Consider the following 286,479-nt stretch of genomic DNA (forward strand, 5'->3'; position numbering starts at 1 on the left):
TAATCCCCCAGCCTCAGTCTCTGATGTTGGGGTTACAGGCATGTTTTGTTCATAAATGGTTGGCAGTGCCTAGGGCCCAGTAAACATTCAGGTTTGCAAAGGTACAATGGTCTGTGGTATTGAGGAGTCTGGTAAGAGTTACCTGCTGTTTCTGTTAGGGTCTCTATTGCTGTGAAGAGACACCATGACCATGGCAACTCTTCTAAAGGAAAACAGTTAACTGGGACTGGCTTACAGTTCAGAAGTTTGGTCAGTTATCCTCCTGGCAGGAAGCACAGCATCATGCAGGCAGACATGGTACTGGAGAGGAAGCTGGGAGTTTGACATCCGAATCAGCAGGCAGCAAGAGGAGAATGGGAACCACGAGGCCTGGCTTGTGCTTCTGAGACTGCAAAGTCCTCCCTCTAGTGATGGACTTCCTCCAACAAGGCCACACCTCCTAATAGTGCCACTCCCTATGGATATAAGGAAGCAGTTTTTATTCAACCACCACACTTGGGTAGTGTTCCTACCAAAAATAAGGCAGTCCCTCCAGCTGCCACCACGTTGGTCTCACCCAGTTCCTCGTTCCTACAGGAGAGTTCACCTGCTATTTTCTCCTTTCCTTTGGGTCTAGATGAGCCCGCTGAGCATACAGCTTTAGCCTGTACCTTCCTGCTGTGGCAGAGGTCTTCCAGTACATCACCAATCCTAGGAGAAGCATCTGGCAAGAGGGTCATGAAATTGAACAGCACTCACACCTGGCCCCATGGGAGCTGTGTAAGTCTAGGGTCAGAGCCACCAGCTTAGTGATGATGCCAGGGACAGTTGAGGCAGGATCTGTTTCTTACTAAGGCTCTTCGCTCTCAGTCTTGGGAGAAGTTTGTTTTAATTTAATTTGCCTTCAAAGGCAAATCTCAAATCCTGTAGAGATTTTAATGTGCAGGAGACGTCTGTATTCTGGAACTAAAGGTGGTTTAGACAGGTCTGGACAGACACCAGTTTAGTCCGCTCTGTGTCTTACTGCTGCTGTTTGAAATCATGTTCCTTACCCCAGCACACAGCTGACTTGGTTTTAACTGCCAGTCCCCGAGCTTCCGGGAATGTGTGGAACTGGCCATGGTGCTGAAGATGCAAAGACGAACTAAGAAGCCCTGGGCCTCTCTTTCTGGAGTTTAAAAATCCAGTCGGGAGGTATGCGTCAACCCACCTGACCACACTAATGTAAAAGAATCCCATGCCAGGTGCAGCAAGAGCGCACCTGCGGTGTGTTACAGTGGAAAGCCGTCTCTCTGGGGACTTCGGAGCTCTGCTGAGCCGAGGGGAGGGAAGAAGGGGGAATAGGGACAGAGCAGTCTGGACTAGGGCAGCAGGGATGTAGGTCCTGTGGTAAAAAGCATCCGCACCTTTAGGTGACACATGAGCACCCAAAAGTTCTAGAGTGAGAAACTGGGGGACAGGATGGGGCTGGTCATTCAGGTCCTTGTAGGTAGTAGATCAGATTTTGATTTTCATTTTGGAACAAAAAGGATGTTTGGAGGGAACTAACAATAATGTTATCTGTTTGAAAATATCCTGACTACAGAGAAGAGACTTGTTAGTGGGTGGTGAGAGGGATACAAAAGACATGGGGCCTGCGGCTCCAGAGGGTACTGTTCCAGGCAAGCCGGTTACAGCCAAGGGAAGCTCTCCAGTGCAGCGACCAAAGAGGGACCCGTGGTGGCAAGGGACTGTGTCTCATTTGAATCTGACAAGAATAGACTGGATTCTTAAGACTCAGCAGAAAAATGTAAAATCTCATCAATAATATATCAACTTCATGGGTTGAAATGATGGTTCGGGGGTATATAGGCTTAAAAATACATTTTAAATCAGCTTTCCAGTTTCTTTACATTGAAGATAATGTAGGACAATTGAAGTTGCCTATGTGATTGGTGTTTGCGGAAAGAGACAGCAGTTAGAGCCGTGAAAACCCTAGGCTCGGCCAGCAACTTGCTTCCTGTCAAGTGCCCAGAGGGGAAGACAGAAATGGAAGTCACTGAGCGAGATGTGTTTGTGGGATAAGGGGCAGCACGGTACCCATCGCTACTCCTTCTCCCTGCTCTCCAGGGCTACTTTAAACCTCTACACAGACTGGGGTGGGGGTTGGGGCAGGAGGAAGCAGGCTGTTTCATAATAACTTCTCCAAGTCTCAAACACTGGTGTTCAAAACTCTGTCCTCAACATCCCGTGGGACAGGGAAAAAGTAGGTTGGGAGCCGCAATGTTCATAGATCTGGGCCTCAGTTTCCCCGTCTGTCACATGACTGAGTAGTGAAATGAGTGTAAGCCACTTCCCCCTCCCACAGACTGCGCTGGTATCTGCGTGACCCCAACTGGTAAGACTATAGCTGAACACGGGTCTCAACCACAGTGCCTTCGGAGGGTGGGGAGAGACCTGCTAAAGCAAGGTGGGCGGTCCCTGGTGAGGAGACCCAGTTTCACTCCAGTCTAAACAGAGCGAAAAGAAAAAGAATCACTTAGCGCCAGACACATTTTCTACCTATAGTTGGTAAATATGCGAACGAAAGGCCCTCTTGGTTTGACACAGGCAAATCAGGTTCTCATGCAGGATCCGCGGCCCTTTCCGGAGGGCGCCCCTGGCCCGGCTCGGTGCTAGCGGAGTCCGTGCCGCAGCGGCGCCCAGGTCCCACGCTCCGCAGCCTGGCCCGGTGATGCTGGCGTTTCCGCCCGCGTCAGGCACGCGGGTCCGCAGGGTCGCCGGGTTCGGGCTTGGGTTGAGCGCTCCCGCTTTGTTCCAGTCGCCCAAAGGCGAGCCCCCTTCCATCTCCTTTCCCGTGCCCCGGGGCCTCGCTACAGTGGGGACCCGGCGCTCGCAGCGCCCTGCGCCCAGTCTGGTGGGGTGGCCGTGCCGATCTGCCCCCGCGCCTCCCGCGAGCCCGCGAGTCCGCCCTCCGCGGCCCGCGCCGCAGTACGAGCCTCCTCCCCTCCCGCCCCCCGCGCCGCCGCCGCCGCAGGAGAGGGGGGGCCCGGGCGCGGCGAGGGCGCGCGGCGAGCCCAGAGCCGGTGCGGGGCGCGGGTGAGCAGGCTCCGGCCGCGGCGGGAGGCGCCACCCCGGGGCTCGGGTAGCCGCGCACCGGCCTCTCCTCGCCCTCCGTGCCCCGCACCCGGTCCCCGGGCGCCGCAGCCTTGGCCGCCGCGGGTGAGCGGCTAGCGCTCTGCGCAGCCGAAAGAGCCGGCTCTTCCCCGAGGGTGTCGCCGCCGGCGGATCGCAGAGTGAGCGGGCCCGGGAGGCGGGGACCGAGCGCCGCGACCCGCCATGGCTCAGGCGGCCAAACAGCTGAAGAAAATCAAAGACATCGAGGCGCAGGCCCTCCAGGAGCAGAAGGAGAAGGAGGAATCCAACAGGAAGCGGCGGAACCGCTCCCGTGACCGCAAGAAGAAGGTAAGGGGGCGGCGGCGGCGGCCCCGCACCGAGGCGCCTGGAGTAGCTGCGGGAAGGCGCTCGATCGGCCGCTCTGGGGCTGACCCTCCCGGAGCGCCGTGGGGGTGGCGGGCAGGGCACGCGGCTGGTGGCCCGGCGGCTGGGGCGTGCTGGCCCGGAGAGTCCAGGCCCGCGCGCTTGGGAGGAACTTTTGCCGCCTCTGGGGTGGCGGAGCCGGCAAGGGGCTGCACCGCGGCGTTTTCGTGCTGGCTGCCTGGCTTTCTTGGGGAGCTGCTTTGGGTGATCGCGACAGGCGCTCCAGAGGTGGCACTGCCCGCTCCTGCTCAGGTGACCAGTTAGTTCTCCTGCGCCGCACGGAAAGAGCATCCTGCCCAGATTTCTTAGGACGACCGGGGCGACTGCCCTTCCTGACCCTGTGGGTCCGCGGGAGAATCTAGAAGACGCCACTCAGTCTTGGGCATTTGGCAACATTTTATGTTAAGGTCATTCCAGAGGAGTAGCTGGTGACAGGGAGGAGGAAATTCCCTTAGAAGCCTCTCTGGGGTTGTTCAATCCGACCCAAGGCCTGGTCGGAGAAGGGCACTTCCATGGGTCAGAATCGGGGAATCTTTCATGGGACAGGGGTCTATGCTGAAACCCCAGGGATCCAGACCCCTGAAAGCAACTGTTGCTATCTGCGGTCCTTGCTTTCCGACCAGTGCATGCTAAGGGCCACCTTCGACTAGACCCACTGTCTAACTACCAACATCTGGAGGTCCACAGCAACCCAGCAGCTGCCTCTACCACCGGCTAGAGCTGCAGAAATGCCCAGGTTAGGAGAGCACGGAGGGAATTCTGGGAGTCCGAGGTAGGGCTAGACCCTCGCTTCAGAGAGCCATTTTAACCTGGAGAAGTTGGTGTGGGACTGCAGGAATGTCCCCTGGCCCGAGAATGGGGTTCCTGGGGCTTCCCCACAGAGGCATTGCCCTTGCATGAGAAAGACTTCCTCCCTGAAATCGGCTCATTCTGAGAAGGAAAGTGGAAGCTGCAGTTGGCAGCGGTGTAGGGAACAGTCTACCTTGCAGTAGGTGGCAGGACAGATATTGGCTCTTTTCCTGAAGACACTGGGTGAGCTGAGATGTTCACTGATTTTAACCCAAAGAATCACCATACCCCTGAAAAATACAAGTGTCTCCCCCACTCCTACCCCTCTTTCCCCATACCGATATTGGCACCTTGTATGTAAATAGTAATTTCACCACAACACACTCCTTAAGCAAGAGTGGAAGAGGTCTTTCCAAAACAATAGTGAATCTGCTTGGTCTGATGACATTTAGAAGCAGAATCCTATCAGGTCCCTGTTAGGGTCTCAGATGCCAGTCCTGTAAGTTAGCAGGGAAGGGTACTTCAGAGTGCCTGGGGTTCACCCACTTTCTTGGCGATGGTGTCAGCCTTCTGTATTTCCATTCTTGTTCTCGATCTTGGGGCAAAGCAATCATCTCCAAAACTCACTCCATGTTTTTAACCCCCGTTCTTGCCTTGAGCTTCCTCTTTCATGCTACAGATACTAGGGTTAACACTGACTAGCAAACAAAACGAAATCCCCCCCCGCCCCCGATTTCATTTTTTTTTTATCATCTACGAAATCTCTTTGACTGCATGCCTTGCACCCATGTAAACACAGCAATTCCGATATTCACTTTACTTCTTGGATCTTAATCTTTGAATTCTTGGAAAATTTCATTCCACATGTTAGTGCTAGATGACAATAGGTCGCCTTCTTCCTGAATTGCGTTGTTTTGACTTACTAACTGGTCGCAGCATACTGCGTCAGTAGGTGTTCTGAAATCTTCCATAAGGATTTTCATGGTTTTCTGCAGTATCCCAAGAGCTGTGATCGGCACAACATCTAGGAAGTTTTCATTCGAACTGATAGAGATGATGTGAACTCCCAGGACACATTCTTTATTGGGGAATGCGTTGTGAGGGCAGGCAGGGCTACTTTCTTTGTATTTCTAGTGATTGTGAGTTCTATAAAACATTGAGATGGTCTGGACAGTCAGAGAAGGCAATGCAGCTAAAACCTACAGTAAACCATGAAACTACAGGGAGGAGGGAGACCCCAGAAGAAAAAGCAAGGAACAAAAGGCAATCTGGGAAGGGTTATTTATTTATTTGTTTGTCTTCATTTATTTTGCAAAGGATGCTGGGTATCAAATCCGGGGCCTTTTCATGCTAAGCAGGTGCTCTACCCTAGCCCCCCAAAAAGGATAATTTGGAGAATGTTCCTCCTGAGTCTATGTGAAGCAGGTTTATATAAGGTGAGGTCTAAATCCAATGTTTACTGGAGAAGCAATGTTTTAAGATATAGCATATTAAAGTCAAACAACGGAGGACTATCGATGATTTTACAGATGACCCAAGGCTCTGGAGCCATCTCCCTTGAGTGTAAAAAAAGAACTTCCTACATACAAATGGATACATTACTACGGAGACAGGGCAATTTATGGCAGTGGGAACCTGAGCCAAGGACACGCTGCATTTACTAGAAGGAAAGGTGTCTATCTCACAGGTAACTGCTTAACTGGGGCTGACTGAGCAGAGCCACAGCCCTCTCATTTGTAGGAATAATCGCGGTTGTAACCTGAATGGTGGCTGCTGCCTTTGCAGTTATGATACTGTGTGGGAAGGTGCTTACTAAGGGGGCTGTGCGTCAGGAATGGGAGTTGATGTGCCACAGTGACTGACACACATAGAGAACTCAGCTCCGGGACTGGAATTCAACCTGGGAGCTCTGAAGGTGCTCCATTCAGTTTTCTAGTGAAGGAGCAACATCCTCATCAAGCCCTTGCTGTGCCTCGCTGCGGCTTGTTTTATTTTAACTGTTTAAAGAGCCAAACAGCCATCCTGACATTTCCTGCTAGGTTCCCTTGCTTCTGAAGGCTAGAGTGGAAAGGAATAGATGGTGCGGCCTCTGTAAAGGCATTTGCATTTAAAAGGAGAGTTTTCTAGGGCTGAGGCAGCTGTGAGAATGAGAATCTGTGCCTTTGGTGTTCATCCAGAGATGGCAGCGAGGAGGAAAAAGAGATTGTGGAGGCTGGAGAGAAAGCTAGGCAGAGGACTGAGGAGGGGCAGAATTCAAGGAAGCAGCAGTGGGTGGCTGATGGCAGACAGAGCCTCTTTCAGGAGTTCCAAGCCTGCGAGTACTCTGGGGTAGCGTTAATGGGGCTCTCTCCGCGGCCTTCATTCTGTACACCGTCTTCATGTCGGATGCTGATGCACAGCAAGCTTTGACCATGTTCTGTGTGTGACTGGGTGCTCACTGCCTAGCTCAGTCCTTCACACGCAAGGGGCGTGCAATGGATGTTTGTAGAATTAATGGTTTGATGAGTGAATTACGTTTGTTTCGGCTGGCCCAGGCATTGTCTTGGCTGTGGCATGTATTCAGGTGCAAACTACACTCTTTGGCTATCTTTGGGGGAGATTGGAAGAGAGCCTGATGCATCTTTTCCAAGTCATTTGCATTGCAATAGCAATCTCAGCCAGGCAGGGGGACTACCTGGTCTTTGGGTGTAGCATTCTGCTGGTGAGCATGTCGCTAGTCCTTGCAGGGTGTCTGCTGTGCTACATGTCAAGTGGTTTGAGCTGTTTGGAACAACAGTTTCTTAACAGGGCCTCAAGGAGCCAAAGCCTTGTGAATACACAGTGGAAAGGTGTAGGCAGGAAAAAAAGAAAACTCCTGCCCTGGCTGCAGGCACAGAAGAGCTCTTGGCTCTCCTCCTTTGCACAGCTTCTGGGCAGTGGAGATGGTGGAGAGGGCACCTGCTTAACTGTGGGGGAGTTGGTGGAATAGAGTGGGGCAAGGTTGGGGACTGCAAGTTAGGCAGGGGACTCGTACTGGCAAAGAGCTACAAGTTAAAACTTCGGTTATCTCCCAATGGGTTTATAAACTCAACCTAAGAGCTAAGTTGTAGGCTTCAGATAATGGTGTTCCTTCTGTCTTCAAACCTTGGCCCTGTGGCTAGACCAGTTTGCTAGCACATGCTGTAGGGTGAGGTGATATTTGTGTGTGCACTCCTCGCTTGGTTTTTGAATCGCCTAACTTTTGTACTGCATGTGGATTGTTAGAAGTACCCATTTATTAATAATTGCAAGACTTTAAAACATATTACCACTTTGATAACCCTGTTTTGACACTTGATTGTAGTACATGAAGAACCTCAAAAATAGGAAGCAGTCCCTTTAGCTCTGGCTGTGGCTGAAGGCAGGGTTTTTCCAGCTTGTTTCTTGTCCAGGGCCAGCCTAGCTCTTCCTTTCCCGGCGCGTGGTGTCTTCCACTTCCTAGTCATAAGCTAGAGCACCCTGGATACAGAAGCGCAATGCCTGGTGTACCCAGCACTCTGCAGTCTGCTCTTCACAGCTGCCCCACAGAGCAGATGAGGCGGAAGCTGATACTCGGCCTAGACCGTGGACCTCCTTAGGAAGTGGCACAGGTTGTGCCTTGCCCCCAAGCCTCTGTTTTCCTCACCCCGGCAAAGGCTGCTCATTTACCAGTTTTGCTTTGGTCTTCTCAATATGACAAGACGTCGAATTTAAATTCTTCTGTTTTAGCTGACAGGTGAGGGCTGTGCTCGTAAGAGGCTGTGGTAACATGGGTTGTACAAGATGGCTCCTGCGCTTTGTATGGGAAATGTTCCCAAGGTTCACATTCAGGCCAGGTGCTTCACTTAGGTAATGGGACATTTTGGAGGTGGACCCTATTGGGAAGTCATCGGGTCACTGAAAAAATGTGGCTTAGAAGTGCATTGTGGAAAGTTGGCTTCTGCTCTCTCTTGTGCCCCAGTGGTAGAGTGAGTGGTTTGGCTTTACCAAGCTTTCCCCACTACTGTGTGCTGTTCTCATCACAGGCTTCAGGGTAACAGGGCCAAGCATCCACAGACTGACACCTCCAAAACTGTGAGCCAATGGGCATTTCTTCCTAATAAGCTGATTATTTCAGCTATTTGTTATAGTGGTGGAAATCTGATAGTACAGGGCTAATAAATTGTTTTTGGTTAAACCCTACGGCCAAACCTCAGCGTGAAACGTTGGTGTCCATCCGAGAAGGACAACACATTATTATCTCAGTGCCACTCAATGAGCAAAAGGCTACTTTAAACTACACCTTCATTTCATTTCCAGAAAAGAAATGAAGTTGCTATCTGGAATAGATTTATTGTCCCATACCCACTCAATCGTCTGTGCAGTCCGTATTGTGGCATGAGCTTGACTATTTCAGGCTTTGTTAAAGCCCAGCATGGGGGTGCAGCTGCATGTCAGTAGGTCACATGAAATAGGTCACATGAAAGTGGTTCCTGGTTTCTCTGAGACCAGTCATGATCAAGACCATGGCCAATGACTCCAGGGTGTAGGACATACAGAGGATGAGGCATGTTGGATTATGGATTTACTGGACTTATGGTTGGGGGAAAGATCTGGATTTTAGGAGCACCAAGCACAGCATATTCCCCAGAAAAGGAAAACTTGCATTATATATCATCAGACTGAAGCCAGATAATTACTTGGGACTTCTTGTCTCATTGACTTCCAATGTGATCAGATCCTTTGCCTCTGAAAAGATTGCTCTGCTGTTTGCTTGTTTTTCAAGGAAGACTGAGGCATGCCAAAGTGGAGCATAGGTGCCCTCCCTCCTTGGAAAGGAAGGGATTACAAATTAGAGGCTTAGCACAGAGCAGCAGGGCTCTGGTTGCAGCTGCCTCGACTGTGTCCAAAGGCTCCTGTGAATGTTTTGGAGTAGCCTGCTTGGTGGCTGGGAACTCCTAGCTGAGCGTCCAGAGGAAGGCAGAGGTAAAGACTGGGTGCTAGGAACCCTCTCCTTTCCTTCCGGTTCGTCTGTCTTGACAAATGTTTCCCTAACTTTCTGATTCAGCTCTTCCTCCGCCTGCACATAATCAGCATCCTGGCCGTGCAATCACTCAGTAGCGTGCTGATGTGAGTAACTGCGCAGCAGCCGCATTCCACCATGGCCTCCTCCTTTTTCCTGTTATCGAGGGCGTTTGCATTTTACAGGGAATGCACAGAGCGAGTGCAGACTTCTAAGGTTCATCAGAACTGCCAGAAATGGGTAAGAACTGGCCTTAGAGTTGTTTAGGGATGATCCGCAAACCAGCCTGGTTGCACAAAACTGGTCTTAGATAAAAGATGTGTGCTGGAGGGCCCCTGCGGTGGTGGGAGTAACTGCTGGATGAGGTCTCTCTGGGCTTATAGGGGTCATCCAGATGTGTAGGACAGAGCATCCAATCGTGCAAGTAGCATGTGTGGCGGCGAGGAAGTGGACTCTGGGTGTGGAGGTGGTCAGGAATTGTGGGCCTAGCAAGGGGAGCTAGCAGCACAGGCTGGAGAAGAATCTCAGGTGGGCCAATCAGGAGGGCAGAGGAGACTCTGAGGCAGAGAACTTCAGCCTGAGGTAAGCAAGCAATAGAAACAACACCTATGCCCAGGCTGTCCTGAGCTGGGATGGCAGGTAGGGACCTAAAACCAATGAAAAACTAGAGAATTGTTTGGGTAGTGGAGTCCCCTGTGTGAGCACTGGAGAGGCGTGCTCTAGGGCAGTTCCAAGTCCCCTTTGTCGCATGTTAGCATATTTGCATATACGTTGACCTACAAAAGTTGTTGATCGTAGATGTGTATGCTTGTGGGATTCAGCATTTACAGGGACTTATTTTTGCCTTGGTGTTTGGGTCGTTAGTTGGTGGCATCTTTTGTTGAGCTAAGGAAGAAAGAAGCGGTGGAAAACAACGAGTGCTTTCTCGGAACTATGCCCTTAAGTAGCTCCCTGGCAGAGAGAGAGAGAGAGAGAGAGAGAGAGAGAGAGAGAGAGAGAGAGAGAGAGAGAGAGAGAGAGAGAGAAATATATATGGGAACATCTTAAATATGGGTGGGGATCTGTTCAACTCGGTGCCTTCTAGCAAGGCCTGGAATGTAGGCATTCTGGGTTCTTTAAATACGGCACATGTGGCTGAGCTGAGAGAACACAAGAGCTGAAAGATGTTACTGGAGAACCCCACACCAGAGGTGGGCTAGAGGGGGCAAGGCCACCATTCTCCCGCTTGCTGGTGTGTGGTGTGTGTTATCAGGAGCTGAATTCAGGGCCTTGTGTATGCTATACAAACTTCCTACCACTGATCTAGGTCCCCAGCCAGTTTTCAAACTTTTTGTGTCGAGATAGTGTTTTGGGTTAAGGGGACAACTCAGTGAGTTAAGTGCTTGCTGCACAGGTTTGAAGACCTCGATTTGGATCCCCAGCACCTACATGAAAAGTTGGGTGCCTGTAACCTAGGGCTGGAAGCAAGAGCTAAATTGCCCAGACTGGCCTCAAACACCTGTTCTGCTTCAGCTTCTGCCACCGCACCCTGCCCAGCTTACTTTAAAGAAGGGGCCGATGCACAATTACCTATTTGCTAGCATGCTATACATTCCAAGCACAGTGCTTCTGTTTGCTCCGTTGTTCTTTAAGGAGACAGAGTCTTTCTGTGTCACTCAGCCTGGTCTTGGAAACCTGGACTCAAGTGATCTCATGCCTCAGTCTCCCAAGCGCTGGCCTTGCAAACATATACCACCAAACTTGGCGACACTGATCATCTTTGATGTGTGTTTATAGACAATTAAGTTTTCCTTTTAATTCTTCTCTGTATTCACACAATTAAAAAAAAAACCCGACACAGATAATTTATGCATAGACAGAAGAAAAAGACGAAGGATGCCCTGCTTGTCAAAGAGGACATCTGAGCCCAGCCTTCTGGGGAGCAGAGCTGGAGTTGATAGATGATGTCACACTCCAATTAAGAATCCCAAGGTGATGTGGACTAGAGCCAAGTAGGCGACAGTGTCCTTGCTCAAAGTGAAGCTGGACCACGGTCCTTAAGACATCTGGGCATGGAATGAGTCCATTGTAAACTACCTTGAAAATAGGTGTTGGGCTTCATACTGTACTCAGCCTCTGGGGTGATCCTCCAAAAATGCAAATCAGTTTTGCTTCCTACTCAAAACCTTTTTTGGCCTCCTGATTTCCCTGAAATGAACTCCAGCCTTATTATCCCTGGGTCGCCTGGTCGATCATAAATTTACCATCCTGTCATTTCTGAGATGAACTGCAAACATCTTCAGGACCTTAAGGATGAAAGCTTTCACTTGCTGCTAGAGTTTCCTGCATCTAAATCCTTAGCTTCATTCACTTACGGCAACTCCTCCATCAGAGCTCAACGTTGCCTTCCTAGTTCTAAATAGCCACCAGGTAAGGCTCCCTCCCGGTAATACTCCTGGATATCTCTGAGTAAGGACCCTGGAACCTCAGAATGGCTTTAGTATTCTGGAAGGAGAATTACTATGCATAAACTATCGGGAATCTAGTAAGCACTCAGTGATTTCAGTTCAAACACTCAGGTTTCCACTCCTGCCCACCTCCAACATCCACCCCCGGGCAATCTAAAACCCCAACACAGGCACAAGAGGCTGTGGGGATGTGAGTGGCAAAGAGAACCTTATGTCTGAGAGGATAAATAAGATTTCAGAAAATGTAGCCATCGGAATTTTCCTCTTTAACTCTAATAAGACTTAAAGCATGAAAATTTAGTCCCACTTGTATATAACTTAAATATTATGAGTTCTTTTCCAGAGATGGCTATGAAGGTCGATTCTAATGTTTGTTTAGTAATACCAGAGTTTTCGGAAATGACTTAGGAAAGACTGGAGAAATGTGAATCCGACCATAGCTCAGTGAAGACTCAGAAACAAACCAAGCCAGAACAGCTTTGGGGTCTGCACCGTGTGCAGGAGTGGCGGTAGCTATAGAGACGCAACTCCCCCCTCACCGTGGATGGTTAGCAGATCCATGTGAGAGCTGTCCACAGGGCTGCATTGATTTCTCTCTACCCTTAGCCCTGGAAATGAGCTTCTGCTCTGAGGTCACGTGGAACTGGAGACTGATGGGATATGGGGTGATTCCCACCATCACTGTCCTCTCGCTGCTGGTTGCCTGGCACCTAGTGTTTCCCTGGTCAGTCTGGGGAACCATGATACCACTGCTGAACTCGGAAGGGAGGGCTATTTTTTTTCTGCTTTAAGTTGAATAAACCATTAGACTATAGACAAAGTTTCGTGTGTGTGTGTGTGTGTGTGTGTGTATGTGTCTTCTTACTTGTTTTACACATAATGAACTTAGGAATTTATGCTGGCCACAGCTCTATTTGAAGGACATTGAAACGACGTTCGAATTTATCAGTCTATTATCTCTGCCTGTTTGTCATGTGATCTGTTATGGATAGAATCCAGGGTTTCCCCCACGCCAACCAAGTGCTCCACCGCTGAACGCAACCTAGCCTCCTCCAGTTTTAATGCTTTCCACCCAAATGTCAATATTGCTGCCACAAAGCAGATGGGGAAAAGTGCTGTGTGCAGCACAGGGGATCCGCCATGCCGCCAACTCTCCGTGAAGGGGTTGATAGGTGTCGGGTTGGAGGGACGCTGACTCAGCGGGAAAGGCGCCAGCTGTGCAAGAACCTGAATCGGATCCCTAGAGACCAAACCAAAGTAGAAGGAGAGAACAAAGTTGTCCTCTGACCTTCCCATGCACACAGTAGCACACATGCCTGTGTGGACCATGCACACACAGTACTAATAAAGGGTTCTGAAGGACTGGCAGGCACACGGTGGGGCAGACGCTCCTCTGCCCTCTGATCTCAATTGTGCTGTTTCCAAGAAGCTTTGCTGCTCTTGCCCATCCAACCCAGTGTTTCTTCTTGTTGCCAGAGTTACTTTAGCAATATTTTATTTTATGTGCATGGGTATTTTGCCTGCATCTATGTCTGCGTACCACTTGTGGGCCTGGCATCGAAGGGGGACAGAAGAGGTTATCAGATACTCTGGAACTGGAGTTACAGACAGTTACAGTTTGTGGGTGCTGAGAATCAGACCTCGATCCTCTGGAATAGCAGCCAGTGCTCTTAACCACCGAGCCACCTCTTCAGTCCATAAAATTGGTGGTTGTCACTCCCTTTCGTGGACCCCTTCAAGTTACTTTTCCAAGGCCTCTAGGACAGGGCCAAATTCTTTCCAAGGGCAGCAGGCCACCTACTAGCTGACTGCTGCCAGCCCTGTCCATGGTCCTGGGCTAGCGCCCCACACGGGCTGCTCCTTTGCATTGTTTCCTTCCCATTGCCCCATGTCATAGTCCACTCTATGAGACGACAAACTCAGCAGTAAATGGATATTAACGAATGCATGGAAGGTACCCGACACAGAGTTGTGGTTTTGCTCGTTCTGTGTCCAGTCTGTGCAGTGCTGGTTCTCCAACGCTGATGCTGCTGTGAGCAGATGCGGAGGGGACAGTGGACAGACTGAGCCCACGGCTGCTGGAAGGTTATCTGTGCTCAGTCGGCATGTGAGGTGACTGGAGTATAGGTTTCTGCTGCTGCAGAGCCTGTGTGTTTCAGTATCCTGTGACTCCGTCTGCCTTATTTAGGGGGGATGAGGCTCCTCCTCTTCCTCCTCCTCTTTCTCCTCTTATTTTTATTACAGTGGCATCTGAGGGGGTAAGGGCCACAGGTGTACATGAAGGAGTCAGGATCCTGATGACCTACTCTTCACAGTGCAAGGTGACTGACCTTGTGGCCTGCTGTCTCTGACGTGCTCTCAAGGTCACAACTGGAGGGAGTATCATCTCCTGTACCTGAGAGCAGTGTAGGGCACTCTGATTCTGGGGGAGAGGACTGACTAGCTGTGGCTACCCCTTTTTCCTTGAAAGCAGATTCAGTATTCTGTGGCATACAAGATGCAGTTTGCTGGTCAGACCTGTTGTCTTAGGAGACCTAGGTGTCTTGGAGACTGTTAGAGGTTTCATTGGGTTTGTGTTGTAGCAACAAGTGGTATAATTAACTTATAAAGAAAAACGGGTTGGTTTGGCTCACAGTTTTGGGCACATTGCTTTTAGGCCTCTGGTTGGGATGCCATATAGCGATAACTAAGAGCACATGGTGGCGCCCTATTCAAATCATAGAAGGCTAGAGTCTCAGATTCCCATCAAAGACACAACTGAAGACCTTTGTACTCCCCGCTAAAGTTTCCATACCTTCCAATAGTGCTACCTGGGGGACCAAGCTTTAAAGACACACGTTTTTGGAGACCACTCAACATCTAACTCAGAGAGAAAATGAATTTATCTATTGGGGGCACTTCCTAGAATTTTCAATTACTAAATTTCTCTGAAAATTCTGTTTCGTTTTGGTTCTGCAAACCAAATATTGGGGCTGGAACCCAGGGCCTTGCACATGCTGGGTCAGCATTCTGTCGCTGGTCTGCATCTCCAGTTCTTAGACATTTGAGACGGGGCCTTGCCATGGCCCCCAGGTGGACCTTGAACTCAATGCTCTTCCCTCAGCCTTCCCAGTGTTAGGTTCACAGGTATGTCCCCGCAATTACTCCGCCACGACCTTTTTGAACCAGTCTTTGCACCAGGGGCCATCTCTCCCATTCTCAAGTGCCTTGCTTCCTTGTTCTCATGGAAGCCTGGGTGCTAAACACTTCCCCTGTTTTGTTCAGTAGCTGTTCTGCAGGGGTTGGGAAAGAGAAAGTGTCCCAGGAAGGCAATGGCTTGGTGGAGGCTGCCATCGACCTAGAAACTCTCTGTAGCTGTGTTTCTGGAAGATGAGCCATCGGATGCCCTGGGGTGCAGGATGCACAGGGCCCTAGATCAGAGCCCACATGCCATCCAAGGCTTCATGTCGTCCATCTTCTTTGCAGCCCTGCAGGGAGTGGGGAGGCACGCTTCTATTCTACAGAGACAGTGCTCTTCACAGTGGTCCAAAGTGGCAGAGCCGAGGGGAAAGTCTCCGCCTCTCTCTCTGAAGCCCCAGTTTGTAACAGACACTTGGTGGCATGTGTAGGATCAGTGGGTCAGGGTTCCCATCATGTTTTGGTTTTCTCATCAATCACCTGCCCACCCTGCTTCCAGCAGGAGAGTAGCGAGGATTATCCAGCTGCATCTGATGTTTCCTCCACAGGGAGGAATGCAGAGGGCAAGCCGTGTCTCTCATGCTCTCCAGACTCTCCGCTCTTGGCTGGTGCACAGGACGTCCATTTTACAGCCGAGATTCAAAGGCTCAGGGAGATCAAGGCATAGTTCCTAGAGCTGGAGCAGGGCTCCATCGAGCTGCCTGGCTGCAAACTGACGGGAAAGACAGGATGGATATAGGAGGGACTAAAGACATTTAAAAAATGTATGTTTGTGTAGGGTGTGGGTTCCAGTGTGCATGCATCTGGAGGCCAGAGGATGACTTTGGGGTCACTCTCAGTCACTCAAACCCAAAGCTCGAGGTTTCTGCTAGATTGCATAACTAGCAAGCTCTAGGGATCAGCCTGTGTCCACTTCCCCAGCATTTGGGGTTGTAAAAAAAATGCTACAAGTTGTGTGTGTGTGTTGGGGGGTGAGCACTGGAAAGCAGAATTCAAGTCCTCATGATTATAAGGCAAACACGTTATTGTCTGAGTCCCAGCCCCTGGACACTGTTGTTGAACTTAGCACAGAGCCCAGAGCTGAAGTGAGCTCCGTGTAGCAGCTCCCTTGACTGATGAAGAAAAGGCCAACCCACAACCACATCAAATATGGGTGCCAAGCTAGACACAGCTGTGGGCATAGGTGTGTGTGTGTGTGCGCGCGCACGCGTGTGCGGGCATGTGCATGCATGTGTGTAGAGGGAGAGGGAGAAACTTGAATATGACCAGAAACATGTCCAAGTACCTGTGGTATATGAATGGTGGCTTGGAATAGAAGTGTTAGGAATTACATGCTGGTCCCTTAAGACTGCCTCTTAAGCAATGGCTGCATGACCTTGCGAGTAATTATTTCATTCATTTGGGCCTCTTCTTTTTTCTCACCTGCAGAATAAAGAACCTGGACTAGACTAGGTAACAAGCTTGCTTTATAAAAAAAAATACAGCTTTTATTTATATGTATAGCAATTATATATTTTATTTACATGTATTCACCATTTTATTTGTTTTGCTGTGTTGTGCAGGCTGGCTTTGAATTCCTGGGTTTACGCATCTTCCTGCCTCGGTCCCTTCTGTAGTCGGGATCCCAGGTATGCCCTTGTACTAGCTAGACAGCATCTTGGAGGGAGTCTGGGAGAGCCCAGATGCCTCCTCTTCAAGGGAAAATTTAGTGAGGAAAAGGAAATGGCTTGTCCACAGCACATAGCTATTTTTAGAGGCCAAACAAGTTCTAGAATACGTGTCCAGGCCCTACTCCTCTGCGGGCTGGCGAGAAAGCTCAGCTATTAGAAGCAGAGTGTCTGAGTCTAAAACAGAGGGGGGAACTTGGGGAGGAGAGGCCCTTGCTCTGTGGTCCGGCGTGGAAGCAGGTCCATTGCCAGCGGCCGCCGGCGCAGCTGCTGCAGGAGCTGCCTCAGCGCTGCTGCTGCAGCTGCTAAATTATTCAGGATCTGCTGGTGCCTGCAAAAGAGGAGACAGCTACCAGGGCTCAGGTTCAGCTGTCGTCCTCTCGTGGGTCCAGGGGGAGAAATGTGCCCTCAATACAGGATCCCAAACTGCCCCTTGCTCTGTGTCCTCGTTAGTCTTTGGGGATGCCATATTCAGTTTGGAATGTTGGGGAGCGCTGAAAGCCATGGCTTGCTGAGAACTCTTGGTTTGTTCCCTACCTCTAGTCTCATATGAACTTGGATCTTTCTTCCATCAAGGAACAGTCTGGGATGACTTCCTCAAGGGTCAGAGTCGAGTATCAGCCTTGAAAGAGTGACCGCGTTCTAGGAAGGCTTTTCTGACTGTATAGGGCAGAGAGGCTGTCCCTTCCTGCTCCATGAGCACTGATAGTCTATCACAGCCCTCATTGCTTGGTGTGTTTAAATAAGAGTTTAACTGTACTGGCATTTCACTTGTATTTTAATAAATAACACTTGCCTGAGGATCAGAAAAGTAAAACAGCCACACTGGCCAGCCTTACAGACCAGGCGACAATAACTAGGTACACTAGCTTGCCTTTGAAAACAGGCGGTAGTGGTACACCGCCACTCTTTAATCCCAGAGTTAGGGAGATTATAAAAAGAGAGGAGACAGCTCTCAGACACAGAATCCTGGAGGCAGGATCGCCATTTCCACTGAGGTCGAGGTAAGAGCCCGTGGCTGGCTGCTTTGCTTTTCAGCTCTTCAGGTTGAACCCCAATTGTGGTCTCTGAGTTTTTATTGACAGACTTGTGTTGTGACGCAGCAGAGAGTAATATTTCGGCCTGTTTTGCAAATGCTCTGCTGTGAGTGAGGAAGCAGCCACAGGCAGAGCACACAAGAGTATGGCAATAAACTTTATTAATCAACACTCAGGGTTCTGGCTAGGTTTATGTCAACGTGACACAAGGTGGAATCATCTGAGAGGAGGGAACCTCAATTGGGAAAATGTCTCTTTAAGACCAGGCTGTAGGCAAGCCTGAGGACATTTTCTTAATTAGTGATTGATGGGGGAGGGCCCAGCCCATTGTGGGTGGTGCCATTCCTGGGCTGGTAGTCCTGGGTTCTATAAGAAAACAGGCTGAACAAGCCAAGGGGAGCAAGCCAGCAAGCAGCACCCCTCCATGGCCTCTGCATCAGCTCCTGGCCCCAGGCTCCTGCCCTGTTTGTGTCCTGTCCTGGCTTCCTTCATTATGACTAGTGATATAGAAATATAAGCCAAATAAACCCCTTCCTCCCTGGGTTACTTTGGTGATGGAGTTTCACCACAGCAATAGTTACCCTAACTAAGACACTCAAATTCAGACTTTATTGTTTAGAAATAATACCCATGTCACTCCAGCCATGTATGTGAAGATCATTCTTAGCCTGGGAGTCACACAGAAACTGGCAGTAGGCTGGCCTAGGCCTTTGAGTCTCGCTTACCAACCACTGGGTTAAATGTTTCCTTCCCTTGCTGGACTTGCACAGGGGCCCACTTAGGTCAACTTCATGGGTCCCAAATCTGTCAGTTGAATGAATAGACCCAGTGACTTGCCTATAGCTTAGACACAGAGGGTAACAGATACGAATGCTTTTGAGCCTCAAGGAGAGCAGGCAGCACAGGCATCATTACTGTGTGTCTTTATGTAATACTGAGCATGGAAACCCAGACTTTTGCATGTATGAGGTAAGTGTTCTACCACTGGGCTGTATCCACAGTCATTGCTGTTTTGAGACAGGGTCTATGTAGTTCAAGATTGCCTGGAAGTAGCTATGTAGGCTAGCGCCAAACATGCAATCCTCCTGCCTTTCCTCTTGAATGCTAGGATTACAGGCATTCATTTCCTACCTGGTTAGAACAGGCATTATTTTTCCTCTTTTACAGAGAGGCAGCAGACTCATTCATTGCAAGAGCTTCGGGGCCTTGGGTTTCACACCAGCAAGGCAGTTGCTGTTGGTCTTCCCTGCACAGGAAGGTGTGAGGGACAGCAGATTGGTCCACTACTGGGGATTAGAAGCCACTGGAAGCCTGTGTTTTGGGGGGAAATGGAAGCAATCTGGTGCTGGCTTGTGTCAGAAGGCTTTGCCTTCCAGCTTGCCTCTCCCTGGCATGGCAGGCACTCCTGGAATGAGGCAGGAATGTCTGTTCTGTTGAGGCAGAATTGTTACACATAGCTAAAATTAGATGTTTTGTTTGAATTATGTTAATTTGACTTAATTGCTGGGGAATGTCAATGTTCTTCAGAAATCCCAGAGCTCTGCCAGTCTAGAATAGCAGGACTCCCTCTCCTGTGAGCTGCCTCCCCAACCCCAACATGCTTCGATTCTCTCTTTTGGGGTCCCACGATAGACCCAGAAGGGCTGTAGCCAGGGGTGTGAAGCCCAGGACGGCCCACGGTGATGAGTTTATGTTCCTTAGGTCCAACCCTTATTTGATTTCTCTGTGACTTCCGTTCTACCGGTGATGTATTTTAAACGCGCTGGGTTTGGGGGCGTTTTGTTTTGGTTCTTTTCAGTTGTAAGTAACGCTGGCTTCATGGTGGGCGTCCTGGGCAGTTGTACGGGGTGTCACCCTCTGAAGGGTCAGTGCTTCTTTCAACGCTCCATGGTGACTGTGTTGATATCACTCCTCGTCTGTGCACAGGGGGCTCTGCATTTCATTTTGCACTAGACACGCAGGTCGCTGAGCCAGTCCTGGCTGTGTGATTGTCTTCCTAGGCCAACACTCATATTTTTTTCTGAGCAGATGACCTTGAGTGTGACTTGCTTTTGGCCCCGGCAGCTGGACTGTCTAGAGGAAATTCTTGCATGTAAACAGCTTTTCCAGACCTTGTCAAAGGTGAGTCCCTGAATGGCTGCTTGTGAGGGGACCGGGACCCATCTCTGACCCCTCTTCTCTCCTCCAGCTTGGCCTGTGCCATCAGGGCATGACTGTCACGTCAAAGGACCTTCATGTACCATCTTCCCAGCCAGGAACAATGAGAGTCTCCCACATCCCAAATCCCCACAGACTCAGCTCTCTAAAGGGGACTGTCATTGCTGTAAATTGCAATTTAGGTTTCTTTTTTTTTTTTTATCTTATAATAGTTTGTGAGGGGTGGGAGTCTGGTTCTTCTCTCAGGCTCTGCTGCCTTTAAGAGTGTTCATGGATGTGCTTTTGGTTGATTTTTATACCAGGAGTAATGGCAGCTACAGTCAGTGACCATTTTTGGGGGGGCAAGTTGGGGGCTGATTTTCCCTGCTAGGTTCCTCATCTCCCCCTCCCACTGCCACAGCCCTGTGGGCCTTTGTTCTGGCCTCTCACACACTTATGACTTGCTATCCCCTGATCTCATGCCCTTCCTCTTGCTATGACAAGCGCCATCACCAAAAGCAAATTGGGAAGAAGAAAGTTCATTTGTCTTACCCTTCCATGTCATAGTCCATCTCTGAGGGAAGCAAAATAGGAGCTCAAGCAGCAGCTTGAAGCACAAACATGGAGGAAAACTGCCATTTGGCTCGTTTGCAGGCTCACCCTTAGCTAGCTTTTTCATAAAGCCTAGGGAATGGTGCTGCCCGCAGTGGGCTGGGACCTCCTTTGTGACCCAACAATCAAGACCACCTCCCTAAACAAAATACATGTCCACAGGCAAATTGAGAAACCCCTCAACTGAAACTTCTTTCTCAAATGACTCTTGACTGTTTCAAGTTGACAGTCAGAGCTAACTGGGACACTCCATTTCACGTTAGCTTAACATCCAGACACATCACCTTCTCTGTCCTCTTACTATCACAATATCAAACATAGTCCAATTTTAAAAAGCTTTTTGTGAATTTCAGTGCTTAAAAAGTTGAATATAGTTTAAAAGCAAGTTACACACTTCTTATTCCAAGTGAAAAAGGCCAAGACATGGGAAAAATCAGGTCCAATAAAACCTACTCATGTAATCCATATCCCCTAGTTCAGTGTTTAACATGTGGGATTTACTCACTGTGTAGTCTTCTGGCTCCAGATATGCCACCAGCAGTACACATAGCTTGTATCAGCCTCTCCTGGCCTCTCCACATGGACTCTGACCTTTCTCACAGTGCCAAACCTTGCTTCTCTCCATGATGCTCATAGGTCAGCCAAGTTTTTAATGAATGCTTGGGTTTGATTTTCTATATCTTGGGCTTCATGGCTGTTGAAAAGCAATTTTTTTCCAGGACACACTTGGGAAACTTTAGACTGTCTATTTTATTTGTTTGTTTGTTTGTTTTTCGAGACAGGGTTTCACTGTAGCTTTGAAACTTGTCCTGGAACTAGCTCTTGTAGGTCAGGCTGGCCTCGAACTCACAGAGATCCACCTGCCTCTGCCTCCCAAGTGCTGGGATTAAAGGAGTTTGCCCCACTGCCTGGCTAATTAAGGTTTTTCAATGAGCTCACCCTTTTATTTGTCAGTTCATCCAGAGCCCCTGAAAGCAACAATAGCAATATGTACTCAAGTTGGCATCCAAGATTAGTCCTCACAGGCATAAAATTTGTGCTTGTGGCCAGATTTTCCTAAATGAGACATGATCATTCAAGGAAGAGGTAGCTGTAGAGTCTAGAAACCCAGGGTCAAGTGTAGTGAATAAGACCCAATGTTTGCTCTAGGGCTATCCAGTGTGATCAAACCCAGTCCCGATCCCAGAAATATCAGTGAACTTCAATTGGACATTGACCAATTTACTAAGTCCCTAACCTGTGCTCCTTTGTTTAATTGAATTCTCCTGTTAGCATGTGATTCTAGTTGGAGGGTTTTGTTTTTGTTTATTTTGTTTTGTTTTGAGACAGGATTTCTCTGTGTAGCCCTGGCTGTCCTGGAACTCACTCTGTAGAACAGGCTGGTCTTGAACTCAGTGCTCTGCCTGCCTCAAACTCCTCAGTGCTGGATTGAAGGTGTGCATCACCACATCCTGTGTAGCTAGAGTTTTAAAGTAGGGCCAGTTTAGATCCTAATCTAGACTCTGCTACTTATAACCATAAACCATATATTAACTTGTTTTCCAATAGCAGAATACTAATAATAATTGATAGCAAGAGATAAGGGACCTTGTATGTCTCCTTTGACTGTTCCCTTTTCCTAAAAACCTATATGGTTTTAATTACAGTCTTCTAATCCGGTGATCATCTCTAGCTCTAATCAAATCCTACCAGAACCTTTTTCAAAGCCCATAGGTTAAGTTTATGCACTGTCTTAGTTTTCTTTCTGCTGTTATGATGGTAAATCCAGACAAAAAGCAACTTTATGAGAGAAAGGGGTTATTTTAGATATTAGTTATAGGCACAGTTCATCATTGTGGGACAATGCAAGGCAAGAGTTTAAAGCATCACATCCACAGTCAAGAGCCGAGACAGATGGATGCATGGCTACTTGATTGCTCTTAGCTGGCTTTATCCTCTCATGCTCTTCAAGACGCCCTGACTAGGGAATGGTGTCACCCACGATGGGCTGGGTTTCCTACGTTAACTAACAATCAAAATGGTCTCCTACAAACATGCCAACAGGTCAACCTGATCTAGGTAACTCCTCATTAAGACTCTATTCCCAAAGGAGTGTAAAGATTGTAAGAACCAGAGTTGGTAGATGATGCTAAGGAAACAGTGCAGTGGTAAATATAAACTCAATGGGTTGTTAAAACCTGTATAAGACAAACTCAAGCCAGATAAAATCCCAGCAGGGAGGCAGGGAGGTAGCTCCTTCTGGCCGAGGAGCCATTGGTATTTACAGCTGTTGGGAGAAGAAGAGCCAGATTTCTTAAGAGTATGACTTATGGTAGGTTGGACCATGATCCAGGATGGGCCTCACACCTGAGAGTATTTGGGCAAACAAATTGAACTCATGGTGGGGGTGGTCATGAAGTTGGGTAGATAGCGAGGTGGGGTGAATCTGGGAGGATTTGGGGTGGTTGAATATAATCAAAATATATTGTAAGAAATTTTCAAAGAGTTAATAAAATATTATTCTTTAAAAAGAAACTCTTTTCAAGCGATTCCAGGTCATGTCAAGTTGACAGTTAAAACTAACCACAATGTGCCCTCAGAGACCTCATAATGGGAGTGAGATCCCAGTGCATGAACCTGGGAGGACACACTTAAGTCATCAAATATTGGTGGGCTGATGACCTCCAGCAGCTTTAGCTTGCTAATCTACAAAATGGAGATAGACTGGTAATGCCTGTCTCGTAGGGTTGTCATGGGTTCTGTGACATCCTAAATATAGCCAGCCTGATTAATGGAAGACGTTCACAGTGGAGCTCACTGGCCAGCTCTTAATGAGGAAAACAGGACCTGAAGAAAGGATCTGTCCCAAAGAGAGAGAGGCTCTGTGGGGATGCAGGAGGTGTGCACTCCATCCTTAGAGAAAGTGGGCAATAGGAAAGCAAGGGCAGTTGGGCAACAGGAGGAATTCCCCTGCAGTGTGCTTGTGTCTCCTAATCCAGGCTGCAAGCTGTCGTGCCACAAATGTTTGCCTTTGTCAGTAGACCATGGACCTTCTGGACTGCATAAGGGAGGCAGCCCGGAGATGGGATGGGGCTCTAGGGGACAGATGGCACAGTGTTCGTGGAGCCTTGATCAAGTGCATGACAGAGACTAGGCAGATGCACAGAAGGCAGTGTGGTGGGACCCCTGAACTTTCTGGGGCTTTGGCCTTCCAGCTACGGTGAGGCCACACTTGGTCTCTAGATCTGTCTATGGAGCCAAGCCTCCAGCTGGTCATGTGGGGAGTGGATGAAGCCCTGGGATACAGATATGTCAAGGACCCCAGTGTCTCAGGCTCAGAGGGGTAGCGTGCAGATGTTGACAGTATGTGCAGAAATATCCACCATAGCTTTCTCCTCTCAGATGTCTATGGCCTGAAGGCTGCTCCCCTACAAAAACTACTCCTACTGGGATTTACTAAGCCCTGTCCCCTTGATCCAGCAGTAAATAATGAATCCCACTCCCTTGTTCAGCTGTATGATATGTGTGTTCAGATATTTTTTTTTCTACCCTACCTCAGGGTCTTAAGTGACCTTCCCTCGGGCCTCACAGATCTTCAGGTTAGCTTTCTAGGGCTGCTATACAAAGTGACGCTGCCCCTGGGTGGGGGTGAGGATAGCTCAGCCAGCAGAAACATGCCAAAGCCCCTGGGTGGGAGGTAGCAAGGTTCAAGGACTGGGAAGGGACTCTGGCTTCTGGCAGTGGTTATCTCTGATGTCTCTTGGCTTGTTAGACACCTCACCTCTGCCTTCATCTTTAATGGTGCTATAGTTTGAATACCAAATGTTCCCCTAATGGCAAAAGGCTTGGTCTCTAGCCTAAGGAGCTATCAGGAGTTGGTGGAACCTTTAAGATGGGGCCTAGTGAGACAAGGTGAGTTCACTGGGGGAAAAATGGTCCCCCAGAAGACTATGGGGCCTCAGTCCTTTCCTCTTTCTTCTTTTGTTTCCTAGTCATTGCAAAGTGAGTGGTTTCCTTCACCGCTTACTCCCCTGCCATCATGTCTGGCCTTGCCACAGACCTAAAAGCAAGAGCCAAGAACCACAGACCAATAAACCCTTTTTCCTTGTGTGTATTTCCTCCTGGAGATGGCAGGCCAGCCAACATATGGTGTTCTGGTGTTGGCCTGTGCCTCTTTTCCCTGCCTATAAGGACACCAGGAATTTGGGGTTCTGGCCAGCACCAATGACCTCCTTGCTCCTTGGTGACCACTATAAAAATCCTATTTTCAATCAGGTTACATTCTGAGGAGCTGGGTTAGGACTTCAGCATATACATTTGAGAGGACATAATTAGATCTATGATATACGGACAGGTAGATCTTTATATACGGATGGGTGTGGTGGTTTTCTTCATCCGTAATATGACTAGAATTGGTAACATCTAGAAGGCGTGCTCTGGGTCTTTCTTTGAGGGAGTTTTAAAAGAGGTTTAATTGAGGAGGGAGGACTTACCCTGAACATACCAGACTGAACAAAAGTATGAAAAGAAGGGGGGCCCTCAACTAGTATCCATCTCTCTACTTCTCTACTGGATGCAGTGGAGCTGGTCTGGGTGAATGAAGGCAACTGAAGGAGATTTGCATGTAAGCAGTATGACTATCAAAGATCCCTTTTTAAAAAAATAAATACCTGGCCAGTCTCCTTTCTTATCGCCTTTCCCCCCACTCCACGAACACACACCCACATGCAGCCACATGCACACACACATGCACAAATACACACACACACACAATTCAAGGATCACTTGGTAAAGACTGCAGGTTTGAAAGGGGTAGAGTGGCTCTGCTCTCTCTATCAGGGCCACATCCCTCCCTCCCCCTCACACGCAATCAGCCAAGAGGAGCTCAGTTTGCAATGCTTGCTTCTTTCCCTGCAGAGTGGCCTAGGGTCCATTCTGCTCCTCTAGGGCAGGGCTTCTTCACTGCTTTCTGGTTGAAATCCCTTTGCACGTGAGCCTCAGGCATAGAAAATAGGAATACAAAACAAATATTTATGAACACTAAATCACAAACTAACCTTAAAACAATCCTCTGGTATACATACAACTTTATCACTTATAAACATGGAAAACGACTTTGCGTCATGAGGTAGATGCATTTATTTTTATGTAAGTAATTAAATCTTGGCTAAATATTTGATGTCAGAGGCCCGAGAGTGTCCTCAGTGCTTTTCAGAGCTGATCGATATTTTGATTTTACAATTGTCAGTGCTGAGAACGCTGGAGCACATAAATACATAGTGCTGGCAGGAACGCGCCTGGGCCATTTCTGAAATGGCTGGAAATTCTGTCCTAATCTCAAGAAAACATTCATTGAATGATTATCTGTGAAACTCAAGTCAGTAGTATTTCAAACACCAACTTTCAACATCGAACTTTTTAAGGCAATACAAAGATACGCCAATTTGGGGCTTACCTGGTGAGGAATGACAGCGGGACATATTAAAGATCTTTGTCTTCCATAATTAAACCATGATGCTTCCATAAGACCGGAAACCTTGTATGCCCAGAAAAGAACCACTGTCGTTCATAACTTTCATGAGTCTCAGATCAGAGCAGAAGCATCTGGGGCAGATTTGTTTGTTTGTTTTCTATTGACAGCAAAATACACGTTTGTTCAGAGCTAAGGCTACTGGAAATAATTCAGATTCATTACATATTTGATTTTTAATTTAGTTTTGGCCATTGTGCATTAAGAAGCCTTTCATTATTGTCAGATTGTGTCCTCCAGATTCAGTCACTCAAACGCAGGAAGGAAGGGCCTGGGTTCCACGGTTCCTTTCAAGGTCATACCCTTGGTAGTCTAAAGTCTTCTCGAATGGTTCATCTTCTGGAGGTTCTACACATCCCAGTAGGCACAGAGTCTTTAACACGGGGTCTTTAGAGGGACATTCAAGATAGAAAGTAGAACAACAAAGTAGTTATAGGGTCCTTGCTCCCTGCTCCAAGATCTCAACCCAGTTTAACAAATCATGCCTGTTCACATATATGTTTGTACACGTATATAATGCCAGTGTAAGTGTGGGATTTATTCAGAGGACAACATATGGTGATGTTGTCACTCATCCTCCACCCTACTTCTTAAGATGAGATCAATCCTTGAACCTGGAGCTCGCCGATTTGGCTAGACCAGCTGGCCAGCCAGCCCCTAGATCCTACTGTCTCTGTCTCCCCAGCATTGCTGGCTTTTTATGTGGCTTCTGGGGTTTCTAATGGAAGTCCTCAAGCTCATAGAACAAGAGCTTTATTCCCTGAACCCTACATTTGGAGTTGACCCATCCCCTACTTTCTTGGCAGACAGAGTCACAAAGGGATGAGACACGAACCCGTAGAGGCATCATGTCTGCGTTCATCACTGTGGCTGTCCTCAGGGATGTCCACCTTGCCATGAGTCAGGGGATGTTTTTAGGCAGATCTTTTCCTCCTTTCTTGTTTAGGGACCACTTCAGCTGGGCTATGAGACTCTGAGAAACTCCTGTTATTTCTCCCTCTCTGAATTAATCCCCGATTCTGCCTTGCTCTTTTGTTAATTCCTTGTTTGGAATTTCTTCCATCTAAGGGTTCAAAGGGTATGATGAATGTTTTCATTCATCCCAATAGGCACAAAGTCTTTAACATGGGACCTTTAGAGGAACATTCAAGATAGAAACTAGAACAACAAAGTAGTTTAGGGTCTTTGCTCCCTGCCCCAAGATTTCATGGTGTCTGACAGCATAGACTTTTATTCTACAGGTTTTTCTCTCTGTTCCCCCAAATTTCTAAGAGCTTTAGAGAGTCTATAGAGCAGCTTGGCATAGCCCTTTCTCCAGACTTAAGTGGGCTTTGCATTGAATTAGACCAGGGCCAATATTTCATGGCAGATCACTTCATATTCTCCCAGAAGTTCTGCTGGAAGAGGTTCCCAGTCAGATTTCTTAATTATTCACAAGATATATCAAGTTATAAATTATGCAGAGGTGATAATCAGGATTGTGGATATTTCTGAAGAAATCTTGTGCACCGACTCTGATCTGCATTCACCCTGGGCAGATAAAACCTGCCCAAGTTGTCATCCATCACCTTGACGCAATGGTTCTGCGCTAGAGCGACTTCCCTCGTGCCGCTGGAGAAGGACACTGGACAGTATCTATAAAACACATGGACTGTCGTAACAGAAATAAGGGTTCTATTGCTATCCAGCTTGTTGAGGTCAGCCCCACATAAGACATGCTCCAACCCCAATGTCAGGAGCGAGCGGTGAAGGGAGCAACCAACCTCGTGGCAGCACCGCCTCTGCCACTGGTACACCTCATTCCTGTTGTGACTCTGTCTGCCAGGGAAGTGGTGGGTCAGTCACAGCTCCAAACGTAGGGCTCGGTGAGTAAAGCACTCATCATAGAAGCTTAGGACCCACATCAGCGGTGCTTTAGGTGTGCATGTATCTGTTAAAAACTATTTCCAGAGCTCCTGCGCTGAAGGTGGGGGATGCATAAGATACTCATTTCAGTGTAACAGAACATGGATGGGGCAGGAGATGAGAGAGCATTCAGAGCCCTTCAGGACAGGGGAGGTGAACTGCAGCCAAGCCCAGGGCGCTCATGGAAGGCAATGCTCCACTGGACTTCATGGGCAGAGATGAGGGACCTCAGTACAGGGAGGTGCTCCAGGTTGTGGAACACATGTGTGGGGAGGTTCTCCAGGCTGTGGGAAACTGTGCTCACCTTGTTCTTGGTCCTGAGGTTCTCTTTCTAGGCTCTCTCAGAGCAGATTTGGACTGGGGGGAGAAGAATGGAATTACCATATGGTCTAACAATCCTAAATAGATTCTGGATATATAACCCGAAAACTCGTAGCACCATGATTCACAGCAACTAAGAGGTAGAAGCAATTCAAGTGCCCATCAGTGGATGAGTGGGTAAAGAAAAAGTGATGTATGTATGGTATGGACCATTACTCTGCCTTGAAAAAAATGTAAATCCTGTCATGTGCTACCATACAGTAGGACCTGGGGGACCATTATGCCCAGCAAAATAAACTAGTTACAAAGGACAAGTACTGGGGTTCCTAAAGCGGTCATTGAGAGACAGGAGTTGGTTGTAGTTTTCGGGAGGCCTGTGGGGGGCAGGGAGTTGTTTCTAATGAGTAGTTTTACTTTGGAAGATGATCAACTTTCTTTAAATGACTGGAGGTGACCTACATATGAAATGAATGTACACTGAGAAAATGGTTATGCTGGGAAATTTTAAGTTATACGTATGTTACCATTATTTTAAGGAAATGTCATTACTTGTAGGGAAAAAAATGAAAGCATGATACCCCCAAACAAAAGAGCCCACAGGTCATCGCTAAGAGAAAAGAAATAGGGGACAGACTGCAGAGCCTCCAGAAGGTGGTGGAAAGCAGTGTCCTGGTGGGGGAGCGGGGAGGATGAGACTTGGGACTCTTCACAAGCTGGGATGGCAGAGACAGTGAGTGACAGCTGAGTGGAAAGGCATTGGCTCATTTGCTGCTGAGGGCGGAGTTTGCCAGAGGAAAGAGACGGTGATAGCTGGGAGATAGGCAGTTAAGAGGTGATGCTGAGATCCTTCCAGGAAGGATGAGTGATAGGGGGTGGGATGAAGGAGTCAGGGTAGAGGAGAGGCAGGGACTCTGGGCAGCAGCCTCGTGCTGTGTTGAGTGGGGCAGGAGAACATGAGCAGGTTCTGTTTCCCAGATGTCCCGCTGGGTGCCAAGGGCCGTCTTCTCTGCCTGTGGGCTGGATGTAGACATTTGGCCTGAAGGAAGCAGGACCAGAGACGAGGATCTGGGAGCCTGTGAGTGTGGAGATGACCTGGAGCCGTGAGCTGGAGAAAGTACACTGTGGATATTCATGAGACACCAAGTAGAGCTCAGTGCTTGGCCCTGCGGGGTGCTCAGGATTCATTAAGCCCAGGTCAGGTGGGCATCTGACAGTCTTATGTGGACCTGGCTGGGAATGGAGCTGAGAGAACAGCCCTGCTAGGCTCCATGCATACACAGCCAACAGTCACTTCACAGAGAAAGTCAGCTTAGAGACAGCCACGGCCCATGAAGAGCCAACAGAACTTTTGAGGTGTGGGGTTTACAGCATTTATGGATCCTTCATAATATGCTGTGTACCCCTGAGAGTAAAACATTGCAGGGCCCATGGCCAAAGTCTTCTCGTGGTGTGCATGGAGCCAAATCTGCAGCCCTCGCAGCACAGATTTTAGCCTTTAGACTGTTGCCAAAACTCTTAACAGAATGTTTGGCCCAGTTAACTGTAACTTGGGCATTTTTATTCTCATGAATCTAGAATCGCTAGATGAATTAGGCAAAGAAAACCCACTGATTCATAGTTCAGACTCCTTGAGAGGCCAGAAATTCTAGGGAGGGGGTCCCAGCCAAGATGCTGTGCTGGTCAAGGCTCCCAGACTTGGCTGATGGACCAGCAGAAATGGACACAGGTGATCGTCTGGGCCCCAAGGGTATTCAGGCTCTAGGAAATGTCACAGAAGGTTGCTGTTGACTACCATTGCTTGCTCTTCCTTCCCCTTGCTAGCAGGCTGGCCATCCCACCAGGGGAAGAAGAGATTTGCTTGAATTGCAGGAGGCTTAGCAGGAAACCCTTTGAGATGCCCACAGATTTGGTCAGGAGGCCCTGCAAGGAGGCACACATGCAGGGTGATCTCCTCTCTTGCGTTCCTTCCACAGATGCTACCATGCAAGGCTCCAGGAGCCATGTCTGTGGCTTCAGTGATGTGGTCTTCTTTCTCCTTTTCCCCTCTGTGCTAATCCTTCTGAGAGTTTAATTGCTCTCAGGTTTTTCCACCTGTTTTACTCACGATGCCGTTGCTGTGGCAGAAGGTGCGGCAGTTTGCTTTGTTTACGGTGAGGCTGGAACACGGTCGCCAGATGGTAAATGCTGCGCTGTCTTTACCTGCAGTGAGTAGCGAAGGGCGAAGGAACAGCAGTGGTGATCAGACTTGCATGGCTGACAGACTCAGTGCCACTGATGTCCAGAGACCACGCCAGTGGGCAGTGCCATCTCTCTGAATGCTGGCTGCCAACTCACTGGCTTCTGTAGAAGATGCCCTTGGCCTTGTGGGGCTAGGAAAAAAGTGTCTTGAGCATTGTAAGTAAGCCTTATTGCAGATTTCCTTTGTATATACTCCAGTGGGAGAAATAGTATTCCATTTGGCAAGATGTAGGCTCTGGGAGGAAATGGCGCTCACGGATGTGTGGAAAGCTCTGCATGGTGGCACTCGAACTCCGTGAGCCTCTGGTCCAGCTTGCTCTGTACACCAAGTTTCATCCAGGATAATCTGGGCTACATGAAACCCTGTTTCAAAAAGAAGAAACCCCCAAATAACAAAGCACATGTAAACAGATTTTAAAAGGGGTTGCCGTTGTTTCTCTAGATAAAGGTAATCTCAGAACTGTGTCCAAGGTTGTGAAATGGCTCAGGAGATGAGCCCGAAGATCTGATCTGAGTTCCATCCCTGAGACCCAATAAGACTGGGGGAGAACATTCTCACCTTGGCATGTGCACTGTGGCCTGTGCACACCTACACAACACACACACACACACACACACACACACACACACACACACACACTATGATAATAAATTTTTAAAAATTAATGACAAAAAAACTATGGCTAACTTGGTAACTGTCCTCTTAGGCATTCTGTGTATGTAAATACTGTTTATGACCCAAATGAACGACGACAAAATGTATTGCTAAGTAACATAGATTTTTTTTCCATATTAAAAGTTAACTCACGACATTGTTGGCCTTAGACATGATTCTAGAATCTTGGCTCTGCGCTGCTTAAGGCTTTGGCTGGACGGGTGAATGACTGGTAATAACTCAGGCAGCTCTGCTGAGCCGTGGGATTGAGTAGGCACAAGGTTGGTTGATATTTTCTCTTGTTCTTCAGTAGCAATGTTGGGAGCATCTGCTCTATTCTTCTTCTTTCTCTTTCTTCCTTTCTTTCTTTCCTTTTTTCCTTTTTCCTTTTTTTTTTTTTGAGACAGGGTCTCTCTGTGGAGCCCTGTCTGTCCTGGAACTTGATATGTTGACCAAGGTAGCCTTGAATTCACAGAGAATTCACCCTGCCTCTGCCTCCAGAGTGCTGGAATTAAAGAAGTGTGCACTGTGCCTGACAATCTTGCATTTCTTTTATAATGTAAACAGATTCTAATAATGCAAATTTAAACCTAATGACATTTATAGTTTGACTAGAACGGTAATTTTCTGTACGGTGTATTTTTCCCTTTTATTCCATCTCCAGAAAGAAGTTCTGCCTGCCTCTGCCTCCCGAGTGCTGGAATTAAAGTCATGCGCCACCACCGCCCGCCCCTTCGGAGTCTTAAAATATGTTTTCACTTGAAAAATAAGCAAACATATTTGCAACTTTTCGGCTTCCAGAAGTTGGATATAAAGCATGTGCCTCTTCTCGTGCAAGGCTGGCCGCAGCCACCAGTCACAACCTCTTCTCACGCAAGGCTGGCTGCAGCCACCTGTCGCAACCTCTTCTGTGTCTGTGCTTTTGAGCGTAGAGCTTGCTATTTCTTTCTTCTCTGTCTCCGCCAGGCTGCTAGAGAAGATGACCCACAGATAGTATGATAAGTGCAGAGCAAAGGACACAGCAGTCCCCTCTAGTCACTGTCAGCACAGGGAAGGGAGTTGTCATTACCTGTAGTGTCCCATTGGCCTGTGTCTGCCCCCAGCTCTTCCTGTGGCATGGCTATCAGTGCAGCTGAGCTTCACCCCAATGCCCTGACACAGTTTGGGACACAGCAGTTTGAATAACCCCACCTAGGCTTGTCCAGCAGATAAGACAGAGCTGAGACCCACGCTAGGTACTGCACACTTCATATTTGTGTACTTAGCTGTTATTTTCTGGGTGGAAGTGGACTCAGACTAAAAAGGACATAAAAAGAGGGATACAGTTATGGAATGCTGCTAGTTTCTTCAGTTTTGTTCCTGTTTCACGTCACCTGGACTGGGCACATTTAAGCAGAGACTTAGTGTTACTGGGTGATTAGCGTAGGTTTATATTACACCCCGTTGCAGAAGAGGCTTCTGGGTACAGAAGCATAGAGGCTTTAGGTCTAGAGACGCCCTCTAAGAAGGGCTAGAGCACGCACACTAAGAAGGGCTAGAGGTGCCCTCTAAGAAGGGCTAGAGGTGCCCTCTAAGAAGGGCTAGGGGTGGGTTCTTGTTGGTCCAAATTTGTATCTTTATTCTTTTTTTCCTTCTCCTCCTTCTTTTTAGAATATCTTTAATTTTTTGAAAATGTCATACATGTATATTAACCATATCCACTCCTCACTTCCCCTTCTCACCATATCCACATGGTCCCCCAACCTCCCTTCATGTCCTCTCTGTCTGTCTGTCTGTCTCCCCTCCCACCCCCGTGTGTGTGCCTGTGTTTCAATGCTGATATTAGAATCTCGAGCCTCACACATGCTAGGCAGACTATACTCCAGACTTGAGTGTTTCATAATAAGAAGCAAGCAAGAAAGTCAGTGAGCCAGGCCTTGGCTGAGAGATGACACCCATCTTCAGTGTCTGGGCACCAGCCCCGGGAGCTCCCCATTGCTACCCTTTTGGTAAAGGCCTTAGAATTGCTCCAGAGTTCATCTCTGGTGCAGTGCATGGTGCAGATTTGGCCATCTCGGATGAACTTGGTGAGTCTGATGGCCATAGAGTCAAGGACATGGAAGGCCAATAGCCCCAAGTAAGAGCTATTGGCTACATTAGCAGCAGGGTGGGGAATCCCCACACCAAAGATGCATCTGTCACAAACTCTAATGACATGTAACACATGGGGGACTAGAGGAAGGTGAACTCAAGGTCCCTGCACAGCTAAGTTCAGCGTTGTTTACAGCATGGCCCTGGGTTATCGACTCATTCTCTGAGTGTGTAGTGGGGCTGCACTCCGCAGTGTTTACAAACACCCGGGGACCTGGTTCCTATGAAGCACAGTTTGGAAAATGCTATCCAGGATCGTAAATCAGGCTGAAAGCATGCCCACCTACCACTGTCCAACCCGGAGGAGGCCTTCATGCAGCCATGTTTGTCTATCGCTGTCCAGTTGGAGGAGGACTTCATATAGGGCTTGGTGCACCATGGGTGCGCCCACCAGGGAGTGGGTCCTCTCCCTGGTCAGTTACCTTCATTTCTAGAATAGAGAGCCTCACTGAATTTCTAGGACTGGAGAGCTTGTCCTCTAGCTACTTGAGGGCTTGGCTCCTGTGAATTTTCTGCTGAGCACTGGGTGCAGGGGACCTTGGCACTGTTTCTGTCTCCTACAGCAGTGTTTTCTGGTTGAGGTGGTTGATCTTGATAATTCGGTTAGACTAAGAACCCTCTGAGAAGTTAATAAATTACACCTTCGAATATGCTGAGTTCATTTCCAAAGATGATTAGCTCATTAGAGTCTGACCTAATAAACGGATTAATCCATTCATAGATTCAATATTTGATAGACAGTGGAAGGTAGGGCGTGATTGCGGAAAATAGGTCATCAGCGTCATTTGGAAATGTGTACTTGAGGACTGTATTTCACTCCGGTCCTTCCCTGTGTATTTCACTCCCGTCCTTCCCTGTTGCGGCTCCATTGTCTGCCATGATGTGAATTTTACTGCCATTATGGGCAGAAACCTCTGAAATAATGATTAAGCCAAGTTTTTCCTTTCACACGTTGTTTCTGTCAGGCATTGATCATGGCCTCACTGAAACACTTCACACCCCGAGAGAAGGGATTTCTGTGGCAGAAATAGCAGTTCTTGAGAAGCGGGGGCTGCACCGTGCACTGGCTGAGCGAGAGCGTCCTGTCTGGGTTGCAGCGTTCTGTCAACAGCTTTCCACCATAGCATGGGAAGTCTGTTAATTTGCTCTCCAGGGGTGGTCCGGGTGATCAGGCAAGCTCCTGGAAGGCCTATCTGGTTTCACATCATTCCCTCGGGCACCCTAAGAAGGTTGTATCCTGGGGAATGTCTCATGTGCTTGTGACCTCTTCACCACTTGGCTTCCACCACACTTAGAGAAGATAACCTTAAAGACATTTCCCATCATGGCACCTTCATTTCCAGGTAGCTCTTTGTAGCAAATCCCACAGCAGCCGAATGAATACCTTCTGACCTCTGAGATTTCAGAATAGAAGCCTGCACTTCAGAGAGCTTGAGAACATGCTTAGGGATTATTGTTCCACACACACAGCAGCTTGGAGCCCGGCCCTTAGCACCTAGGCACCTACAAACACATTAGTGCTGAGTGCTTCCCTGCACTCCCGCTGACTCCATCAGCCTTAGCTGTACCTTGGCTCTGCCACCTCTTGGGAAGGGCTGACCTGGCACTTCTTTGTAAATGGGAGTGCCAGTGAACCCCAGGCACGGAGCTGGTCAAAGCCAGGGCAGGATTGCACTGATTTGCTCCGAGGCAGCATCCAGGCCGAGGTCTGTCCAACATGGAGCATAAATCTTGAGCTATTCTTGGCTTGCAAAGACAAGATTATAATGGTCTGGCTCCTTTGGGCTTTGGAAATCTAGCAGAGTTTTAAAATGTCCATCAAGGACACAGACTCACGCTCCCACACCACGGCCCTTCCTCTCCTTTATATCAGAAATGTTTGAGCATAGTCATCTTGTAGCCTTCTTCTCTGCTGAAGGGAGGGATTTAGATGGGTGCCCTCGTTCCCCTTTCCCCTTTCTGACGAGGGTTCCCTCCTTACAAGAGCCAGTCCATGACAGCAGAGGTCAATGGAGGAGTGACGATTTCCTAAACAATTCATCAGTGTTTTTGGTTGGTTGGGGCCAGTGCCACCTGCCAAACTACTTCTGTTGTAGTCATCAAGAGCCACTGATTGGCCTTCCAAAGCTCTAGTCTCTTGGAGATGGGAAGGCAGACAGCCTATAGCCCTATACTGTAGCCACTGTGTTTACTTCCTGGCAACACTAGCCAAGGAAGAAATCAATGAATCAATAAGTATTTATTGAGCGTATAGTCGGCAACTGTCAAAAACAGAAGCCATTAAGGCAATATGGATCTAAGAAACTGGACTCTTGTCATGGAGCCAAGCCCTGGGAAAATTCTTGAAGGTGCCGCTGGGTCTACTGTTCTCTGACCAGCCATACCAAGAGGTCTTCCCTTCCAACTATGCTTCCTTTTTCTGCCCCTTTCCCCCTTTTGAGCAGGGCCTCCTTCTAGCCTGGTCTAGTGGTCTGCCTTTATGTCCCTGCCTCTGCCTTTACAAAGCTGCCTTCTCTAATTTCTCCATCTGGTTTCCCCCCTCATTAAAAATGACTCATATTCTTCGGTTGGTGTTAGTGTGCTGAAGTCGAGTTGTGTTTGGAGAAAAAGGTCCATAGCCTCATTTCTATCAATGATGATTAACCTAGAATTTCTGCCCTCTAGGGATTCTCCAAATAACTCTCAAGAAGATCCCTTGAAATTGAAAGTAAAAAATGTCCTTATGTACGTTTTCCCTGGGAGAGAGAAGAGATCCGTGGCTTTATTCCTTTCCCAAGGGTGTCTACTACACAAAACTGGAGGGCTTCCCATTTAGAGAAGTAAAAAACAAAAACAAAACAAAAAGCTATTTCAAAGGAAATACTACTTGTGGGTGTCTGAGAAATGTCTTCATCCTGGCTCCTTGACATTAGGTTTCTCATGCTAAGGGGTATGGGGCAGAGGTTCCCTCTGTGCACTTTGGCTCTGGGTGTGTGGGGACTGCGGTTTCCAAGCCCATCCTTCACTAGGTGATGTACCAAATGTGACAGAAGTAGATGGTCCAGGAGCCACTTGGCAAGGGTGGATTCTGCATGTGGTCCTGTCCTCCCAAGCTAACGCATTCTGGTACTATTGCTGATGCCAGGGGAGAGGAGGGCAGGAAGCAACCAGGCTGTGGAGCACATGCTGAGCCTTGCCCTCACCATCAGAGAAGCCAAAGGACTGTCATGGTCCCTATGACGGAAGCAGTCACTTCTCCTGAGTTGGCAGAGACCTTCTTCCTGACAGCTAGCCCTCGGAGCGGTTGTCAGTGCGGCTGCACAACAAATAGATCTCAGGTGACACCGTGGTTCCCCCACGCATAATGCGCCCTCTCTTTTGAGCTGACCAGGCCTTGTGCAACAGACTGACAAGTCATCTTGAGATCTTAGTCACGTGAAGATGATTGCTGCTGGGGCGTGTGGCACACTGGACACATTCTAAGTTCATTTATTTTTTTTTTAAAAAAGGAAAGGGAATGAGTCTGGAAATAGCCTGAATTCTAGGTGTTTCATATCTGTTTGGCATTGGTAGTATAACATTTTTTGCATCCTGTGTCAATGAATCTTCTTCGCCTATTCAATTAGTCATGCATTCGTTCATCCATCCTCATAAACATTCCGCCAAACATCTATCATTTTTTTTCTGCTAGCTGCCCATCTAATATATCTTAAATATTAGCAGAGGGCGTGGTGCCGTACGTGGCTTTAGGTCCAGAGCAGCGCTCCTCAATCTGTGTGCTCATGGGTCACTGAGGGATGCTGTTACAAACTCCAAGTGGTATGTCTGCGAGACAGCCAAGTGTTTTGCATTTATTACTCACAGCTTTGTTTCATGTGTGTGCATGTGTGCCACACAGTGTGTGTGGTGCTCAAGTGATGACTTGTGAGAGCTGGTTCTCTCCTACTCTGTGGCTCCTCGGGATCAAACCCACGTCATCTGGCTTGGCGGCATGTGCCTTTGCCCACGGAGCCACCTCATCTGTACTTGCTTTGTATTTTTAAAGAACACAGAAATAGTGACAGAAATTTCTAGTTCAAATACCACACTCTGAGGAGCCAGTGGCTCAGAGAAGCCCATCATGTCCTGTCCCCGTGGCATCATTGAGTGAACCCAGTTTGCTGTTTGATAGCATCCATGAAAAGGGATTTTCGAAATGCAGACGGCGTTTCTCAAAAAGAACCTTCGTTCTTGAAAACTGTCCTCTCTTGGGCACCTGCAGTTAGGTGATGGGGTGGTTCACTTGAAATGTGTTTGCTCAGTAGTTGGCTTAGTGGAATTGGGGCTGAAGTGGAGCTTGATAGATGCCAGAAGTTTCTAGATGCCTAGTGAGGGCAGGTGGTCACACAGTGACTCTCCTTCCAACCTGCCTGTCTCATGCCAGCTTTTATATGAAAGATGTCTTTCTGCAGAAAGGACCTGGGACCTGACACCACCCTCCACAAGGAGGTTCAACTTTGCTATTTAACTGATTGGCAAGATGGGAAGCCGTAAGTAAAGACTTAAGTACGTAATCCAAGAATAAATACTCTATTAGCCTGATGAGGAAAAGCATTTCTGCCTTTTGTGTGGAGATGGCTGTGCTTTCTGCTGAGCTCTTTCGATCAGAGTAGCCCTTCATTAGCTAATAAAATATTAACCTGAAACAGTGCCCCGAAGTGCACATACCTGTCTCCCGCGAAGTTGTTACTTGGTGATAAGGGTGGAATGGGAGGGGATGGAGTTTTGAGAAAAAAGGCTATAAAAATTCAAATAGAGTTGAGTTTTTTAAAAAGCAGCTCATCAATAAAGCTCAGAGACAATCGATACTAGTGTTTTCAGTTGAAAGATTACCCGGAGGAAGCGAAGCATTAGGTGTTCTGAACCCAGAATACTTCCAGCGCCTTCCACTGACACCGTCGAAGCCCATCTGAGTTTGCAGTCTTCCCTGGCTGTTTTGCCTTTGCAATGCAGAAATTTCCAGACTTTATTTGGAGTGTTGAGAAAAGACACTGTAAGCAAAGTTGCCAGAACATTTTTGTAGAGTAAATGATTTTATTTTATTTTTTGAGCAAACCCCGACTCTCTCTGGCATGTCGGTATCAGGAGCAAAGCCAAAAAAAAAAAAAAAAGCACTGTTTTGTTCTCGTAAATTGACAATAGTCATGTTCCTGAAAAGTTGAGCGCCAAAGGAATTTTTGGAAATTGAGTCTCATTCTTAAATGTACTAGGGGAATCCCCTGGTTGTAAAAAGCTGGCTCCCTCTTGCCTGAATAAAGTCTTTCTTTCTCTTACTCGTTTTGCATGGGAAGCTCCTCTGGATTTTCTTATGTGGAAGGTGCTAAAAGTAGGGATCACCTATGGACAAAGGACTGAGGACAACACATCTGTGTGTCCGCATCATCACTGCCTGTGAGGGTGAGAGGACAGTTCTGAGAATCAAGCCAGATGTAGAGGAGTCCATCTTGAATGCCAATTTTCAGGGAAACCCTTCAGAAACTGGAAAAAAACTATTTATGTCCTTAGATGAAATAGTTTGGGGCTGTGCTGATCAGGGGACCGCCCCCCCCCCACAGGCATGTTATCCTAGGTAAGTCATCAGTTTAATGAGTTGAGGCTCTCCACATTCCCCTTAGCAGAGGCTGGACCTAAAGCAAGATTGTGCCAGGCAACAAAAGCCACTGGGTAAGTAGGGGTCACACTAGGCCCCATTTTGGCACAGAGCCCCTCACCAGACCAGCCTGTGATTCCTCTGTTATCCCCCTCTTTTCAGTGCTATCAGTACACTCTAAGCATGCATCTTTCCTTTTCCATGAGCTCATGATGGCCTGAACATAGCCCCTCACCATGTAGGACAAGCAGGTGGAGAGGCCAGGACAGCAGAGATGCTATCTAGTTTTATTACATTTTAATGTACTTATTTGGGGGTATACATGCACCCCAGCCCATATGTGGAGGTCAGAGAACAACCATTAAAAGTCAGTTCTTTCCTTCTACCTTGGGGGCTCCATGTTGTCATTCTTGGGTAGTAGGCAACTTTATCCACCAGGCCATCTTGCAGACTTGAAGTCTAGTTTTACATCAGTCTCCAGCACTCTGTGTTTCCCTGGGCAACTGGATCGGCAGTAACTTGGGGCACCAAATTCTCTTGTGACCCAGTGTCTGTTTCATGGCCCCTGACTTGTAGGAACCTTGTCCTCTATGTACTTTGCTCTCTCTGTCTGCCTGACTTTATCCTCCCAGACAGGCATCTGAGCTTGTGTGAGTCAGCTTTCCATTATTATGACAAAATACTGAGGAACTCGGCTCATAAGGAGGAAAGGGTATCTATATCTATATGGAGGTAGAGACAAATGTGTGTGTATATATATATATATATGAGTGCATGTGTGTATATGTACACACACACACACACACACACACATATATATACATACACACACAGACATGCATACAAACATACTGGTTCAGGGTTTCTGCCCCATGGTTGCTTACCTCTGTTTCCTTTGGGCCTGAGGGGACCCAGTACATCATGGTGGAGTAGGTAGCTGTGGAAATTGCTCACCTCCCCGTGGTCAAGAAGCAAAGAGAGAAAAGAGAGGGACTAGGATCTCAACATCCCCTCCAATGGCATGCCCCGACTCACCCCACTTACCCAAGCTTCTCTCACTAGGTTTCACCTCTCAAAGGTACTATTACCTCTCAGTAGTGCCACAGGCTGGCCACTGACCTTTCAACCTGGTCTTTGGGAGGCTCAATGAAGGTCACAGTAGGTCTTAAAATACCAGCCAGTTGTTTGACCTTAAATGTTCCCATTCATTGATCTTCTCAGTGATGAAGGAAGAACGGTGATGACCCAGCTGCTTCTGTTCTAGAAAGGAAGAGTTACAGAGAGCACCCTGATGTGGAGCTGAGAAGGCTGTGTGAGGCCATGGAGCTACTGAGCCATGGGAGCATGTGTAATTTGAGGGGTTTTCAGTGTCTAGGTGTGGGGAACAGTCCGTAGTGGCAGAGAGAAAGGGGAAAGCATGCAGGCCATGACCTCCAGCACCTTTTGAGCCTGGAACTGTGCAACCTTTTGTGCTGATTTTACCTCAAGAGAACCCTGCATCTAGATCAGAAGGTGTTGAACCGTTGGTTGCAGGACGCAGTTTGGCCAGCTCTGCCTGCTCTACCAACTCCGCTTCTCTTCAAGGCAGAATGAGAAAGTAGCCGAGCTCCTCGTGTCCATAGCATGCTGTTACCATCAGTGAAGATCTCGTCCTCTTCCTTCTGTGAGCTTTGGAACCATGGCACTGGTCTCTGAGTGCTAATGCAGAAATGGAAGACGGACATATAACTCTCAAAGGCCAGGCAAGCGGGGCATCTCCAATGTCGGCACGGGTCTGAGTGAGAAGACACAGCTAAGGTTGCTGTGTAGGGGCCACTTTCCAACAGATCAGCCAAGTCCCAGCCAAGGACTTTCTCCTGGCAGTGAGAAGTGAAAAGGCAGCAGGGCGGGGCATGGGTTTTTATTAGGCCTTCATAGATTGACAGGAGACACATATCACTATTAAACCATAAACTTCCCTTTCTTGTTTGTCCCAAGGACGTCATGTTAGTATCACAATATACAACATAGTAGAACTTTAAAAGCCCCACAGTTAACTTTTTAACACTTTCAAAGTCCAAATTCTATTTAAAAATCCAATGTCTCTTTAAAGGTGGCCAGTTGTGGTGGCCTTTAATCCCAGCATTCAAGAGGCAGAGGCAGGTGAATCTATTTGAGTTTTGGGCCAGCCTGGTCTGCATAATAAATTTGAGGACAGCCAGAGCTAAATAATAGAGAGACCCCGTCTTGAAAAAGCAAAAGAAACAAACAAAAATTTCAAAGCATCTCAACTGCGGGGTCCTTAAAAAAAAAAAAAAAAACAAGGCAGGGAGGAAGAACCAGAGCACAGTGACAATAAGATCAATGAAAAGCTAAACTCCAATACTGTAACTAAATTAACACATGCCATCTAGGACTTGGGGTCTCTTGGGCTCCACAGGGCTTGGGCGGCTCTGCCTCTCCAGCTCTGCCGTCCGTAGCACACACAGGTCACACCTTAGGCTCAGACTGTCTCCCTTCCACAGCTGTGACTCTTATGATGTTTCCAATAGGCTTGGGTCTCTACTGCAGCTGAGGCTGCACCTTCAAAACCCTCTGCCAGTCTCTCTTCAGGTCCAGCTCCGCTACACAGTGGCAAGCCTCAGCTGCTCTCAATAAGCCCTTCACACCTTCAAAGACCAGCACCACCTCAGTGATTCTTACACATTACCAAGTTCAGCTGCCAGCCTCCTCCCATCACAGCTTCTGTGTGCTGACCCCGAGGAAACGCTTCCCAGAAGATCTTGCCTCTGTGATGCTGGTCTCTTAACCACAGCTGATTTCTCAGACCCAGCTGACTAGAATATACAAAACAGCACACGAGAGGTCCTGGTTGTCTTTGCTGCCCTCTGAAACGTCACAAGCCAGGCCTTCACTTCCTCCGTACTTTCCAAAACAGTCCACTAGGCTCTGAACACTCAAAGGCTTTTGCAGCTTCAAGTGCCAACGCTCTCCCATAGTCCTCCGCAGAACAACACTGTCAGGTCTACCACAGCAACACCTCACTCCTGATACCAACTTGTCTTAGTTCGGGTTTCCATGGGCAAAGCAAGTAGGGGAGGAAAGGGTTTGTTTCAGCTTACAGCTGTAGTCCATCATGAAAGGAAGGCCAGGCAGGAACTTAAGGCAGAAGCCTGGAGGCAGGAACTGAAGCAGAGCCTATGAGGAAGTGCTTCTGGCCGACTTGCTCTTCCTGGCTTAGTTTGCTCTCTTATACAACCTAAGAATGCCTGCCCAGGGGTGGTACTGCCCACCGTGAGCTGTGCCCTCCCACATCAATCATTAATCAAGAAAATGCCTTGCAGATTTGCATGCAGGCCATCTGATGGAGGCATTTTCTCAGCTGCAGTTCTTTCCATGCAACTCTAGCTTGTGTCAAGTTGATCAAGCAAACAACAACAACAAAAACAACCTGACCAACACACCTGGTATGTGGTGTAGACCTATAATGCCAGCACTCAGGAGGCTGAGGCAGGAGGATGGCAGGTTCAAGATCATCCTGGATGACATAGTAATAAGCCACCTCAAAAATAAAATGAAATACATCCATGGTGATTAGGGTAACTTGGAAAATCTGCGCTAGGCAGAAGGGTGGATTAAGAAGGCTTTCTGCGCAATATTTCTGTTTTGCACAGGAAGATGCATTCCTATGGTCGAGCAGGGGCTGGATTACCCTGAGTCTCCTCACCTTACCCTCAGGGACCTGTCATGGGTCACTTGGTGTGTGGGATGCTAAGTGGGTTCTTAGTCCAGTCTTGGCTCATGCAGCTCCATCAGGAACCATCAGTGTCATCTCTGGAGAGACACTGAGGAGGACAGAATTCCTGGCCTCCTTTACATCCATCTTGTAACTAACCCTGTCCAGTGAACTGTGTGGAGTAGTATGTTGGGGCAGGTACCATTCCCCACATGCTCATTCCTCAGGCAAACAGTGGCGATGATGGTGTCCAAAGGGAAAGAGATACTGGGGAAGCCTGCTGGCTCCCATGGAGCTGTGACAGTACAGGAGACAGCTCATTGTTGTTGTTGAGGGTGGGATCACAGGCTGTTAATCTAAATTCATTTCATTACCTGCCATATTTTCTCTTTTGTTTCTGAGTCTGTGGTTTATCTGAATCCCAGTCTCTTCCACCACGATGGGAAAGTTGCATGATTTAGCTTTTTGGTAACGTCAGGTGGTTGTATGTGAAAACCAGAGGGAGATGGATATGAAGCCACAGAGTGACCACTGAGGATCATGGCAGACGAGAGTGCTTAGGTGGTGTGGCCTAGGATGAGGAACAGTCAGAAGGGCGTGGCTTTGGCCATTTATAGAGTGGTGAGGTCCTTGTCTAGAGTGGCTGCCACTACTTCTCCAATTGCAATAGGACCCATGGTCAGGCAAGGATGGATTCCTGGGATCAATTCACTGGAGGCTGGTAAGAACCTGCTGTGTTTTGCAAATTAGCCCCTCTCCACACCAAACAAAAAAAAAACTTGCATGGTAAGCAGTAATCAAATGCTTTGCCCTTGGCCTCTGTTCCTGGGATGAATGCCAAGAGTTGCCTGCCTGCAAGAGTAGCTGAGGTAGGGACAGGTGACATGTGCCTGCACATGTTTGCACTCAGTCCTCGTCCTGTCATCTGGTGCACCTTTCTGAGGTTAGCATTGCTGGAAAGGGCCTCTTAGGGCACAGTGAGAGTCTGCCCACTGAATCGGTGTGCCAACAGGATGGGCCAACAAATGGCCCTTGGAAGATCACTGGGCTCAGAGACAAGATGCCCAGACAAGATGCCAAGCCTGGCCATGTCTTCTCTGTGAAAAGGCCTGTAAGTGGGGTCTTGCTTGTCCAACCACAGACACGAGGGTTACTCAGGGAGCTTCCAGTTATCATGAACCCTCTCACCCTCAAGCCTTCCAGTTTCCAGAGAAACATCCAGAAATAAAAATTTGGAGAGAAGCAGAAAGAAGGGTGAGGCGGGGAGTGTGAAGAAAACCAGACTTTGGGTGACCCTGCTACACAAATACTTTGCACATCTCTGGGTAATCTATGTGCCAACATGGACTTGTGCATATGGAAGCTTAAATGGTTCTGGTGTTTAAGAAAGCAGTGGGGGAAGAACTCCAGATGGGAAGCTGCAGAAGACACATTTCCTTTTCCTTTACTCGTGGTCAGATAATTTTGTTGGAAGGCAGAATTTATGCAGTCTATTCCAATGAGCTGGTTTCCTGGAGTTAATCATTTCTCCTGTCCCCACTAACAGAGCAAGTGGGCTACATCCACAGCAGGAAGGAGTGGTTCACTGCCGCACCACCCAGAGTTCCCTCGCCCCAGATCTCTTCCCTGAGAATCAGGCTCCAGGAGACCACCAAAAACAAAAGGAAGAGAGATCCAAAGCAGAAGCCCCGGGCCTCTGATTTGGAAATGCAAATCTTTAGTTATCCTGTCCCATTGCAAAGCAAGCAGCTTTTCCAAATAAAGATGCATACCGCCAGAAAGCTGGGTAAGGTGCCCACTTCCCTCCTGAGACGCTGGGCAAACACTGGTGCCAGCTCTGACCTCAGACACGCAGCAAATGCAGGAGCCTCACTCAGAGAGTGGGCTCCCAACTCCTTCAGATTCTCATGCCTGCATCTTTGGACAGAGAAATTTCATCCTCTACAGTCTAAAGCAGAACTGGTCTTTGAATAAAGAACCTCACATTTATACACAGCTCGCACTTCGTGATCTTGCTTAAACAGTCTTTTCTCTGTGTGTTGGCTCATCTACCTCTTTGGAGGAAGCTCTGCATGTAGAGCTTGAAAATCTAGGCTCAGGAGACTCAGTAGTGTGTCTGAGGTCATGTTAGTAACAGGATGAGGCTCAAACTCACATGCCAAGGCCATCACTCCTTTCTCACCTCTAACTTCGAATAATATACCTCATAAGCCACCTTACAGTTTCCTTTAGAAAATAATATTTTAGAGCTGGTGGGCTAGCCTAGCAGAGGGAGGTGCTTTGATGCAGACCTAGCAGTCAGAGCTCAGACCCCCTATTTTAAGAGGTGCGAGAGAGACCAGCTCCTCTCAGTTAAACTCTGATTTCCACATGTGTGCATGTTCCTCTGTGTGTGTGTGTGTGTGCGCATGCGCGTGCGTGCACACACACACACACACACACACACACACACACACACGGAGGGGGAGAGAGAATTTTATCTTTCAAAACTATTGTGAAGATGCTTCAATGCCTTCTTACCTTAACATTCAGCTTAAATCTGAGCGTGTGTTGTCCTTTTCTCAATAAAACTCAACTTTGCTTCAATCTGATTTGTTCTGAGATTCATGTCTGCAGCATGTTGGGATCTGGAACTAAGCAGGGTCCCTGAGTGTGTGCATGAGTTTTTCCAGTCTACAGCCAGTAGTGCTGGGCTCTGTTTCCCACTGTTCCCATCCCTTACTGCATATCTGACCAGAATGTCAGCAACTGACTGGTTTTATGTCAACTTGACAGAAGCTAAAGTCATTTGAAAGGAGGGAGCCTCAACTGAGAAGATGCCTCTGTAAGGTCAGGCTATAGGACACACCCATAGGGCATTTTCTTAATTAGTGATTGATGTGGGAAAGTCCAGCCCATTGTGGATCATACAATCCTTGGCCTGGTAGTCCTAGGTTTTATAAGAAAGCAGGCTGATCAAGCAATGAGGAGCAAGCCAGTAAACAGCACCCCTCCATGGCCTCTGCATCAATCAGTTCCTGCCTCCAGGTTTCTGCCCTGACTTCCTTCAGTGCTACACCATGCTATAGAAGTATAAGCCAAACAAACCCCTTCCTCCCAGACCTGCTTTGGTCATGGTGTTTCATCACAGCAGTAGTAATCCCTACCTAGGATGCAGAACAAACCCATGATTTATCTGTGGACATCCACGATGGTGTACAGAGATTGAAGAAGGGCATGTGTCCCGTAAATATATAGACTTATGCATTCCAGAGAAAATCCAGGACACATTCCCCAACCTCCCAAGCTTTTTCTTGGTGATAAATGTGGAGTTTTCTGGCAGGACATTCATAGAAAGCTCTCCTGAACTATGTATGATTTCTAGCCCACACGGTCTCTCGGGCTAGCACGCCTCATATATTTATAAATTGCTATAAATTTGCTCAAAATTCCCATCTTTCAGAAACTCCCAAAAGATCCACTCACCCATGTTCTGGAGTTTGCTAAACAAGGCAGTGTGTGCTTGTGCTTCTCACGACAGTTTTCTGGCTCGCCCCCCTCCCTGGCGCCTGGCTTTCTCACGATGTACTCAGGGCTCCAGCGTGTGAAGGAACCCACTGATGGCCCAGCGGCGCCATTTGCCCCATCTGCCATGTCCTTGCTCCCATGCTGGATGCAGACCTGGGAGCTTCACACAGACCTGGGCTTAAGTTACACAGGGCACCAACGTTCTGTGCAAACGGTGGTTCCTGTGGCTCAGCTGAGACAACTGTCTCTCTGCTACTCCAAGCCTTCCTTTCACAGCCAAGATCCCTCATGATACTACTGTCCGTTCATTAAGTTCCTCAAGTGGTGACCATGATTGGATGTCCACATACACTCTCTGGTACCCACCAGTGGGAACTTTGTCACCGTGTTACTGGTGAAACCGGCTAGGGAAGGGGAGAGATGGCTTGCCCACAGTTGCTTGAATGGGAAATGGAAGGGCATATCTCAAAAGCCACGGGTTGTGCAAATGGTGACTGTCCTCTCTTTCCTGCCTGCTGTCCCCTGGGTGCCCATGTTCCTGTCTCCACTGGCTATCCTCTGGTCTCCAGGTGGTTTAGTTAGAAGTCAGCACAATGCTTTCTGGTTTCCAGCCTTCATGTTTATAACAATGCCCATTAGACAATGGCTTCCCTCCTGTTAAAAGAGGCTGCCCTGGCTCTTCTGTCCCATCCAGGGCTGGTCACTCCAACCTTAATAACCCCAGGAAGAGCCAGTGGTGGTGCACATCTTTAATCCCAGCACTCGGGAGGCAGAGGCAGGCAGATCTCTGTGAGTTTGAGGCCAGCCTGGTCTACAAGAGCTAGTTCCAGGACAGGCTCAAAAGCTTCAGAAAAACCTTGTCTTGGAAAAAGAAAAGAACCCCAGTAAGATGCATCTGGACAGGTTGGAGGTATTCTCCAGTGGCCTGGCTGCTTTTCAGCACAAGCCTCAGAGCATGCAGATATTTCCTGTCCTTCCACATGCAACCGTATGCAGCAGCAGGAAGGACTCCCCCAACCTTTTTTTTTTTCAGCTTGACGGAAGGGTAGGGCACAGATCTGAAGTACACTGTCTGATGAATCTGAACACCTGCCTACCTCCCTAGAGTAGTTACGGCAAACACGGTGATTAATTGCCCATTATCTACCAAGTTTCCTTGTTCCTGCTGCCTTGTGACATGGGTGGCAAAGGACAGTGGCCTGCACTCTCCCCTCTTAACTCTCCAGGGACACAGCATAGTGTTGATCGAGGCCCTGTGGAGCTTTTCTGAACACTTTCATGTTACATAACTAAGACTTAGCCACTGGGCAACAAGGTCTCACTCTTCTCTCGCCCCTACCCCTGCCATAAATGATTACAAAAATACATCATTGCTATAGTGTAGATGTGTTACTTATATTGGAATACATTGGAGTGCTGGAGGCTTGGACTTAATATGGTAAAGGAGAGAGGTGGGACCTTTAAGAGGCGGAGCCTGGCTTGTGCAAGACAGTGAGGTCACTGAGGGCATTGCCCTCTCCAGGGCTCAGTGCCAGTCTCTAGAAGACAGTGAGTCCTAAACCAAGCAGGCTGTTATAAAAGGAGTAAGTTCCGAACTCTCTGGCTTCCTGCTTCCCCAGGTGGTCTCCTCCACACATGCTGTCCCTCTCGTGATGCCGTCTGCCACAAGGTCCACTCTGTGTTTTGCAGCCTCGCTAGCTTGAGCTTTAAAATCACCCCACCCCAGGTGTCTTTTCACAGCCAGAGCAGACCAATAACACATCCCGATAAGGGGAACCAGCCAGCCTTTGCCCTCCTGTGGCCCCGTTCTCTGAGAGAGATGTCGTAAGGCTCATCTGCTTGGTCACTAAAATGGGATTTCAGTCTCTTGTATTTTTTAAAACTGTTTATATGCTGTAGAAAGGGCCTCTCATTCCCATAGGCTGACCCAGATGGGCCTTGAATTCAAAGCAACTATCCTGCCTCAGTCCTTTCCACCCCTTGGTGCTGGGATCATAGACATGGGTCACCATTCCAGGCAGGGTTGTGCTCTTTTTTATTTTAATGGAATAATAATGTCACACATGTGGCCACAGTACTTGGATGTTGGCTCCCCGGGTTACACAGTAAGATTTTACGGGTTCTCCACACTGTTTTCTGCAGTCACTACCCAACTTCTCTTTTCTATAAATAGCCCACAGGGCTCACAGTTTCCCCCACTACCGCTCCAACATGTTTATCTTTGGGGTACTTTTGATGGTGGCCATCTCCTCAGAAGTGGGGCGCTTGTGAGGCAGTCCTTACTGCAGATTTCCCGCCGTGGGGGCATCAGTGCTGTTACTGTCCACTGTGCTGATTATGTCTCAATGCCCCTATTATGTGAAGTTCTGCTCCCGTTGTGTTCCTGCAATGGGGTCTTTGGAAGTTCTTCTACTTGGCTTCATTTTCAACTTGATATAGCCCAGAGTTACCTGAGAGAGTCCTACCTGCGGAATTGCCTCCATCAGAGTGGTGTGAGTGTCTTGATTGTTGGCTGGTATGGGGGGGGGGCCCAGTCCTTTATGGCCAGTATCATTTCTAGGCAAGTGGTCCTGGGCTGTGTAGGGAAACTAGCTAAGCGTGAGCCTGTATGCAAGCCAGTAGGCAGCGTTCCTCCATGGTGTCTGCTGTGAGTTCCTGCTCGAGCCCTCACCCTGACTTCTCTCAGGGATGGACCATGACTGTGACGTGTGAGTGAAATGAATCCTTTCCTCCCATGACGCTTTTGGTCATGGTGTTTCTCACAGCAACAGAAAAACAAACCAACCAACCCACGGGGATGAAGGCCAGTGATGGGATTAGTGCCATTATTGGAAAAAGAAAAAAGCCTAGAACTCTCTCTCTCTGCCAAGTGAGGGTATGGGAGGGAGGCAACTATGAGCAGGTAAGGGAGAGAGCCTTTACCAAGACTGGTTTTCCGGTACCTCCATTTTTGACTGCTTCAGAACAGTGAGGATAGAATGCCTGTTGTTTTCCATCCAGTGTGGTATTTTATGAAGGCAGACTGAGTTAGGACAGACAAATGTGAAAAGTCGGCTGTAGGTTCAATCTTCAGAACAAAAAAGAAAGGAGAAAGAAAAACCCTGTGTTTTGCCAAGATTTTTCCATTAATAGAACCTTTAAAACAGTGTGACAACCTACACAACACTGTGCCACCCCACACAACACTGTACCACCCTACACAACACCGTACCACCCTACACAACACCGTACCACCCTACACAACACCGTACCACCCCACACAACACTGTACCACCCCATACAACACTGTACCACCCCACACAACACTGTACCACCCCATACAACACCGTACCACCCCACACAACACTGTACCACCCCACACAACACTGTACCACCCCATACAACACTGTACCACCCCACACAACACTGTACCACCCCACACAACACCGTACCACCCTACACAACACTGTACCACCCCACACAACACTGTACCACCCCATACAACACTGTGCCATCCCATACAACACTGTACCACCTTACACAACACCGTACCACCTTACACAACACCGTTCCACCCTACACAACACCGTTCCACCCTACACAACACCGTTCCACCCTACACAACACCGTTCCACCCTACACAACACTGTTCTACCCTACACAACATTGTACCACCCTACACAACATTGTACCACCCCACACAACATCGTACTACCCTACATAACACTGTACCACCCCATGCAATACTGTTTCACCCCACACAATACCGTTCTACTTTCCTTACCAAGTCAGCTCACGCCGCATCAGGGCAAGGGCTGGGCTGTCTTGCTCACCTTCACCCCAGAACCAGTTCTGCCCCTGTGAATGGGCACCGGCTGAGTGAGTGAATGTGTGGTGGTGATGATTGATTGTTGTGTAGCTCCTTGCAGCCTTGGTCCCATCCGAGACCTGTGATTGCCCTATGAGGAAGGGGTAAGAGAGTACTGCTGCCCTGAGGTCTCAGGGAGCTAACTGTGAGGGGGTTAGCACTGACTAAGCCGTCCACAGCGGGCATTTTGCACTACTACCTCATCTAGTCAGTGTATGGTGTCTCATCACGCCCTGTTCCTGCTGCCTCTCCCCTCCAAGTCTCCCTGCCCTCAGCCCGGCTGACTGCCACCAACTGAAAAGGAGAGCCCTGAGCAATCAATCAGTCCTTGTCCTGGAACCTGTGATCCACTTTTCCCACCCCAGCGTCATCATGGGTAAAGTGGGATCGCAGTTGCCCCACCCTGGAGCTGGTGATGGTGAAGGCCGGCGGGTCTGGCCCTGCGCTGCTCACACTGGGGACTGCGACACTTGGTTCCTGCCATCATGTGACACCTGCTCGCACAGAGTGTGGAAGACAGGAGTGGAGAACAAGAGCCTTACTTCCTTCGTTTACGGTTCACGTGACTTCTCTGCTCAGAAACACCAAGGAGTAAGGGTATTTTTTTTTCTTTTAAAGGTATTTTGTTAACCAAAATCCTGAATTTTCAGCAGAACTTTTGGCTGGAAAAGGGATTTTTAATGGGGACAGAGGCCATTTTGACAAATCCTGTGTATCGTCTTGGAAGCAGGCACATTTTCTGGCCAATCCAGAGCTACGAGGACTGCTGAAGTATTATTCTGCGGCCTTCGTGGTTATGTAACCCCTGACAGAGCTGAGGAGATGCGCAGCCCTTGCTTGAGCAGCTGGGCTGGCCCACAGTGGAGAGCCTGAAGATTAGTAGATTTGACCTGGGATGCTTTCTCCTCCTCTGCCCTCTTTGTTCCCAGAGTGGCCTGCAGGGGATCCCAGCAGCATCTAGAAGCTCTGATCCAGACACAGGGAATTAAATCTCAGAGGGAGGCCCTCCATTCTTCTCTCTTCAGAGAGCCAGCCACCGATGGCCCTCACGCCAATATTCCAGACTTTGCCACCACATAGACTCTGTTACGTTTGTGGTCTTCCTTTGGATTTTAGTTTTCAACCATTTTTTTAGAAATGTAAAAGCCATATGCTATACTTTGGGTCCTAAATGTCCCCCAAAGACCTGTGTTTTAAAGGCTTGGTGCCGGGGTGGGGTCTCTTGGGAGGTGGCAGGATCTCTGTGAGGTGGGACCTAGTTGGAGGATATTAGGTTATGGGGGCAGGCTCTCATGGGGGACACCAGGAATAAAGCCCCTTCCTCCTCTGCTCTTTCAGTTTCCGGCCACCGCATGTCCCTGTGGAATGTACTGGGCTGTCACGAGTTCTGAAGTCGCTGGGCCACCAGACCATGAACTTAGCCTCCAAAACTGAGCCAGAACAAACATTTCCTTTTGGGGGTTGATTATTTCAGGCATTGTTATTGTAATAACAGAAAACTAACACGCTGTCCTGTGTGTGGCTTGTCCAAGAAGGTGGCTGGTTTGGGGCCTACCGGTTGTAGGCTGTGGGTGTCTGCTACCCCTGAACATGGTTGACTCTCCAGCCCTGGCCCGAGTATCATCCCAGTAAAATCACCCAGAACTTCAGTGAATTCTGTGCGGGCCTCAGATCTCTGGGATCCCCATGGCCTTCTAAGCACACGCCTTGAGGCTGCTCTGACTGGTTCAACCACTTTTAAAAAGCCAGAAACTCACAGGTCAAGCCATAGAGGACATTTAACCAGTGGGGTTTCAGAGAGCCTCTCCGTTGAAGGTTCCCTAGAGCTGGACGAGCAGCCTGAGCTGGAACCTTGCACTGGGAGGAAGATGTGGCTGGGGAAGGGAAGTGGTGCTGCTTGGTGTAGTGCGTGCTGTGAACAGTAGACGGCAGCACTGACTGCATTTAAGTCTTTGATCCCCAGCAGGATTCTAAACTCAGACTCCATAGGACAGTGACCCTACCTCACAATCCTTGAGCAAACCAGCAGTCCTGAGCTCCAGAGAAGGGACAGATGTTCTTTATTCCTATCCATGTTACTTCGAAAATAAGATTGGAGAGATTTTTAACCTTCCTTTGAGCTCTCTAATGCCCTCAGGACGTTGCCCCCATGCCCACTAAAGTCAGCCTTCCAGCCCTGACTTGCTGCAGCTGCAATCTATCGACAGTCATGCAACTAAGGTTGAAATGTCGGAGGCTGAACCTCTCTCCTTGGGACACACCTGGAGTCTGTAAAAAGCCACAGCACTGCCTTGATGCTGGCATCATGTGCCAGCTGGATCCTATCAGCCAGTGGATCTTGAGGAGCCCATCAATCGGAAGACTTGCTTCACCCACTTCCAGTAGACCCCCAAGGGGGCTGGCATTACCCCTTGAATGCTTTTGAGATCTTCTCTGCCCCTGCTCTCCTGCTGTGGCCCCTGAGGATACGTGTTTGGGGACCTTGGGGATAGATGGGACTAGATGAAGCAGCCCCTGGCCAACCTCCTGCAGTGGTTCAGCCATCCTTTTAAACCCAGTCTTGGGCAGTGGCCATTTTCTGTCTTTCTCTTCACCACCCCTTTCTCTGTAACACATCTAATCTACAGAGACTTCAGTTTAACCTTGTTCCTCCGACCTCATTGGTAGAGAACAGCTGCTTGGCATTTATTAGAGCTTTTGGTGCAAATTCTGGCTAGATTTACCTTCTATTAGCAGCCACAGAAAAATCAGAGCAGCTTCCTCTTCCCCAGAGTGGCTCCCCCATCAGACAGCTGCTGTAACCACAGGGTACTGGAATATATGGAAACCATTGTGAGCCGCCTAGAGGTGACTGGGAATGACCTGGGAGAGTGGCTGCTTGCACAGCCTGCTGGGAGGACCACGTATGCAGACTCTTCGTGACCTACAGAGGAAGGGTTGGCTGGCCGGCTGGCCTCCAGCCTGCCCAGAATGCACTCTCAGGTGGACTTGCCTTTCTAACACACGTCACCACCATCTGACCATCAGGACAGGAGTGGCACAGGTTTAGGTTTTTTTCTGACCTTATTGGACCCCTCGGCTTGCTTTGTGGCCAGGTTTTGAGAGAGGTTTGCAAACATATCCAGGAATGAGTTAAAGAGCATACTCGGGAGTGTGGTCTCAGTTTATGGAGTTCTGACAAACTATATTTCTTTTTATTGTTTTTTACGTTTTTGTCCACTCCCCTCCCTTCCTCTCCTCTCCCCTTCTACCCTCTCCTGTGACCCACACACTCCCAATTTACTCAGGAGTTCTTATCTTTTTCTCCTTCCTATGTAGCTCCTTGTTTATCTCTCTTAAGGTCCTCTTTGTTGTCTAGGTCCTCTGGGGTTGTGAATTGTAGGTTGGTTTGTCTTTGCTTAATGTCAAAGGCCACTTATAAGTGAGCACATATTATATTTATCTTTCTGGGTCTGAGTTACCTTACTCAATATAGTTTTTTTCTAGATCTATCCATTTGCTTTCAAATTTCAAGATATCATTATTTTTAATGTTGAGTAGTACTCCATTGTGTAAATGTACCACATTTTATTTATCCATTCTTCAGTTGACAGGCATCTAGGTTGTTTCAAGGTTCTGGTTATTATGAATAATGCTGCTATGAACATAGTTGAACACATATCCTTGTGGTATAATTGAGCACTCTTTGGGTATATACCCAAAAGTAGTATTGCTGTGTCTTGAAGTACACTGTTTTCTAATTTTCCGAGAAATCTTCATACTGATTTCCAAAACAGCTGCACAAGTTTGCATTCCCACCAGCAATGCAGAAGTGTTCCCTTTTCCCCACAACCTCTCCAGCATAAGTTGTCATCAGTGTTTTTGATCTTGGCCATTCTGACAGATGTAAGATGGAATCTCAGAGTTGTTTTGATTTGCATTTCTCTGATGATTAAGGATGTTGAGCATTTCCTTAAGTGTCTTTCAGCCATTTGAGATTCCTCTATTGAGAGCTCTCCATTTAGATCTGTATCCCATTTTTTTGTTGGATTATTCTTTTGATTTCAAGTTTCTTGAGTTCTTTGTGTATTTTGGAGATCAGCTCTCTGTCTGATGTGGAGTTCATAAAGATCTTTTCCTATTCTATAGGCTGCTGTTCTGTCTTGTTGACTGTGTTCTTTGTTTTACAGAAGTTTCTCAGTTTCAGGAGGTCCCATTTATTAATTGTTTCTCTCAGTGTCTGTGCTACTGGGGTTATACTTAGGAAGTGGTCTCCTGTGCCAATGTGTACTTCCCACTTTCTCTTTTATGAGGTTCAGTGTGGTTGATTTTATGTTGAAGTCTTTGATCTGTTTGGACTCGAGTTTTGTGCATGGCCATAGATATGGATCTATTTTCATTCTTCTACTTGTTGATATCCAGTTATGCCGGCACCACTTGTTGAACATGCTTTCTTTTTTTTTTCATTTTATATTTTTTGCTTCTTTGTCAAAAATCAGGTGTTCGTAGGTATGTGGATTGATATCTGGGTCTTTGATTTGATTCAATTGGTCCTCCTGTCTGTTTTTATGCCAATACCAAGCTGTTTTCATTACTGTAGATCTATAATAGAACTTGATGTCAAGGATAGTGATTTGTTGTACAGGATTGTTTTGGCTATCCTGGGTTTTTTGTTTTTCCTTATGAAGTTGAGTATTGTTTTTTTGAGGTTTGTGAAGAATTTTGCTGTGATTTTGATGGGCATTGCATTGAATCTGTAGATTGCTTTTGGTAAGACTGCCATTTTTACTATGTTAATTTTACCTACCCAAAACTTGGGAGATCTTTCCATTTTCTGGTGTCTTCTTCGAAGATTTAAAGTTCTTGTCAGACAGGTCTTTCACTTGTTTGGTTAGAGTTACTCTGAGATATTTTATGTTTATTTGTGGCTATTGTGAAGGGTGATGTTTCTATGATTTCTTTCTCAGTTTGTTTATCCTTTGTATGAAGGAGGGGTACTGATTTCTTTGAGTTGGTCTTCTTGTATCTTGCTTCATTCCTGAAGGTGTTTATCAATTCCCTGGTAGAGTTTTTGGGGTCACTTATATAAACTATAATATCATCAGCAAATAGTGAAAGGACAAACAACATTTCTAAGCAACGCCCATGCATCTACAAATGGAAGATACAAGAGAATATTTCACAGGAGAAACTTACACTAGACTATTATGTGTGTCCTACCTGATGTCCACTTACCAGGACTCTGTGTTTCTAGAGCATCTTTGTTTGGGAAGTTCACTGGAAGAGGGTAAGCACTATTGGTGTTGCTCTTTCAAGAAAAGGTTGTCTTTCTCCAGACACAAGGGACATAAAGTTGAGCCCTGGTACCGAATTCTCTCCCCTGCCTTTGCTTTCTTGACTCTTGGGTCTTTGGGTGTGCGTGACAGCAGGAGATAAATTCTGCCCACTTGGCATGGATAGGGGATAGATGAGGTGTGGAGAGTTAGCTCCTAATATTTCTGTCATATCCCCTTGCTAGTTAGGTAGTGAGTTCTGGCTAAATGTCTGATTATGAACTGACAATGAACCTGGAGGAAATGGCTAGACTATGCTGTGGCAGCCGAACCCTGAGCCAGGAGGGGGAAACAGAGAGGCAGCAAGAGCCAAGCTGACTTTGGATACTATATTAGTCACCTTTGTGTCTCCATGGTAAAATATCCAGCTGGCATGATTTGAGGGCAGGAAGATTTAGTTGAGTTCACAGTTTCAGAGGTCCCAAATCATTGTGACAGGGTGCCTCTGGCTGACTGCTATATAAGCAGAGAAAAGGTAGGAGCCAGGAGGGGTTATGACTTTCTATCGCCGGCCACTAGCGACTTACTTCTGCCAGCCTGGATCTACCTCCTATCTCTCTTACCCTCCCAAAGCAGCCTGGGATTAGCATTCAAAAATGCGAGTCTGTGGGGAACATTGTAGGTTCAAACCATGATAGAGACATTTGTTCTTTTCGTGTCCCTGCTTTGGAGGATATAAACTTGATTTTAAAAATGGTTCGAACAGTTATTTTTCAAGTTCACATACAGTAACACATGTTTCTCTTTTATACATCCCCCACGTTTTAATCAACGAATAGGGTCACACACTTCACCCTCAATCAAGACAGACTAGGTCTGCCCCCTTACAAAGCTTGCATGCACCTCCCATTCCTGTCCACTGGCCCCTAGGTCTGTCCGCCAGCCCCAGACTCTTGTCTCTTCTGAACTGTCTTACACGTGACCCTGTGAATCTTTATGTTCACAGAACTGGTGGCTGAGTAGCGACTTCCTTCTGGGTGGGTTACAGTTGGGTGGCTTATTCTCCACGAAGGACTTTGGGTTTCTTCTCTAGCCACAGACAAGGTTTGTGTCAAGGCTTTTGTGCTACACCGACTTCAACCTCAGGTAGACACTCTAGAATGAGAGTAGCAGGCTTACAGCCACTGTCCTTAACATAGCTGAGCTCCCCTGGCTTTGCCCTCCATCAGGGAGGGGCTACTCCATACACAGCGTGCCCTCAATGCCCAGGTGAGTGCACCACCGTCCTAATTGCCTTCTGATTTTACTGCCGGGAAAATGGAGATGCAGACAAGTTTGGCGTTTTAAGGAATTTGGCCCATATCAGGCCAGCGTCTGGACCCCCGATTCTCAGGTCACTACTCTATGTTCTATTGTCATTTAGTTCCCGTCATCGTCTCTGTTTGGTCTTGTTTTTGAGAGAGAAACTTGCCATGTTATGTAGGCGGGCTTGAACAACTCTTTATCCTCCTGTTTCCCCCTCCTGAATGCCGGGATTGAAGGTGTGCACACCACTCCTCGGCCTTTTCTTTTGCTGTGCCGTATTCTCAGGGGGACCCTCTTGGGAACACAGTAAACAGTGACCACTCAAGTTTCTCACTCACGAATGAGAAACATGACCCAAAGAACAGGTTTAGGGGGTGGAGACCAAGTGACCATTTGGACATGCTGATGGACGGACACATCCATCTTTGGGGGTAAGGAAGGGTGTGGCACATTCTAGCCCAAGCAACCTGGTAAGATAGTGTCACCTACAATTCATTCTTCTGTGAGTCCCTATCCTATAGATGAACCTATGTAGTATTCATAGAGATTCATTCTCTACCATATAGAATCTATAGAGTTTTTCTTCTGGGTTCTTTGGTAGCAGGCCTGACCTGGAACTGGCGTTCCGAGTTGCTCTGAGTCCTGGGTACCACTTGGTCTTCTTAGGTCCTGACCATCTTCCCTGTGTTCCGCCATCATTTGGTGCTTGAGACCTGTCCCTGGCGATCCATCCCTTCCCTCACCTGCTGCCAGCTCTCAGTCAAGATGGAGCGGGCTCCTAGGCACTCTGGCTCTAGCAGCTCCAGCTCTTGAACACTGCTGCAGAGGATTAATTGCTCCTCATTGTTATGTAGGTCACGTTTCCTTTGAAGGAAGTTGATGGGGTTTTATTATCTGTGGAAAGCAGCCATACCAGAAAGAATACTGTGGATTGATAATTTAACTTAAGAATGGTGGCCTACTTTACCAAGCCTCTTGGGGAACAGATGATCCCAGGAGGAACTATGTGTGTATCTGGGAGCCTGTGTGTTCGGAAGAGAAGCAGGGATGGGCCTGTTAGGACCCAAAGACTTGATTCAGAAACCTAGGGCAAAGCCAGGCGGTAGTGGCGCACGCTTAATCCCAGCACTTGGGAGGCAGAGGCAGGCGGATCTCTGTGAGTTCAAGGCCAGCCTGGTCTACAAGAGCTAGTTCCAGGACAGGCTCCAAAAGCTACAGCAAAACCCTGTCTCGAAAAACCAAAAAAAAAAAAAAAAAAAAAAAAAAGACTGGCTAGAAATGTCTTAGTTGCATTTTTGACATTTCTAAATAATTATAAATTAGATTTAGCAAAAAATTCAGGTATATGCACCATTCCTAACCCTTTTATCTTTTTTTGTACCTTTTTCTCTTGGGACACAGTGATCAGTTACCACTGAAATTTCTCACGCAACCCAAAGAATTTTTATGCTTCACTGTAGGTATAAAAAACATTCTAGATACTTCCATAGATGTTTTCTGAGGAATACTTAAAGAAAGCCAGGAGACCTTCATTTACAACCTAAGAACTGTCCTAGGGCTGGACTGTGGCTCTGTGGGTGAGATCTTCTCTAGAATGCAAAAGGCCCAGATGAAGCTTTAGTACTGAAAAACAAAAACAAAACAAAAACCAGAAAGAAAACGAAGGAGCATCCTGTCAAGTCAGATTTCTTTCCAAAAAACAAACAAACAAACAAAAAAACAGTAAGGAGATAGTAGCCTTTTAAATGGCAAGATTCTCTAGTACATTTATGCTCAAAGACAATGTGAGCCTCCCAAGAGGGCTGTGCTCTAGGAACTGTGACCTTCACGTTGCAGGAGATTTGGACAATAGAAGCAAGTCTGCTGCTGGGTGCTGGGCCTCTGGAGACAGAGCTCCTGGAGACAGAGCTCCTGGAGACAGGCCCAGCTCCACTCCCAGCCTATGTTGCCTTGATCTGTTGGCACCTGCTCCACTTACCCTCCCCCCACTCCTAAACATCCCTGACCCCCGCCACCAGGGAGCCTCAATTTCTACATCTGTGAACTAAGGACCGCAACAGCTCTTCTCGGGGTTCCAATAAGGACTAAGCGGCACCTGTAGCTCCCGGAAGCCCCCAGCGTTTGGTTTTGTTCCAACAGCATGAGCCACAAGAAGAAATCTTAAATCGCTTTTCTAGGAAATGCCAAAACGGAGGTTTTCCTTTGAAGTCTGTGAAGGAAGCTTCTAAAAACCAACTGTGTGTCCTCAGAGGGGGAACTGGGAAGAGATGCGTTCCTAGACAGCGCAGGGCTGTAAAGTGATCAAGGCGGCTCGTGAAGTACGTCGGAGTGGGACTGGAGGAAGCAGGTGACCCAGAAGGGACCAGGGCTGCTTTGGAAACGACTGTGCTGGTGGGTCAGCGGCAGGGAGGGAGAAGGCTGCGTGGGTACCGGAAATAGCACTTAGGTGGCCTCAGCAGGAAACCTGACCTGTCCCAGCAACCTCCAGGGTCCCACAAGATAAGGTCCAACCCTTCTGAGGCTTCCACAGAGAGTCTTTTTGGTCCTTCTTGCCTGAGATGCAGTAGATGAGGCGCTCTGGGGAATGAGACTGCTTTGAGCTATGCCCAAGCTAGCCCCAGCATTGGGAACTAGAATCCTCTGATTGCCAGTTGCTAGTGAGAGCGTCCCAGTATTCCATATCCCTAGAACGTTAGAGCAGTGGTCCTCAACCTTCCTAACGCTGTGGTTCTTTAACAGTTCTTCATCCGGGCAGTGAACCCTCCCAACCATAAAATTATTTCGTTGCTATTTCGTAACTGTGATTTTGCGACTGTTATGAACTGTTATGTAAATAGTTGATAGATAGGATAACTGATACGTAACCCCAAAGGGGTCGCGACCCACAGGTTAAAAACCTCTTCTTTAGAGCTTGCTATCAGAAAAGCTGCAGAGTGGAGATACTCGCCCAGAGACCACAGGTACAAGGGCCGCTCCCTCAGGCAGGAATGGCTTTCAGAATGGTTTATGTCTCCCTGTGGTTGGATGCTCCTGGGCTACTGTTGAGACCGGGCAAGACATAGAGGCTGTTGCCACGGGAGGAATCAGCAGATCTCTCCCGTACCTGGCATATCGCGGTGGCGCTGACAGGGTTCCACAGTTGGTGGGAGGCCACAGTGCAAGCACAAAGGAGAGGACGCAGCCCGGAGTGAGAAGGTAGCGTGTGAGAATCTCACAGCTGAGTAAGTGCAAGGTCTGGATGGGAAAAGGCTGTCAGGAGTGGGGCGGGGCCAAGAAGAGACAGGAAGAGGAAGGCAAGGAATTAGGTAACCCCTGAGCAGAGTCTTGTTTCCTCACCTTGGGTACATTGTAACTGTCAGGTAGAGTTGGCAGATAACTCGGAAATCTTTGACGGACTCATCATTAATAGTAGATAAGTTGCAAAAACCTATGTGGCCGGTACAATTTCTTATTTATGGGGGGTTGACATTATGTAACAGTGTGTGTGTACTTGTGTTTGGGAATGGAAAATAATAGCCATTGTAAAATGGGGTCTGCAAAATGCTCTCTGTCACTTTAACGGTAGAAAATAAATGTGTTAATTTGTAATTCTGTCTAGCCTACATTTTCTTATAAAGGCTGTTGTATTTATTCTAAGGTTTTCAACACAGAATACAAAGGAGAGTTTGAATCTTTGGTGCTTAAACGACTCACGTCCTCGGATGGTCCGCTGTCAGTAAAGCCCAGAAAGGTCCAGGATGCTGCAGAATGCACCAGAGCATCTCAAAGAGCCCATTTATACTACCACAGGAGGGTATAAATGAATTATGGAGGTACAGGCTGGGAGCCTCCCGCCTTTCTGTGGTATTGATTCCCATCTTCTGATGAATCTGAGACGTTCTGCCTTTGCGTAGGAAGAACAGAGAAGGAGGAACAGAGTCGAAGCCCTGGGAAGCAATCCAAAAATCTTCATGTGTTGACTGAGCACTAGCTGTGTGTGAGGCATAGGTGCTGATCTCGAGGACTGATGACCAAGAACTCAAAAGCCATTGTCAAAATTGTTAGAAAGACAAGACCACAGATCAAGCAGCAAATTATGCAATCCGTGCAATGAAGACTGAATGCAGTGTCAGGAATAAAATTAATACAGACTGGGATGATTCTAATGGGTTATGTCAGGTGGGGAAAATAAAAGGAAGGCTTGGGTGGCTGGAGGGGGGAGGCACAACAGCCTATGTGAATTTAGAGGCACAGCAAGAATGACATTGTTGGGACTAATTGAGTCCTGGCCTTCAGCTGCTCTTCCCTGTCTAGAACCTTCTAATTGAAGTTACTAAAAGCTGGCCTAGAGGATCAGAGGATGGGATTTTCACCTGTTGGACATTAACTGCAGGGTATTTAAGCCTCCATGGTGCTATTAAAGGGGGCTTTTTGGTACCAGTGTTGGAAGGTCTGTGTGTTGGTCTGTCTCTGCGTATGTATTCTCAACCTCCAGCCCCTTGCCCGAAGCTTGCGAACTGGGTTCTAGCACATAGAGCGCAGACGGGGGCCGCGGTGCATGACATGACATGTTTATACAACAAGGGTTGAACAACTGCAGATCCAGGGCTGGAGAGATGACTCAGTGGTTAAAAGTACTGGCTGCTCTTCCAGAGGACCCAGGTTCTAGTCCTAGTGCCTACACAGTGGCTCAGATCACATGTAATTTCTGTTCCAGAGTCTCTGATGCCCTCTTCTGGCCTCCACAGATACCAGACAGACAGACATGTACCCAAAACACTCATGCAAATAAAATAAAAATTAAATAAAAAATCTTATGTGTGGCATAATTTTTATTTTCAAAAAGTATTTATTATTGTCATTATTATTTATTCAGATGTAAAGAAAAGTGACTACGAGAATGTGTCGAAAAGTGAAAGTTTATACTGTGCTGCAGACACTGTAGGTGATTTTTAGTTTTTTCTTCTTACTATTAGTGTTTTCTTGCTGTGTACCATGAAATGATTAATCTCTGTAACAGCCAGCGAAACCATGTCTCGCTGAGAGAAGGCAGTGGCGCCCAGGGTCAGTGGACCACGGGGCACATGCCCGTGGATGTTTATTGGAAGTGTGGCTGGCGGCACCATGCGGTCAGGAGAGGCAGGCGTGTTGGCAGCGAGCAGGGTGCCCGGCTGAGCACCAGCTCTGCAGTGTTTCCTGTGGGTCCTTCAGACCTGGGAGAACGAGAACCCTGGAGACAGAGGCTATGGACAACAAGAAAAAAGGGGAGACCAAGAAGCTGCTTCAAAGAAAACAGGGTGCTTACACTGGCAGAAGAGGAAGATAAAGGCTCTCGGATCGGGCACATAAGGACCCCCTTTCCTCAGAGCCATCACGAGGTAAAATCTTCCCTCCATTTCCAAAACTGCCAGCTATAACCGAAGGGCAAAGGGCAGAGGATAGAGGGATATGTCCAGTCATTGTGTGGTGTGTACGTGGTTGGAAACGGCACAGAGAAAGATGCTGGTTTATGGAATTAGTGTTAAGTGAAAAACAACGACGACGACAAACCTCCAGTTGTTTCAAATAGAAGTTGATGCCCCAACTGGGAATCTGTCTGGCTCTCAGGAGTTTTCAGTGGCAGCTGCCACACAGACACCTAAGGGGACACTGGGTCATTTGGAGTTTTCTATGTGATCGGTGTTGGAGGACACAGAATGGAGGATCCCAGTCAAACCACATTCTGGCATAAATGTGGCCCAAAGGCTAGTTCCAAGGGCACAGGGGCTGGAAAGTCAGCACTACTGACTGTCGGCTTTAAGAAGAATTTATGGAATATCGGTTGTTAGTGCTCATAAAAGTACTTTCATTGGCCTCATCCAGTGGGCAGAAGCCTGATGACCTTGACCATCATTGCAGTTAAGGCTTGAGAAACAGAACCCCAAACGGGGTTTTGCCAACTGAGGATGCCAAATCCGAATGAATGGCTCAGGTGGGCTGTCTGAGCTCCTTCGCCCCGCCTGCCTCCTCTGGGCAGCACACATCTTCATGGGGAAACAGTTCTACCCTGCCACCTCCCCATCACAGTGTCTGTCGTTGCTCCCCCTAATAACAGAGCAGCAGTTTCCCTGTGGAGTAGTTCCCACCGGCATGAAGAAAAGGAAGCATCCAGAACTCAGAAAGGAATCATTTCCGTGCCGTTTGTACACACACCTTTCCAGGCACTCTAGAACCCTCCGCTGTGTGAGCAAGTCATGAACCAGTGTGACGATAATCTCAGCCACTCCTTGTTAAAAGGGTGAAAACGCTAACACAATGCCACACACCACTTAGGGATGCATGTGTAAGTCCTGGGAACCTTTAAAAGTGTTTGGTGTGCATCAGATGACAGATAGGCCGAGAGTGAGGTGGTGGAGACAGCAGAAGGCGATTTACCGATGGCCCTGGCGTTTTGTTCTTCAGTTGAATTCACCCGAGTCTTCTTCTTTCTACACAAGCCTTAATTTACATATTTTAAGGATGTGTACAACTACATTGAAATTAATATCTGTATAAAAATTTCTTAGGATGAGAAGAGACAGGGGACTGGAATGTTCAGTAAATATATCTGTTTCTCCCTAAGGTTGGGCGCTATCTTTCTTCTCTTGCTTGTTTGCTCCCTTCCTTATCTCTGCTGCTCACCTCTCTTCCCCTCGATTGTCCCTGCTAGCCTTCAGAAGTAATTATATCTTTAGCTATCAGGTAAAGGAAAGTGCTTTCACTCGTCACTGTGGAGTTCCTTAGCGAGGTCTGAGCACTCTGCAGTCCAAATCTCCTGTGTCATGTTCAAACCGAGAAGATCACATGCTACATATGAGACACGTGATCCCTGGGGAGCAGCCCAGTGTCCCTGTTATGCACACCCCCATGCTACCTCATTCGATCCTTAGAGCAGCCTGAAATGCTAGCTACTTGCTTCATCGTGAGGCAGGGTGGCTCAGGGGTACCCGACAACTTGCCCCGGATAAGGCACAGTGGGTGAATTCTTGCCCCCTCTGAATCAGTCTGTGAGACATCTGAAATCACACCCGAATTGTTCTCAGCTGCCATCTCTAATGCAGCTGTGCACAGCAGCTATAATTCTGTACCTAAACCTTGGACTACAGCCCTCATTAGTGAGGCATCTAGAAGGTGAAGGATGCCAGACAAAGGTTAGGTCCAGTGAACCTTCCTAACCTCACCCAAGCCATAGTCCTGTCAATTCCAACATGGGGGTCCATGCATCTCTGTGGAGAGCACAAAAGCTTCAAGAACAAGGCATCTGAACTTCTGTTTTCTAGGTGGAAAGCATCTCATCATTTAAAAATTTCATCTTGCCATGTGTTTTATGATGCACATAATGTATTGTCACAATAGTGCCCGTGTGTGGTTTGTAAATAAGGGAACGTGCATCTGTTGACAATGTGTACTCAAAACACTTCTTCTGAGAGGGCTACGGAGTTCCAACAGTTTAGGGGCTAGAGCTGAGCTGTGACTCAGTGGCAGGGTGCTTGTCCACCCTGGATCTCCAGCCCTGGGAATCAGGGGTGGAGTTAGACACTAGGAAGGGCTACCTTGTTCCCAATAGCTATTAGTGCACAATTGCTGAGTGGCTCAAGTCCTCCAGCAGAGAGTGGTGTCATCCCTGCCACTTGTACATGTGGCCTTGCATGTGTATTCAGAATGACACTCTTGGGAGTCTGGGTTAAAACAAAATGATGGAAAGATAGATGCCTCCCTTTTCAAGAAAGCAAATTTAACAAGGCCAATTTCTTGAAAAAAAATTGAAGCATTGTTAAACAGATTGTTTCTGTTCAATTAGGGGAGAAACAATGTGTTCTGGCAGCTACTATGGGTGCACCCAAAATTAGTGATGTCCACAAAACTCATTTCCTTTATAATTCTCAACAACTGTGCATTGGAAGAAATCCTTCATCCCTTAGTGCATGCATGTGTTCACGGTCCACTTGGCAGTAATTCCTGAGCATCTATTAGGTGTAAAGCCCCAGGCTGGTGATGAATATCTTGCAATCTCTGCCCCCAAAGACTTTGCTTTTAATAAAGAAGACAAGCACACACACAAATAACTGTAATAAAATAAAGCATCCTCTAAGTGCCACAAACTGCCGTCAACAAATGGGACCAGGTATAGCAGAAGGACCGTGACCTCTAACCCCAAGAGGAGGGAAAGGCAGCCCTAGGACTTCTATTTATTTTCTAATATCATACTAGAAATTTAAAATCTATAGCTTTTGCATGTGTTAAACAATGAGGAAATCTCTCTGGACATGATAAGCAAAGAGGATATTTGGGTTGTAGGATAATGTGTGATTTGGAGCTACTGGGACTGCAATGCCACAGAGGTTAATATAATGGGCTGCAGCCTGCAGCCAGCCCTCAGCGTGGGGGAGTCTTCAGTGATAGGATGCTCGGCCATCCTTGGCCATGATAGTTGACATTTTGGTTTACAGTTGCCTGCAGGCTGGCATAACAAGCATCTTCGGTTGGCTCTTGGGAAGCAAATGTGTTGATGAGCAGAAAATTATATTTTTATTTCGAGTTAGGGCATACCTAGAGATTCTTGTCAAAAATCTCTTAAAGACCTTGTAAAACATGGACAAATGAAAAATATACAAACTGACCTTTCATCTCCTTGGATTCCATATCCATGGATTCAAACAATCACCAATTGAAAATAGTTAGAGGAAAAGGCAATAAAATAATACAGATTGAAAAATAGTATAGCAGCTACCGTCATGGGATTTACATTGTATTAGCTGTTGTGAGCAAAGTAGAGATTATTTAAGTACACGGAAGATTTATGTAGGCTGTGTGTAAATGCCGCTGTGGGACGGACATGAGCACCTCGGATTTTGGTACTGAGAGGTCCTGGAACCAGTCTGCAGATATTGAGGAATACCTGTGTGCAGTGAGGACAGTGGTAATTTAATAACAAGCTACGTGTGCTGAGCACACACAGTAGGGACAGCAAGCAAGCACATGACGTTGTGGGGATGCCAGCCCTGTTCAGGAGAGCAGGGCAACCTGGCCTTCAGTTTCAAGCATCAAGATGGACCCTGGGACTCCATCTCAGAAATAAGATGGAAAAGGATATCATACAGCAGGACCTGTAAGCTCTCGGGGACTGTCGCTAGCAGAGGAGTGGCAAACAGCGCTCCTGATCATGGCGCAGGAGTCGTCACCTGAGAGCTACCCCCAGGTGTCATCTGAGGTCCAGAGTGCCGAGCCAGCTCTATGCCAGCACCGTGCCAGCGTAGAGACACAGCCTGGGACAGAGTGGTTCTGTGGCCCAGCCCAGCTCTCTCTAGCCTCGGCAGTTGGTCTGCCTCTGAGGGTAGCTGGCCTTTCTCCCAGAGGATATAAGCTCCATGGGGGAGAGACATCTGGACTTAATTCTGAGATGACCCAGCTCCTGGGGATGCCAGGCAATCTGAGTCCTAGGCTTCAGAGATCTGTGTGTGTGTGTGTGGGGGGGGGGGGGTCCTGTCACCAAAAGCACCACCTGAGGACCTAACCAGAGTTGGTACAATAATAGCTCCTTATTTCCCTGCGCTTCCTCTTAAAGTCTGAAAACCTTTAATGGGAGAAAAAACATCTCTGCGGATGGTGACAGGGCTACTTGATCGTATCGTTTTTACTGGTGACGGCCAGGGAGTAATTCCAGAAATCTTTACTGAGCACTTCCTACCTACCAAGTACCCTGTGCTCCCAGAGTCATCCCCCTGCCTGGCATGAGCTAGCGTTGCCCCATGTTGAGGCTAGGTGAGACCAGACACTATATCTGAGGTGTAGCCCCGTGGACCTGCCTCTTTTCTGTGTTTTAGATGGGGCGGGAGGAGGGAGAACGTCACAGTTCTGAGTCCCAGGCTTCAAAAGATGCCAGCCTAAGGGCGTGGGCCGTTGGGAGCGAGCTGATTATTGTCAGTCCTAATGGTGGCTCCAATTGGGTTAGCCCTCCCCTGCCTGTCAGTGTTGGACTGTAGAGAAGGTCAGGACTCGGGTGTGCGTGTGTGCGTGTGTGTGTGTGTGTGTGTGTGTGTGTGTGTGTATGGGGGGGGGTTCTCTTACTATTGTGAAAAGTGGAAGAGGTCATTTCACGGCTGTCCAGGGCGTTTTCCATGGCAGCTGAGCCCTCACAGCAGGGCATGCTTGATTCTGTTGCAAAGCTGAGAAGCCAGATGGCTGCCCAGCCAGGGGACCTGGCCCAGCTTCTGTCAAGTCATGAGGAAGGCTGGAAAGACCCTTCTCAGGAAGGGCGGGGCAGGCAACACAGCCCACTAAGGCACCTCTAAGAAGGAAACCCAGGAACCCCTTAGGGTGCACAAACGGCAACCCTGTCCGTGAGCCCACACCCGGCCTCCAATGACACCACCCCCTGCCTCACCGCTCAGTCCGTCCTGGTCCACCATCCTCTCTGCCAGCAGCTGCCACCCACCACTCTGGGGTTCAATGTTCTCACCGCTGAGCCGCTCTGGGCTGGTGCCACTTCACCCCATTGTTGGACTGAACAAGTGTTGAAAAATAAAGCCCTTCCCCAGCCAGGATCGCAGGAGAATGGCCTGAAATGGACCTCGACTTTTGGGTCTGGTTCCCACCCAACCCCTTTCCTTTTCAGCTTTGTGTGCCCGTAATTCCCAGCAGCAGTCAGTCAGCAACATAAAGACAATAGTGAAAGCATGGAGAAGACAGAGTCCCGGTGTCCTTGTAGCCCCTGCTATGGGAGGGTCCCCAAACCCCTTAGGAGCCATGCCTAAGAGGCACAGGTTATGCGCCAAGGCCCTCGGTGGGGCAATCTGAGGGCCACATGCGGGCGCCGCCCTGTGTGCTGGCATCCTGATAAGGCCTCTTCTGGCGGCAGAGTAGAGGTGGCAGGTCCCTGGAAGCCAGGCTGTTCCGGCTGCTTTGACAGCCAGCCCGCCTGCCCTGGAGGGTCCCGGTCCCCAGTGAGACACAATGGGCTTCTGTAAAGTAAGTACTTGGGGGCCGCACTTCCGGGGGCGATGTGGAGCAGATATGCCAACAGGTGTGCCTCAAGGCTGTCACCACCGGTGGTGGGGAAGGGTGCCGGCACCAGGCAGTCCTGGGGTGCAGAGGAGACCTCTCATTCCACAAAGGACTTGCCGCTGAAAGTGGTAGATGGGGCAGGTGCCCTCGGTTGTTTCTTCCCTTGGTACTTTTCACAGCCGCAGACTTGACTGAGTTTTTTCTGGGATCTCTGATCTAAGCTCTACTTCGGGGTTAGGCTTCGTGGTTTGCAGATTCATCGCAGAGTAAACCCGCTGAGATACTGGAGGCTTTCCTGACCCCTGAGTACCTTCCAGCGGCGGGGAGTAGAGAATAAAGACACTCAAGAGGGGTCACTCGGCCCTCTGCAAGAAGCTGCCGCCCTCTTTGGAAAACAGGCTTGCTTATTTGCCCAAAAGCCAGGCACCTCGTGGACATACCTTCTGGGTTCTTAAAATGGTAGATTTTGAATTGCTGCTGCTCCCTAGAGGGAAAGAGGAGATAGGGAGGAGGAGGAGGGATAGGAGGGAAAGGGAGGAGTGAGAGGGGAGAGGGACAAGAAGAGGGAGAGGGAGGAGGAGGGAGAGGAACAGGAGGAGGAGGGAAAAAGGAGAAGGAGGAGGGAGAGGGAGGACTTAGAGAGAGGAAGAGGGAGAGGGAGGAGGAGGCAGAGGGAGTGGGGAAAGGGACAAGGAGAGGGAGGAGGAAGGAAGAGGGAGAGAGGAGGGAGAGGGACAAGGAGAGAGATGAGGAAGGAGAGAGAGGATGTAGAGAGAGGAGGAGAAGGGAGAAGGAGGGAGAGGGAAGAGGAGGGAGAGAAAGGAGGAGGGAGAGAAAGGAGAGAGGGAGAAGGAAAAGGAGGGAGAGGGAAAAGGAGGGAGGAAGAGGGTAGAGGAACAAGGAGAGGAAGAAGAGGGAGGAGGGAGGAGAGGAAGGAGGGAGAGGAAGGGGAGAGAGTGAAGAAGGGGGAGAGAGGGAGAGAGGGGATGTGAGAGGAAGGGGAGAGGGAGAGAGAAAGGGAGAGACTAGTGTAGCTCTGGGAGGTAGGTAATACAAGTTGGCTCCCTCCCACTCCAGAAATGACCTGTCAGTTTCTCTACAAAACTAGCTGGCATTTCCCCCCCTTTTAGATTAACCAAAGTGAAACATACTTAGAAAGGCAGGGTTTTTGTCATTACAGAGAAAGAGAGAGAGAAAGAGAGAGAGAACGCCAACAGAGTATTCTCTAAAAGGCACAAGGGCTTCAAGGGCTGCTCACCAGCCACCAGCAGTGGTTATGAAGTGACGTGTGAGGTCCTGTGTGGCAGGAACAAAGCAGAGAGGAGCCAGAGAGGGAAATCCTTCCCTGGAAGAGTTCATGGCCCGGCTGAGCGGAGAAGCTTAATGCAGTGTGAATGAGAAAATTTCACACCTATTAAAAGGCTGGGGTGGGTAGTGTGCTGGCCTAGCTTGGAAGAGACCAGGGCTCTATCCACATCACTGTAAAAACAGACAGAAGCGATGAGCATTGGGGAGGGGAATTCTGTGTATGTCTGGGGACGGGGTCTGCAAGTTCATAGGGCATTCAGGAGACTCAGTGAGGTGCCTACCCCCCAGCAAAGGCTTAATGAAGTAGCCCAGGACTGCTTCAGGAGGGAGAGATGAGGCCATGGCACCTGCCAAGGTCCAAGGTAAGCGTGGCTAGAGGAATAACCAGGAGGCTAGCAGGCAGCAACAGGATGGAGAGCTGAGGAGAGCTGAGGAGAGCTGAGGTCGGAGGAGTTGCTGGAAGGCGAGATTGGGGCCTAGGTGCCCAAGATGCGAGCCTTTGTATATCAGTATGAGAATTCTCCATTTGCCCTGGGTAAGACAACAGACTTTGAACAGTTTGGATCTGAAACTACCAGCATTCGCGTCTACCTATGCTGGCCACTTCCTGGTACCTCTACAGCGGAACTCTTAGTCCGCTTCTAAGGCAGCTCTCAGCCTTTTCCTCTGGAATGTGCAGGGCCAGTTACAGTGAAAGGGGAAACAAGGAAGGCCGTGGGCGCTCACTGAAAAGCATTGCCCTTGGCACAATGCAACAGGAGCCAGAAGCTACTATGGAAACACAGTGTGTTTGCAGTATGGTCATTTGTAATCCCAGCTGCTAAGAGGGAGCGTAGACCGGGGTTCTGGCATTGCCAGCCATCCAGAACGCTCACGGTGTCAGCGTCGGAAAGCCGAGCTGCTCAGAGGGAGCCCAGGCCTCATCTGCTTATTTGATTTTTTTCCTGTCCTTTTTTTCTTTTATTGGAAATAGATTTTTGTCTCACATACTATATCCTGATTATGGTTTCCCCTCCCCCTGCTCCTGCCAGTTCCTCCTCCCCTCCCCTCGCATCAGGCTCTACTCTCTTTCTGTCTCTCATTAGAAGACAAATGGGCTTCCAGGGGGTTATAATTTATATAACATGATATGATAAGATATGATATGATAAGATATGGCATGATATGATATAACGTGATATGATACGATATGACAAAAATGAACACAGTGGAACTGGATGAAACAAACGGAAGAGCCCAAGAAAAGGCATAAGAACCAGAGGCCCAATTGTTCATACACTGAGGAATCCCATAATAACACTAAACTGGAAGCCACAATATATATGCAGTTGACCTGGTGTGGACCCATGCAATGCCTGCACTTGCTGCCTGGGTCTCTGTGAGTTCACAGGAGCTTGGCTCGTGTTGATTGAGAAAGCCTTGTCGTGCGGTCCTCCACCCCCCCTGGCTTGCACGCTCTTTCTGCTTCCTCTTCCACAGGGTTCCGAGAGCACGGGAGGGAGGGATTTGATAGAGATATCTCATTTAGGGCTGAGTGTCCCAAGGTCTCTCACTCTCTGCGTAATGTCTGTCTGTGGGTCTCTGGATTTGTTCCCATCAGCTGCAGGAGGAAGCCTCTCTGATGATGGTATTTTTTTCCTCCAAATGGCCCAACTCTTTTCACCCACCTTCTTTGCTTCTTCTTCTCCCCCCTTTCTGTGCTGGGAATCAAGCCGAGGGCCTCACCCTAGACTACTCGGGCAGCACCACAGGCCCCGCCCACTTCCCCCGGCTCTTTACATACAATCATAGTGGCCTCATCCAGTCATTTTCAGCCCTCAGTGGCTTCACCTTGTTCTGAGAGTAGAGTCTGGCTTCTCTCAGCCTGGACACCTGGTCCTGCCCTCTGGGCCCCTTCCTCAGTCTCACCCCCAGCATCTTCACAGGAATCTGGCAATGGGGTCATTTTCCCAGGGAGTTCGCACACTCCATGAGGTGGTATTAGTAGAACTGTTATCCCCGACGCTTCCTTGTCTCTCAGTCCCTGGCGCATAGTAAGCGTTCATAAGTCTCAGTGACACTAATATGTGACCAGACAATAAACCACCGGCGAAGCACCTAACGGATGGTTATCGCTACCAAGGCGATGGGCGAGTCCGCAGGTGCCGCTAAACCTGCACTTTGTGGGTCTGTCTCCTCCCGATGTTCTCTGCACTGGGAGTTTTAAATTTCACCTTACAGGAACCCCCCCCTTGCGCATGCGCAGAGCCCTCCTCTTTCCCACACTTCTGGACTTATTTACCTCTGTGTCATTGCTCCTTCAGGCTGAGCTGGGGGAGGGCAGCGTGCTAGACTGACTCATCTTTGAGTCATTTCCTCTCAGTTTCCCCAGCCTCCGAGGAGGTCCTCAACGTGGGGCTGAAAAGTATTTTTCAAGTGATTTAATATAAAAGCAGTGAAGGCGTGTGGGCTCTCGTTTCTCCTTTGTGAACTCAGGTTGTGAGCACCGGCTGTCAGGATCCATCTGGCTGCTAATTTGCAAAATAAAACTCCAGGCAGGTCTGAGTGAAAACTAGGAGGGAGGTCACAACTTAAAAGCCTAGCTTCCGAGCCAGCGTGGAATACAGGAACCCCTGGCCTGGACTGTGGTCAGTCATCCTGCCTCTGGCAAGCTTGGCTTGGCATGCTTGGCCGTGCAGTGACAGTGGATTGGAGATCTTGTTAGGGGAAGAATTGCTTTGCTCCCAGCCTCCTGTGCAACACCATCCCGCCTAGCTTACTGTGGGTGCTGAGTTTCCTGTATCCACACAGGAAGGAAGTGATCCTGCTGCTAATGGACCCAACTAACCTAAATGCATTAGCATGCAGTGGGAGGGATCCAGGAATGAATGGAGGCAGCATGGGATCTGAAGATGGATTTGTTCATGTGGAGAAGAGCGGGAAGTTGGTTAAGCACTTGGCCTCTACCCCCATCCTCTCCCCGAGCCTCATTGTCTTCTGGAATGGGTTCCTGATCTCTTGTGGCTGTAGAAGGCAGTAGAAAACCTCTCAAGTCCTTCTCTGGGGTGACATTGGCCAGAAGACTGCCCTGTCTTCTCCCGAAGTAGGATAGGAAGCCATGTTTTGGAAGAGGAAGCATCTATCTTCTTTGTCCTTCAGGAAGCTGGTCCCCCTTAAAGCCCGGCTCCTGTGTTCCTCTGTGGCTTAGTGACTAATCACTCACAGCATCTTTTCACTTCAAAGTGACGGGAACCATTCACGGGGCCTCTGTGTAGCATCCAGCACTGGTGGGTTTGATTCTCTGTGGTATGGTTTGAAGGCCAAAAGAGCCCCCAAGTCCTGGGACACCTTTGCCTCATTGGCCATGGAGTTCAGGGGTGTAGCCACGGAAGACTTTCCATCAGGCTGTCTCTAAAAGTCTCCTATTAATTATGTACATGTCAGCTTTTCTAATAGAATACTGAGTTGTACTCTGCAATAAACTGATTTTTGGTGAAACTTTTAACAGATAAAGGGAAAGCCAAGAGTAGAAGCATTCAAAGCAGATGGCAGAGGGGCAGTCAGAAGGTGTAGGGACAGACTTCCTTCCCAGTTTAGGACAATGGCCCTGGGCTTGGCAGTACTTTCTGAATATTCTTCCATCTTTAACTCTTTGATCCCAACAGTCAGGTCTGTCACATTTAGAACAAGTGAATTGGCCGGTCCATGGTGGCGCACACCTTTAATCCCAGTACTCAGGAGGCAGAGGCAGGCGGATATCTGTGAGTTCGAGGCCAGCCTGGTCTACAAAAGCTAGTTCCAGGACAGGCTCCAAAACTACTGTTTCTCTGGGGGAAAGAAAGTATGAATTGATGAGGGATATTGGGTTTGAAGTAGAAGCCTGAGGTCAGTGAGACCTTGCACGACTTCTGAATGTCTTCTCGTATAGGCAGGTGTCTTGGTGACCATGGGATCAGCCCAGGTGTGCACGGGGCTTATTGGCTGAGTTCTCTTGCCCAACTCTGGCCTTTCATATGCTGGGAATGAGTAATGCAGTTAGTTTTGCTTTTGCTTTTTACCTCCTTTTTGGTTATAGTTTTTTTTATTTCAGTTTTTATTTGGTTGGTTGATTTGGGGCATGGAGTTTGTTTGTTGTGCCATCTGTTTCGCCTCCCCACAGACAGATCTTCACTCTAGACTGGGCTGGCCTGGAACTCACTAAATTCTCTAGCTGGCCTTGTATTTGCAATGATCTTCCTGCCTTAGCTTCCCCAGGACAGATGTTACAGGTGTGAGCTGCCATGCTTGGCTGCAGTTTTACAAATAGCAAACACTACGCAGAGTCTTGTATTATTTTTGGACCAGGTCTTACTATGTAGCTTAGGTTGGCCTCAAAACTCACAGCAATCCCCCTGTCTCAATCTCAAAGATCTTGAATCATGAACATGTACTTCCATTCCCATCTGTTCCTGACTCTCAGTGGGATGTGGAGACTGCTCTGTAAGGCTCTACTGCTACTAGCCTCACGTTCTACAGGGAGGAGTGGGGTTGAGTGGCTAACCACTGACCATGCCCCATGGCGGGGTACAGCTCAGCAGGTCTTCCCACTCTCCGGAGCAGTGTTCAGGGCATGTGTCTTCTTCACTTACACCCTAGTACAGATGAGTTGAAACGAGAAGAGTTGATTCTGTGGGGCGGTCACCAGCAAATCTGGGTGGCAGGGAGCTTGGCATAGGCTTGCTGAATCAGTAGGGTTTTTTATAGGATGCAGGAGGTATGGACTCTGTGGTCCTTGTACAGGCATCTCCTGGGGCTGGCTCTGAGGTGCTGTGGGACAGGGAGAAAGTGGCAAGAGGGGGGGATGGGGAGATAGAGGCCACACTGCACGTTCCTAAACTCAGCAGGCATTCAGCAAGCCAGCAAACAGGACAGGGTCAGGATCTGTTTGCACTTCAGGAAACGCAGTTTGGCAGGGATGGAGGGCCAGGAGAGTGAACACCAGCTAGCACAACAGAGCCAGTGTCCAGGTGAGAACTGTTGAGGTCCAAAAATGGATGATCGTACAACTGAGTAGTACCAGTGCTGTGTGGTTACATGTCTAACTCATTTAATATTAATGACATCCACGTGTCTGTGCGACAAAGAAGGAAACAGAGTCTTACGAAGACAAGGAGGATGATGAGATAAGGTAAATGCTGGCTGCTTGTGCAGGGCTCTTAGGTCTGGGCTCTAGTCCCACAGCTTGGTTTGGAGGTGAAAGGAGGGTTTAGGTCTAGGTATGGCTTAATGCTAGGATAACTCACCCATGTCTGGTGTTTGCACCAGTATGTCACAGTATGTCAAAAGTGAAAAATACGATGCCCCAAGCTCTGGTGTTCTTTTGTATTCTTGCTCATCCGTGATCTCTGATCAATGAAGTCTGTCCCGTTACCAACACCTGAATGGCAAGTTGGTTAGAAGCAATGCAATGTTCTGGCAAATGACAATCAGAGAGACAGGAGGGGAAATGATCTTGAAGAACCTGTCATCAAGACTGATAAGGCTGATCAATCATTCATGCCCGTAGCCAAGAGCATTGTATTTGGTACAGACTACTGATTGAACAAAGCAGGGGTAGAAAATAAGTCTTGTCGCCTGGTGTCCGTGCTGGCCCATCGCACAGCAGCTACCTGAGATGGACCAGGATTCCGAGGTTCTGGTCCCCTCATGGCCAAGAGTACCGTGGAAAATGTCCTCTCTCCTGGGCAGATGAAGGGAGAGGACATTTCGGTGGGTGAATTGTGGACCATCATTGTTACTCTGTTTCTTTCTGCCTTCGGAAGCTCAACCTTAGTGAGATAAGCCATGCTGTAACTGACGCTTGTGAGGTGCCCGTCTGTCAAGGATGTCTGATGTTAGGTACTGTCAAGTTCCATATACATTAGTAGATGCTAGTTCTATTCCTGGCATCACCTGCTCCCGATCCTCCCTTGTTCCGTGGTCAGATCATGCCTGGAGTTCCACACATCGGAGTCAGTATGTTCCACTCTTCTGATCTGGACCTGGAGAGGCACAGAGTTGAAGGAACAATGCCCACTGGTCTCTTTGTGTTAAATGTGAGCAAATTGCCCTGGAAGTCATCAGTTAGTGTGGAGTTGCCAACCCAGCTTCCTCAAGCTTCCAACAGAATCACCAGCAATCCAGACGCTAGCCTGTAGGCCAACTGCCCCTTCGGTTGGAGATTTTTGCATGGCTTGGTTCCCAGAACTCTGACAAAGGGTGATTCAAGAATGAAGAAAGACAAACATGACTCACAGGAAAGCTGGGTTTGGGTGGTCTGGGCTCTCAGACAGAGAAGCTGTGGCACCCGGGAAGCACGGAACGTTTATCCTGTACAGTTGAACAGAGAGACAGGCTGTTGTATACACATGAACCAGGAGGCAGGATTATTGTAAAAGATAAACAAGGAGGTGGGGTTATTATACACAGATAAACAAGGAGGCGGGGTTATTATACACAGATAAACAAGGAGGAGGGGTTATTATACACAGATAAACAAGGAGGAGGGGTTATTGTAACAGATAAACAAGAAGGAGGGCTTATTGTAACAGATAAACAAGGAGGCAAGGTTATTACCTACAGCTGAATAAGGAGGTGGGGTTATTGTAACAGATATACAAGGAGGTGGGGTTATTACATACAGCTGAACAAGGAGGCGGGGTTATTATACACAGATAAACAAGGAGACGGGGTTATTACATACAGCTGAACAAGGAGGCAGGTCTAGCTAATCCCAGGAGGAGCAATCTCTGTAGGGAAGCAGTCTTCAGGCTGTAAGCATAGGCTGAGGCTATGGTGGGCATTTTCTGCATATACTACCAACCTTTACACGAGGACCTAGGGAAGGCTTTGTCACTCCTATGGTGCCGAAGCATTCATTGGTCCTTGACATAGCTGTGCCCCTTCTGGCTGCACCCTCATCCAGCAGCACAAAATAAAACTGTGAAAGTGAATGACCACTCTGTCTGCACGTGTGCAGAGAATTTGAAAATGTGTAAACTTTTGGGGTTTTGGTGTGTGTGTTTTCCCACTGAACAATGTATCAGGAAAGCTTGCTTTGTGCCATCTTAACTCTGTCTGAAATCTCCCATAAAAACAGCCTTCTGTCTTTCTCCAGTTGTGTGAGTGCACCCCCTGATGGGGTGATGAATCAAGGAGAGAGGTTGGATTTTCGCCATCCAGCGAGACTGTTGATTTCAGTTTTGAAAAAAAAATCACTTCCTTTCCAGCATTCTTGTTTCTCTGTATGAAACATGGGTACATGCCACCGACTCCCACAGAAGTACCCGGCCTTGAGTTCTGAGCTGTGTCAGCAGATCGCTCTGGACATATCGGGCACAAAGTGACAGTTCACAGGCATTCAAGGGTTAAGCTGATTGACCTGGGCCCTGCCCTCTACTTCCCTCATTTGCAGTTTGGACATTAGGAGCTTGGTCACCTGCTTTTGAATACACAGGAGGTAGCCACAGCCAGCACTGCCTGCGCCAGCCTTATGTTGTGGCTTTGCTTGTTGGAGCTAATTGTATTTGTTTGTTTGTTTAACAGCACTGGGCGTAAAGCCATGACTGAGGGCTGATCTCAATCTGTCTTCCAAACACCTCATCTTAGTAAGCTTCCTGTCTAGGCAGTTCTTTCAGGGCTCTGGGGCAACACAGATTTGTTGGGATTTCCCTCTTCCTCTACCTGTCACTCATCCAGGCCTCGGTGGCATCCCTGATTCCTTGGCTCTTGTCTTTTCTCACTATCCTTACTACCTCGCCTTTTCTAACTGAGAAGCAGTAACTGAGAATCTTGGGATAAGGCCCACAGAGACACAGCTTTGAAGTGGCCTGCAATGGAGGCTCCTAAAACACTGAAAGCTTCGAGAAGAGCCAAGGCAGTCACCCAAAGGTAGTGGTCCAGAATTCAGATGGAGTCAGCTTTGGAATTTCAGAAGAGGGGGATCATTGCCAGAGGAGGAGTTCATGGGAAGTCTGAGAAGAGAGCTGACCTACATTGGCTATAAGGACAGATTTGGTGTCGACATTGGAGAATGCAGGGAAGGAGAACCACAAGAAGAGAGACTCTGAGCCATAGGGTTTCACAGTAGCTCAAGGCCCAGAAAACAGAGACATGCATTTAAAGAAAGCATGGGACCCACAAGGGCCTAACTTGGCTCTTCGGGGTGTTTGAATGGCGTCAGAGCAACAGTGAGCAACAGAGTGTCCCCAGCAAGCAGAAAACCAGGTCTAATGGCATGCATAGTAATCCCATCACTCTGGAGGCAGCGGCAGAAGGATTGCCAAAAGTTTAAAGTCAGTCTAGGATATATAATGGCATTATGTCAAAAAAAAATGGGAGGAAAAAGGGAGGGCCTACAAGATGGCTGACCAGATGAAGGTGTCTTCCACCAAGCCTGGTGGTGTGAGTTTGATCCCCAGAACCTACATGGTAGAAGGAGAGTGCTGACTTACACAAGTTGTGCCCTGTGGCACACACATCTATTGCTCTCACATAAACATTCAATGAATGAATGAATAAATTAATTATAATAATTTTTAATGAAAGAAAAAAACTAGAACAGTATGCTGGCTGTGCGCAGGTGATGGCCTGGACCAGTGTGGGGGGCAGCAGGTGGAAGCCCAGAGGTGGAGAAGCGAGTTAGGGAGGTAAGGAGGCCAGCAGAGAAGTGGTTAGGGATAGAGAGTAGCAGTCATCGGTCAGAATGGACTCTGAGTTTGGGAAAGTGAGGAGGGGAAAATGCTTCCCGAGTCGTTGGCTAGACTGTGGGCTAGACCCACACAGGTGTGACCCCACAAATCACTGTAGTTGACAGATAAGGACTTGGAGGCACAGAGCTATTGGCTCATCTTCTCCAGGCTGCATGGCTGTTGTAATGGGGTCCCCAGGCTTGGACTCTTCCCCAGTATCCTACTCAGTTTTTGTGGGTGCGCTGCCAGGAAAGCAGGGACCCTAGAGGATAAACAGGGGTTGGCAAGGGCAGTCCTCCATGTGGCAACATCTCACTGGGACTCCCAGGACTTGGAACCGTGAGCACTGACTCATGGGTGCCAGCCCCACAGAGTGTTCAAGCAGCTGCCTTTGGGACCTTCCCATCACCTGCTTTGCCCATTCCTTCTCAAAATCTTCACTGGGTCCACTGAGCAAAGAAGATCTCTCTCCTTCCAAACCTCAAACCCCAAACTCCTCCCCAAGCATATAAACTTTCAAAGCAGCTGCGTTACAGCACACTTACTCAGTCTGCAGAAGTGTCACCACGGGGCCTTTCTAAGTGCTTAGTTCCCAAACGCATATGAATGTTACATACATAGCATTGGTGGAGCCACAAAAACCATGTTTCTAATTGAATAGACTCCAACCATTCCAATGCCAAAAGTACCTGGAAGTGATTTATTTTCTTCTGCCGTTTCCTGCTTGCCAGTGAGTTCAGTGGCTGACATCTGTCAAGTAAAACCGCTGTGGTGGCAGCATGGCATTGTGCCAGAAGAAAGAAAGTTCATATGTACAAATTCCAATAGGATCAATCAATTATACTCCTAAAGGATGCTTTGCTTTAATTGGGAAGTTCCTAAATGATGTAGCAATTGTAGAAGATTTTTTGTTTTTATTCTATTGGCTCCGGGGGCCAGGAAGGCTGGCGATGTTGCGTGGAATTGGGATGAAAAGGGAACCAGAGGCGTAGCTGAGGCAGAGGAGTAGCTTGCAGGCGTCTGCTCTCAGGACACAGTGTGATGTTTCAGAAGACTGCATTGTTGGGCTAGGATGCTCGGCTGGTTTGTGCATTTCTTCTTTCGCTCTTCCGCACACCTCCCGGGTTAGAGGGGGTGACAATGCTAGCACTCCTGGGAGCACATTTTGGGGAACACAGCCTCAGAATGGTGTTCAGATTCTATCACAGAAGGGGTGTGGTCTCCGGAGCAGGAACACAGGCAGGCAGAGAAGCAGGCTGGGGGAGAGTGTGAAGAGACATGGGAAGAAGAAAAGACTCACATGGCCCAAGTCCCCAATTGTCCCTAGGCTGCCTCAGTAGCAACAGAGTCAGCTGTGGTGTGCCTAGTGCTTGATCAGAGATGGGGTGATGGGAATCACTGTAGGGGTGACAGCAAAGAAGATTCCAACTATGGGAGAGAGCAAAACTTCCCAACAATGAGATTACTGCAGGAAAGGTGTGTGCTCCCAGGCCGCCAAATACACGAGAGGAAGGGTGGGTCCCTATCGGCCTTCCTCACGCTCCTCCAGCTGTTCATTATCAGCTAGATAACTCTAGAGCTCTGGCGAGAGGGCCTGACTAATAAAGCTTGGTGTGCGCAGTTTCCAAACTTCCCTCTATGGAGAGCTGGCTTAGTCAAATGTCTCATTTCTCCTCCTGGGCCAGCAGGGCTCAGTAGTTCACACTTGGCTGGTTTAATAGCTCTCTGTGGATACAGGGGAATCTTTCAGTCAGCTGAAATGGACTGGAGACGAGCAAAGAGGCCTTCCCAGTGCGGGTATTTTGGAAATGCTTGCAATGCTTAGGAACAGGTATAAACTTGCAGCTTTTTCTGATTAGCTGAGGCCTAACGATCAAGTCAGTGAAACACAACATTTCATAAGCCGAGGAAGGTAGAACTCTTTAGTTTGGGATCCAGATTTGTGTAGTTGCTGGGGTTTAAGATGAAGTTTAAAAAATCCACTCTAGCCGGGCGGTGGTGGCGCACGCCTTTAATCCCAGCACTCGGGAGGCAGAGGCCGGCGGATCTCTGGGAATTCGAGGCCAGCCTGCTCTACAAGAGCTAGTTCTGGAACAGGCACCAAAGCTACAGAGAAACCCTGTCTCGAAAAACAAAACAACAAAAAAATCCACTGTAATAGATTTCCCAGAAAAATATGTAGAGATTGGTTCCGCAAGATCACCTGAGATAGGTCTACCCTATCCCTCTCAGAATTACCAAACACCGTGGGTTACAGGGGGGCTCACAGTCAGAGAACAGGATATTCAGGAACGTGATGATCCCACTAGGAAATGAGATCTCATCTCGTGGACGTGAAAATTGAAGAGGGGATGGTCTGGTGACAAGCTGCACAGCCTGGGTGTCTGTTGTAGACAGGGACTTGAGCTTGGGTACCCTGAGCCACTGAGGGCCTGGACAGGTCTTTTCCATGACACCTGACACCCTAGATGTGGGGACAAGTTGCCTGTTTGCACAGTTCTGTGGCTTCACATGGTATTCAAGAGGTGTCACTTGGAATCATGACAGTTAACACAGAGAGCACTGGTCAAAATTGCTGGGGTCTGTTGGGACTCTGGGAAAACTTGAGAAGGGAGACTAAGGGAGCTGAGGAGTGTGTGTGGGATATGTGTGTGTGTGTGTGGTGTATTTGTGTGTGTGTAGTGTGTGTATGGTGTGTGTTGTGTGTATTGTGTTTGTGTGTGTGAGCATAGTGTGTTTGTGTTGTGTATGGTGTGGTGTGTGTGGTGTGTAGTGTGCTTGTGTGTGTATGGTGTGTGTGTGTGTGGTGCGTGTGTATGTGCTGTGTGTGTGTGTGTGTGTGTGTGTGTAGGGAGTGTCCTAACCTCAGAGTAACTTGCTTTCTTCACAGAGCCTCTTCTCACTGCAGCCTTTCAGAGGGAGACCCTGGTAAAGACAACAAGAATTTGCACAAGTGAACATTGGCCTGTACTCCTTTTAAGTAATCCCTTTAGTAAACTCCAAACACACCTGCCTACAGAAAGAGCAGGGAGTCTAACAGTTTTCTACTTTCCTTACTTATCCTTCCCAGACCCAGCTGCCAGTCTTCGCTCCCCACTGCCTACCCCAGCCTCCACTCCCTCCTGCCACCCAGCCTTCATTCCCAATCCTGAGCCTCCACTCCCATCCCACCGCTCTTGGCCACAACCTTCAGACTCCATTCCTCACCTCCAGCTCCTAGGCAGCTGAGCCTTACAGTCTCCAACCAAGCTTTCGACCCGTTACCTTAAATTGCCGGACCACACAATAAGCTTTTTATACCAATGTGCCGCACACATCCTTCCAAGAACATGAGCAACTCCTGGAGGAGGGAGAGAGCTCCTCTGAGGAGCCTCAGGCTCAGGAACACCATTACCTCATCACCCGCGGTGACACCCACCAGGGATCTACTAGGACCTACCCTCCCTCCTGCAAGGGAGATGCCTCATCTATGTGGGGGAGGAGAGAGAGTGGATGCTGCTATAATCCTGAGTCACTCAGGTTAGCACAGCAAACTCCTACAGGCCTCTGAGACGTGCTGTCCTGGTTATGAATTCAGCTGGAGTAGAAGAGGAAATAACGGGAGGCTGTTGGTTAGAAATCCAGGAGAGGTGAACTGGGTCTCTTACCTGGCTGGCTGTGCTCAGGCCAGTCCCCAGGGGAAACTAAGGGCTGTTTGAACTGCCTGTGGGAAACACACCGCAATGGTCTGGACAAAGTCCCACAGTACAGCATACCAGGCTACTAACAGGACAGTCTCCTGAGTCTGCCTTCCAGCTAATCCCAGCCAGAGGTCCTGGCTCCTTATCTTTGCTTCTCAGTATTTCTGAGCTTCCTAGTCATCCACAGCCCCGATGTCCACGTCGTTAGGACATCGGGGCCGCGCACTTACACACATAGACTTGCCTCTTGTGCTGACTCCTAATCCCAAAGCTCATTTCTTTAGTTTTTGCCTGCATGCCCAGGGCAACCGCCATTGATTTCCCATGTGTGACTGCCCTGTATAACAAAAAACACCGTGTCCCTCCTTTGCAATGACCCCTGAGCCTTGGGAAGAAAGGCCGTTCTACAGATCTCCCATTTAGGGCTGAGCATTCTGGAGTTCCTTATTCTTGCATCTTGACTAGTCATGGGTCTCTGCCTTAAGCATCATCTACTGAAAAAGAAGCATCCCCAGTGAGAACTGGTCTGTGAGTAGAAGGCAGAATAACAGTAGTGGGGGGGGGCTGGGGTGCCCCCCCATGCCCCCGCTAGAGCCTGTCTAGCCATGGTTTCTTGGCCCACCTTTCCAGCACTATCAAGGCTAGCCAATAGGGATGAAGCTTCCAGGTCAGACCAGCTTGATTTTCTCCTTGTTCTGTGACTCCAGTATGTGGTGTCTTCAGCAATAGGGCCATACCATCAAGTTGGAGGGGGGGTGGTAGGTAACCAGGGTATTGGCTGGAGTCTGTAAAGTTCGAGGATCTATGCCACCTCTGTAGCTAACAACTCCAAAAGCGGTAACCCATTCCCGACACTGGGTAAAGGCAGTGCTTAAAGTAAGGAGGAGCATCCAGACTTACTTCAATGCTTTGTCCCATGTTGGAGGTGTTCGTTCAGATGGACTGTGGGGGAGGGGAGTCCCTCACTGTGGGAGGCGTCTTCTGCGGGGGAGAGGAGTGAAGTGATGTGTAAAGGAGTCCTTGCCTTTTTATTTAAATAATTATAAAAAGGGAGACATAAATACTGCATCAAAAGGTAGTTAAAAGAGGAGTCAGGCTTCCTGGTGGTCTAGTGGTTAGGATTCGGTGCTCTCACTGCTGTGGCCCCGGGGTTCAATTCCCGGTCAAGGAAGCTTCTCTTCCGCCAGGCGGTGGTTGCGCACGCATCTAATCCCAGCACTCGGGAGGCAGAGGCAGGCGGATCTCTGTGAGTTCGAGGCCAGCCTGGTCTACAAGAGCTAGTTCCAGGACAGCCTGCAAAAGCTACAGGGTTTGACCATGGGACTCGTGGGAAAGAGACCTACCTCAGTCTCTTTGGTCATCATGTGCGATGGTTATTCTAGATCGTCAACTAGATGGAATATAGAATCACCTAGAAGGCAGTCTATGAGGATGCTTGCTTCTAGATCAGGTTAGGCTCTGAGCAGACCTGTGCGGGGTTATGTAGGTTAGGTGAATTAAAATGGGGGACCCATTACTGTAGGTGGAACCGGTTCATGGGTTGGGGCTGTGGAATAAGTGAAGAGATAGATGCATTCATCACCTTCTATTTCCCGCGGTAGGTCAATGGGTCCAGCTGCCCCCTTCTCCTCTGGCACTGTGCCTCCCCTGCCACGGTGGAACCTATCCCCTCGAGTTGTGAGCTAGAACAAGCCCTTCCTTTCTGAAATTGCTTTTGCCAGGTGTTTTGTACCAGCAATGAGACACGTAACTAATGCACCCTCTCTGAGGATGCAGGACCAGCATCCGGGCTGAGCACTCGCCTTGGAGACCATCCGGATTGGGAAGGCGTGGCTAAAACGACAGGATTGTCATTGGTGTCCTAACTCCAGGGAGCTCAGTGAGAGTACGCAGCAGTCAAATTCACTGCTCTCAGGCTCTGTTTTCCACTGCTCTTGAAAAGGACACCCTCCAGTTAGTGACCTGTCCCCACATCCTGGGGAGCCTACTTTCCTGTGGACAACGGCACAAAGAGTCTGCACTAAATGAGTCTTTAACCTGTGCCTGGCATATTATATGAATAAAAGAATCCTCAATAATGATATTCTAGTAGTTCCTCCTATAAAATCCTGAGATTCTCTTTTCTCACCTTGTCTAATAATGCCTTCAGCCCTCTAAGAGAGCCCAGCCCAGACCCCTGTGTCACCCTTGGGTGGTTTGGGGGCAAGTTAAGGTTTCTGTGTCTCTGCTGCTGCGTTTGTAGAGTGGGGGGAGGGTAATAATAGTAGGCACCTGGAGGAGGCAGAGTTTTAAACACGCCATGACATCTAAAGTGCTTTGAACAGTGTCTGGCTCATATACTTCAACTTTTATTTTTTCAAAGCCTTCCCCTTCCTGTTCTTTTATCTGCATTTCATTGTCACTGAAGGGACTTACCATGGGCCAATGCTGTGGAAGACATCCAAATCCCAGTCCTCGGGGCTCCTTTCCTAATGGCAAACTTGAGGGCACAAGCCGCTCTGGAGCTGTAGGCTGCCATCGCTGTGGCTGGCGGCAGGCCACTCTCCATTTCTTGTCTCTTAGAGAAGATTTGTTCTGATATAGGAGAGGCCTAAGTGGGCCAGGGTTGGGCTGGACCTGATGGTCCCAATGGGACGGGTTTGCCTTTCTAAGGAAGGGCAGAGCCCTGGCTTACCCCAGGTGAAGTGTTAGCAGTAGAAGGGTCTGAGAGCATCCTCGGGTGTTCTTCAGGACCCGCGGGATTCAGCAAACAATCAAGTCCATTTAGCACCTTAAAAGAGTTTCCATGTTAGCACGGTGGGTGCAAGTGCAGCGTTTTCTCCAGTGTGTGTTTTTCCCACAGAGGCAGGCTATAGAGAAATTGTCCTTAATGTCTAGAAACGCTGGAGATAGCTTAGTAAATGGCAAAGCAGCTCACATGGGGCTCCAAATGGGTTTCTTTTCCCTGCAGTTGGGTTCCCTGTCAGCTGTTTGTTCTGAAGGGTCAGCCTCACACACAGCCAGCTCTGCCCACAGGGTATCATGTGTGTGTGTGTGTGTGTGTATGTGAAATTAAAGTACTTGGAGGCTGAGACAGGATTCTTGTTGTGAGCTCAAGGTCATCCTGGATGACAGCAAGCTCTAGAAACAGCCTGGATAGTTGTGTGATATCTCATCTCAAAAAATGTTTTTAAATTCTGCCCCTCCCATCATCCCCACATCTTCTCTCCCTTAACAAGAGAAGACGTGAGTGCTCACTGTTTTGACAGTAGAGAAACCATTTTCCCATTGGCCTGGACTTGGCCATGTGTCTTATGGAGGCAGCAGGGAAAGTGAGAGAGGTGAAGAATGGAATTTGACTCTTTGTAGACACATGGCCCAGAGCTCTTGGATGGGAAGCAAGAAAAGAGCGAAACCACCTTGGAAAACAGTAGCTCTAAGGATGTCCTAATAGGGGCCATGATAGCTCATGGAGCAATGAACAGCTTAGCCTACCAGCCTTGATAGTGGATTTTTCACAGATACGGCTCTCTATAAAATGGAAAGAGATTAAATTCACTGAGATTCTAGCTCAGCTACTATGTATGGTGTCTCTGATGTGTGGCAGCATCACGCCAAGACTCACATCTGTTGTTTTGGCCAAGCCTGGCAGAAGCTTGTGTTTGGTTAAGCAAGGACCCAGTTTGGTCCCTTTTGTCTCTAGGAAGGTACTGTCTCTGTGCTGAGCCTGTAAGCTCCAAAGTGAGTGGGTCCTCACTCCTTGTGGTCCCAGAGGAAATATTTGCTTGCTCAAGCCTTGTCATTCTTTAGGAATTCTTGTTCCCTTTCCTACCAAAAAGAGAAAGGGAGAGTCGAGTTTTGGTCTGCTTTTGTACTGGAAACAGACTGTGCTCGTCGTCTGGCATTTTGATGAGCTGCAGTGACACTGGAGCCTGTTTAAGGCTCACTATTGGGGAAATAATTCTGTCTCCTGCAGACTTGCCACTTGGTCCAGTCTCCTGCCCCATTCTCTCTAGCTTAGGTGCTGTGTTTCCCAAGTGCTGGCTACAGTGACCATCAGGAGGGGCACACGTGGCTTGTATGCTATCAGCGAATTCTGGATTAAAGTCTCTGCAGTTCTAGAAGGGGCAGGTGCTCCAGACTATACGATGTTTGACAGACATATAAAAACATGGGTTTTTTCACATTAGGACTCAGAGGTACCAGAAAACAGAGCTCAGTGCCGAAAAGGCAGAGCCAGCACAGATAACTCTTCCAATTTACAGGCTCATTGAGACTCGAATTCCGTCGAGGCTGTGCCAAACAGTCAGCCTGTAACTCTAGCCATCCCATGTCATTTCTGATCCCAGGAACTAGGAAAGCCCCATGTGTATCTGAGGATAAAGTCCTAGATTCTGCCACACTGCCACCCCTCACCGTGAGGATCTCTAATTTGCCAAGAGCCCCATGGAATCCAAGCAGGGTTTTTCTTAAGAGTTTAAAAATAGACTCCAAGGTGTCCAACCCTCTTAAAAGGAACAGCACAGACACTAGTGCCAACACTGTGGGACCTGATACCCAGTCCTGGTCACCTCCCTAAATAGTCCCCCACGCTTGCCACCGCTTCACTCGGGGAGGCTGGGCACCCAGGGTTACCCAGTTAGCTACTGGGAGCTCACCACAGACCATTAAAGTGGAACAGCCAGGGTTTTCTCTCTCTTTTGTGCTGCCCTAACATGAAGGTTCAAAAGAAGCCACATGGGTGTCAGGGAGCTGTGCTGTGTTTCTTACGCAACTCGGCATAACATTATTTATCTACTCACTCTGCTGAGGACCTCATACATACTCACTAAGCCCAGACTGTGCCATTGAGCTGCACCCTCAGCCATTTAACAGAACAAAACATTCAATGTTTTCTGGAACATTTCCTAAAGATCCTTCCCAGTTCCTTGGCGAGGAGAGTTAGGAGGGTAGTTCCATATGCAAGGAATAACACTTTGGCAGCTCTGACCCTCCTGATGCTTCACGAACTCCCGTAGGTGGCTCACTCCTGGCTCCCAAGGGTGATAAACCTCCTGTCTTTCTCAGTAAAGGGTGGGGTACCTCAGACACGCCCTTATCAATGGTGCCCAGAGTCCTTAGGAGCCAGGGAGACTCCCTGTGTGGGTGACAGACAGAACTGATAGAGACGGGACCAGAGCAAAGCTGCTCCTGGGGATGGATGGGCAGGAGGATGGTACAAGGGGCCAACAGACATGGATGGGGTACCATGTCCACATAGCTGCATCTTGAGAGCTGTTTCGTAGTGTGGAGAATTGCGCATGGAAGACAGTGCATGCAAAGCCCAGAGATCTGGGGAGCCTTGGTGTCCTCTTTTTGGTCCCAGTTTTTCCAGGAACCAGATCAAAAACACTTTAGACCTCTGGGAGAAAGATTTAGAAAAAGCCTCAGCTGGGAAGAAGAGAGAGAAATAAAGGGGAATTATGTGTCAGCTGTCTTTAATTGGGTGCCCACCATGTATCAGACAGTGGCAGGCATCTTCTGTCACCCATGTGACCCTTGGACAGGTAGGCAGAATTGTGTTTGTTTCCTTGATGTGGAAGACAATGTTCAGAAATGCATTCTCCCTCATGGGAGTGTCACAGCTCACCCGCAGTGGGAGCAGCACACAGCCAGGGTGTAAGGCCACCCAGGAAAGCAGGCTTTCTGTTTCCAAGTCTTTACTGTTTCCATAGGAAGCTTCAGGGCAATGGTGGTAGGAGCCTGAGGTGCTGGGACTCTGCCTTTGCCCGGGTTCACGGCTCTGATTTCCTGTTATATGGAAGCACCATCTTACATACCATATTAGTCAGCACAGCTCACCCCTGTTCCTAAGCATCCGAAGACTTGTTGAGCTGAGAACTTCATTCTCTTGGGACTCTGTCTCAGGCTCCTGAACAAACAAACAAAACCCAAAAGCCTTCTCCCAAGTTTAAGAAGAGCTAAAGAATAAAGAGCCCCTGGGGTGGGTAGGGAGGGCAGGCACAGCCTATAAAATGTCCATCAACCTGGGAAGGTCCTACTGTACCAACCTACCCACTCTCCTGTAGACTGGACTGGCCTAGAATTCACCATCCTCCAACCTCAGCCTCCTGAGAACTGGGAACAGAGATGTCTACCAAGCCCAGCTAGTTCCTCCTCTTCCCAGTTCAGTCTCCTGACATAGTTTCATAGATTCCGTTCCTCAGTTGAGACCCCAGCCCTTCATTATGTTTTTGAAGTGAGAACATTTCAGAAAGACTGTTGGGGAAGACTTTGGCAAGCCTGGGAAAACTGCAGAGCCTGTGAAACTATGAGCTTGAAGAAGGAGCCTAGAATCTTTGCCAGCAGCGCTGCCTTTCCTTCAGCCCACCAGTTCTGTGTTGTGAATTGGAGATTCCCATGGATGCTATGAGCAGCTATTCTGGGCACAGTAGGTACAACAAGCTACAGAAAGTGTAGCATCTCAATGTAAACAAACATATGAGAGGAGAAAGAGCCAGACCATATTTGTAGTCTAAGCGTGTCTAGGAGTGTCGTAACACCCATGGATAGAGGGGACAGTTTCCTGTAGGGTAACAATGGCTGTGAGTCCCAGTGCTCAACTAGAACCTTGGAAATCTGCCAGGTTCCACTGTCATCCCCGTGACACCCTTTCTGAATTGCGAGTTGAATTGTCTCTTCCTTTGCAGCTGGAATGCTGTGTCCAGCCTGGTCCTCTCTACATCACTTTCATCCCATGACATGTAGCATCCTGACGATAAGTAGAGACGGACTGTGATGTCAGCCTTGAAAATCAGCCCAGCTCCGCTCCAGTCATATAGAGAATGGGTGGAGAATACAGACCACAAGGATCCGGCCATCTCCGCAGCGGAGTGCTTATAAATCAGTAGTGGTGTGAGGCTGCCATGCTTGGGAAAGTTAGCTGGGGAATTTGTTTTTCCTTAGAGACTGACCCCGGGCCTGGAGGAGCACATGGGTTAAGGGCCAGCTTTTCTTTCATGTTGGTCTTCGGTATTCCTCTTAACTCAGTACTTAAAAAAACAGCATGCCTGCAGGTGTGTCTTTTCTTCTCCTCTTCCATCCTGGTTGACTGTTTCCATTTGTAAGTTTCAGAATCTCAACCCCAATAAGGTTATGAATATTTCCAAAATTCTTGTCAGTCCTGGGTACAAAAGTCCTTCGACAATCTCAGCAGCTTTTCCTTTACATTCATAGTGCCGTGGGCTGTGTTCAGTGTCTGGCCCACTGTGACTCTCTCATCTCTTGGTCTGTGATTGCATACAATCAATACAATTATATGCTGCGAAGAATGCTGGCCTTGGGAATTATAAGAATTAGGTTTCAAAATGGACTGGACTTTTTGTATTAATCCTTGAATATTTCACTTATAAGTCTTTAGGTAATACTACTTTGCAGACAGATATTCTGAATATGAGGAACTTTATAAAGAAAGGCTGTAGAGTGTTTTCCCTAACATGCACAGACCCTGAGTTTGATTCCTGGCATGATTCACATATACATATACACACACACACACGAGAGAGAGAGAGAGAGAGAGAGAGAGAGAGAGAGAGAGAGAGAAATTAAATAGGAATAAATAATTCAGTTTTAAAATAAGCAAACAATATGAACAGATGCATTGCTAAAACAGAGAGGTGGGTGACAGGCGCGCACCTGGAATGGTATTATTACTTATGAAGGGAAAATGCACATTACAGTATTTTTTTTTTTTGATTTTTCGAGACAGGGTTTCTCTGTGGTTTTGGAGCCTGTCCTGGAACTAGCTCTTGTAGACCAGGCTGGTCTCGAACTCACAGAGATCCGCCTGCCTCTGCCTCCCAAGTGCTGGGATTAAAGGCGTGCGCCACCACCGCCCGGGGAAAATGCACATTAAAAGCACCATGAGATACTGCCATATATCCGTGAGGATGTCTAAGAATGTAGACCAACAAGCAGGAGGCAGCCATTGGGCAAGGGGCCCCAAGAAACGTTAGAAGCGATCCTCATGCTCCCTGTTTTAATTGGGGTGACGGTATTCTAGAGGTGTGCTAATATCAAAACTCACCGAGTTGTGTGTGGTAAATATGCAATTCCTAATAAGTTAGTCACACTTCAGATAACTTGAAAATAGCCTGTCGGTGCTTTCTGCAAGTCACGTGGTTTCTGAAAGTAAAAAACAAAACACATTATTTATCTTCCATTTGAGTAGGGTGCTTTCTCCCTCTAAATATTAATGTTAGAAAGGAACTTTGCTGTCCCCTGGGGGCTCCACTGTGCTGCGTTCTGGGCTGTTCCGGTAACCATAACTTATTAATTGCAGCACTCTCTCTGAGCAAACCTGAGAGGAAGGTTTTTTTCTTTTGTTTTTTTGTGGGGGTTTTTTTTTTTTGAGACAGGGTTTCTCTGTAGCTTTGGACCCTGTCCTGGAACTTGCTCTGTAAACCAGGCTGGCCTCGAACCCAAGGAGATCCACCTGCTTCTGCCTCCTGAATGCTGGGATTAAAGGTGTGTGCCGCCACCACCACCCTGCTAAAATATGAAGACTTACCTATTTGTTTCTTTTTTGTTGTTGCTTTGGTTTGGTTCTGGTTTTTGGTTTTTGAGACAGGGTTTCTCTGTAGCTTTGGAGCCTATCCTGGAACTCACTCTGTAGACCAGGGAGATCTGCTTGCCTCTGCCTCTTGTGTGCTGGGGATAGAGGCGTGCGCGACCACCACAGTTTTAAGGCACACAGATGGGATCTACAGGGTGTTCTGTATTCCAGCAATGGGGAAGGCAGTAACACTTGCAGTTTGGTACAGCAGTATGGGCATTCTCCAGAGTCTTGTAGGGTGTGTCTGTGTTCAAATTCAGCCAGCATTGGTGTGGGGGGCCTCGGGCCTGGAGACCTGTGATATTTCTGACTTCAGATAGATCCGGTTGTCTTTTAGACAGCTCTTGCTCAGTACTTAGGCCATCCATTTGATGAACACCTTAGTCTGCTACATGGTCTCTCAACCATCTTATTTTGTCCTCCTGGTACTGCACACGGGTTTTCTTTTTTTGCATGTATGTGATGTGTATGTGTTTGTATGTAGATGCATATGTGTGTGTAGGCTTGCTGCGTGAACCCATGTGTGCAGAAGACCAAAGTTAAGGTCAGGAGTTTTCCTGGACTTTGCTTTATTTGTTGAGGTAGAGTTTCTCACAGAGCCCAGAGCTTGCCAGGTAATTCCAGAGAGATTCCCCGGGAATCCCCTGACTCTGCAACCCAAGTGCTGGGAATATAAGTGGCCACCATGTCTGCCTGGTTGTTGTATGTGTTCCGGGGATCTAAACTCTGGTCCTCATGTTTTTATGACAGACTTTATCCACTGAGCTGTTACCCAAGCCCACTGTACTCTCCTTAGGAACTTGACAGGGCCCATTGTAGAAGGCTTCACTCAGTTTGGCCTGGGGTCCCTTAGGCCTCTGATTCCTGATGGTGGGTGACCTTGGCCTGCACCTTGAACCTCTCTGAGCTCAGCCTCGTCCAGCTCCCAGGCAACTGAGGGTGAAGTGATATCATGTCCATTAGTTTACAGGTGTCCTGCTTTCTCATTCTTCACACAAGACAAGTCTGACAGCAGGGTTGGTAAAAAAGCATTAGTATGGTGTAGACCGTCCTTGGAAGAGAGCAGGAACCTTGTCGCCTGGGGCAGCTTTCCCTGACCGTTTCTCATCTGTCTTGTAATAGTTATTGGTGTCACTACCAACACTATGCCAGCCCCTGTCGTGTTTTTGACACCTGCCCCTGAAATGACCACTGGAAAAGGTGGGTACCGTCCCAGAGCAGAAACGTGGGCACTTGAACCAGGCCACCTCAGAACTGGAGGCAGTAGTACCATGCCTGTCCCTAGCTCCTCAGCTTCATTCACTGGGGCTCTGGCTCACACTCCGGAATAAGCTGTTTAATCTGGAGTCTCGGATATGATGGAAGAGCTGGAAATATACAAATCAGCCACAGGGCACAAACAGACTTTGCTGAGCTCACGCTGGCCTGCGGCGGGTTCCCTGGCGGCTGAGGCAGAGCGAGAGCTCTGTACAGCTTGGAGCTCCCCGGTCGCATTGGCCGCCTGTGCCCGGCTCCAGCTTCAGCGACCGCACCTGCAGCTCGGTGGCCTGTGGGGCTCGGTGGCCGGTGGGGTGCGGTGGCCTGTGGGGCTCGGTGGCCGGGCCTGTCCACCCCCCCGCCCCGCCCAACACACCCCGGCTCTTGGTGCTGTGCTTTCCCGCCTGGCGCGATAATGGAGTGAAAATGACCCGAAGGCGTTAGCGGCGCGCAGGGTCGGGGCGCCGGAGCAGTAGAGGTGGGAGGCGGCTGTATTTTTAGCCAGATGCCTCGTAAGTTGCCCGCGCGCCCCGCGCCGCCCAGCAGATAACGCCGAGGGAGCTCCGGTGTCAGCCGGGCGCCGGGCGATGGCAGCACGGCCGCGCAGGTCGGGGACAGACCCCGCGGTGAGTGTCCAGTGGCCGCGCGGGCGGGGGACGGGGGACAGGGGCAGGGATGGTGCGCGCCAACTTTCCCGGTTGCGGACGGGCGAGGACAGGCTGGGTCTGCGCTTCTGCGGCTCCGCGGGATCCAGAGGAAAATTCCTCAGGCCTGGAGGCTGCTGCCATCCTAGGCTGGGCCCAGGAGACGCCCGCGGGCACGACCTGTAGCTGGCTGGAACCAGGGGGCAGCTGAGCTGGGCTGTGTCGCCCCTGGCTTAGGAGCAGAGCCAGGGTCCTGTGACTTCAACTGTACCTGGCATGTTAGTCTTGGCCCTGGCGGGAGTAGTGGCAAGCCTGATCCCATGTCCTTAGAAACCCCCAAATCCCCCAGGTCCCTAGGGAGCAGAAATAAATGGGGCACAGGAAAACAGATCTGTACACGCCAGAGCCCGCTTTTGTATTACTCTTGTTTTTAACAATGGGGAAACTAGGGTCTGGCAACTTGAAGAGGCACGGGGCACAAGCAGCAAAGCAGGAATTGGGCACTGACAGGCGGGTCTTCCCCCGTGTGGGCCCACCCAGCCCTGCACACACCTGCACAACCTAGCCTCCAAGGCAGGATGGGTCCCTTGCAGGGTCGTTTGGGGACTGCAAGGGAACCCCGGGCTGTCACTCACACAGCCGCTTCTTTGGTGGTAGCTCTGATTTCCATTTCATCGTTGTCAACTGTGGTCTGGTTGGGGCTTTGTGGACACTTCGCTAAGCTTTGGACAGCCTAGTTTTCTGGAAAGAAATCGTAAAACTGTTGGTGGCCCTGGGCCTTATTTCTCTTTCTGCACAATATAGGGAATAAACCCCAGGGCTCTATAAAAGCTGGAACACTGTACTTGACCGTGAGGCCTGGTGTAGGCCTGGAGGAACAGACCTGGGCCATGCTGTCATGGGTAGAACCAGGACCTCATACATTCTAGGTGAACATTCTTCCACTGAGCTATTGCCGAGCCTGCTGCCTGTCTTGCTTAAGTCTGCCGGATGAGCCACCCCCACCTACCCAAACTCAGGAGACTGTCTTTCCTGGAGTTCCCACAAGGGCTTTGTCAAAGAGGCTGCGTTCTGCCCGGCTTTATTTCTGCCGTCTTTTCAGAAGGGAACCAGATATTCAGGGCCTTGAGCAGGAAGTTGGGGTCATCTTTAAGGAAAGCTTAGGCCTTCTCAAACCCTAGAGGTGTGACCAGGGAGGCCACAGGGTCCTCATACCAGTGTCCAACTTCCAATGGGTTTGGAGCCATGCTTGGCGTGACAAGGATACTGACATTCACTGTCACGCTCCCAGAGCCTCACTCCCAGGGCACTGGTCTCCTGGGCCATTGCTATATTAGTACTGCTCCACTCAAGAAGTACGAGTGTTATAGTCTGAGCGTTCCAGGTTACCAGGGTTCACCCAGTTTTACATCCCTCTCTAACTTGAGTCTCAGCAAGAGCTCCGTTCCCTCCTTCCCTCTTCTGCTTCCTTCCTTCCAATGTGCACACACCCTCTGAAGGCAGGCATGTGTCCTCTGGCTAGAGATGAACTTGAGAGGAAGCCTACGGGCCCTTATCTATGATAGCAGAACAGTTAAGAGAGAAGCCCTGGAATACGCGATCTAGATTCAAACCCTGGTCCACTACTTGCTTTGGTACTAGATGAGTTACTTAACTTCTTTGTGGGCTAGTCGCTTCTTCTGGTGAGGGAGGAGAGGGTAAAGGAGCTGCCTCCTCATAGAATTCTTTTTTGTTTGTTTCTTTTTATTTTTTTAAAACAATCTTTTTTATTCTACATACCAAACCCAGTTCCCCCTCCCTCCCCTCCTTCCCCCTACCCCAACCCTATCAACTCCCCAGAGAGGGCGAGGCCTCTCATCGGAGTGAACAAAGTCTGCCACATCACTTGAGACAGGACCAAGGCCTTCTGCATCTAGGCTGAGCAAGATATCCCTCCATATGGAATAGGCTCCAAAAAACTAGTTTATGCACTAGGGATAAATACTGGTTTCACTGCCGGTGACTCTACAAACTGCTCAAGCCACACAACTATTACCCACATTCAGAGGGCCTAGTTTGGGCCTATGTAGGTTCCCCAGCTGTCAGTCCGGAGTCAGTGAACTCCCACTAGACTAGCTTGGGTTGGCTAGATTCTGTGAGTATCCCCATCATGGTCTTGACTCCTCTGCTCCTTCCTCTGTACGACTGGACTCCGAGTGTTCAATCCAGTGCTTAGCTGTGGATCTCTGCGTCTGCTTCTGTCAGTTACTGAGTGAAGGTTCTATGATGACAATTAAGGTAGTCATCAATCTGATTACAGGGGAAGGGCAGTTCAGGCACCCTCCGCTATTCCCTAGGGTCTTAGAGACATTCTTGTAGACTGCTGGGAAATTCCCTAGTGCCAGGTTTCTCTCTAATCCCATAATGGCTCTCTGGATCAAGATATCTCTTTCTTTGCTCTCTCTCTTCTTCCCACCCCCAACTCGACGTTCCCAATCCCTCATGTTCTCCCCCCTTCACTTCACCCCTTCTCATTTCCCTTTCCACCCTCACCCCCCATGCTTCCAATGTACTCAGGAGATCTTTTCTATTTCCCTTCCTAGGAAGATCCAGCCTCATGGAATTCTTGGGAAGAGCAAATTAACTGATGTTGAGTAATTAAAACATAGTAAGAGTTTTGTACTTGCATAGAAAGGAAGTTCAAAGGCATCACATAGATTGAGTGGGAGGGATGTGGGCCAAACACATGAAAAAAATGTATGCTGTGCACTCTCCATCCCAGTCCAGCCTCCTTTTACAATGCAGCTTCCTGAGGCTGGGGATGAATGATCTTCAAGAGGGTCCACAACTTTGCTCTAGTTCATCAGAGCCCAGGGATATGCAATGTCCTGCTACTTTTGCTTGTCTGGTTAGCACTGATCAGAGTCAGTGGTTTTAATGGAAGGTGTTGGGTTCTTTTGACTCCTCCTGCCCTGTTAAACCATTTAGGTTGTTCCTGTATGCACCTGGCACAGGGAGCTAAACTGGAGAAGTTGAACTAGACAGATGGGGGGGGGGGGAGTTGAGAGAATAAAATAGTAGAGATGAGTCTTGTACACCAGCTAGAACCATTGCTCTGTGGCCTGGGACACACTCATGAATGAGTGTGGAACGAAACCGTGAGCCCCTGTGTGCCAGTGACCGCTTCATAACTCAATCACTGTATCCCAAGGCTTTTCACTTTCTCACCCCATCTCTTTTATTCCGCCCACTCCCAACAGGACACCAGACTTAAAATAGAACCTCAGTAAACCCATTGTAGAATCAGAGGGCGTGGCACACAGTAGCCAGAGGGAGTGACATCATTATGTACTCTTCACTACAGGAATGCTGCTGTGTCCTGGCTACTCTGTCCGTTAGGAAATCAAAAGGACACAGCCACAACAACTATCCAGGTGGCATTCGCCATTCTTTCTATGTTCACAGCTCTTAGTTTTGTCATCTGTGGAAAAAAAGAGGGAGGAGGAGGACTGAAACCACGTGATTCCTTTCTAGGTCTATGTTGACCTTGACACCATGCTCAGAGACAGAGCCAGGACCTGTGGGACCAACTTGGATTAAACTGCATCCTTTGGTGCCCTATACCTGGAAAAATTGCCTCGACAGACAGTCAGGTTTACAAAAAAATAAAAATCAGAAATAAAAAGGAAACAAAACAAACACCGCCGAGAACACGCGTTGACATGACAGGCCCTAGCCATGCACGCCTTCCTAGACTAATGCTGAGCGGTAGAATTGGAGAAACCACTTCCCTCTCCAAACCTCAGTGTAACCAACTCTAAAATGGGGATGACAATGGCGCCTACCCTTTGGGCTGTGGTTAGCACACTCGCCTGGTACGAACAAGGCGTCGAGTTCCATCCCCAGGGTTGGCAATGCACGGGGCCTAGGACTTGGCTTGTGGTGATTATCCCTGCTATGCTCTGGAAGCTGCAAAAAGCCTTTCACCGCTCGACTGCAGATTGGCTCCTGTTCCCTTGCTTGTCTGTCACAGTTTTCCCATCTTCAGGGCTTTGAACAGGCAAGGGTATCTGAGATTGCTTCTATTTTTATCCCCCTTTCAGGTTTTTATCCCGAATCCTGTTATTGTTGTGCTGTAATGGCTCATTGGTGGAAAGCGCCTCTTCTTAGGAAATAAATAACGCGTTTCCCCGCTAGTTGGGATCAGAAAGCCCTTCTGAGTCAGCACTCATAGCTGTCATCTGAGAGAGACGCTGTGGTCCGAGGCTGCTGAGAACTGAACTCACGCAGACTCCCCCTCTTCAAAATGTTTCTCCCACCACCAATGCCCTACTGAGGAGCCAGCTCCAGGCCAAGGGAGGTAGGCCTTGGCCTCGCAGTGAAATAAACCTGGGCTCAAAAGATTTAGTACCTGCCCCCAAGAAGCGAACAACTAAATAACTAGAAAAAGATGTGTTTTAAAAACATCTTTTCATCTAAAATCAAGCTCCTTTCCCACTATTTCTCGATGCAAAGAAGATTAATGTCCAGGAGCAGTGTCATACAGCAGGGGCGCTCAGTAGGACCTTAAAATCAAACAAGATGACCGCACAAACCAGAGTGCCACAGAGTCCTGGGGTCCAGAAAGTAGCCAGGTTCAGGCTTAGAGGGATAAGGAACAGAAATACCTCAGGGCAACAGAAAGGAGAGAAGTGAGCCTCCTGGATCGATGGGGCAGGTCCTGTGTGAGCAGGCTCAGGGCTTGGATTGGAACATGCATTCTAGGCATGTACCTGGGCCCTAGGAAGACAGACTTGGGGGACAGCTTCAATCTAATGTTTGCTTCCCACCACAGCTGGTGCTTGTCACCACTGGTGGTGACATATAGCCCCTCTATGGGCCGTGCTCAGTGCTGGCCTGCTTAGCAGTGTTTGAGCCTGGTGGTTATGGGCTGTAAGTCTTCTGAGTTTAGGAAGTCTGACCATTATTAATGCATAGTTTTCTGTAGCCACGATGGCAATGCACCACCAATGAGATATCTTAAAGCAATGAGTTTGCTCTCTACCAGGCAGGATGACCGAAAGTCTAAACAAAGCAGGAGCAGGGCCGTGCTCCTTGCGTGAGGGAGGCTTTCTGTGCTCTGTCCTCTTCGGGGCCACCTGGCTTGTGACTGCAGTCCCTCTCTCTGCTGGTCTCCTCTGGGTATGCTACTGCTTCTGTTTATCTAAGGACACTGAGCACTGGATTTAGGGCTGGCCTAAGGAATCTAGGCTGATCTCATCTCAAGAGCCACACTGTGACTTCTGTACAGACTCTCTGCAAATGAGGACACAGCCCAGACTGTAGGGCTAGGGAGCGGACTTACCCTTGCAGACACCACTCCCTCCACTACCGCATGCTCTCTGAGAGCGTACTACAGAAAAAGGAAGACAGAGGACTTACCTACCGAAGGGAGGACACCGTAGTGGGATTGTCTGGAGAAATACATAGCTTGCCGCCCCGCTACTGTTCATATTAAGTGCATTCTTGCGTGTCCCGCGGACTAAGTGCTGTGCTCACCCTCTGCATTACCTGATAGTTCTCAGAAGCATCACAAGGGTATAAAAAGGGTTCTTCCTACTCTAGCTTTCAAACTGGGACCCAGGACATCCGTGGTGAGCCTCTCCCACCTTCCAGTCCTCTGTGCCCCACCATCTTGTCTACATTAACTCTGTCCCTTGTTGCCCTGGCTCTCACTCTCTGGCTGGTATTCCTCTTCAATGCAGACCGGTGCTTTGGGCAGCAGGGTCTTGCTGTCCATGTGGCAGATGACCAAGTGGCAGGTAGGAAAGGAGGAAGGATTGTGCTGGGCACCTACTTGGCAAGGGCCACCTGCTGGAAAGCTAGGAGGTTAAGAACCTGGGGTTTGGGACTGGAGGGATGTCTCAGAGGTTAAGAGCACTGACTGCTCTTCCAGATAACCCAGGTTTGGTTCCTGACACCCACATGGCAGCTTACAACCAATTCCATTTGCATACATTTAACTTAAATACTAATACACACACACGCACACTTACACACATCTTAAAGAAAAGAGCCTCGGATTTCAGAACTATGCTGCCTGCGTGGAGTCCAGCTGTACCTCTTAGCTCAACTGTGACCTCATCTAGTCACCTCAGCGCGCCATTCTTCAGTGACTTTTGTAAAACAAAGACCACAGTATTAACTGTCACATAGGGTTTTTAACTGAAGAATAATATTCACATGTGTTATTTACTTCTAGAAACACAAGGCAAAGCCCACACTGACTTCTGTACCTATGTTGCTGAATCTTCCGCATGAAAGCCTGTATAATACCCTGATCCCCAGCAAGAGCAGGGAACCAGACAGGTCTGGAGGTACCGGCCTGCAGTCCCAGTGACTTGGTAGGCTGAGACAGGACGATCACAGGCTCAAGGTCCAACTGGGCTACAGAGAGCTTGAGGCCAGCCTGGAAAACTTAATGAGACTCTTACTCTTGCTGGGGATGTAGCTCAGTGGTGCAGTGCTAACCTGGTATGCGTGAGGCTCTGGGTTCCATCCTTAACAGTGAAGAAGAAAAAAAATAAAGGGAAGCCAAACCCAGCCATGTTGAATGTTCACCACTGGGATTGGTTTGGGATCACTCAATACTCAATCCTTGCACGGATGATCTTGTCAAAAGCACCTAAAGGAAGGGAAGCAATAAGGCAGCTGCCCACCAAGACCTGGGGTGCCGACACCACAAATGGGGGTGTTGTGTGTACCAGAGTTTTCCAATAGGAGATGACCATGCAGGACTATAAGATCCTTCCTGCACGGGGATACTCACGGCCTCCTGTCTTCTTCCACAGGCCGATGCTGCTACCAGCTTCCTGAGGGCGGCACGCTCGGGAAACCTGGACAAGGCTCTGGATCACCTGCGCAATGGGGTGGACATCAATACCTGTAACCAGGTCAGTGGGGTGGACACAGATGGCACGTCCTCTCGGGAGAGGGGTTCCTACCTGGTGCCATGTCTGAGACTTTGGAACTTGTCATACTGGACCCTTCCCAGAGCCTCAGAAGTCTCTGGGGCATCTTCTATATCCTTACTCCTTCTTTGGTGCCTTCCAGCCTAGGTCCCATAGAAAGGCTACCTTGCTCTTTCAGTGGGACCCAGGCTCAGGCCTGGCCAAAGCAGCCTCTCCCTTAGAAGATGCTGTGGATTCTGCTGCTGTTATAGACATGACCTAGGAGAAGCCCTAGGCCAACGCTGGAGCAATGGAGTAGATCCTCTTTGCCTATGAATAGTCCTTTGGGTCCTGGGCATCTGGAAGAGAAACAAGTCATGTGGGCAACAAGCCTCTGCTTTTATTCTCTATGAACTTGACCACTTCAGGGACCTCCTAGAAGTGGAACCCATAGTATTTGTCCTTGGGGACTGGCCCCTTCCCTTTAGTACATGTCCTCATATATGGTGTGATAAAGGCTTGCTTGGTGTCCCCAGAAACAGCAACAAACCCTCAGAATGCAAGTGGCCACCTGTCTTTGTGCCTTGCCAATCATCATGTCTCTGCCCCCCTAGGCTTGGCTGAAGCTGTAGACTATAACCTTCTCCTCCCCGGTGCCAAGATCCCCTTAGGGTTGAGTTGGCCTTGTGCTGGCTTCAATCACAGCTTAAAGAGCAAGGAGGGTAAGGCAGGTGGTGGGTTAGGATATGATTGTGATTCTGTCCATGGCAGTGAACCTGGGGTGGTGGTGGTAAGTGTGTGGGCTGGGCTTGAGCTGGCAGACTGGCTGAGGAAAAGAATGCTATCATCTCTCGTGCAGAAAGACCCACAGCCGTGCACACACAGACTTCAAAACACTCAGGGGTTGAGTTAGGTCTCATGTGGAGGAAGGAGAGACTGGGCTGAGGTCAAGAATGCTGAATACATTGCTTTGGACAAGAAAGTAGGAGTAAGGCCTGGGGACAAGGAGAAAGTCTTGATTGATGAGTCTGAGAGAGAAACTGGTTGCCATTCATCCCACAGCCCAGTCTCTCTGTCTCTGGACTGAGCGGGCAGCCCCAAACCCCACACGTCCCCAACGCTCCCTGTGTCCCAGCTTCCATACAACTTCTAGGCGAGTCAGAACACTAAGGAGGCCTTCCAAGGACTAATCCTCCAGTCTCAAAAGAACCTCCAAGCTGAAATGGGGCAGCTGGGTGACAGAGGCTGGGCCTGGTTCTCTGTGGCAGCAGAGGGTTGGGGCATCAGGGAGTGACTTTATCTCCTGTGGTGGCAGCTGCTATCCCTGGTTCTCCATCTTTCTCTGTCTTATTTCGTGTGTCAGAATACGACAGTAAGATGCAGGTGGGAATTATTGATGCTTTGTAGACACCCTTTCTCTTGGGCTCAGCCCCTGACAGTGCAGGCCCTGTGTGCGGATATGGAAGGGGTCCTGTGTTAGGTTTCAGACCTCAGACCTGGCTGTCACCAACCCCTTCCTTTCAAGGCTGACACTGCCTGCCACACCAAGGAAATGAAAGGGGTCAGGGGATAACATAACCCCCTGCAGGACAGAGCCCACTGTCTGGAATATACGCTTGCTATTTGCAGTTTCCACACAGGGTTTTGTCCTCTGGCCAGGGGCTAGGAATCCTCTGAGGTCACGGGCCTGTGATGGCAGTAGAACACCAAGGCTTCACTTCCTGTGAACACACCTCCCGAAAAAGCCCTCCGTAGACAGGCGCCAGAGGTGTCTGCCAAAAGAGGGAAATTCCTCTAGGTCGCCTACGTAGACCGAGCTCGCTTATGTAAGAGACGTGAGTACCCAGGCCAGATCTTTAGTTCTTGTCCCCGTTCTCCTTGTGGAAAAGAGGACACGCACACCAGAGTGCACACGGATCCACACACGTGCCAGCGTCTCCATAATGCTGGCTTTGGTCATTGTGTCTTTAGGTTCACCCCCACATCCAGTGTCTTCCTGTGTGCAGGGACATAGACTAACCCTGCTTCTTTACCCCTGGGGGCAGGGAGGGCTGATAACTAAATAATGACGCATGGTTAAGATCTAGGATAGTGGTTCTCAACCTGTGGGCAGCAACTCCTCTGTGTGACCTTTTCACGGGGGTCACCTAAGGCCATCGGAAAGACACATTATGATTCTTAACAGTAGCAAAATTAGAGTTATGGAGCAGCAATAGAATAATTTTTTTGGTTGGGGAACCAATGTGAGGAGCTGTATGAAAGGGCTGTGGCATTGGGAAGGTTGAGATGCATTGCCCTGGATATTCCTCTAAGATGAGTAGAGAGGAGCCTGACCTAGAGTTAGAAGTCATGGATACCTTAAGGCCCCTCACCCTAAGCAAGACATGGAGGAACTGAGAGCCAAGCTGGGATAATTGAAGGGACAGCCAGCCTGAGTGAGTGTGGGCAGTCAGGGACCCAGCTGAGGTAAAACTAGATAGAGTGGCATCTTCCTGGTAAGGAGAACTTGACATTACACAGCTGGACAGCATCCTGCAGGGCCTGACACGTGTGTGCACGTGTGTGCATTGTGTATGTGCATCTGCCTGCTGCCCAGACTTTAACCCTAGGCTGTTGATGGGAAGGAATGGATTTGAGGGAAAGACAGAGCGGCGAGGGTGTAAAGCTTAAAGGGGCTGATGCTAACTGTAGCACGATTGATAAAAACTCAGAGACAGATATTGGGATTTAACCTGAAGACCAAAAAAGCAAAGCAGACAGCCACTGGCTCTTACCTCAATCTCAGTCCAAAATGGTGATCCTGCCTCCAGGAATCTTAGAATGAGACAGACTGAGAGCTGCCTCCTCCCGTCTTACGTTCCTCTCTAGTTCTGGGGTTAAAGGCGTGCACCAATGCTGCCTGGTTTCTGTGGCGAGCTAGTGTGGCTACTGGGATTAAAGGTGTGTGTGACCACTGCCTGCCCTGTAAGGCTGATTAGTGTGGCTCTTTCACTTTTCTGATCTTCAGGCAAACTTTGTTTGTTAAAGTACAAATGAAAGCCACTACAGCTCACCGAGAGGGGTGGGGCCATCCCAGGACAACTGTATTAGTGCACCCATGTGGGCTGTCTCTCCTGCTTCCAGATACCACGCTAAGAATTTTGATCTTTAGACTGAGAGCAAAGGGAAATGAGCCTGGGGTCCTAGCACAGGAGTGCTGTCCTCAGAGGTGCCCTAACAAAGGATCCCACTGGCTACTGTGCTCCAAACAGAGGGTACAGAGGGAACAGTAGGAGGTCCAGCCATGGGGCTGCTGCGGTGGTCCAGGAGAATATTGTTTATTGGTCGCTTGGATAAAAGTCATGGGTGAGGAGAAAAAACAGAGCCAGTGAGCCTGGATCATGAACTAGAATTGGGGGAGGGACTTCCGGAATGACCTGGGGACGCCAGGTAGTCACACAGTATGTGCATGATAAAGTCACAAGTTGAGTAGTGCAGGGATTGATGACAGTGGAGGTAGCCAGCACCAGGGACTTTTGAGGCTGAAACTCAGAGGGGAAGGAAAGGTGACCTGAGACAGGTTCCCACAAGTAGCTCATTCTGGCACCGTGAGAAGGGATAGAAGACTTTCAGAATACAACCTCACTGTCTGTAGAGTTTACTGAGCAGCAGCTGTGTGTCACCTTCCCTACGCATGCCTGATGGAATACACAGGCTGAGCTCTCTATGCTAGTAAAGGAAAGAGACAGCAGGTGGGGAAATGTACTAATGGCCATCCTTATCTGATGGTTGATACCCAGGAGGCAAAACCTGCTTTAGCCGTGTTCTTAAGGGGATAACTTTGGAGAGGCCTGGACCAAGAAAGGAAGAGAGAAAGGGAATGGCATCCCTAGAAGAGGGGGAAAGTATGAAAGGCTCTGAGGCAGGAAGCACTCATCTCGTCTGGGAGCAGCAAGAAGGACAGCATGGCCGGGGGGGATGTGTGGAGGTGATTAAACTCCCACCAGTCCTGGTTTCATACATCCAGCTTCAGCATCATCAAGAACCAAACGTCATCGTGGGGAGACTGTGATGATTGACAAGAGACTTTAGGATGAGCTGATTGGCTTTTTGCACTGCCAGCTAGCCACATGAAAAGAAGCAAGCTGGCAGAACAACCCAGGCTCTCTCTCTCCTAGAGCGGTCGGCCAACATGGTATCACTGGGGGCCGGGCGCTAGAACCAAAGCAGCTAAAGGCCTTTTGAGGTGGCCCCAGCAGTGCACCTGCTACCCCAGTGCTGAAAGCTAATGATGGCCGCGGACTATGGAACTAGCAGCGGTTAAAGCCAAGGTCTGCCCTCAAAGAACTGAGACAGGAAGCTGCCTGGAGACACAGACGCGGTGTTCTCCTGGCTGCACACGAGCCAGAGATTTCAGTGTCTGCCACTCTTGCTCCCTAAGCTGTTGTGACATGTCTAGTGGGGGCCACTGACAGGTGAATGACGCAGAGGAGGAGCGCAGGGGTCCCGGTGGCATGCTGGGAGGTTGGGGGTGACAGGCAGTGAAGGAGGTGAGGGGGCAGCCCTCCAGTCTGGGAGGCTGGCTCTCCATCATCACAGACAGCCTGCTATTGTCGTCTGTTATCTGTGATATTTGGGCTCCTGACAAGCATAGAATGGCATTAGACCACGTGGTTCCAAATTCTGCCTATACCCGGCTGTCACACAGAGAACCTCCTAACTGCCTAAGCCTGCTGCCCAGGTGCAGCTTGGGGTAGTGATGAGGGGGAGAGGCTGTATTGTTCCACATCTGGTACTGTGAGAGTCTGGCTGTCATCAAAGGAAGAGAGGGAGGCAATGCAAGTCCCCTGCCTGCGTGCCGGAGCCTGTGGCGCTTCTCCTGAGAGTCTGGGTTATTTTTAAAAGGGAAATAGTATTTGGGGTTGAGCAGGAACGGCTCCGTTTGATGTTCATCTTGCTAGTTATGAGGCAGTTGGAAAGCAGGTTGTTTTTTGTTGCACTCAGGAGTACATCATGTTTGCTTTCCTCATTGTGGATGTCTGAAGCCCGTCCCCAGCCTGGCCACTTTAAATGCCCACGTCTGCTTGCAAGATGGCTAGGGAAGGCACAGGAAAAGTGAAGCCAGGAGAGGCAAAGAGTCTTCCAGATACAGCACAGGCTCTAGCAACAGCCAGACATCTAAAACACCAAAGCAGGGGCCACCGCTGCTTAGACCCACCTGCCAGGGGCTGCTTTGGGTTTTTTTCCCCTTTCTTTCTACTGAAGGAAAGAGAAGAGTAATTGTCTAGTTCTGCTTCATAAGGATGTCCATATGTAGCCAACAGAGCCATTTCCCACATCCCAGAGCTTAGGGAAGAGGAGCTTAGCGTCAGCAGGTGTGTGGAGTGTGTGCGTCTTGCACCAGCACACTCCCTGCCATTACCATGAAAGGAGGGAACTCCGAGCTATCAAGTGTTTGGATTATACACATTAGGGATTAACTCTGAGTCACTAACGATGCATCTGGGTCACATTAAGGGAAGAAATAAAAGCACTTCCTCTTGGAGTCCTTTAGCCGAGGGCGAGTCCAGATTTGGATTCTCTCCCTCCTGCTCTCTGTGCTGTCTGCCCTCTGTCTGCCTGTGTGGGAATATGTGCCTGCTGGAAGACTGTCTTGTGAATCTGTTTGTGCCTGTGCCTGTGTCTGTCTGTGTGTGTCTCTGTGTCTGTCTATTGGATGAGTTGTGTGTCTGTCTGTTCTGTTTTTGTTGAACAGCAGAGCACATGGGGAAGGAATGAGACCCTTTACAGAAATCCTTAACACACTCTTACAAGGGATTAAGCCACTGGCTCCAACCAATCCCTGCCAATTGAGACAATAAACGTCATTGCTTGTCAACCAATATCCATACCTCGTTGCTTTCAACCTTTATGGTAGATTTTATGAAGGCAAGTTGCTCTCAGCTTCTGTATTTGCTGCTTTCAGGACTGGCATTGATCTGGGTTAGGGGATGGAAGGATACATAACTCATGATCACAACTGTGTATTATCTTAGGCTGTGAAAGTTTATCACATGGGACATCTAAGATAAATCAGATTACATAGTAGGATAGCAGTCTTAAGTGACTTCAAGATGTATTATTAACTCCGGCTGTGAGGTCGGTAGAAGTTCCATCTCTTAGGATGTTTGAGATATTTCCATAATATTGTGTCACACAGTCAGGAAGGGCACCAAACCCTCCAGTCCCACACTGTGATCTGATGGGCTGTGAACTCACCATGGGAAGACCAAATGTGATCGATCCTCTTACTCATGAGAAACTTCAGAAAAAAGAGAGACTGCATGGGTGTCAGGGTGCTCGGATGTGCATTCATTTCTGTAGCAAACTCTCCATTTGCCCAGCCAAGTTAGGACCTGATTACACATGAAGCAGGGCCTCAGGAAATCCAGGCCTCTGGGGCAGGGGGCGCACAGGCCCAGGAGCAGGTGTGTGCAATTGTATGTGATGGGGTCTTTAGAGAGAGTCTCCATTGCCGTTCTGTTGCTGCGATGAAACACCATGACCAAGGCAACTTACAAAGGGAAGCGTTTAATTGGGGTTTGCTTACAGTTTCAGAGGGTGAGTCTGTGACCACCACCCCGATGGGGAGTGTGGTGACAGTGGGCAGGCAGCCATGGTGCTGGAGCAATAGCTGAGCAGTTACATCTGATCTGCACGTTGCAAGCAGAGGGAGTGAGACAGGCTTGGCACAGGTGTTTGAAACCTTAAAGCCCACCCTCAGTGTGTGGTTTGAATTGGCATGGTCCCATTGGCTCGTGCTTAAATGCTCGGCCCATAGGGAGTGGCACTATTAGGAGCTGTGGCCTTGTTGGAGGAAGTGTGTCACTGTGGAGGTGTGCTCTGAGGTCTCATGTGTGCTCAGGCCTCACCTACTGTGACACAGTTGCTTCTGCTGCCTTCTAATCAAGATATAGGACTCTCAGCTCTGTCTCTAGTACCATGTCTCCTTACACACTGCCATGTCCCAACATGAGGACAATGGACTGAACCTCTGAACTGTAAGCCACCCAATTAAATCTTTCCTTTATAAGAGTTGTCATGGCCATGGTGTCTCTTTACAGCCAAAAACCTGTGCCTGTGTCTGTCTGTTCTGTTTTTGTTGAACAACAGAGCACATCGGGAAGGAATGAGACACTTTACAGAAATCCTTAACAAACTTTTACGAAGGATTAAGTCACTGACTCCAACCAATCCCAACTGACCTAAGACACCCAGTGACACCCCTCCTCCAATGAGGCCACATCTCCGAATCCTTCCCAAACAGTTCTACTAACTAGGGACCAAAGATTCGACTTTGTGAGCCTGTGGGAGCCATTCTCATTCAAACCACCATAGAGACTGTTTCCAAGTTCCATGGGAACATGGGTCAGTGAACCGTTCATGGTTTGGAAACAGGGTATGGACTTGAGAGAGAGGCAGGTGGACTTGCCAAGAACAATGACCCTCTCTCAACTCCACCCTGACTGAAATAGACTACAGGTATGACTGGGCATAGAATTCATCCATTTGGTGGTGAACTTGATGCTTTTCTCATTGTTTCCTGGCACGTCTCTTCCACCCATGTCCTGATCAGGCTCAGCCCTGCTTCGCTTTTGAGATACGAATATCCAGGGTTGTCTGGCTATAGACTGTTTATAAACGTGTCTCTGGAGAGGACATTTTCAGGGTGATATGGTTATAAACTGTATGTATATAAGCGTGTCTCTGGAGAGGGCATGTTTATTGTGGTATGGCTATAGACTGTATGTATATAAGCGTGTCTCTGGAGAGGGCATGTTCATTGTGGTATGGCTATAGACTGTATGTATATATAAGCATGTCTCTGGAGAGGGCATGTTCATTGTGGTATGGCTATAGACTGTATGTATGTAAGCGTGTCTCTGGAGAGGGCATGTTCATTGTGGTATGGCTATAGACTGTATGTATGTAAGCGTGTCTCTGGAGAGGACATGTTTATTGTGGTATGGCAATAGATTGTATGTATATATAAGCATGTCTCTGGAGAGGGCATGTTCAGAGTGGTATGGCTATAGACTGTCTATAAGTGCGTCTCTGATTTTAATTTTGGTGTCTTAATTTAACAGCAAGATGAATGCATGTTTTACTTACAAATCACAACTGTGCAGAAATGTATGGCATCTGAAAGCCTGCCCCTCCCCCACCCCACGCACCGTGGTTGGCAATTTGGTGGGAATACTGTCATGCTTTTCTCGGTGCCAGCAAAACACATATCCAAGGCATTTCCTATGGATGCTAATTGCTTAGCTCTCATACCAGGATGGCAGCCGGGCCATCATTTTCAGTGAGTGTAGGTTTAGACGAACGGTGAAGACTGGTTAGAGGCCTCACTCCTCCCCAGGCTTCTTCCTCTAACCCTGCTGCCCTTCCTTGGGAGGTATGGTTCTCTTGATTTTTAAAAACGGAATATCAAGAGCGCAGGCATAGAATCTTTCCAGTACATGGGAGATATTCTTAGCTGCACTCAATTTCAGAGCCCATTCTCTCATTAACCTGAACTCGAGCATCCTCCCTGCTTTACTCCCAAGGGCCCCGAAACCTCAGCAGTGGGTTTGTTGCTGAGCTGTGGGATTTCGGAGCATGGAGGCCACTGCGAGTTTTGAGCAACCCCACAGCAGAGGGAAAGCGATCTGAGGTCGACTGACCTCCGGGCAGAGCTCAGAAATTGCTGTGGTTCTTTGCAGCTTTCAGATAATGAAACAGATCACAGTGTCTCTCGTCCTTCTGAGTAGAACAAACTAGGATCCTTACGAGCTACCTGGGCAGAGAACTGGATATAGGTTGTAACAAAGCAAAAAAGGGAAAAAAAATGCTCAGAGCCAGCCTGTTCCTTTCTCTCTGGCTCCCTCTCTAAGTTGGTACAGTCTTTCTGGCCCCTTCCATTCTGCAATTGTCCCTGCCTCCAGAGAAATCCAGGCTTGCAGAGGAGGGAAAGGTAACCCCCTCCCAACCCCGACAGTTACTCAGCTCCATCTGCGTCCTGAGTCATTAAATTGCAAGATGGAATATTTTTAACAGACTTTCCCCCACCAAGTGGTCTCTGCGGAGCCATAAACCCTCGAAAGCAGAAAGGATGTGGAGGGTCCTTCTCAGCAGGCATCCATGTGAGGTTGAGACTGTTCCCTTGGCATGGTGTGATGGCGGGCAGGGCAGCTTATATCCTTACAGGAGAGCAGTGGAACTCTGTTCCAGGCCACTCTTCACGTACCCTGCAAAAATAGGGTGGATGTGGTCAGATCTCCCCAAAGGCTTGCAGAAAACCTATTCGAGTGCCAGAACCGAGAGTGGTCCCTTCTCCCTCAGCCTCTCTATCCTTTGCCTCCACTCCTCCCTCCTGTCTTCTTTAACACTGCAGTTGTTTCTTATCTGCAGAAACACCGTAGGAACAGTACAGAGTCCCTGCACCCCCCCCCCCATTGCGAGCATCTGCTGTGACTGTTTTTCTGTGTAGTCTTCATATCTGTTGATCTTCCTACATATCCATGATAGTCTCCTGTCCCCAAGCATTCCAGTCTGTAACAGGCATGAGTAAGGGGACCACCCACCTGGCTCCCGCGTGCAGCCAAGGCAAGAAGCATGGATGTCTACTAATGTCATCATTCTGTCCTGAGTCCAGCTGTCCCTCCCTTCCCGCGGGCTCTCCTTTCTCCCTCCTTCTGCCTGCCTCTTTCTGTGTCCCCAGCCTACCTGCTCACCCTCCCTTCTTGTTCCAGGCATCTTCCTAGGCACATTCTTGGCCTTAGGTGACAGGAGGACCTGATGTGCAGCAGCTCCTCAGGCTGTGGTGTTTTACCCTGCTCCATTCAATGTTTCAACCTCAGCCATGTCTGTCTGATGTTAAATTCTAAGTAGGGACACAGGGAATCCTTTCTGCATTTTGGATTCTCCGTTGTGTCCTTGTGATTCTCTGAATTTTCCCTTAATTTCTGCCACAAGTTATTCCAGGTCCATTCCGAGATCCCCTGGGCTGGCTCCATGGGTTAGCACCTGTGCCTGCTGTGTTGGTCACTTCCCAGAGTGTCCTTGGCTTTTGTTCTGAAAGGTGGAGGTTAGGCACCCATTCCCACGGCTGTGCCTATCTATTGTCCTGGTTCTCAGCCAAGAACTGTGCAGGGGAGTGGAGTCCTAAACAGAAACCTGGGTACATCAGCTCTGTGTAGACATTCTGACCACACCAGGGGCAAGATTGCTGCTTGATTCTTTTGGTTGTTTTGTGTCCTGGGTGTTTTGATGCCAGCTTGAAGCAGCTAAAGTCATTTTGGAAGAGAGACACTCAATTGAGAAAATGTCCCCAGAAGACTGGCCTGTGGGACTTGTTTTTGACTAATGTTTGATGTGATACCCCTGGGCCAGTGGTCTTGATGTATATAAGAAATCATTCTGGGCAAGCCAGGAGGAGCAAGGCAGTGATGGCACTACTTCTTAAGTTCCTTCCTCTGGGTTCCCGCCTTGAATCTGTGTCCTGACTTTACTCAGTGATAGAGTGAGACCCAAGAGTTGGAAGTTGAAGTAAATCCTTTCCTCCCCAAATTCCTTTGGGTTGTGGTGGTTTTTTGTTTGTTTGTTTGTTTGTTTTGCTTTTTGTTTTGAGACAAGGTTTCTCCGTAGCTTTGGTGCCTGTCCTGGAACTAGCTCTTGTAGAGACCAGGCTGGCCTCGAACTCACAGAGATCTGCCTGTTTCTGCCTCCCAAGTGCTGGGACTAAAGGTGTGCGCCACCACCTCCGGTCTGGGTCGTGGTGTTTTATTGCAGTAATAGTCAGTAATACCCTGACTGAAGTATTTTGGTTTGTTCTGCAGTACGAAAAATCAAACCCAGGACCTCAGTGCATCCTAGGCAAGCATGCCACCACTAGGCTACATGCCCAGCCCATTTAAATGATTCTTTACTGACTACACTGGTAAAAGGGAGAATGGCACCCTGGCACAATTACATAGGTGCCTTAGTTTAGCTTTCTATTTGCTGTAAAGAGACTCCGTGACCACAGCGACTCTTGTAAAGGAAAACATTTAATTTGGGTGGCTTACAGTTTCAGAGGCTTAGTCCGTTATCATCATGGAAGGACATGGTGGCGTGTAGACAGCCATGGTGCTAGGGAAGGAACTGCGGGTTCTCTATCTTGATCCACAGGCAGCAACAGGAGACTGTCACACTAGGCGTAGCTTGAACATAGGAGACCCCAGAGCCCGCCTCCACAGTGACACACTTTCTCCCACAAGGTCACGCCTACTCCACCAAGGCTGCACCTCCTAATAGTGCCCCTCCCTATCGGCCAAGCATTCATACACACAAGTCTGTGGGGGCCATTCCTACTCAAACCACAATAGGATTTTCCCATCCACCTCTTAGCACTCAGGGTCCTCTATTTCCCTGCCATCCCTACTGCTATTCCTAGACTCCAGGCCCGATCTTGCTCATCAGAAACTCCCCTGGCCCGTGTCTTCTTGTCTCTGCCTTGCCAGAGAGCAAGAAACTGATCTAATAAGGAAAACCAATATATGATAATAAGTGTGAATGGACCAAGGCATGGCTTCCCCATAGTGGTCATGCCATGGTCTTAGTCCCAGCTTCACTCCCAGGAAGAATATAGGTCTGGAATGAAAAGATTTGAGAAACTGGTGCTGGCTAGTTTTATGTCAACCTGACACAAGCTGGAGCCGTCTGAAGGGAGGGAATCTCAGTTGAGAAAATGCCTCCATAAGATCAGGCTGTAGTCAAGCCTGTAGGCATTTTCTTAATTAGTGAATGATGGGGGAGAACACATCACACTGTGGTAAGAAAGCAGGCTGAGCAAGCCATGAGGAGCAAGCAGTAAGCAGCACCCCTCCATGGCCTCTGCATCAGCTTCTGCCTCCAGGTTCCTGCCCTATTTGAGTTCCTGTCCTGACTTCCTTCATCATGAGCAGTGATGGGGGAGCATAAAGCATGATAAACCCTTTCCTCCCTAAGTTGCTTTGGTCATTCATGGTGCTTCATCACAGCAATAGTGACCCTAATCCAGGCAAACTCTGAGGTGGGAGGGGGCGCTGTGAGCCCTCATCAGAGGATCCAGTTGGAAGCTGTGTGATCCAGGAACAGGAAGCACGGGGCTATGTGTTGGGAGACCATCAGCATCCACTTTTGAGGCGTCCATGACATTTCCCGTGGACTGTGGGACCTCAGGATGCCAGCGCTTACTGTCTGAAGCTTCCCTTCTGCTCCTGACTGGATAAGTCCTAATTTCGGTGACATGTCAACTGTATTTGTACATTTGGAAATCAATTAGTGTAATTGGGGCAATCAGAGGAGCTAAACAGAGGAACAGTTTACTGAGAACAAATGTCTGGAATCGAGTGGCTGCCAATGGAATCCCTCACAGTTGGTACAAGAAAATACTCCAAGTCAAAACATGCAGGCTGGATGTGACTTAAGAATATCTTAAGAACTGTTGAAGCAGCTATACAGCCTCACTGGGCTCTCCTCCTCCTTCAGACGTTGCTTCTGAAAATGCTCTAAAACGGACCACATCCCCAAAAGGGGCCAAGGGCAAAGAGGAGAGCTGGCGTGGGCCAAGGGTACAAGAGGAGAGCTGGCGTGGGTGGCAGGGGGAAGATATTTGCTCCTCAAAGAGACCATCTCTTCACTAAGGCCTCTGTGGCATGGAATGGTATGAGCTCGGGGTAGGGAGTGTGTAGGGTATAAAAACTTCAGAGGATATCACTGTCACCCTAAGTGTAAGAAAACAAAACAGATAATCTAAAAAAGAAAAATCGTAAATCTTCCTGAACTCCACTGAGGGTCAAAGGGGACAGGTAATCTGGATTCCAGAGAGGCCAACACCATCCCAGGAGGCTTATGTATATCATCTCCTTGTTGGCAGAGTACAAGCGGAAGTGGTGACCCCTGCAAGGCAAAACCCCAACAGCTCTTCCAAGTCAAGAGGCCTCCAATGAATTGTTGGCCCCGCACCTTGACTGAGTGTGAAGGCCGACAGACCAGACACAATGAGGCTCGAACCCAGGGCCACTCCTAACCCTCACTCTCCGTGCCACAGATGAATTAAATCTGCTTCCAGCCATAGATGAGACGTACTTCCATGTCTCCTGTCCTTATACATGATGCTAGGCAGACAATTATGAATCATTAATGTAACATACACATAAGACAAAGCACAAACTATGGTCACAAGACAAAGCCTTCAACAGAGCCAGACTCAGAGAGGACGGAGGTGATCAAAATGTGCACGAATCCCGTGGAGAAATGAATGACATTCATGAACTGATGGGAATCTCAGCATGAAGATTCTAATAATGTAAGACAGTGAAGAAAACAAAGAAAAAACAAAACAAAACCTCTTCGTGATAAGGAAGCTTTTCAACAGTATCATCCATAGACTAGAGAAAAACTTGGTGAGTCTCAGAACAGGAACTAGATCAGAAGACAGCATTCAAGTTAAAACAAAGGAAAACAGAAGGAGAAAAGCACAGAGGAACACCTGGAGCACGGGCATCTCAGGTCTGACACATGGATAGGCCACCAGGTGGTACAAAGGGGTCGGCGGGAAGAGGGTGGCCAGCTCGTGGCCTGCAGGACAGCGCCCACTGAAAATGGCTGTGAGTAGCTGCGCGCTCACTTAGCTGACACTCCTAGGCTCCTGTCTCTTGAACCCGTTTGGGCTTATCTTCTACACTCTGCTATCTGAGAGAAGTAATGTGTGCTCCGTCCCATGCCTAATCCCCTCGACAGCCTGTCTGCCATTTGGCTTCGAGAGAGAGAGTGACTGCGGAGGCTGGATGAGTAGCTGAAGTTCCAAGGAGATCCAGTAGGCTGCCTCAGTCTTGGCAACCAGCTTACATTCGATTCAGCTGAAGCAGAAGCATATGGTTTTTGGCTGTGAAGAGGTGGCAGATTACAGTTCATCCCTGTCCACAGTCGCAGCTAAGAACAAATAGTTCACATCATTTGTACTCCTCCCTCGTCACACTTGAGCAGTTAAAAAAAATAACCGTTTAAAGAAAAGGAAAGCGTTAAATTCGCTATTTATCCATGGGACACTATTTTGGTATTGAAACAGACTGGTATTGGGAGGACTAGTTCTACGTTTAGTAAGGCAGAGGCTCCTTACAACGCTGGTCCCCGGTGTCCCCCAGCTTCAGCTGCTGGGCTGGTTGGTCAGTCGCTGCGACTAAGCGTCCATCCACCTGCAGAGAGCTGTGCCTCTGGGGCTTGGCGTTTGTGCACCTGTTGGAGCCAGCCGCCTCCTGAGAGGAAAAGGACACCTGGCGAGCAGGCTGTATGCTTGGCTTCTGACAAGTTGGTGTGTGGGTTTAGACCTTAGTATCGCATACGGCGTCTTCACGTCGCCATTGTAAAGGAACTTGACACCCTAATGTTAACGTGAACTGGCTGTTGGCTGTGAAACCATTTCTTAGAGAGTAGTCCGACCCTCCTCTGTGCTGAGGGTTCACCCGTGCCTGTAGGAACAGTTGGGAGATCTCTTTTGTGTGGATCATCCCTCCCACAGTGAGTTCTTTAAGAGAAAACTTCGTTCCTTAATCACCTTCAGCACCCTGCCGGGCACTGTCTACGCCCGGTTTAGGAGTGGGTGGAGCTTCGCACTGGGTGGCAACTGCAGCTGAAGCAGGCATTTGCACTTGTGTTTTGTTGCATTCTAACTCCAGGGTTTCTTGCATACCCTGACTGGTTGTGCCTAATAGGGTTTGCTTTGGTTCTGTGTTCCAGATGAGGACTTTAAATTCAAACCACCTGAGTCATAGGTGTAGCTTACATCTGCTCACAGTAATAAAACCCACTGGAGGGCTGGGGAGATGGCTCAGCAGTGCACACACTTGGCGCTCCAGCCATAGGACCTGAGTGCTGATCGTCAGAGCCCACATAAATGCTCTGGTGGCCTGCTTGCAGTTCCAGCCCAGTCTCAGGAGTGAGAGATGAGGGACATCTCCCAGCAAACCACCTACTGAACTGTGGCTTTGATGGAGAGACTGTGCCTCAAAGTGTAAGGTTGAAGATTTGATTAAGGAAGATTTCCTGACATTAACCTCAGCCTTCCACACGTATTCAAGCAGAGAGAGAGAGAGAGAGAGAGAGAGAGAGAGAGAGAGAGAGAGAGAGAGAGAGAGAGAGAGAGAGAGGAAAGAGAGAGAGAGAGAGAGAGAGAGAGAGAGAGAAAAGAGAGAGAGAGAGAGAGTCACAAAGAAGAAAGATGAGATAAGCTTTGGGATGTAGAATTGATCAGATGGATCCTCTTAATAGGTCCATCTACCATTTCTTCTGCCAGGAGTGGGCTTCTAGACAGCTTGTGAATGAGGGAGGAGAGAGAGGGAGACCCATGAAGACCAGAACAGTGAGTAGAACTGTTGAGATCAATCGCAGAGACCACAACCAGATCCTTGGGGATGATTCTAAGGAACTATGCTTCTGTTTATCTGATTCAAAAGAAGTGAGCTAGCTCCTGGGAGGAGGGCACCCAAAACCAGGCTGCCCTTCATGTGGCTGTGATGTAGAAGGATGATGTGACTTCATTAGTTTAAATGCTGTGGGCCTTGGTGTGCTAAGCTGTGAATGAGAGGTATAGCCGAGAGCCTTTAATACACCTTGCCTCCAGCTTTCTGTGGTTAGAATCCAGCGTCACTATGGATTAGGGTCCTCACTCTGGCTCTGAAGAGCAGGGGAAAACCACCCCAGGCTTAGATGTTTCCTTCCAGGCTCGACAACATTGCAGCTCTGAGGCTTTCAGGACCAATCAATACCCACCATTTAGGTGGCAATGCTGCCAAGCCAAGCAATAAATGAACCACATCCATGCTGGCATGCTACCAGAATCATCTTCCCGTTGTAAGCAGAGTGTAGCCAAGACCACAACCCCACCACCAGATCCCAGAAGCCCCACATGCCAGGGCTTGGAGCCTTCCAGAGTGGGGTTGATAGATCTCCGTCTACAGGTCTGTGAAAGATTAGACCTGCCCCAAACAGGAGCAGCTGCAGGATGAGCTGGGACTTCCCAAGCACCCCATCATTTGACAGGTGGCTCTTTAATTAATCTGTGCTTTGCAAATTGAATACAGACAGTGGGTTTGTGTGGGTCCAGTGTTCCTTACTCTGACCCTGTCCAGACTATGGCCTGCCTTCAGGCACTTCCTCTCCTATTACAGGCGTTGGCTCTAGTCTATCTGTGATCTGATAATTTTACTCATACTGTGGGATGAACAAGTCACATAGCTGCTGTTGAACCCTGTAAGAGTTGCATGTGATGGCCATCTGCATGTGTGCATACACACACACACACACACACACACACACTGTAAGGAATGTCCTAATCCAATGAGGTCTTACCCAGCCATATCCACTGGCTGCTTGCAGGTTGGGCAGGCCAGATGTAAATAGGACATAGGTGACATCCTTGCAACCTTCCTGTTTTCCTCCCCTCAAGTGCATTCCCAGGAGACTCTTCCCCGTGGTCACATGCTAAGAGGCAGCAATGACCCCAGGTAGAGAGTTGCTTTAGCAGGAAGCTGAGCATGTCCTCTGACCCAAGAGAGGAGAGGGATTTCTGGAGCTCAGGGTGCAGGGACTCTCGGGACAGGTGAGTCAGAGGCTTCAAATCACAGAGAGGTCAAACCTTATCCTGATTGGCAAGATCCTGCAGCAGTTGCAAGGCTACCGCAGCAGCAGCAACAACGAAAAGATGCTAAAGCCAGACTGACCAAAATGGGGAAAGGGTAGGAGAAGAGAGCTGCTGGCCGCAGTGGTGGAGTCAACGGATGGAATCATTGGCTGACCGACACCACTGCCTTTATGGAACCTACTCGGCCATGGACTTGAAATTCATGCGATCACATTGCCAGAACCATTCGCAAGGCTGGGTAGTACTTTTTTAAAAAGATATTTGTTTGGGAGGAGGGGGCACAAGTATTTCATGAGCACATGTGGAGGTCAGCAGGTAACTTTAAGGAGTCTCTCCTTCCATCACATGAACCAAACTTAGGTCATCAGGCATGACGGCAAATGCCTTTGCCCACTGAGCCTTCTCGCCAAGCCCCCGAGGAGCAGGGTTTTGTTGTTGATGCTGTTTTTCAAGATGGTTTTACTGTGTATCCCCAGCTGTCTTGGAACTTACTCTATAGACCAGGCTGGCCTCAAACTCACAAAGATTCCCCCGGCCACTGCCTCCCGAGTGCTGGGATCAAAGGTGTGAGTTACCACTGTCCAGCAAGTAACCCAGTTTTTTGAATCAGACTTTGGCAGAAAGTTCCAGGGCCTTTAAGTTAACAGTCAGGAGAACTGCAAAGAGGATGGAAGGACTGAGCAATGCTTTCTGAGCCACTGTGCTGATCCTTAGGGACGCAGTGGAGCCTCCAACTAACTACAACTCGCACACCTTGGTGAGTCTCTGGTTTTGGAGACTGATGGTTGGGCATGGAAGCTAGCAAAGGGGCTGTTTTCACACTGGTTTCCCATTAAGGAAACCACGTAACAAGGTGGGGTGTTTAGTTCTCAAAGGGTCTGCTTTGCAGCTCGTTTTGGTAACTGTGGACTGGTCCCCACAGATTTCAATTGGTGTGGCATCCCTACTCTTTTTGGTTACTGCATGAAAGCTCCCCAGGGCCAGGGCCATACCGACCATCTCAATCCGTGGCACTTCTGTCAGTCAAGTGCTCCTGCCGCTATGGCAGAATACCCGGGGAAATCAACTTCAAAAAATGAAAATGTTTATTTTGGTTCGTGATTTTAGTCCAAGGTCACTAGGCCTCGTCGTTTGGGGGCCCATGGTCACACAGTACATCTTGGAAATGAGTCTGTGGCAAACGAGGTGCTAGGCTCTGGCAGCTTGGAAGTTAAAGACAGAAAGAGAGCTGTATTCCACCTGCCTCTTCCTTGAGGCACCAGCTCGTAAAGGGTCTACCTCTTCAAGCCTTCAACATCGTGTGTTTGGATGCTTCCACGCCCCAGTGAAGCCGAAAGACTGCCTCGGATCAGATCTCAGGGCCCCTGCAGGATCTGGGGGAATGTCCGTGTCCCACGTGTGACAGTCTTGTCGTTTGCTCTTCTCCTTCTTGGTGCTCTGACCTCGGGGTGCCTTCAGCTGGTGGCTCTCTGGGTTGGCTGTGTCCACTCAGTGTCCTCATTTCTGCCTTCCACTCCACCACACACCTTACCCAGTCCGTAGGATGGCAGAGTGGGCCGTGTCACTAACCAAAACCTCCCCTCCTTTCTGCTCCTCTCAGAACGGGTTGAACGGCTTGCATCTGGCTTCTAAAGAAGGCCACGTGAAGATGGTGGTTGAACTACTGCACAAAGAGATCATTCTAGAAACGACAACCAAGGTAAGAAGCAGGGGTCATTGGTATTGCAAATTCATGCCTGTGGGATGCCTTTGTGAATTTTCTCAAACTGTCGCTTGTAAACCAGTCACATCTGGTTTCTCTGAGTTCTGGGTGTCACCTGAAAAACAGGCCCCAGTTTCCAGAATTTGTCAGTGGGCCTTTATCCTACCATCAACACTGGATTCCAAAAACAGGACCCTTTTACAGTGGCTTCTTACTGCTTCATACAGGGACCTGGAGTTCTGCAAGCTCCAGAGTTGAGCACTAGCTGAGGTGCTTCCCCCTCTGTGACCTTAGGAAAGTTACTTGGCCACTGGGAAGCCTCAGTTTTCTCCCCTGTAAATGGGGATGATGAAGCTTATTTGCAGGGTCAGTGTGTATATAAAGTACCTGGCAACAGAATTAGGCGGGAAATAGTGATGGTGTTGTCACTGAAGGGAGCCCAGTCCTTCTGGTGTGACCTTCTCTAGCAAATCTTCCTGTTCAGCCCTACATCTATTTTCTTCCTGATTTCTCCCTGGGACAGCACTCCCTTTTATCAGAAGGTGTTTGGCATAGAAGCATCAATTCATGTAGATTGCAAAATAATATTTTTTGCATTGGTAGTGGTGGAACCCTGGTCTTCATGCATGGTAAGCATGCAGTCTAGCACTGACCTACATCTAATCCCTAAACAAGCTTTATTTCTTATGTACCTGCAACTTGTTTATTAAAATAATCTCCCTTTGCCACCCCCTTCTGCCCCTCCCTCTCCTCCCAGCTCCACCTCCCCACATTGCTGCCTCTCTGCCTGAGTTACCATAACCCATCGGATGCTTGTTAAGTAGGGTCCTGAAAACAGCCTCAATTTTAGCTCTCTGCAGAGAGCAGAAAATGCAGCTGAACAATATGTAGAGAACAGATATAATTTGTATGAAGTGAACTTCCAAATATTATGAAGGTAGACTCCTTTCCCATGGTAAAATTTACTAATTTTCATGTCATTCCCTGTTCACTCATCGGTGCAGTGAGCAGAGCTGCTCTTTGGAGCTGCTTTTGCTTCCGGCCCCTGCACAGAGACCAACTGTTTCACCTGCTCTTCCCAGGGAGCAAGGGGTAGCTACTGACCTCCAACGTACCCAGCCACAAACCTGCGGTCTCTTTTCCCTGGCATTTCCCCAGAGCTGAGTAAATGGCACTCTTTCCAAACCTTCCCTTTTGGTTTTTATTTTGTTGTGAATACTTACTTGGTAGATTTTATTTGTAGACATTTCTAAGCCAGCGAAACTTTAGAATGCCAGAGAGAAAGAGGGGTAACAAAGGTGAATGTCAAACTCGAGGCCAAGGGGGACACCAGACAGATTGTGAAATTGTCATGGGTCTCCCAGGCTTCGGGAAGATTAGAAATAAAGACAAACTAAGACACTAAAGCCTGCCCTAGTTCCTTAGCAGGGCTCATGATTGGGAAAGTGAAAAAATGGGTGCCCTGGCTCCTCTCCTCCCTCTCCAACCCAGAAACTAGAGGCCAGATTCAGGGTGGGTAATGGGTAAGTAGACCCCTCCCATCCCCTACAAATTCACCGTGCTGACCCAACCCTCCTCTTCCTGTGGCTTCTGTGGTTCCTTAAACGTGGAGAACTCGGGTATTTGTAAATCAAAATAGAATTAAAACTTCTCTTCTGCTTCTTCATTAACCAAAGGATCACACCCCTGTCCTGTGACTGTCCCACATGTCCAGGGCACTTCTTGAGGCTCACAGTTGGAGTGTGTGTGTGTGTGTGTGTTTGTGTGCATGCACACCCCTGTCCTGTGACTGTCCCAAATGTCCAGGGCACTTCTTGAGGCTCACAGTTGGGGTGTGTGTGTGTGTGTGTGTGTGTGTGTTTGTGTGCATGCACACCCCTGTCCTGTGACTGTCCCACATGTCCAGGGCACTTCTTGAGGCTCACAGTTGGGGTGTGTGTGTGTGTGTGTGTGTGCATGCACACGTGTGTATGTCTGTGTGTATGATGTATTTGTGTCTCTGTGTGTGTGTCTATGTGTGTGTCTCTGTGTGTTTGGTATATGTGCCTGTGTCTGTATGTGTAATGTGTGTGTGTGTTTATCTCTGTGTGTGTGTGTGATGTGTCTATGTGATGTGTGAATGTGCACATGCATGCACGCATATGAGTGTGTGATATGTCAGAGAGAAGAACACGTTGGTCCCTGAGCTAATAGTCTTCCATGATCAGTGACAAACTGGGCGTAGACACAGATGTTTCTGCCTTGGGGCTTCCCAACCAGCACCTTCATTTTCCTCCCTGTGACAAGCTATTGAGCAAGCTGAGGAAAACATCCTCTGTCCCTCGCCTCTGTGTTTCAGAAGGGAAATACTGCTCTGCACATCGCTGCCCTTGCTGGTCAGGACGAGGTGGTCAGGGAGCTGGTCAATTATGGAGCCAACGTCAATGCTCAGTCTCAGGTAATGGCTCCCTGGTTCCTAGAACGGGGTGGGGGGGTCTTCTTCCTCCACTTACACAATTGTTCTATGCCACACAGAAGACACATTGACTGCTGTGTACTTACACACACACACACTCACACTGCAGCTAGGACTAGATTTATTACTAACACGTCTCCTAGCAGTGATGCGGACATTGTGTGCTAATTTTCCAAGGCTAGAGTACACGACCTTAGCACGGAGAGTTGGTCATTGTGACTCCAGCTTGGTTCAATAGGACCAGTGAAATCACATATGGATCGTATGGGCAAGGGGCTTCTCCATTTGTATGCATACACCCACACACCACAGATAAACATATACACATAATTAAAAACAAAATAACCTTTTAAGTAGAGGAAGGTGTTTGGGCTAGGGACTCACTCAGAAGGTGGGGGGCAAAACACGTCTACGGAGTCATCTCCCCCTCTTGGTCTTTGGTAATATTTTTCCAGAGGCAGTTGTTTGTCTCCAGGGCGAAACGAGGGCATGAGGAGAGTCCCCCCCCCACATGAAAGAGTTTACCTGTTTTACCCACTATTTTAATGGCTTCTTCTTTGGGTTTACAGAAAGGCTTTACTCCCCTGTACATGGCGGCCCAGGAGAATCACTTGGAGGTGGTGAAGTTTTTACTGGAGAATGGAGCCAATCAGAATGTAGCCACAGAAGTAAGTTCCCTTGGCAAGTGTGCTCTGTGCTGGAACTGTTTCCGGTGCACAAAATGATAATGGTGCACAGTCAGACTGCAAACAGGTGAGGCCCATTCAGGCCTCCTTGGCACTTAGTCAGACAACAAACAAGTAGTACACACAATCAGATACCCTCATAGCACACATTCATACTGCAAACACGACACACACACAGTCAGACCCTCACAACACACAGACAGACAGACCTGACCTCAATAGTAAGGTAAAAAAAAAAAAAAAACCTAAGTGCACAAGGAAGAAGAATGCAGACCCTGTGGAAGCAGAGCAAGAAAATGGGGCCAAGGAAGGCTTCAGGGAGGAGGAGGCAATTGTGTTGAGCTTGGAGGATGCAAAGGGCTTTGAAATCCCATCTTTGCCCTCCCTGAGCAGGATGGCTTCACGCCGCTGGCTGTGGCCCTCCAGCAGGGTCATGAGAATGTGGTGGCTCACCTCATCAACTATGGAACCAAAGGGAAAGTTCGCCTCCCCGCCCTGCACATCGCGGCCCGCAACGATGACACACGGACAGCTGCGGTCCTTCTGCAGAACGACCCCAACCCCGACGTCCTCTCCAAGGTGAGGGAAACCAGGACGTTCATGCCCCCAGGGTGAGCAAGCTGGGGGGGGGCTGGGGGCTGGAGGACTGCACTAGAGGCAGCCTTAGTTCCTGGTGTTTTACCAAGACCAGAGTCGAGGGGAATGAACCAGCTGTGCCTTTCGTGCTTAGCAGTAACATAGACGGGCTTAGTGGGCAGCCCTGCCTCAGATCCCTGGAGAAAGCCAAGAGGGTGCTAAGATGGCTCTGGCTACTTGGAGGATCCAGACCAGCGCCCAGGAGGGCAGGGTAGACCTCCCTGCAGAATGACTCTGCACCCCAGAGGGGCCTCCAGATCGTCGCCTTCTTCTTACCCTGTGCCCTTTCTGGGCAGTCATCACGTCCAGTTGCCAAAAGACAGGAAGGTGTAAAGTGAGGTTCCTGGAGATACGCCAGCTGTCCCTCAGTCAGCGAGGTTGCTTTACTGGTTCACACTGCCCTCTCCCTACACCTATTCTACCACATCCCTGTGCCTGGGTTCTGCTTGGATGTGGTCTGAGGATACAGAGCAGCATGACAGTGGTGAACTCTCTGGCCAGAGAGCCGAGTCACATACCCCGTTAGGGGGCTGGCAGCCATGGGCTCCATAACCCTTCACTGCTGACTAAAATCTCTTCATGAGAGGTGATCTCAGTTTATAGTTTGCCTTGGTGTTGACTGAGGTTCCTGTCCTGCCCAGTCCTGCAGTCGCTCAGTCCCAAAGAAACACATAGAGGCCTGCATAAATTATAAACTGGTTGGTCTATTAGCTCAGGCTTCTTATTAACTCTTATAACTTATATTAACTCATAATTCTTGTCTATATTAGCCATGTGGCTTGTTACCTTTTATCAGTGAGGTGTTCTCATCTTGCTTCCTCTGTGTGTGGGTGATGACTGCAGACTGACTCTTTCCTCTTCCCAGAATTCTCCTGTTCTGGTTGCCCCGACTATACTTCCCGCCTGGCTACTGGCCAATCAGCATTTTATTAAAGCAATACAAGTGACAAATCTTTACAGGGCACAAGACCATTGTCCCACAACACCTTGGCCATAAGGCACAGACTAGAAGTCCCTCTGATGTGCATATAGCTTGCCAAGAGGGCATCTCTCCACCCCTTCCTTAGCTTTTGCCATTGGCCAGAGCCTGCTTTGTGTGTGGGGCCCTGTGGCCCTATTGTTGTTTAGAAGCCCTGGGCTGGTTCTGGGGCAGAGGTGCTGGTGTGTGACAAGCGGTTCTCCCCCTCTGTTACGCCAGACGGGCTTCACACCTCTCCACATCGCAGCTCACTATGAGAACCTCAACGTGGCCCAGCTGCTCCTCAACAGGGGGGCCAGCGTCAACTTCACACCTCAGGTAACCGCACCCGAGTCTCTGCACACTGTCCAGAGTTTGGGGTGCCCCCGTCTCTCTCACATACTCTCTCTAGCACCTTGGAATCTACCTGTATCTCAGAAATGCCTGGGGGTGGGGGCAGAGCCCCGGTGACTGTTAAGACCTCCTGCTGGGAGATTACTAATCAACTGATCCTTCTGTTGGTCTGGAGGAAACTCAAAACTCCATGTGCCTGCTCTTCAGGAGAACACAGGAGGTGGGGGATGGTTGCAAATGCCTGGCTTTCTCCCCATCTTCTCCGTTACTCTGGGGGATGTGGGCTTGGCCAGCTTAGGGAAGTTAACCCCAGTACGATCAGGTCCTCATAGGTCCTGACTCTTCCTGAGGTGAGATGTGCCCCCATAGTTAAAGTGGCTGCTTGTTCTGAGGAGATGCAGGCAGGAGCTGGGGGTGGTGTGCATCCTGCCACCCTCCAAAGGAGCACCGAGCCCTGAGGGTCCCCGTCTCTTCCTCCAGAATGGCATCACACCACTGCACATCGCCTCCCGCAGAGGGAATGTGATCATGGTGAGACTCCTGCTGGACCGAGGGGCTCAGATAGAAACAAGGACCAAGGTAGGTGTCTGCAGCCTTCAGGACAAGGGCAGGGGGTGAGTTCTGCCCTTGAGTCTCCCCGAGTGACAGGCTCTCATTGTGTCCCCTGCCACCCTGAGTGGCCTGCAGTAGCAGCTGGGTGCAGCAGGGGACAGGGACTAAACTGAGGTAAAGCCAGCCCGGTCTGAAGGCAGTGTCAGGACTTCCACACCCAGAAGAGATATTGCAGCCAGGCTGGTGATATTTTGCCACTGATGGCTGTTGTTGAGGCTTTCTGTCTTCCACTGTCTTACAAAGGATGAATTGACACCGCTCCACTGTGCAGCTCGGAACGGACACGTGAGGATCTCAGAGATCCTGCTGGACCACGGGGCACCCATCCAAGCCAAAACCAAGGTGTGTGCTCCTTCCTGGGTAGGCCATCTTGGGTAGGCGACACTCCAAGTCAGCTAGATGTCCCTTGTTGCTGTGACAAGGAACTTCAGAAGGGTTCATGGTGGCTCACAGTTTCAGGGTACACGGTCACTCATGGCAATGAAGTCGTGACAGCAGGGGTGAAGGGTCACACTGCAGGTACAGTCAGGAAAAAGAGAAAGATGAATGCTGGTATTCAGCTGGCTTTTCCTTTTTATTCAGTCTGCAGTCCCAGGCCAACGGATGGTGTCACCCACATCCAGAGTGGGTGCTCCCTCTTCAGCTCATCCTCTCTGTAAACACCCCCATAAGCACGCCAGTGTATTTCTGACAGGTTGACAATACTGGAGGTTAATCATCACAACTCCACCCTCTGTCAGCCCAACACCCAGGCACATCACACAGCGATGGTAATGTTCCATCTCAGCTCCTAAATCCCATTTCCACCTCACGATGTAAAATACATTTAGTCTGTCTCTAAATTATCCTCACGGCCTTTAATGGTCCCAGCACCTTAGAGAGTGCAGAGTCCTGGGCTACAGAAATGATTGAGTGATTAAGAGAGCTCCCAGCACCCACAGCAGGCATCTCACAAATAGCCGTGAACAGACACACAGACACACACAGACATACAGACATACACACTCATAATTTAATTGTTTATTTTAAATAATTATTTTTATTTAACTGTATGTGTGTTTTGCCTGAATGCATGTCTGTGCACATGCCTGGTGCACACAGAGGCCTGAAGATGTTGTCAGATCTTCTGGAGCTAGAATTACCAATGATTGTGAGCCACCCTGGAGGTCTTGGTTATCAAAATGCTCTTAACCACTGAACTGTCTCTCCAGACCCTAACACACTTCTTAAAGGAGTGCAAAGTCCTGAGTCTCCGCTGAGACTCAACAGTCTCTTAACTGTGATCCCTGTACAGTCATGGTAAGTCCACTCCCATGGCACAGAGTAAACAGCCCCTTCTAGAAGCAAAGAAAGATCAGGCTAAACCAAGACTGGAACCCAAATCCTACAACTGTGTCCAACTTCCGGACTCATGATGAGTCTGGGGTGGGTGGCTCACAGTTAAGTCCTTCATGGTGGGGAAGGCCTGGCAGCAGGGGCACCAGGCAGCGGGTCACATTAAACCCTCAGTAGGAAACAGAGAGGTGAACGCTGATGCCCAACTTTCTCCTTTTGTCGTCAGTGGTGGACTTTAGCCACAGCCTGGTGCCTCCCATAGTCGGGTCTTCACTTCCCACTTAAACCTTTCCGGTACCGCCCTCAAATATACCAAGGGTGTTTCCATAAGGATTGTAAACTTTATCCAGGCTACTGAGATTGCTCAGTGGGTAAGGGCTCTTGTCACCAAGACGACTTACAGCCTAAGTTCAGTCCCCAGAACTCACATGGTAGAAAGAGAAACTGACTCCAGCAAGTTGTCCTTTGGCAGTGCATGGCCACACCACGGCACAGACTTGCCTTCCCACACCCCACAAGCATACACAATGAATAAATGGGAAAGTTTTCCAATTAGAAAGTTTAGAGAGATCTAAAGTCTGTTTTGTTGTCCTTTATCCACACGGTAATTAAGGCCCACACTTGCTGCATGTAGTAATTGGGCCGGTGAGCATCTGGGAAGAATGAAGTAAAGGTCCGTCCTTAGACGCTTGTAATTAAGAGAAAAACACATGGCCAAGATGGCGGTCGCAAATTAGATGATTTGGCAAAGGTGAAAATAAGGTCAGACTTGAGTGACCAGTACAGACCAGCGAGGCCTGAGGAAGTCCAGGGTGGTCAGGGAAGCCTTCATGGAGGGCTTGAAGATTTGGCTACGTGGGAGAGAACATTTTCTTCAGAGACAAGCTCATTTGGGATCCATACTGAAGATTTGTGTAGACAAGAAGGGAGTGGCATTGCTGTCACTGTCCTGAGTCCCCTGCTTTGTCCCCAGGAGCTCTGTCATTGCTTTATTCCTCTCCCTCCAGAATGGCTTGTCCCCAATCCACATGGCGGCTCAGGGAGACCATCTCGACTGTGTCCGACTTCTATTGCAATACAATGCAGAGATCGATGACGTCACCTTGGATCACCTGACTCCTCTCCACGTGGCAGCCCACTGTGGCCACCACAGGGTGGCTAAGGTTCTTTTGGATAAAGGAGCCAAGCCAAACTCCAGAGCCCTGGTGAGAGGAGGCTACTACTGTAGGGATGCTGCTGGGGAGAAGGGATGCGGGGAGGGGCTGCAGTTCTGCATGGGTACCACTAGGGGCAGCACCGTAGGCAAGTGCACATTGTGTGTGTGTGTGTGTGTGTGTGTGTGTGTGTGTGTGTGTGTGTGTGTGTGTGTGGTATATTCCGGAGGGGTGTGGCATTTGAGATCAAAGCTTCAGCCAGGGAGTGAGGTCCGCTGTGGGTTTATACCCAGGAGATCTGACTCTGGAAGCGGTGTTTATGGTGTGTGTGGGGGTTCGAGGCCCCAGCCAGACTCAGTGCTAAGAGGCAGTAACATCTTAGAGGCAGGCCTGGTCTTCAACCTGCTTCGGGGTGAGAATGCGCTGACTTGAACTGAGGACAGCTCTGAACGGGGCTGTGGCCACAGCCCTGGGAGGCAAGAAGTTCAGACCAAAAACAGGGTGGTCCTATGGCTGTGCTCCTCACCCTCCTCCCTAGGCCAGAGGCCACCAGAGTAGTTCAGAGAGCCATAGAGCGTGTTCAGGACCGTGGTCTCACACTTGTCCATGCTCAGAGGAGAACTGAAGGGACAGGTACCCACCACAGGCAAAAGATAGATCATCCATCCCTTCAAACCTGCTTGCAGTGAGCCCAGACCAGACTCCGGGGTCACTGAGGCTCCCAAAGCTTGGGGCTGACATTGGGGTTGAAATGTGCTGTTCTGTCCGCTGCGGGGTGCTTGGCACCGTCTCTGGCCTCTAAATGCTAGTAGTTCTGCTTCCGGAACTACCTGTGACAGCAAAGACATGGCTGGCTATAACCCCTCCCCGACCCCCAGAAAACTGACCTTGTTTGAGAAGCACCACCCTGTGAAGTACAGAGGGGTAGACAGACACAGAATTGTCCCCGTGGAGGGGTGCGCCTGTCGAACATGCTGGGGAGCAGAGTCCCTCTCATTCAGCATCACGTAGAAAGGAAGCAGTTCACCTTCAACGAGTACTCCTTTAGTGTATCCAGAAATAGGACAGAATTCTTTTAAAATGTCCCCAAATACTCAGAAATATTTTCCATGTGTAAAGAGAAGGAACACCTGTTTGTCTGATCATGAGTGACATGGTCTATCCCGTGGTCTACGAGTGCTTGCCAGGTGGGCTGGGAAGGAGCAGGATTCCTTTCCAGTTCTCTGCTTACTGTCCGGGTTCATCCGTGTGCTTTGTGTGGGCTACAGAACGGCTTCACCCCCTTACACATCGCCTGCAAGAAGAATCACATCCGCGTCATGGAGCTGCTGCTGAAGACGGGCGCCTCCATCGATGCAGTCACGGAGGTAGGAGGAAGCGTAGGCGTGCCTTCGCCCCACCCCCATTGCCTTACATGGTTATTCCTCATAGCTGTGTGTGCCTGCAGATATGCGTGTGCCCGCGAATGTGTGCATGTGCAGATATACGTCAGCATGTCCCCAAAGGGGCTGGATCAGGGTGACTCCCAGGCGAGAAGACTTTTCAGGATGGGTGAGGATGGTTTGAAATGTAAAGTGGTGACCATTTTCTGCCAGGGCTTTAGTCCCTGTGGCCATTTTCCTGAGAAGAAGCCCACCTGGTTTAAGTCCATTTTCTCAGGTAGCCGTTCATGGAGCTCTCTATCGACAGAAGAGCGTAGCACATTGCGGCTTGCTCTTCCTTGTGGGGACGGCTCCTGCTCACACTCCATTCTGTCTCTTTTAGTCTGGACTGACACCTCTCCACGTGGCGTCCTTCATGGGACACCTTCCTATTGTGAAGAACTTGCTGCAGCGGGGGGCGTCACCCAATGTCTCCAATGTGGTAAGATCTTGAAGACGGTGAGAACTCTTGGCGCTGGTCCCCAGCTCTGAGGGAAGCTGTAGCAGCGGGTCCCTGTTTTCTCCACCCACGGAAATGGGATTCTCAGGATAGCAAAGGTGTCGGGAGTGGGGCGAACGTTCCTTTCTACTGAGGCTCCCCCAGTTAAATTTGTCACACAACTGCACATCTTTAGAATTTTATTTTGGAACTTCTATAAGTGCGATCTGGAAGTACATTCCCGCATTTGAATATTCATTAGCTCCGAGGTTTACATTCCCATTTCCCTAGACAACTGAGGGGGAGAAAGAGCCAGATTTGCTGGGCAGCTCCGGCTCCTGGACAAAATCCTACCAAGCCCAGTCAACAGTCTGAGTTCAACAAGTGTCCTTTTGCAACACCAGCATGTATTAATATTTCTATAACCTTGTCACTTTGCAGAAGGTAGAGACCCCATTGCACATGGCAGCCCGAGCAGGGCATACCGAAGTGGCCAAATACTTGCTCCAGAACAAAGCCAAAGCCAATGCTAAGGCCAAGGTGAGTTCAGGAGGCAGGAAAGGGAGGGTCCTAAGGTCACTCCAGCCTGGTGAAGGGAAGCCATTCTCAGAGGCCAGGGGCTCCCAGTCACACCACTCCTGTGTGGGTCTCATGGAAAGCTCCAGCTCTGTTTTGCTGGAGTCCTGAGGGGCCAGAGATATTCTTGCATCAAAGCTGAATTTCTGTAGAGTACCAAAGCCCAGCGAGCAGGGCTGGCCTGCAGCTTTCGTTGGGCTGATGAGTAGATTGTGATTAAAGGAAGGGACTTGGTAAGATCACGATGTCACCAGTACAAATCAGCCGGGAATCACTTGGTCTAAAAGTGGAGGATCCCCAGCTGTAGACTGGATGATGAATAAACTATAAGACGAGCTACCAAGTTTGCAAGATAGGCTGTGTGGCCAAGACCAGCACTCTGCAGGTGGCAGGCTCCCTTGAGCGTGTCTCTGCTTTAGCACAGAAACCAATATGTCATCCGTGGAGCCCCTGCACTAGGAGCGGTAGCTGGAAGTTGTCTTCCCTGATTCGGTGATTTGGTGCCCCATGACTACTGGCATAAAGAACATCAAAGTATTCAAACATGAACAAGCATAAGAGGTGCAGAGCTTGGGAGATCTGGCTTGTTGGGATAGCGATCAGTTTACTGAGCAGTTTTTCTATGTCCAACATTGGGAACCCTTTGTGTCCGTTAGCTGCTTGAGCAGAACCCCATGAAATAATGTTACAATTCCCACCTAACAACTGGGGAAGCTGAACCTTTGTGCAATTAAGTAGCGAAAGCACAAAGCTGGTGAGGTATAAGGATCACAAGAGAGAAAGCATACTATTTTCTGTAACTCAGAGACTGGAAGAAATCCCAGATCTTTTTATGCGTGACCGAGTTGCTTGCACTCTCTGGGCCTCACCTCCCGCCCCTGGGCAATACCAAGCTGGGCTTGAGAAGGTTAACATTTCCAGTTCTGTGCTTTCCCCTGGGGTCCAGGATGACCAGACACCACTTCACTGTGCGGCTCGTATCGGCCACACAAGCATGGTGAAGCTCCTGCTGGAGAACGGCGCCAGCCCCAACCTGGCTACCACTGCTGGCCACACGCCCCTGCACACCGCAGCCCGTGAGGGCCACGTGGACACAACCCTGGCCCTCCTGGAGAAGGAGGCATCCCAAGCGTGCATGACCAAGGTACAGTCATGACCACGGTTCCAGTTCTTAGAAAGCTTCGGGCTGGCAGGGTTTAGCGGCCCACCTGTGCTCACAGTACCCAGAAAGCTGAGACAGGAGGATCACATGAGCCCAGGAGCTCACGGTCAGCCTGGGCAGCATATCAAGACTGGATCTCAATTTAAAAAAAAAAAAAAGACCAGAAACAAAAGAAACCACACATATTTTTCAATTTTTTAGGAACAATAGGCTAGGCCTGAGGCTCTGAAGGGGAGTCCCATCTGAGCTTCTTTGTGGTCATGGGACTGTGCGGACCCATGAGTCATCTCCTTCCTCAGAAAGAGCACAGCCAGTCAGGTCTCTGCTCCAACCCAGATGTCTTCTATTTCCCCTGTAACTTGCTAGACACCTGCTCCAGGTTCCTAGGATACAGGGAGAACCAAAGGGAAGTAGTTTTTAAAGGACTGCTTGCCTGGCACTCTCAAGGCCCCAAGTTCACCCTCCAGAGTGGCAACAGATAACTGGCTAACTAAATAGGTAAGAACCTGATGGACTGACTGACACACGCCTGTGATCCAGTACTTCAGAGAATGAAGCAAAGAGATCTGGAGTTCAAGGCCAGCCTGGGCCGCATATTTAGACTGTCTCTGAAGGAACAATAGCAAACAAAAGAGATAGCCTCTGCCTCCCTCAGTCAACAAGCAATTGACAATATCGTAGGCAGCTTCCTCTCTTCTCCTGTGAGAGTTGGCCTGGTGGTACTCAGGGAGGCTTGTAGCCTCTTGCAGGGACCAAAATGCTCCAGTCCTTAGGTCACATAGGCATTCCCATGCTGGTTAGCACAGGAAGTGTCCTACCCGTGCCTTCCTTCGGTGGCATTGGCTCCCAGGGGTCCTGATGGCCTGTGTTTCTCCTCAGAAAGGATTTACCCCTCTCCATGTGGCTGCCAAGTACGGGAAGGTACGGGTGGCTGAGCTGCTCCTGGAACACGATGCACATCCCAACGCAGCAGGAAAGGTGAGTTGGAGCGTCCCCCTCCTCCTGGGTTAGCAGAAGCAAGAAGGGACAGACTACTTCCCCCCGGGAAGCACCTCTCGTGCCTGGGCAACCTCCCATAGAGAATGGTCTTTGCAGAAGGCAGTCCTAGCGAAGTCCGTGTCTGTTAGAAGGATCTGGTACTCTCTGAACAAGTGTGCTGATTTCATGGACCACCTCCCCAACAGGGATGAAGAAATAGTCCCAGAGCCTGCTGGAGCAGTCTTTCAGTGGCTCTCCTTCAAGACTGGCTTTAGGCAGATTTTTTTTTCTTTTTCTACAGTATTAATGATGGGACCCAGCACTAGAGCATATTCTAAACAGCTCTCTATCACCATTGAGCCGCCCCCTAGCCTTAAGTACGAGATTGATTTTTCACTCTTGTTGTTATGAAATGATTCCTGGGGCTTGCACACACTAGCCGAGTGCTTCACCCCTGACCTGTACCCAGCCCAGATTTGGATGGGCGCTGCCTTGTGAAAGAAGCACCCAGGATTGAAGAGCAGATCCCTGTTGTCTACACGGTCCCTCACGGGAAGGAAGCTGCTCATTTCCCCTCTGCTCTGTCCCTCTGCAGAACGGCTTGACTCCGCTGCATGTAGCCGTCCATCACAACAACTTGGACATCGTCAAGCTCCTCCTTCCCCGAGGCGGCTCCCCACACAGCCCTGCCTGGGTAAGGTCCCCCTCCCAGCTCCTGTCTTAGGCAGTAGTGCTCAACCTTCCTAATACTGTGACCCTTTAGTACAGTTTCTCAAGTTGTGGTGACTCCCAACCACAAACTTATTTCCGTTGCTACTTCATAACTGTAATTTTGCTACTGCTATGAATCTCAACGTAAATATTCGCCATGCAGGATGTCTGGTATGCGACCCCTGTGGAAGGGTCCTTTCACCCGCAGTGGGGTCACGACCCACAAGTTGAGAACTGCCGATCTTAAGCAACCCCAGGTGTTTTGTGTTTGGCTCCTAAGCACAGACGTGCCACAACTCCTTCACAGATACTGTCTGCAGCATCGTGGCTGCTATCTGAGGGCTTGTAGAATGGGAAGTGGGAAATACTGTTCTGTCAGAAGGTCCCTCGCAGTGGCAGGATTCAGTTTACACACCCCGAGTCCCTACCCCCACCAGCTACCTGTCAACTGTGTTTTGCAAGCTGGTGGTCAAATGTCTAGGACATGAGAGTTTCCTGGGGCCACAGCCTTGTTCTGGGAGCTTTCCCTCAGTGGGATGTCTTGTTCCGTGCTTGTTTCCCAGGTTCGGGTGCTGGATGCAGTGATCATTCCTCTCTGGGTCTGGGTGTGAGGATCTTCCTAGTTTATTTCTGTTTTAGAATATAGACACTGTGGTGGGGGCTTTAACCCCTGCATGTTCTGCAGTGATAGCACGTCCGGGTTCTGTAATACACTGCTAAGGACAGGACTCTGTGGCCCTGAGGAACCTTGACCGGGGGTGGGGGGAACAGAAGACAGGGGAGCCTTTGGGGGACAAGAGTACCCTGGGGTAAGGTGGGACTTGGATCTGTAAGAGGCAAGAGAACACTATGAAACTGGTCAGGAATGGAGTCAGGGCCTGCGTAGAAGAGACAGCCATGATCTCCGCACCAGGTGCCCCTCCTCCTGACAGGGCAGCCTGAGAATGATGTATGTCAGAATTCAGTCACACAGAAGGAACTCCAGTGCTGCCCACCAAGGAAAGAGTCATTCGGTGGGTTGCTGTGTGCTTCAGCTTACACTCGCCCCAGATTCACCAGTGGGCAGGGGACCGAGTGGCTTAGCTTGCTCTGTCTTCTCAGTATGATGCTCACCTCTCCCACATCCGTCTCTGCAGACACAGCGTGCCTCAGGAAGCCCTTGGCTCCTCAGGCTTCGCCCCTACTCCTGCCTCCCGTGGTAGCGCACCCTACGTCATTGTGCAGAGGCAGCACACAGCCGGCTAAGATGTTGACTTACTCCTGCTTCTAAAAATAAGAAACCGGACTCCCCTCCTCCTCCTCCTCATTCCCACTTATATAAACGGAGCTGGAGCCAGGTTCATGATATTTAAAGAGAGCGAAAGGCAGCTCAAAGCCTGCACAGATGGGGTTTGTTTCCATGGCAAAAATAGTTCCCAAAGTAGTCTGGCAATTTTGTAGAATTTCACAGTAAATCCCTTTGCACCCAAACCAAACTCTCCCCTTCTCGGTCTGATGCTAACAGATTCCCTCCCGTGTGCCTTCCTTCCCTGAGCTTATTTTCCTGGGAAAAGGGGCCTTTTACTGACATAGATCCCTGTCTGACTTCTCCCTGGAGCTCCGACCTAGTTGCTGTTTCTCCTTGTCACCCGCAAAAGGTCATCATTCCTTTAGTCCTGGTTTGGGGGACACTCTGATGGCTTGGTCCATGATCTGAGGATGGTCAGTGACTCATGTCTTCCATTTAACCCAAGGTGACCTGGAAGATTTAGCCGTCTCCAGGGCAAGCGTGTCCCTGACAAATCAACGTCTGTTCCTGCCAGTGTGTTAGATACCCATAGCTGCCCAAGTGACCTGGGACTCCTGCTGGTACCTCCGTGGATGTACTGCAAATGTCTCAAATGACTGTGCCTTGGGGGTGGAAAAAAAGAAGTCCTAAAAAGCCTTGCTTTGCTATAGTTGAATGGTTGTCCTTATTTCACTAAGACATCTCAACCAGAAATGCTGGTGAACCCTCAGTAAGACGGTGGGTGACTAGCAAAAGACCACAGACAGCTGGAGGAATGCTATCTCACTAGTGTGGGAAAACACATGTCTGGAGACCGTTGCACACAGCCATGGTCTTCTGTGAAAGGTTGAGTGGACATAGGTCCTGGAGGTCGTGGGTCCTGCCCTGGAAGTCTTCTGGATCGGCAGTCCTTCACTCTGAGTATTTCAGGGCCAGGCTACTTGAAGTGTGGTTCATAGACCAGCAACCTCAGCATCACCTGGGAGCTGATTAGGAACGCAGAGCCTCAAGCCCTGTCTAGACCTTCTGGATCTAATTCTGCTGAACAAGGTCTCAAGGGCATCTCTCTCTCTCTCTCTCTCTCTCTCTCTCTCTCTCTCTCTCTCTCTCTCTCTCTCTCTCTCACACACACACACACACACACACACACACACACATCACAGTTCAAGAAGCCAACAGGACCTAGGGTTTGCTTTCTGTTAACACACATCCCCTCTCAGAGAGAGCTTCATCACACAACCAGGAGTAATACGTGCCTGACTTCCTTACTCTAATGCTCCAGAGAGATCACAGAAGCAGTTTCTAACAAGGCCACCGACCGACCCTATCACCTGTCTGCTGTAGGAGAAGGAGCTCACTCATACTAGAAACCCAACCACTGAGAACGTTTTATCAAAACTACATAAAGAAATGAAATGAAAGCTAGAAATAGTGGCTTACACCTGTATTTCCAGCACTTGAGAGTCTGAGGCAGGAGAACTACCTCAAGTTTGAGGCCTGCCTGGCCTGTATTGTATTTCCAGGGCAGCTTGGACTCCAGAGTGAGACCCTAGTACAGGGTGGCATAGTTAACTGGAAAGACCAGCACTTGTTCATCCTCTCCTGCCCAACCGTGCATGGCAAAGCCACCACCACACATGACTGCTCCATTCTCGTGTCTTAGTTTTGGAAAGCACTTTCTTGCGAGTACATAATTACATTTGATCCATCCAGAATTGGTTTCTTTCTTTTGTTTTTTAATAAACGAGGCAGATATTTCCCCTACTTTCAATGATCTTAAAAATATGTAAGGACATCATCTAGGAGATGGAATATATTGCCCTGGGCCGCAGATGGTTTGGAGTAGAATGGAACTGGCTAGTACCCCCACATCCTTGAGTTCCCAGTCAGCAGACCCAAAGAACAGCACTGGGGGCCAAACTGCATGAGGAAAGGTTTCCTTTAGGGTGCTAATAAAGAAAAGAATAGTCATACATACTGAAGAGGAAGTGTGAGCGTGTCAAGAGCCAGTCATTCTGTTGATCTGACACAGAAGGTTTTTCACTATGTGGCCCTGGCTCACCCTACCCCAGCCTCTAGAATGTTGGGATTACAGCCATGTGTTGCCATATGTGGTTTCCCTGTTTCTTTTCCATATGAAGCGTTTGAGCCTTTGAGTTCTTTCTGCCAGGAGGGAGAGACAGAAAACTTGAACTCTTCTCTACCCTACCTTCAAGCTGGCATCTGAATTTTGCTTGGTAACATTGCTTCCTGCCCAGCAGCGAGCGCATCTGAGCGAGATGGTAGGTCATCACACTTGGTGAGCAGGGTGCAGATATTGCCTGTGATGCGAGCCAGCCAATCTAGCTTCCAGCCAGCAGTTTGTGCATTTGTTCTTCTATCTAACATGCTTTCCTTGATGATGACAGCTTGCTCAGAGGGCGAGCCAGAGCCTACCCCCACCCCGTGCTCTCCTGCCCTTACCTCGGCTGTTGGGTGGAACAGATCTCAGGTACCTTCTTCTGTTTCAGAATGGCTACACCCCTTTGCACATTGCTGCCAAGCAGAACCAGATAGAGGTGGCCCGCAGTCTGCTGCAGTATGGGGGATCAGCAAATGCCGAGTCTGTGCAAGGCGTGACCCCGCTGCACCTGGCTGCCCAAGAGGGCCACACAGAAATGGTCGCCCTTCTCCTCTCAAAGCAAGCCAATGGCAACCTGGGGAATAAGGTAGGTTCCTCTGAGTTTGCCCTGTAGCTTTTATGTAGGCAGCAGCTTACGTACTTACCAGAGCGCTCTGACTTTCCCTGGGGCCTATGGGGGGGGATCCTGGTAACAGCCTTACATCAGTTTTATCTCGGTGCCATAGGAATCCACAGCTGACTGGTAAGACTGTGACCCCGAGGCTTTGTAGCCTTCCTGTGTGGTTCTGCCTTACTCTGCTCCTTTGAGCATCTTCAGGAAGGCCACAATGGGAGCCCAGAGTATACTTGCCCCTGAGTAGCATCTACATTCGGGAGTTCATTGCATAATTTGGTTCCGAATGTATTGCCAATAGCTTTGGCAATAGTGCGAGTTGTTTGGGGTGTTAAATAGAGCCCCTTTGGACAACAACTCAACCTCAACTAGCTGTCACCCATTCCTGGCAGTGGAGATTTCACTTGGTGATGAATGGTATCTAGCTGGGGCTTTGTCTCCTCCCTTATTTGGTGACTTCATTCAGACTCCTCTCTTATATGTATATATTTTTTATTATTATTTTTATTTTTAATTTTTTTATTTTTACTTAAAAATTTCCACCTCCTCCCCTCCTTCTCCCCCATATGTATATATTTTAAGAAGCTTTTACTGTCATATGTTTCCATATGACCCTTCAAGTAGCCCTTAGTGTTAGTTGTCCCTCCCTTATCCCACGCCCTCCTCCCCCTCTCTGTTTAATCCTTCCATCCCTGTCTCCCTGTCTCTCCATAACTATTCTATTTTCCTTTCCTTGGGAGATCCTCCCCCTCCCTACTTCCTTACTCTCTCCATAATCTCTGTGCTTGTACAGATTGTAGCAAGGCTATTGAAGGCTTAAAAGCTAACATGCATATAAAAGAATATATACAATATTTGTCTTTTGGGGTCTGAGTTACTTCATTCAGGATGATTTTTTTTTCTAACTTCCTCCGTTTATTTGTGAATTCCATGATTTCATTTTTTAACAGCTGAGTCACATTCTGCTGTATAAATGTACCCCATTTTCATTATCCACTCATCTGTTTGGGTGTCTATGCTGTTTCCAGTTTCTGGCTGTTGGGGGTAAAGCAGCAATGAACATGTCTGAACATGACCCTCTGTAGTTGGATACAGAGTCCTTTGGGTGTATGCTCAAGAGTGCTATAGCTGGATTTTGAGGTGGACCAACTCCCAGTTTCCCAAGGAATGGCACGCTGATTTCCATAGTGGCTGTATGAATGTGCATGCCCACCAGCAGTGGATGCGTGTGCACCTTACCCTGCATCCTCACTGGCATGAGTTCTCGTTTGTTTTGTGGATCTTGGCCATTCTGACAGGTGTAAGATGAATTCTCAAAGTAGTTTTGATTTGCATTTCCCTGATGGCTAAGAATGCTGAGCCCTAACCCTAAGTGTTTCTCAGCCATTTCTGTTTCATCTTTGTGAATTTCATTTAGTTCTGTACCCTGTTTTATAATTGAGTTGTTTGTTTTCTTGATGTTCAAGGTTTTTTTAGTTCTTTATTCTTTTAGTTCTTTAGTTCTAATATCTCTATTTTAGATATTAACCCTGTAGCAGATGTACTATTAGTTAAGACCTTTTCCCATTCTGTAGCCTGCAAATTCTTGGGGGTTAAACAAGCACAAGGAACAAATAATCCCAGGCCAGCAAATAGCAATCAACACCCTGACACACCACTATCCTCATGGAAGGCTGATGAGAAGCCTAAAAATGTGGTCCTTCCACTCCCAGAGGGGTCCACCCTTCACACTGCTGTGGGCTGCGGGGCAGTGGTAGCGCATGCTCTCAGAAGCTGCAGTGATTTTAAGTGGATTGCGCTTTCTCAGATGCCCCCTGCTCTGCCCTCGAGATGAGTCGGTGGAAGCCTGTATCTTCTAGAGTAAGAAACCGAGGCACCAAAGTTTACCCTGGAAATAACAGTTCTTACAATTGGAAGTCTTCGTTAAGCGAATCTGTTGTCTGTGGGTCAGCCTCAGCCCACGGCTTAGTTCTATAAAGCTTCATTGGAACTCAGCCATGCCCGATGGTTTCCATGCTGGTTAGGACTGCTTATTACCAGGATTGGCAAAGATGCAACGTCACAGTCTCATCAATTAGCAGTCGGGCCCTTAATAGAAAAAGCTGCCTGACCCTTCCCTACGCTAGTCACCTGACATTCAGGTGAGGACTTGGAGGTCCAGGATAGGAAAATTTTACCAAATAACCAGTCGGGCTGCCTAGGCCCGGGGCTTTCAAGTCTCACAGTTCCGTCACGATAGCCTGGAATTCTTCCCTGGCTCAGAATTGATGTATGTCTGTTTCTTTTTAGAGTGGCCTCACCCCACTCCACCTGGTAGCACAAGAGGGCCATGTTCCAGTGGCTGACGTGCTGATCAAACATGGTGTCACGGTGGATGCTACCACCCGGGTAAGGCAGGCCCCCCATGCTGCGTCTGTAATGGCTCCCTCCCTTAGCTGCATGCTCCATCACAATCCACCACCTTAGACCACCACGGGGCACCCCCTCACACCCCTCACACCCCCTCATGCCTTCTTCTGGGACTGGTAAGGAGTGGATGGCTCTCTCCGATCCCCCACCCCAGCCTTTCTAAGTGCTGCCCAGACATTTGTCCCCATTCTGTCCTCTCTGTTTCTTCCTGTCAGCTGCCCTTGATCATCTCCAAGGCTAACAGCTCTTAGCCTAACTCCCTCTTCCGGGTTCCTGTTAGCCTTCTAATTGCCTGCCTGGTGGCTTCAGCAACATCTCCGCTTCCCTCGTCTGACGCCGATCCTGTCCCTTCTCTAACCGACATTAGCACGCCATGTCTCACAACAGTGCTTGCCCTTCCCCGTAGCCTCCTCCCCTCCCTTAAGCAGCTGCTTCTGTGTGGATGCCTTGAAGCATGGCTCCACTGGTGCTAGGGATGCCCAGATGACTTCTTCCCGCCCATGTTCATCTCTTGCCTTTCAGATGGGTTACACCCCACTCCACGTGGCTAGCCATTACGGAAACATCAAGCTGGTGAAGTTCTTGCTGCAGCACCAAGCAGACGTCAATGCCAAGACCAAGGTACAGGGGTCCCTTACACTCAACTCCTGAGCTGACAGCTCCTAGGAGCTCACTTAGGAGGGAGCCAGAGCCACTCCAGGCCCTGCTTCCGTCCCGAGCTTTGAACCTAAAGAAGGAAGTGGGGGGAAGAGTTTTAGTAGGATGGACTCTGGACTTTGTATGTATGCTGCTCTCCCCCCTCCCTCCCAATGGCTAACTGATCCTGCCAAATGTCTGCCTTACTTCATAGCTAGGATACAGCCCCTTGCACCAGGCAGCTCAGCAAGGACACACAGACATTGTGACATTGCTCCTGAAGAATGGTGCTTCTCCAAACGAGGTCAGCTCGGTGAGTACCCACCTGAAGCCATTCCTCACAGCTTGGGGAGCATCCCTAACAGTACAGGTTGATGACTCTCTGGAGTCAGGACTGAGCTATGCACCATAGTGTGGCTGCCTTGTATACTCCGGAACTTAGCCATCAGAATACGGTTATCCTTCCCAATACCATGCCTCCTCCTCTCCAGCTTGTAACTGCTCCTGCTGACACGCCTTCTGGCGTGTTCGTAGCTACCTTCAGGAAGGATGGCATAAGTAGGCAAAATTAAGTGGTTTGGGACATCAAAGGCTCCCCTAGCAGCCTTGGCGATTGTTCTTCGGAATGAATTCCCTGTCCTGATCGTGGGGTTTGCAGGGTTAACCTGCATGGCTGTTCCCAACTCAGAAGGCTGTGAACTCTTGGCTGTAGGTGTTTGCTGAGGGTGTAACTGCAGGTGGACCGAAGTCATGTGGGGCTCAGGCACATTCTGCAAGCAGGGAAGACCTTCCAAGAGAATAAAAGCTTCAAGGCCTTGCAGTTTTCACCTAAGCCTTTCTCTCAAAATCGATGTATTAAAGTGTGCCCTGTCCCATTTGGGGAATTTGTGGGTTCTGACTGTTGTAACTCGTTAACTAAACAGTTCAGGACTGTTGTTAGCTATCATAACACTCAGTGACCGACAGCTGAAGAAAGGGTGTGGGAACATTGCCCTGCTGCTGTGCTTACCTACATCTTTTCAACACTGAGGGCTTACAGTGTGCCCTGCTCGCCTTCCTGCCCTGTCTCATCTCTGTGGCCTCCAGGATCACAGACTTGTGCACAGATCTTATCTCCAAGGCCCAGCCTGTCCACTTAGGCCCTTCTGAAGATTCCAAGCAAACCTGGTCTGTGTGCAAGAGGTAGGCTGTCCCCTCTGACGCCCTGTCTGCTCTCCCTCTGTCCTAGAATGGAACCACACCTCTGGCAATAGCCAAGCGGTTGGGCTATATCTCTGTAACCGACGTGCTCAAGGTGGTCACAGATGAAACCAGTGTAGTGGTATGTCTGCCCCTCCCCTGAGGAGCCCTGCCCCACCTCCACCCTCTATCCCAGTTACACTGTGGACCCTAAGGGTTACTACCCAAAGTCAATGCCACCCACCTGGTAGGCATTACTAGCTACAAGTGAGGCAATACTGCCACCTAGTGCCCAAAGGGTTGGAAGGGCTTGAGGAAGGGGGTGAGGTAAAAGGGCGGGCAGTCTGAGGTCTGGTGTTATGCTGGTACCTGCCAGGTTTCGGCGGCGTCCAGATCAAATGCCTTCTAGGCCTGGCTTTCTTTGGGAGTGCATCTTTCCGTCTCCTTTCCTGGCTGCTCGTCTGGGGACAGTAGCTGGGCTAAAGCAAAGATACCGCACTCCGCATGGGTCTGAGCCCCTGCCCTTCCTCCTTCCAGTTAGTCAGCGACAAACATCGGATGAGCTACCCTGAGACCGTGGATGAGATCCTGGATGTGTCTGAAGATGAAGGTAAAGTCTTTGGTGATGAGCTCAGGCGCGATCCTCGCAGACTGCCCTTGGTGTCTCTCGGAACAGATCCAGGCTGGACATACAAGCACACATTGAAACTAGGGACACCCGCTTCTTACAGATATTGTCTGTTGACAGAATAACTCCTTTCAAACAATCCTGGGTGAAGGAAGATTGAGAATTTAGGGGTTAATAGTTTAGATCTCAAGTCTTTATCTGCGAGCTAGTTGGTATATAGGACGTTCCTGCATTTGGTCAAGGATGGATCTACTCACGGCAGCTCTAAGAGCTGGCTGTAGCTGCAGCAACATCTGGCTGCTGTTTTCCTTGAGCCTCCAGAAATGACAAGAATGCTTGTTTAAAAAGAGAACACATCTTGGTCAGCTGCCCTCCGACAGTGTGGTGGGGCAGAAAGTTTGGAGTCCTCCATCATCACTGGGGGAACAAAGGTTTCAACTTCATGATCTCCAGGGTATCTTCCCCATCTCCCATCCCCCAAGTAAGCCCTATTTCCTCACAGAATTGAGGAAATTCAGGATAGCAGGGTTGGGCCTGCTCTCTGGCCCCTTCTGTCTGGAGTTCAGTGGTCGTGTGACAGTCAGCTAGACAGTTATAGCACACGCACCCTTAACAACATGCCTCTCGCTTTACTGGGTCCGATGCTGTCATTCCTTCAACTTGGCTCTTCTTTGCCTTCCAGGAACCACTCAGATAACTATAATGGGTATGAAATGCTTTCTGTTCCCTGTGGTCTTTCTCACCAGAGCCCATTCCATCATAAGCACACACGTCCTCACTAACCCATGCCTGCTTTGCACCCTCCGTGGCCTGCAGGGCCCGGAGCTGACTAAACAGGACATGCACACCATGACATCACCTCTGTCTCTGTGCCCATGCCTCCGTGTCTGTGCGCATCCTGCATGAACAGTTGCACCTCCATCCTGTCAGCTCCAGGTCATAGGACCGGGCTCCTCCCACAGGGCAATAGTCATATGGGCCCTAGAGCCCAGGTCGCTGCTCCAGTCGGGCTAAGAAGAGGGGACGGGGTGCAGGGAGCTGGATCCTCTTTTATGAGATTTGGAATTACAACTGACAATTCCAAGGTGATGGGAAATAAGGGGATTCAGTGACAAAAGAATGTCCCACCCTTGAGTGAATAGGTTCGAGCGCTGTGTTTCCCCCTCTGTAGTGGAAGATTAGATTATCTGTAACCTAAACTGGGTATGATGACTCATGATTTTAATCCCAGTGTTCAGGAGGCAGAGACAGGCAGATCCTTGAGTTCAAGGTCAGCCTGGTCTAGAAAGCAAATTCTAGAACAGCCAGAGCTACGTAGAGAAAGTGTCTCAAAAAGGAAAAAGAAAGAAATATCTGTAGCTGTGACCTTTTGTGGCGCCACTTCACGCTCTGAAAGAGCTGTTGTGTAATGGGGACCTCATCAAAGGAAAAAACCTTCTTCCTGGCTGTGTTGTTTTCTACCCTACAAAGCTGAGGGATGCACACAGGGACTAGGGACTGGCACACCCTGTGCTCTAGTGCTGGAAGAACAGGACTGGGAATCTCCATGGCTAGCAGGCCCCTTGGGGTATCAGAAACCAGCCCTGCCCTCCACTTTCGAGCAGACATTGGGAGGTGGACTATGAGAAGTGCTTGCTAGGAACAAAGGTAAATCCTTGTCTCCGACCTCCCACTCACTTGAGCTCCTGGTTTTCAGGTGAAGAACTTGTTGGCTCCAAGGCGGAGAGGCGGGACTCCCGGGATGTGGGTGAGGAGAAAGAGCTGTTGGATTTTGTGCCGAAGCTAGACCAAGTGTAAGATGGGCCCAGTGTGGGCGGGAGGATCATGTTGTGGAAAGCCAGGAGCCACTCTGGGAATCAGAGTAGAGATGGAGGTGAAGGCCAGGCTTGGGTGTGTCTGGGGATGGAGGGACTTAGATAAAAGCTAGGCTTGGGCGTGCATGGGGGATGGAGAAGCTTCAAGGTTCAGGGGAGACATGGGTCCATTTGTAGATAAGAGAGTCATTTTATCACCTGAGAGGTGAGGGATGAACCAGCCAGGTCGTTACAGATGGACTGAGGTTTGTCACTTAGGTCTCTCAGGAGTGACGGAGGGACCTACATCAAATGTTCTGCTCTTTTAATTTCTAATGTCCCCGATTCATAGGGTGGAATCTCCAGCCATCCCAAGGATCCCTTGTGTCACCCCTGAGACTGTGATCATCCGATCTGAAGATGCGGAACAGGTAAGGAACTCCTTGTCTCTTCCTGTGGCAGAGAGTGTGGACATTCCATGATTGTGTTCCTATGACCTAGGACAGTAGGAGCTGAAGTAGAGAAGCTCACACCTTCAGAACCATGGTTCCCTGTGTTCTGTAGAGCCTGGTACAGTTGGCACACTCATTATGGCCATTGTGAGTTCTGGGAGCCTCAGAGGGCTTCAAGTGTGAGAAACACCATCATAACGTGCTGTAAAATACTCGGGCCGGCCAGCTGTGGGAGCAGGAAGGAAGCTTCCTCTCTCTGCAGAAGGGGCCACTGTCTTCCCTCCTCTTCCCTCATTTGATCATAGAAGCCGGAAACCCCAACACTGACAGAGGGGTATCGCACTGTTCTCTGCATAACAGTTATTCCTGACAGTACCCTGGCTTGTGCCTTCCTTGCCTTTCACACGAATTTGTCCAAAAAGGTAGATAGAGGAGGAGGAGGAGGAGGATTTCAGACAGTTTTGCTAGTCCATTGGCACTTTCCACCAGAGCAAGACCATCTCCTGGGGAGGTGGGAGAGGGGAGGTGGGAGAATCGATGTGTTGAAAACTGGCCATGTCAAGGCCTGACTGCCAAGGTGGGCTGCATCCCCTCCCCCCCTCCACAAAGGCTTATGAGACTGAAAATATTGTGCTCGGGTATCAGCACAATACAACATTGGTGTTGCCATGAGTCTGAGAGATAGTCAGATGGGACCTTGATACCACTGTGACATTGTCCCTAGATGCTCTTACAGCAGCAGGAACAAACCCAGGGGGCCTGAATGAGTCTTGTCCTGTAATCATCCCATTCTCTCTCTCTCTCTCTACACACACACACACACACACACACACACACACACACACACACGGAGAGAACCCAGGGCTTTGTATGTGCTAAGCAGAGCCCCAACATCTCTTTCCACATCTTTGCTTAAGTCATAAACCCAGTCAGAGGGGTACACCATATTGCACTATACTAATTGCCCATCTAGGGCTCCATATCCACAGCTGGGTTTAATTGTCTCCTATGACGGAGCTCCTGCCAGCTCTGAGTGTGGACTTAGATGCATGGGTTTCTGTGAGGCAATGAATAATCTCCTTCCACTGGGGAGGAATGGGAGCCCCACAGCCTGATGGGCTCACCTCACAGAGCCCTCCTCATGCAGTGCCAATAGGGCAAGTAGCCATGAGGCGATGGTGCAGGATTTGGCACCAGCCCTGGAGAAGAAAGCACGGGTCGGGGGAATGGCAGGAGAGAAGGATGGACAAGTGATCAATTTGTGCATCGAGCAGAGGACAGCGAGCAAGGAGAGAGACTAAAGGGATCAGAGTTCATTTCATGGAAGCGGTTTCTCCCAGATGAGCTCCAGGACCTGGGCACATGTTTGTGTAAACTAGGGGTAAGATGGAGACCGGAAGCTTTCTGTTTTTCTGCAGGGATCTAAAGAATATGATGAGGATTCCCTCATCCCCAGTAGCCCAGCCACAGAGACCTCAGACAACATTAGCCCCGTGGCCAGCCCCGTCCACACAGGGTGAGTGTTGTACCAATCTGGGACCCACTTTTCCTGCCCTTGAGAAGGAAGTCAGCCCAGTCATGATCTACCTGTGCCTCTAGGTTTCTGGTGAGCTTCATGGTGGATGCCCGGGGAGGATCCATGAGGGGAAGTCGTCATAATGGCCTGAGGGTAGTGATCCCTCCCCGGACGTGTGCAGCACCCACCCGCATCACCTGCCGCTTGGTCAAGCCTCAGAAGCTGAGCACACCACCCCCGCTGGCTGAGGAAGAGGGCCTGGCCAGCAGGATCATTGCACTGGGACCTACGGGGGCCCAGTTCCTTAGGTGAGATATGCCGTCCTGGTGAATGTGTCCCCAACCAGTTCCTGCCACTTCAGCTAAGACTGAAGGACCACCCTACCTGGGCAGCGCCCAGCATCTCATTTCTTTGCTGTGGTGACAAACGGGCTTGCCTGCCCTTCTTGGGCCCGTGAAGCAGTCTATGGCTCTAGAGGAGCTGGCTACTCTCAAAAACGCTAGGATACTAGAGAGGAGAAGAGAGGAAATTTGGCTATTTGGGGACCTAGGGTTTATTCAAATGAGCACCAGAATGCTCATCTGGAAGGCATTCCCCACAGAGGGTCTCCTAGGCCCTTGAGAGGAATGAACCACAGGTTCTCTTTTCTCACCCACCTAAAGCCCACTGGGTTCCCCGGAGCTCCGCCTCAGTGGCCCAGGGCAGCTCCGTTCCTCCCCAGCCCTGGCCAGTAGGTCCTTCTCACTACAGGCTGTGAGCAGGGCCCACTGCCATCCCCTGTGTCCAGGCATCCGGCCTCCTCTAAACATCCTCCCACTATTTGCTATGTTCTACCTTAGCCCCGTGATTGTGGAGATCCCCCATTTCGCCTCGCATGGCCGTGGGGACCGTGAACTGGTGGTTCTGAGGAGCGAGAATGGCTCTGTGTGGAAGGAACATAAGAGCCGCTATGGAGAAAGCTACCTGGACCAGATCCTTAACGGCATGGACGAAGGTAAAGGGGCCCTAGAGTTCCAGGCGGGTTTCCTGCTTTAGGAACGTGGGATCTGGGGCTGCACACTCCAGTTGGTCTGTCATCACTGCCTGGAGTGTGAGGCTAAGAGAGACAGGGAATGGTCCTTCTTACAAAGTGCTGGATCCCCAGGATATGTGAGAGGGTAAAGCGCCCCCCACCACTGTGCGCAGTGCCTCTTCTACTGGGCCTCTGGGTTCAAATGCTTCTCCTTCCAGGCCACCTCCCTGCCAAGCCACTAGGGAAACCCTGCGGCCACAGTCAGGGCTCAGCCAGAGTCTTCTAGGCCACCTCCCTGCCAAGCCCCTAGGGAGGGTATATGTCCAGGATGTGGAGACTCTGGCACCTCAGTCAAGGCTCATCCTGAGGCAACTTGTGATTCCAGAGCTGGGGAGCTTGGAGGAGCTGGAAAAGAAGCGAGTTTGCCGCATCATCACCACCGACTTCCCCCTGTACTTTGTGATCATGTCCCGGCTCTGCCAGGACTATGACACCATCGGTCCTGAAGGGGGCTCCCTAAGAAGCAAGCTGGTGCCCATGGTACAGGCAACATTCCCTGAAAATGCTGTCACCAAGAAAGTGAAGCTGGCTCTACAGGTGACGTGGCCCCTTTCTGTCAGTTCCTAAGATTACGTGGAGGTCAGGCCCTGGAGAAGACGCTTAAGGAACTCTGGGAGGGCGCGGTAACCACGTGTTTCTCAAAGAGTTGTAGACAGCCCAGCATGGCTACTGAGTGTGGTCATCTGTGTCCTCCAGGAAGGATTCCACAGAAGGCCCAAAGTGGGCCAAAGCGCTGAGGAAAAAAATAGAGTTGGAGATAGAAAGTCAGGAAGACACTCAGTCATGGGGTCAGGCCTAGGGGGACGTCCTCCGGTCAAAGTATATGGGGGAGTCCTGGGGGGTAGTCACCTCCTAACCTGAACTTTGAGGGTACCCAGCTGACCCTATCTGACTGCCTGGGGCTGAGCCCTCTGTCTTTGGCACTTCACAGGCCCAGCCTGTCCCAGATGAGCTGGTGACCAAGCTCCTCGGCAACCAGGCCACCTTCAGCCCCATTGTCACTGTTGAGCCAAGGCGCCGGAAGTTCCACCGCCCCATTGGGCTTCGGATCCCACTCCCTCCCTCCTGGACTGACAACCCAAGAGACAGCGGGGAGGGAGATACCACCAGCCTACGCCTCCTGTGCAGTGTCATTGGTGAGTGGCGCTCGTGGTGCCTGCTTCCTTGGCAGCAACTGGTTTAGGACACACACTGCGTGGTGCAGAGATAAAGCCAGCAACTACATTGGGCTCTTATGACTTCCCTGGGGATGAGAGAAAAATGACCTGTGTGTAAGTCGTCAGCACAGCATGGGGAAATAAAGTTGTAGACCAAGGATCCCCCTGATGTTTCGTTTCTGGCTTTGCACACACACACACACACACACACACACACACACACACACATACACGTAAGCTCTCTGCTTATGAATGGAAAGCATCGCCCCAGCCCTGCTGTTGATGCTGTTGTAGGTGGAACTGACCAAGCCCAGTGGGAAGATATAACGGGAACAACCAAGCTTGTGTACGCCAACGAGTGTGCCAACTTCACCACCAATGTGTCAGCCAGGTACGACTCGGCCCTTCCTAGCCCAGCATGGTGGCTGCAGGGAGCCACCCTCGTGGCCTGGCCCACTCTCCCAGGCTGGGCTTGAGAGTCCTCCGCCACTTCCCCCACCAGGCAGGGCTCCATTGCTGTGGCACGGCCATACTCACTGCTTGCCGTCTCCTTTTAGGTTTTGGCTGTCGGACTGTCCTCGAACTGCAGAGGCCGTGCACTTTGCCACTCTGTTGTACAAAGAGCTCACGGCAGTCCCCTACATGGCCAAGTTCGTCATTTTTGCCAAGATGAATGACCCGCGGGAAGGACGGCTACGCTGCTACTGCATGACCGATGACAAAGTGGACAAGACCCTGGAGCAGCATGAAAACTTTGTGGAGGTGGCACGGAGCAGGGACATAGAGGTATGGTTCCCGGCTGTCCTCACAGCAGCCCTGCAAGAAAATGAAGCTCTGGGTTAAGGTGGCTCTGGTGGCTGCTCCTGGATCACGATGCCTTCCCTCCCAAGTTGTAGGGACCATTAGGATGTACTGCTTCAGCTCCCCAAGAATCTTCTTAGATAAGTCATGACAAACATGAGGGCCACCACCACAGGCATCTCAGGGGCTTCTCTAGTAAGAATTGGCATTTGCTGGAGTTCGTATGAATCTGTCACACTTGTAACTTGTAAGACTGGAAAGCTGGATCAGCAATTAGGAGCACTTACTGTTCTTGCAGAGGACCTGGGTTCAGTTCCTAGCACCCATGTCAGATAGCTCACAACCACCTGTAACTCTAGTTCCAGGAGATCCAGTGCCCTCTTCTGGCCTCTGTGGGCACCCGCATGCATGTGGTGCTCGCTTGCTTGCTTGCTCTCTCTCTCTCTCCCCCTCCCCCTCTCCCTCTCTCCCTGTCTCATACACACACATACACACTCTCTCCCCTCGTCTTTCTCTCTCTCATACACACACACACACACACACACACTCTCTCTCTCTCCCCTCCTCCTCTCTCTCTCTCTCTCTCTCTCTCTCTCTCTCTCTCTCTCTCTCTCTCTCTCATACACACACACACACACACACACACACACTCCCCTCCTCTCTCTCTCTCTCTCTCTCTCTCTCTCTCTCTCTCTCTCTCTCTCACACACACACACACACACACACACACACACACACACCATTTTTTGAAATCCTTTTTTTCTTAAAGTACCTAGCTTATAAGATAAGATTTGGTTCTCTTAACTGTAGGCAACTTCATTACCCCAGTGTACCCAGTGGGAAGCCAAGATTGGGAGAGAGGGTTAAAGTCACACTCAAGTTGCAGAGAGAGTAGCTGTAGGATTTGACCCAAACTCCCTGTTTCTACCAGCAGCCCTGGTACGTGGTAGCATCTAGGAAAGCAGAGACTATGTGGTTAAAAGATGAGAGGATAGAAACTGAGTTTTTACCAATTATTAATTGGTAAATTATTACCAATAATTTTATTATATTAATTATATATTGTTATCAATTATAAATTATTACCAATCCCAAGAATCTCTTTCATGTTTATATATAATAAGCTAGGGACCATCTGAGAGTCTGGCCTCTGAATCTTAGCTGGACTTACCTGGGAAAGCTGATGTCTTTTATTTAGGATTTCTATTGCTGTGATGAAACACCATGACCAAAGGCAACGTGGTGGGGAAGGGGTTTATTTCAGTTTATAGTTCATCACTATATCACAGCCTATTGTGAGACAAAGTCAGGGCAAGAACTCAGGTCAGGAACTTAGAGGCAGGAACTGAAGCAGAAGCCATGAAGGAACATTGCTTACTGACTTGCCCCTCATGGCTTGCTCAGCCTGCTTTTATATACAACCTAGGGCCACCTTGCCCATGAGTGGCACTGCCCATGGTGAGCTGGACCGTCTCACGTCAATCATCAATCAAGAAAATGTGCTGCAGGTTTACCCACAGGCTAGTCTGGTGGGGGGACCTTTATTTTTCCCTTTTTTTTCCCCAAGACCTTTCCTAATTGGGGTTTCCTCTTCTCACATGTCAACTTGTCTCAAGTTGACAAAAGAGCCAACTCCGAGAGCTGGCTTGGAATCAGAAGTTCAGGGCCGAGACATAGGTGTGCCTGGTTCTGATGCAGCCCCTGCACTCACTGGTCAAAGTACTCATTTTCTATGGGCCTCAGCTTCCTCGGCTGTCAGATAAAATCACACGAGAACATCTCAGCTGAAGTTGTTATGCACACAGGAGTCCTTACGTGTGAGGCACATTTGTAGCCTTTTGGGCACCTCTCACAAACAAAATATCTTCAGATAGACCTAAGAACAGACCAGGACCTTTCCAGACAGCATGATCTGCTGTCCTGACAGGCCACTGAGTTCTTAGAAACATCTTCATCTCAAGTCTGCATCAAGAGAGCACAGCTCACTTGTGACATTTGCCCTAAAAGAGCGGCGAGGCTTATCATAACCCGTCCCCAGCCTCTGTGACGGACAGTCTGGGGGAGGGAAACACAGACTTACAGACTTGTCCATAGGAGCTCAGTATGCTCTTCTTTTCCTGCAGGTTCTGGAAGGAATGCCTCTATTTGCAGAACTCTCTGGGAACTTGGTGCCTGTCAAGAAAACAACCCAACAACGAAGTTTCCACTTCCAGTCATTTCGAGAGAACCGTTTGGCCATCCCTGTGAAGGTGCTGGCCTCCTATGGCCACCCTCTTTCCTTGGTCTAGGAGTTTGGGTGGCAGGAAGCCCTGAGAACACCAGTCTAGGAGGCATAAAGGGTCCTGCTAAAGCTCCCTGTGTGTAATTGAATCTAGGTGAGAGACAGCAGTCGTGAACCGGGAGGGTTCTTGTCGTTCCTGCGAAAGGCGATGAAGTACGAGGACACACAGCACATCCTCTGTCACCTGAATATCACCATGCCGCCCTGTACCAAGGTGAGCTGCCACCCACCAATGTCCCTTCAAAGCCCCCAGAACACGCAGACATCCAAAGGCTTCTTTTCTTCGTTCTGAATCGCTAACTTTAATCCCCAGGCTCCCTAGGGTTCTTGCGCTGCTATGGACATATGTTTTGTGACTAGGGAGAGAAATCTTGCCCTGGAAAGTCTAGAAAGCCTAGTCATGTGATGTGAGGAGCAGATGTCAGGGCCAGGCACTGACAGAGCTGTTCATATTGACATCCAGCCTCCCTAGAACGGGGAAGACAGAGCCCCCTGCTGTTCTTGAGGCCTCTGATACTTACAGCTGAATGGGGACTTGTCCAGGATCAGTTACTCATAGACAGAAGTTGTTAAGTCTCTTTTCCATTTATTTGCCCATCTTTCCCCTCAAACAAGGGGACCCTGGTGTCCCCAGCCACTGTCAAAACCCACGTTTCCATGCTCAGTCAAGGAGTCTGGACCAATGGACTCTTTCTGGTCCCTAAAAGAGCATCATGGCGCAGATCGGACCTTTGGAGCAACTCCACCCTCAAGATGTCTCCTTATTTCTGTCAGGGCTACTGTGCTGTTGTATGAGTCATTGGCCTTCTGTGGACACCTAGAAGAGAAACAAGGTCACCTTCAAAAATGTGTCTCGATTTCTCTTTTCTTTCCGGAGATGAGAGAAATGAACCCATTTCTCTCTCAGATGGAGTTGCCAGTGCCTACAAACAGACCCTGGTATTAAACCTTAGGCCAGTGTGAGTCAGAAATGAGCCACTGAGCAAAAGAGAATCCGGAAGGAAAAGCTGAGTTTGAATTCAAAATCGGTCTCTAATGGGGAATCTTGTGCAAGTTATATGCCTCGGTTTCCTCACCAATGAAATCGAAGCTAGAATTATACCTACCTGCTTCACAGATAGCTGTGTGTATGGAATAGAGCTGCTCACATGATAATGGCTCCTTGGGTCTGGCATTATGGATATTATTCATGAAGTATTTAGATATCGCAGCCTCCCTTCACTCCCACCTCTTTCCACGCATTTTATCTCTCAGGCCATGGACCACTATGCCCTTTTGCCAAAGTATGAGCGCTTGTATCAGCTTCTTTAAGAGGGAGTACACCCAAAATCCATCGTACCCTTTCTTTGTCTTCTGCAGGGCAGTGGAGCAGAAGACAGGAGGAGGACCCTGACGCCCCTTTCCCTTCGATATAGCATCCTCAGCGAGTCCCGGCTTGGTAGGAGCCCCTTGCCTAGCACCCCAATATGCTTGCTCTTACAAGAACGAGGCAGTCTGTTCAAGGACTGTCCTGGCGTCCATTCATCTTGTTTTGTCTGCAGCAGACAAAGCCCTCCCCTTAGGTTTCTACCTGACAGTGTAATCTGAAAGTCCTGTGTAACCTGAGCATCCTTCTGTAAGGGCCGCAGGCCCACCTCATCCATGCTGCAACCCGCCCCGGCTGCTAACTGCAATCCGATGACTCTTCCCAGGTTTTGCCAGCGACACAGACCGTGCAGATATGAAGATGGCGGTCATCACGGAGCACCTTGGTCTCAGCTGGGCGGGTGAGTTATGGAATGTGGACAGAAAGAAGAAAAACCCTCATCTACCTAACCCCATGACCCTTCCTCCTGGGTGAGCCAGGGTGAAGGGTGTCCAGCCCTCACCTCATCACCCATTGTGCATGAGTCGGTGGTGGCCCATTTTATAAGCAACAGCCTTGGGTACCAGTGCAGGGCAGTGAGCTGCCTGCCCCCTCCCCATTTGTCTGCTTCCCCTCTAAGCATTGAGAAAAACCACTGTCCTTACTTTATAGCAAGAGTACTGAGACTCAGGGGAAACCGCCATTTATTTTACGACCTTGCCAAATTGAGTATCAGCCTAAGCCATCAGGAGCACCAGCTGAGCACAGGCAAGAGTTGAGAAATCCTAAGTCGTGAGCCTTATGTAATAATCAGGCGGGAATAATCTTACATGCCAGCTGGGTTTGATGTTTCCTACTGTTATTTATTTTAATTTTTCTCAACAAAAACTGTTGTCTGAGTTCATCTCTACATTTAAATTCTGTTTATTTCAAAGCTTAATAGGTGCACAGTCTCGCAGGCAGACTTGGCGGTTACTAAGTTTCTACTCTCAGCTGCTGGTTTGAGTGGTGGGGAATAACTAGGCCAGCGGGCATTAGCTCCAGCCTTTCCTGGGCCTTTGTGGCTGAGCTGGACCTAAGCTGGCTTGAGACACCTTTGAAAATAAACATCAGATTTTATATTATCCACACCAGCTCTTGATGGTGTAAGCTGGATGTATTGGTTCACCTGGCTTTATTGCCGGGAATGTGCAGGTCCACCTTCATAAAGCAAGTTGGTAGTTAGTGACAGAACACAGAAAATCAAACAAATAAACGTTAGTGCACAGACAAATTATATATGTGTGTGTGTGTGTACATACGTACGTATGTATATTTATATGTGTGCATATGTATATGTGTGTATGTATGTGTTACATATACATATGTGTGTATATGTGTGTATGTATGTATGTGTTACATATACACATGTGTGTATATGTGTGTGTATGTATGTATGTGTGTATGTATGTATGTGTTACATATACATGTGTGTATGTTTATGTATGTGTATGTATGTGTGTGTTACATATACATATGTGTGTATATGTGTATGTGTGTATGTATGTATGTGTTACATATACATGTGTGTATATGTGTATGTGTGTATGTATGTATGTGTGTGTATGTATGTATGTGTTACATATACATGTGTGTATATGTTTATGTGTGTGTATGTGTGTGTATGTATGTATGTGTTACATATACATGTGTGTATATGTTTATGTGTGTGTATGTATGTGTGTATGTATGTATGTGTTACATATACATGTGTGTATATGTTTATGTGTGTGTATGTATGTGTGTATGTATGTATGTGTTACATATACATGTGTGTATATGTTTATGTGTGTGTATGTATGTGTGTATGTATGTATGTGTTACATATACATGTGTGTATATGTTTATGTGTATGTATGTATGTATGTATGTATGTATGTGTGTATGTATGTGTGTATCTTGTGTCTGTGTCCACTGCCTTCTCAGTGTTACTCATTTCCTTCTCAGAGGCAGCTTACTGTGGGAAAGGGGGGAAAGGCAAGGTCTCCAGATGTTCCTTTTCACCTCTGGCTATAGCTGAGCCTGTGGTACTCCCTGGCTACCACAGGGCAGACAGTATTGGAAGGGAAGCAGGTCGGCAGACGACAATGCCCCACACGTTGATGCGGCCTCGGGCTCTGTAAACGGACTTGCTGTCTCTTCTCACTCTTTGTTGTGGCCATCCTGTGTGCTCTCACCACAGTGCTCTAGACTCAGATACCACAGTGGGAACTCGCTGAAAAGGCGTGTGACAGGACTTCAAAATTCAAGAACTATCTGTTCTTCATGCTATTTCTATTCCTGCTTGGTGTGTGCATGTGTGTATGTGTGTCAAGGACGCACTGTGTCTATACATGCCCATGAATATATACACATGAGTATGTTGTGCACTGCACCTGTGCACAACTGCAGGCAAGTATATGGTCTGTGCTCTTATGTGTGGTGTATGTGTGCGTGTGCTTGTGTGTGGGTGTTGTATAGGCATGTTCTTGTGCTCACCTTCTCTCCAGTCTTCCTCATACTTAAGTACCCTGAAGTATTCCCCTTCTAAACCTCTGGAAGCAGTCACAATAAAAGTAACAGAGGGAGGTGCCATAGTAACCACAGGGCTGCCTTTCTATCCTCCAGTTCTTGGAGGACTGCCAGTGGCCACCTGTGCAAGGCTGCAGGTGGCCTGCGCTGTAGTGCCTTCGAAGTCTGAGGACTAGCTGGTCCTGTTCCCTGAGGAAGCTCATTCTCAACACTTCCTCAGTGAAGTCATGCGAGAAGAAAGGAAACGTCTTCATTTTCTCATTCACTGCCTCTTTCCCACCCCATCCACTAGGAACACAAGGAGGCAGGCACTTGTTCTGCCCCGTCTTTCCTGGTGGGGAGGAACCCCAGATTTAATGGGGACTGTGACAAGCTCAGCACTCATATTGACTCTTGGTTCTTTGCCTACAGAGCTGGCCCGGGAGCTGCAGTTCACTGTGGAAGACATCAACCGGATCCGTGTAGAAAACCCCAACTCCTTGTTGGAGCAGAGTGCGGCCTTGCTGACCCTCTGGGTGGCCCGTGAAGGCGAAAATGCAAAGTGTCAGTACCATTCAGTCGCCTGTCTGTCGGGCTAGAGAGATCCGCTCCTCACCAGAGTCTTTTCCGATTCCAGTCCTGCTGCTGACCTGCGGTTTCCCCTCTCCATCCCTTCTCTCACTTCTCATAGTCTTGAGGTCTCCTAGGCAACCAGATCACATTACCACTGGCTCTTGCCCTCCATCTTTCCCATTCTCAGAGGTAAAACTTGCCCTGGACCCCGCAGAATAGTATGGTATAAGATGTAAGACTCCTGTTTTCAAAGTATTCCCATTGAGTTTCTCAACCAGGTGAGGGCTGTGATTTCAGAGCAGAGTCAGGCAGGCCTGCCCTGGTTGGCTTCAGTTCTTGTTCTTAGGAACACCCTCCTCCTGCCTGGAGAAAGACGTGTCTCACTACTCTTTCTCAGCAACTCCTCCAAATCCTGCCCTGTGCGGGAGCTGGATGCTTCCATCCGCTTCTTACATCCACTGATGTAGACCAGGACTTCAAAAGAACAGTCTTTGGTCTTGGTTTCTCTCTCTCTCTCTCTCTCTCTCTCTCTCTCTCTCTCTCTCTCTCTCTCTCTCACACACACACACACACACACACACACACACACACACACATCTCTATAGCGCTCTCTCTTTCTCTCTCTCAACACACACACACACACCTATCTTTAGATGTTTCTGGTTTGTGCTCAACAGAACCAGAACACTTGCCAAGCATGCACAAGGCCATGGGCTCCATCCCCAGCGTTGAAAGAAACAAAACAAAACAAAAAAGCCAAACCACAACTGCCACTCTGAGTTTTCTGTAGACCTTTTGTATAAAAAGATGTTAGCCAAAAAGGGGAACTATTTCTCTTCCCCAGACTTCCTCCTGCCCCATGGCCATTAAATCTGCATGGCATTCCCATTGCTCTAGAACCATGTGAGCTTGCCCCTTAAGCCGCCTCCTCTCTTCTCTGCCAACAGTGGAGAATCTGTACACAGCCCTGCGGAACATCGATAGAAGCGAGATCGTTAACATGCTGGAGGGCTCCGGCAGGCAGAGCCGCAACCTCAAACCAGACCGGCGGCACGGGGACCGGGACTATTCATTATCACCCTCCCAGATGAATGGTGAGTCTCCTGTGAGACCAGGCCGAGCTGGGGCCCTGCCTCCTAGGCCCCTTTCCAAGACACTTCATTTCCCCTAAACCATCTCTCCCTCCTGTGGATGGGAGGGTTGTCAGCGATGAGCTCCTCCTACCAGGGAGAGTAGAGGCAAGTGAGAGAGACAGGTGGCACCCACCTCTGCAGGTGGGCATCCTCCTCCAGGGCTGTCTGCCTCTGTGCCCACATGGGGAGTAGTTCCCAGGTCCTCACCACCAGCCCCAGAACGAAGGTCCCAGAAGGGCCTGGCATGGCAGGAAAGGATTTGAGTCTGGAAAAAAGTTGCCTAGGTCCTTGACCTAGAATCTCCAAGCTTTCTGTTTCACAAGGCACAAGAGGACCTATGTCCTGGGTCCCTGAATTTTCAGTGGTTAGGAAGCAAGGCACAGGGAGGCTCTGGCCCAGGGCCTAACGGGGATCGGTTGATGCTGTTTGAAATCCCACCGTGAACCCTCGGGACTAAGGGTGTCTTCTCCTTGAGCCCAGTCACACTCTCTCCCCTTTTCCTCATCTCACCTGTCACCTGCACTCTTCAGTGTGGTTCAGCATGGCAGGGAGCCCCCAGGGTGGCCCATCTCAAGGAGATGAAGTCCAGGAGGCCCTGACCTTTGCCAAGCAGGCACTTCCGTGAAGGAGCAGAGCCTGGAGGTCCCAAGACCTTTCTCTTTGTCCACCCTCTCTCTGGCCAGTGGGCATGAGCAGGGCCCCACTTTCTCCTCAGTCCAGTGTGGGGGCCCAGAAGCCTGCACGTTAGGTCCTTCCTGTCTGCTGGCTCTCGCGTGGTGGAGACATCTCCTCATCCACAGAAGTTGGGTTAGATTCCAAGCTGCTTACTAACTTTGAAAATCTTGTCAGCTGTGAGATGTGTCTCCTTCTGATGTCCCATACCTCCCTATGGACAGCTATGGGGTGACAGCAGTGCTCCCCAAGCCGGTAGTTTTAAAGACTGTCCCTAGTCATGCACATATCGGATCCAAGGGCACCTGAGTCACTGCTTGGGGTGCCACCAGGAAGCAGGGAGTAGCCAGGGGCAGGTGAGTTCTAGACCAGGCTGGACACAGGGCCTCCTTCTGTCAGGTGGGGCCTGTGCATGCCAAACCTCCCCCGTTCTCTCTCATGTCCTGTGTCTCCTGAAACATGCTGTGTGGCCCCAGCAGGCGTGGAGCTCGTCTACTGATCATGTCCTGTCTCCTCTCTCTCTGCCTCTGACCTCATCCTGACGACTCATTCGCTTGTACTTTCTGTTCTCCACCGTCTCCACCTGGCCGAGTGGACAGAGCTGTCAGAGTTCACGAGTGCATGCCACAGAGGACTCCTAGCTCCGCCCCACCCCATGCATCTCATGGCTGTCCCCATGGGCATCTGTTGCGTGTGCATGGCGTGTCGTCTGTGTTGTCTTGTGGTGGCTGCTGACGCGTACGCTTCTCTCACTCTTCAGGTCCAGAGGGTTCCAGAACAGCCATCTACAGCTATGGGGATTGTAGCTGCCCTCTAGGAACCTGGTTGGAAACCCTATGGGGAGCTCCTAAGTAGGCCAGCTCCCCCTTTGCAGAAGGAAAAAGATGGGCAGCTGAGAACATCTGTAAGCTTTGGGAAGTACAAGTGACCAAACACTGGAGCTTTGGGGTGTGACATGGGCTTCTTAATATTGCCTATGTTATTTCAAGCAAGTTAAATCCATAGATTATTTTAATGCCCTAAATTGAGTTAACATTCATGGGACTAGCAGACCCTTAGAATTTCCGGGGTCAGAAGGACTGATGTTGGCTCCAGTCAGACCAGAAGAGTGTTAATGCCTCAGCAGTCCCAAGTCCTTGAGCGGGACCAAGTCTGTGTGTTCTGTGTCTGATGATAGGGCTCTGTTGTCGTGGGCTAGCCCAGCTGGCAAATATTTCTCAAGTGTCAGATACATGTTTGACACCATTGTAGGCAGGGGAATGAAGTCAGTTCTTGGGCAAGAAAGCAAAACAAGATTCTGCCTTTGTGAAATCGTCCTTCTGTTATGAGCCCATGGATAACATGATGTGTGTGAGAATACATAATGTGTTATATGTGATATGGCCTCACAGTGGTATGGGGATGAACAGGTCAGAATAAAGAAACCGAGTAGCAGGATAGGATAGCTGTGTTTGAACAAAGACATAGAGATGATGAGGGAATGAGCCATATGTAGACAAGAAGGAAAGAACATTCCAGAAGGGTGGCATGCCTGGTGGATTCATAAATAGTGAGGAACCAGAGAGGCTGGGGCGGTAGGAGGTAGGGAGAGAGAAGGCGGGAGGCCTAAGGGGCACCTGGAAGCTGACCCCTAAGGACTGTCAGAGGACCATAGGGTTCTGTGGGGGTGGAGTTTGAGCGACAGAATGACATCTTCAAAGGATTCTTCTCTGCTTTGTTGAGTGTAGATGCTTCTGCACTTCTGGCTTCTCTGTGCAGCGTGCTGAACCCCGCCCCCGCACCCAAAAGCCCACAGATCTCCAGATGAGCCTAGACTCTGGACCCTGAAGGCATGTTGCCCTCAGAGGGGGCAAATATCATAAACTGATCCTTGTCCTGAACCTCTCGGCCTCCTAGGCACCAGGATTGGCTGGTGTATTGTTGTCGCACCAGGATTGGCTGGTGTATTGTTGTCGCACCAGGATTGGCTGGTGTATTGTTGTCCCTGTCCCACATTTATCCTTGTGGTCAGAAATGAAAGGATGCAAGGGGTCAGACGTGCAGGAAGGAAGAGGCACCAGCCTCCTCCACCTTCTCTGGGTGTCCTCTAGCAGGGACACATGGTGCCTATCCCGGTGCCAGCCGAGCCCTACATGTTACGATGTCACCATCAGCACAATTTCTGAATGCTTTGCCTCACTCCTCTGCTTGTTCTATCTGAGGTCCCAGGGGCTCAGGTCAGTGCCTGCAGAAAGAGTGCAGGGCAGGGGTGGGGTCCTTATTTGAGAGGACTCTCCTCCCACCACAGCTTTTCCTGACCTACACGCCTGCACTGTTGTGGGAAAGGAGACCTGGCCAAAAGGCTGGTTCTCCTCCGTAAAAGGGGACCACCCAGGCCCGTGGAATAAGCACAAAGAAAAAAAATGCCTGTAAGAAAAACAACAACAAAGAACAAAAATAACCCAAGGCATCTAAACATGAGACATCTCTTATAAGGAAAGAAAAAGCAGACGTCTTGTATCCATCAGCTCCATCTGTCTTGATGAGACATATTTTGTCTAGTTGGAAACAAAATGTACTTATTTATATCAGCGTCCGATGATACGGCTAGCGAAGTGTGACTCCTGCCGGGGACCAGGTTACCTGGTCATAGCTTTTGTTGGCTATGAACATTGAACTAAGAGAATGATCTACTGCATTTGAGTGAGTACAGACCCAGGACAATAACCTACTAAGAAGAAAAGCCACGTAAGGCCACCTGGAGTCCCGCCCAGCTCTCACTCTACTCAAGAAGCCAAAGCAACATGATACAGGCAGGCATGATCTGCGGGCCAAACCTCCCCCAAGAGCCTCCTCACTAGCCCTAAGGATGAGATGACATCAGAGGAGCCACGGAAGTGGAAGGAGGAGGCACTTAACACGGGCCCACTCTCTGTGCTCACATGGTCGGTCAAGAACAGCATGGAAGCGCTCATCAGCTGCCCCAACAAGAATCTTTTGGGCTGGCTCAAGCCCTCAGAAGTCCTGCCACCTGGTGCTGGAGACGGTGACGGAGGAGTTGGGGACCCAGGTCTCTGAGACAGACAAGGGCTAGAAGTGTCCACATCAGTCAACAAGAACCTGCTGCGGAGAAAGGCCACCTGGAGTCCCACTCTCTTCTCAACTCAAGAAGCCAAAGTGAAGTAGTATAGGCACAGATGTCACTATGCGAGGACTCTGTCCCTGGGGCCCTGTGGAACCACTCAAAACTGGCAAGTGGAGTAGGGTCCTCCTCTCACCATGAGAACCTGCTCCCTGCCCTGCAGAGGCCTGTCCAGTAGGGTGGAAAGAAATCACTATATGCTCTAGAAAAATAAGGAAGAAAGGAGGGAAGGAAGGAAGGAAGGAGAAGGGAAGTGAAGTGAAGGAAGGAAAGAAGGGAGGGAGGGAGGGAGGGAGGGAGGGAGGGAGGAAGGAAGGAAGGAAGGAAGGAAGGAAGGAAAAGGGAGAAAGGGAAGGAAGGAAGGGAGGGAGAAAGGGAGAAAGGGAGAAAGGGAGAAGGAAGGCCCTTGACTTCCTTTTTGTATGTGACTACAATTTGATCTTCCCACGGTCAGACTTCAAATGCAGGACTTTTAGACCAGAAGATGGGCTGGCGACCCAAATGGGACAGGACAGCAAGAGTCCTAGAATGATGAGCACATCTGAACTTAGGTAGGTCAGAAGTAGATCCTCCCAAGGGCTTTTCTACCCCCTGACCTAGTGAGACATCCCTCAGGAGGGTACATAGGCCTCGGGGACCACAGCCCACACTGACAGTGGCACCTACTCATGTCAGCTCTGCCGGTGCTGAGCTCCTTGGATCGATGTCTGAAAACAGGAAACACCCCGAAGGCAGTCATCTGGGGTAACAGTGAACAGAAACTATACGTGTGTCTTCTCCACTCACACCTAATTTAGATGGAATTTCCACTCAGATGAAGACCATGGAAGCTTCAAGGTGGAAGAGTTACAGACGAGTACCAGAGCTTCTGGTGTTTGGGAGGCAGAAAACCTTCACCCTGAGGTGTTGGTGAGATTCCCAGGCTGATAGAATGACAGTAGATGACAATCTGTCTATGATGTTTATGATGTACGCTGCTTCTGGCCAAGTCACAGGGATTAGACATGCCCCCCTTTACAACGATGCTGCCCAGAACTGGAGCACCCTCTGTGAGACAGCAGTTTACAGGACTCCGGGTGTGGAGAAGCGAGCAAGAGTCAGTGGTCCATGAGACACAAACGGAGAGAGTTCTTTGATGCTCAGATTCAGCTTTAACTGCCTTTCTAGGGAAACCCAGGTAGTCTCCCTGGGTTAAGGCGAGGCTGCTGAGGTCGCAGAATCCAAAGCAGCTATACTCCCCAAGTTAGCAGGCTAGGAAAGAAACATCTAACAAGAATCAGAAGGCAGCTGGGCAGTGGTGGTACGTGCCTTAAATCCCAACACCTGGGAGGCAGAGGCAGATGGATCTCTATGAGTTCAAAACCAGCCTGGTCTACAAAGAGAGTTCTGGGACAGCCGGGGCTACAGAGAGAAACCCTGTCTCAAAATAACCAGAGAGAGAAAGAGTCAGAACACTAGAGTCCTTTGGAAGTCACCACACACTTCAGCTGAGAATTGAGCAGATATTCCCAATGACTAGCCTGGCCATTCAGACATTAGTTATAGAAGGACCACACTTCAGGAAACGGGAATAATTAACCGGAGTTTGAGCAACACATAAGATCTGCCTAAGAAATGCCAAAAGCAAAATGCAATGGGATCAAACTGCTTTCCTAAGAAACTGCTTAACAGGACAGCCGCCAAGGATGTGCAGAGTAAGGGAAACATCCAGCACCCAAAAAGGTAAAATTACCAGTGTCTGGCAGCTAATTAAAGATGATCAGACACCAGAATCAGAACAACTGACTCCGTAATGGGCAGAAGAAGGACGGGAACAGATGCGTGGACAAAGATGGCAGGACAGTCGGAACAGCTGTGATTCCTATTCAGAGCATGGTACCAGGTGGAATTCAGCAGTACAGCATTTGCCTCGCCACACAAAGAAGGCTCTGTCGACAGACACCCTCCAAGTTGAAATACAGGAGGAAGAGAAAAGATGTAAAAATCATCAGTGACCAAAAGTGTGTGTGTGTGTGCGTGCGTGTGTGTACATATATATGTGTACATATATGTGCTGAACGTATTCTGATTTGGTGGAAATTATAAACATGTTGATATAATAGTATCATGGACTCCATATACAGGAAGCATTTTAACAATTATATTGAGGTATGCAATAAGCAAATTGGTCTAAAGCAGGCATGAAAAGGAACTCAGTACAAGGAAACCAAAATAAGCATTATAGACTCAGAGAAAACAGTAAAAGCAAGAAACCAACGAGTATGAAGCAAAACACCATCAAAGAAGAATGAGCAGACATGACTTGGAGGAAGCTTAGAAAGTTTACCTAGAATGTGTGAGACTTGGGGTCGCTCTCTAGTGGTGACAGAGGGAACAGAGGAGGGGAGTGAGAAAAGGAGAAGGGGGATAGAGAGGAGGAGGAAGATGAAAAAGTAATATTAGCAGCAATGTCTTCGATATCAGCACCCAAGAGGCAGTGGCAGGCAGACCTCAGTGTGCTTAAGGCCAGTTGGGTCTATGTAGCAAGTACCAGGCCAGCCAGGGCTCCGTGGTTGAGACTCTGTCTTAGAAGAAGAGGAAGAGAGGAAAGTTCAATGCCAACATGAACTACATAGCAAGTTGGAAGCCAACCTGAGCTGTATAGTAAGGAGGAGGGGGGAATCCCAGTGAAGCGAGCATACTGTAATCTTAGCATTCAGTCGGGGAGACAGAAAGGTAGTGCTTTTCAGCACAGCTTGGTTTATATAGCAAATTTCAGTTAGCCATGTACAGGAGACCCTGTCTCAAAATAAAATTAGAAACTAAATTAAACAAAAAAATAAAAATTCTTCCAGACGTGCAAAAGCTGAAAGTATTTACCAGGAGACCCATGTTACAAGCAGTGTTTAAAAAGAGAACCTGAATTGAATCAGTGTGTGTGTGTGTGTGTGGCATTTACCAGCCCTTTAGCACAGTGCCTGGCATGGAACCAGACCCTGGTGTATGTATATGTTTTGACTGAGGATAAGTGGGGACGGTGCTATTAGATGCAGAGGCCACGGGAGAGCCGGTGCCCAAGCTGAGAGAGAGGCAGGCTAGGTCAGAAAGAATAAGAATGGAGATCAGAGAATGAACATAAAAGCCTGGTTTAGGGATTGTGGGTACTGGGACGGGGCTGGCTGATTGAAGGGTTTGGGCATAAGGCTTACAGGACCAGATAATGAAAGGTCCCTAGAAATAACATAGCCCCTCTTCATTGCACACACACACACACACACACACACACACACACACACACACACACACACACTTTGTTTCCCCTGGGTCTTTAACAACTGTAGGCACACACCAGTTCCCTGGCTCCTCAGACACACTGTACCAGACAGACAAGTTTGTCTGTAGACTGGCACCTACTCTCCTGGGCACAAAGGGACCCCCTGTGACTCCTGGATGTGGGAGGATTGAAGCAGCTCTGACATCCACCCAGCACACAAATCCCCCACGTGCAGCAGCCACGCTTCTCAACCCAGTCACAGTCACTTCCGAACACCAGAGAGCCAGCGTCCAAGCCATCCAGACACCGCCAAGAACACATTTCCCGAGCAAGGGGCAGGAATGGGAGCAGGCTGCAGATTCTAGGCTGTGCCGGGTCCCTGCTGAGCCAGAGCTGGGTGGATAGCTCAGGGCCTGTAGAGGAAGCCCTGCGGGCAGGTGTACTGGAACCCACGGTGCCCTCTGACCTTGCGCCATTTTTGACCCCTTAGAACCCTCACCTGTGCCACTGTAGATCATTCAGAGTTTGTGGAACCAATATGCACCTTGAGGAAAAGTCACTTCATGCCTACCCAGAAGCCTGTTTCCCACTTGACCACCGCACTGAGGTCTGTGGATGTTCAGTGTACCCTGTCAGACCCCCTCCAGGGCAGCCTCGTTACTGACCCTGATCCTGGGTGGGCTGCACTCTCCCCCCCCCAAGGTACATTCCTAACAGGACTCGGAAGACTGAGCCTAGATCATCCGTGACTCCGCCAGCTGCGGAGACTGGGGCTTTCGTGTGATCGATCCGGACAGATCGGGGCACAAGTCCTTTGGCTAAAGCCTCCCTTATCTAGTGCTCAGAGCTGGATAAGAACGAATTTCAATCACGTTTCTTTGCCCTCCAGCAAAGGAGCCCCCACTTCTTCACCCTCACCCCTTGGCTGCCCCCATCCAGCTCAGAGCCTCGTTTCTCTTGCCAGGGTGTCCCGGCATTAGCCACAAGGCCTGAGCTTTGGACTTGGAGCTTGGAAAGCCCCTGCCCTGAATGTGCATGCCTGTCTGTGGCCGTGCCTGTGTGTAAGTGTGTGTGGTCCTGCACGCGAGTGTGTGTGACAAAAATCGCTTCTGGAGCATGTTGCCCTCTGTCTGCCCTTCCAGGTTACTCCTCGCTGCAGGACGAGCTGCTGTCCCCTGCCTCCCTGCACTACGCGCTTCCCTCTCCGCTGTGTGCAGACCAGTACTGGAACGAAGTGGCTGTCATAGACGCCATCCCCCTGGCGGCCACGGAGCATGACACCATGCTGGAGATGTCTGACATGCAGGTGTGGTCTGCGGGCCTCACCCCGTCCCTGGTCACTGCTGAGGACTCCTCCCTGGAGTGCAGCAAGGCCGAGGACTCTGATGCCACGCAAGAGTGGAAGTTGGAGGGGGCACTCTCAGAGGAACCGCAGGGCCCGGAGCTGGGCTCTCAGGAGCTGGTGGAGGACGACACAGTGGATTCAGATGCCACAAATGGCCTGGCTGATTTGCTAGGTCAGGAGGAAGGTCAGAGGTCAGAAAAGAAGAGGCAGGAGGTCTCAGGCACAGAGCAGGACACGGAGACTGAAGTGTCTCTTGTTTCAGGCCAGCAGCGAGTTCACGCCCGAATCACAGACTCACCCTCAGTGAGGCAGGTGCTGGACAGAAGCCAGGCCAGGTAAGGGCTGGTCAATGGGTCCCTCTGTCTTCCTGGGCTTTGGGTCTGACCATTCCTGGTGCTGGGCTTGGATTCTAAATGCCCGGTGGCAATTAAACACGAATGCCTCTGAAGCCACCACCGTCAGGAAGGAGCAGTGACCCACAAAGGCCAGTTAGTTCCCTGCCAGTTGTGCCCAGCAGGAGAAATCCTGGGATATGTGCCTAGGAGATGCCCTGTTGGACGTGTGGCTACACCACGGCATGGGGGCTCAGCGTTTCTGGATTCGTGACACCTTAGAGCACTCCCATATCTCTGCGGGACAGAGCCCAGCACTGTGCCAGCTCAGAGCTGGCAGAGGAAATGCAGGAGTGAGCCAAGTGTCCCTCCCTGTCCTGGTGTTGAGGCCCTTTTCTTTGAGGTCCCTTTGCTTATGAGTCTCCCTAAAGCAAAGTGGTTCCTAGGATCCTAGCAGGCAGTACCCACCCAGTTGGCTCGGCGTTGGCCAGGCCAGGGAGCCGCTGTCTCCTCACTGTCCTGAAGCCTCCAGGGCCATCCCTGGGGCGCTCTCAGAGGGACCATTTTTCCTCCCACGAGGAGATGGCGGATAATTCATTTCAGTTCCTAAAGAAAGCCTTTGATTAGTGGGGAGACTTTGATGGACTGAGCCTGTGAGGGTCACACCCAGCACCTCCTGTCTGCTGGCCACTGCTCTGTTAGAGCGGCAGGCTGGCTCCCTGATAGCGGGCTCTGACCCTGCTGGATCGTTTCCTGGCTGTGTGGCCTTGGTCAGTCATCCAGTGTGGACCGGTCCATCTCAGTCTCTCACTCACTTACCCATGTGTACCGAGCATTCACCGTGTGCCAGGGAAGAAACCAGGGAAATGTCTGCCTGCAGGGATGTTCTAGCGGGGAGACTGGCAGGCAACAAGATAATGTCAATCAAGCCAGCGCTAAAGCTTGCCTTTGAAGTCTCTGTAGCTTCATCATCATGGTTTCCAAACCCATGGCTTCTACCAGCCACGGAGCAAATAAACGGCAGCTGCGGTGAACACGCGCAGGTGTTTCTCCGTGTTCCCTCAACAGTGCAGTATAGCAACCATTTACCCAGCATTTCCCTCCTGTTGGGAATTATAAGTCGTCTCCGGGTGACCTAAAGTATGGAAGAGGGTGTGTGTGTGTGTGTTCCATGCCCTCTCATACCGTTTCACATACGAAACTTGAGCATCCGTGCATTTTGATATCCTGGGGGTCATAGAAACAGCTCCTCTTGGCTAGTGAGGGATAACTACAACCGAAACTGGAAGTTTGGTGGCTAGGGAGATGGCTCAGCACTTAAGAGCCATTCGCACCAACATGAGGGCCAGGGTTTGACTCCCCAGAACCCACATAAATGTCGGGTGTAATTCTAGCCCCGGAAGGTGGATACATGGGGATCCCACAGCAAGCTGGCTAGCTAAACTGGCCATTTCAACAAACTCTGGGTATGACTGAGAAAACTGGCCTCAGTTAATACGGTGGAAGAGCAAGGGAGGATGGGTCCCAATATCAGTCTCAGGCCTCTAAGAGGCACATGCACACACATACATATGTGAGCAGCCATACATACATGCAGATGTATACACATGCATGCATAACATATATGCATGAAAATGGGGAAAGTAGAAAAATTTAAATAAAAAGTAATAATAACCGACAAATAGAAATATTCCTGGATGATTACAAGTGGTGAACGAACAGAAAAGCAAAGCAGGAAAGTGGGGTACAAAGTGTGTGTGTGTGTGTGTGTGTGTGTGTGTGTGTGTGTGTGTGTGAAGGAAAGTGGCTGAAATTGTAGATAAGGTGACAGAATAAGACAACTGCAAAGAACGGAACGGGGAGCCGCGTGTGTACTGGAGTCAAGTGCCCATCAGGGCATAGGCTGTGAGGTCGATTGCAATGTTCTGGAGCATGGCTGTGCCTGTGTGAGGGGGCAGAGGACACTACAGGCTGTATCCTAGCTGAGCCAAGGTTGAGGGGCACGGGAGGCATATTTGAGAGCTGAGCCTAAAGGTGAACCGTTGTCCTTTCTCTCTCCCTGGCCATCTATCACCTGTCCCGGACCCTAGAACCCTGGACTGGGATACACAGGGCTCCACGGCGCCCCATCCGCAAGAAGCTGCACAAACTTCCTGGCAAGAGGAGGTCACACAAGGCTCACACTCAGTCCAGAGAAAGATCACCACCATCCAAGGGCTGGAGCCCGGTACACTTCAGGAATATGAGCAGGTGTCTACAAGAGAGCATGCGCAGAGGGGGCCACCCGAGACCGACAGCCCCCAGGCTGCCAAGGAGCCAAGCCTGTGGACATCTGAGAGCACCTTCTCTCAGAAAGGACCGGTGAGCGCACCTTGTTCTTTTATTCGTTTACTTTTTATTTAGGGTGGAGATGTGCTTTCCTGTACATGCGTATGTAGGGGTAGGCACGTGTGCCATGTCATGTATGTAGAGGTCAGAGTCTCCTCTCCTTCCACCTTTACAAGAGTCCTGGTGATGGAATTCAAGTTACCAGGCTGGCACAGCACACACATTTACCTGCTGAGTGCCCTCACGGTTCCTCCTGTTCCTTCTAGTTTTAAGAAGCTCATGACTCGGGCCAAACCCAGGCATGTTTACTGGTGGTGCCCTCACTCTCTATCCTTTCACACTTTTTTAAAATTGATTTTTATTGAGCTCTACATTTTTCTCTGCTCCCCTCCCTGCCTCTCCCCGCCCCCTTCAATCCTTCTCCAAGGTCCCCATGCTCCCAATTTACTCAGGAGATTTTGTCTTTTTCTACTTCCCATGTAGATCTATCTAAGTCTCTCTTAAGGTCCTCATTCCTTTGGAAGAAAAGGGCTCATGAACCAGTTACCACCCATCCCGCAGGCATTCCATGCTTGCTCTCTCGACTACTGACGTCAAAGTGACCGGCCAGCTTGCTATAGGCCTCACTTGTCCAGAGGGATAATAGAAATTTCTGGGTGACACAAAGCTGTGGGTTTTGTTTGTTTGCTGTGGTTTGGAAGCACTGTGTAGCCTGGGGTGCCTCAGCTTCCCAAGTGCTGAGACCGTGGGTGTGTACCCCAACTCCTGGCTATGTTCACCACACTCTAGAGAGAACCTGGGACTGAGAGAACCGTGTGTTAAGAACTCTGGTGGCCACATAGGAGCCACTCTTTCAGCTCTGGGCGACCATGCTCCAGCTGCTGTCTTTTCAGGACCTCAGTGTCCCGATTGGTGGCAGAAACAGAGACTGGGCTACCTCCAGCATCCACCTGGCCCTGATTTCTCTGACTCTAGGTGGGTTCTGGGTTCTGAAGTGGCAGGGTAGCAATAACTCCCTTCTCCCCACCTCCTGTCATTCAGAGCTCTCTCTCCAGCCTTCCTGCCTCCTCTCTTAACCCCTCCTTCCCATCCTCTTTGATTTTTACCTATTTTTTTGTCTTCTGTCTCACCCCCCCTTCTCCACTCTCAGGTCCCACAGCTACCCAGTCATGACCAGTCTTGTCTTATCTACACCAACAACTTTACTCTCTCTCCTCCCCACATACTATTTTGAACAAATTCCAGGCATCTTTTGAACATAGGCCTTCTGGTTTGTGTGTTCTTGCTGAGTTTGCATTGCCAATCTGGAACGGGTATTTATAGCATGCACGTGACCCACGGGCTCGTGTTACCCAGTACAGTATCCTCAGCCAGCATCACGTTTCCCCAGTCCACCTTCCCTTGTTCCCGCCTTTGCTCCTCTCTTTTCTTCCCCCCACCAGAGCACCTTCAGGAACTCCAAAGACAGTTTGGTTCGCCCGTGTTTCTGAGATGCTGAACACACCACTAGGAATCACATGGAGATTGAGTTAGAAAGCCTGCCTGCCAAGTGTGTGCACTGCTCCAGTCTAGGCAGCCTGGCCGGTCTTTAAACCACAGGCCCCAACCCCCAGCGCATTCCTTCCCTACTAGCTGTCCCTGGCCACCTGCTCCTGTTTCTCCCAAGAACGACAGCTCTGCCCAAACACTGGTGATGGTCACTGGGATGGCTCTGAATCCCCAGGGGGAAAGCCAGGCACAGTCTTTTGTAGTGCTTCATATCTGCTCCCTTGGAGGAGAGACACTGAGGAGCAGAGAGTACCGTAGGGAGAATGCTTCTAGGTATAGACCGTCCGTCCGACTCCTGCATCATAAGGGAACAAAGCATAAACAAGCAACTAAGGGCTTTCTTCAGGCTCCCACTGTGAACTGGAACTGGGCGTATCCAGATCTCTCTGTTCCTCGTCCCACGCTCTTGTGGACAGAATGAGCGCACGGGGCCACACGCCCAGCTTAGAAATGGAGATACCATTGCCTCGCTGTTGTGGGAACTACTGGATGTTTAGACTGGTTACTTCCATAGATGTCTGACAGGCCCCAGGGATATGATGATGAACCCAATGAAGGAAATAGTTTTCAAACTCCTATTTCCTAGCACTTTCATTAATCCTCTCTGTCATTTGGGATTCGTAGAACTCAAAATGACTATAACCTAACTAATTCTTTGAGAACGGGGTGGAAATAGGAGATATCCAAAGTTGAACTGGTGGGTGCCTGTGTGTGTGTCTGTGTGTAGTCATGAGCGTACATGCTAGGATCAATCACACAGGGCTTCAGGCATAGTCCACAAACCTTTCCATCACTGTTACATTCCACCATTATTCTCCAGCCTAGATTCTTCTTAGCTCAGCTATAATGAAATGTTCTCCTTCAGCCTGCAGTGTTTTTGTATGGGGATTTGGTATTTCCAAGCATTTTCCTACTGAAGTGAAGCCGTTCGGGGTGATAGAATTGGGAAACCTCTTTCGTTTACTTAACCTTTTCATGTAGACACATTGCCGTCACCGGCTTCACCCCTGTTCTTCAGCCAAAATGGGAAGGATGGCGGTGGCTGTGTGAACCCAGGAAACAGGCTGGTCTCTAGAGGGCAGAGTGCACCGCAGTAGTGTGAGCCCCTGTTCCTCATGGTGGCTGGGTTCACCAAGCCCTGTAGGAGGCAGCCAGCATTCCCAAGAGCAGCAAGGAAAGCACAGTGAGTCTTGTGCCATGAGTGAGGAAACTGAGGCACAGAAGAAGGTGACTGACTTTCCCGAGCCCCTGCCATGGTGTGCCGTGTCCCAAGTATGGGTTCTTGCTGCTGGGGTAGGCCGGGGCTCGAGTAGCCTGATCCAGAACAGGAGATCCTCGGGGCCTGCTGTGACTGAGTGTGTGAGGTGATTCTCCAAACACAAGTGTTGCTAGGAGTGGTTTCTCTTCTATGGGCATCTCCACTCCAGCCTAAGAAGAGCCTTTGAGATGGGCCAATGCCATGCCGAAGGCCTTCAGGGCTGACAGGAATGACAGCCTGGCTTCCCAGTGGCCCAGCACCTCTTCCCTTGACTGGGTCTGGACAAGTTGCTCACCTTAGGGTAGTTTTTAAACAAATGTTTAGCTTTCTTGGTCCATACTCCCTCAACACAGAAACAGTTACCCATGGAGACACAAAAGTAGCCGCATTCTTGAGGCGCCTGGACTTATGGAGTCCCTCTGGCTCCCAAAGGCAAGCCTGGTTTCCCTCTCCGTGGTGACTCTGCCATGCGCTTCTGAGCCCCAGGCACGGCACCTGTTTTCCCACTTCATCCCCGTTGGACAGCAGCAGCTGCCTTGAGAGCTAAAATTATAGAAGGCTGACGTCCTGCAGGGTGTGAGGAGAGATCCCAGGCTGTTTGGCAGAAAGGACACTTGGGTCATGCTGTCCCAGCTAAGAGAGGCACTCGGGAGAGATCGTTTGGTCTTCTGTTTAGAATAAGGGATAAAGAGCAAAGAGAGGCAGAGACGGAACGGAAGGGGTTGCTGGGGGCCTCAGGAGTCCAAGAGGAGAATGAGAAATTGGATCTCCACAGCAGCTGGGCCCCTGGTGTCCCTGGTCCCTGGAGGGCCAGGCTGGTGAGGAGAGGGAAGAGAGGAGGATGTGGACCTTCATCACCCAGCTCCTGGTCACTCTGGTGTTGCTGGGCTTCTTCCTAGTCAGCTGCCAGAATGTGATGCACATTGTCAAAGGCTCCCTGTGCTTTGTGCTGAAGCACATTCACCAGGAGCTGGACAAGGAGCTGGGGGAGAGCGAGGGCCTGAGCGACGACGAGGAGACCATCTCCACCAGAGTGGTCCGCCGACGGGTCTTCCTGAAGGTAACACCAGGCAAGCGGCAGGACAGGGGGCTGGACCTAGGGTGCTGCAGGACAGTCAGCGGGGACTCTCTAATGCGTGCACAGGGTGAGGCTGAGAGAATGCCGACTCACACCAGGAGATATGACAGGCAGATGAGACCAGGAAGACCTCTTTGTGTTCTGGAAACCACAAATGCTTAGGCGCCCGCTCAGAACCACCCCAGTGCCCAGCATTAAGTAGTAGAGATAATCAGCTCTGGGGCTTAGGACTTCTGCTCTTATTGCGTTTCTGTTGCCAACTTTGGAATTCAAGTCACCTCCACGGCAGTGATGTCCGGGGCATTCTCTCCCATACTTCTCTTGGGGGGCCTTCAGGAACTTTCATAATCACCCTGTATTGCTACCATGGCAATATCAAGCAATATCAAGACTGGCCCCAGCCTGTCTCAGGGCTCATGGCCCCACAGGGTGCTGCAACTCCGTGGGAGCCCTAGTTTGTCTGGGGCTACTTGCTGAGCTCATGGCTTTACTGGACACGGCTGTTGCTGCCGCGGCTTTTCTAGTTCCTCATCTCCTGCTCTTCTTCAAAAAAATCCCACTTACCAATCTGGGTCTTTCCCTTCTTCTGACTCCAGGGGGATGAGCTCCAGAATATTCCAGGAGAGCAGGTGACAGAGGAACAATTCACAGATGAACAGGGCAACATTGTCACCAAGAAGGTGAGTGTAGAGCCTCTAAGTTGGGGAGAAACTGGTGGGACTGGAAGCTGAATGGGTGGGACTCAGTGTACACCCGCTTCTTACTGCTGCCCTGATGGGGTAGGCAGGCTGTGGCCTGACACCTCGGTGATTCGGGGTAACTCAGGAGAGCTGAGACCTTCAGGTCCCCTGCAGTCGGGACATCTGGGGACCTTGTAACCTCAAGGCTTAACTCAGCGTGAATAGTTCCAGCTTCCCTATTCCAGAAGAATCAGCTCCTGTGAAACATACAGCCCGAGACCTGTGAGGTCAACCCTGAGATGAGCTGTTCGAGAACAATGAGCTGTTCCCAAGACCTCCTAGCAGCAAGGCTGTAGAAACTTAATGGGCTGATGGCATGCATCAGTCAGCACGATAGGTTCGCATTGCCCAGCAAGGAAGAGAGCAGGAGAGGGTGCATTATGTTTCACCAGGGCTGCCGCTCACATAGGGGGCCACAGCCCCATCTGTCCTGGCCCCTTCCTAAGGGCCTGGGCCATGTTTTATGTTCATCTCCCATTCTGGATACATGAGTATGAAGCAGGTGAGTGGGACAGCCACACAGAGAAGAAAGGGGGCTGCCTGTACCCTTAGGCACTGGAGAGATAGGATGGGCCAGCACCAGCTTCTATCCTAAGAAACAGAGTGGAATGCGGGAGGCTAAAGAGGCATTGCACGTGGCCGAGCCAGCGGTCGAGGAAACATGCCCACAGTGCTCACTCCCCACATTCAAGCTCCCCTAATGGTCCCCTTAAATGACAGTAGAGAAAAGTTTCTTCTTGGGCCCCGATGGACAAGGGACAAGAGGCCATTGCTTCTCCTCCTGATGTCACCTCACACTGTCTCCTGGTGGTTTGACCAGCCCTCCTTCTCTCCCCCTCTCTTCCAGATCATTCGCAAAGTCGTTCGGCAGGTAGACTCCTCCGGTGCCATTGACACCCAGCAGCACGAGGAGGTGATTGTTGAGGGGCCCCTAGTGGACCCTGGGGATCTGGAAGCTGATATTGAATCCTTTAGGAAACTTACTAAGGTACTGAGAAGCTGCAGGCCCCCTGGCGGCCGCAGCAAGCTCACCTCTACCGCACCTCTACTTTGTTCCGGTCTGCACGCGCTGCCCTTTGGCTACCTTTCCGGTGGACAGTGTCCCCACCTCCTCCTCCCTGTCCCTTTCCATCATCTGCCTGTTTTCCCTCGTCTGCCTGTGTGATTCCTTCTTTCTTCTGTCTCTGATGCTGTCTCCAGGTGGAGCTAAGAGGGAGTGGACTACAGCCGGACCTGCTAGAGGGCAGGAAGGGGGCTCAGATAGTCAAGCGGGCCAGCCTGAAAAGGGGCAAACAGTGATCTCTCCTCGAGTAGCCCCTTGGGAGGTAACAGCGGCTTTCTTGTCGTTCCCTGGCATGGTCCTTGATGAAGTAACTGCTTCCTTCCTCCCCGCCCCAGCCCATTCCTTGAATTAGCGCAATTGAGCGTCACAACCCGACTCTCAGATTCCCACACCCCAAACTAGTCTCTGCCCCCCACCCCCAACTTCCTCCTCAAGCATCTCATTTGGCACAGGTCTGCAGGAGAGTACACACATTCAGAGGCTTGGTTTGATTTTGCTTGTTTGTATTTTCTTTTGTCTTCTTTTGGCTGTGTTAGGGATGGAGCCCAGAGTCTCATGGATTCTAGGTATGGATTCTGCCTCTGAACCACACCTTCAACCCCTATCCAATTTATTTTTAAATAGGGCCTCTCTAGAGAGCCCTGGGACTTGCTGCGTCGACCAGGCTGGCCTCTAACCCACAGAGCTCCAGTTACCTCTGTGCTGGAATTAAAGGCACGTGCCACCACTCCTGAATAATTTTTAAATAGCGCTTTGAAGTGTGAACAACCTTGGTATTCCTCTTAGAAACCAAGCAGCGGGCTCTAGAGTTGGTGACCAGGACACTGCAGAGCACAAGGTACACTATCAAGCCTGAGGTGTGCCTCACTGTGTGTGGCCAGAAAATATACCAGGTCAAAATTAAGCCCCGCCGGCGTCCTAGCCTGCCGTAGCTTCAGTTCTCTTCTGCGCTGTGAACAAGGCCGCTCCCTTGATGTCTAAGAAAGAGCTAACAGGTCCAGGGTGTGGGTGGGATTCTCTGAAAGTCAGGAGGGTCTTCGTAGCTAGGGGCTGCACTACTGTGTGACGGGCATGCGCCATGGCAGTGGGCCAAGGAGGGGTGGGCCAGGGTATGAAACGAAGCTCTCCAGCAGGCGGCAGCACTGAGAGCTTTGGCAGCCAGCTCTGACGTTACCCTCCCTGAGGGGTCCTGTACTGAGCTGCCCCGAGGCCCTTCATTGTGCTCAGCTCGGTGCAGCTCAGTACAAGACGCATCGGGGTGGGAGACAGCGGGGAGCAAGGAAGCATCACAGCCCCTCCCCCTACGCACAGCACCAGCTGGGGTGTTGCCCCCAGAGCTCTCAGGGTCCGACTCCAGAGCCAAGCAGCAAGCCGTCGCTGTTTTTTTTGCATTCTGCATAAAGCAGGGCCCGTGCTGCCTCCGGGGCCAGCAGAAGTGCTGACTGGGTGCTTCCCAACATATCTCAGCACTTGGGCAAAAACGGGGATTGGCAGAGCTGATAGGAGAGTAAAATTAGCCCTGACTCCTCAGCAGCTTTAAGGAGGTCACAGCGTTAACCCTGGCACTGCCAGGAGGGTCCTGACCAGCTGTTGACTCAGAGGCCAGGATTAGCTCTGCTTTGTGCTTCTCTCTGACTCAGATTTTACCAGTGCCCTGAACGAGGAGGCAGGTAGCATGAAGGTGGGCCCAAGGGCAGAGAGGATGTTTTCGTTAATTTGTTATAGCTGATCTACAACGGCGTCAATACTACACACACACACACACACACACACACACAGAGAGAGAGAGAGAGAGAGAGAGAGAGAGAGAGAGAGAGAGAGAGAGAGAGAAGGTTACCCACCAGACCTCATGAGCTTAGGGGTCAGGAATTCTAAGCAGCCTGATTCTGAGACAGTGCTGAACCCTCTGCCATCAAACGGCAAAGGGAGGGCCGTGATCAGGGTAGTAAGGCTTGCAGAAGCCAGTGAGACGGCTCCTGCCCACATCCGCCCCGGGGCTGGAAAGCAGCAGCTAGTGAAGGGGCTTCAGGCTCTGTTCCTATCACGTACTGCCTGCACCCCATGAACAGTCCAGCCAGTCCTCGTTATCCCTCTCCTGCTTCGCCCACTCACTGAAAGTCACTCGAGATCCGAAGCCAGCCCTGGCTGCTTCTGGGATCAGTTATTCACAGACACACAGACAAGGGTGACCACAGAGTGACTGGCATGCGCACTTCCCAGCTCCACCTTGCTGGAGTTTTTGTACGGCCCTTCATTGTCCATCTGTCTAGTGCCACGGCGCGTTGTCAATCTCTCTGCTGGTTACCTCGCTCTTTCTGTTGAAGTTCCGTCTGGCCAGGGAAGTGGAGTTTTAAAGCTTCCCGATGGCTCTGGTGTTAGGGGAGATGAGGACAGCGTGAGTGACTGAGCCAGGCACATGCAGTCTCGCAGCCTCCCACAGAAATATACATACAACCATCAATACGCATTTGGGGATAGAGTCATTGGTTGAGGAAAATGTAACCAGCGACTGCCAAGAAACTCACCTTGTGTTTCCCTGAGAGCATTACTCGGTAGTCACTTTCATCCTTCATATGTTCATGCGGTCCATCCCATGTTTATGCCTTATGAACCAGGACTACTGGGAACAGCGGGAAGCATCTAATTTGTTTCTAAGCGTGAAAGCTAGCCTTGGAATCTAGATTCAAGGCCTGGCTCCCCCTGTTCCCACACTGTATGAGCTTAAGACGCTCATATCCCCAACCTCAAACTCCTCAAGGAGAGATGAAAATAGTCTCTTCTGAATATGTGTTATATATCAATAAAAAGTAAGTATGGAAATGGGTGTGGCTCCATGATAGAGCGCATGCTCATGCCAGAGACCCCAGGTCCCAGCCATAGCACGGGTGTGGCAAGGGTACAAATAATTAACCACGAGAGGTGTTGTGTCCCGAGGAGTCAACAAAGGCGAATGTACTCTGGCGTTCAATTAGTGGCAGATTGTATTTGCAGTGTGACTCAGGGCAAGCCAACTGACCTCTCTCGGCCTCAACATTTCTGCCCACACGTAGCAATAATGCCAGTTATTTCCTTGTAGAACTGCTGTGTGGCAAGGAATGTGCTAAGTTTTGTGAAGGGACTTCACAAAGTGTGAGGCTCAACAGTACCCTTTCGCAGAGTGTGGTCCACACCCCCTCCTAAGGCCACCTGGGGTCTTAAGATGCAGACTCGTGGGCTGGGGCGCAGCTCAGGAGCAGACGCTAGCTAGCCATGCAAGACCAGGCTTCTACTCTCTGCTGTAGTGTGATTATCGTGCGTACTGAAGGTTGAGTTCTGATCACTGATTTTGATCCTTCTCCTTAAACCTCCCTCGAGTCCAATAGCATGGCTCTAAGTATCAGATCTAAAAAGTTGCTGAAATGGAGGACAGTCAACTGTTTAGAGGAGGTCAAACACTCACTGGGAGGACTCTGCACCCTGGTAAGCAATGTGTGGCTGAGCCTTGTTCTGACCCTACCCGTCGCCCCCTGCGTTGGAAAGGCCTCTGGATCTGAGGTCTAGAGAGTGGAGAAGCAGGCAGAAGAAGCCAGCGAGTTGTTGTTAGTCAAGGCTCAGGGCACAGAGCAAGCAGCATGTGGCAGGGTTTGAATGGTGCTTAAGTGTTAAGGTGCCAGGACCGTTGGGAAGACTGGCACACAGGCAGTGATGGAGCTGAAGGGGGGTCCCACAAGCTTTGGAAGGGCCCTAGTTCTTGATACCCTTTGCAGGTGCATGGCTGCGCCCTGCAGGTGCCCAGGGAGGAGAAAGCAGATGCCTCTCTCTCTGTTTTCCTTTTATGGAACACTTTCCATGCAAACATAGTTCCAGGATTTAAACTAGCTCTGACAATAGAATATTTTAATAAATTTAAAGTTAATCTGTTTTAGCGAGAGGAAGTGAGGAGGCATGCTTTCTTTTGCTTTATTTCAAGCTAGAATCTGTTCTCCTATCCAGCCGCTTCAAGGACTCCTGAGTGAGAGGTAAAAGGAGATGGTAGGAGTCACAACATAGGTGAGGGGCAGGTACCAGGGCAGGGAGAAAGAGCCTGGCTGCAGGGCCACCCCGAGCGCACCAGAGGGCAGTTTCCTATGCTTTGGGAGGATCAGCCTTTTCCAGAGAGTAGCCTGGGGAAGAGGTGTGGTGTCAGAAATCCTGGCTCCAGTCAGAAGGCTCATGTTACCACCACTCTGCTCTGCCAGCTGCTCCAGCTCTCTCTTTCTCCTGAGTCTTAGTTTACTCAAAAATAAATTGGGTGCCTGCTCCAAAATGATCTCTAAGGTTGAGCCTTCTCCTCTGCATAGTAAAGTAGGTGGGAAATCAGAGTCTGTGTTCGTCTGGAACCTCAGGTCTCACGTTGTCTCTCATTTGAGGAATGATTAGCTCCAGGGTAGGCATTGCAGGGGCCAAGAAGGGGCTCCCACCCACGTGCTCATTAACCAGCCAGAGCAGCCACACAGCTGGTAAGGAGAAAACACCACTTAGACAGCTGCACTTTCTACAAGCCCAGAGTGCTCATTGCCCAGAGTGCTCCTTTTCCCAGAATGCTCCCTTCCCAGAGGGCTCCCTGCCCAGAGGGCTCTCTTCCCAGAGGGCTCCCTGCCCAGCAAAAGTGCATGGCTTTTAGTCCTTACAGCTTTAGGTGAGGCATTTGGCACTCCCTTCCCCTCCTGGGGAAGCATCCAGAGATGAGTCATATTGGTCACGCCCATTATTCCTCCCCAGCTCTGCTACCTGCAGAGCCCAGGACAGTTCTGCTTCAGGATGATTTCCAGTCTTTGGGCCACTTCCCACAATACCACTGGCTCTCTTAAGGGCCTAGTGGACCACGCCCGCCACCCTCACACTCAGGATGCTGAGGCTGGACAGTTACCATGAAGTCAAGGCCAATCATGATAAATAATGAGTTCAGGGCCAGCCTGTTCTAAAGAACGAGTCCCTGTCTCAAACACACACACACACAAATACAAAAGCATCCTTCTCTTCTTTGCCAGCTCCTGGGCCCCTGTAGACAGAACCTTTAGTTTCTCCTGGAAGACGTGATGTTACCTGGGCACAACAGCACCTGCCTGAAATCCCAGCACCTGGGATGCAGAGAGAGGCAGCAGGTGGGAAGTTTCAGGCTTGAGCTGTGTAACAAGACTCTGTCTCAGAAAAAAAAAATAAGGAAAGAGGAAGGAGGGCAAGAAGGAGGCCAGACTCTCAGGAGGCTGGGGGGATAAGGCCCTGGGAGGCAGGAATGGCATCAAGCTATGAATCTCAGGCTGGCAGGTTTGAACGTCACGTGCAAGGCTGTTGCTTTCCAGCTTGAGATGTAATATTCTAGAGAGAATGTACCTGCCTGAAAGATCTCTTTACCACAGAGTCAGCCACCACTAGGCACAGGAACAGGAGCTGGGGTACCTGACAGTGAGAGTCTGTGAACAAGAGCCAAGAGGAGCTTCAAGGTCATGAGTTCCCAAGACCAGGGCTTCAAGGTTATGAGTTCCCAAGTACAGAGCTTCAAGGTCATGAGTTCCCAAGACCAGAGCTTCAAGGTCATGAGTTCCCAAGTACAGAGAGCTTCAAGGTCGTAAGTTCCCAAGACCTGAGATTCAAGGTCATGAATTCCCAGGACCAGAGCTTCAAGGTCATGAGTTCCTGAAACCAGTGATCTTGTCCAGGGCAGACACAGAGCTGATACAGTGTTGTAGGCCCACCTGAACTGAGAGTGTAGACACACTACTGCCTAGCCTGGTGTTTTTCTTGGTATAAGACCCATCTCAGAAAAATGGCCACTTTCTATGCAAAAAAAAAAAAAATCTACTCTGAAGGTTTTTTTCCTACCCTCCTTGGCAGGACACCACCTTCTCTGCCCATCGGAGGCTGGCTGGCTAGGGAGCTGAGACATCTGGGTAGAGAGAGGGAGGATGGGTGGTATTTTGGGGCCAAGCCTCTGCTACGACACTGCCATCTCACTGCTTTGCTTGGGGACACTGCTTCTCCTGGTCGGCCCTGCCCCAGAAGGAAAGCACAGGACCCTTGAGTGACTCCTCTTTCTGTGTCCTGCAGGATCACACCTCAACACCCAAACCCTGAACTCCACATACTCTGTCAGGCACACAGAAGGAGACCTGGACCAGAGGGCTACTGGAAGGTCGCACGTGTCCTAAGATCCCGGCATGACCTCTGTAAGGGGCTTCCTTTAGTCTCACATTCGCATGAACGACTGCTATAGACGCATGACCTACAGACTTCAGTCCTGCCTCTAGCGACTATGGATCTCTGTGGGAATCAGGACAAAGGCCGCAAGAAGAAGGGAGAGAGGAGTGAGGGAGAGCGAGCAAGCCCCCAAAGAGCACATGGGTGCAGACACGAATAAGGGCTCTACTGTGGCTGGGATGGTTGGTTAAAGTTTGTTTGCTTTTTCTGTTGTTCTGTTTTGATTTTGACTTCGACCTCATTTGTAGGAAGCTCACAAGATCATTCTGGAAGGGGGAAACTGGAAACTGGGTGTGGAATCAGTTTAGCACCATCGCCCCACATTCTCGTGTGCCAGCCTTCCACACCCGCACACACCACATGCCACTTGTAACAACACTCCCACACACACACACCACACTTCCCGCTGAAGGGACTGCTCTTCCCAGAATGACACGACACAGGTGCACATGTGCAGGCCTCCCCCTCACTCATCCACACTGGTTTTACTGTGTCCTCTGAAGCTGTATGGATAAACTGGATATATATTTTTTTATGTTGTCTCTCAGTTTCAGTATTAATCATCTTCCAGTGGAAATCATTACCCTGAGAGTGCACTCGGGGTTCCTTGTGTTTAGAAATTTGGGAACTGAGGCAAGGAGCCCTCAGGATTTGCTGTAGGGCTCAAAGGGAGCCAGGGCCCCATCTCAAAGTTCTCTCTGGGGAAGGGCCTGTGGCTGTCCGAGGATTGCACCAGCATGTTCGATAGACGGGAGGTTTTCGAAATCGTCAAGCATTTCAATAATAGTCTGTGTTAAAAGTGTAAACTGTACAGTAATCAGCCTTGTGTATATCAATACAATAAATACTATGCAAACCAATAGAAACACGTTAGCAGTATGTACAAAGCCCGAAACAGCTCAGCTCCAGAGGACTTCTCCAGGCTGTGGGAGGAGCTAAAGGCTGTCTTTCACTGAAAGAGAAAGGGAGTAGGGCTGTGAATGTACCTGCCAGTTCCTAGGTCACACCACCACCCTGAGGTCTCCCAGAGCCAACTTGGTGCTTGAAGTGCAGGTGGCCGCAGGCTGGAGGTCCTGGCACAGACCCTGGACTCAAGCTCCGACCACCGGCCCAGTGCAAGGAGAGCCCGGAGCAGGAGAGAGCTGCTGACCAGGTGGCTGAGGAGAGACCCTCTTCTATCTAGACTCAGGGCCAGGCCAGGAAGGGACCCCTCAACTGGCTGGTCTTGCCTTGGAGCCCTCAGGGAAGAGCCTTAACGTCACACTAGAGTCTCCTGCAGAGGGAGGCCCGAATCAGCACAATCCGGCTCCGCCTCGCCCGGGCGGCGCCCCCTACGGCCAGGAAAGAGACTGGCAGGCTCTTCTCGCTCTCCAGGAGCCACTGGTGGACGGCGGTCACCTTCCTCGCCTGCCGCTCTTCGGAGGGTGTCGTCAGGACACAATAAAAACCTTCCAAGTAGCACAGACGCCCCTCCATGCCCGTGCCCCCACGCCCTGGAGGCTCGCCCCGGCACTCCAGGCCGCGCGCGCTCTAGCCCCAGCCCCGGGCGAGTGTAGGAATTGGGGACGGGGGATGCTGTGGTCCCCGCGGGCGCGGCTGGCTTTCCTCCGAGGGGCGGCCCCGGGAGGGCTGGGCGGACGAGGACAGGCGCGGGGTCGCCCCGCCTCGACCCGTACCCTCCGCTCCAGGCCGCCGCCCCAGTAGCGGCTCTTAGCGCCCCGCGCGGCCCGGCTCCGCTTTGGCACCCTCCGCTCAGCCTGGCTTGGCTGCTTGGCACGCCGCCCCCCGCCCTCGGCGGCATGGCTGCGCGCTCCCGTTGCTAGTAGGAGCTGTTTAGGAGGAGTTTGGGGTCTCCACTTGATGCCTAGAGAATGCTGCAGTCTGCACCTTAGACGCTTTTTAGAAGTTTTGAAATGACCTTGATTTTTTTTAATTGTTATGAAAAATGAACTATGTCCTGGCTCTCTCATGCTCTGTTACTGAGAGAGACCACCCCTCCCTATTCTGATGTATAGACCATTCTCCCTACACCAGCTAAACAGATGTCAAATTAATAAAGAAACTGACTCATGGCACAGGTCTCCATCTCTCCTCCTTGACTCATCTTTGAGAGTTTGAGGTGCTGGGCAGGGGGGTAGCCTGGTTTGAAGTGTGATGGGGTCTATTGGGTGGCATCAGGAGACACCTCTCTCTACCCCTAAAAGGAGTCCACCAACGTCCAGCTTCTGGAAAGCCCCTGAATCAGTATCACCCTCTCTAGAAGCGTCCAGAAAAAGCTAACAACCCGGCTATCGGGCGGTGAGAAGAGGTGGGGGTGGTACCGACCCTACAAAGCAGGGAGCCTGTTCAGGCAGGCAGGTGACATTCACCAAGCAGAGCTGCCAGATTCTGCCCTTCTTAGAGAGAGGAAGAGAGCCCTGTCCCAAAGGAGTTTCCAGCACTTTATGCAAAGCCGGGCTCCACACTGGAAGTGTTCCCTCCTTTGTCACGCGGAGAATAAACAGCGTCTAACGTCTCTTGCCTACATCACTCAAGGTTACCAGACAACACAGCCTTATCGGCTCTAGCATTAAATAAGAGTCAAATCATTGCAGCACATGCCCTGTCCTGACTTCTCATTATTATGGCGTGACCATATCTTTGTTCCCAGAATCCCTGGTGCACCTCAGCACCAGTCCAGCCCCGGCTCTCAGGCACTGAAAGCCCACCAACATTCCTCCCTGCATTTGAATTCCCCAGAAGGTTTTTCAAACACTTTCAGAACCACCATTACCTCAGCTGGGTGGCTTGTCTGGGAATCTGGAATAGCTGGCCCGTGACCTGGTAGCAAACTTAACGTCAACCATTATGAACCTTTTCCCAAGGGTTTAAGTCCAGGCAGCTGAGGTGCATGGTCAGCAAGATGAACAAGGCTGCAGAGGTGAGAGCCGAGACTGGCCAAAAGTTAAGAGACATGAGAGTGTCTCAGAGAGTTGCTGAGAGCTAAAATCCTTTGAAGGCACACCGTGAAGAGGTATTAAAGACAGGACTAGAACAGGACAACCATCCTGTTGATGGCTTAGTGGCTGATGTCACTCCAACAGGCAGAGCCCTTGGGCCTGATCATGTGAGAAGGAACTTCTGCAAAGAATAAGAACATTCCTGGCTCAGCGAGCCAGGCTTCAAGGGTAAATTAGAATGGGCTGTTCAGTGGGTTTGATTCTAAAGTAAAACTTGCCATAAATTAGAAATCCATTATCCAAAATATAGTCTCTTGTACAATGGTTAAACACACACACACACACACACATACACACACACAGAGCAAAACAAAACAAGAGAGAGAAACAGAGAGAGAGAGAGAGAGAGAGAGGACTTTTCCTCAGGCTAAAGAGATGGTGCTGAGAAAGGCTGTGCTTGGTTCCTAACACGTTGAGGGGCTCACAACTGTCTTTAACTCCAGTCCCAGGGGATTCAACATCCTTTTCTGGACTCATCAGGTGGACCCAGGGACACACACACACAGTCTTTTATAAAAAATTAAAAACAACTCGTTCTCATGTTTTTCCTAATCAAAACTTGTAGAAAGATCATCTCCCTCTTTGTAAAATTCTTTCTGTTCATCACCCAGATCAGCCATGCCATAGAGTATTGCTTACGTCACAGTCGGATTCCACACAGCAGCCAACCTTCCCTGTATCAGTCCTCTGCCTCAGAGAAGGCTAACAAAGGAAAGACCCTGCCTCTAACCTGTGAAAACACAGACCCCACCCCCACCCCAAACCCCAGACCAGGAAAAACTCACTTCGTCCCTGTCATTTCACATTTTTGGAGAGTAACTTCAGGAAAGAATGTTGAATCTAGAGAATAACCTAGAAGGCGAGCCCTCATTCCCCTGTGCCTCAGTTTCCCTGTTGTCAAATGAGAGCTTGCCCCCACAAGAACCAGCAGACTGAAAAAAAAGATCCATCAGAAACAAAGCCCATGGTGCTCTTAGATTCGGTTTAGTCCCAAGTCTCAACCCAACTGCCCTGCTTAGGAGTCTGCCTCAGGAGCACAGGGCCCCTCACATGATAAACTTCACCCAGGACATCAGACAGAATACTGAAGAGACCAAGAAAGACTGGCTGAAGCAGGAACATTTATACAGCTACCCCTCTCAGCCTCGGTGGAATGCCCCTCTCGCACCCACACCCCTGCAACTCTAGGAGCTGCTGCATGACCCACTCCCCAAGCCATTTTGTGAGAAGTTTTTCACCCTGGGTCCTCAGGTGGGAGACATTTGCATTACCCCAGCGCAGCTCCTGCTCAGGCCCGACTTACCCTGTCTTGGAGGAGGAAGGGGATTGATACAGGGGCAGCTTGAGACGGTGACCACTGAGCCAGTCCTTCTCTCCCTCAAGGGAGCAAATAAAGAACCTCCAGACACCCTCCTTTTTCCTAGATACTGGACTTGGGTAAGCAAGAGGAGCCTCTGACCATGCACAGGGCGTCTAGAGCTAATTCTTTCACACATGCACACGCACGCGAGCACACACACACACACACACACACAGATCGGCTGATTTACAGTCAATCTTTCAAAGTGCAATTTGTCTAGGAGAAGCCAATGTGAGGCCCATGTGGGCTCCAACCAATGGCGGCTGAGCGCTCGCAGCTCAGCCAGTCTCCGGTCTGTATTCTAATGGGCCATATCTTTATCAAGGAAATGTCCCTTCCCTGAACTTAAAACTTCTGATGGAGGGCCCCCAGACTCAGAGTGCTCTAAATTGGGTGCTCTGAATATAGGGAACACCCCTCCTTAGACCCAGCTGACGGAGGGAAAAAGCGTAAGGCCTCCCTCCTTCTCTGGACACCTGACTTCCGTGCCCCATCTCTAAGGAAGGACCGAGCCAGAGAACAGTCAGAGGCCGGGGTGGGATTGGGGGACTCTGACTCTCCGAACCTGCCGTAAGATTCTGGGCCACCATTTGAGGCGTTTGGGCTTTAAGGGCTTTTTGCCCTCCTTCTCACTGACCTGTAGACCATGGAGTCCAACCTGCAGGGGACGTTCCTCCTGAACAACACACAGCTGGCCCAGTTCTCGGAAATGAAGGCTCCCGTGTGCCAGTACTCGGTGCAGAACTCCTTCTACAAGCTCAGCCCTCCGGGACTTGGCCCCCAGCTGGCCGCTGGGACGCCCCATGGGATCACAGACATCCTGAGCAGGCCGGTAGCCACTCCAAACAGCAGCCTCCTCTCTGGCTACTCCCATGTGACAGGCTTTGGTGGACTCAGTTCCCAGGGGGTCTACTATGGCCCCCAGGTGGGGAGTTTTTCCAAGGCTGGGAACGAGTACGCGACCCGGACCCGGAACTGCTGGGCGGATACAGGCCAGGACTGGCGAGGCGGCGCTCGACCATGCAACAACAGTGAGTACAGGACCTTCACCCCAATTCCAGCCTGTCCCTGGGAAGAGGCCAGAGGTGGTGGAGGGGGGGGGTCTTTCGGAGGCTGGACTGCACTGTGCTGTATCTCAAGGCAGCGGCCGCCATTACACAGCCCAGCCTGACACTTGGTCCATTTCCTCAGGTCACATCAGAACGGAATTCCACCTTCTCGTACTCTTAGCCCACTGCCACCTAACACGGGTGTCTGAACCCCACCTTACCCCGTGCCACTTCAGTTACCCTTCAAGGGATTTTGTGTGTTCCAGGCCCACTAGCACAGCCCACTTCACCCTGTGCAGTATCCAGCTGGCAGCTCAGTTTGCTTCTTCCCGGAGTCCTACGGCCCCTTCACACAAAGCAGGCAAAAGCTACCCCGGTGAAGAAAACTTCCTAAACTAAAGTGCCCAGTTTTGCATGGCAACCTGGCATCCTCCCAAGACCCACTGAGGCCCCGTTCCATCCAGAAGCCAGGGCCCATAACCCACCTTCCTGCTCCATGTCAGCAATGGCAGTGACGATAGCCCAGCCTTCAGGGACAACAGAACTAAGTTGACCTTGGCCCTGACTGCTGGGGGGCCCCTTACCCCACCCATACCTCAGACTCAGGTTTCTGAGAACTGGAGTGGAGGGGGTGGGTATTATGCCAATCAGGGATCCAGGAAGTGACAGGAGCATGTGCTAGGGAGACACACTGGGAGAGTGTGGCAGTACCTTCTATGACTATTGTCGGTCCACTAAAACTCTGGGTGGGATAAACATGGTGGGGGCAAAGGGCAATCCCCCCTCCTCTCTTCAGTCTCTAGCTGCCCCACTGCAGAAGGAAGCAATGATGGAAATCCCCAAAGTTCTTGTCCCCCATGTGCCCAAATGACAGCTACCTCCCTCAGACAGACCTCATCTCTTGGAACCTATTGTACAATCTAGTTTGGGGTACTATATAAGCCCAAATTGTCTTTCCCACACTCCCCCAACCTGTCCTACCCCTCAGTCCTGAATGCGTGCACACATCGGAAATCAGCCAGGAAACACAAGGGGAGAGAGAACTAGTGATGGCCATCGTTCAGGACAGCGATGGGTCAGTCTGTGGGTCAAATGTCCCTTTCACAGGGGTTATGTATCAGATATTTACATCATGGTTCATAACAGTAGCAAAATTACAGTTATGAAGTAGCAATGAAATAATTTATGGTTGAGGGTCGCCACAACATGAGGAACTGTATGAAAGGGTCACAGGAAGGTTGAGAGCCACTCTTTAAGAGGCGTCCTTTTCCTCTTTGTTGAAGTCTCGGCCTATAATGAGCACAAGGGACCCAAGCTGCTGGACCACACTAAGAACGAGCACATGGGTACTCTGTTAGCTTTGAGCCTCAGGCTCCTCCGTGAGCAGTCAGTCCTGACTGGGTTTGGGGTCTCCAGCCTCTACAGAGGACTCGGGCACTCCAACACCAGGCTGTACAATAGATCCCAAGAGGTCGGAGGGAGGGTGGGCTTCTAGGCCGGCTGCTGGGCAATGCAGCCCCGACGGATGCATGGGGCCCGAAGCTTGGCCCTCTGTGCTTTTGCAACAGACCTGGGAAGCTGAAGTCTCTAAAGAAAAGGAAGTGGGAAGGAATTCAGACGCCCTGGAGGTCTGATGGCGGGTGGAAGGTACTCATGCCTGTCTTGGTGGAAGAAAGGGCATTCTTGTCTTGGAGTCTTGGCTCAGAAAAGAAATTCCCATATGTCTCTTAGGGAAGGCAGCATCGGTGAAATATGGGAAAACTAGAAGGGAAGGCACAAGGCGCAGTTCTAAGTCCTCGCTGTCCCATGTATCTATAACCTGGTGCAGCTGCCCTCTAGGGGCCTGTCCACCCCGGTGTGGTAGAGATTACAGTAACTATTATATGAATACCAGAAATATTACTCAACTGGCAGCTGTGGCCACTGTCCACCCCGGTGTGGTAGAGATCATGGTAACTATTATATGAATACCAGAAGTGTTACTCAACCGGCAGCTGTGGCCACTGTCCACCCCAGTGTGGTAGAGATGATGGTAACTATTATATGAATACCAGAAGTGTTACTCAACTGGCAGCTGTCGCCACATTCCTGTGACTCAGCGGCTTCTCTGTGGAACACATCCCTGTGGAAGACCCAGGACAGGCACCCATCAGGTCTCTCCTCACCCCGCCAACCTTTATTTTCCTTCCTCCTGCCAGCCCCAGACCCCCTGAGTGACACCATGCACAAGAAAAAGCACACACGCCCTACCTTCACAGGCCACCAGATCTTCGCTCTGGAGAAAACCTTCGAGCAGACCAAGTACCTGGCTGGCCCAGAAAGGGCGAGGCTAGCATACTCACTGGGCATGACAGAGTCCCAGGTCAAGGTGAGTCTGAGCGGGAGAAGGTATCTGCCTGGCAGCCAGGCATCTGCCAGGGTCAGAGGCCACTAGGAGAGAGGAAGCCTTTCCTGTCCATCTTACTGTAGAGATTACAATAATTCCTAACAGCCCCCCAGATGACAGCTGTCTCCCCAACCCATCAGATCCTGTAAGCAGTACTTCCATTAAATTTCACCCTGTCGTGAAGTCACTGTTATATTTTACAAATAAAAGGACAGGGACGGTTTATCCAGCCTGGTGTTTGCCGTTTTCCAGCCATCAAGGGTATGCAGAGGCAGATCTGAACCAAATTCCCTGGGACACTGACCAGCCCGCCAGTTTTCCAGTCTTTAAAATGAAATTAATACACCCTCTGTCCCCACCCATGCAGAGGAGGGTGGCAGAGATCAGCCACAGACTTCTCCACACCTCACAAGCAAGCAACCGGCTCCCCACTTCCACCTCCTCAGGCTTCTGGGACAAGCCTTCCCATTGCCCCATCAGTCTGGCCACATTTTGGGTGGGGACCCGGAAGAAGGAAGGTTGCCAGAAAGGCATCCTCCATGAAGAAGTGTGAACAGGTTCATTCGGGAGGGTTTGGGGGACAAAGTGGGGAACTACCTCAGCAGATTGTCACAGCCAGGAGAGAAGGCTGTGGAGCAGAGATACAGGCGATGACCTGGGCTCCTGTCTCCTGTTTGTTTAGGGCTCCACAGTCTTCAACCATCTCAAATAACATATTTACTGGCCTTTGTTGTTTTTCTAGGGAGCAATTATTCATGAGCTTCCTGGGGCTCTATAAAGCCAAAAGAGGGGCAACCTTATTCATTCATTTCGTTTTGTTTTGTTTGCGGGAGGTGGAACGGAAGACCAGGGCATGCTAGGCCCGGACTCAACCATCACTCTGCCCTGGGTCCCAGGGAGGACTTTAGTCAATGACATTTCACGGGCTTCCGCTCAGACGCCCAGACAGCGCAAGGGGGAAGCTACTATAGCTCAGGGAGGGTTGCTGCCGGAGGAATGCGCCACACTTTTTTGTTTTATTTTACCGCCCCCCTCCGAGTAATGTAAATGTCAGGCCCCTGCACGAAGCAGCCCTGCCTGGTCCGTACACGACTTTGGGGCAGCGAGGGGACCTCGCAGTGGAGCCCGCTCTGCACCCCGTCACTCTTTGCAGGTGTGGTTCCAGAACCGCCGTACCAAGTGGAGGAAGAAGAGCGCCCTGGAGCCCTCATCCTCCACGCCTAGGGCCCCGGGCGGTGCAGGCGGGGACCGCGCGGCCTCGGAGAACGAGGACGATGAGTACAACAAGCCGCTGGACCCGGACTCGGACGACGAGAAGATCCGCCTGCTGTTGCGCAAGCACCGAGCCGCTTTCTCGGTGCTTAGCCTGGGCGCGCACAGCGTCTGACCCCGGGCCCGCCGCGCAGGCCGGCCTTCCCCTCCCCTTTCCGTGCAGCCAGCTGAGGGCGGGGGGCAGAGAAGAGGAGCGCCTGGGGAGGGGGAGAAAAAGAGGAAAGAAGGAAAAAGAGGAGGAGGGGGGAGCGAGAGTGATGGAAGGGAAGAAAGGAATGATGGTGGGCGCATCAAGGGAGGAAATGGTACAGCTTTCTTCCGTGTCTCCCTCCCTGAGCCCCTTGCCGGTTCAATCCTGCGAGAACGTGAGCAGGCGTTTTGCAGCAGGGAACCTGGCTGTGGAACTCTCTGGAGGCGTTGATAATCCCCCTAGGAAACAGCTGGTTAGGGAGTCAACAGGTACTGCGCCCAGTCAGCGGCTGTGACTGCAGAGCCGAAGATGAGGTCCAGGTGTGCTTCCGAATGCTCCCACTTGTGGGGGCGGGAGGAAATCGCACCTCTGCAAGGAGATTCTGAAAACAGAACCCTGGTGGCCTCCTACTGCACTTTACTCTGAATGGCGATCCCTCCGTAACAAGGATGACATTGACTGGAAAAGGGAAGTGGGGGAGACAGGCAGAGGCGAAAACAGATGAGAGAACCCTAAGGTTTTGTTGTCCCTGGGAGTTACCCCATCAAAGCATTCCTGGGTACCAAAGGGCATCAGAGCTTGAGGGCACCTCATCAGGAAGGAGAGAAGGGCTCTGAAAGCCACACTCCTCCAACAGGGTCACCAGCCGGGTAGAACCCCAGGCAGGCCAGGAGATTGAGGACCGTTGGGTACCCACTGAGTCTCCTTTCCCAGCCCATCTTGAGGCCTAGCCCTGTCCTAATGTCTTCTGTTCCGGGTATGATTGCGCTCCTGGCCGGGAGAGAGTGGGCTAACCATAGAGGAGTGCAGCCCAGAGGAATCAGGATGTACCAATTCTCATTGGCTTTTAAAACAAAACTAAAATAAAGCTTAAAATCCCAGAAACCTCCTCGCGGCTCCCGCGCTTCTGTGAAGAAAATAATGACAGTGGTCTCTCGTGTCATGAAATTATCTTTGGGCTGGAGAAATGGTTTAGCTCCTAAGATCGTCTGCTGCTCTTCCGGAGGGCCTGTGTTTGGTTCCCAGTTATAGGCAGCACACAACTGCCCTGTAACTCCAGCGCTAGCTGATCCGACGCCCTCTACTGGCCTCCTCAGGTACTGTATGCGTGCTCGCAAACGCACAGACACACAATTAAAAATAACGGCTTTGGGGGAGCCTAGGCAGTTTGGATGCTCACCTGGATAGAGGTGGGCGGTCCTTGGACTTCCCACAGGTCAGGGAACCCTGATTGCTCTTCGAGCAGATGAGGGAGGGTGACTTGATCGGGGGAGGGGGAGGGAAATGGGAGGCGGTGGCGGGGAGGAGGCAGAAATCCTTAATAAATAAATAAATTAAAATAAATAAATAAAATAAAAAATAAAAATAATTTTTTTTGTAAAATAAATAAATCTAAAAAAGATGCTGAAGCCATCAGTCAAAAACCCAATTGTTACCTTCAGTCACAAAGGGACTTCTAAGAGGCTCTGTGTTTAAGCAAACAAACCCCAGAACTTTCTGGAGACATGAGTTCTCCTCCAGAGTTTTTCCTTCCTTCCTTCCTTCCTTCCTTCCTTCCTTCCTTCCTTCCTTCCTTCCTTCCTTCCTTCCTTCCTTCCTTCCTTCCTTCCACATCACAGATGTATCAGAGTTAAGGGGAAGGGAACAAGCCTGTGCTCATAGCAGCCACAGAATCTTCCCTGACAGGCAGCTCAAGCGCTAATAGGTGACCACAGATTTGGGGCACAGTTCTCAAGTATGCCGTTCATACTAGAAGGGCTTGGCTCATGTATTAGATTAGGGGTTCAAGAACACTGAGGTGGGCTCCCATGTTGAATATGTGACGGATTAAGAAAGTTATTAATTCCACAAAAAGACAGAACAGTGGGAGCTCTGAGCAGAGTTCCAGGAGTTCTGGCCATGAGGCTGAGTGATTTCAGGAGACGGGGGTGCCATGAGAGCGCTTCTCAACCTGTGGGTCATGACCCCTTGGGGACCAAATGACCCTTTCACAGGGGTCATCTAAGACCACTGCATATCAGATATTTATATTATAATTTATAACAGTAGCAAAATTACAGTTGTGAGGCAGCAATGAAAATAATTTTATGACTGGGGGTCACCACAACATGAGGAACTGTATTAAAAGGTCACTACATTAGAAAGGTTGAGAACCACTGTCCCAGCCCACATAACTGACAGCATACCATAGTGTTTGCTTACGGATTCCTAGGCAACAGGGGGTGGAGGGAGGTTCAGCCCTTAGCCGCTGTGTGTTCATCACACACGTACCCAGACAGCTGAGGTTTATAATCATTCTTAGGGGGAAGGAGGGAGAGTGTAGACACACAGACAGCGATGGCAGGGTGCCAGCCACGTCTTTTACTGCAGCTATGGGGGCAAAGAGAGGCAAAGGCCTGAATAGTCTCAGCTCTAACCGAATCCTCGCAGGCCAGGAGAGGATAGGCACCTGCCAATGTCATGCCAGGTTCAGAATGACCATACCCTGACAGCAACGATCAAAAAGAGGGGCAAACAATGGGCTGCCACGTCTGGAACCTGACCCCATGCTCAGGCCATCCTCGGGTTTGAGTGTGGAGATTCATAACCCTCCGAAGTGACACAGCACAGAGAGGCCCGTGGACTGAGTTCGGCCATCCTTTCCATCCTTGGGTGGACTGTTTACTCATCTCTGGGACTTAGTTTACTCATCCGTAAATGGGGTAATAACTGTGCTACTGTGTAGGGCTGAGTAAGACTAGAATAAACAAGCCCGGCATGGCAGAGCAGGTCTTTAATCCCATCATTCAAGAGGAAGAGGCAGGTGAGGTCAAAGCCAACCTTTGTTTGTTTACATAACAGTTCCAGGCTAGCCAGGACTCAACCAAATAGAGGAGAAAATACTGAGCTTCTACTTCAGGAAGATAGTGAAACTTATTGGAAGCAAGGAACCAGGGAAGTCAGGTGGCTTGCCGGGCATTATCCTGCTTGACCCAGGCTGACTCCAGAGTGCCTACTTTTAACTATGATAAAAACACAATAATAAAAAGTAAGGAATGGGGGCTGGAGAGATGGCTCAGTGGTTAAGAGAACTGCCTGTTCTTCTAAAGGTCCTGAGTTCAATTCCCAGCAACCACATAGTGGCTTACAACCATCTATAATGAGATCTGCAGGCATGCATGTAGGCAGAATACGGTATACACAATAAATAAAATAAATCTTTAAAAAAAATAAAAATAAAAAAAGGAAAAATGAAACTTTAAATAACAAAAATAGATTATGATTTCAGAATGACCTGGTCGCAAACACCTGTAAATAAAATAAATCTTTAAAAAAAATAAAAATAAAAAATAAAAAAAGTAAGGAAAAATGAAACTTTAAATAACAAAAATAGATTATGATTTCAGAATGACCTGGTCGCAAACACCTGTAACCCCAGCACTTGAGAGGCTGAGGCAGGAGAGTATGAGTTTGAGACCAGTCTACACTTTTACTGTCAGTGCCTTCATCAGATGAGAAATTCAGAAGTAGGTTTTTCTGTAGAGAGCAAGAATAACTGCGTCCAAAGTAGAGAAGAAACCAACTAGGTGACAACCTTTGTGCAATGAAATTTTGTGTGAATTTTTTTAAAGAAACAGTCTAAGTGATAGGGTAAACTCTTGTCTAAAACAAAACAAATTATTAATAAAAAAAAAACATTGAATGAAAATCAGGACTGGGACACAGTTTGGTGGTAGAGGAAGTCCACCCTGGGTTCAATCCTCAGTCCCAAAGCTAAGTAAATAAAGGCAAGATTAAAAGAATAATAACACTAAGACAGGAAAGAAGGAGGGCCAATTAAATATACATACGTATGTGTACATGTGCTTGCTTGTGCATGTGTGTGTGTGAGCATGTGTGTGTGCATGCGTTTGTGTGTGTGTGTGTACAAGACTCCCGTTTAGTCACATCCACAGCAAACAGTCTGAAGATGATGTCTCATCCAGATTTCAATTCGCATTCTCCAGGACTGGGGATGAGGCTCAATGCATCTCTGGTGTGCACAAAGCTCTGGACCCAGTGCAGCACTGAAGGGAAAAGTTGGCTCAATTTGCAGTTTCCTCCTGGTTACCTGTGGTAGGAGTTTTCAGGTATTTGTTAGTCACTTACCTTCTTTAGAGAAGCATTTCTCCAAGTCCCTTAAGTTTTACCCGAGCTGTTTGCTGTCTGGCTATTGAGTTGAGTCCCTATATAGTCTGGGTACGAACCCTTTCTGAATATATCGCTTGAACGTACTTTCCCATAATGATGGAGAATTATTATTCCTAGCTGACTAGGAAAATAATAGTTTACGCAGGAATAAGAAAACAGAAAGAGAAACTGTCCGGGTCCTGAGACCGCAGAGTCAATGCTGATCCACTGACTTCCGCTCTGTAATCCTGCTGCCTTTCAACAGGATGGTGGAACGTTTCCTCCTCTCCCTTGACGAGGGACCATGGCCGATATCTGCTTAGGCAGCAAGTCCTGTTTGCTAAAGGTAAAATTGTCTAAACTAGAAACCTGCAAATCTCAGCTCCTGGAAAACCTGCTCAGACCTTGGGGAAGAAAGATCTCCTTTGGGGCAGAGATAAAAATGCCACCCCAAGATGGTCCCAAGATCAAGACAATGCCTAACCGCATAGAAACCAGGAGGTAGTTCTGGTTTAGGCGGAGCCAGTACTCCTGCCTTCACGTCCTCAGGGTTGGTTCTCCCACACCTAAACCTTCAGGGCTACTTCTACTGTGCTGCCCAGGCAAGGTGCGGGGACCTCTCTCCTGAGTGCTGCAGCTGATGAGGGGCGGGAACAGCTCTCCCGCTTTTAGGACTTCAAGGCCAGCTCCTCACCTGCCTAGGCACTGATGGGGGGTGGGAGTCACCCACCTCTCTCCCCTGCCTATGCTGCCACACGACAGATGAGCAGCGAGAACCGCTCTCCCATGCTTACAACATCGGGGCTGACTCACCCACATCTCTACCAACAGGGTCAGCTCTACTGTACTGCCCAGGCAAGGGGCGGGACACACGTTTTTGAGTGCAGCAGCTGGTAAGGGAGATTGAGCTTGCTCCCTGTCACTGGCAGTAGGGGTGAGGGGTAAGGTGGTGCATCTCTCTCTCCTTGCCACATCACTGCATGGCAGACAGCAGCGGGATCAGCTCTTCCACACTCACAGCTTCGGGGCAGGCGCAGCTACACCTCCGCCAAAAGGATTGTACGCTGCAGGTTTTAATGCCACTTTGAAAGTGAGAGAAAGGACGTTGCAGTGCGGTGGAGGGCTGTGATGAAACACCGTGACCAAAGCAACTCAGGGAGGAGAGGGTTTATTTGACTTACAGACCCTGAGTCACAGGCCACTGAGGGAAGCCAAGGCAGGAACTCAAACTGGGCAGGAACCCAGAGGCAGGAGTTGACGCAGAGGCCGTGGAGGATGCTTGTTTCTCGTGGCTTGCTCAGCCTGCTTTCTCATAAAGCCCAGGGCCACCAGGTGCCCAAGGGCGGCCCCATAATGGCTCCCCCCCAAACGCTAATTAAGAAAATGCCCCACAGGCTTGCCTCCAGTTGGATCTCAGGGAAGCATTTTCTCGGCTGAGGCTCCCTCTTCTCCAATGACTCCAGCTTGTGTCTGGTTGACATAAAGCTAGCCAGCATGCTTGGCTCCGTTGCTTTGAGTCTGAGGTGAGGCAGGCGTGATGGTAGAGAAGCCATGGTTGAGCAAAGCTGCTCCCTCACGAGGGCCAAGAAGCCGAGAGAGAGAAGGATCAGTATCCTTCAAGAGCGTACCCCAAAAGACCTAAAACTCTGGTTAGACCACACTCCTAAGAGTTTCTACCACCTCCCCATGGAAATCAAGCAGTTAACACGTGGACTTCAGAGGGTGCAGCCCCAGATCACGACTCCTCTGGATGATATGCCGTGGGCTGTTCGATGAGGCTAACCAAGTCATGGAATTGCCACTGCTCTGTGGTGCTCCTGTGACATCACCTCCTGGCCAGGACTCCTCGCTCTGACACTCTTTCGCCAGGTGCCACACTGATTCGAGCCTTTCTGTGAACCCCTCCCTCACTCCGCAGGGAGACAATGAACCATTTAACCATGCTTCCTGCCCAAGTACAAGGGTCCACATACTTGGAGAGAAGGGCAGGTCAGCCCCTAGGTACTTTTGAAACCTACTGGGGAGGGGTTCTTATAAAAACTACTCCATCGGGGCAGGACACAGGCAGCTTCCAGTCCTTAATCAGCAATTCTTCCCCTGCCCTGGCCCGAGGAGGAAACACACCATTGGAAACAGCAGACCTGTGTCTCCTGAACAGCAGTTGGCAGGATGGTGTCTCCACGGTCAGCCCAGAAACAGTGTACAGAGTCCTCATGGGGCCTCTCCCGGCAGGAAACAAGCCCCATTAGTCTTACTAACCGGAGGGTAGTGCATTCACCTGGCCAAGCATGTGTCAACAGGAAGCCAGTGTTTGCTTCCAGCTCTTACGTCTTCCCTTCACTGCAGAAAGTCCAGGGTGAACTAGGCCAGATGCCAGACCAGTCAGGAAAAAAGAAATCAAAAATACAGACGCCAGCCTGGGTGTGTTAAGAATGGTAGTAAGCAGGCACAGGAGGAGACAGAAATCCTGGCCTTGGGCTAGGTGAGGGGGCACCAGGCACAACCAGGACGCACGGACTAACAAGGTGTCCAGGACTGATCTCCATGCCGAGGGCTGTACCAGGCAATATGTAGCTGTGAAGGCCGAAGAGGACAGTGACAAAGGAGGGGCTGTTTATTGAGCACCTAGAGTGTGCCAAGCTTTATACAGGCTGGCACACAACCTCCGAGAATCCTACACAGCGGTATTCTTCAGCAATGAAGCGACATCAGAGTTCAAAAAATGCAATGGGTTAGTATCAGGTCATATACACAGAGAGGGTAGACATGAACCCAGGTCCAACTCCAAAGACAGTCTTTCCTTCCCCTACGAGATCTCTCTCTCTTTTTCTCTTTCTCTCTCTCCCTTCCTCCCTTCATATCTCTCTCTCTCTCTCTCTCTCTCTCTCTCTCTCTCTCTCTCTCTCTCTCACACACACACACACACACACACACACACACACATACACACACACCACACTTCACACAATGAAAATTGAACCCACACTTATGAGGTCAAGTATTAAAAAAAAAAGGCCCTTCTGGGTCACTGCCCACTCCCCTCACACCCCAGGAATGCCTGGAGGTGGGAAGGTCAGGGAGAGGCCGAGAGAGGGTGGGTGCTGGGCTGTGTGCATGCCAGTGTGCCCAGGGAAAACCCAACAGGCTGATAGGATCTCTTGTTTCCAGAGCAAAGCACCAATTAAACACAAGGCAGGTGTGAGCAAATAAAGCCATGGCATCCAGAGAGAAAAATCAATACTAGATTATACATGCTAACCCAATCATATAACAATTAATACAGAGCAGGTGGGGCTGAGGGCAGCCACCAGGATGCAGAGAACACTGGGCCTGGCCCTCGGGAGCCTCACATCTCCTAAGCACCCTCGTGGGCAGGGCTCGTGTCCTGGCCCTTCCAGAAACGATCTGCAAAGGCTGCCTGAGGTTTGGTGGAGTCTCCTGTGGCAACGGCAAGGTGTGGGGTGGGGTGAGGGTGACTCCGGCCCACACGGGGAAATAAAATAGATGGACCTAGAGGGAGCAAGTGAGCGAAAAGACATTTTGGGGTGAGGGCACCCACCAGAAAGCAACCACAACCCAGGTTATGCAGGCAGGCCTTGCCGTAACAAAGCAATAGGTAATTCGAGCCAAAGGGAGAAACGGGAAAGCAAGTGTGTCTGCTCTCTAGAAGTGATGCTGGCTCCTGGAGAGCATCTGTGGTTTATGTAACTCCGGAAGTACAATGAGGCAATGGCTGCATCGTTTTCTAGTGGGGTGATTACAGGTGAGTCAAGGGTTTGTAGTGCGTGGGGCAGTAGTGAGGGCAGTGTGGCTACCCAGGACACCCCACAGAAAGGCTCCAGGCTCATTACTGGGGGAGCAGGGATAAGACAGTATGGTACAGTTGTCTGCCAAGACAGTTTACCAAGTTCAGTCATCCCTTGCCCCAGGGAGAAAACTTTGGCACCGTGAGAAGGTGAAAAGTGCTGGTGTCCCACGGAAGGAAAACCTGGTTAGAGCTGAGCTAGGGCTGCTCCGCAAGCTAAGCGGAGAGGAGGTGCAAAGAGGCAAGTGAAGGTTACTGCTTCCGCTTATCTCTATCGAGAGCCTGGGCCTGGGTTCCTCCTGTACCCCCAATATTCCGACATGAAAATCCCAGAGGAAGGGGTCCTTTATGAGTGGGAGGTAGGTCCATGGGCCAAGTACTGTTGCATGCCAAGGAAAAACAAAATTTGTTAGCCGAATATTTTTTAGACATTTTGCAAGATGCACGGCCTCCCTGACAATTTTTAATGTACTAACTGCCTGGTCCAGTGAGCTGATTAATTGGTGCTGGAGCGATCAATAAAAAACAGAAAATTAAAACAATTTTAAAGTGATTAAGTAGTTTAACACCTGTCTCCCGTCACGTCAGCGCAGGAAGAAAAATAAAGCAGGTGTCGAAGGGGCCTCCTGAAGCAAGAGAAAACAGCTCCTGTCTCAGAAATGACAAATCACAGCTGGCTGATCAATCTGCTGCAGCAAGGCCTTCTCAGGGCCCAGTACAGAGCATCATGCACAAGGAGAAGGCCAAGCAGGAGGGCCCATGCATCCAGTGGCCTCCAGTCGCCACCTGCTGCTCGTCTAGGTCGTGGGATGGGATGCAGATCTTGGGCAGCCTGAGGGCATCTTCCACCGAAACTCATGGGATCCAGAAACTCATGGGATCCAGAAGGAACGCCCTAGCTACGGTTCGTTCTCTCAGTACTGCGTCGGTGATCCGAGACATGGCTCAAGTGTCTTTCAAATGTGGTTGCAGGCCCACGGAGTCAAGAGAAAGAAAAAAACCCCACATGGTCACAGCTATCCCTGGGATAACCACCTCCTCTTTTCTGCTGTTCCCTTAATCTTACGTTGTCTCCTGGTTTCAACAGGTGGTGAGGTTGCTGGTGGGTGATGCCCAAATGTCCTTTGTGATGCCATCTTTGTCCCAGCTTCACTTCCCTAGCCTCCACTTCAGCTACAACAGGAGCTTCCGAGCATGACGCCCCTCTCCCAGCGCTTTTGACCTCAGGAAGTCATCTTGGAGCAGAGGAAACAGATGATTGGAATGAACCTGGGTAGAAGTGAGGGGAAGTGGCAAAGGTTAGGAAGTTGTCTGTTCCACCTTGAGAGTGGTCTTGAGCTGGGTGTGGTGGCACACACCGGGGATCTACACTCAGGAGGCCTAGTGAAAGTATAACAGGTTCAAGATCAACTTAGGCTACAAAGCAAAAAATGGGCTTGAATTTTGCACATGAAAATCCAAGTCACCCATGTTCTGCAAAGCTCTATTCATGCTTCCTTTGACTTCCTGGGTGTGGCACACCACCCAATGACATTGGGACTGGGGCTCAGGCACAGGTCTGGAGTCCTTAGAAGAGGAGCCAGGCTCCCTGACCAACCTCCTGCATCTGGGGACACAAAGTCACGCGTTCAAACAGTAGTGTGCTAATCCTTGCGGTTCACCCTTCAAAGTCTGATGACTCCCTGCCACCTTAGATGGGGACAGAAGAGGAAACTGCAACAGTTAGTTCCCGAGAAAGCCGGCAGCAGGTAGTTGCCAAGAGAGCACCAGTCCATTGTATTTTCCCTGATACAGGTTCTCACTGTGTATTCCATGAAGGCCTAGAGCTCACTACGTAGACCAAGCTAGCCTTGAATCCAGAGATCCACCTCTCCGTTTCCACGGTGCTGGATTAAAGGTGTGTGGACCTGGCTCGTGGACTTCTTCCCACCTCTCCTGTCATGTCTCTGCCCACCACGCTAGGTACTGACAGATGACCAAGAGTAGGGCCAAGGGCCTCCAGAGTTTTTAAAAATTATTTGTGTGTGCAGTCTTTGGAGGCCAGAAAGACACCAGGTCCCTAGAACTGGAGTCACAGGCAGCTGTAAGCTGTTTGAGTGCTGGGGACATAACTGAGACCCTTGAACAGCAGTGCTCTTAACACCGAGCCACCTCTCCAAGCCCCAGCTGTTCTGACAGTGACCATCCAGCCTGATTGCCCTTTCCCTAACATCCCTCTGGGTAAGGACTCCGGCTGAGCAGCTCCATAGAGCAACTGATGTACAGCCAGGCTTCAGGTGTCAAACACTTCACACTGTATGGGACAAAAGACAGACTTCCAATCTGTAGCTGTTGGCTCACTTTTATGATCAACATCCATCGTCTCTAGGCATTCCCTGACCTGGGTGTGGCTTTGGAAAGATGGCCTGTTAGTTAAAAGGTCCTTTGTCTCCAATCTATTTTAAGTATCTGCTCCTACAGGTGTTTGATCCAGGGTCCACTTGACCCTGGAAAAGGTTGCTTAGTATGTGCCCCAGGGACCTACCCAGGCCCCTCAGTGCCATCCAGAGGCAGTCAAGCAGGGGGTGGCACTGCTCGCTCTTCCTCTGCTGGCCTGCCATTGCTCCCGGCAGAGTAAGCGCGACACTGACTGAGATGAAGTTTCCCTGGGCCCAAGTTCCAAACTCGGCTGTTTTGTTTCTGTTAAAATGCAATTGTTTTTCTCTGGAGTGTGCAGTGACTGCTCCGCGTCAGGAAGATGTATGGAGATATCCACTTCAATTCAGCATCCCTTTTCTCCCAGACAAACATGGTCGGATTTTAATAAATCAAAGAGCTACAGTGTTTAATAAAAATTTATTGACTTACAAGTGATTATTTATCAAAAGACCATTAATAGCAGGTACTGAAATGATGTGTTACTGGGTGGTGCTGGGAGACTAATAGGAAATCAATGCTGCTGGCCGGTCGGAATGCATATGAGAAGCCCACCCCCCCAAACAGCAAGCAAAATTTCACCAGCAAAATACACCAGACGCTAGCCCTGGTGCAGTGAAAAGTTCCTCCTTTTTATTTATTGTTTACAAATGAAATAATCAATACTTTTAATCTAGAGCAAAATTTATTAACTTTCCCATCGGAGAGAGACATATTGACTGGGGGAGAGGGGAGTAAGTGCGGTGAAAGACGGATGGCCAGATGGTCATCTCTTAGCCTGTCCACGGGTCTGTGCGCATGAGTTGGGATATTCTGGGCCACCCAGGAGGGTGCACCTGGAGAAACTGAGTCTGGCAGCTAAGATGTACAGCAGGTGGCTGGAACCTGCAGCGACATGGTAGTATCTTTCAGACACCAGCGGCCAGCAGTGAACACCAACCCAGACAGTGGGCATTTGGTGAATTGTAGAAGGAAGCCACAGGGTTTATAGGCCCAGATCGCCATGAGGCAACTGGTTAGTGTCCACTAGCCAGCCTTTCAGTATCTAGAAGCCCTTTGCTACTGTCCTGGCCCACCATCTCTCACACATCAAGGTTTCTTTCTTCTCTGAAGGACACCAACAGGGAGTGGTGCTGATGTAAACTGGCTCCCAAGCTTTATTTATAGGGCCTGGCCAGGCTGATGTCCTTCTACTGAGCTTCCGTCCTATTATCAGAGGACTTTTACTGACCTGATTAGAAAGCTCTTTAACTAGTTGGTAACAAAGTCCTGTTTGAGTGAAAACTGTCTGTGATCCACAATCCCAACTATCCAGCAGGTCTGGGCCCCGAGGTGGTTAGCTTCCAAGCTGGGTTTGCAGGGGGACTCAACAGCTCAAAATGGACCCACACAATTTTAGGGCTCAAGGCTCACGTGTGAGCAATGGGCTTCTAATGGAGCTGGAATAAGAGCTCAGTCAATAAAGCACTTGCATTGCAAGCATGAAGCCCTGAGTGTGAGCTCCTAGAACCAATGTTTAAAAAAAAAAACCTAGGAAGGTGGCGTCTACTTTGAATTGCTGTGCTGGGAAAGCAGAGACGACAGACTCACTGGCCAATCATCCTAGGCCAAAGAGACCCCATCTCAAAAAACAAGGTGAGGCCCGACTGGAGAACAAACAGCTGAGGCTGTTCTCCGGCCTCCACAAGCACTGCTACCCACACATCTGTATGCACATAGGTGCACACGCATACACCTACTGAAACTTCAGAGGTGTGTAAGGCCTCAGATTCACCCAGCTTAAGTCAGAAAATAGAGAAATAAAGACAACATAGCAAGAGAGCAGCAGACTGGCCAGTGGGATCGAGCTCTCATGTATTCAGGCCATCCATGAGACCGAGTTTGTACCACGCGGCTTTCAGTGACTGAGAACCTGCAGGACCCAGTTACATATGGCAGACCAGCCTGAGTTCCTGGACCAGTGCCGAGGAAAGATGCAGACTTCTCACTGTTCCCCACCGTGCCACGGGTGAGCGGGATGTGATCCGAGTTAACACAAGATTAAAAACTCTCTACAGATTGTGACTCAAACCACCAGTGGAAGTCTCAAAGGATGCCTGACCCTTGACGTTTTCAGAGGATAGCACTGAAGCTCTACATTCTACATAAGCCGAGACCCACTTTTTATTTTTGAACATTTATAAAACAGTCCCCATGAGGCTGTTCTTACAGTCATTGGTGTTTTTATTTGAAAAGTGTTTTCCAGTGGGAATGGAGCAGGCAGGAGGGAATGGGAGGAAGGTGGGGTGACACCACAAGGTTCTCAAGTGTCAGAGTGGCATCAGTTCATAGCCTGGGAGCCAGGCTGCACTCCTAGACTTGGAGATCATGTGGGTAGCAGGGAACTCTTCCTTTGGAGGAATTCAAAGTTGGTAGACCTCAGAAGAAACAGAGGCTGACTTTGGCGTTGTTGGGCGGCTTGCAGGCCTGCCATTTCCCCCATGGGTGCATGCAGTGTACCCATCCCTCCTGCCTAACTCATCAGTCCTCCCCAGCACTCTGCTCCCTCCTCATGCCTTAATATCTGCCATGTCCCACAGTTCTCAAATCCAGAATGCCACCGACAGGGCCTCTCTCCAACCTCATCAACAGTTTGTTTCCATGGCTCTCATCTGGGGAGAAAGCTAGAAACAGAGACATGAAAACATCTAATCTGAAAGGTTACCCTCTCCTGAGCAATACTATCCTCATTCCAGACCCTGCAGGCCAGGGTCATTTTCAAGTACTACCGCTGTTAACTGGCAAGAAATACATTTCTTGGGGAGTGAAGGCAAAGTTCCTAAGTTCATTTACCATCCAGTTTTATTTACTCACAAAACAAGTTTAAAATCCTGGGCAGCAGCTGTGAGTGCTGACCTTGTCCTGCCACATTGTATGAAGCCGTCCCTGTGAGACCACCATCCATTTCCTTCACATATACTAGCACTAGAATCCCCACAACAACCCTGTGAGGTAGGTTATTACCACCCTTGGCAATTCCATATAACAGACAGGGAAACTGAGACACAGTAAACAGACAAGTCATGTGGGGGACTCAGGCTCAGCCTGGAGTCTGAATCAAATCTTCCTGGGGCTAGCTAGCTGGCCAGCGGCCCACTGGCTTCTTCCTATCTCCTCTGCTGACCTTCATAAGCAAGACACAAGAACTTATAACTCCATCTGCTGAGTGGAACTAACACTCCTGTAGATAGCTTTCTTCTTGTCCCATCTAAAAAAGCTCCCAGGCTGGAGGTTGTTTGGGTACCTGCCTCAGCAGTGTCTCTTCTGACTTTCCCCAGCATGTGTATGTCCCTACACAGTAACACCCAACATTCTCCCAGGACAAGAACAGGGCCCGCCTTCCCACCAGCTAGCATACCACAGAGCTGCTTTAATGGTCTTCCTCTTACAGGCTTATTATAAAGTAACAAGAGGCATTTTGTCCTGGGGAGCCCCGGCTAGCAGCTTTCTGGTTAGAGGACAGCAGGCAGCGCATGGGGCTCTGATGAAGCTCAGGAGTCCTGGAGCCCAGAACAGCCTGAGGGCCAGAGTCTGGAAGATGCAGCAGCGGGTGGCAGGGATGGTGGCAGAGGCTGTGGCAGCAACAACTCCAGCTGGCTCACTTGTCAGAATTTAGAGGTGGCAGCTCCAGCCAGGGCCAGGCAGAGGTTCAGGACCGACTCCGGTCCTCATGGTTACCAACAATCATCTTGCTATACAGTTTCTGCTGCTCCTCCTTGAATGTGTCCTTCACTTTTTCTCTCTTCAATCCACCATCCCTGGAAAGACAAAGGCTAATATAGCAACAGAGAAGGCCACTGGTCAGCTCTGCGGTATGACAGATGCATTATATGGCCAATATCTGGCAGGAATCATGAATCAAGCTCCTCTTTAACTTGAGTTTAACTCCTGCGGACACTAGGTGTTAATTCAGACCCACAGAACAAAAGCTCAGACCCTGCCTTACATCTGTTCCTGTAAGGAAGTTTCAGTGAGACAGTCATGACTACTTGTTCATGTATTCTCTTTGGTTGCTTTCATACTACAAATGGCACAAATAAGTAGTTGCAAGAGACCTATAAACTGTACAGAAAAAGTGTGTCACCTCCTCTGCTAGGAGATAGGCAAGAAAATGTAGAAAAGGAAATGCAGACTTCTCAAACACAGTACACAGACAACAGAGGAAATTCTACATTCTTCCCTCTGAAGTTTCCAAACAGAATAGGGTCATCTCTACCTAGAGGCACAAACTGTCTGGAAGTCCCAACAGACCGGGCAAAGGCCCACAACTCTACATTCCCGAGGACAACACAGCACTGGCATTATTGGCTGGAACTAAGGAAAGGAACCTGGAGAGTTCTTCTCTATGGCCAGCAGGTTTCATGCTCTGTGCCAGGGAGGAGCCCTTTGCCACAGAGGTGCATATTCTCTGGAGTCAGCTCTACTCACCATAGAAGGTCTACCAATCCTCCCTGCCGGGCAATGGCAGACTTCACCCTGTTAGCAAACTGCACAGCATCTTCATCTTTCTGTAACAGAGAATGAATGAAAATACTCTGCCAGACTCTCGAAACACAAACGAAGACTTGTGCTGGAGGACTGGAGACACCTACCTCTCTGGTCATAGGAGGCAGGTACCAAACGCTGCAGACAATGGCCCAGCTGGTCATCATTCTCAGCAAGTATGTCACCATCCCGTACTTGCTGCTGTTCCAGAAGGCGTCACCAAACTGAGGGTCATACTGCAAAAGGAGAGGAGACTGGATGTAAGGACTATACCAGTGCTTGGGGAGGGTCCACAGGGGCAGGGATCCATGGCTCTAAGGTCTTGGCCTCCAGGTTCACTCAGGCCATCAGGGAGGTCTTTCCTGACCACCACACCCAAACAGTTCTTGCCTCAGAGAGCCTTATCCTGCTCTTACAAGCAAACATTTCCAGACAATCCAAAAACAGAATGCAGGATAACAAAATACCAGCCACTCATTTCCTAGGTTCAATCATTAGGAACAGTCCACTGTGCTTGCTTCATGCATCCTTTCCTCTCTTATGAGGCCTATCTTAAACATTAAGGCATCTCCTAATGTACATAAAGTATAAACAAAGACACCTTCACACATAATCAACTTTTTCACGGGACATTCAAAGGAAAACTTATGATGCTGAAGACTAAGAAACACTTACAAAGCTTGCAATATACTATATTAAAACTTAAGTATTGCAAAAAAAACTCCTTAAGTATTGCAAATATAATTTACATATTTATAATTCTAACAAAGTGAATTTCTATATGGCCAGAAAACTCTGCTAATTAAATCACCAGTATTCATTAGCAAATGGGTCCACATCCATTAGTCTCATGAGGTCTCAACAAACAGGTGTATATAATATACTTGCGTTTGTCAATGATTTTAATGGAGAGAAAAGGCTTGTTTCCAAGGGTTTTGTGAGAAATGATTGCAACTCCTCAACAATTAGCCCACAGTAACCTCAGCAGTAGGAAGTCTGGTGAGGAAGGTACATGAGAAGTAACAGGAAGAGCTGAGTCCTTGAGAAGGCTGCCTGAGCAGAGCATGGGCGGTTGCTTCCAAATGTTAGAGGAAATAGATAAGGCAGTACACTGACCGCAAAAGCACAAACCAAGGGTCAGCATGGAGAATGAACAAATGAAAGCATCTCAAGAGCTATCCCACAGGATCGAGGTGCCACCACCGTTGCCTTCTTGACAGAAGGATGTCTGTCTGTAGAGTACTGTCATGGTGATTCATGGAGATGCCGGTGGATGGGGTTTCAACTGTCCAATTCAGAATACTGAACTACTCTGCTGAGATTAAGTCCTAACTATAAAAATATAGATTTAACAACAGAAACTAAGAAACCTAACACATTAATGAATGCACCTTAAATACCACTAAGAGGAACTGGAGAGACGGCTCAGCAGTTAAGAGCACTGGCTGCTCCTCCAGAGGACCTGGCTTCAATTCCCAGCAACCTACATGTCAACTTAAAGTCATCTGTAACTCTGATTCCAAGGGTTCTAATATTCTTTTGTGGCTTCCTCAGGCACCAGGTACATAAGCTGTGCACAGATGCATGCAGACAAAAAAAATCATATACATAAAATTTAAAAACAGCAACAGTAGGGGCTGGAGAGATGGCTCAGTAGTTAAGAGCACTGGCTACTCTTCCAGAGGATCCTGGTTTAATTCCCAGCACCAACATGGCAGCTCACAGCTATCTGCAATTTCAGTTCCAGGAGAACCTACACCCTCACACAGACATACATGCAAGCAAAACACCAATGCACATAAAGTAAAAAAATATTTTTTAAAAAAAATAGCAATAGTGAATTTTTTAATACCAGTAAAAAGCAAGGGAGAATAAAAATTTAAAACTAATCTACGGTATATGACTACAAAGATAGGGCACCTAGCCAGTCGTACTGGAGTACACCTGTCACCCCAGCTACTTGGAAAATGTAATAGGGATGATTGAGCCTGGGAGCTTGAGACCAGGCTCGGTAACACAGGGAGACCTGTTTCAAACATAAAACTGACTCTCTTGTTACAAGCACATGAGCAGAAGTTGTGTTAGAAGAGACCAAGACCTCTGTTTAGCACTGATTCTCTTCCCATCCAGGCAGACACCACGGCAAAGCAAAAGTTCAAAACAACAGTCAGCACTCTCAAAACCAGACTGTGACGTGACTGCAGAAATGTGACAGAAGCACTGTCACTGCTGAAGCTGCCCACGTCCAGACACCAACAGAACTTCAAAACAAAACCAAAACTAGAAATATCTGTAGAGCGGAAGTCTGCTATATAAACAGGATGGAAATTTACATGTCTTATTCTGCAGAGAAGTCCTAACTCTTCTCAAGATTCCATGTCTCACAATGGGTGAGAATCAGGCCGCATAGCAGAGGCTCTACCAATGTGATCCCCTGACCAACCCTAAGTATCACCCAGGGCCTAGATAAAATGACATTTAGAATTTGGCATGAGGTCTAAATCTTTTTACTGCTACCCCCCCCCAACCCCCGTGGTGCTACAGAAGTTAACACAGTGAGGAAAAAAAGGCAGGTAGCTCACTAAGCAGAGCTGGTAAAGTACCTCCATACACCATTACGCCAGACTGCAGGGTGATACTGGTGGTGCGATGGCTATTCTTGGTTGTCAACTTGACTACACCGGAAATGAACTAAAACCGAAGGGGCTACATCTGTGAGGCATTTTTTTTTTTCCTTAACTGAATCTTTTGAGGTGGGAAGATTTAACCTTTAATCTGGGCCACACTTTCTTCTGGTGTTAGCCAATATAAGGACCTGGAAGAATGAAGCTTGCTCTTTGTCTGTTTATTATCAATTTCACTGGCAAGTCCATTCCTTCACTCACATTGGAGCCTACAAGATTCTGGCATATACTGAAGACCAACTAAGAAATCAGCCTTGTAGACTGAACAACTACTGCATTTTTGGACTTTCTGCTGGGAAACTGGCATTGTTGTATTAGCTGGACCACAGCGTGTAAGCTACTCACACACACACCCATTTGTTCACTCCTGTTCTGTTCCTCTAGAAAACCCTAATACATGTGGCATATAGACTCCACTCTCTACTTTCACAAACAACAGACTCTGATAAAGACTATTCCTTGGCATGCCATCCCCACTTATGGCTGCCCATCAGTGACCCTACAGCCAATATTCAGGTATTAGTGGGCTCGGTGTTCTGCTTAGCTAGTAGAATATATTGTCTACCTACCCAGGAGTTGTGTGGAAAAGCTGAAAACCAAGTGGACACATTTCTACAAGGCTGCAAAAAGACACCCGAAAGACAGGGGCTAAACAGAGCTATTCACAACTTTGGATCCTGCTCTAAAATCTCAGCCTAAGTATGTTGACATTACTGAAAACAAACTGTTTGGGGAGGGGGGTGGAAATACTCTGAGGACTAGACTCTTTTAGAAGGAATACAGATCTGCACTAGGCTAAAGGGGGATAAGGAAATTGAAAAATACAGGGAGGCTGACTGGTTGAACCATTCCATGTTTCCAGGGTGTCTAAGGGATTGGTTAGGACAAGTTCCTTCCTGAAGGATGGAAACAGGAGTGGAGAAGCTCCAGGATTCAGTCTATCGTTGCTCGAATGAGGACACTGAAACCCACTGCGGTGGAGTGCTTACTGCACATAGTAGAACAAAGAGCCATCCATTCTCTCCTCTCTACCCACTGTACAAGTTCAGCCTACAAGCCCTCCTCTGCTACTGGCACAAGTCACCTGTGCAATCGAGTGTCCTATGCTTCAACAAAGTCTCTAAAGAACAAAGTAGTGAAGACACAATTACAGAGCTTATGAAGTTTCTGTTTGCAGAACCTGGAAGCCCTTTTCCTCCCATATCCCACATCCCTATGCATCCCACCAGCATCCTCTTCTACTACTGCTCTGCCCAGTGCTGGTAGAGAGGGGAGCAGCCCCGACTAGTTCACCAATTCCCACTTCCCACTTGTGCATTTGAGCTGGCCTCAGAGGTCTTATACCTTGATAGCAACAGGGTAAACAGTGGCTCCAATTTCAAAGCTTCCCTTTTTGAACATCATCACTGATGTGTTATTGATGCAGGTTCCTGAAAAACACAGGCAAGAGAAAACCGTTTCCTTCTGGACTTCTAACCAGTTTCTTTTTTCCCCCCCCTTTCTTCTTTCTTTTTTTATTATTTTGTTTTGTTTTGTATTTTTTCGAGACAGTGTTTCTCTATGCAACAGTCCTGGCTGTCCTGGAACTAGCTGTGTACACCAGGCTAGCCTCGAACTCAGAGATCCACCTGTCTCTGCCTCCCAAGTGTTGGGATTAAAGGTGTGCGCTACCATCGCCCAGCTACCCAGTGTTTCTTCAGCACTAAAAATAATGCTCAAAGAGCGTGAGTCAATCACCACCCAAATCAAGAATGAACAGTAAGGGAGCTGGACAAATGCAGTCCTTATTCCTTTTCTCCTGTCAGGCCACTGTCCCAGCCTTAGATTTGGAGCAGGGATGCCAAGAAGACTGAGGAGTATTCTACGAGAGGTTAGAAAGCTACCTGTCAGTAGAACCACAGAAAGGATCCTGCACTGGCGAGGTACACACTATGAAACGTAACCAAACTTCTCAACTGACCCAAATTATTAGTCTCCCATGCTAAAAGGCCCCAGTGTTACCCAGGACACAGGAACTCATCTCTCTCCCCAGCATTACCCAGGGCTCAGGGCCTGGTCCCCCTCCCCAGAGTTACCCAGGGCTCAGGGCCCAGTCCCCTTTCCCCAGAGTTACCCAGGGCTCAGGACCTGGTCCCCCTTCCCCAGAGTTACCCAGGGCTCAGGGCCTGGTCTCCCTCCCCAGCATTACCCAGGGCTCAGGGCCTGGTCCCCCTCCCCAGCATTACCCAAGGCTCAGGGCCTGGTCCCCCTCCCCAGCGTTACCCAGGGCTCAGGGCCTGGTCCCCCTCCCCAGCATTACCCAAGGCTCAGGGCCTGGTCCTCCTCCCCAGAGTTACCCAAGGCTCAGGGCTTGGTCCCCCTCCCCAGCGTTACCCAGGGCTCAGGGCCTGGTCCCCCTCCCCAGCATTACCCAAGGCTCAGGGCCTGGTCCCCCTCCCCAGCGTTACCCAAGGCTCAGGGCCTGGTCCCCCTCCCCAGCATTACCCAGGGCTCAGGGCCTGGTCCCCCTCCCCAGCGTTACCCAGGGCTCAGGGCCTGGTCTCCCTCCCCAGCATTACCCAGGGCTCAGGGCCTGGTCTCCCTCCCCAGCGTTACCCAGGGCTCAGGGCCTAGTCTTCCACTCCTGTCACTTTGTACCTTCTGGGAAGATGAGGATGGGCAGCTTACTTTTATCTTGTACGTGCTCAGTCAGTCTTTAGGAAACAGAAATAAAAGGAAGAGTCAATAACCTTATAGGTTGCACATAGCAATCAAATATTTTTGGCTTGCAATATGTAAATCTCAGTAATAAACCACTTGCCCAGCATATACAATACCCTACCAAGCACCACCCAAAACAAACAAGAATCACAGTTCTTAACTTGTTTATTGGGAAGGATATAAAAACATAAATAGCTTAAATAAATAATACTGTGATTATTTACATCCTTTTTAGATGTCCTAAAACTTTACTACAACAACGGTATAACCTCAGTATAAAGGTTATACCTATATAAAATGTTTTCTGTTTACACCCTTGCTAGATCAACTGAATAGCATTTGCCACTTACCTCTTAGCCACCAGGTGGCGATCTTTCACTTCAGAACGCTCAAACCAGATGTGTGGGCAGGCTTTGACCATGGCTCTTTGAATCACACCCATAAGGCCCCCGTGCACTTGCCCCACCTAATCTCAGACAGAGGAATAATTAGTAGTGAAATCATCCTTACACAGATCTTCCCACTCTGGGGAGGACCACAATCCCACAAAATATACACACCAACCTCTCCTTGTTAATATTTCATCATTTTAAGTTTCTCACTATCAAGAAACCACTACTTGAACTCCTGATCTGAATTCCCCTTTAGCCATCAGTGTCAGAGGCTACTCCAGGTAAACACATAAAGCTGAGTAACTTATAAAATGCCTCTCACCTGGCTTTCTCAAGACTCCCTTTTCTTGCAATCTCCTCAGTCTAAGACACAAGACACAATCCCCAGCCATACTCTCAATCACTCAACTCAGAACAGCTTCTATCCAGTCCTAGGGTGACCCTCTTAAGTTGGGACCTGCACATAAAAATATGTTTACATGTCTGAACCCTTAATCAAGGAAGTTTTCTGTGGAGGGCCTAGAGATGTGATCCTAGAACTGATCAGAAAAACCACAAAGAAAGGCTGCGTACCATGGCATAGTAGCCATCGCTGGCCAAGATGATCACATCGATGGGAGATGTATGATTAGCCACACAGATGCCACCATTTCTTGGTCTGTTTTTCCTGGGTATAAAATATATACAAGCAATAAAAATGGCAAGAATCGATTCGTTTGGAATGCTCCTCTCACCTCACAAGCATCAATCACTAGCTGTAGACAAATGTTAATGAGCCTCCCCCCTCACCTGTTGTGGTAGGTAATGATGGCTGTCAGAGCTCGCACACAGATCCGGTAGCACATTAAGTGAACATGTTTACTCAAAAACTCCTTAAACCTGCAACAACAGAACAGCTGAGGTGTTTGTGTACTTATAGAAATATTAGCACATATAGTAAAACCCACAAATGTATTATTTAACATCTTTATATCCACATGCAATCAGAGAAATGCAATGTGACTTGATGACATTCACCTGTTAGTGATAGAAAATATTTCTAGGCCTAGAATTTCCAGGATAGGCAAGCCAAGGTTTCTTAGATTTCTATTCCCCAACTCACCAACCCATAGTAGGTGTAAGCTCTTTATCAGCCCCAGCAAAACAAATGTCTACAGGACCTCAGAGCTTCCCTAGGTGAGTAAAGTTTCCTTGAGAAAGAAGAGTAGTGGGGAGAAAGAAAACTACTTCTCAACTTATGGAGCTAGCAGAACCAAGCAATTAAACATCTTAAAGGTTGAGGGCACAACAGCAACAGAGAACTCATCCTACATACAGGGTCCTGGTTTTGATTCCCAGCATAAACAAACATGCTATAAAAATCGTTAATACCTGAGCCAAGACTCCTTTGTGGTATCTGCCTTTCTGACTCTAAAATGGGAAGATGGTGAAGGCTAGACTGCAAGAAGTGAGCACACACAGCTACTATCTCATATCAATTACAAAACAAAAGCATTCACTACAGACACCACTGCCAGTGCGAGTATCTGAACCACCTAGGACTCAAGGACTGTGTTGCAGTGTGACTCCAGCCAGTCCTCACGCTCTGAGGCTGGGACGTCAACTCACTCTACTCACCTCCCATTGGGCAGATATCCAACCATGGTAGTGCCCACCACCAAGAGGCTGATCCCTGTGAATGCCAGTGCAATCCTGTAAGAAGACAAATAGAGTAAACCAGTTATTCAGTGAACGTGTGAAGACAAAGGCAGGAGCCATAAAAACCACACGTAAGACCTGACAATAGCTTCCCCTGGAAATGTGGGAAACCATCTGTATGGAGAGATGACTGCAATTCCAAACAGAGAGCAGAACTCTCTCTTCAGCAGCTATGTCCGACACCTGTCTGATCTTGCTTAGTTTCAACACCCTGGCAGAAGTAAAACCTCTGTCAAAAAGGAAGCAGAGTTGGAAGGTGCCAGATAAACTGAGAAGAGCACAGAGATCAATACAGCTTCTGTACCAGAAAGGCAAGATTCAGGAAAGGCTATGCTTAGGAAAGAGGGGACAGGAAGGATGTGATGTTCTCTGACCTGTGTTCAGTCCCCACAACGAGCAAATGGTCTTTAAGAAATCCAACTAGCCAGGTATGGTGCTTGGAGCACACCTTTAATCCCAGTACTCAAGAAGGAGAGGCAGATAAACATCTGTGAGTTCCAGGCCAGCCAGAGCTACCCAGTGAGGCTCTCAAAAAAACAAAAACAAAAGCATTACACACACATATACACAAAAAACAAAGAAATCCAACTCTTTCTGTATGATATGTAAAGAATATAAAGGCTTGAAGGGAGAGCCCCCAGTATGCCCTTCCAAGAGTAAAATGGACTAGCCCTGGGGGAAAAAAAACAAACACACTATCCCCCTTTATAAATGGAAAACAAGGTCAAGTGAGATGAGTGAGCCATGCACACAGGCAGAGCAGCTCACACTGGCCTTCAAGGCCCAGCCTCACCTGAGTGGCAGAAGGAAGCAATACCGAATCAGCACTCCTAAACCCCAGAGGATGGTAAGCCGGAGGCTTATATATTGGAAATTGTAATTGGTTCTGCTCAACAAGTTCCAAGACTCCAACTCCTCTGCAGAGAATCTCTTTGTCACTTCGTCATCCATAATAGTTTCCATTCCTTTCCGGCAAAAGTAGAAAATGTCAGAGAGCTCAAACTCCGGTGTCTTATCCAGAGCCTTGCTACTACCACTTCGGCGAATTTCTTTGATTTCTTCTTCCAGAGAAGTGGGATCTTTTGCAATGATTCCTGCAAAAAATAAGTATCCCTAGTCAAGCAGCATGCTTCAAGGATCATGTGTATGAACTGAGTTTTAAAGCACAAAGGGTACATGTGCCATGGTCGGATGTGAATATGCTCTCCAGAGTTTCATGAGCAGAAAGAGGGAGCCCTCAATACAGCAGCACTGAGAAGTGTTGGGGTTGTTAGTGGTGGGGGTCTACCATGCTCCAATATATATAGTTTTCCACCTAGGCTCATGCCTACAACACTTACACAAAAAAGGCATGAAAGTAGGCAGGAAAAAGAAGGGTTTCTGTAGAAGAAAGGAAGATGAGACAGGGAAATAGGGGGTGAAAAGGACTAAAGCTCATTATATACTTGTATAAAACTATCAAAGAATAAAAATCAACAGATGTGGTAGCAAATGCCTTTAATCCCAACATTCAGGAGGCACAGGCAATGAAATCTCTGTGAGTCTGAGGCCAGCCAGGGCTACACAGATAGACCTTGTCTTTAAACAGACAAACCTGGAATGTAGGAGATTAGCTTGTGTGATTAGGTCATGGAACTGCTGTCCCTGAACAGAGCAGCACTGTTCTTCTCTGGGTGGGTGGTTCTGTGGGGGTACATTCACTCCCACAACATCAAGTTGGGGTTTTGGTGGATTTTTGGTTGCTTGTTTGCTTGGTTTTGAGACAAGGTCTCAGAACCAATGGCTGGCTTAGAGCTCACTACGTAGCTAAGGATGCCTTTGAATTCCTGATTCTCCTACTTCCATCTCCTAATTGCTGGGATCACAGGCATGTGCCACTATGCCTAGCTCTTTAGATCAGTTTGTTTTTTAAAAGTAAGCCAGACACCTACCTACTCTCTTGGCCCATTCCTTGCAACTGAAACCAACTCTTCCTCCCCTCCTGCCCTCTCACACACTCCTGCCATGTGGTACCATCTGCCATACTGCAATGTGGTCAAGGGGTCCTTGACCAGTGGCATTCTACTTCTACCCAGGTGATGTGGGAGTGTCATATATCAATCTGTTGATTTCATTGGTTAAGCAATAAAGAAACTGCTTGGCCCTCATAGGTTAAAACATAGGTGGGAGGAGAAAACAGAACAGAAGGCTGGGAGAAAGAAGCTGAGTCAGGGAGTTGCCATGATTCTCCCACTCCAGGCAGACGCAGGTTAAGATCATTCCTGGTAAGCCAGCTCTTGGGCTACATAGATTATAAGAAATGGGCTAGTCCAGGTGTGAGAGTTAACCGAGAAAAGGCTAGATATAATGGGCCAAGCGGTGTTTAAAAGAATACAGTTTCCGTGTAATTATTTCGGGGCATAAGCTAGAGCTAGCCATGTGGGCGGCCGGGTGCTGGGGACGCAGCCCCACCGCTCCTATTTCAACACCCAGGTTTGCTCTTCTGTCTGCGTGAGAGAGAGAGAGGGAGGAATTGGGAGATCCTGGCACACAGGCCAGAGGTCAATGGGAGCTATCTTTCCCTATCACTCTTCACCACACTTTTACTAGGCTCACACTGAACTTGAAGTTGACTGCTAGACTAGCTTGCCACTGAGCTGCAGAAATCTGCCTGTCTCTAGACCCAGCACTGGAACTTTACAGGGGTACTGTCATTGAACCTAGGTTTTACACAGTTCTAGAGATCCAACCTGTGTAAATGCACACCAAGCATTTTATTCCCTAGGCCATCTGCCCAGCCCCTGCCTGAGTTTTCTACTTACCAGAAAGTCAAACGTTTTCTTCTACAAAGGACCCTCAGGTATTTTGTTATAGGCAAGAGCAAGTGGACTGAACCTCTACAAGGACTCTGGGTATTATTTCAGAGGCTCTTTTAGACTAAGGCACCCAATCCTACCGTTGGTGTAGGGCTTGTAAAGCTGGTGGTTCTTCTCCTTGGCTCCTCTCTCCATTCTCAAGGTAGCCCACTGAGGAGGAAAATGGCAAAATGACAGCAATGAGTCTTTTCATCAGTAATCACCCTACTTTGTTAGAATGCGAAAGGTTCGACTCTAGGTGTCTGACACAAGGTAGCAGTCAAGCAGCACACCTTCCAGAGAGGACTCACCCTGTCCGCAGGGCTCTCTCTCTCTCTCTCTCTCTCTCTCTCACACACACACACACACACACACACACACACACACACACACACACACACACACAGACACACTAAGTTCCCAGCAGTAAAGCGCTAAAAAGTCAAGAATCTATGACAAGATGGTCAGGGTGCTTTCTTCACTGCCTGGATCTGCCTCCAAGAACTTAGGAACTGACTAGTAAACATCTCCTTTAACTACTGCCTACCCCTGCAAGGATACTAATCACCACAACATTATCTACTTGTGGGTGTGTGTGTGTGTGTGAGAACGTGTAAGTCAAGAGGACAACTTGTGGGGAAATGGTTGGTTCTCCCTTCCACCATGTGGATTCTGGGGATCAAATGCACAAAAGTATCTGTGCATGCCCTGATGAAACCAGTGAACTCCGAGAACACAGAAACAGATGCGACTGGTGATATGCCAAAGGAACAAAGAGTCTTAGAGATGAAATCTAAAAGGCCGTGACCAGGCTGTTCTTTTACTTCAGCGTTCTTCCTGCTCCTTGGTGACTTTGGTGAACTTCCTCTGAGTCTGCAGTCTTTTCCCAGATCCCTTGACCAACCAGAATCCCCCAAATACACTCAAGCTAGTCAACCAGGTACATTCCAACCTGATGCTTAATTTATGTGCTGATGGGGCAAACTGACTCCTTCCCATTATATAAAAGAATATCTGACCTAGAGTGCTCCTTCTTAAACTATTTTTGGGACCTTTTCCAGTGGCAGAGACCTGTGACTCTACTTTTCAATAAAAATCCTACTTGCTTGCTCTCAATTCTGTTGTTCTCGCTGACCTTCTTTTCAACAGTGAGACAACAAAACCAACAACTCCACCCCAGGAAACCAGTGACAATGGCTGTAGGTTACTGCTCTCACTGAAGAGTAACTCTTCACGGAGCTTCTTTTAGCTCTAGAACAGCTCAGTATTTGTTGCCTTTATAGTTCTTCCTCTTTGGTTTTCTTAGAAAACAATGCCCATGGACAGTTAATGAAGAGATTCAGGGCTGGCCAATGTGCTCAGAATAAATGTCTGGTGATCAGCCCTAAATGGGACATCTAACCATATCACAAACACACCCCCACGGTCCCAGGGAGCACTGCAGCAGAAGGGACAGAATGCTGTGAACTGCTGGTCCCGCACTCATGAACTAACTGCAGCTACAGTTACCTGAACAAAACCTGCAGAGGATCAAGCATGGGTGAAGAAAAGGCTCACATGACCCCACTTGTAGCTGAGGAGCTACTAGTAACTGATGTCTTCTGGGACAAAGTAAGCTATTTTTCTTTGGAGGTAGGACGGCTGGAAGGCGGGCCTTGCTCAAAAGGAGGCCCCATATCCATGTGCATGCAGACAAAACTAATTAGATTCAGTAGGTAATAAAAAAAAAAGAAAAAGAAGGTAAGAAGATAGGAGAGCATGTTCTGGGGAACCTGTGGGAATGGGGAATTTGGGGTGGATCAATCAAATCATCAAAGAACAAACAAAACCTTTTTTTAAACAAACCTAAATGTTCTTTCTATCGCCTTTCCTGCCAGAAATCATCCCCATCCTTCAAAACACGGCCTTTTCATTACTTTCATGCCCCTCCATAGACAGCAAACAACACTAGAAAGTTTATTGAAAAAAAAAACCCAAGTGTTCAAAAATGTTGCCCACTCTGTCTCAATCCCACAATTGTTGCAACTGCATCTTCAGCTCTGTACTACATCATAGTTTTCTGAAAGTTTCCAACAAATTCGACTGTGCAGCTGGGCACTGACCAGACTGCAAGACCTCATCTTCTCTAACCTGACCTAATTGACTCCTTTTATATGGGTAACAAAATTCAGCTTATTTTCATCTTTTTGCTTATATCCAGGCCTTTTCCCCCTTTCTCCAAATTACCTTCAATTCAATTGAAAATTAGTTCCTACAAATTCCACTCCAAAAATATTACTGCAAGCTGTATAGAGAACTTCTAAAGCAAAAACACCCAAAACAGAAAATTACTCTGAGGTACTCTGGACAGGCATGGACCCACCTGTGGCAGGCACATAAGTATTTTTCTCCTGACAGGATTAAGTATCCAAAACAGTTGGCAAGCTGCTTAGGTAAGTGACTTATGCTTAGTCCCATTAAAAAGAAAAAATAGGTAAGTGTACTTGAACTATCAAATACCCAGTTTTAATGATCTTCATGAAAATAAAATGTAAAAATGGCTAGTGAAATGACAAGAGATGCAGACATAAAATGTACGGTTACACTATTAATATAACCAAATTATGAATATCAATGATCATAGACTGAAGAGCAATATGCAAAAAATAACAAAAGTGTAAGCTATAAGACATGTATAATTATAATTTTTGACATTATGGTACGGTCTTGTTATCTACTATCATATAAAAACTATTCCAAAATTTAATGGTTTAAAAACCCACTACTGAGCTGGATTTGCATGGTGGTATACACCTTTAATCCCAGCAGAGAGGCAGATTTCTGTGAGTTCAAAACCAGTCTATTCTACATAGTGAGTTTCAGGACAGCCAAGACTTGTAGTGACCCTGTCTCAAAAAACCAAACAAATGACGAATAAGAACAACAGCAAAATCCACTACTGACCTGGGTGTGATGGTGATGATGTACCATTAATCCCAGCACACAAGAAGTGGAAAGAGGTAGACCTCTGAGTAGGAGACAAAGTAAGTACATTCTTCTTTTTTCTTTTTTGGAGAGGGTCTTATGCATCACAGACTGGTCTCAAACTCACTATGTAGCAGCCCAGGATGGCCTTCAATTTCTGACTTCCTGACTCTACCCCCTAAGTGTTGGGGTAAAGTAAAAATGTACCACCACATCCTGCTTTATATTGTGCTGAAGACTGAACCCAATGTTTTGTACAGGCAGCACACTTTACTGAACTACATGCACAGCCCAAAATAAGTTTCCCTGGTGATTAAAATGTATAGTCAGAAGGACCAAAGAAATATGATAATCTCTTAGCTTTCTTCCAATTCTAAAAAATATGTACATCATTCCAATTTAGGGAAAAAAATGAAGGATCTTTTGAAAGGTAAAATCAAACATTCAATGCCATGAGACAAAATCTTTGTCCTCTAAAATCCTGCTGAAAACTAATCTCCAATATGATGTTATTCAGACGTGAATAAGATTATGAAGAAAAAGTCCTCAAAAATAAGGTTATAGGGACTGAAGAGATTGTTCAGCTGTGAAGATCACTTGCTGCTCTTGAAGAGGACTGGGTTGATTCCCAGCACCCACAATTAAGTAGTTCACACCCACCTACACCTTCAATTCCAAGGCATTTGGCACCCTTTTCTGGCCTCCACTGTACCTGTGCACACATGGTACAAATACATATACACATAAAACAATGAAATAACTCTTAAAAGAAAAAAGGAACAGGGTTATAAAAGCTCCATTATCCTGAGGATACAGTAAGAAAAGTCTACGAACCAGAAGTAGGCACTGACCAGACAATGCTGTCAGCACCCTGTTCTTGGAGAAAGTTTGTTTTTATAGGCCATCAGAAATTTGGGCATTTCTTAAAACCAACCGAGCAATCAATCAACAAATATAAATTTTAGATGTATATAAATGAATACACACATATACGTTCTAAAGTTTGATAACACCTTAGCCTGTACCTAAGTACTGTCATTGATAAAAGCAGCATCAATTCTTTGAGTCCCTAAAGATTAAATCACAGGATTGAGCTCTTTGGTAGAGTGCATGCCTAGCATGTATAAGTGTGCACATGCACACACACAGACACACTCAACCAACTCAGGATACCAAAGATGAAAGCACAGACGCTTTCAGGACTACCCTATGCCTTCGCCGACATACACCAAGTCCCTTCTAGCCCATCCTTTTCTCTAGCATGCAGCCTGTTTGTCCAGAGGGTACTGTGAGCCCTCTCAAAGACTGGCAACATAACTCTAAAAATACAAGAAGTTCAAGTGTAGTTATTTATTTATTTATTTTAGTGTCCGAGTCTGACAATGTGGCCTTGGCTGGCTTCAAACTCAGAGATCCACCTGCCTCTGCCTTCTGGAATTAAAAGCATGTGCATCATTCTAACTGGCTACAAATACAATTTTTGAAAAAAATTTGCTCATCTCTTTTTGCACTGCTAGGATTAGGACATGCTAGTTAAGAACTCTCCCAGTGAACTTTATCTTGAGGTTACAAATGTATGAACTATTTCCACCACTACTTTAGATCACTGTGCCCAGAACAGTGATTTTCAAGATGTGCACACTCTGGGGGCCTAAGGTTATATGTCCTACAGTAAACACTTAATCATCCCAATGTACATTTATAATCTACATTTAAAAGTTGCAACAATGTACTTTGTTGTTGCTTTTTTGAGACTGGTTTTGCTGTGCAATTTAGACTGGCCCTGAACTCGCTGTGATCCTTTAGTCTCAGCATCCCAAGTGCTGGGATTACAAGTATATGCCACTAGTACACCTAACTTATGAGTGTGTATATTTTATGGTCTCTAACATTTTATTCTTATTATTTTTAATTACTAGGGAGTGTGTTGTGCATGGAAGTATTGTGCCTGCAGGGCCAAACGATGGCATAAGATTTCCCTGGATCTGGAGTTCATACTGCCCAACGTGGGTGTGGGAATCAAACTCAGGTTTCCTGAGAAGCAACATGTACTCAACCACTGAGCTATCCTCTCCAGCCCCTGAATGTATACTTTAAAAACAAAATTATGAAAAGATTTATTTGCTTATTGGCAGAACAAATCTGGCATGTATTAAGGATTCAACAACCAATACTCTATCCCCTAAGGATTTTACTTGGATGTCAACTTCAAAATAATCTGGGACTAACTAAGACCCAAGCATCTGAGCAGACCTGTGAGGACAGTTTCTTAAATGGAGTAATACTCAAGTAATTGAGGTGGAAAGACCAACCCCAAATCTGGATCATTTCAGGCTGGCAGAACCACCCTAAATCTGGGTCACACCATCTGGTGGCAGCATACATAGAAGGGCTTGGAAGAAAGTAATTTTTGCTTTCTGCCTGCTTGCCCTCCCCCTGGCAAGTTCATCTATCCTGATGCAGAGGCACCCCCTTCGCTGGTGTCAGGATTCCAACACACACTGAAGACCAGTGAGACATTCAGCCTATGGGACTAACTACTATCAGATCTTTCCTTCCAGAGACAGCCATAATTGAATTAGCCAGATGAACTGGCTAGTTTTATGTCAGCCACAAGCTGAAGTCATCTTAGAGAAGGGAGCCTCAAATGAGAAAATGCCTCTATAAGACAGGGCTGCAGGCAAGTCTGTAAGGCCTTTCCTTAATTAGTGATTAATGGGGGAGTGTTCAGTCTGTTGTGGGTAGGGACACCCCCAGGATGGTACCTGGCTTTTATAAGAGAGTGAGCTGAGCAAGTCAGAAGAGTCAGTCAGTAAGCAGCTTATTCCATGACCTCTGCATCAGCTCCTCCCTCCAGGTTCCTCTCCTCACTGCTTTTGATGATGAACTGTTACACGTAATTGTCAGTGAAATAAACCCATTTCTCCTGGCACTGCTTTTGGTCATGGTGTTGGTCATGGTCACAGTAATAATAACCCTAACTAAGTCACTGAACCACAGCCTGTAAGCCACTTTATGAGTAAGTCTTCTTTATATACAGTCATTCATTCTATCCCTTCTGTTCCTCTAACTACTACAGGATATACTTGCCACAGTGCATGAGCGGAGGTCAGAGCAGTACAACTTTCAAGGAGTCAATTCTCCCCATCCACCATACAGGTTAGGGAATAGAACACAGGTTATCAGGCTTGGCAGTCAGTGCCTTTACCCACTGAGCCATCTGGTTGGTCCTCCATTTTCAGGAAAGGCTATACAAGTATTCTAGGCTTTTTGTCTCACACAGTGTCATCCAAGATGAATTAAGCACTAAAAAGGAGATCTAGATTTTTAACTCTTCCTTCTGTTTTAAAAATGGCAATTTCTAGGGGCAGGACAGATGACCCAGTGCTTAAAGCACTTGTCATGCAATCAGGACCAGAATTCACACGAATGCCAGGTGGGCATGGTGGCCCACCTGTAATTTCGGCATCCGATGTCAGAGACAGGATCTCCACGACATACCAGCTAGAAAGACTGAGCAGACACCAGCAAGCTCTGGGTTTGGCTGAGACACTCTGCTTCAATAACTAAGGTGGAAGAGCAACTGAGGAAGATGGGCAACATCAGCCTCAGGTCCCCGACATGCAAACATGCTCTCACACACACAGGCTAAAACGAACATCTCTGAAACAAGACAGAACACAAACAGACTTAAAAACAGGTACTCCCAAACATGGGTCCACAGCAACCAAAAGGTGGAAACAGCTCATCAACAGATGAATGCATAATCAAATTGCAGTACAGACACCTAATGAGTTATTGTTTACCCACACATAATACACCAAAGTACTGACAACTGCTACCATGCAGATGAATTCTGAAAATACTAAGCCAAAGAAGTCAAACAAAGAAGAGCACACCGTGTCGGATTCCATTCACAGGACACATTGAGAATAGGTAAATCCAGTGAACACTGTTTGTGCGAGCCAGGGCCTTGAAAGATGAAACGAGGACAGACTGCTGAGTGAGTGTGCGGTTTTTTTCTTTAGTTCGGGCTAGCTTTGCACTAGTTATTCCCCACTCTGGAATGACTGATCTGGTTTAAGAGCTTCCTTTGATGTGACAGCAACGTGTGGCACTAGAAGAGGTGGTGTATGTAACGCGAACATACCAAATGCCATCGAGCTGTGTTTAGAATGGTTTGGATTTATTTTTTGCTTATTTCACCTTGATTTCAAATTTTTCAAAGTCATTTTTAATTATGTGGGTATGTGTGCACAACTGTGTGTGCCTGTACAGTGAATGCAGGTCCCACAGAAGCCAGAGGGATTGGACTGCCCTGGAGCTGGTTCCATGTGCTAATGAGTCACCGGATGTGGGTGCTGGGACTCACAACTGGGTCCTCTAGAAGAAGCAGAACAAGCTCTTAACCCCCGCATCATCTCTCCAGTCCCACCTTGTTCTTGTGAGAGCCGCGAATACTACAGAATTGGAAGGGACTAAGAAAAAGTGGGGAAAACATTTTAAAGACTGCAGAGTGCTTGCAAAGCACATCAAAGATCTTGGTTTGATCCCCAGAACCACCAGACCAAACCAAATAAACCTCTAAGATATTACATGAACAAGTGTATTATAGTACCATGGTACATTACTCAAATTATGCAGCTTCAGCTGTGGAAAAGAATTCCTGAGGATTTGGTGACTACTGAAAACATTCTACAACTAAAGTAGCAAATCTCTGTCTAAATATTAAAGTCCTGTGGCACAGGTCAACTTTTAGGAGATACTACTTCTCATCTGCTTCCATTTAAAACAATCAGTCGGGTTCAACGGTACATTAACTAAGTTCTGATGTATTCTCGATCTTTCTGAAAAATTCAAATCCTCTTTTCTCTGCATTCTTTCTGCATGAATGCAAGGACTGACCTCGGACTGCTGTGAGAGAGGAAAAAGGAGTCCACTGGCAGAAGCCTTATTATGCCCTACCACCTGTGCTGCACGAGGCAGTTTCCGATGTCTAAGCCCCACTGTGATGTAGAAGGTAAAAAGACTCCTGATAGGAACCATTCTTTCTGCTAATGCCCTTCTCTCCCCTGGGAGGAAACCTATCACAATAGGACAACTTACCGCAAAGATCTTTAACAATGTTTTCATGTAGAGCTTTCGGATACCAAAGGAGACTCCAAAAATGGCAGGGACTATGATGAACACAAGTAGCAGGGTGAAGAGGACAGTCAGGGAGATGCCCAGAAGGTTGACAATCAAGCTATCAAAAGGCAGCAACAGGAACATGGTGGAGGATGCAGGTTAGGCTGGTGCCCTCCTTTCTACACACGAACGCGTCTTCAGATGGTCCCTTCCAACAGCACAAGCCTTGGAAAGGAAGTCAGTTCCACATGGGTGACAAACTCCATCTCAAAGTTCATGTCATCCAACTGTCTGAATACAGAGTAGTAGAAAAGAGCCACAGGAGAACCCCAGAAATTCCAGGTCTCCCTGGCACAGATAGAGCTGTGGTGAACAAGGCAGGACAAGGCTTCAGGAACGGCATCCGAGTCCTTACTAAGTTTCCGGGCAAGTGAGTGGCAAGGGAGAGCTTTCTATTCAGCTATGTGGGCTGCTTCCAAGGTTTTACTTTTTTCCTGCCCCAAAGCATTCAGCAGATGAATTTGTCCTAAAGGTCTGTATTGCCAGAAGTACCAAGAAGAGTTCACCTTGATGCCAGAAGAATCCTGATAATTCCAGTAGACAAAAGTAATTGCTGGCACGTCACACCAAAGGCTTCTGAATGTCAGTATGCAGAAATTAAGTAACTTTTACTTAGAATTCCTTCATAAGGTAAAACTGAGTTCACTGTAAAGAGTTCATAGCTAGTCCCATGCTCCCTTGTGGGGGGCTCCCGGTGCTGGCTGCTCCAGGACCCTCCTATCTGGAGAGCCCCAGCTTTTGCCAGTAACAAACAGAGGCTGGCACAGAACGTCTCATGCTGCCTGTACCGAGCACTATTCCAGACACGCCTGGCATTGGTGTCCTCTGATATTCTTCTCCCTTAAGGCACCCTTCTCAGTGGTGACCTGGGTTCTTGGCAAAAGGTTGTTTACATGCTGCCAGGGCTGGGGGTGGAAACAGAAACACATCAGTCACACAAAGCAAGACAAGAAATGTCAGTAAGTCTACATGTGTGGCAAGGGAGAGCTGTTTTAGGGTGAACCCACAGCCAGCTTCCCTAGTCATCAAGGTCAAAGGGAGCAGGCAAATAAATATACAGGTTTCCATGGTAGAAGGAGTTGTGGCCACACCAACTTTCTGATAGTACGCATTCTTTTTTTTTAATTAATTAATTTATTTATTTATTATGTATACAATATTCTGTCTGTGTGTATGCCTGCAGGCCAGAAGAGAGCACCAGACCCCATTACAGATGGTTGTGAGCCATCATGTGGTTGCTGGAAATTGAACTCAGGACCTTTGGAAGAGCAGGCAGCACTCTTAACCACTGAGCCATCTCTCCAGCCCATGATAGCACGCATTCTGAAAGGTAAGGGTATAGTATGGAATGTAAATCCCATTCTGACTTGTCCTATACTTACCTTAGAGTTCTTCATAACAGATGGGACTAGCTTTGTATTCTTCCCAATATAATTTCTACTTACAAGGGAAAATCATTTGTTCCTGTCTGTCTCAGCACCAAGCAACAAAAATGAGGGCATTACTAACAAGGCACGCTGTTCTTCACCTTGCTTTTTATTTTGTCTTAATTAACTTGGAAGAGAGTTCTATAAGTAAACGCAGAGCTCTCCCACTCTTTGCAGGTGCACAGTTTGTAACTAAAACAACACAACAGGATTATCCCCAAACTAAACACTACTAATTCCACCCTTTTGTTAAATATTGCTGTACTTTATTTATAATCCTAGCATACATGATTTAGTACCAGCAAAATTCCTAGAATAATAGAACTGTAGAGGAAAAGGAAATACACATTTAAATTTTTTTACAAGATATTTATCACATTTCTTCCATAGAAATTAAGCCCTTCCAGTCCACTTCACTACACTGGCTGCTCATTTTAAAATTCTCCTATTAAAGTATTTCATACAAGTAGTCCAATATACAGCACTCATTCCAAATTACAAGTTACCAATCAATGCAAGTCCTAAACTCAGGTGCACCCTATCAAATCTTTCTAGCAAAAATGTTTACCATGTGGTGTTAGGATAGAACCCAGGGCCTTCCCTGACTATGCTGGGCAAATCCTCTGTAACAGAGCTACCCCCGAGGAACGACCTACCAGTGTTGTTCAAGAAACTGAACAAATAGGTAATGACTTACCACCAATTCTGACCAACATTTTATGAACTAATATGTGTTACCTCAGGGCTGGCAAAGTAGCTTAGTAGGTTAAGGCCCTTGCCACCAAGCTTAAGACCCTGAGTCTGGTCCCCAGGAACCATATGTTACGAGGTATTATAATTAATTTTCACAAGTTGTCCTCTGACTTCCATATATGTACCACAGAACATGCATATGTACACATACACACAAAATAAACAAATGAAATTAAAAAATGGTATTCCATCTGGCTCTGAGCTAAAAGCATTACCCATACACTGTCCTCATTTATTCTCCCAACAATTCTATGGTGAGTCACCACCACTACCATTTTTACAAATGAGGATGGTAAAATTAAGGAGATAACTAAACTTCCTAGGGTCATACAATCTGTTAGTACAGCAGGGTGCTTTTTTATCCCATGTTCTTTAACAACATTTATGGCTTCCTGCATCCCAAACTACCCTGAAATAATCAGTACCTTACTTATGCAAGGTGCTATTGGATTTCCTAGAAAGAAAAGCCACAGGATAGATCTGGAATCACATATCAGAATTAGCTGTTCTCAGAATCCAAGTACATGGGTGTGTGTGTGTGTGTGTGTGTGTGTGTGTGTGTGTTTTTAAATCTTATAAACTGGCTAAACTTATTATACATGCCAGATTTCTAACCACAACCCCAAAGTGACTGAGGAATTTGCGTCACTGTGTTCCTTATACCTGTCAGGGCCTACCCCAAATCAAAAGCCACCCCTCCACTCTCCCCTCTATCCTGGCCCCTGTTCCCCTTGGCCAGCATTCCCATGAGAAGATACAGCAAGAGCCCTCTGTCCCATTGCCCAAGGTTACCTTGTGTTCCACAGGCCAGCATAACTGTCACATACCAAATCTGACCCCACATGCCAAAGTTTTGAACATTCTTCTTTGTATCACAAATCAGTTCAGAATTCCCAAGGTTATTCTGGGTTCATGTTCCCAAAACACTAAAATAAACACATGTAGCAACACACTCATTTCTTCAGTTAGTTCAGGAGTTGGCCAAGTACACATATCTGGCTATGGCTTGTTTTATAAGGCTCTGGAGCTTGGTATAGCTTTTACAGTTTTAAAAAGATATGGAAATAAGGGTGTGTGCCAGAAACCAGAGAATGCAAAAGCCTAAAATACTGACCACTGAGCCTTCACAGAAATGGCTCGTACCTATCCTTTTTTCCATGGGAGGTGATGGCCTCTCTCCTTCCCTTACCCCTCCTAGAGTACTTGCTCAAGAAAGCTGGACTCTAAAGCAGAGAACACTGAACTAGTCTGACAAGTTCTCTGGCCAACACCAGTACTCGCATAAATTCTTAGAAATCAAAGAAACAATAAACAAACTGCAATTATAAAATAATGTCCTTCACACCTTGGAAGTTAGTAGAAATATTAAAGTCAGAAGTAACTGAAAATTCAGAACACTGATTATTTAGGAGACGATATTACTTTGTTTCAAGTAACACACAACACTACCTCTTAGGAATGCATGGTAGGGAAGCCACTAATTAGTATTTGCTTATTCTCTTAGCTTCCACAGCCAGGTTCCTGCCAAACACTGAAAATCACATCGACCAAAAGCCCCCTGACTACCCAAAAAACCCAAAACTACTCAACTGTTTCAGAGAAAAACACAAAACCCAACTAGTTCTGAGTGTCAGAAAGGAAGATCGTTTCATTGTAGTCAGAGACAGAGCCAATTTGCTGAGCTAAACTTTTTAATCCTGAGTAGTTTCCAATGTCCTCAATCCTCGGAGTGGCAGATTCAACATACACTCACTGGGCAGACAGCATGTGCTTGGTACTGTGCTAACAGTCAACAAATAACCTGCAGACAAGAGTCAAAGGAAAAAGTAAACACAAAGTCACTATTTCAGACGTTCATGAAGGCTAAGGAGGAAAAGACAGGACCTCCAGAAAAGGTTAGGAAGTAAATTATTTAAATTCATGTAAACCTCTAATGTGGCAGGGGCTATCATTCCTAAATACAGAAATATTTCAGAAAGTATCCCAAGAAATAACTCACATCTTCATCAGGTGACCACGACTGTCAGAATATGTAAAGAGAGATGTCATGTGATAACTCTAAAGGCATAATAAAAGCATCCTTTTAAAGTAGACAAAATTGCCGGGGAGAAAATTGGGATCTTGGGGGTGGGGTGGGATGGGGGTAAGGGTAGATGGGGAGAGAAAAGTTAGAAGGGAAGGAGGTGGGGCCTTGGGGAAACAGGAGGATTGGGATAAAGGAAGGTTGGACAGGGGAGCACGGAACCACAATTCTTAGTTAAGGGAGCCACTTTAGGGTTGGCAAGAGACCTGACCCTAGAGTGGCTCCCAGGTGCCCAAGCCGAGGTCCCCAGTTAGTTCCTTGGGCAGCTGAGGATAGGGAACCTGAAATGACCCTATCCTATAGCAATACTGACGAATATCTTGCATATCATCATAGAACCTTCATCTGGTGATGGATGGAGATAGAGACAGAGACCCACACTGGAGGACTGGACTGAGCTCCCAAGGTCCCAATGAGGAGCAGAAGGAGGGAGAACATGAGCAAAGAAGTCGGGACCACGAGGGGTGCACCCACCCACTGAGACAGTGGAGCTGATCTATTGGGAGCTCACCAAGGCCAGCTGGACTGTGACTGAAAAAGCATGGGATAAAACTGGACTCTCTGAACATGGCGAACAATGAGGGCTGATGAGACGCAAAGGACAATGGCACGGGGTTTTGATCCTACGTAATGTGCTGGCTTTGTGGGAACCTAGCCAGTTTGGATGTTCACCTTCCTAGATATGGATGGAGGGGGGAGGACCTAGGACTTACCACAGGGCAGAAAACCCTGACTGCTCTTTGGACTGGAGAGGGAGGGGGAAAGGAGTGGGGGGAGGGGGAGAAGGGTGGGAGGAGGGGGCGAAGGGTGGGAGGAGGGGGAGGGAAATGGGAGGCTGGGAGGAGGTAGAAACTTGTTTTTTTTTCTCCTTTTCTCAATTAAAACAAAAGCATCCTTTTATTAAAAATCAATGGTTAAAGCTGGTGGGGTAGCTCAGTAAACAGAGGTGCTTGCTGTGCAAACCTGATGACCCAAATATGATCTCTGGGTGGAAGGGGAAAACTGTCTCCAAAAGGTGTCTTCTGACCTTTACATGTCCACACGCATGCCTTCACATGTGTGCATGTACACACACACACACACACACACACTCACAAATTAAAATTTAAATTGTTTAGACCACTCAAAGTACATGCTTGTCACACATTAAATGCCAATTAACAGCTCATACTATTATTACCTCTGCAAGGAACTGTCCCCCCCCACCGTAATACATATACAAAAAGAAAAATCCTATCAGGAGAAGACACAATAACACAGTATCCTTTTTTAAAAAAGAGACAGTGGGGCTGGAGAGATGGCTCAGAAGTTAACAGCACTAGCTGCTCTTCCAAAGGTCCTGAGTTCAATTTCCAGCAACCACATGGTTGCTCACAACCATTTATAATGGGATCTGGTGCCCGCTTCTGACATGTAGGCAGAACACTGCATACATAATAAATTTAAAAAACTATTTAAATTAAAAGAGACGGGTTGCAAAGATGGCTCTGTGGTCAAAAGAACTTGCTATAGAAATATAAGGACCAGCGTTCACACTGTAGCACATACACAGTAAGCCTGGTGTCCAGAGCACAACTGTAACCCTCGCTCTGAGACTGGTGAAAACAGGAGGAGCACTAGGGATTGCTGGCTTCCAGCCAAGCTCAATAAAGAAAAGAAAAAGAAAAAGAAACATTTAGTCCCAGGTTTAGGGAGAGACTCTACCTTAAAAAGAATAGGAAGACCTCAACCAAAGAATGGATAAGGAAAATGTGGTACATTTACACAATGGAAATTTACACAAAGAAAAAAATAACAACATCTTAAATTTTGCAGGCAAATGGATGGAGCTAGAAAACATCATTTTGAGTGAGGTAACCCAGACCTAGAAAGACAATTATCACATGTACTCACTCATAAGTGGCTTTTAAACATAAAGCAAAGAAAACCAACCTACAAATCACAATCCCAGAGAAGCTAGACAACAATGAGGACCCTAAGAAAGATGTACATAGATCTAATCTACATGGGAAGTAGAAAAAAGACAAGATCTCCTGAGTAAATTGGAAACATGGGGATCTTGAGAGAGGGTTGAAGGGGAGGGGAGAGGCAAGGAGGGGAGCAGAGAAAAATATAGAGCTCAATAAAAATCAATAAAAATAAAAATAACAGGCAGAGAAGGAGGGTGAGAGGACACCTGGGCACCCTTTTCTCTATTGGCCTGCATACACTCAGACAGACACATATGCAGATAAATAAATCTTTGAGTGTGTGTGGGGGGGGGGGGGACAGAGGAAGGAGAGGGAGGGAGGCAGGATAGATCACGACAGAACACCTGCTTATTCCCCAACACACATAGAAGGAAGGGGGGGGCACATCTACATTTACAATGATTAAAAAAACAATGTTTTAGCAGGATATGACAGTTCATGTTTGTAAACTTAAAAGGAGGATTGCAATTTTGAGGTCAGTGTGAGCTACATACATAGCCCAACTCTATAATAAATATACAGCCTCCCAGTTAGAAGCAGAATAATATCCACAATACCAATTGTGAAGAAGGTAATGATAAAAAAAAACAACCAAGTTTACAGCTATCTGCATATAGTATCTCTAGGGAAATAACACACAGGCTAGGTTGTAGGTGCCTCTCAGAGTTAATGCCACTGTTCTCCTTTCGGCATCTTTAGAATGTCAGTCAGCATTTTCAGTAGATAATAGTTTCAGTTCTCTCAAAAGACACCCTGTAGTCTAAACCCTGGCTTACTCCCTAACAGTGTGAATGGGGTTGTGGGCCAATTACTCAATCTCTTTCAGCTCCTGTTCAGCAATACCTACTGACCAAAAGGGCCGCTCAAAGACTGTAAAACCTGGCCATCATTAAAGACTAAAATGTAGGTCAAGGTGAAAAAAAGGGGACATGAATGCACTATTGGTAGGAAGTGCATTAGCTAGCCACTGCGGAAAAACAGTAGAGTCCTGAAAACACTCAAAAAAGAACTTCCAATATGACCCAGCAACTCCAGACTCCTTATCCAAGAAAGGAAATCATTTACACCCAAAAGATACACATTTTTCACAATAGCTAAAATATATTCCAGTATGCACCCAAATAATAATCAACTCCGCCCCCTTCAGTAGATGGGCAAACAAAATATCTGTTGTACACACAAACAATGGGATTTTATTTAGCAATAAATAAGCGTAATTCTCTTTTATAGAAACATGGATGGAACTGGAAGTCAACATATTAAGTGAAATAAGTAAGACACAGAAGGACAAGTATCACATATTCCTTACCTGTGGAAACAGGCTGGTCAACTCTGGAGAAGAATGAACTGGAATAGTGATCACTAGATAGAAGAGTAGGGTGGACTGAGGTGTGAGGGGCACCGGGGCCATGAGGTGGCTCAGAAGTAAAGGCACTTGATGCCAAGACTGATGATGTGAGTTTAGTTTCTGAAAGGAGAGAACTGATTCCCACAAAGCTGTCTCTGGTCTTCACCCATGTGCTCTGGCACACATGTTCCCACACACATATCCACGAATAAATAAATCTAACTAGAAATCTATGAACAAGGAGCACCAGAGTTCAACTGGAGGTAAGTACTGAGGTTTTAAGCACAATAGGTTAAAATAACCTATAATAGATTCCAAAATAGCTGGAAGAGTAAGTAATTTCCAGTATATAAAATGATTGTTTAGAGAAATGTTTATTTACCCTGATGTGATTAAACTGCACACATGTATTGGATCATGATAATGATATATAAATGCTTTTTTAGTAAAAGAATCCAAAATATGGGCTGGAGAGCTGGCTCAGTGGTTAACAGCACTGGGTGTTTTCCAGAAATCCTGAGTTCAATTCCCAGCAACCATATGATGGCTCACAACCATCCATAATGAGATCTGATGCCCTATTCTGGCCTGCAGGCAGACATACAGGCAGAACACTATATACATAAATAAATCTTAAAAAAACAAAACCGAAATAGATTATGAATATATATGCAGACATATACCATGGCCTGCACAGCGTACCTGGGTGAAATGCCCTCCACTGAAATGAGAATGAAGAAAATGTTTGGTTCTTAAAAATAGGACTTTGTGTGAATGTCTAAGTTAACATAAGACCATCACAGTAATTCTGAAGAGGAAAGAAACCAGTGGCATGTAGGGGCTGGAGACACTGCGGGCTAGATGCAGACCCAGCCACTGCTATTCTAGGTCCACTACTGGCTCTATCAGGATGCACATGTGAGTCACCCAGGCTTCAGCCCAGACAAAATCCATCAGAATCAATGTAGCAGGAGCCTACTAATATTAAATGCACTAGGCTGAGAAGATAAAACTTCCCAGGATCGCTTGGCAGTGGTGGGAGGCAGAGGCAGGCAGATCTCTGAGTTCGAGGCCAGCCTTGCTACAAAGCTAGTTCCAGGACAGGCTCCAAAACTACACAGAGAAATCCTGTCTCAAAAAACCAAAACCAAAACAAAACTAAACTTCCGTTCTTTTCCAGCTCCCTCTCAGAGGAGAGGCAGCTTCGGTCTCTCCTCCCTCCTTCCCTTCCTCCCTCTCTCCCGCCCCCCCCACCTCTCTGTTCTTCTCCCCTTCTCCCTTCCCTTCCATAACCACTAATATCCAACCCCACTTTGAAAAAAAAAAAAAACAAACTAAACTTCTTAGGGTCACACAACCAGTGAGTGATAGGATTAGAACAAGCGTCTCTGTCTTCTAGCCCTTACTGTTTACGAACACCATCTTTTAATTTCTCAAACAACCATGAAATAACTTAACACTAGCCTCATGGCAGACCTGTTTACTAGAACCTCTTGGTAATTATAGAAAGAAACAAATTTGTAAGTATTTCTAGGAAACTCAAGTGACTCTAATGTGGAACTGGATTTGGGTTCAGGATTATTAACAATGAACTCAGCAAAGAATAAATATAATTTGAGAAAACCATTAACCATCTTTGATGATGTAAAAGGCATCTTATTCTCTAGGTAGAAAAGGGGGAAGGGAATATACACAAAGTTAGGTACACCAATAAGAAGGCTCATGAAAGAATATAAAACTGTATCTTAGGCTGAAAACTCTGGTAGTAAAAACAAAATTCTGTTAGAGATTATGCAGATGAGATTAAGGTAGCTGCCAACTAGAAAAAGGAGACTTACTCTGGTCATCCTTAAGGTAGAGAATTGGAATTATTAGCAGTTGTGGGGGTATAAACTTTAGCACAACATTAAAAATCCAACCCAAGTGCTAGTTAGATGGCTCGGTGGTTAAGAGCACTGACTGTTCTGCCTGAGCACCTGGATTCTAAGAACCTGGGTTCCCGGCACCCATATGGAGTCTGGGATCATTTGTAACTTCAGTTCTGGGGATTCAACACCCTCTTTTGTGCATCAGTACATTCAAAGGACCACAAATTGCATGATTTCATTAAAATGAAATCAACAAATCTATAAACAAACAGATTGGTAGCTAGCACTGCAGAAGAGTGGAGAGATTGGGATTAACAGTTAAAAGGTGTGGGCTCTTCCTAAAGGGATGAGAACAGCGTCACCTGACTGGAGATTCTTATACCTACCTGTTCATATAGTAACTACTGACTAGTGCTTTATGTGTGTAAGTGGTTACTTTGGCTCAGTTTCAAGTTTTACTTTATCATGGAGAGAAGGCACAGTGTAGTTCAGAGACAGGAACATGCAAGAGGGGCTCTATATCTCAGCAGCAGACAGAAGGCAGAGAGACCAGGTGTGCATGATAAGTGGGTGAACTGTAAAGCTGTATAGTGTGTGAATTTTAAATGACCTTTAAAAGATCAGTTATTGAAAACTGTTAAGTGGGACTATGGACATTTTTGTCTACTGGTCTCTAAAACTGAGGAACCTAAGCACTTAAAATCCCTCCCAGAGTACCAATCAATCCGATCAAGCTATCAGTTCACTGTTTGAAACAAGAGCTTGATAAACTGAAAGTATAAACATTAATTATCATTTCAAAGCTGGAGGCAACAAGCTGATGACAAACCACAAAATTAAGACTTCACCACTGAGAATCCAGTCCAACCTCTGCATTTTATATGCTCTAGGGTTAAATATTAACTAGGACAAACCACAGAACAGAAACAGGACTACACCTTACATTTGCTTTTGGGTGAGTTAACTTCAGACCTATCAAATGCTCATTTCTGATGTGATGGCAAACATGGCTCCCAAACACAGCTGGGCTGATTTCAACTGTTTTTATTTTTTATTTATTTTTTTTTTGGTTTTTCGAGACAGGGTTTCTCTGTGGCTTTGGAGCCTGTCCTAGAACTAGCTCTGTAGACCAGGCTGGTCTCAAACTCACAGAGATCCACCTGCCTCTGCCTTCCGAGTGCTGGGATTAAAGGCGTGCGCCACCATCGTCCGGCTTCAACTGTTTTTAGTAGTGAAACGGAAGAATGGCCTGCAGGGGATGCTACAGCTCAGTAGGAAGTGTTTCTCCAGACACGGAGGAGCATTGTGGCTAAGGTCGAGTGAACCTAAAGAATCACCAATATACATACATTTGAAATGTGCTCTGGGTAAAATAAATTATTCAAGGTAGAGTCAGATTACAACAGACAAAAGTTGACTCAGTTCACTAGGAAGAGTGGGGCTGAGTTTTAAGGTCTTGTTCTTCTCCCAAGCCCCAAAGTCATTCTCACTGGATAAAAAGTAACATGGTACATCAAGTTCACTCCAAAAAAATTAAAGGTCTCCTAAAGCTAGGGAAAACCAAGTATCTTGATATACAGTACCACCCACTTAAGGACAGCATGTAGGCTGGAGAGATGGCTCAGCAGTGAAGAGCACTTGTCCTTGCAAGGACCCAGGATTGCTTTTAGGAATTCAGTGTTCACAAACATCTGTAACCCCCAGTTGCAGGGGATCAGATGCCCTCTTCTAGCCATTGCAGGCACTGCATGCACATGGTGCTCACAAAACTGAAGGTAACACACATACGTTTTTAAAAACCAGAAAGAAAGGGAGGGAAGGAGGAAGTGGCTGGAGAGACGGCTCAGTGGTTCAGAGCACCAACGACTCCTGCAGATGACAGATTTGGTTCCCAACACCCACCTGGTCTATACATGTATACATATGGTTATAACTCTAGCTCTGGGGTGTGTGGAGGTAGGGTGGGGGGGATATCCAACACTGTCTTTAGGCTTCAAATGGCACACTCATACACATAAAAATAAGTCTTAAAATTAAAAAAAAAAAAGGCAATGTGGGGCCAAGCAAGATAGCTTGGTAAGAGCACCTGCTGTGAAAGCCAAAAGGGCCTAAATTAAAATCAACAACACATGTAAAGAGAAAAAGTTCAGTAGTAGTCCTTCCATCTTTCAAATAAGCGCTGATGGCTCACACCTTTAATCCCAGCACTCGGGAGGCAGAGACAGGTGATTCTCTGAGTTTGAGGCCAGCCTGGTCTATAAGAGTGAGTTCCAGGACAGGCTCCATAGCTACTGAGAAACCCTGTCCCGAAAAACCAAAAAGCAGAACAAAATAATACTAAAAATCAAGTAAGACTGTTGAATTATTATGCAAAAAGTTTTTTTAAATGCCAATAAGGGCAAGTGAGATAGCTCAGGGTATAAAGGTGCTTGTCACTAAGCCTAATGACCTGAGTTCAATTCCTGGGAAACAGACGATGGAAAGAGAATTAGCTGGGAATATTGACGGACACCTTTAATCCCAAACTGGAGGTGGAAGACAGCAGTTCTCTTTGACTTTGAGGTCAGTGTTTCAGGCCACAGAGCTACACACTGAAACCCTGTATCAAGAGACTGAACTGACAAGTTGTTCCTCTGACTTCTACCCTCACACCATAGAACACACAGAAGTTCCTATGTACACATGTACACACACACACACATGCAGACACACAATAATAAGCATTTTAAATGTAAGTTAGTGGTGATACCATTTGGATACTTAGAGAGGACATATATATGAATGGCAATCATGAAAAGGTTCTCCATTTTATGTTAAAGAAATGCAAATTAGTAATTATTAAATCCATTTTACATTCATGAGTATGTATCAAACTAGAAAGCCAGCTTTATCAAGTAGTATGAGATGTACAATTACTGCATCTTCTTGTACTCCTAGTGCAAATATAAAATAAATAGCTAATTTAGAAAAGGGTTTGGTTAAACATGAAAGGATCTTTAAGTCAGCACAAAATACCTCAAGACCAAGTTCTAAGCACAAAGGAGATTTATTTGCCCCAGAGGGACAAAGTATTGTCTCTGGATATAGAAGAGACAGATGTGGACCATAGGCAAATGACAGTTTATAAAGGGAAAGAGGAAACCCAATGTTAGGATCCTTGGTTAATTTTGATTGGGCATGTTAATTAGAGACTCAAAAAAAGGGGCTTTTTGATTGTTGGATTTCAACACTTTCAATAGCTTGGGCCTTGGTAGTCAGCCTCATGAGGAAGAAGTGGCCAAATAAGGGAATAAACCCTGGTGACTAGCTTTTGGAATGTTATCTGTAATCTAACGGTTTAGCAGGTAGAGGGAATGGGGAGAAGGGCAAAGCAAACACTGTTGGCACCATGTTTGGCATTCCTGGGCCTACTAAAGCCCTTCAAAACATTCTGTAATGGTTTATGCTTTGTTCAAGGCCAATTCAAAAAAAGAAAAAAGCTGGAAGTGGTGGCTCAGAGCTGAATTCTCAACACTTGAGAGGCTCAGCCAGGAAGGTCATGGGTTTGAAGCCAGCCTGGGCTACAATAGTGAGTTTCAGAACAGCCTGAACTAGAGAAACTTTGTTTCAAAGATTAACACAGCAGTTGGGTCTGGTAGTTATTTATCTTTAATACCAGAACTCAGAAGGCAGAAGCATATAGATTTCTGAGTTTGAGGCTAGCCTGGTCTACAGTGAGGTTCAGGCCAGCCAGAACTACATAGCTAAACTCTGTCTCAATAAATACATAAAGTTAAAGGGTGAGGGACAGAGCTCAGTAATAGAGAGCCTTCCCAGAACACACAAGGACTGAGGTTCTACTTCGGCACTCACACACAAACACACATATACTGAAGACAGGTATATGAATCACTGTCCTCTTAGGGGAGACACCACAAGCATTGCAATCCCAGAACTTAGGAGGTAGAAGCAAGACTGAAAGGCCAGCCACAGTAATATGGAGACTTTGAACCAAGTCTGCATTAAACTATCTCAAAGAGGTGGGGAATGTGGTTCAGTGGTGGAGCAGGTATCTAGCAATGTGCAAGGCCCTAGGCGCAATCTCCAACACTGTAAGTAAATAAACATACAAGGTCAATGTTTTAAAACGGTTTTAAAAAATTGAATGCATTTTGCGTTTGCCTATGTGGGGGTCAAAGCATAACTTGCAGGAGTCAGCTCTCTTCCTTCACCATGTGTGTCTAGGGATCAAACTTGGGCTGCCAATCTTAGCAGCAAATACCTTTACCCACTGAGCAATCTCACCAGCCCAAGTTTTTAAAAACTTTTTAGCTGACAACTGTATAAAAGGGTTCAACAGGATCTTTCCTTCCTTCCTTTCTTCTTGTTTTAGCTTTTCAAGACAGGGTTTCTCTGTGTAGTTTTGGAGTCTGTCCTGGAACTCACTCTGTAGACCAGGCTGGCCTTGAATTCATAGAAATCCACCTGCCTCTGCCTCCCAAGTGCTGGGATTAACGGTGTGCACCACCACTGCCCAGACTCAGTGGGATCGTTTAATAGGCATTGTGTAATCACTAAAGCAAACTAACTAGCATATCACTTTTACATTCTTATAAGAGCAACTACCATAAAAATGAAATTTGTACATATCTTTATATTTTAATAAATAGTACTAATTTAAAACTTTTAAAGGTAAACTCTGAAAATAATATATTTCCAACTGATAAAAGATAAAAAGATAAAAGTATTTTTCTCTATCATCAGAGATGGAAAAGTGGGACAAGCCCATACGATCAAGAGTGAGTTGCCACTTATGGAACACCAAGCTATTTACACAGCTGGAAGATGTGTTTTGCTTTGATCTGATTTTAACTGTGCCCTGATCTTTCCTTTGAAATGAGAACGTACATACGTTTTTCATTCTACAGGACACAGTTTAAGAGAGTATGGATTTTTAAAAAACCTTGGACTTTTAAAGTGTTGAAAATTTTTGCCAAGCAAATTTCAGTCAGGAGGCAGAGACAGGTGGGTCTCCGAGTTTGCGGGCAGCCTGGTCCACATAGCAAGTTTCAGTCAGGAGGCAGAGACAGGTGGGTCTCTGAGTTTGCAGGCAGCCTGGTCCACATAGCAAGTTTCAGGACAGCATGATGATGTTCTCAAGCTGTAGGCTATGACCCTCTGGAGGAGCTGAAAAACCCTTTCATAGGGGTCGCCTAAGATATTTCACATTACAATTCATAATTAGCAAAATTATAGTTATAAAGTAGCAACAAAAATAATTTTGTTTGGGGGTCACCACAACATGAGGAACTATATTAAAGGGTCACAGCATTAGGAAGGCTGAGAACCACTTGAGACCCTATCTTAAAGTTTTAAAGACTGCAGCATGTCTAAAGTTATGCCATTTTATACTGTTACAGTAACATGAGGTCTTGAGGATAAACAAGAAAGGAAAAATTATGGTTTAACAGTGATATGTCTGTGTCAAATTGACAAGGGGTCAATTGTGCTGGTTAGTTTTTGTAGCCTGACACAAATTAAGTTACCTGGAAAGCAGGGAGTGGTGGCACACACACACACCTTTAATCCCAGCACTCTAGAGACAGAGACAGTCAGATCTCTGAGTGTGAAGCTAGTCTGTTCTATAGAGTGAGTTCAAAGACAGTCAGGGCTACACAGAGAAACCCTATTTCAACAACGAATTTACTTTGGGACAAGGAACCTCTACAGGAGTTATCTCCATCAGACTGCCCTGTGGGCATGTATGTGGGGCACTTTACTAATGATTGATGTGGCAGAGTCCATCCACTGAGCAAGCCAATAAGCAGAGTTCCTCCATGGTTCCTGTCCTGACCTCTCTCAAGGATCAACAATGATTGGGCTGTGTAGGTCATATAGAACCTTTCCTCTCAGAGTTGCTTTTGGTTACCCTGTCTATTAGTTACTTTTCTATTGCTGTGATAAAACACTATGACCCAGGAACTTATAGAAGGACGGGTTTGTTTGGAGCTATGGCTATAGAGGAGTGAAAGCCCACGAGGGCAGAGTAGAGAACAGGTATGACAGCTGCTACAGGATACTGAAGGGTCACATCTTAAATCAAAAGCGAGCAGCAGAGTGGGAATTTAAGTGGAAATAGTATTTGACTTTTGAAACTTCAAAGCCACACCTTCTAAGCATCCCCAAACAATGTCACCAACTGGGGACCAAGCAGTCAAATGCTGCTGGATGGATAGCTCATTTAAAGCACATGGTGGAATAGAAAGCAAATCTGGACACCATGTCAACTAGACGTAGCTGTTTCCCATTAAACTCCGTCTGTACAACAATTACTGTATTGGTTACAAACCCACAACTGGCCATCCTGAAAGCAAATTTACAACCATGCACAAAATACACACAGACTACACTCACGTCTAAATCTAAAGTATTCTACAGTCTAGGGTTTGCTTGTTCACAACACTCCTTAGAGAACACCCCCACAGTAAACGTGAAAACTGATACACAAGTAAAATTATAGCCATGCATGTGTGCTACTTTTTGTCACAGAGACCAAAATGATTGAGTAACTCAAGGGGAAATTTTTTTATTTGGCTCAGCTCCAGAGTCTAAGATTGCCTAGCTCCACAGGCTTGGGCAAAACATGGCAGCAAGATGTGTGATGGACTCAGAGGTTCAGTTCATGGCAGACAGGAAGAAGACAAGCTCTGAAGGGCACACATAGTTCCTGTGATTTACTTCCGACAGCTAGACGTTCCTCACCTTTCACCACTGTTTAGCAATGCCATTGTAAGAATCTATAAAAGGACTAAAAGATTCACTAACCAGAGTCTTTATAATCTGGAAAGAGGATTACATATCCTATGGTGTGCTTTGCTAATCACCTAAACATTTCTCCATCCAGTGATGAGAACAATTAAGACTAACCATCACACAAGATAGAAGGGAGGGAAGAGGAGCTATCTAATTTAATAGAAAGATGGACTATAATCAATACTCAGTTTTGCCATATGCTGTCAATGGATGGAATGGGATTCAAGTAACTCAGTTATTTTACTTCTTATTTGGCTTACCAGTTTAACTTGCATAGGCAATCTCATTAATCAATCCTTAGTCCTCTTGTAAAAAATACAAGCCCTGAACCAACCAACATATAGATTCACTTAATGAGTAGTCCCATTAACAGCATCATGTTTAAAGACAGGTATCTCATTCAAGAAGTCATGGTAATGGTTCTTCTGCTTGTATGTGTCTCACCTCCTTTATAAAAAACAAGCAAACCACAACCAAACTAAAAACCCTCAACACATTTGAAGAAAGTCCTTTAACTGAGCCTTGGAACTATGCAGGCTGCCTTGTAACATTCATGTGTTCCCAACTGCAATAATGTTTCGGGGGAAAATTAACTGTTACAGCACTGCATAAGGGCATTTTGGTCAATAACAAACTGTCTAAAAGACAATGGTCCCCTAAGATTTCACTACTAATAGATACTTTAGCCATTTTATTTCATGTAAATGTCCTCTATGTCCTAATAACAAACTTCCTAGCAATGTACATTTCAGAACAGTATCTTGTGTATGACTGTACTGAAAATTTACTGCTTTCTTATAAGGAATTTAATAGTATAAAGTTTGCTAGGAAATGCATACTGTTTTATCAAGACAAAACCTAACTCATCCAAATTTTTATGTTAATAGCATGAAAGGGCTTATGGGAAGATGCTATTGTCCTCTCAGCCATCAAGAGTAAAGGAACCCAACACTGGGGGAGGGAGGTTAAGGCAAGAGGGTCAGCCAGGTCTACAAAGGAAGACCTTCCCATCACATCCACCCCCCTCCCAAGAGAAAAAGGAAAACACCAAGAGTGTACCTCCAAACAGTCTAATTTCCATTAATAAGCTTCCCAGCTACACTGGGGATCAAACCCAGGGACTCAAGCATACTGAGTGCTCTTCCACTTGAGCTGCATCCCTAAGTGGATTCCCCTTTGTGAATTTATTAAATAGCAATGAATGTTATTTAAATTCTTATATCTTATTCTTATTACCAACCATTTTAAGTCAATATTTTCTGAAGTCTTCTAAACGCTATAATCAGAACTTTTCCTTTGTTTCCCATTTGTTTTTAAAATAATTTAAAGCATATGGTCATTGCATTACTCTGACTTCACTGGGAAAGCTCATGCTAACCCATCTAAACCTTTCAGAATTATGAGTTTTCAAGGCAACCTGAAAGAGGCACCTCGCTGTGGCAAAGAGAGACCTAATGCAGAGTTGGGAAAATGGTATGTTCTTCCTAGCCTCAACATGGCCTCTTAGAACTACTGCTCTGGACAAGGCTGCAAACCCCTCTAAATCTGAAGGCTTGCTAAAGAAAAAAGAAAAATGAAGACACTGAACAAGATGATCTACAAGTTCTCATTCATGTATATGCATACTGAAACAGAAATCAGGTCTTTTCCTTAGTCATTCTTCATTTAAAAACTTTTTTAAAGATTGCTTCATTATGTTATGTGTATGAGTGTTTTGCCTTCATGTAGGCCTGCGCATATCTGGTGCCTGAGGCCAAAGAGGGTGCTAGATTCCCCAGAACTGGCATTATGGACAGTTGTGAGCCATCACCTGGATGCTGGGAATCAAATCTAGGTCGTCAGTAAGAGCAGCCTGGGCTCTAGAGCGCTAAGCCATCTTCTCCAGCTCTTTTATTTTTAATTGTATAATAGTATGTGTCTGTGTGTGGATCCTCTGGAGTGGGAGCTACAGATAACTGGAAACCACCACACAGTACAGGGAACCAAACCTAGGTCCTCTGCGAGAATAGCAGGCTCTCCTAATTGAGGAGCCATCTCTCAAGCCCTTCCACGTTACTGAATCAGGGTCTATCACTGAACCTGCTTACCAAATGGTCTGCAGGGTCTTCTTGTCTCTGCCTCTCAGCAGTGAGATTACAGATGAGCACCACATCTGGCTTTTACATGGATGCTGGGGATCTGAACTCAGATTGTCTTTGTTCGCGTAACACTTTACCCACCGAGCTATCTTCCTCTGCTCAAGGAAGAACTTTTAATAGGTTATCTTCCAATGAAAATATATTATGATTTCATGCAATGCTACACTATTGATTTTGAAACCTACTTTTGCCATGTACGGCTCACCGTCTATCAAAAACTTCTCTGGGACTAGAGATATATAGTTTACTGGTGAAAAAACAAAACAAAAGAAATCCAACCAGCTGGGCAGTGGTGGCTCACACCTTTAATCCCAGCACTGGGGGGGGGGGAGGGACTGGGGGGGGGGGAGAGGCAGGAGGATCTTTGTGAGTTCGAGGCCAGCCTGGTCTACAAGAGCTAGTTCCAGGACAGGCTACAAAGCTACAGAGAAAACCTGTCTCAAAACCAAAAAGAACCAACCTTACCCTATCCATCCATACACAAGAGCTAAATTTTTTTTTCTGAGACATAGCAGAAAAAAATGGAGATGAGACTAAATAATGGGCCTATGTTAGCTAGAAATACTATTTTTGTACATCTGAAATTCTCCAAAATATAGAACTAAAAAGAAAAGTTACTCTCAGAAAGAGAAAAGAACATTCAGCGGGCAAGAGTACAGGAGTTTTGTTCAGTCTTTGACTTCAGTTTAAGTGATTTCAATGCTCATTCTTACGGGGTTGCAATACAATCTCCCAGAGGTTCCTAAAGTTCTGCTAAAATTAAGGAAAACGAACTCCAACCCAAAGTTCTTCGAATGCTCTAGTGACAATCTACTAATAATAAGCACGAAGAGTTGAGTACGGGACGGAACCACTTCACATAGATTTCTATAACTTCTGGGCCACCATCCAAATGACAAGTGACATCCAAATGAGATGGAAAATGTAAACAGGTAAATGTTTCAGGCAGGAGGATGCTGCCACCCGGGGAAGGGAAGGGAAGCAAGAGGGAGGTAGTGGAGTCTGGGTTATGAACACGGCTGGGAAAGAGGCGAACGTGGAGACTCAGCAAAGCGAACAGACCAGCGGAGGGCTGCCCCTCGAATGGAGGGAGAGACAGACCTGGAGAAGAAAAATGTGAGCCCAGCGGGGGGAAAGGGTGCATTCCAGGGGGAACCACCGGTGGAGGCGTCTCCACGTGATCTAAACGCCCGGTTCTCAGTCACGCTCCTCAGCTGAGGGCCTGGCAAGGCCGAGGCGGCCGGCGGCCTGCGAGAGAAGCGTGGTCAGTGGGAAGAGAAGCCGGCTAAGGGGAGGAGATAGAAGGGCCGGCTGAGGAGGACAGAGGAGCGGGAAGGAGCTCGCACCGCCCGGCAGCGGCAGCCCCACCGGCCGGACCCTCAGCGGCCCCCGACCCCGCGTCCCACGCCTGGCCGGGGCCAGGGGCGTCCGTCAGGAACGGGTCCCTCCAACTCACCGGCCGTGAGGCTCAGCTGCAGTCCTCGCCGCCTGCCGCTCCCGCCCTGCCCTGCCCGCCGCCGGCCCAGGCCTACGTAAGAGCGTGCGCACGCCCGCCTTTGTCTACGCCGCTAGACGTGGCCCCCCAGCGCCCCGCCCACTCCGGAGTTAACCTCACTCGCGCTTGCGCCCTTCTCGGGAGGGGTGGGGGCGGGGCGCAGGCTATGCCCGCCTCCCAGGGCTGCCTATTGGCCGGCGAGGAGGCAGTGCCCCGCCCCGCCCCTGGCACTGAGCCGCGCTGGGCATCGGAGGTGTGAGCAAAGGTCGACCTCTGGCCCGCCAAGTTTCCAGTTCGGGCATCGTCCTAGGGGAGAAGGAATGAGGCCGGAAGAGCAAGGTTTGTTTACTGAACCGTTGTGGGACTTCACGTCCACTGAGATTCGGATCTGGCTGGTCACGTAAATGTTAGCTGCCATCCCAGCGCCGCCTGACCTGCCTGTGCTGCTCTTGATACACTGAGAAAGAAAGGCCAGGGGTTGGCTGGTTGGCCAGCTGCAGTTTTCCAATTCAGCCACAGTTCTAGCTAATCCCTCGTCAGACTTGAAACTTCCAATTCAGACTTGTTTCCCTGACGTGGGTCTTAGAAGAGGAAGAGAAGAAAGAAGGGCGGAGGTGGAGTTTTTTTTTGTTTGTTTGGAGACGTCGTCCTGTAGTACAAGCTTGCCTCAAACGCTGAGGTGGCACATGACGTTGAACTTCTGCACCTGCTGATTTCACCTCTCAAATGCTGGGAATAAACCATATCCCAAGTTTTATAAAGTGTTGGGAAGGGAACTCGGGGCCTCGAGCATGCTAAAACAAGCTCTCGACCAAGTGAGCTACATCCCGAGCCTCCAAGTTTCTTGCTTTTATTTAACTCCTACAGTACAGTCCCTAATTCAGGACTTAAACCTTTCCACTTTTCAGTTTCTTCTTGTCAAAGAAATTCTTACACAACTCCAGGAATGTAAGTCTATAACATAGGTATACAAGACATATTTACTGATAATTATAAATTCACTTAAAATCATTTAGCTATGTATGTAGCAAATAATAGTTTTACTATTATTTATGAAAGCAAACATATATTACAGAGATGGATGTGCTTGCCATTTTTTATATAAAGAAATCGGCTAAATATTTGATACCAGAGTTTCTGTTTTCGAGACAGGGTTTCTCTGTGTAGATTTTGGAGCCTGTACTAAAAGGCATTTCGAGTGTACTCTGGGCAGTGTGACCTAGCAGTAAGATGCAAATGTGAGATTTAAAGTTTAATAGTGAGCAACATCTTTTTAAAATCCTTTTCAGGGCTGGGAAGGCGGCTAAGTAACAGAGGCTAAGCACTGGTAAAGTGCTCGCTAAGCGTGAGACCTGAGTTCAGATCCCCAGCATCCACAGAAAAGCGAGGGTGGACCTGGTGAGCTGAAGGAGCCAAGATAGGCAGATCCTGGGGAGAGGCCTGCTGACTGGCCAGCCTAGTGAACCACTGACCTGTCTCAAAAACACGTGGAAAGTACCAGAAGTTGACCTTTCTGGGCTCCACGTGTGCAAACATCTACAAACCACTGGTCCAACCTGACAGGCGTATAATTGATAATATTCAGGAAGGCAGGATATCTTTGCTACAGGTTTTTCAGGCAATTTCTGGGAACAGAAAAGAGACCATACCTACTCAAAGTAGTATATATCTAGCCTGGCCACTGCTGGATAAACCTAAAATATCTTATATGAACAGAACATTATGTCAACAGCCTTCAGAGCAAATGGTGTTTATTGTGTAGGAGTTCTTTTTATGATTTATTATTTGTGTGTATATGTGTTTGTGCAAGTGCCTGAAGAGGCCAGAGAGGGACAGGCTCCCCTGGCTAGAGTTACAGACAGCTGGAGCCACTCAACCCAAGCACTGGGAACTGAGCTCAGGTCCTCTGAAAGAGAAGGAACCACGCTGTGATGAGAGAGTAACTTCAACCCTCACTCAAATCCTATGTAAGAACATTGAAAAAAAAAAATAATGGCTGCAGTTCCTCTTTGAGAAGCTCACAGCCATGTTTCCTGAGTGTCTTGCTCTTCCTTCTGAGTGTTTTTCTTCTCCTAGTCCTATATGAAAGCATCATTGGTATGGACTGGGGAGATGGTTCAGTGGGTGAGTAAATCGTTGGTCATGCAAGCATGAAGACCCAAGCCGTGATCCACAGAACTCACATAAAGCCAGGTTCAGTAGTGCATGGCCTGTCTACAGCCTGAGAATCTATGGAAGCTCATGGGCCAGCTAGCCTGGTACATAAAGTAGTGATGAGATCCTGTCTTAAACAGGGTAGACAGTAAGGACTGACATCCAGAGTTGTCCTTTGACCACTATACACCTGCTGTGGTACACACACAACTGTTACATGCACATGTAAACACAAGCATCGTTAATATACACACAGATACTAAATCAAGATACGGCAGTTTGACTGAGAAACATTCTCCATAAGCTTATGTGTTTGAGTATCTGTTCTTCACTTGGTCACATTTTAAGGAGGTTATAGAACCTTTTGGAGGTGGAGGCTTATTGGAGGAAGTACATCACTGGGGTCAGGCTTTGAGAGTTTAGAGCTCCATTCCACTTCTGGTTCTATGTTTAGAGTTCATGGTTGAAGGTGTAATCTCTTAGGGGCTGGGAAGATGGCTCACTGGGTAAGAGCACTGGATACTCTTGCAGAGTACCTGAGTTCAATCGCCAGCACTCACATGGTAGCTCGCAGCCATCTGTAGCTCCAGTTCTGACTTCCATGGGCAGGTGGCACACATGCATACTGCGGGCAGAACAGCTGTACACGGAAAACAAAATAAATCTATCAGAGAAGATGATTTGCCAGATTCTTGCTCCTGTTGCCATTCCTCCCCACATGGCTGACTTACTCCCTCTGGAATCCTAAGACACAACAAACCCTTCTGGAAGTTGCTTTTGACCGTCCTGTTCTATCACAGCATCAGAAAGTACTATAGAATCAAATATTCAACTGTACATCCTAAACTGTCTGGTCCTGAAATTCTTTCTCAAATTTAGAGCCTGATTTGGCCTTAGTTGAGGAGGCTATCCCTCAACTGAGGGAAGTTGTGGAGAGCTGAGCCTCTTGTGCCTGTACCCTAAAATACTGACATATCACACTTAAAAACATGCATCAATAGCCAGGTGGTGGTGATCCATGCCTTTAATCCCAGCACTTGAGAGGTGGTACTAGGTGGATCTCAGCCAGTTAGAGGCCAGCCTCATCTACAGAGCGAGGTCCAAGACAGCTAGGATTGTTACACAGAGAAATCCTGTCTCAAAAAACAACAAAAACCATCAAACCACTGAAAATCATGAATGGGGAAGTGTTTAAAGGACTCCTATATTGAGGCAGGCGGATGCTGTCTCCAAGCCTATAAGAGAGTAAGGGGGAAAAGAATGTTTAAACATGAACATAGGGGCCTACGGACTAGTTAGGGTCTGCACACTGGTAGTCTTTTAAATAATGTCTTCTGCTTCCTCCGTTTAAAAGCTGCTCTGTAAATGGAAAGGATGCCATTTCTAGAATCTTCCTGAAGTGGAAATTTGCTGTCCCTTTGAGTCAGGAACATGCTTATTTAAAATCTCTCTATAAAAGGAATACTCTCTCTACATAGGCAACCTTCACAGTAAATTTTGTTAATTGTCCTGGAATTCTTGACTTTAAGATGGCCAGACTTCACCTAGACTCTCAGGTGAGAAGCTCCTTTTCCTTCCTGTGTCCTGTCAATTTCCCTTTCTATCCTGCTGCAGTCTGCAGCGGCCAGGGTCAGGAATTAGTCACTGATGTTGACTACCATTGCATGATTTTTTTTTTCTGTTCACCAATACCAAGCCAAACCTCTGGTTCAGCACACCCTGCCATTATTAACATTGTAGACTGAAGGAATAACTACCAAAATTCATACCTGGATTTGTGTCTTTTAAAAAGATTTATTCTTATTATTTTTAACTGTGAATGGTTGAGTGCATATAAGCGCAGGTGTCCAAGGAGACTGGAGGTGTCAGTTACCCCTGGAGTTGGAATTATAGGTAGCTGTGAGGCACCCTACATGGCTGCTGGTATCTAAACCCTGGTTCTCTGAAAGAACTGTAAATGCTTTGAATCACTGAACCATTTCTCCAGCTCCATGGGATTTGGTGTTTTTAGCCTACATACCTAAACTGTTCATTAAGGCTTGGATTTTAAATATCCCCCGAGAACTGCTTATTGAAACATAGTGGCCATGTTCTTTTAGCAGAATAATAGATTTTCATCTAGACCCATGACCTTTCTAGTCTTGACACCTAATGACATAGTGTTATACTCACAGATTAGTGCCTTGCTCAGCCCACATCAGAAAGGCAACTTGTTGCACCGTGTGGGAATTAACAGAGACCTAGTTAGGCAGTGTTCACAGAGTGAGAGACTTCAGAGAACTCAGTTCTAAATGGGTCATCTTCATCAAACCTGTTCCCTTAAGGCTCAGGGATCCATGTTGATGAGGAGACAGAAGACTGTAAGAGCTAGAGATGGTGGATGACTCCAAAGAAACAGTGTCTTTCAGTCACGACAGGACTGACACACACATGAATTCACAAAGACTGTGACAGCATGCACAGGGGCAGCATTGGTTCAAACCAGGCAAAATCCCAGTATAGAGAAGAACTGGACACAAAGCTTCACCCCTAACCGAGAAGCTAACTGATACCCACTAGTAAGAAGTCAGTTTTCTCTGCTGTAGGACAATCCTCTTGTACACTGTAAAGATCTGTCACTCAAATTGGTTTAATAAAACGTTGATTGGCCAGTAGGTACACAGGAAGTTTAAGGAGGGTAGCTGAACTAAGGATGATGGGAAGGAGAAGGGCAGAGTGGTACCTCCATATGACAGAACATAAATAAGGAATATGGGTTAACTTAAAATGTAAGAGCTAGTTAGTAATAAGCCTGAGCTATTGGACAAGCATTTATAATTAATATAAGCATTTATAATTAATATAAATTTGGGAAGTGGCTGCCGGGTTATTGGAAATGGGTGGTCAGGACAAGAAACATCTGCTTACATTTCTCCAGTGGAGTCTCATTGAGTATATTAACCACACCTCAGGGCGGACCCAGTGTTCAGGAGTAGATGACTAACACAAAATCAACTCCATGTTTTGTTTTGTTTTTTAACTTTTTGTTTGTTTTTTCATTTGAACATTTTTTTTGTACTATTGGTCTTTTGCTTGGTTGGTTTTTATTTTTGTGGGTCATTTAGAGAGAGAAAGAACACATATAGTTGGGTGTGGAGGAAGGTGAAGGATCTTGGAGGAGAATGATGTGGGAGTGTCATATATCAATCTGTTGATTTCATTGGTTAAGCAATAAAGAAACTGCTTGGCCCTCATAGGTTAAAACATAGGTGGGAGGAGTAAACAGAACAGAAGGCTGGGAGAAAGAAGCTGAGTCAGGGAGTCGCCATGATTCTCCCACTCCAGGCAGATGCAGGTTAAGATCATTCCTGGTAAGCCAGCTCTTGGGCTACATAGATTATTAGAAATGGGCTAGTCCAGGTGCGAGAGTTAGCCGAGAAAAGGCTAGATATAATGGGCCAAGCGGTGTTTAAAAGAATACAGTTTCTGTGTAATTATTTGGGGTAAAGCTAGCCATGTGGGCGGCCGGGTGCCGGGGACGCAGCCCCGCCGCTCATACTATTATAGGAGAAGGGGGAGGGAAAGAACAAGATCAAAACAAGGTTGTATGAAAACATTTTTAAAAGTCAGAAAAATGGTTTTCCAGCATGTTCTGCTGTTGAGAAGTGGCAGAACCTTTATGGAGAGGATCCGGATAGAAGTTTATCATTGAGACTCCAGTCCGCACCCCTTTCCTGGTCAGCAGGACCTAAGCAGCTTTGTCTTACCATGGTGTTCTGCTTCACTAGGCCACAGCAATGGAACCTGTTAAATAAAGACTGAAAACCCTGGAGCTGTGAGCCCAAGTAAACCTTCCTACTTATAAATGGTCCAAAATAAATCTTTTTTATTCATAAGGTTATCACAGATCACAGTAATAGCTTAAAATACCCCACAAAACTGCCTAACCACATAAACACATCTTAAACACAAGTCTGAAAATATGTAAACGTTTCAAAGATTCAACAGCCTTTCACCCACAAAGAGACCTTGAGTTGGAATGGAATAACATTTCAACCAGTTAGAAATGGAAAAGATCTACCAAATCAATCATATTACTTAACTCAGTTGGGAACCAGCCAGCTGGATAGGCAGAGCCTGTGTGAATGCCATCCAAAGAGCTCAATACCAGGCCTTTTATTTTCCTTCACAAACAGTGGTGTCAGGGAAAGGTAACTTGTTTTCTGAGGTGGAGGTTGCAAGCTTAGCCACACTACTTAATTGGCTGTGGGAAAACTGAAGTGATTATATTTGCAAATTTGTACCAATTGGGCAAAAAGATAAGATCGTGCCTGTTTGAGTGCAGTGTCACAACCTATGATTCCAGAACTGTGGGAGGGTGATCAAGAGTTCCTGGCAGCCTGAGCTACTACAGACCTTGTCTCTCAACCGCCAATATGGAAGGAAGGAAAGAAAGCTGGCTGCACTGAACTAACTACTGTGCAACTCAAGAAACAGTGATAAATATATTTCTAGTGCACCTGACTGACAAAAAACTACTAGGTACCGTATAGAAGGTACTCATTCCACAGCTACCATTTGTGAGCAACAAGTGTACAAGGGCATTCAACGTAGCAAAGGTTATTGTTGCAAAAGTTTAGGAACAATCTCAAGTGATTGGTCAACTAAACTATGGTTATTCAGGTAATAAAATTTCATGTGGCTGGAAAAGAAATCCAAGATTCCATCTTTGTTCCCAACTAGTTAGATCTTGAGGAGGGTGTGCTATTAGGAATCAAAACGAGAAAAGAGAAAAATTAAAAGCTGTTAGATTTTGTATGCTTTCCAGTGTAGATGGGACATTGTAATTTTTATAATAAAATTAAGACGAAGTTACATTGTTAGGAGTTACTGATTTTCTGTGCTCCACAGTCAGAGTCACCTAGTGAAGGATATTGAGTGATAAGGCCCTGCACTGATGAAGAAATGATGTAGGAAGAGGGTAAAACATTATTTCCCATAAGTCTTCCAAGTTGCTCATGGATAGTAAAACTGCTTGGGAATTACAGTTACCTGGTATCTAAGTTAGGGTTTCTATTGCTGGGAAGAGACACCATGACCACTGCAACACTTATAAAGAAAAACATTTGCTGGGTGGTGGCGGTGCATGCCTTTAATCCCAGCACTCAGGAGGCAGAGGTAGGCGGATCTCTGTGAGTTCAAGGCCAGCCTGGGCTACAAGAGCTAGTTCCAGAACAGGCTCCAAAACTACAGAAAAACCCTGTCTTGTAAAATCAACCAACCATACACCTGTCAGAATGGCTAAAATCAAAAATACCAATGATAGCCTTTGTTGGAGAGGTTGTGGAGAAAGGGGTACACTCATCCATTGCTGGTGGGAATGCAAACTTGTGCAACCACTTTGGAAGGCAGTATGGCGGTTTCTCAGGAAATTCGGGATCAACTTACCCCTGGACCCAGCAATACCACTCTTGGGAATATACCCAAGAGAGGCCTTATCATACAACAAAAGTATATGCTCTACAATGTTCATAGCAGCATTGTTTGTGATAGCCAGAACCTGGAAACAACCTAGATGCCCTTCAATGGAAGAATGGATGAAGAAAGTATGGAATTTATACATATTAGAGTACTACTCAGCAATAAAAAACAAGGACTTCATGAATTTTTGCATACAAATGGATGGAAATAGAAAACACTATCCTGAGTGAGGTAAGCCAGACCCAAAAAGAGGAACATGGGATGTACTCACTCATATTTGGTTTCTAGCTATAAACCAAGGACATTGAGCTTATAATTAGTGATCCTAGAGAAGCTAAATAAGGAGAACCCAAAGAAAAACATATAGGCATCCTCCTGAATATTAACCTTCAGCAAGCAATGAAAGGAGACAGAGACAGAGACCCAAATTGGAGTACAGGACTGAAATCTCAAGGTCCAAATCAGGAGCAGAAGGAGAGAGAGCACGAGCATGGAACTCAGGACCGCGAGGGGTGCACCCACACACTGAGACAATGGGGATGTTCTATTGGGAACTCACCAAGGCCAGCTGGCCTGGGTCTGGAAAAGCCTGGGATAAAACCGGACTCTCTGAACATAGCGGACAATGAGGACTACTGAGAACTCAAGAACAATGGCAATGGGTTTCTGATCCTACTGCACGCACTGGCTTTATGGGAGCCTAGGCAGGTTGGATGCTCAACTTACTAGACCTGGATGGAGGTGGGGGTTCCTTGGACTTCCCACAGGACAGGGAACCCTGATTGCTTTTCGGGCTGGGGGGAGACTTAATTGGGGGAGGGGGAGGGAAATGGGAGGCGGTGGCGGGGAAGAGACAGAAATCTTTAATAAATAAATAAATTAAAAAAAATAAAAATAAAATACTAACAGAAAAAAAAATAAATAAAATCAACCAACCAACCAAACAAACAAACAAAAAGAAAAACATTTCATTGGGCTGGCTTACAGTTCAGAGGTTTAGTCCATTGTTATCATCGTGGGAAGCATGGTGGCATGCAGGCAGACATGGTGCTGAAGAGGTAGTTCAGAGTTCTACATCTGGATTGGCAGGCAGCAGGAAGAGTGACGCTGGGCCTGACTTAAGCATCTGTAACCCCAAAGCCCATCCCCATGACATACTTCCTCCAACAGGGCCATACCAACTAATAGTACTACTTCCTTATGGGCCAATGGGGAGTTTTCAAACCACCTCACATGGTTCCTGTAATTAGTAATGTGTACAGAAATCTAGTCCCATTAAATCCTTAGTGAGTCGAGGAAACTAGTAATAGTTTCCCACTGACTCCAACCTTACTAAAAAACACAAGCAGTAGTCCTCAGGCTGTGTGGCTATGTGTCCCTTTTCTCCATTTTCATTTTGATAACAACTGATTTCCACCCTGGTTTGGCCAATCTTAAGAATAGCTGAGAACTTATATCTGATCCATAAGCATGAAGCAGAATTTGGGGTACACACAGCTGAGAATGGCATGGGCTTTTGAAACCTCAAAAAGCCCACACCACTTAATCCTTCCCAAACAACTATCCTTCCACCAACTAAGGACTGAACATTCAAATATATGAACCGTTTCATCCTCCAAGTCCTAAGGATTTTCTGCTTTCCAGGGTCTTTTCAAGCTGAGGCTGCAGGGATGGTTGTCTTGATCAGCTCATCATCCCAGAGCCTCTAGCATCTGTATGTATTTATCCCTAGGGCAGCTATATTTTGGAACCAAGTTATCAGGTCTGGTTAGGAGAGACAGGAGGCATAAAACCCCATTGTGCAGCTGTCCATGCCAGCTTGAGGCAGTGTCCTGAGCAAGGCGGCAATTGTTGAACTCTACCGAGGTAGAGACCTGTATTGTGGCACACAGTGGGATGCGCTCAGCTGCTAATTCCCCAGCAGTCAGCAGTGCTCTTGGCTCCACCCCCACCTCCCCATCCATCCACCCCACCTCAGGTTCCTTCCCCAGTGGTGACTATCTGGCCTGTATTCCTTCCAGATGAGTACAGAAGGATGGATGTTTTAGGTACAATGAAGAATAGGTGCTGTGGTTGGTCCCCAACCCATGAACAAAAGTTGCTGCTGCTTTCAGCTTTACGAGATGAGGGATGTCATTATTCTTTCCTGCAGCAATCTGGAAATACTATTCTGGAATAAAATCTGACACAGAAATAAACTTGGGGAACTAAGAAGCAGACCGATGCACTTTCTCTAAGCTCTCATTTTATTTATTAAACCGTTGTCAAAACTAGCGAGCAACATCAATAAGCATTTAATGTTGACTGGAGAGCATAAAGTACTAAGACTTGAGAGGCGAGGATCAAGTATAAAAGAGTGAGGCAGAATACCCCCTCTCCCAGCATGGGCCAACTTGTTTGGGGGTGGAAAGCAGGCTTGCCTGTAAAGAGAGTTACAAGTGCCTGGTACACATTTCAACACGCTATACTTAACAGAAGAAGCTAGACATGACTGATGCCATTTTCATTAGGTAACTTTCATGACCTGTTCTAAACGAGAGATGGCAGGTTTACCATTACACTGTGTGGATTTCTCCAGAATGATTTACATGAAATTCTGAGTAATTCCTTAGTTCCCTAAGGAATTCTGTGGGATTTAAGTGAAAGTAAAATAGCAAAGCTGTAACCACAAATGGAGGGAAAAGAGAAAGGACAACATGACCAAGACCTCATGGCAATAGAGAACTGTGCTTGCTCAGGGGTCTACATAAGAACAACATGACCAGGACCTCATGGCAATAGAGAACTGTGCTTGTTCAGGGGTCTACATAAGGATTTAAAGGCATCCATGGAATGCAGTTTGTTCCTTGTCCACAATGTAGAAACAAAAGCTAAGTTCGTACACTCTAACAACTGGCCATGACTCCTTGGAGCCTGACCCCTAGGGACTTAGTGATGTTTTATTCAGACATATAGACCCTAACTACTAATGATCCCATTGTATTTTATACAACTTGTGCTGTAAAATTAATTACTAGTCAACAAAAGTGAGGTGCCTACCTATCTATTCAAACAGCACCCCCCACAAATGGTTCTTGTTTTTTTTTTTTTTTTTTTTTTTTTTTTTTTTTTTGGTTTTCTGAGACAGGGTTTCTCTGTGGCTTTGGAGCCTGTCCTGGAACTCCCTTGGTAGACCAGGCTGGTCTCGAACTCACAGAGATCCGCCAGTCTCTGCCTCCCAAGTGCTGGGATTACAGGCATGCGCCACCACCGCCCGGCCCCCACAAATGGTTCTTGAGGTAAGACCTAAGACCTCTCCCTCTTAGTGGCTGATGCTTTGGGAACTCCCACTTCCTCTCCTGCAGTGATTTATTGTTTATTTTTTTTGGATAGGGTTTCCATGTGTAGCCCTGGCTGTCCTGGAACTCACTCTGTAGACCAGGCTGGCCTTGAACTCAAAAGATCCACCTGCTCTGCCTCCCGAGAGCTGGGATTAAAGGTGTGTGCCATCAATCCTGGCTTCTTGGTATTTTAATGTCTCAGTTATGCCCCCTGTAAATTCTTTTTACCCACCCATGTCTTCTGACACCTGTTGAATGCACATTAACCCCTTTACTTCTTCCTCTTCTGGAAGCAACTGATAACCAACGAAGCTTTTGGAGAAGCAGTATGATAGTTAAAATTATGTTTGTGGAAAATCATAGGTTCAGAAAAAACAGGGAACAATAAAAACAATCATTTGGTCTGGGATCAATTTGGGCTCCAAGTTATATCCCTAAGAGGCTTAAAACTTACTCTCATATCAAAGCTTACAACCCAAGAAAGTCATCTAAGCTGTGGGTCAGAATACTTCCCTATTGATCCAATCTCGTCTGTGTTTTATGCTTATAGCCAAAGTGTCTTAGTAAGCCTCACTGTATTTTCCTCGAGGAAAGAGAAAAAAAGAAAGCTTGGTGGTACCAGGGCATGGTACCACTCTACGACTGAACTTACAGTCTCAACCCTGTTATTTAGCTGGGTTGTCTTGCATAGTTGTAGAAGCTTACAACAAAGGATGATGTAATTACTTGATGAAAATGTCTGTCATTTTAGTGGTAAGTTTTTAACCCTAAAGCAAAATACTATGAAACAAAAAAGTAAAATCCATGACAGCCAAGCCTTTCTTGGTTTTGAAATGCAAATTTCCCTTTATGTAGAGATGAAAAATTTCACTCCTTCTCAAAGAAATGGAGCAATTGACCCCGTGGCTTTAGCAGGGAATCCAGCTCCTCCATACGACCAGGCATGCACGGTACAGGTGTAAACCTGCTGCTCAGTGTGGTCCTTAGGGCAGCAGGTTGCACAACTTTGGGTCTCATCCATCCCTCCTGGAACAGCATCTAAATAGAGCTTTTGTCTATGAGTGCACTACTTCCAACCATTAAGCTAAGCCCCTAGTTTGAGAATCTAGATCTTACCAAGATCTCTCAGTGATTGAGGTACACATCCAAGATGTAAGAACTATTCTAGGGCTGGCAAGATGGCTTAAAGGCAAGGGCACTTGCCAACAAGACTGATGACTAATCTTCATCCTTATGACCGACATGCTGGAGAGAGACTCACTATACCCAGTTGTTCTGTGACCTTCACATGCGTGCTGTGGTTTGTACATTTCCACCCACATTTAGACAAACAGACGAATGAAAAAAGGACAGAGCTGTTCTAGACAACAGTCCCGGTTGCTCTCCAGAGGCTGAGCACCACAATGCGGTGTGAAGGCAGCTTGGTCATTTCCACCACTAAACAGCTATTTCTCAGGACTGCTGTGAGAACCAAATGATCCAGTGAATTCTGTGTTCTGGTCCCAATCTACCTCCTAGACTTTATTCTACACTGCCCTCTACCCGTGCCACCACAGGCAGAGAATGGCATTTCTGCTTTAGGACCTCACACAACTTTCTTCTCCACCTAGAATTCCCTGCCATGTGCTCTCTGCATGACCAGTTTGTCATTCAGACCTCAGTCCAAGTATCTTTACAGTGGGAACATCCTAGACTGTGCTAATCAGTATTATTTATGTCAACTTGACATAAACTAGAGTCATCTGGGAAGAGGAAGCCTCATTTGAGAAGATCCCTCTATCTTCTAGGCAAGTCTGTGGGGGCATTTTCTTGACTAACGTGGGAGGGAGGGCTCAGCCCACTCCTGGGCAAGGTGATTCTGGGTTGTATAAGAAAGCAGACCGAGCAAGCCATGGAGGTTCAGTCAGGAAGCAGCTCCCCTCCATGACCTCTGCCTCCAGCCTTGCCCTCCCTTAATTGATTAAGCCAAATAAACCCCCAAGCTGCTTTTGGTCCACGTTTTACTGTGGTAATAAAAAGAAAACTAGCAGAGGACTTGGTACCATGGAGTACCATATCGTGGGGGAGGATTATGGGAAGTGTGTGGAACTATGGGTTGGAAAAGTGATTGTACACCCAAAGTTTAATGGGTTGTTCCACGGGAACTGGCAGATAAAAATGCTGACAGCAATGCAGATCGTGGAAGCCTGAATTGTGAAGTTACAGAACAAAGTTTGAGAATCTCTCAAAGGACTTGTTAGGACTGTTCATATATTTTGTATTAAACAACTGTGGTTTTTAATCTGCTAGGGCTGAAGAATCAGCTGTGATTAGCAAGGCTAGTGCCACTGAGATAAAATCTGGGAAGTATTTTCTAAGGATCAGCACCGGTGAAGCTTTATCTCAAGCTGGTAGGCAAACTTGGTACAAGTAAGTCTTCCCTACGTACTGGCTTTGGCAACATGGAAGCTTACAGGTGAGAAGAGGTCATGGAGAGCAGTTGAGGCTTGGTGCTACGGGAAGCCAGGAGATGCCATTGGTGAAGATAGTCTCAGTTGCAGTGAAGACCCGACAAATTAGAAGCCAGGATCGTGGGAAGGTCATCAAGGACAGCAGCTGGTGTGGACCGGACCTGGCTTGAGCCAATGAGAAAAAGTGCATGTGTTGCGGATGGCAGAGTTCAAGAAGCAGAACTGCCTAAGCTTTAAGATCATGAGTGAGTAAATCTCAGATACTGTACACAGGTTTACACTGTTGGTTTTGGTTTTGCTTTGTGCCTGGTTCGTCCCTCTTGAAATAAAAAGCATGAGACTTAGTTTTGACTTAACAGTAACCAGCTTTTCTAATTTTAGAGACTGGATATTTTAAGGAGACTGAATTTTAAGACTATAGGATTTTGAAAGCTGGATGTATTTTATATTGTAACATTGGTATCTTGGGGATAGACAAGAAAGTAAAGATTAAAATTTAATAGTAATGTTTAGGTGTGTCGAGTAGAAAAGGAGTCAACGGTGCTAGTCACTTTTTATTTTTGATCAACTTGACATAAGTTAGAATCCTCTCAGAAGAGGAAATCTCAGTTGAGAAAATGCCCCATAGGAAAGTTTGTAGGGGCATTTTTTTTTTCTCCAGACAGGGTTTCTCTGTAGCTTTGAAGCCTGTCTTGGGACTAGCTCTTGTAGACCAGGCTGGCCTCAAATTCAGAGATCCACCTGCCTCTGCCTCCTGAGTGCTGGGATTAAAGGCGTCGTCCACCACTGCCCAGCTAGGAGCATTTTTGTGATTAGTGATTGATGTGGGAGGGCCTAGCTAACTGTAGGCACTGCCAACCTTGAGCAGGTGGTCCTGGGTTGTTTAAGAAGACTGAGCAAGCCATGAAGGGCAAGCCAGTAGTGTTCCCCCATGGCCTCTGCTTCAGTTCCTGCTCTGACTTCCATCAATGATGAACTTGGTTGTGGAAGCAGGAGAACCCAAGTTGCTCTTGGTTCTATTGCAGCAATGTAATGCAAAGTAGGACAGCCATACGTCTGCCGCTCTGGCGAGCATTCTGTGCAGGAGACTTACCACACTTTCTGAGCAGGGACAAAGAATATCTAATTCAGGATCATGATCCTGGTGTTCCAGCAGCTGTGCCCAGCACACGGTCTGCTCACTATACATTACTTAGCGCAGAGGACAAAGCTACTCTGAAGAGTGCAGTCAACTAGAAGAACATCAAACACTTTTGTTTACAGAGAACCTTCCTTGTTTTGACCTACTGGGGTTCTCTTGGCAGTGATAGAAATTACACTGGTTTACTCTCTGATCATGCTATGTAAGTGAAAATCTGCATTGTCACGAAGAGACTGGCTGGGCATGGCGGTGCACATCTTTAATTCCAGCAACAGGGAGGCAGAGGCAGACAGGTCTACATAGTGAGTTCCAGGAGAACCAGAACTACCCCATCTCAAAATTAGTAACAATAAATAAAAAGGAAAGGCTGCTTTTCATCAGTCTCGAGGTGCTAACTCATGAGCTGTCCGCCTTCCCTTCAGGTGTTAAGCTTTCACATTATGCCATTTTACCCATATCCCTGGATACGCTGAGGTTCCGGCTTAGGACAGTTCATAATGATGATGTTTCGTTCAGAGGCTGGAGCACAATGGCCTGAAGACCTGATAGGCAAAACTGCCTAAGCCACAGGGAGAATCTATTTCCTTAGACACTAAGCTAAGAATCGTCCAAAGACTCCTTCTACCACAAGTCTGACATTTGACAGTGGCTTATTTAACTGTGACTTTCATCAGTTATGCATGACAGATATTTGTGTTAAGTTCAATATTTAAGGTTCTAAAACATTAGGTCACATATTATATGATGTGTAAAAGTAGCTGCTTATAATCTTCTACCAGGAAAGCTAAAGGATTTCTCTTGTTACCATCAAGTTATGCTCAATTCATCTCCGCATCATGGCAGGGCGGAGAAGCCTCTTCGTGACGTTTCCTGAATTCAGTAAATAGTAGAAAAAAAAAAAAGGCACACATCTGACAGTCCATTTATTTGCTGAGAAGCCAGACAGAGCAAGGGCCCCATCTGCTGGTGCTGGCTAGAACAGCAGGGAGTTAGAGAAGGCTGTGGTGATGAAGGAAACCCGCACTGATCTTTATTCCATGGCCAAGTAGTCCGCATGTTGCTGAGAAAAGCCTACTGCATGGCTTCATTATTCTTAGACACAAAAGGAAACGGGGTTTCTAATATTGTCCATGATTCCACATCCTCAGGCTTGTTAGTTGTTTTATATTAACTGAACGGCTCCAGAAGCAACAAGAGGTGCAATGGTTTTGTACCGGATCAAGTGCTGTGAGCCCTCCTCCAAGTCAATAACATAGTCTCTGAAAAAGAGGAGATGTTTTATGTACAGAGCTTAGCCACTTCTCCATGGGGAAGCCACACATGCCACTCACCTCTGCTCATCTGCTTCTGGTTCTACGAGGATGTTTTCTTGTCGCTCCTTCACTCTCAGAAACACGTATGAGTCTAGGTCTGGTTTGGGAACTGCCAGGAAGAGAAATGTAACCATAAAACAGCTGACATGTTCAACATGACAAAAGTCACTAGGGTTAATGCTGCTGAGACTGGTGATGAGGAGGGAGATGTGAGGGGCTCTCCTATGCAGCAGTTTCCTATTTTGAAAGGGGTTCATTCCAAGAACCCCAGTGGATAGTACCAAACCTTATGTATACCTCTCTTTATGTACATACTTTTGATAAAGTTTAATAGCACTGATCATATAATAGAGCAATTATATAATAGCAATAAAGTCAATGTGGCTTCTGTTATTGACCTGTACCCACCTTAAGCCTGTGATGAGAGGACATAATGCCTACATGATAAAGGAGATAAACTATTAGGAGACAGTTTGGGCACCACTTTAACACAAGTACCGAGGTACAGTATCAGTGATCCGATAAGTGAGACTTCATAATACTGTTCAGAACAGCACAGGATTAGAAACTAGTTTTTTAGTATTTATGTGTATGAGTATTTGCCTGCATGCAATGCCACAGAGACCAGAAGAGGGTGTTGGATCCCTTGGAACTAGAGTTATAGACAGTTCTAAGTTGCCACGTGGGTACCAGGAATTGGACCCAGGTCTTCTGTAAGGGTAGCAACTGCTTTTAACCACGGAGCCATCTCTCTAGTCCCAACAGCTCAGGATTTAAAAATTACAAGTCATTTCTAGAACTGTCCAGTTTGTATTTTTGGAACATGGATAACTATAGATAATAAATCTTGAAAAGTGAAGCCACAGATGAGTGGAAAGCACTGCACACTATGGAAGATACAAATAAGTATTAACACATCTCCCCAGACGATGCGGTAACAAGCTGTAAGTGAAGGCTCACGTACTTTCAGTAGTGTGGACAAAGGAGCAGATGTGCTTCTTTTCTTTAAATAAAAGCCCAGGGTTTAAAGACGAGAAATGAGACTGACATAAAATATACACGAAGATCTAGGAGCTTATGTGCAGGGCAGCTTGGGTTACAGCTGAGTGCTAGCACTAGACAAAGCAGTCTCTCAATGACGAAGGCTAAGGACCTGCTGCTCCCCTTCCACCACTGCTCCAGTTTGCTCCAGGTCTCACAGGCTCAACTACATCTCTTTGGAATTCATATATGCAAGTTATAATTTCTGGTATTTGGAATGGAACTATAGAAGAAGGCTTTTAAGAAGGTGTTTAAGTTTTAATGACACCATTAGGGATAAGTCCTAAGTCAATCTGACCTGTGTTCTGGTAAGAGGAGATTAAAACACAGAAGGGTATAGTGACTTTAAAAAGAGGTCCGAATGCTTGCCTCTTCCCTTTGGCTATGGAGGACACAGAGAAGGAACCATGAAGGGGACAAGTTCTTACTAGACATCAAGTCTGGTGCCTTGATTTTGGACGTCCAGCTGCCAAAACTGGGAGCTGTTCAAATGTACTAGGACTTGACTTTCCTTACCACAGGCCTCCTGGGGCAGCACACATGACAGGGCAAGAGATGAGGACACCACTATATGTGTGCCCTGGAGACACTGAGCGCAAGTTTGTCTTATCAGACTGCACTGTAGCAGACTGTGAAGCCCAGGGACCCACAAAAGCTTAGCTGGCCAAAGTTTACAAGAGCTGAAAAGTCCTTTCTAGAGGCAGAAAACTGTTTCTAGCCTCCTTTGTAGCCACCACATTCTAAAACCTATGAAACCTGTGAGGGCTGCTCCCCTAGAACTCAGAAAGGTCCAGGACCCTCCAAGATGCTCAGAAGGTATGCAGCTGAAGAAATGAGGAAGTCTGTATCTGGGGTAGCTGCACTTGATGAGTACTGCTAAAACAGTGGCCTTGACATCTAGTTTTGATTACTTTTTTAACCAGACCCTCCCTCTTTCCTCCTATTATCTTAGTTACATATTTTCCTATACTGACTAAAGCGCGCCGACTCTCAGCTGTCTGAAGATGTCCAGGATGTATATTATGGTCCTGATGCTGATCTGGAAAAGGCAGCTTTGCTTACCTGCCCTCAAGAGGTCCACTTTCTGCAGGTTGGGAGGCATGTGCTTTAAGGCAACATTTCTAAGATGGGTCTCTGTGTGATCCATATACCTGGAACAAGGAAATTCAAACTGGGGAAGTAGAAAAAGGCAAGATCTCCTGAGTTAATTGGGAGCATGGGGACCTTGGGAGAGGGCTGAAGGGGAGGGGAGAGGCAGGGACGGGAGCAAACAGCTCTGATGTGCAGCAACAGGACCCACCAGGGCTACCAGGCTGACCACTGTGGACAAAGCCCACAAGGGACGCCACGTGCAGAAGCAGTTCCACATCTCGTGTTCACTTACTCTTTGACAAAGACAAACTCCTCTGGAGAAAGGATGGAAGGCTCCCCCATAGAGCGCGTTTTCTCCTTTTCTAGGATGTGCGGGAAAAACTTCTCTATCTGTAAAGATAATAAAAATGAAAATTCATCATTTAGGGTTCATATACTTGCTTCTTTGATCTCAGTGCCTTGCATAAACTAGGCTAGTGCTCTACTACTAAGCTACACCAAGCTCAGTTTTATTTTGTGTGTGCCTATGCATGTTCATATGTGTGTGTGGTGGGAATACACGTATGCATGTGCACACATGTACAGGCAAGAAGACAACCTTGGGTTTGTTTCTCAGGAGTCAATGACGTAGATTTTTGAGATATTGTCTCTCACTGTCCTAGAGCTTGCTGAATGAGGTGGTCGCTAATTTTAAAGTTGACAGGAAAGGGCTACAGAAATTGTTCAGTGGTTGAGAGCATTTATTGCTCTTGCAAAGGACATCATGGCGCCTGGTTGGGTAATTATACTTCAAACACTTCAGGATGGTTCAGTGCAGAAAGACCTTACTCAGATGAATCTAGTTGTCAGCTATGCTAATGTTATCTTAAATGGTGTCCTATCTACCTTCCATCCTCAATAACGGATGTGACTGTTCTATTCCACTGTAGTTTGATCACTTCTATGGAATAGGACAATCAGATAGCCAGAGTTACACACTGAGACCCTGTCTCAAAAACAAACAAACAGTTTCAACTTCATTTTTGTAAGTCAGGCTGCCACAGAGCTCTAGTAGAATGGCCATTATCATAGCCCATTTGACAGATGCTAAATAACTGGAAGTGGCTCTCACTAGCCAGGCGGCTCTCTCCCGAGGAACTCTGTCTTTAGCTCTGATTCATTCTAGCTCCAGAGGGCACCACTGTCATCAGATGAATCAGATTTAAAATATGTTAAATTTTCTTTTTTCTTTCTTTCTTTCTTTCTTTCTTTCTTTCTTTTTTTCTTTCTTCTTTTTTTTTTTTTGTCTTTTTTGGAAGGGAAGGGGGAGGGGTAAGGGAAGAAGGGGAAAGAGTAGAGAGAATCAGAGAATCAGAGAGAGAGAGAGAAGGAGGAGAAGGGGGGAGAAATGGGGAGATGGCGAGAGGCAGAAACTGTCTCTTCGGGGGAGAGATGGAAATGCTAAAATATGTTAAAATTTCCTGGGCTTGTCCAACCTATAGCTTCAGCTACACTTCCCAGAGTATAGTCTCCTTATTCTCTGGCTTTAGTGTTGCTGGGCTCTTAGAATCTGGAGGCCCTGAACTTCTCCCCATTCTATTCAATATTCCAAATTTTACTGGATTAACACCCATCAAACCTTCATGAGTCGACACCGCAAGTAGCTGCTAAGGACATAGCGGATCCTCTCCATCTCCATTCGATGAATGCTGACCTTCAGATCCCCTCTTTGGGCTCTTCTGAGATTGTCTTCCTATTATAAGAGAAATTTAAATCACAATGTTCAAACACTAAACAATATAATAAACATTGGCAAAGTCAAGGACCAAAGATTATGCAGTTCTAAGATAACAAAGAACTCTATTAGGTATATAATTCTGAAGTACCCACTTTAAAGATGACTATTTGAATAGGATCTGAAAATGAATAGTCACAGGACTCAATCCAACTGTGAAGGAGACAACATGACATAGAAATGTCTAAGGGCCTAGAAACCAGTGTGGAAAACTAGGTTAGGGGCTGGGGAGACAGCTCAGCGGGTAAGGTACTGTTGGCAGAGGCTGCTTGTTTGTTTCCCGGCTATCCAGAGTCCCGAGATAATCAAACAGAAATCTGTATTCACTGCAAACTGTTGGGCCAATAGCTTCCGTTATTTTCTAGCTAGTCTTATTTACTAAACTAACCTATCTCCATTAATCTGTGCATCAACCCAAGGTCGTGGCCTCTGGTAAAGTTTTGGCAAGCTCCAGTGGAGGCGTCTGTCTCCGTGTGGTGGCTATATGACTCCTCCTGACTCCACCTACTCTCTCTCTATATGCTCTCTCTTTCAGCCTAGCTTTACTCTGTTAAGCCACTGGCCAAAAGCAGTTTCTTTATTAACCAACGGCAATAAAACATATTCACAACATATATCACGTCCCACATCACTTCCCCTTTTCTGTCTAAATAAAAAGGAAGGTTTTAATTTTAACACAGCAGCTAATAACCATTGTAACCTAGTTCCAGGGAATCTGATACCCTCTTCTGGGCTTTGTGGGCACCAGACATGAATGTACCACACACACATACATGCAGGCAAAACATTCACACATAAAATAAAAATGAACTGAAAAATTTTATGGAAACCTTGTAGTTTATAAATATAGATGTAATGACCAACCTTAGCAGTCACCTTGACCACATCTGGAATCAACTAAAACCCAAGCAGCTGAGCACACCTGTGAGGGATTTCCTTGATTATATCACATGCGATGGGAAGACTGACCATACACTCTGTGGGTAGCCTACATAAAAAGACACGGGAAAAGGAATCTCCTGCTTTTTGCCTGCTTGCCCTCAATGTTGAGGGCAAGTTCATCTGTCCTTCCCTAGTAATAGAACACACTTCTTTGGGATTCCAACTTGTACTGAAGATCAACTGAGATATACACCTTATTGGACTGAATTACTTTCTATCAGATTCTTGGCCTTCCTGTTGAGAGTCAGAACACAGCCTGTAAGCCACTGCACTATGATGTGGGATTCGCCTGTGTATGCAGTGAATACTATTGGCTAATAAAGAAACTGCTTTGAGCAGAGCGGGGATGAAAAGAGTTAGGCAGGGAAAACTAAACCTGAATGCTGGAAGAAAGAAGATGGAGTCAGGGAGACGCCATGGAGCCACTGCCAGAGACAGAAATCCCAAAACTCTGTGGGTAGGCCACAGCCACATGGCGATACACAGATTAATGGAGATGGGTTAGTTAAGGATATAAGAGTTAGCCAGAAATACCCTCAAGCTATTGGCCCAACAGTATTGTAAATAATATAGCTTCTGTGTGGTTATTCTAGGAGTCTGGGCAGGTGGGAACATAAAAGTGGATTTCTACTACAGCAATAAATTCCCCATAGATATTCATCTTTCAGTTCTCTTCTTCTAGAGAACTTGACTGATACAGTTGCAACGTCTTTTAAAGTACTGGGCTGAATCAAACAAGGCTTGCTGTCAGAGCACTTTCCACTATCCTGACCAAATGCTTTCAGCTTTCTCCTCTGCAACTCTTACCATGTGCTCTAGCTGTTCCATGACACACTCGACAATTTCAGACCTGCTTTCCAGTAGCTCAGGCGCAAACTTCTCATTCATCCACGCCTAAAACCAACAAGGGAAAGATGAGCGACACAATGGAGCAAAACACACTAGAGACCCAGGAACACACACGGGCCCAGGAACGTTACATGCATCTCACACACAAGACTAGCAGAGGGGACAGTGCATGCTTTACGGTGCCTCTCCATCTCTACTTTTAGGGGGGAAGCTTTATTCAACTGAAGAAAATGTTTAAATTACTGTTTACTTCATTCGTCACCATGTTAACTTCTAAGTAATGCCACCTGGTGCTCTAGCCTTACCTGTCACCTGAGAGCATCAACTGGGAACACATTTCTACTTCCTTACCAACACGGAGCATCATTCATTTTCTTCCTTTCTCCTTTGAGGCAGGAGACCAGTTGCAGACCAGACTGGCCTCAATCCCATTGGCCTGCCGCTACCTTCTGAATACCAGCATTAAAGGCACATGCCACCACACTTGGCTTACACTTACCCAGGGCTTAGTGCAAGGTAGGGCAACTCTCTACCACTGAGCTATACATACTCCCAGCCTCCAGTCAGAATATTAAATATATTCATCATTGTTACGAGCTGAATTTTGTTCATTAAAATCTGTATGTTGGCTGGGTTCTGACTCAACAGCAGAGTAGTTGCCTAGCATGTGCAAGCTCATTGGTTCTGTCTTCAGAACCACAAAAACAAACAAAAATTCCTATGTGGTGATCCTAACTCAGTGCCTCCAAGTGTGGCTGTTTGGGAACAGGGCTTTAAGGAGGTGAAGGTGCTAATGTGAGCTCATTAGGACAGGACCTAATTCAATGTGACCTGTTTCCTTTTCAGAAAACCAAATTTTATCACCATACAGCCAAGAGGTCAGATTAAGTGAAGACACAGGAGAGAGCCACCTGCAGGCCAAGGAGAGAAGTCCCAGATGAAAGCAACCACGCAACTACAGGGGACACCAGCCTCTTAAATACAAAAATAAATCTCTTGGGTAAGCCACTCAATCTGAGCATGATTATGCAGTCCCGGCAAACAAATGCAATCACAGAAATGAGAAACAATGCACTGCCGGAAATCTTTTTTTTTTTTTGGTTTTTGGTAGCTTTGGAGCCTTTCCTGGAAACTAGCTCTTTTAGACCAGGCTGGCCTGGGACTCACAGAAATCCATCTGCCTCTGCCTCCTGAGTGCTATGATTAAAGGCGAGTGCCGCCATCACCTGGCTTGCAGGAAATCTTTTAAACCTTTTATTTAAAATACACCTTCCCCTTTCCTTTTCTCCCTCTCACCCCTCCCATATCCAATCCCCTCACAAATTCATGGCCTCTTTTTAATCATCGTTACACACACATGCAAATAAGCACACAGCTACAGGCTGCTTAGTTCATTTAGTGTTACTTGTATGTATGTTTTTAGGACTGACCGTTTCGTATCGGATAACCATAGGGATTTCATCCCCAAGGAAGACTAATTCTCCCTCTCTGAGCAGTTGGTGACTGCCTGCAGCTAAGTCAGGGGTGGGGCCTCATATGATTTTTCCCACTCCGCCTGGGATGCCAGCTGGTATTGTCATGCATTGTTCAGGCCTTGCTTAAGCAGCCGCATTATTGTGCTTTCAAGGGTATAGCTTCCCTGTCATATTTAGAAGACAACTGCACAGCAGATTTCCTGGTCCTCTGGCTCTTAACAATCTACTCCCTCTTCTTTGATGTTCCCAGAGCCTCAGGGGTAGGGGCTGGGTTGCAGATACATCCATTGGAGTGGGGCACCCCATGGTCAGCTGTCCTCTAAACACCATTCAAGAGTATATGCAGCTCATGCCCCAGAACTTGTGGGGGATCGTAGTGTGTGCTTTACAGACAGCACACAGGTAGCCGAGGCAGGCGATCTCTGAAAGTTCAAGGCCAGCCCTATCTCAAAACCAACCAACCAAAAAACCCCAAGCATTTTCAAAACTCCTAAACTACCAGTTTCATGAGATTATATATAAATATATGTATAGTTATATGTGTAATTATATATAAGACTATACATACAATAACATAAAACCTCCTAAAACCTTTCTATAAAGCTAAGTTACCAGAGCACAGAAATAATCATTACTATTATGACTGGAAGGAACGTTGGTATTTTTTTTGCTAAATCAGACATTCTCCAGGGGAAAAAGAAACAGGCAATAGAGAACTGCAGACTCCCACCACACACTTCTTTATGCCCTGAGAATACCACTGTAGTGCCCTTGAGAACTGTTCTACTAAGCAGCGTTACAAACGTTACAAACGCTGCTCTTTGGAAATAATCGCTCGGCGTCCTTATTTTCTGAGCCCTGGTATTGCCCACCTGGAGGGAGTTAAGGCCTAAGAACGGGGCACAGGGGTCCTATTTGGGGTGCTTACCTGCTCCAGCCTTTCAATGAGCTCAGCAGGAGTTAGGACCACCTCCTCACTACCCCCATCAGAGTCCTGTCCGTGGAGATCCAGCTCCTCGGTCATGGTTTCTGAACCAGGAACCTAACGAGAATAAAACCAACACCCTGTCACGTTTTTCCCGTTCATTTGCAAATGCCTTTTTAGGTCAATGTTTACTGGGGCTGGAGGACCACCGGCCAGGGATGGAGAACTCACATACTAATTTCCACTGTTGCGCTTAGTCCCTCAAGAATTAGGTCATTTTCTCTAATCTTTTCGCACTAAACGGAAAGTGCTCCTTTTCGTCCCCAGTAGCAGTGGTTTTTTTGTTTGTTTGTTTTGCCTTAGTGGCCCAGATGTGAAGTTCACATTGCGCTAGGTGCCTGGCACAGCCAATCCACGGCTAGAGCTGACCCACGTCACCCGAGCGCCCCTACGCTCACCTCACAGCAGTCACTTAAGGCGGCTACACGGAGCGGGAATTCGTTTTCCCTCCCCTTTCGGCCCACACGCTGGCGGGGAACCGCGGGCGGAGTCACCACCGGCGGCGGACTCCGGGCTGGAGCTCCCGCGGAAAGGATGCTGCGGACCGCTTCACCCGGACCAGGCCTCCGGAGGTGCAAATCCCGCGCTTCTAGCCCAAACTCAGCGTCCACCGGAATGACGTCACGCGCTGGGGAGCACTAACCAATCACGCAACGGAGAGCGTGCACAGGCGCCACCCTTTGCCCCGTCCACCAAAGGGCGGGCATTCGCGGTGCCACGGAGCGTACTTCCGGAAGGCGGTGGCGAAGGCTGGGAGTGCAGGCTCGGCTAACGCCTGCTCGGGCTCGCCACGTGGGGGCGCTCACCACGCAGCGAGGGGAGCGGGCAGTGCCGCCTGGCGGCCGACCCGGGCAACCGCCTGCTTCCGTCTGTTAAAATGGGTTGCTTCTCCTTTGCATGGCTCAGCTACACCGTCATCTGGAGGCCTGTGAGAAATGCAGATTCTCAGGCCCGGCCTAGGCCGATGCATCAAATTCTCCTGATTGTTATGCAGGCGGTTTGCTTCCATTCAACATAGAGAAGGAAATGAAGAGAGAGAGTATGTGTACGTGCATATATGTATATGTGTACTATACACACACACACAGACATATACTGGGTGTATTATTTCCATTGTCTCGTTACCAGTATTTCTTTGAATTATAGATGCTTTTCTCTCTGACATGTTTTGTTCTGTGCAAAATGTCACTTTTGACAGTTCTAGATTTGTTTGTCTCTAGATCGGAGGACTGGGAAATTTTCTATGCCATGTTGACCAACTGGAAAACAAGGGAAAACAAGCCGTTAGACTGATATTGCCTGGATTATCATAAAAATCACAGGTCTGGGGATATAGCTTAGTTGGTAAAGCGTTCACTTTGTAATCAGGAGGGCCTGAGTTCAATACCAGAACTTGCATAAATGAGTGGTGGTGACACACATTTGTAACTCCTGCAGGTGGAGACAGGAAGATTCCAGGGCTTTGCCGGCCAGCCACTAGCCCTGTCAGTGAGCCCCAGTACCGTGGAAAACTCATTGGTTCACCAGAGTGACTCAGTAGGACCTTAGGAGGAGGGGAAGATGTGACTTCACCGTCTGGGAAAAAATTTTAATAAGTGTGTATGTGTGATTGCATGTAGGTGTTTGTATAGGCATGTGCTTCATATGTACATGGATGAGAGAGGCCAGAGGTCAACAACACTGGTTGTCTCCATCCACTGCTCTCCACCATTTTTTTAAAGATCATTTTCTTATTGAACTTGGGATTCTTTAAATTAACTGCTGTGGATGGCCAGTGTTCTTCAGGCTTCCCTTTTCTTCCCCAGTTCGCGGGTTACAGACACAGCACTCTGTGATATTGGGGATCCAGAATCAGGTCCTCGTGCACAGCCTTCCTCTCCAGCCTGCTGACCTTTCAAAGGTCTCACCTGTCACTAAGAAACACCCCCCCTTTGACATTTAATGTGGATTGGCTTCAATGCCAAGCCAGCTGCACTATCATTTGATAGATTCATAAATATAGATGATAAATAAACTACATACAAGAGACTCCATTGTTCGTCCTCTGCATTCTTTTGTACAGAAATGTCTTCCGTTATTTGAACTGTTCTTTTTGATAATGGAAGAATGCCTATTCTCTATCCAGGAGTCTTCTTTTTTAGTGTGCATGAATTCGGGGTGTTGTGTGTTTGTGTGTGTGTGTGTGTGTGTGTGGCGCGTGCGCACAGCTATGGGGGCAGTGGGGACCATCTGCCTACCCATAGAGTCTAGAGGATGCTTCATCATTCTCTGCCTTGTTCCCAGGAGAGAGGGTCTCTCGCTTAACTTGGGGCTATGCTGACATTGAGGAAGCTCCAGCGATGCTTTGGTATCTGCTCCCCACATGACTGAGGTTATAGGTGTGGGTAGCCATACTGAGCTTATTAATGAGGGTGCTAGGGAATTGAACCCCAGACAAGATTGCACAGCAAGCGCTCTTACCCGCTGAGCCCCTTGTTTATTCTTAAGGATTTATCTTCTTTGTTTTATTTGTGTTATGTGTGTGTGTTTGTACAGGAATGTGTATGCCTACTGAAGCCAGAAGAGTGCATGGAGTCCTCATGGAGCTGGAGTTACACAGGGCTGTAAGCTGTTCAGCATGGTGTGCTGACAACCAAACCCCTGTCCTCTGGAAGGGCAGCAAGTGCTCTAAACTAGTGAGTTATCTAAACTTCCTCATTAGAGTTTCGGAGATGGAATCATATTGGAATTTTTAGTTATATACACCTATAAATTATGCATCTTGACATACTAATACTTAAAATAGAAATAACAGCAGTAATAGAAAGTTGCAGAAACTTAAGTTTTTGGTAGCTTACAGACTTTTGGCATTATGCCTGCATTTTCCCATAAAGTAATTGGTATTGACAGGGATGCAGCATGGTGGTACAGTACACTCTTAATATGTGCCCTGGGTTTTACCCCCAGCAACAAAATAAAACAAAATCTCTTTCTACAGTTTATCACTGATGTAAAAAATTATTTATATTTGATACAGGGTCTCATTATGTAACTCTGACTGACCTGGTATGTATATCAGGCTGGGCTCAAGAGACCCACCTAACTCTGCCTCCTAAGGTGTAAAAATTTTAACATTCATTAAATAACAACATTAAATTATTTAATAACATTTAATAACATTCTAATAACATTAGAAAGGTAAATAACAAAATTATATGTTCAGGGTCATAATTCATTATATTGATTTTTTTACTGTAAAAAAGCTTGGAACAGATAAGGTAAATTTCATCTGCAGAGTAGCCCAGAGTGACAGACATTACTGTTTTTATCTTTAGTTATGAAAATATCACTTGACTGAAAATGCGTAAGTTGGTTATGAGTTTGTGTTGTTAGACCCTTTGAAACAAGAACCAGCAGCCTTGGGTATCTGGAACATTGCAGTAGATCCTGTAACACAGTTGCCATTCTAGAAACTGCTCAGGCATAAACTTGGGTTGTGACCCAAGGAGCCCTGTGAATGCTGAGATAACACCTGGGCTTCTATCTGCCACAGGGCTCCATCTTTGACATTTACATTAAGTGAGGAATCCAGCTTTACCCTGGACACCTCTTGGGGTGGTGCTCATTGTGGACACGGCAATTTACACAGACATACAAAAGGCAGTTTGTTGTGTATCCACCCCGTGTAGCCTCGAATCTATGTTGTCCTGGATAGCCTGGAACTCGCTATATAGACCAAGGTGGCCTAGAACTCACAGAACTGCTTCTACTGGGATCAGCTACTATTCCCAACATACAAATTGTTGATAACAAGTAGTTTTTTTGGGAGCATTTTCTATACATTTTCAAAAGTACTGAAAACATAAAATATTCACATATTACCAACACAGGGGCAAAGATGTAGCCCAGTAGCAGAGAGCTGGTCGGACACATGTGAGGCTTCTATGTGATCCCTCCCACTGGTGTAATAGAGAGCTGGTGGGACACATGTGAGGCTTCTATGTGATCCCTCCCACTGGTGTAGCAGAGAGCTGGTCGGACACATGTGAGGCTTCTATGTGATCGCTCCCACTGGTGTAGCAGAGAGCTGGTCGGACACATGCGAGGCTTCTATGTGATCCCTCCCACTGGTGTAGCAGAGAGCTGTAGGACACATGTGAGGCTTCTATGTGATCCCTCCCACTGGTGTTGCTTTTCAAATACAATTGGTCAAACATCCACGAGAGCAGGAACACGGCGTGGACGAGCTGCACATGCTAACCCTACACTGGACAGAGGCTGCATCTGTGTACATCCCACATGTCAGAGTATGGGTTTTCCTTTAGCTAAGCTCCTTGACACTTGGTGGATGCCAAGTTTAGTAATTACCAAAACATTTTGAATGTGAATTATGCTCACTTCCTGCCAGTGAATTAGTTTGAAAATACGAGGTGAGGGAAGACAACATGGTCAAAAACGATAGGATTGGTATCCAGTGCACTCATTTTTAGATCCCTCTTTGCCTTTTCTTCTTAAAAGACAAGCCCAACTCTGACACCCCACACACCCCGTAAACTCAAGCCCTTTCTCCGAGATCACAGGTGTGCCTAACCACATCCAAATTCAGAAATTGTTAAACAAGGTAATTTATGAACCTGAAGACTTTATTATTTTGCTGTGCTGGGGATAACGCCCTGGGCCGCATACATGCAAAGAGCTCTACCGTAGAGCCACGCCCCAGCTAGAATGAAGTAAAAAAGCAATAGCAGGCTAAGCGGATTACTAGATCAATACTTGTATTACTTAGAGGCAATAAAACAAACAACTGGGCACAGTGGTTTGTGCCTGTATGCTAGTCCCAGCTTAGGCACAAGAGCCACCTGAGTCCAGTTTAGTCATGAAGTTCCTGTGAGTCTTTTTCTTTTTTGCAATGGATTGAACTTAAGATCTCATATGTGCTAGGCAAGTGCTCTTCCACTAAGCTATTCTCCCAGCTCCCTGACTTAAGAAAATTGTTCCTCTAAGGTACTTGAGGTAGAATATGTTGACTAGCCATAATCCTTGCTTGGGTAACTGCAACCCCACCCATGTATTGATTTGGCATGGATGGGGGTGGTCATACCGAAGCAAATGCGGCAGTAAGAGGGCTACTTATTGGACTTATTTCTTTACCATGTGAGTCCTGGGGATCCAGTTTGGGTTGCCAGGCTTGGTGGCATCTCTGAGCCATTTTATCTTGAAGCATCCCAGAAGCTTGGCAGTCTAGACACGCTATCTTGCTAGGGCAAACACGGTGTGAATTAGATATTTGCTATCTTTATATTTTCAAGTTTTGTGCACTGGAAAGTGTATGGCTACATGTATTGCTGTCTCCTCATTGCAATAGTAAGATGGCAAAATTTTCCTGTAAGAAAATAAGCTCACAGTAAAATGTCAGAATAGATTGTATTTTGTATCCTTTTAAAAACTTGTGTGCCTCTACCTGCCTAGTATGCATGTAGAGGTCAAATTCCAACTTGTGGATTTGGTTCTCTTCTTCCACCGAGTGGGTCGAGGAGACTAAACTGGTCAGGCTTGGGGCAAGTGTGCTTACCCACGCTATCTCACCATTCCTATTCTGTATTCTCTATAAATCTACCATATTTTTTAAAAAGTCGTCAGATGATCCAAGATATTTCAGTAATTCTGACAATGCTTTTCTAATGAAAACTATCAATTTATACTAAGTGAGGGTGGGTAAGATGGCTCAGCAGAAAGTCTCCAGCTACCAACCTTGATGATGTGAGTTTGATACCTGGCGTCCACAAGGTGGAAGGAGAGAAGTGACTCTGGCCTCCACATGCATGCTATGGCACGAGCGTACCCACACAGTAGAACACATCCTTACACAAAGCTCACACACACAAATATAATATTAACAACACTTGGATGTACTCTATCAGTTATTCCAGCACTGTCTTCCAAATACAATGCCACACCCATTTTCCTTTATCAAATCACAACTACAACAGTTTATTTAAGAAAAGTTTTACTAATGTGTTAATATTTCAGCAAAGTTATTGCAACAAGTTTAAAAGGCAGACAGACTAGTATAGGCTTTAAAGGAACAAATAAGGTTTATACAATTAAATTATTACACAGATCTATTGGGATTACTAAATAACCACAAGGCCCAGAAAACAAATTAAATCTGAAAGATTAAATCCAGTATTAGCACCTACAGTATCTCTAAAAGTTAAACTTTTAACTGCTTCATTCATTCCTTAGCTTTCTTAACTTTCTCCCAAATACAGTGCTCTCAAACTCCTAAAAGAAAGGACATAAATTCCAATACTAAGAGTATAGAGATAAAGAGCTGGAAAAATTGACTTGAACTTGCAAGTTTAATGTGGAAGCCAAAACTTACTCGAGTCAATGAAAAGATTTCTGTGCCCTGAATACTGTATGTGAAGGCTATGAATCAGAGTTTATGAGTAGGTTACAAATTAGCAACATACAGCATAATTCTTATCAACTTTTCTCCTAAGTTATATCTGTAACAAAACTAGAGTTAAATGTCACTTGCTTGTTACACACTTGGGGCAGAGCAGGGACAGGCATATCTGATGGTTGAGCATCTACTTATTGTGCTTACTGATTCGTGTAATGAACAAGCAACATACACAACATCTTCCCGACATTTCGAGGTAATACACATGAACATAAATGCTTTCAAAGAAATAACCTGAATTACATTAAATACTGCTTTAAAAATAACTGCAATACTAAAACAAATAGCATATATTATTTTCTCAGGGAGCTTCAGTTTCTGAAACTGAACAGCAGAAATCAATTTTAAGATCGGAATCACGTCAAGACTGGCAGCTTTTGGAGATCTGGGTGGTGCATCGGCCAAAGCACATGTGTGACACACCCTTGAAGCCTGTCACTAATGTGGGGAGTAGCTGGGCTAAGTCATGACTTGTTGGGAACTGGTCCGGGAATGAACAGAACCAATGATACTGGTGTCAGGTAAGAGAAGACTTTGTCTCGGGCTGACCAACTGCTTATTATTTAAATGGCTTTGAATTTTAAAAAGTGAAATGCTTCCTTGTATTTTCTTGAAACGAATCAAAAGATTACAGAGTCCTACACAATTGGGAGACACGAAGTGGATGCTGAGTGACAAGAGGTCACTCCAGGTGTGGCACCATGGCTCTGGCAGCAGATACAAGAGAATAACGCTCTGGAGAGGAGGTAGGGACACTCTGCCATCGGCCAGTGGATAGACGAAGGTCCCAGCTGGAGGCGGGATCTGCAGGAATGAAAAAGTATTTTAGAAAGGAAGGTTAAAATTAGCCTTGGAAACCACCTCTTTAAATGACACGAGCTATGCTGACACCTAACTGCTTAGCGAGCTGTGGCAATTAATCACTTAGAATGTGCTGTCACGTAAGTGCTAGCAAAGGTCAGCTACTTTATCACTCACTAATTCATTGTGCTGGCAATTATATTTCATCTATTTTTAACCTTTATTTTATGTGTTTTGCCTATATGTGTCTGTGGACCACCTGTGTGCATTGCCGGGGAGGCCAGGCGAGGGTGTCAGGTTCTTTGAACTAGAGTTACAGTTATAGCCAGGGGAACGCTGGTGATTAGACCCAGGACCTCTGAAAGGGCAGCCAGCTCTCTTAACCACTGAACCATCTCTCTAGCCCCTAATTCATCCTTTATATAATACAGACAATCCTCTAGAAAACATATGCATCTAATATAGATAATAAGATATTAGAAAACTGAAGTGCAAAATATTTTTTGCTTAAAGAGCTTTTTAAAAGTAAAGGCATTCCCATGGTTTGTGATTTCATGTTATACTATTAATTTAGACAATACTCTGTAGACTTTAAGAGAAACTGTCAAACTAAGAAGCCATCCTTACAGTTTAATGTCCTTCTCTAACATCCTATGCCACATTGGATCCTGGAATTAAGAAACACAAAGCTCTGAAAACTACACTGTGTTGAACAAAAATATTTGCATCCATGAAACTATCTAGAAATTCCTAACACAAATCTTTCCCATTTCAAAATGTCACTCTTGTCTTAATATTCATACATTAGGCTCTGGGGTATAACTGCTCACAACTTTACACCACCTCAGAAAAACATCCTTATAGTAGTAACAGCTCTAAGATGAGTCGTGACACATGGGCTGTGCAAAGTCAATGCAGCTGTGATTGATAAACGTACTCCAACAGCACAGAACAAAACCAGAGTGCCTGGTGATTCATCTGAGAAACATCAGATTGGAAACTGTACATGAGAAAATGTACGGGCAAGTACTGCTGTGCTCAAAACAAAGCCTTTAAAAGAAATAAAACATATGGCAGTCATTATTTAGACCTCTGGCTTTCAAAACTTTAGGTGATACATTAACTATAGCAAAAAGACCACAGTTTTGGAATGTTGAATGATTTATAGGATTTAGTAAATGAACAAGAGAAAAATGGATTTTTAAAAAAGCTACTGAAAAGAAGAAAGGGCATTAAGAACCCATGATCTGTCCTTTCTGTATATTTCTGTTGCTGTAAACCTTGAGAGGAAGCATGGCCTAGAATGGGCCTTTGTGGTGAATCAGCCTTGAACTCATCCAACACTTGTTAGCTATCAGCTATGTTATCTTGATCGCTAGCCTACTGATCTCAGTTCGCTCCTCTGAAGTGGAGACTTGTGAGATTCAGAAGGGCTGCTAACACAATCCCAGCAGAGGAGGAGCCAACAAATGGCACCTGCTAGTTGTGCTGTGCTGCCTGATAATCAGGAGCAGACACCTGCGGAGCTCACAGAGCTATAACTGAAATGGAGGGAGTCAAGTAGCATTCTATCCTTTAGAGAGCTGGACAATTCAGGGGCAGGCTCAACAACATCTGACTACAGGTTTCTCTTACCGTAACTAATTTGTTCCTATTTATTAAATGGTAGCACGTGGATATATGAGAATATTAAGGAATGAAATTTATGTTGTACCCTCCAGGTAAAGTTTCTTCCAAAAAGCTCTGAAGCCATGATTCCCTCACTCCGAAATGTCCCTGGGCCTCCTTAAAGCTTAGGCATATAGGTAGAAAAATCTCTGAGCTGATTCATATGTATAACACCCAACATTTATGAGGCCAGGACAGCTCAAGCATTAAACAAGCCAAAGAAACACCTCTCTCAATATCACAATAACAACCAGTCTTAAGATAACAGAGGGGGAAAATAAAAATTAAACTGTATAATCAGGTAAATTTGGGTTACATACACATTTAAAATACAAAGTGAACCTGTGATTAGCTGAAGCTTATACAATGAGTAGAATACCCTACTTGATTTAGTCTGCTATTTACCAAGCGGGGGAAAAGTCATGCATAATTAAAAATCTTAACACTGTATATAAACCATGTGATTTCATAGTCACCTTTAATTCTATGGTTTATCTTCCACTGCTCACACCTCTGTCTTCATAGATGGTGATTTCAATCTGAACAGCATGGCCGTTAAGAAAACACACTAAACTGTAACACATGAAGCAGACAGACTACAGCAAGATGGTGTGCAGTTTGATTTATGCATTCTGTTTTGCTTATCTTTGAATCATTAAAATGTCTTCCTACTTCATTAAACATGCTTTTGCTGCTTTGCAAAAAGTGTTTATTATCTGCTATGATTTGAGTAGTTACTTCTAAAACTCTAGTTTTAAAAAGAATCTATGAAGTTTTTTTTTTAACATTTATTTATATTTATGTTCTGCCTGCATGTATAGACACACACAAAGTGTGTGCAGCGCCTATCATGAAGTTCAGAAGAGAGTGTGTGATCCCCTGGAACTGGAGCTATGGATGTGAGCCACCACATGGGTGCTGGAAATGAAACGAGTCCTCTGCAAGAGCAGCCATTTCTCCAGTCTCTGGAATGAATATATATATATTCATATAAAATCTAGATTCATAGCTAAGAATTCATAGGAATTTAGGGGCTCAAAAATGCCCTGAAATTATATGAAAGCATTTTCTTGGGAGAGGTTTCATGACCCCTAAAAGAACCATTGCTATAGAGTAAAATAAAACTCTGTATCAGCTGCACAGCCTAGGATAATGTGACTAAATTAAAAATTATTTAGCCATTACTTCATCAAGTAAATGAGGTTTTGTAATTTTATTTACCAAATCTATTTAGTGATTTCTCAAGGTCTAGTGACTCTAGAAATACAGACAGTATGTCAGAGGTGATGGAGTTACACATCTGGCAGCTGTAACAGACTTCAACTAGTCAGATGAACCTGTGGACTGCAACTCATTTGGATGACAAATCTCAGCACCCATTTCAGAGGGGCTTCAGGCTCACAGTCTCTGTGGCTGAGATACATCGCTCTTACAAGCATACTTTTACCTAAGATGCCCTCAGAACCAAGAGAGATAGTAAATAGAATACTAGACAACCCAAAGACCGGTACACCGCAGAGTTCAGAGGTGTGTTTTAATTAAGAAAACATGTTGGCGAAGGGATGCTTATGGTATATAATTTACATGAAAATTCTGAATGCACATATAAGAACAGGTAGGAGCTAAATTCTCTCTGGCCAAGGACAAACAGTACCATCACAATGTTCTTTTTATAGATATTTAGACCTTCTGATCTTGACTAAAAAGATACAACTCGGAGTCCTCTCTCAATGGGGTCTGTTAGGAGGAGGCCTTGGGGAGCATATATCTTCTCATTCTGTTCCTGAATGTATTTGGAGACTTTCTTCAGGACCTGCCAAAAGGAAACACCACAGCTTTTTTATAGATTTCTTTTGAAGTGTTGGCTAGATATCAGAATATTCAGACAGTGAGCTGGTTTTCAATGCAAGTCATATGATTTACAAGGCAGAGCTCTTGTCGGCTGCACACAAGTCACAGTGTGTGCAGAGTGCTGGACTCCAGTGTGAGGCAAATGTACAGACACACAGTGAGAATCAAGCCCTAGCCCGCTCACCTCCGTCCTGGGCACACAGAAGTCGTTCATACACACACAGTGTCACCCGTTACTATGACCTCTTCTAATATGAAGGATCGCTCTGCTCTTGCTGCTTAAGAACTTCCTGCTTAAGAACTACTTTTCTCCCTCTTGTGTGTTTTCAGCCATTTAAAGCAATGATTGGCCAATAACAAAGGGAGCTCTGTCATGCTCCTGGGAGGTTTATTTCCTTTGTAAAGCACACAGATGTGAATGCTTGCAGGGCTTCTGATCACAGGTGTCTTGAATCATTCCTATGTTTGCATACATTGATACTCTGTAGCTTGCTCGTTTCCTAGACAGGAACTTCAAATTATAAATTTAGTATTAAGCTTGTAAAAGTCAAAACAAATGTAGACAAAACCCAGACAGGACACAAAGTAACTTTGAGAAACAGCAATTCTAAGAGAGTGAGAAAATATAGCTTTACCTAAAGTGAAGGAGCTACAGGCTTTACTTGAGGCTCAAAGTCATCAGATCCCCTTTCTGGCTTTAGCATTCTAAGGAACTGTGATTTAGTCTTTAAGTTACCCTACACTTCCTTAGATTTATACTATGAGCAAATGATGAGGTTACAAACTTGATCACAATATAAAGAGGAAAAGCAATGCATGGAACAAAACAGCACTAGATGTCAAGCATTGACTAAGTGCACAGATGTACCAGGAAAAGGAGCAAAGAAGGTAGATGTCACAATTGAGATATTTTATTTAGTACAAACTAACTTAAACTATGAAGCCCTATTGTGGTTTGAACGGTCTTCTTATTGAAGGAAAAAATAAATACTAATATATGTATTACATATAACATTACATATATATACACACACATATACATACACATACTATTTAGATTCTTTGAGGTTAATATAATCTCAGGTTTATTCCCTTTTTAAAAACGGTATGGATAGATACTGAAAGAGCAATCTACATGGTTCTTTATTTAGTAAATTTAAAATATTATTTCTAAAAATAACAACTTTTTAAACCTAACTAGCTGCAGCAACGTGCGTATCTGAAGAATGTGATGAACAAACCCTACAGGCACTATCTTCACAGTCTGTCAATCACTCTAAATTACTGAGTGGAAGGAAGTAGTCCATAAATGAGGCCAACTCAGGACTTCCAATCGCCTTTCCAACTCTCCCTTTGCCCAGCCCATTAATTAATATGAGAGGGAACACAATTGTGTGCACGGACGGCTCCTAAGAATGGATCCCTCTGAACTGCTTTCCTCCTTGGGCACAGATTACTAGCAAGGAAATAGCATTTCTTTATTTGATTCAAGCATAATTTGTTGGACAAAGTTTCTGTTTAATCTTTAGCACCATTTCTGTGATCTCTCACTCTCTAAAATAAACTCCAAATCTCCTTACACTGTTTGGAGAAGGCAATACAAGCTGCTCTGAACTCTTTATTCCTAGCAACAGTAAGCTGTTAATATGGGGAGCTATTCAGAACTGTACCTGATAATTCTGTCCCAAGAGACCTTAATTAATATGGCATCTTATTCATACTCAATTTAACTTGTTATGTGTATAAGTGTGTGCCTGACCAGGGCACATGTGAAGGCCAAGAGCACAACTATCGGGATTCATTTCTCTGCTGTTACCCTGTAGAATCCAAGGCTCAAATTCAGGTCATCGGGCCTACACACAAGCTCCTCTATCTCCTGAGCCATCTCACTGGTTCTTATACTTTAAATCAATGTCAAAACAAACCAAGACAACTAAAAATTTACTTTATTCCCAAACACTCAATTCAACCTCAACTGGTATAACATTACAAAGTTAAACGTGAACATGATCAAAACTCCAGGAACAGACAACCTAAGTTAATGTGACTCAGCACATAGGTTGCTAGAGAGGCAGCATGAACCAGGCTGAGTTGAGATCAGAATCTTGTTTTTTTTTTCCCCAGAAAATATTCAAGTGTCCTTCTAATTACAGCCCACAGGCAAAAGGGATGCTTTCTAGCTAGTAAACAAAGCAGACAGTGAGGAGAACCTTCTATAAGCTCAATTGTTCTCTAATTCTAATAGATAGTAACAGTGGAGAAATAACACTAACGTCTTTATCTTCACTGAAAAATCAATAAGTAGCATATTATAAGCAACAAAGTGCATAATTGTTTAAGCAAGTTTTAAGGATTATTGACAATTTCAAAAAAATTCAACTCACACAATAAAGTGTAAGCATTATATTTGGTTTATTGTTCACTGACAAAGAAACTTTCATGTTTAAAACCCTGGAGTCTAAATGATTCAATCCTACCTTTGCATAGAGAACTAAAGGACATGGTTTGCTGTACAAGTCTCATGACCTGAGTTCAGATCCCAGAACTCAGGCAGAAGCTAGAAACAGAAGCACAAGCATCTAAAATCCAAGCATACCTTAGCAGGAGTCAGGGAGTTTGAGGGACAGTTAGCCTGGAATATACAGCAGTGAACAAGAAAAGGAGAACACAGGGGAAGACAAGGGCCTGTACCCGAGGTTACTGATTTCCACAGATGCCCTGGCACACGTATGTGTGATAAATACATAAAAATATTTTCTTAAAAAAATCTACTTTAAGGGGCTGGAGAGATGGCTCAGAGGTTGAGTATTGCCTGCTCTTCCAAAGGTCCTGAGTTCAATTCCCAGCAACCACATGGTGGCTCACAGCCATCTGTAATGGGGTCTGGTCCCCTCTTCTGGCCTGCAGGCATACACACAGACAGAATATTGTATACACAATAAATAAATAAATAAATATTTTTTTTAAAAAATCTACTTTAAGTGTTTAACAGTTACTATAAGTGAGGCAATATATTAATTCCAAGATCTACTTTATAGGTGAGAGAACACCAAGAGCCTGTAGCTAGGATGACTTGTCTAGTACCCAGTTATTAATTTCTCCTTACAACTGTCACTCCAAAGGATGTACTGTTGGCAGAAATGTACTTCTTTAAAAGCATGCTGGATGAGTGTATTTTTATCTAAGGGAACTCAAATTTCCATCCTCCCCCAAAGTTAGTCCTGCCTGAACCCTGGTTCTGTTATCAACATATCCTTTGGAATCAGTCACTTCCTTCTGCCCAAACTGCCCTACTCCTAATCCAAGCACTCTCATCTTGGACTTCTGTGAGCTCCCTAGCTTGTTTGTCCATTCCCACTCTTCTTTTAGGAGGTCTGTACTGTGGATATCCTTACAGGAAGTAATTCTGTAAACATTTTAAGAATTTACAGGTATATTTGGAAACTTGGTCATTTATTTAACAAATATTCAAAGAGTGCCTAACATAGCCAAAACATGGCTTAGGTATTAAAATAAATAACACAATGGTTAAGGCAATACCTGTAGTTGAAGAGGACACATACCCCTATGTTCCACAGTGTTGCATTGTAAGTGCCAGAAAATGGACACAAGAGAGAAATAATCTGATTATGAGAGTTAAGTAAAATTGGACAGGAACGGGAAATGGGACTGGTCATAGCTGGGAATGAAAAGAACAGCTACTGGCTGAAGAGGACCACAGAGCTACCGTCTGACTGGAAACTAACCAAGTCTGGCTGTTGAAACAAGCGAGGGAAGGGTATGGGAGACAGCTAGGAAGGCAACCTGACATCAGCTTCAGGAGGAGCTTGCCCGATCCAGTAATCAGGCAAAGAAAGAAGGCCACTGACTTATGAGTGGCAGGGGAAACAAGGCTGTGTTTTATAAAGACTGGAAGGTCAGGTTAGAAGAGCAAAGAACATGGAGAAATGAGTTAGGAGAACACCAGTCTCCTAACTAAGAGTGAGATGGAGGGACATCAACAGAGAAGACGGCAGAGAACGTCATGAGGCTTTAACAAATGGGGAAACAGAAAACACTGCAGTTCTTTACAACTGAGTACTTTCCCTCTTCAATTCTCACACCTAAAGACAGGCTAAAAAAAAACAGGGTACACCTGAAAGAATGGGGAGATGGGACACTTGCATTCTGAGCATCTCAAGTTGGCACCAGAAACTCTAGTTCTGGTAGGCAGCTAAAAGAGAAGGAAAAAACTCAAGTTGGAGGATAAGATTGAATATGAAATTTTGGAAAACAAGTAAAAATATCCTCAAAAAACTGAGATAATGAAGACAGAGATTTTCTACAGCCACTTTACACGTGGAATCTGAACACTGACCTGCTACTCCAAGCAGACATACACATTTTGACCTGTTCTTAAGTACTTAGGGCTCACTCCTGTGTACTAGGAACAACAACAAAATCTGAATTATTTTTAACATGCTTCTAAAGTTTAAAGCAACTTTACTATATAAAAACTTATCTTCTTTCATGATTTTTAGACCGCTTCTAAACACAAATGTACAGTACCTTCTCATAATGAGTTTCCATGCATAAGAAGATGGTATATGCTGTTAAACAAGCCAAACAGCCTTCAAGATATGACTGCCCCCCAAGCTTCTCTGCTTCTGCGTAAAGGTTATTTAGAGTTCGAACTGTTTCTTCAAACTGCTGTCTATCAATCTGTAGGGAGGAAAGAATTTAAAGTTTTAGAAACAAAGATGGTAAAGTCATTGCTTGCTACCACAAATTCACCTTATTGTTTTGACAATATTCTGAATTTAAAGACAAGAACTAGATCAGGCATGATAGCATACACTGTGCCAGCACATGGGATGCCAAGGCAGGAGGATCAGTCTTGACTGGGGTTTGAATGAGAATGGGCCCCAAAGGTTCATGCTGTAATACTTGGTCCCCAGTTGTGGAACTGTTTGCTAAGGATTAGAAGGTGTGGCTTTGCTGTGTCACTGGGGGTGGGCTTTGAGGTTTCAAAACTCTTGCCACTCTGGTTAGCTCTTTTTCTGTCTCCAACTTGTGAATCAGATGTAAGCTCTCAGCTTTTGCTCCTGTGCCATGTCTGCCTGCCTGCTGACGTGCCCGAAACCATGATAATTATGAAGTCTACTCACCCTCTGAAACTGTAAGCAAGTCCCCAATTCAATACTTTCTTTTATAAGTTGTATATAACTTCATTATGATGTTTCTTCACAGCAGAGAACAGTAACTAAGACATTAGCAATATAATGAATGCTGAGATCAGCCTGGGCTCATAAGAACTTATCTAAAATGCTACTTCCCTATACTGAAATTCTAATGATACTATCTCTAGTCATATATATTTGTATTTTGAGCACCTATAATGCTATGACCAGTCTTTATATAACATACCCTTAATTGTAGGGGCACATAAGAGGTTCCTTTTATCTTGGGAGAGTATTTTTATTTTTTTCAAAACAGAGTCTTACTCTGTAGCTCAGGATGGCCTCTTACTTATGATTTTCCTGCCTTGCCCTTCCAAATGCTGGGGCTTAAGGTGTGCACCACTATTACCAGTCGAGAGTACGCAGTCTTAAAACAAGCATCCAAATACTGAACTTACTAGGAAAACGGCAAGAGTATTTTAAGTAGAGTGAGCAAATGGTAAGTTTTATGTTGTTTTCTCAGGCTCTCCTTTTGAAGCAATTATTTTGTTATAGCTCTCCATACTATGAGGAGGGCAAAATTCTCAAACTGACGCAATGCTTCACAACAAAGCCATTTCTAACCTGGCTTTACTGACTAAAGTGCCATTTTATTTAGTGACATTATCACCCCATGTTCACACTAACACATTTGTCATTTGTCTCCCAGTGACATTTTAGTTAAGGACAGGCTATATATGTCCCAGAAGATTGTATCACTAGTTCCATGGCATATATGCAACTTATGATGCTCAGAGGACCCATTTCTCAGATCATGTTTGGGTCAGTAAGTGGAGAGCAGATACAGTACTGCTACTGCCATCCTGTTTTTCACTCTGGTTGAGACAGGGTTTCAAGTATTCCAGACTTCAAACTCATTATGTAGCTAAAAATAAGATGACTTTCATGTCCTGATCCTTATCTTCTTCATCTTGCTAGGATTAAGGCACAAACTATCACACCTAATTTGGAACAGGGACAGAGCCCAGGGCTTCCTGCATGTGAGGCAACTACTCTAAAAACTGAGTTGACTCTCCAGCCCTAGTAATTTATTTTTACTTTCTTCTAACACTGTTTCGTACACTTCAACTCTCTCTAGTTTCTCCTAGAAATGTTGACGCCCATTCGTATGTGGAGTATTTCACTGGTGACTGTCATTCTGACCCAGGGCCTCAAATACTCTGGGCAAGCACTCTACTACCAAGCCACATATTTAGTCCAGAAAAACAATTGTGAAAGTAGATAATATTTTATGATCTAGTCTTCGAGCTCCTAAAGTTTCTTAGATCAGAGACAGTTGTCCTTAGTTTTTATTACAAGGGCTAGGTGGACAAAGATTTTGAGAGAGAGGCAGCTAGGCATAGTGGCACACGCATTTAACCCCAGCCTTTGCGAGACAGAGGCAGGCAGATCTCTCTGAGTTTAAGGCCAGCTTGGTCTCCATAGTGGACTCCAGTACAGCCAGAGCTACACAGTAAGAAATACACTGTCTTGAAACACATCCACCACCAAACAAATAAAAGAGTGGTCACTGAAGACCTAAGCCATGGTGTTCTTGCACTGGAGTCACAGCAGACAGTTCAGGGGTTAGCCTAAATGTGACCACTTAACAGTCTCAGTTTTGTTGTTACTTTGTTTATCTAAGTCTTATGATCTGATCAATTCGTTTAAATTGTTTGCATTTCTTTATATACAGTGATCCAAAACAATGAGCTCCAACCAGGATTACCTTATTCCTTCCATAGTACAACTGCCTCTTGGACTAGGAATACTAATTATTATTCTGAGAGTACCATGGTTTGCAAAATGGAGGCAAACCATTGGCCAGTTTAATAAACAAAATCTGAAGTCAGGGATTCATTTAAAAGCTAAGTAAACAAAAAGGAATAAAGTTGTTTTAAAAGCATGTGAGAAGAAAATTTTGAGTTTTCAGTGGTTGAGCATTTACTTAATACATATGAAGTCCTGGGCTCCAACCTCAATTTCTGTATGTACACAGCACACACAATGTTAAAAAGTTAATAAGAAAGAGTGTGATGGGGGCTGGAGAGATGGCTCAGTGGTTAAGAGCATTGCCTGCTCTTCCAAAGGTCCTGAGTTCAATTCCCAGCAACCACATGGTGGCTCACAACCATCTATAATGAGGTCTGGTGCCCTCTTCTGGACTGCAGGCATACACACAAACAGAATGTTGTATACATAATGAGTAAATAAATAAATATTTACAAAAAAAAGAAAGAGTGTGATGGATGAGGGCATAGACGGGAGCAGTTCGGGTAAACAGCATTAACCATTATGGGCTTCATAATGTTCTGGGCTCATGGAGCACATAATAGTGGCCTCACAAGATTATAATGGAGCTGAAAATTCCTACTGCCTAGTAGCATGGTAAACAGCAGCTCAATGCATCCCTCACCACTTGTGGTAATATCAGTACAAATAAACCTAAGCTTCTAGCCTAGAAAAGCAATACAACCAATACTTAGCAATGGCAGCAAGTGATTATGGTACTGATCTACCACATATAATCTATGTTATCGCTTTCAGAGTTCTGGATTGCACTCCTACTTATAAATATGGCAGCAGCAACAACAGATTAAAGTGCTTATGCCATGATCTACACATAGGCTGTGCTACCATTTTCAGCGTTCTTTTGCACTGCATTCTTCCTTTCTTACACTTAATGTTGGTGTAAGTATATGGTTAGCGCAACAAACCTGCCTTAGTGATGTATTCAGTGTTGTGAAGTGACACACAACTGCACTTATGATGTATTCAGTGTTGTGAAGTGACACACAACTGCACTTATGATGTATTCAGTGTTGTGAAGTGACACACAACTGCACTTATGATGTATTCAGTGTTGTGAAGTGACACACAACTGCACTTATGATGTATTCAGTGTTGTGAAGTGACACACAACTATGCTTAAGCTCCAAAGAGCGAACACAGGAGTTCTTAAAATCTGTTATGTCTAAGCACATTAAGAGAATCATTAGTTCTCCCAAGACCTTTGTATATTTATTTAGAAACTATATTGAAAATTGGAACCAAATACAAAAATATGGCCTGATAAACACCATTCAGAATGGAAATAGGGGTTATTTTCTCAGAAGTTTTGTTCTTGTTGAAATGCATACCGCTGAAGCCCAAAGAGATCACCAACACAAGACTCCAAATCAAGGCTAATTCTGCTGACTAGATCAAGGACAGTTTGTCTTTACTACAGTTCATTTGGATTTTTTTCTATCCCGAAGACCAAGGGTGACTAAAACATTTGCATTTTGGCTAGAATGACAACAAAGCTTCCTTTGAAGAACTACCGAGGCATCTAAGGACATCGGTGTCAAGGCACCACATTCTCCCAGGCAGGACCTAAGGATGTAAGTGTCAAGGTACCACATTCTCCCAGGCAGGGACTCTTGTTAACTGACACAATGCATCCCCACGCTCAAACAGCTTGCATGCAGTTTCATTTTTGTTTTGTTTTAACTAAGGCACTTGTGTGTTAGTTTCTTTCTCTATTAAGCTGTCAAGTGTGATTCTCCCACAGAATGAAACCGGGCCTACTGGCAGAGCAATCAGCAGTATTTCTAAGTTAGTAAAAAAATAAACCTTTCCCATCACACAAAGCAAGGAAAACTTAAACTTCTAATCAACAGATACACATAAAGCTTTTCCAAATAGCTTAAGATATAAACTAAGGTTTAACTCACACACTAAAAAAGTCAAAAGCACATTCCATATGGTGTTCAGTACCACAAGCAGTTCTCAGGTTTATCAAGTCAAAGAAGAACCATTTTTGGGTTCCAGAATTTAGCAACATCAATTTCCTGTAATAATGTGGGGTAATGTGACTACAGCTTATTATTTAAATTTAAGATGATCAAAGAACGGTTCTACCATACCCAAAGGCTAATGCCTGATTTTGCATATATGTGTCTGGCTCAATAAAGAGGGAAGCTTGACCATTAAACCAGCAAACAAAGGCATTTAAATGGCATTTCACAAACAAGTAAATCAAAATCACACTACCCTCACTCTCTCTGAGACTGAGTCATGTTATGCAGACCATACTGGTCTATAACTCAGAATCCTGCCTCTGACACCCAGGTGTTCGTGGCCATACTCTGTTTATACAGTATCTTTTCAAACCTTGTTTGATCTTTAGTTTGAAGATGTTAAAAAAAAGAAAAGGCAACTGGGCCACTAACTTGCCTATGGTCATAAATTAAACTTAAGGAGAAGATAACTAATCAACTATTTTCCAACACTAAAACTCAGTAAGTGCTGGGAACTGAAAGCAGAGTCTCACACATGCTAGATAAAGTGCTCTACCACTGAATTATGCCATCAGGATTCCCCTCTTTTCAAGCTATTTTAGAGTAGAGTATCTTCAAGCTGCCCAGGCTGGCTTTGAACTTGACACTTTCCTGCCTTAACTTCTCTAGTGGCTGGGATTACAGGCCTAACTATTTAGTGTTGGGGACAGAACCCTGGGCCCTCAACCTGCTAAGGCCAGGCTCTAGCACTGAACTACACACACTGCCTAAACCCGACAAACTGATTTTAAATGGCTGGGGCACATTTCTCTAGTACACACTCCTCTCCGCCCACCTAGTCCACAACTGGCATTTCTTAGCCCCACACCCACACCACGCTTAATCATCTCTAAGTTCCTCACCCTTCTAGCTCAGTTTTCAGAACTGACTTCTGAACGGGAACCAAACGTGAGTAACGTGGCTGACGAACAAAAGAATCACACTGTGTAGGCACAGGCACACACATGCCCACAGCACTAACTTTTGAAGCAGGATAGATTTTTGGGGGCGCTAAATCTGAAGGAACGGTAAACAAATCCATCTTTGTTTATAGGGTTACCCCAAGGCCCTATACCTGATGACAGTTTTGATATGCCAGGCGAACAGGAAGCTCCCAGGGCTGCTTCTGGGAGTGAAGAGTTCACTACAAGTTCTTCAGTCGTTCCTGCCCAGGCCCAGGGACGTTTTTCAGGTTCCAAGAGGGCCTGTCCGGCCTACCAGGCACATCGCTAATAAACCCTTTCGGCGGAACAGGATGATCATCAGCACAGTGACCACAAGCATCAGTCATGAGAATGATGACGTTTCCTTTGCGTGGAAAGGCGGTAGAGTATAGGTCACCACGGGCTGTATGAGGCAGCCTGGAGTTCCAGGAATTGGCGCCTCATCAAGGTGTCAATAACCGTGTGTGTGTGTGTGTGTGTGTGTGTGTGTGTGCGCGCGCGCGCGCGCGCGCTGTGCGTGTAGTATCAAGTTAAGGACACCCCTGGGTAGCGCATCATCAAGGTGTCAATAACAGTGTGTGTGTGTGTGTCCTGTTAAGGACATTCCTGGTAGACTGAAGGCAGTGTGCGTCTTAAAGTTCTATAAGATCCCTGTACTCTGAGCATTGGCCTTTAGAAGTCCCTGTCCAGATAGTAGACCTTGCCTTCTACATCTTTTGCCATGAACCTGGAGGTCTGCCGCTCTCCAGAACCAGGAGACAGCGGGTGGGATGGTAGACCCACACTCCCTCCCGCTCCGGGGACTCTCCCTCCCCAGGGCAGGTGCAGGGAGCCAGGCTGCGTGCGTACCCTGTTCTCCAGCTCCGCGGGGAACTTGGTCTGGAACTGGCAGCGCGTGCCGCTGCTGTAGTCTCGTTGAATGAACACCTTCCCGGACACCGGCGCTTGCTGCGGCCTCATGGCGAGGACAGGACCCGCCGCTCTGCGAGTTCGGGGAAGACACGGGTCAGATCGCCGGCCTGGAGCCGGCTCTCCGGCCCGCCAGCCCTTCGGAGCCACCCACCGCCCCAGGATGCCCAAGGCCTCCCTCTCGCCGTTCCCCTTCGCTCATGGTTGTTGCTGAGGGCCTCCAGCTACCCTAGCCCAGGACCCGCGCCCCCCCCTCATCCTGGTTCGGCCCTGGAAACACAAACCCGCCTCCTCGGCCCTCCGGCAGCTGTCGCACTGCCTTCGCAGTCACTTACGTCCCGTCGCAAAAAGTCTAGCCTCCCCCTAAGCTTATTATACGCCACACGTTTACGCCCCGCCCCTCCGGCCGTAAAGCGACCCGCCCGCGGCTGCGCAGTGCAGCGAGGTGCGCCGTGGCTGGCAAAGGGTTCTCATTCTGTAGGCGGCGAAATCCCTTCCGGGCGGAAGAGAGTGGAGCTGCTGATCCGAATATCCCAGAGTTCGGGGGAAAGGTGCCGGGGTTTGAAACGCAGGATTCCCTGTTAGTTATGGTGAGGTAGTTTCTGGTCACGGGAGTGTTTTCCTTCTTGACTCTTTGTGCCAGCCTTCATTTGTGCTGCATCACCGCCTGCAAACCAAAACCACAAGAACGGCCATGACTCCAAACCCCTTAGACACGAACTGTTCACCTATGTTTATAACTACGAAGCAGACGAGTGGGGATGCATTTGGCCCTCGGTACACTCCTCAGCGCAAGTGAGAAGGGCAATCTTTCTGGACTGCATTCTCCCTCATTCCAGAGACCTGCTTACACAGCTACGCCCGCTTAGGCGACCAGACTGGACCTTTCTGGTGTTTCCTTCCTTCCCTTCCTTCCTTCCTTCCTTCCTTCCTTCCTTCCTTCCTTCCTTCCTTCCTTCCTTCCTTCCTTCCTTCCTTCCTTCCTTCCTTCCTTCCTTCCTTCCTTCCTTTCTCTTTCTCTTCCTCCTCCACCTCTTTTTTTCTAAAGCAACTTTGCCTGGTTGTTGTTGTCTCTTACTGTGTTTTTAAAATAGCAATAGCACGGTGGCACACGCCTTTAATCCCAGCACCAGGCGGCGGGTAGCAGAGGCTGGTTGGGTCTCTAAGTTCAAGGCCACCCTAGTTTACAAATAGATAGTTCCTGGCCAACCGGAGAGACTTAGTGAGACCTTGTCTCAAAAATGATTAACGTTGTCCCTAGAAAGGGTGTAAGTAATCTATTCATTTAAAATGGACACAATTTGCTAAGTTCTATCGAGTTTGCACCCTTAAACCATCAGTACAATCAAAATGTAAACACCACCTCTAAGAAGTTCCTTATTTATAATCCTCCCCTTCTGCCACTCACCAGACCCCTCTGCCCAGACCCTGACCTTTCTGTTACTAGAAATCAGTCTGTGTTTCTTTAACGGTTACTTAAATTGAATCGTAGTTTTGGTCTGGTTCTTACTGTAGAAATTATGTTGAGATGCCTCTGTTGTGTGCAGGATTCCCTTTCTTTGACTTTCCCAGTTTGTTCGTTCACTTACTGATAGACGTTTGGAAATTCTCAGTTTTGGAGTAATGCAAATAAAGCTGCAATAGACAT

The 286,479-nt window shown here is 47.6% G+C and overlaps 5 protein-coding genes across 30 annotated transcripts; 2 read left to right on the forward strand and 3 right to left on the reverse strand.

Moving 5' to 3' along the window:
* The first annotated feature begins 2,894 nt into the window (after nucleotides 1-2,894).
* Ank1 (ankyrin 1) lies at nucleotides 2,895-177,579 on the forward strand. Of its 25 annotated transcripts, none has more exons than XM_075986340.1 (45): nucleotides 3,011-3,423; nucleotides 98,313-98,414; nucleotides 116,675-116,773; nucleotides 119,115-119,213; nucleotides 119,801-119,899; nucleotides 120,311-120,496; nucleotides 121,752-121,850; nucleotides 122,346-122,444; nucleotides 122,721-122,819; nucleotides 124,820-125,017; nucleotides 126,235-126,333; nucleotides 126,731-126,829; nucleotides 127,268-127,366; nucleotides 128,349-128,546; nucleotides 129,444-129,542; nucleotides 130,138-130,236; nucleotides 134,031-134,228; nucleotides 136,545-136,643; nucleotides 137,187-137,285; nucleotides 137,515-137,613; nucleotides 138,529-138,621; nucleotides 139,017-139,089; nucleotides 139,790-139,813; nucleotides 140,804-140,900; nucleotides 141,253-141,331; nucleotides 142,771-142,868; nucleotides 142,952-143,171; nucleotides 143,703-143,862; nucleotides 144,266-144,477; nucleotides 144,872-145,076; nucleotides 145,392-145,488; nucleotides 145,655-145,883; nucleotides 148,022-148,147; nucleotides 148,274-148,393; nucleotides 149,539-149,617; nucleotides 149,871-149,945; nucleotides 152,486-152,617; nucleotides 153,574-153,720; nucleotides 161,948-162,322; nucleotides 162,413-162,485; nucleotides 164,573-164,843; nucleotides 169,291-169,374; nucleotides 170,282-170,422; nucleotides 170,635-170,759; nucleotides 176,564-177,579. In XM_075986340.1, exons 1-44 carry the CDS (start codon nucleotides 3,298-3,300, stop codon nucleotides 170,731-170,733), a joined length of 5,703 nt encoding a protein of 1,900 aa, XP_075842455.1. In that variant the 5' UTR covers nucleotides 3,011-3,297; the 3' UTR covers nucleotides 170,734-170,759; nucleotides 176,564-177,579. The 25 variants fall into 25 exon arrangements, 24 of the variants coding, with proteins under 24 accessions (XP_075842450.1, XP_075842468.1, XP_075842461.1 ...); XM_075986337.1 differs by having other exon boundaries at nucleotides 3,012-3,423; nucleotides 161,948-162,334; XM_075986343.1 differs by having other exon boundaries at nucleotides 3,020-3,423; nucleotides 161,948-162,334; nucleotides 170,282-170,347.
* Nucleotides 177,580-181,718: 4,139 nt separating this feature from the next.
* Nkx6-3 (NK6 homeobox 3) lies at nucleotides 181,719-185,937 on the forward strand. The gene is made up of 3 exons (XM_075984524.1): nucleotides 181,719-182,103; nucleotides 184,320-184,489; nucleotides 185,661-185,937. The coding sequence occupies exons 1-3, from the start codon at nucleotides 181,719-181,721 to the stop codon at nucleotides 185,892-185,894; spliced, it is 789 nt and encodes a 262-aa protein (XP_075840639.1). The 3' UTR covers nucleotides 185,895-185,937.
* Nucleotides 185,938-196,739: 10,802 nt separating this feature from the next.
* On the reverse strand, nucleotides 196,740-239,269 carry Gpat4 (glycerol-3-phosphate acyltransferase 4). The gene is made up of 13 exons (XM_075986360.1): nucleotides 239,157-239,269; nucleotides 219,241-220,226; nucleotides 211,272-211,341; nucleotides 209,130-209,430; nucleotides 208,256-208,330; nucleotides 207,428-207,517; nucleotides 207,212-207,305; nucleotides 206,597-206,712; nucleotides 206,184-206,239; nucleotides 204,891-204,976; nucleotides 200,970-201,098; nucleotides 200,806-200,885; nucleotides 196,740-200,135 (listed from the first exon to the last, which is right to left on the reverse strand). The coding sequence occupies exons 2-13, from the start codon at nucleotides 219,403-219,405 to the stop codon at nucleotides 200,027-200,029; spliced, it is 1,371 nt and encodes a 456-aa protein (XP_075842475.1). The 5' UTR covers nucleotides 219,406-220,226; nucleotides 239,157-239,269; the 3' UTR covers nucleotides 196,740-200,026.
* Nucleotides 239,270-254,630: 15,361 nt separating this feature from the next.
* Nucleotides 254,631-263,794, reverse strand: Gins4 (GINS complex subunit 4). Its single transcript, XM_075986361.1, has 8 exons — nucleotides 263,590-263,794; nucleotides 263,135-263,248; nucleotides 260,690-260,776; nucleotides 258,785-258,898; nucleotides 257,459-257,556; nucleotides 257,137-257,225; nucleotides 255,052-255,142; nucleotides 254,631-254,979 (listed from the first exon to the last, which is right to left on the reverse strand). Exons 2-8 carry the CDS (start codon nucleotides 263,228-263,230, stop codon nucleotides 254,883-254,885), a joined length of 672 nt encoding a protein of 223 aa, XP_075842476.1. The 5' UTR covers nucleotides 263,231-263,248; nucleotides 263,590-263,794; the 3' UTR covers nucleotides 254,631-254,882.
* A 5,366-nt stretch (nucleotides 263,795-269,160) lies between these two features.
* Nucleotides 269,161-285,181, reverse strand: Golga7 (golgin A7). Of its 2 annotated transcripts, XM_075986362.1 has the most exons (6): nucleotides 285,116-285,181; nucleotides 284,772-284,904; nucleotides 278,508-278,660; nucleotides 273,820-273,921; nucleotides 272,585-272,647; nucleotides 269,161-270,443 (listed from the first exon to the last, which is right to left on the reverse strand). In XM_075986362.1, exons 2-5 carry the CDS (start codon nucleotides 284,880-284,882, stop codon nucleotides 272,600-272,602), a joined length of 414 nt encoding a protein of 137 aa, XP_075842477.1. In that variant the 5' UTR covers nucleotides 284,883-284,904; nucleotides 285,116-285,181; the 3' UTR covers nucleotides 269,161-270,443; nucleotides 272,585-272,599. The 2 variants fall into 2 exon arrangements, with proteins under 2 accessions (XP_075842477.1, XP_075842478.1); XM_075986363.1 differs by lacking the exon at nucleotides 285,116-285,181 and having other exon boundaries at nucleotides 270,306-270,443; nucleotides 272,585-272,652; nucleotides 284,772-285,034.
* Nucleotides 285,182-286,479: the final 1,298 nt, after the last annotated feature.

The sequence above is a fragment of the Microtus pennsylvanicus genome, chromosome 9 (genome assembly GCF_037038515.1).
Source record: "Microtus pennsylvanicus isolate mMicPen1 chromosome 9, mMicPen1.hap1, whole genome shotgun sequence".
NCBI classification, from domain to species: Eukaryota; Metazoa; Chordata; class Mammalia; order Rodentia; family Cricetidae; genus Microtus; species Microtus pennsylvanicus.

Coding starts and splice junctions, on each gene's coding strand:
- Ank1 (XM_075986333.1), top strand. CDS start 3,298: ATGGCTCAGGCGGCCAAACAGCTGAAGAAAATCAAAGACATCGAGGCG. Junction 126,334..126,730: donor CCATCGATGCAGTCACGGAG/GTAGGAGGAAGC, acceptor TGTCTCTTTTAG/TCTGGACTGACACCTCTCCA. Junction 148,148..148,273: donor GTTTGGCCATCCCTGTGAAG/GTGCTGGCCTCC, acceptor AATTGAATCTAG/GTGAGAGACAGCAGTCGTGA.
- Nkx6-3 (XM_075984524.1), top strand. CDS start 181,719: ATGGAGTCCAACCTGCAGGGGACGTTCCTCCTGAACAACACACAGCTG. Junction 182,104..184,319: donor CGCTCGACCATGCAACAACA/GTGAGTACAGGA, acceptor TCCTCCTGCCAG/CCCCAGACCCCCTGAGTGAC. Junction 184,490..185,660: donor TGACAGAGTCCCAGGTCAAG/GTGAGTCTGAGC, acceptor CACTCTTTGCAG/GTGTGGTTCCAGAACCGCCG.
- Gpat4 (XM_075986360.1), bottom strand. CDS start 219,405: ATGTTCCTGTTGCTGCCTTTTGATAGCTTGATTGTCAACCTTCTGGGC. Junction 206,240..206,596: donor CGCCACCTGGTGGCTAAGAG/GTAAGTGGCAAA, acceptor TGTTTCCTAAAG/ACTGACTGAGCACGTACAAG. Junction 201,099..204,890: donor TTTACCCTGTTGCTATCAAG/GTATAAGACCTC, acceptor CTCCTTTTGCAG/TATGACCCTCAGTTTGGTGA.
- Gins4 (XM_075986361.1), bottom strand. CDS start 263,230: ATGACCGAGGAGCTGGATCTCCACGGACAGGACTCTGATGGGGGTAGT. Junction 260,777..263,134: donor TCATTGAAAGGCTGGAGCAG/GTAAGCACCCCA, acceptor TGTTGGTTTTAG/GCGTGGATGAATGAGAAGTT. Junction 257,557..258,784: donor TGCGGTGTCGACTCATGAAG/GTTTGATGGGTG, acceptor TTATCTTTACAG/ATAGAGAAGTTTTTCCCGCA.
- Golga7 (XM_075986362.1), bottom strand. CDS start 284,882: ATGAGGCCGCAGCAAGCGCCGGTGTCCGGGAAGGTGTTCATTCAACGA. Junction 278,661..284,771: donor CCGCGGAGCTGGAGAACAGG/GTACGCACGCAG, acceptor TCCTCCCTACAG/ATTGATAGACAGCAGTTTGA. Junction 273,922..278,507: donor TGGAAACTCATTATGAGAAG/GTACTGTACATT, acceptor TCCTTTTGGCAG/GTCCTGAAGAAAGTCTCCAA.